Source organism: Rhineura floridana, chromosome 1, assembly GCF_030035675.1.
Source record: "Rhineura floridana isolate rRhiFlo1 chromosome 1, rRhiFlo1.hap2, whole genome shotgun sequence".
NCBI classification, from domain to species: Eukaryota; Metazoa; Chordata; class Lepidosauria; order Squamata; family Rhineuridae; genus Rhineura; species Rhineura floridana.
In genome coordinates this window covers 248,703,679-248,992,036 of record NC_084480.1, presented here as the reverse complement: position 1 = coordinate 248,992,036, position 288,358 = coordinate 248,703,679, and the positions used below count along the sequence as shown (strand labels likewise).

Genomic DNA, 288,358 nt, shown 5'->3' with positions numbered 1-288,358 from the left:
TCGATCTGATCCATTTTATAAAATTATCTCCAAAATCCATTTGCTCTAGAACCTTAAACATAAATTTCCAATTCAAATTATCAAATGCTTTCTCAGCATCCAAGAAAATCAAAGCTGCTTGTATGTCATTTCGTTGTTCTAGATATTCCAACACATTCAAAACATTCCTGACGTTATCACCTAGTTGTCTTTTAGGTAAAAACCCCACTTGATCTTCCTGATCAAATCGTTGCAATATTATTTTCATTCTTTCTGCCAAAATCATTGTAAAAATTTTGTAATCATTATTCAATAAAGATATTGGCCAATAATTTTTTGTTTTAGTTAGGTCCTGCTCCTCTTTCGGTATTAATGTTATATTAGCATTTTTCCAACTATCCGGTATCTTTCCCTCTTGCAAAATTGAATTCATTGTACATTGTAAAGGTAACAAGAGTTCCTCCTCCAAACATTTATAGTACGCTGCCGATAATCCATCCGGTCCTGGTGCCTTTCCTAGTTTAATTTTACTTATTGCATCAGATATTTCTCTTAACGTAATAGGACCCAAGACTCAAGAATGTCTGGGCAGATTGCCAGTGTCTGGCACAATGTTAACATGAAGTAAGAGGAAGCTCCTTATATGGCATGCACTAGTCATGCCTACCATCTCTAGGAGAAGGCAGAAAGGCCACTAGTGCCACCTCTAGTAGGCAGCATAATGGATAAGGCCATGGGAACAAGCTTTCTCTTTGGTAAGAAAGTGTATAAAAGGCCAGGTTTTATAGCACTCAGGACCCCTCAGCTCTGCTGGAGTGGGGAGTCAAAGAAAGCAGGAGAACCATCCATCTATTCCATTCATGATCTGATGGATGGTGTATTATGACATGTATTTCCATTTACTTTGTAATATGACTTAAGAGTTTAACCCAGTCCTTCAGTTATTATGACTTGCTCTAACTAAGATGTGCCTTCAGTCTTTTACTTTGATGTTAAATGGATATCCAGCAACTTCTTTCATGCTATGTATTTTTTTCCTGTTTCTATGTTGGCTAAGGTCACCTAGAATTCATTTTATTAGTTGTAATGTGCAAGATATGAATAAATAGCATATATTATAATGACTGTTCTTCTGTCTGAAGTCTGACTCCACAGAACATTTCTGATACCTCCCAAGACTCAAGAATTCTTAAGTGGTTTCTCATCTATTCTCTTCCTGAACTAACTGCTGTTGATAACCTGTGAGTTTAGGTGAACTAAAGTTCAACATACAAGGCCTCTATATAGATACAGAGGAAGGGAGAAAGCAAGGACCCTCGACCCTGTGAATTCAGTGGCAAGGGGGCTGGCCTTGCCAATATCAATATTTTTTCAGATCACTTTAAGTTATGTCTTTATTTCACCTTTAGCAATTATTATTATTATTTATTGAATTTATATCCCACCCTTAAAATTATTTATTGAATTTACATCTTGCCCTTCCTCCTGAAGCACCCAGTCCTGCTCTACTCATCATAATAACTACAAAATAAACTTCAGAAAAACAAACATTGTTCATTAGAGAGTAGAGTAGAGAACACAACTGAAACTGTAATTGAAAAGCAGAGCAAAGGGAAGTCCAAGTGGTACAGTCTAACTCTAGCCCATAATACAAAGTTCTAATATTTAATTCTTCAAGAGTCATGTTATTATACAGGCTGGTTTTTTTTTTCAGGATTAGGTAAGTAATTATAGTGATTGTGATCATGAAAAATCCACCCTCAGTCAGGGAAACAGTTAAAAATAAGTAATTAAAACATATTTAAAATAATTAAAACAGCTACTAACTAAAAATAATTAAAACAGACCAACATCTATGTGTCTGGATAGGGTTGCCTAAACAAAAAAGTAGGCGCCTTTTAAGTAGGCTTCAAAAGGAAGAGAGCAAAGGCACCTGCCTGCTGTCAGTTGGCAGGGAGTTTCAAACAGTAGGTGTTCCCATAAAAAAATGATTACTTCTTGCAAGTGCGGAACAAGTATTATGTGGCACTTGTAACAGTGCCTGTTCCGCAGATCGAAGTGCTCGAGTAGGCACATATGGGGTAAGCAAATTTTGCAAGTAAACTGGTCACAATCTATTAAGGGGTTTATATAGTAGTAGTATCACCTTGAACTTTGTCCAGTACCAAATTGGCAACTAGTGCAGATCTCTGAGCAGAGAGTTATAAACTGAAAGGGTCTCACTCCTGTAAGCAATCTGGTTGCAGCATTCTGCACTAATTGCAGGTTCCAGGTCAAGTGCAAGGGAAGTCCACATAGAGCACATTGCAGTAGTTCAGTCTTGAAGTCACCTATGCCTGAACTGAAGTTCGCCCATTCCAGGAATGCTCATAGTTGTTTCATAAGTTGCAGCTGATACAAGGCACTTTTAGCCACTGAGACAACCTGGGTTCCAGTGACAGAGCTGGATCCAGAGGCACCACCAGACTGCATACCTGCTCTTTCATGGTAGGCAGTTAACCAATTTCTGAGAATCACTCACCCGCAGCTCCTCCATCTTGCTAGGATTCAAGCACAGGTTATTTTCCTTCATTCATCCCACCACTGCGTCCTCACACCAGTCCAGAGCTTGCATAGCCTCTCCTGATTTGGATGTTACAGAGAAGTAGAGCGGAGTGTCATCAGCATACTCTTTCAAGGCCACAGGGACCACCCCTTCACACAGTGAAGTATTAACCACGCTCAGGACCCAATCAGTCAACCCCCCTCTGCTAGATTTAATAAGCCAGGAGGGATGGGGTCAAGAGGGCACATGGTCAGATATGTAGCTGCCAGCACCTTGTCCACATCAGCTGACTGCATAAACTGAAATTGATCCCACAACACATCACTGACTCCAGCATTGGGTACTTCATCTGCGAGTGCAACCATAGCAGAGTCAAGGTCACTCCAAAGTTGAGCAACTTTATCCTCCAAGTGTGTAGCCAGTTAGTCACAGCGGGTCCTCAAATGCCCCAGAGGTCCCTCCCCTATTGTGGGAGTCAGTAATCTCTGAACCATTTGAAATAATGCCCCTAGCTGGCTATTAGAAAGTATAATGCAAGCTGCAAAGTGAGCCTTCTTTGAAGTCCGCACTGCCACATGCTAGGCACAATTGTGTACACTAACCAATGCTTAGTCAGCTTCAAAGCAAGACTTGCACCACTTGTGCTCTATGCTTCATCCAGCTTGCTCTATATTGTTTGACATAAGCACATGCTATCACCATTGTCTCTGGATATCATGAACTAGTGTGAACATAATGATAAGTTCCCTAGAAGCAGTCCATAAGTTTTTAGAAGAATCACGTAAGCTTCTATCTAGAAGCCCACAAACCCACCCTCAGTAGAATGTACATACATGATTTAAGTACATACACCTTTAAGTGAGCACAAATGATATTATTTACCTGGCATTTTCAACGTTAGTTCCACCACAATAACAATACAATGTTTATATATATGCCTTATATGTGTTGCACTATTTTTGTTTTGTTTTTTAGGATTTTTTTTACTGCATTGCACTAAAATGCAGTTTTGTTAATAACTAAAATAGTTTTGTTAATATTGGATTGGATCATATTGTAGTTTCTTAGTTTCATTGTTTGTTATATATATATGCATTGTATTATTTTATAAACCGCTTAGAGACTGTCTTAGGTATTAAATGATTATCTTGATGGTGGTGGTGGTGGGTGATGTGGAATTCACTTCTATTCCTCTTGGGCCTGAATAGGTCTCTGCAGGGCCAAAGACCTCTGGCAAATACAAAAACTGACAGTAGCACAGTCTGGGGCTGTCTGTTCCTTCCCTTTATCAAAAACAGATCCACTGAGCACTGGGTTTTCAGGTAGCAGCATTGGGTGGAAAATACCATAATCATAAATTTCAAAGGGAACATACATGTCATCTAGTCTACCTGTTCAATGCAGGATCCACAATGCAGCAGGACCCTACAGCATCCCTGACAGATGTTTGTAAAGTCTTTATTTAAATACCTCCTATGAAGGAGAGCCCACCACCTCCCGAGTCTGTTCCACTGTTGGACAGCTGTGACCACTAGGAAGTTTCTGCAAATGCTTAGTCAGAATCTGCTTCCCTACAATTTCTACCCCTTGGTTCTTGTCCTGCTCCCTTGGAGCCACAGGGAACAAGTCTGCCCCATCTTCTACAGTCTGCCCCACCTTCTGCATGACAGCCTTTCAGATATTTGAAGACTGCCATCCTGTCTCCCATTAATCTTCTCCAGGCTAAACATACCAGCTTTTTCTGCCATTCTTCTTAGGACTTGGATAGATTCCAATGGTGGGCAGCTGGCAGATCAGATAACAACCCTCCACAGAAGACATGTGGTGACCTCATCTGTTCTATCTGAGGTTGAGAGACCCATGATTTTAGGTCTGAACTTCATTCTGATTTAAAAAAAACACTGATCTTACAACTGATTTCTTTTGGTTAGTTTCACCTTTGCAAAGGAAATACAATTTTGTTTGAAATTAAAGTGAGCTGTCCAAAATCTGAAGGTGCTGGATTAGAGGAAACTATTTGCAAGGCAGCTCAGCTTCTTTTCATGCTAATTAGTTCACCCCTGAAAGAGGGCTCATTTCCATTTCAAGCTAATTAGCTTGCATTTATACAACAAGATAGGTACTATTTTGGCTAATCTGCTTGGGTTATGAATGTGCTACATTCCAGCTATGTGGAGAAGGGCTTGATTTCCCGGTAGTGGAAGTAATACTTATGATCTGTACACATAGCATTATATTGGTTCAGGATAATCTAAGATAGCACCTCCCATTCAGGGCATGGAAAATTCAATGGTGAGCAGATAATTTTATTCCATCAGTCACTCAGTACTCTGGAAGATCCTAGCCATTGTCCAGTCAAAGGGAAATGTTCTGCTTCAGATTTTGTATTTAATTTGATAAGGATAAGCATGTGTCAGGGGTATGAAAGAAAGCAATTTTCTCTTATTTATTGGATTTGGGTTTTTTTGTGGTAGTCTGTAACAAATAAAAAACCTGCATGAAGTGTTAATCTTTTCTAGAATGCAAACCTGCACTTATTTACCTACTTAACCTCATTGGATTTACAGTGCAATCCTTTACATGTCTACTCAAATGTCCAATTGATTTTGATGTTTCTGTAAGCATATGCTTAACTTTCCCATCTAGACTTAACTTTGGATGGATACTGCTCATGGTAGTTTAATTTGTATGAAAATTCTTGTAAAATGCCCACTGTATTACTGTTTTTAACACAAATTCATTATTACTTTTTTGAAGCACTGAAAACATACATAGCTCTACAAAGCAGGCAAGCACATCAGGCTTTAATGGCTACTATCAAATCAAGAAATGGGATTAGAGGATACTGAATTTATTTTGTTTGGGTTTTTTATATGAAACATGTTGGTTGTGTTGGGGAAGGGGGAAAATAACTTCTGAAGTGTCTACAATAAAAATATAGGAAGAGGGGCGGGGAAAGCCACAGATGTAGAAATGTGAATGATGAAACTAAAGGGGGGGACCACAAAAGTGTATTAAATATAGTGAGGAAGAAAAGGTGACTGGGGCTTATCAGCTCTTAGTATTTTAGCTATACAAGGCACTTTAAATTGCTTCAATGGCTAAAGCAGGCCAGGCAGATTTCACTGGCTCTGGCCCCTGCTAAAGAAGCCTACACTTTCAGTCACTTACTACTAGGAAAGCTGAGCATAGGTTTGTCCCAGCTTTTCCTTATTCCTAACCACATGTTCCTCAGTCACTACTGTGGAGATGTGCTGCTGCTGGTTCTACTGCATTAGTACTGAGGCAAGATCCCAGAGTGTAGAGAGGGCATGCTTCTTCCTTACCCACTGTAGTGAGTTTCAGAGCAGCTGAAGCTGTGAAGGCCACCTTTGTCCTGAATTAACCTCAGCTTAGTAGTAAGAGCATGGGTGGGGAACTTCTGGCTCTGCAGATGTTGGTGAACAACAAGTCCTATACTCCCTGATCATTAGCCATGCTGGCTGGCTGGGGCTGATGAGAGCTGGTCCAAGATGGTGTACCAACTATGATTACTTATTTATTTATTATTTGATTTATATCCCGCCCTTCCTCCCGGCAGGAGCCAGGGCAGCAAACAAAAGCACTAAAAACTTTAAAACATAAAAACAAACTTTAAAACACATTAAAACAAAAAATCTTTTAAAAACTTTCTTTAAAAAAGCTTTCAAAACATTGTCTAAGATTAAAATCATTTTTTTAAAAAAGAAGGTTTAATCCCAACACAGACGCAGGGACAGGTCTCAACTGGAAAGGCTTGTTGAAAGAGGAAGGTCTTCAAAAGGCACCGAAAAGATAACAGAGATGGTGCCTGTCTAATATTTAAGGGGAGGAAATTCCAAAGGGTAGGTGCAGCCACACTAAAGGTCTGTTCCCTATGTTGTGCAGAACAGACCTCCTGATAAGATGGTATCTGCAGGAGGCCCTCACCTGCAGAGGGCAGTGGGTATCACGTGGGTATCACCTGGGTATATAAGTGATAAGACGGTCTTTTCAGGAATCCTGGTCCTGAGCTGTATAGGGCTTTGTACACCAAAACTAGAACCTTGAACTTGGCCCGGTAGCAAATGAGCAGCCAGTGATTCCTATCACGTCTGGATAGGAATAGCCTGCCCATTGTTACTCATGCTCTGGTAACCTCCATCCTGGACTATTATAATGCACTATATAGGCTGCATTTGAAGATGGTTTGGAAATTGCAGCTTGTGCAAAATGCTGTGGCAAGAATGATGATTGAGGCAGCAGGTCACAAGCGCATTACTCCCATCTTAAAACAGCTATACTGGTTGCAATTTGATTTCTGAGGGTTGTTCAAAGTACTTACTTTAAAACCCTACATGTCCTGGGACCCTGCAAGATATCTGCAAGATTGCCTTTTTCCATATTGACCTGCCCATGTTTTAAGATCTGCAGATGAGGCCCTCTTGGTGGTCCCTATACAAGAAGAAGTGCTTGGTATAGCAGCCTGGGGAAGGGCCTTCTCAGTAGTGGCTCCTCTTATATGGAAATTCCTCCATACTAAGGTGTGTGTGGGCTCTATCTCTATCATCTGAGGCAGCTGGTTAAGACATGTGTTCTTTGATAGCATTTGGAGGAGGAAAGACCTGATCAGACAAATGGATTAGCTGCTGCTGCTATTAGTAAATTGCTATTTAGTGAATTATTATGAGTTGTTCTGCATTTTAAGGATTATATTTTATGATTTTATGTATTATTTTTATCTTATTTGACTTTGCTGTTAACCACAATGTAGCTTGTGCAAAGCATAGTATATAAATCAAATGAATGAATCAGGTTCCACACCCTTGGGTTGGAAAAGAGGTTTGCCTAGAAGGCTGGCCAAACAGGCCAAGTCTGCTTCTTCCACCCCCTTTCCAGGTATAAGATGTTCAATAGCTCAGGCAAAACAGGGAAGATCTAATAATGCCATAAAAAGGTGTCAGATATGGTGCTGACAGGCATATTTGAAAAGTTGTGCCAGGCTGAATGGGTCAGGAGAAAGTAATGCCACTGTAAATGGGTCATGGCAGAGCTGAATGAATGTCTGCAGGGCAGGGACAGGTTTTTTTAGATGGTCCCTTGTTCTCTTGCTAAACTGTCTCACATAAGATAACAAGATTCCAAGGAGGAAGAGCATGTTAAAGATTTGTCCTAGAGTTTATGGAACGGAGATAGCCAAGTGAAATGCAAAGGTGGAATGAAAGAGATGGATGTCTGAAGCAGACAATGGATACGTAAAGTGGATGTCCTCCTGCCTTTGTTTAAATTCTAGTCAGTGTTGAAAGGATGAAACAGAGAGCTGCATATAGATCAAAGATCCCTACAGAAGGAAGGTCACACAGAGATCAGGCAGGGGACAAACTGGTAACATGAGTTACAGAAAGGCTGAGAGATCTGAACAGGAAGGCTCAAAGAGTCACTAGCTGGAGAGTTGATCAGGAATCAAGCAAGTACTGCCAGTGTTAACCCTTGCCACTCTTTTTTGTATATCTGACAATCTAAATGAGTGTTGTTCCAAATTTTCATAAACTTTGATTTTAGCTGCAAATGTTGCATTTCAGAGGAACACAAAAATGTTCACAAAAACTCCCTACCTTTGACATGTTTATCCATTTTCTTGGCACCTGTTTGCAGCCATTGACTCCTCAATAGCCTGCTGCTTCAGACAGGGGAAGAGTAAATATGTGCCATCATTGCCAAGAAAACCAACCCAACTTCTTCTGGTTTTTGGGTTGTGGCAAGGCAGAGTCCCTTCCAACACAGACTGAGGGATGCTGGCCTGGTTACAACACAAGGACCTCTGTTACTTCCTACTCACAGTTATTTTCCCTTCCCTAGTGTGATCCATGACAATTCACAAAGATGGAACAGCCTCTTGATCTGACTCACAGTCCCAGAGAGAATGAGTGGTAGGGCTTCAACAGCCTCAGCCCTGGATCAGGCCTCCAAGAATTTGTGCCTCTTGATGTCCTATGCCCTACCACCTCCCCTTCAATGTGACAAGGCCACTCAGACAGAACCAGTCAAGATAATACCAAAAAACCTCCCCCTTCAAAAGAAATTATAGTGAATTTGCTCTGGAATGTGCTATTGGGGCAGTGGTCAAGAACACCATGAGCTTGCCCATAGCCTCACAGGGTTTTGGGGTACCATGCACCACCATATGGCAATATGCTTGCAAAATTGAGAATGGAGGGAGATTTAAGAAACCCACAGATGATCCAGCCAAGAGGTCATGCACATGCCCTGCTAATAAAAAATGCTTAATATGTTTGCGCACCCTTGATGAGTTGAATGAGTTATAAATCCTCAGTTGAAACTTAGTTTCAAAAGGGGGGTCTGAGGAATGATTTATAAACGCATCAGATCGATAAGGCCTATCAGGCCTAGCAAAAGTCTCTGCTTGTGCTTCTACTATAAATCAGAAGCCTGAAATATTGAGATGTAGCATGCTCTGCCTAAAAGTGAAAGTAATCTGGAAATGCCTTGAAAGAAGGGAACAGGGAAGTTGTGGTCAGCAGAAAGATTTCACATCAAGAAAGTCAGTTTAGGTAAACAAGTCGACAGCTGTCTGTGGATAGCAGCTTTTGAACCGGTGCTTTCCTACTGGCACATGGATGGGCAGGGCAAAAATGTGTAAAGTGATCACCCAGAATGTGTAAGATATTGCTATACATGGTTGGAAGGTGTGCTTTTTGACTATGACATATGTATGACGTGTAACCCATATATAAAGCTCTGCTTGGCATGTTTTGGGCAGAGCAGGTCATGCTGACCCCCTCTCCCAATGATCATTGGTCTTTGTATTTCCAATAAACTCTGTCCTTTGGAGCACAAACAATTGACTGGGGAGATTCCTTCCACACCCATCTCCATCCATATGTATATCCCAGTGAAAGTAATGTAGTGCAGAAGCACCACAGCTCAATGCGATTGTGGTTCCTTTGCACAGCACAACTTTGAATGGGATGGGTATTGTCTTGCCCCAGTTCCCTTCTGCAATTGAGAAGCATCCTCTATTCCCTGACACACATCCCTTTGCAATCAGTTTTGCATCCTTGTACTGTACATTGCCAAAAAGGATCATTTAGTATGGGGGGGAGAGATTTGTAAAATGCCCTTCCTCCCCCTTTTGATTCAGCATTAATCTTAACCATTTCAAAAAGACTCATGGAGAAATTTAAGTGAATATGTGGGAGGTTGTTATGTTCACAGTTGAACACTTGGGGTGCTTTCACACTGCACTTTATTCTGTTATTCTGACAATTTATTTCCTGTTAATTTGTGCATAAAATTTGAGCTTTCACACGACATAACGGGTAGCTCCAGAATTCTGGTGGAATGTAGTGCAAGTATAGCACTAAATTCCGCAATAAATGATACCTGAAAAATTCCAATAGCAAGGCTGGGGACACGGAAGATTGCAGGAGTTTTGCACTAGCTGCTGCTGCTCACATGACAGGCATCCCAGCATGCAGTGCGTTCCCACCCTTACAAACAGCCATCCCAGCATGCAGTGCGTTCCCACCCTTACAAACAGCCATCCCAGCATGCAGTGCGTTCCCGCCCTTACCACCGCCTCTCCTGCTCTGCTGCCACTCCTCTCAGCTGATCGCGATCGCGATCCCGCCTCTTTCAACCCCCGAACGCACCGAAAGAACAGGCCTCAAACCAAAGGTAGGTGAAGACCTGCTCATCCGGTGTCGCCTGAGGCTGAATCAAGGGGGTGGAGAAAAACTCTGCTCTCTGTTCACTGTAGTGTGGCTGCTTTCACACATGGGGCTAATAGTGCCTTGGAAAGTTGCGCGGGAAATACACCAGTGTGAAAGACTGTTGCGCAAAATGCCAGTATAATAGGTACTGCAGTGTGAAAGGGATTTTTGAAATCTGGAACGAAGCGCTACCTTTTTAATCCATTAAACTAGCGCTATTAGCCCCATGTGTGAAAGCAGCCTATGTCCTACTGAAGCACCTATCCATTGCATCATGATGACATAGCAGAGCTGAAAAGAAACTTAAAGGAAAGAATTCATATCTCAGTAATACTGAGATCTTTCTCATTTTCCCCAAATTCAATCTATGAAAAATGTCAGGTGAAATATATGTATTACAATAAAATGTCAGAAATGGGAGGTGAATTAGGGCTGTGCCAAATGTTCTCCACCTTCACATTGGGGGCAAAAAAAACACCCCACCAGATTTCAGGGGGTTTGAAATGTTTCCAATAAAACATTTTTATTGTGCGAAATATTCACTTTTTTATATCCTGTGTGATACCATCACTTTCCTAGCTGCTGCTGCTGCTCTTTGCACATCATATTTTCCTGAGTTATTGCTGCTTCTTTCTTCCTAGCAATTGAGGTCCCTATGGGTTGTCACTCTTTAAATCCAGAGTGTTTCCTTGCTTTCCCAGTATAAATTGTTCCAAGATCTAAATCATAAATCAAGTCAAGTAGAAGGCATCCAGTGCTCTGTAACATTTCTAAGTGGATAGATTATAACTTGCAACATGCAATGGTTGGTTGCAATTAAAATGAGCAGATACAAAATAAGGTCAAAATTTTGTGGAAAAAAAATATTAATGCATCAAAAAGAAAAGAAAGGAAATTATTAAATAAATCATGTCCTCATAGCAATTAGGGTTGATGACAGGTTTGTTTAACCTAGCAGTAACAAGAGTAACAAGAAGGTTCTAGATTACAGGTGAGTACATGGGTTCCTGGGAACTTGGTCAAAGGTGTTTACAGTGATTCAATGTGCAGCTGGTTATGGCTTCTTCTGAAATTCTCTTCGTGCAAGTTTCTTCCCGAGTACTATTTATGCTCTGATTGCCACAGGTTTCAGTTCCTCCAACACCTCATCTCATTCCCCTCTGCTCTGCATTAACTATGTGTATGTATTCATTGCTAAATGTATATGTTTTTTGTTGTTGTTAAAAACAAGGAGGCGCTGGTACTCGTATCTTAATAAAGTACCGCGGGTGCCAAGCCAGCACAATATGGTTGATGGGGGCAGCGAAAAAAGGTGACAGTACTCCGTACCAGTGAACACCATCACAAAAACAAGCAGGATCGCAAAGATAACTACTAAAATAAAAAGGCACAACAAAAAAATAGGAAGTTAAATCCAACTGCAGACTCTGTTATCACTTTGTGACTTTGGGTGAAATGGATTCACAAAACTGGAGCTCAGTAGAAACCACAGAAGTTAAAGATTTGACAGCAGCACAGAGGAAAAAATGGGGAAATGTGTTTTCAGCCAAAGGGCCTTATAAATATTTCTGCTCCTCCACAACTATCAGTACAAGAAAATATATTTTTAGTGTTATCCCCTCTAATTGCCTTCATGCACTGGGGGATTTCATCCAGCTTCTTGTGCACTAACAGTGTTATTGCAGTAGCGTTCTCTCTGAAAATATATGAGGCAGCCATGTTCGGTTTAGAGGTTGCTGAAGACGTGCCTGATGGATGGCAAATTCAGTTGTCAAAAAACCTGTGAGTTTAAAATCAGAGTAAAAGCTATCTCATATTGGTTCAAGCTCCACAAACCCAAGAAATGGGAAGCTAAGGCAGATGTCTCAACAGATGCCTTAGGATCAACAGTGATGTTGTGCAACATAACAATGAAAGAAGAGCCTGCTGGATCAGGTCAGTGACCCACCTGGTCCAGCATCCTGTCCTCACAGTGGCCAACCAGTTGCCCTTGGGAAGCCCTGAGTATAGGAATACTCTTCCCTCCTGTGTTTTCCAGCAACTGGTATTTGGAAGCATACTACCTCCAATTAAGTTATGTTTTTACATCTTACCTTCCACGAATCCTCGTTCCTTTCAGGCCCAAAACTAGATGAGAAAGATGAAGTGCTGGGACCAGCAAAGATGCTTCATATTTTCCTGGTATTGTATTGCCTTATGAAGCATCTGGGGCTTATTGGATCACTAGAGGAATCCTCCTGTGAATTAACCTGTGCCTGATTGTTGTTTGCATATGTGGTCTGAGTCCCCCAGCACCTTACAAGTAACCTATGTATTTGGAATTTAGGGATCATCCACATACTCCTACAAAATGTACTATAACAATTTTTTTTCATTTTTGAACAATCTTCTCATAGGCTTCTCACAGTGATTCCTCTAGATGGAATTTTTTGCTGCAGCAGAGATGGCAGGCATGCTGCTCTGCGCCCATTTCTTCTGCTACCCAAAAAAGAGAACTTCCACTTTCATATGTGCTATCAGGTAGCTCTCATTTAGGTCTTACTTTCCCCTAGATTCATGGAGGGACAGAAGAGGCATCATACCAATTCTATTTTGTTTCTTGTAGCCACAAAGGCCAAGGCAATCTTTTTTTTTTATTATTTATTTATTTATTTATTTATTTATTTATTTATTTATTTGGTTAGTTAGCTATTAGATTTATATAGATTTATATTTATATTCCTCCCAGTAGGAGCCCATTCTTGAAGCTGGCCTCAGAGAGCTCGAGGGGGGAGAGATCTCTAATCTACATTTTGGGGGTGTTGCTACTGGCTTGCACTTCTAAGGCTTTCAAGCATTCTACCAGTGTGGTCATGACTGGCACTAGTCTGCATCTGCCATCACTGATGATGCAGCCTGCTACTGCTGCTTTTTTCTTCCTATGCATGCTCCTTTTAAACTCACTTTTAAAAATTAGACTGCTCTTTTTTAATTCCGCGTTCACTTATGGAGCTGTCATCTGTTGAGTCAGCAGCTTACAGACTTCACTATTCAAGACAAAAATATTCTGACCACAGTTTGACAATAACCTGAAAGCTCTCAACTTTCAGTCATTGTAAGATAAGAGCATGAACACACAACAACATGCTGTTTGATTTCAGAAGGCATATGGCTGAATTGAATTTACACTTTAAGCTGGAGAAAGCATGACTTTTATTTTGTCTGGTTGTGCTTTAAACTGTGGATCTGATTGGTTTTTATGATCAATCATTTTGTTTTCCAAACCATTGAATTGCTTACTGTAAACTGTTCAGAGAGTAATTCTATGGATCAGTCTACAGAAGCTGCAGCTGGTTCAAAATGCGTTAGCGAGACTCCTCACTGGGGCAGGGTATCACCAACATGTCACCCCGCTGCTGAAAGAATTGCATTGCCTGCCCATTTGCTACCAGGCCAAGTTCAAGGTTCTAGTTTTGGTGTACAAAGCCCTATACAGCTCGGGACCAGGATACCTGAAAGACCATCTTACCCCTTATATACCCAGTCAATCACTGTGCTCTGCAGGTGAGGGCCTCCTGCAGATACCATCTTATCAGGAGGTTCATTCTGCACAATATAGGAAACGGACCTTTAGTGTGGCCACACCTACCCTTTGGAATTCCCTCCCCTTAAATATTAGGCAGGTGCCATCTCTGTTATCTTTTCGGCGCCTTTTGAAGACTTTCCTCTTTCAACAAGCTTTTTAAGTTGAGACCTATCCCAGTCTGCGTCTGTGTTGGAATTGCTTTTAATATTTTTTTTATTTTAAACAGTATGTTTTTAACCCGTTTTTAAAGATGTTTTTAAAGCTTCTTTTTAAAAAAATGTTCTTAAAGTTGTTTTGTTTTAATGTATTTTAAGGTCTGTTTTTATTATGTTTTGATGTGTTTTTAGCGCTTTTGTTTGCCGCCCTGGGCTCCTGCTGGGAGGAAGGGTGGGATGTAAATCAAATAAATAAATCAATATAAACAAAAAATAAATAAGCAAGCAGTAAACACTCACTTAATTTTAGTACATTGGCCATGCAAGCATTTGAGGCCTAGATAAGGTGACTGAAGGAACTATATACTTTAATTGTATGCTATTGTTATGAATACAGCATTACAAAACCTCTTCATGGATCTTCTCTATCACATAGAGTTTTCCTGGTCCATGTTGATGTTTGCATTAGTGCTGTGCTGCAAAATTTCTCCTGCATTTTTTTCAACCATTCTCCAGTAATTAATGAGGATGCCAGTGGGGTTGAAATGGTATCCAAAAATTATGAAAGGGGAGAGAAATGTTGGTGAAATTCTCATGGGTAGGTTGCAGGATTATTTTACTTTCAGCATGGCTAAGGGTGTTTGCAGACGCCCCAGCAATGTAAGGATCAAAGAAAGAGTTAGACACCAAAGGCTGGATTGAATTAGGGACCACTTTATTAATTAAAGAAAAACCTGCAAAGGGAAATTATTAGTGCAGGAAAAGAACTATGAAGATCTCAGGCAGAACCTGCAGCTAATAGGGTGCCAACCCCTGCCCACGTGAAATAGGGTACAGCTGTATCACCCATCCTTTTCCACAGGCCATATCCAGTGGGATAAAGGAATGCAAAGTAAGAAGGGGACTTAGAAAGAGGATTGGTGGAGAAAAAGACTTAAGGGAAAAGCCGAAAGCACTTAATGAAAAAGGAGGTTTCATAGATGCTTCACAGTGCTTAAGCTCAGGATGATTTGTATGCTATTGCTGGGAGGCCAAAGAAAGTAGGGAAGACTGGCCTAGAGATTACTAAAGGAAGAGGTACAAAGGGAAGCACAGACATGAGAAAAGGGCATTTAGGGGATACATGGAGTTGAGGAAAGGAAGTGCCAAGGACAGGAAGGACTTACCTTCTTAGCAGAAAGCAAACAAACAGATGTGGTAGGTATTGAGGGTTGGGTCCTGTGTGCCAGGGAGTCCATAGGCAACAGCTATGTTAGCTGTAAAGTCTAAATCTTCCTGACAGGGTTTTTGTTCCTTTATGAAAGAATCACCACCAATGGTCAGGGATGACAGGAGTTGTAGTCCAACAACATCCAAATGGCCATAGGTTCCCCACCCTTACTTTAAGAGTTAGAAGGAAAATTCTGCCATTTACAATGTCTACAATTATTACTATATTTTGACCTGCCAAATCTGAATGAGGGTCAATAAATGGAATGGAGAGTTGAATTTCACACATTGTTTCAAACTAAACAGCCAATTTTTTGACTTCTTACAGAAAAGTAATGTTATGTCTTGTAGTCTGAACACAACATTATATAACATGGCTGTTGCCAAGCTATCATTAAACATCTTGCCTGAGGAATTTCCACCTAGGCTTTTCCTTCCCTTCCCTGGCATTCTACAACCCTAAGAATTAAACTGCTTCAGTCACCATCTCCCTTCCCCTAAAATCTTGGCATTGACTTTATTTCATTTAGATATTTGGTGCTATATTTAAGCAACTCTGTATTTATGGTTATCATTAAGTTCTAGCAAAAATTGACAGACTTTTCCATTAAGCACATAAAAAATGAATGGTAAAAAATCTGAAAAATTAACAACCAGGAGGTTGTTGAGCCCAATTCAAAGTACTTGTGTTCACCTTTAAAGCCCTAAAGAGCTTGAAGTACATTTGCTTCCACACAAAACTGCCTGTGCACTATCTTCAGACTCCACCTTCTGAAGTAAACTGTGGTGACCAAGAGAAATCCTTCTCTGTGTTGTTATGTCCTATTTATAGAACTCGCTGCCCAGGAAAGCTTGCCTGCATCCACCTTAAAGACCATTTGTCAGTAAGGGTCCTTTGCCACCCCACTCCTACCTCAGACATTTGCTATTTGATTAGTTTATTACCTGCACTGTTTTACTGCTGCTTTTACATTGCAAAATTATTTTGTCACTGTGGTGTTTTATTGTATTTTATAATTGTCTGTTTTATAGTACACTGTGTTTTATATCGAAGGACAGGATACAAATCTGATGAAATAAGTAAAAATACCACTGGTAAATGTTTTATGTTAATATCTTAACTAGATTCATATTTAGCATTGGGATTTCTGATGAGAAGGGTTCAAAACTAAATTACTTTTCTGTAATGAAGAATCTGGCTAAATGTCTTTTGTGGAGAACATTACAGTTTAATAGGATGAGATTAAGAAACATTTCTTTTCCAAATTAAATACGTGAAAATACTGTCAGGGATTAACGTGGGGCTTTGTTTCAGCTGCATGTAAGTTTCAAATGAACGTGCCATTTCAACAGGAATTTTATGGAGCAATCCTATTAGGGCCTGGGGAGGCATGGAGAGATGAATCTTCAGCCACGTCCTCACTCTACTGACTTCTGCTGGCCAAGGCAGAAAATAGTTTTTGTTTTTTGCTGCACTAGTTCCTGCAGATCCATGGCCAGGCCAGGCCCACCCCCACTCTGCCCCCATAATGCCCCATTTTGGGGCTCTCTGCTGACACTAGTGATGTGATTTCCCATGGCAGCAGAAGATGTCATTTCCCATGACAGCAGAAGTTGTCCCCTGCTGGTGTGGGCTGGTGGAGGCCAGCAGATGGAGTTGTTTGCTGAATCCTAACCCCTTCCAACAGTCCAGATTTAAGGTTAGGATTGAAACGCACTTACTAGGGAGAAAGCCCTATTGACCTCAATAGGAATTACTTCTGAGTAAACATTTATTGATTGATTAATTGATTTGATTTATATCCCGCCCTTCCTCCCAGCAGGATTGTGCTGTTAGAGTTGTTAAGCATTATCAATATGAAGACCTTGGATTGATGACATCAAATATAAGGCAGATGAACATGTACTGCTTCAAAAAGAAGCTAATTTGTCCTAAGGTCAACAGCACCTCACAATGTAAGATGGAACGGTGGGGACTTGAAAAAAGGCATAGCAGCATTTTCATCTATATCCATTGACAGGTACAAGAGAACCAATAGGGTTGTATTCCCACAATCTTTTCCCCAGTGTAAGTTATCTACCAGGGTGACCAGGGCTTCTGGTGTTTCTGATGCTGCATCAAAATTCACAAAGATCAAATTCCTTAAGTATCCTTGCTTTACAGCACTGACAAGGCTCAATTAAAGAGGAGTAGAATTTGTTATACTTTCATTCCAGCATAGGTTTCCCCTTAAGAACAGAAATGTCATATCAGCAATAGAATTAAAGGAAGATGATCCACAACAAGTAGTTGTCATTGCCCTCCTCCTCCTCAAGATGCAACAGGACCACTCATTAACATTCCATGCATATTCACGAGGCAACTACTGACATTCTGCCCACAATGCTGAATAAAGTCAGTACTTTTCCATGCAAGTCAATCAAAATTATATGCTATGTGATGAACTAAAGATATTTTCAAGTGGCTCAAAGCATACAAAGTATTATAGAATAAAATGAGGCCCAGAAAAAGCTATCTAAAACTACTAGAATAAAATATACAGGCACTCTCATAAATTGGGGTATTAGAGAAAGAACAAATCAAGCACTTGTAATTTGTTCTGATTTCCAACTGCAAAGGCCTTTTCTTACCTGCAGAGATGTCTGCCTACAGGTAAATTGATTTAGAGGTGTATGTTAGGTTTGGTATTTTAAATTATATGAATGTAGTTCTGTGTTGTTTTTTAGATTAACTTTTTGGAAATGTTGCGGTGTTATGTAAAAGTAAGTCATGGCAGTTTACATGTTGTAAAATGAGAAAATGAAGTAAACTGAGCTTTTTTAAAACACATACACACACACACACAAAGTACCCCTTGGGATCTGGAAATGAAAAAGGACAGATTGTGGGAGACCCTGCCAGAACCGAAGGGAAATAATGTCAGAGTACATTGCCTTTAACTTTTTTTAAAAATCAAAGTTGCGTGTTTTTTTTTAAAAAATACTGAGATGTTGTAAAGAGGAATTGAATTTGTAAGGCATACTTTTCATTTGACTCTCCGTCTAGCTGACTAGACATCGTATGTGACTGTGTCAGGTGACTGTTGTTTCTACGCTGTTATTCACTATTGTTTTAATTGCTGTTTTGTTCTCTTCATAAACCAGCTTGAGCTTTTGAAAGGTGGTATAAAATGTTTTTAAAGAATATCATAGCATTGTACGGGCCAAATGGCAGATTATTTTTATTTTTTTAATTTATAATATATATCTCCCACTCGTATAAAATATCAAGGCGGTACACAATATATAAAAATGCAATAAAACCTTCAGTGACAGTTAGCAGCAAGGAGAATCTCTGCTGGAAGCTTATTCCACAGCATGGGGGCCGGCAACACTAAATACCTGACTTCTAGTTGAAGCCAGTTAACCAGGGCTTCTGAAGCATGGGAGACAGCTAACAGCACTCTTTTGGATGATCTCAGTGATCAAGCTCGGATATAAGGGTTCAGGCAGTCTTTAAGGTATCCTAGACCCAAGTTGTTCAGGGCTTTGTATATCAACATAAGAGCCTTGAACCTGCCCTGATAGCATAATGGCAACAAGTGCAGATGTTTTGGCAGAGGTGTCACATGCTCCACCTCCTCATATTAGCAGTGTGATTGCTGTAAAAGTGGGTTCCATTTTGCAGGTTGAGGCTAACTGTTGAACTCAGGCCTCCTGATAAGATGGTATCTTAGGAGCACTTTCCACCCTGCTGGGAATACCACCAGCGGTTTGGGCACTGGCCCTGCCCGGACTACCTGCTCTGCTACCACCCACTACACTACTACAACTGCAATGGTGAGAGCAAGCCGCCCCAGCAGGCGCGTCCATGCACCATCTTGGCCCCATTTACACCGTCATCCGTGCCGTGGCCTGTGGCTTCTTCGATCCCATGCTGCCTGCCGATGACAACGAGCCAATGGCAACTGGCTGACCAAGGTCTACATCTACCCAGTCTATTCGCTTCATCCGCAGATGCCGCCGGGGAGTCGTTCGGCCAGCCCAAGAGGAATTTATGGTGGCACCCACCGCCCCGGAAGAGCTGCAAGACTACGAGGCCTGGGAGCTACCATTGTAGCGTCAGAAGGCCCGCGGGCCTGAGACCCTGGAGAGCCATGCCAGTCAGTGTAGGCAGTACTGAGCTAGATAGGCCAAGGGTATGAGTCAGTATGAGGCAGTTTGTTGTTCCTTTGTTCCTATAACATTCCACTATAATTACTCAGAATTCTTCGTACATTTATCTAATACCAAGGCAATGCATTTTAAAAGGATTTGTAATAAACAATAAACCAACTGAGATTAGATTTTATCCAAAATAGCTATCATTATAGTCATAACTCATTTTTTATTAGCCAGATACAGACAAGATTCAAGGTTCAGAACAACTGTAAAGGGAAGAGTTCAAGCACTTGAAAATTGACTTGTGTCCTGAAAAGCATGGATATTGTAAAGTCACCCCCCTTAATTTCCATACCACGTAAACAGCAAACACCTTCTAAAGGGTTCTCATACTGTTCTCACTTAAAATATAGCCGCTGTGTATCCACCCTATCTTTGGCCCTGTACCTTTATTAAAATTTAAGATATGTTTTGGGTGGGCACAAAAAATGGAAGGCAACACAGGAATCCTGCCCCTAAAAGTGAATATTTAAACTGCTATAACTCTACTACTCATCAGAGTCTTCTGCAATTTGGCCAGATCACACCCCTCGCTGGAAAGATCTGTTGTGTTGAAGTTCACACTGAGAGAACAAATCATCTTTATTTCATGATGAGTAGAACTTTCAGGCTTTATAATGAAAGACTGCTAAAGAAGCCACCTGCTTTAACTATGTAGCTGCTCCCATTGTTATATAAGTACAGAATCTGCATGTGGGCATCCTCTCATTTCCTACTAGGGTTGCCAGGCTCAGGGCCTGAGAATGATTCTGTATCTTTAAGAGAGGAGAAAATTCAGCCAAGTGCAGGTGTTCTTGCAACCCTGTAATGGGAAAAACCACAAGGTGGGATTCTCCCTTCCCCCTGCACAACTTTTAAAGATACAGAAGACCTCTTGGAGGCCAGGCCTGGCAACCAAAAGTTCTTCTGTATCTTTAAAAGTTGTGCAGGGGGAAGGGAGAATCCCACCTTGTGGTTTTTCCCATTACAGGGTTGCAAGAAAACCTGCACTTGGCTGAATTTTCTCTTCTCTTAAAGATACAGAATCATTCTCAGGCCCTGAGCCTGGCAACCCTATTTCCTACCTGCCAGGGTTCCTCAGCCAATAGAGAGGGGACAGCAGTGGCAGCTTGTGAAAGAGAATCTCCACCCCACCTCTTCAGGCTGAAGACATTGACTGCACTTGGTTTTCCAAACATTCTGGAAACCTAGAGTTGCACCCTTGTATCATTTGCTCTGGAACAGCTGTATGGAATCCCATGAAAGAGCAATGCAGTATCTCAAGATTAGGTCTGAGTGTACCCATTTCTAGTTCTGGATCAGTGGCTATGGTTGTTTTATGCTGATCCATATTCTGGGCATGTACAACTTCCTAACCCACAAAGGTCCCTGCCCCAGACATCACTATGGTACGGTTTGAGTGGATAATGACATTTTAAACGAGCTTAAGCACTGAGAAGGTGGTAAGCTTATTTGCTACATAACAGCACTATCGGATAATTGCATCACAGCTGAGCCCACTGTTGAGCAGAGGCACTGTACAATAGCATAATTATCCTAATGCTTAATCCAACCTGAACATTTCCCCAAGGTAGATTTAGGAGCAATTTTGTTTCAGAGAAATAAGAAAAAGGGTTGCTTTAGCACTTTCACTAATACTACTGGGCAATTCAGGAATCCTTGTAAGAAGATCAACATCCTGATCTTATGAACTGATTTAAACTCTGACCAGACTTATTGAAAGCTGTTTCATACTAGAGCCTATGTGTGTGAGCCCTTCTATCCTAGTGTGATAGCCAGTACTCTCTAGCCTGTGCCTATTGTGTCCAATCCCCTTTCCTATCATTCCTCATCTTTCTTTATGTAAGTCTGCCAGCACGGCCTGTCTCAAATCTTATTGATTATATAGCACTTTGTTCAGAAATCTCTGTAGAAATGATAAATATAAGTGAGAGCTGCAACAAAACGTTGCATTGTGGAGTATGCTGCTCAATGTGCTGTCAGGATATTTCATTCCCCCTTCCCCCTGTTCTTCTTTTCCCTCCAATCCAACTGTCAGTCAGCATACTGTGCCCACATTCTCAAGCCTCATTGGACCAGAGGGTTGGTGGGGATCCCCACAGGCTTTTTGGCCTGGATCTTTTTTCCCAAATTCTACATTCCCTTGGAATTCCCACCAGTCTGCTGGTACTTCTTGCTTATGTATGGATGGTGCTATTTGGACTCGATAAGGACGAGTCCTTGAAGATTCAGACTCCTATTAGCATCTAAAATTACAGTTATTATTATTATTACTAGTTCTTCATGTTTATGGTTCTTGCACTACAGAATTGTTCCCAAGGACTCACACATTCTGTAATACCAAGGGCACTCACATGTTACATTTAATGAGTGTCAGTGTACATAGGGCAGGTTCAAAGGCGGCCAGGTGGAGCACTGGCCAGAGGGCCCCCTCCGCTCACCTTCCACAATCTGTGGCAGCAGCTGCGGATCACAGGGCAGGAGCTTCCGCCTGCCCGCCATTCCCTTGCCCCACCTACCTGTCTCCTGCCTTTTAGCATTGCCCTTAATGAAGATGGAGGCCAAGGTTTCCCTAAGGTGCTGAAGCCCCTGCCGCCATCTTGGTTGATGGCAGAGATGCGTTTGCATAGCATGCACCCATGCCATCAACCAAGATGGTGGCAGAGGCTTCATCCCCTTAGGGAAACCGTGGCCGCCATCTTGGTTAATGGCAATGCTAAAAGACAGGCGACAGGTAGGTGGGATGGGGTGGGGTGCCGTGTGCACATGCACATATGCGTGCACATGTGCACGCACACACCAGGGCCTGGGGGAAGCTGATGCCCAAGGGCCCCGGCATGCCTGGGGCCAGCCCTGAGCATACACAAATAATTGAGCTGTACACTTAGTCAGTTATTCATGTGTAACATTTAACAAATGTACAGTCTGTATACCCAGTGGCTGAGCTGTACAAATCAACAAGTGCTCAACTTTCTCACAAACACTTGTGTGAGTGTACACTTGTTGGCTTGTGCAAACACTTCTACATGTTTCAAGACAGTTTGTACCTGTGTTCAATGTAATGCATGAACAAGCCTACTATCTAATATCCTTTTGTGTGCACACACTGAAGGGCTATTGACCTTATTTATCTTGCACTGGTGGGCCACTGGGATCACCTTTGAAAAACAGAGGGCATTGCCCTAATTTGTCAGAGTAAGGTCTGTTCATTTCAGTGGGACTTCAGACTAGCAGAGGAATTGGTTTGCTAAGTGACTGAGGTGGTTTTTAAAAAGTTACCCGGAGAGCTCAGTGTTATAGGAGACATTGAGAAAAAAGAAGTCCCTGTTCTAGTTTTTTCTTTCTTTCTGCAAGGCAGACTTTAAATGCACTGGAGCCATTTTAAACCACACAAATTTGCATCTTTAATTACAAACTTGTAATTCTCTCTAGCAGCATAAAAAACTTGAGTTTGTTTAATCCTGGACATCAGTGTCAATGTTATGCTCCTGCCAAAAAAACAGTACTTCTAAGACATAAAAATAGTATCCAGTTGTCTGAGGCTTCTTAGAAAATCTATCACATGAAAAATGAGAAGGGAATGCAAGAGATAACCAAACTGCAAAATATATATGGGGGGGGGAACCTAGCATTGCTTAAGTCTGTTAGAGGTCATGGCTAGGAACATGATTCACAAGAGATGGAGGCACAGAAGATATTGGAAGTATGCAGTGTAGTCTCTTTGCTTCTTAAAGCTGATAGTGTGCAGTAAAGGTTCACTTTAGATCAGTTTCTAAAAGCAAGCAGAACCTAAAGCAAAGACTGAATCCTATACTGATAGTAAACTCATTCTCTTATGTAGCCAAATGGTGCCATCCATGCAAAACAGGATTGTTTCAGCAGGCTTGGGGAATTGCAAGGTTTCCAAAATACAAAAAACTTTAGGAAACCCCTTGTGTGTGGGGTGGGGATGACCCTACAAGGACAAAGCCTGCTCAGTGGCCACAGAACTTTTAGTTTCTCTTAATGGGGAAATGAAAAACCAGAAGGGAGGAAAAATGGAATGGAATATTCCAAAAGGGCAGGGCTGGCTGGCTGGAACCATTGACAGGAGCTCTTAACACTGCAACATTTCACAGGTGCCACTTGTCACCTCTAAGAGCAAAGTCTGTTGTTATGCCATACTCAGAGGAAACTTGCTTTGTTTTTTAAGCTCTTAAAAATTTCCACTGGGTTTCAAATTAGCATATGAAGCTGATTTAAAGAAAGTTTATTTTTAAGATCCAGTTTTTGGTCCCATTGAAATTGGTGTGCATTTTCACCTTGACTTGTGAATGATTAGATCCATTTGGCCTTTGGTCTGTTTCTTTTTACAGGTATTATTCATTTTAATTAGGCCATCAGGGTATATTGCTACATAAAATATGAAGTAAGAAATATAATTACCTTGTTTGGTAAGAGTTTGTGTGCAAGATGGAATGCAGAAATTCCTTCAAGATTTATCAAAAGGTTGTTTCAGTTTACAGTCCTTTGTCCAACAAAGTGTAAGTATGAATACTGCCATCATAAATCAATACCTCTTACTAGAAGAAATTAGATGCTGATTTAGGAAGATGATGTAAATATAAGCTACACTTTTTAGCAGCTTATTCAACAGTCATCTCACAGTGGCTTCAAGGCTCTGAGCGTAGCATGTTACTAGCTATACAATTCTCCAGTCGCTGTTATGTTGTTGTCCATTCAGTTCAGTGAGGTTGTTAAGATCTATATTGGCAAACTGAGGAAGATCTTGAGGAGATAGATGGAATCAAGCAATTTATCCCTATCTGGGACTTATATGATGGTGTGAAATTGCTTCATAATATGCTTTTATATGATGCAAATGTGTGCCATTGTAATAGTTAGAAGCCTTAAAGCCGAATAGGGTTGCCAGGTTCATGGCCTGAGACTGATCCTGTATCTGTAGGAGAAGAGAAAGTCAGCCAAGTGCAGGTGTTTTTGCAACACTGTAATGAGAAAAACCACAAGGTGGAATTCTCCCTTCCCCCTGCACAACTGTTAAAGTACAGAAGACCTCTGGGTTGCCTGGACCGGCCCCCAAGAGGTCTTCTGTATCTTTAAAAGTTGTGCAGTGAAAAGGGAGAATTCCACCTTGTGGTTTTTCCCATTACAGTGTTGCAAGAACACCTGCACTTAACCGACTTTCTCTTCTCCTAAAGATACAGGATCAGTCTCAGGCCCTGAACCTGACAACCCCAAAGCCGAATAATCTAAAAGGTTAATTCTGTGTAAGAATGAATGATATCACATGATGTCATAAGAGGGTGTGGCTAAAGGCAGTTAAATTAGAATAGACTGGGAGGGGCTGGAAGCTCCAGGTCATAAGGCTACAGGAACCAGACTTTCACAGAGTGCCCAGGATGGCAGCCTGCTAAGTCTTTGATCAGTGGGAAAGGAGGTGCTTATCTTGATGGGCTGCATGTCAAGCAATTATTCATGCCACTGGGCAGTGCCAGACACCCAGCAGGAAGATCCACATAAGGGATATGCCCAGGAAGCCCATATATAGACACAGTAGCTTCCTCTGCCAATCATTCAGGACACAGGCATTGGTAGGATCAATGAGGTGTAAGAGGGACATGACTGATGCATCAACTGGCTGCCAGGCTGACTCATGCAGCAGTCAGATGACTAGGCATGTGACTGCACACGAGGCTGGCACAGTTCTTTTCTTGATTGATTGGGCAAACCCCTTTGAAGCAACCAGTAGGGGAGAAGGGTCAGCCCCTGGGGAAGTTGACAGCATATGAGTTTACAGCTAAGGGAAATGACTTAGCTATGTGATATGGCCCATTACTATATAAGGGATAGAAACCCCCTGCTTTAATGAGACTCCACACATATACTTTAAGGTACATGACAGGAGGGAGAGTGTATAATTGATGATCCAAAGAACCATTGCTGCTAACATCCCTGGGCTCCTGATGGGAGGAAGGGCAGGGTATAAATCAAATAATAAATAAACATCTATAAGGGAGTCTCCCAGTAGCTGAATGGTGAAGTATATCTGCTCTGTTAGTGCTACATACCTCTGTAGTGCTGAGTTGCTTGGTTATTCTGTCATGTTGTTGTTGTTGTTATGTGCCTTCAAGTCGATTACGACTTATGGCAACCCTATGAATCAGCGACCTCCAAGAGCATCTGTCATGAACCACGCTGCTCAGATCTTGTAAGTTCAGGTCTGTGGCTTCCTTTATGGAATCATCCATCTCTTATTTGGCCTTCCCCTTTTTCTACTCCCTTCTGTTTTTCCCAGCATTATTGTCTTTTCTAGTGAATCATGTCTCCTCATTATGTGTCCAAAGTATGATAACCTTAGTTTCAACATTTTAGCTTCAAGTGATAGTTCTGGTTTAATTTGATGTAACACCCAATTATTTGTCTTTTTCGCAGTCCATGGTACGCGCAAAGCTCTCCTCCAGCACCACATTTCAAATGAGTTGATTTTTCTCTTATCTGCCTTTTTCACTGTCCAACTTTCACATCCATACATAGAGATCGGGAATACCATGGTCTGAATGATCCTGACTTTGGTGTTCAGTGATACATCTGCATTTGAGGATCTTTTCCAGTTCTCTCACAGCTGCCCTCCCCAGTCCTAGCCTTCTTCTGATTTCTTGACTATTGTCTCCATTTTGGTTAATGACTGTGCCGAGGTATTGATAATCCTTGACAAGTTCAATGTCCTCATTGTCAACTGTAAAGTTACATAAATCTTCTGTTGTCGTTACTTTAGTCTTTTTGACGTTCAGCTGTAGTCCTGCTTTTGTGCTTTCCTCTTTAACTTTCATCAGCATTCGTTTCAAAGCATTACTGGTTTCTGCTAAGAGTATGGTACCGTCTGCATATCTTAAATTATTGATGTTTCTTCCTCCAATTTTCACACCTCCTTTATCTTGGTCCAATCCCGCTTTCCGCATGATATGTTCTGTGTACAGATTAAACAAATAGGGTGATAAAATACAACCCTGTCTCACACCTTTCCGATGGGGAACCAGTCGGTTTCTCCATATTCTGTCCTTACAGTAGCCTCTTGTCCAGAGTATAGGTTGCGCATCAGATGCATCCAAACTCAGAGGAAGGCAATGGTAAACCACCTCTGAATACCTCTTACCACAAAAACCCTATGAACAGAGTATTCTGTCATGGACGTCCCAATTTCTCCATATGTGAATTTTGAGCCCAGCTGTGGATCCAGTTGTAATATTGTTTAATGCTATTTTAATCATTTCAAAAGAAGAAAGAAAGCTTGGCTCCTACTCCTTCCAACCCTCCTCTCTTAAAGCATTGCTTCCTTCATCCACCAATATGAACTAACGGCAAGATTTTGCTCGGCATTAAGTGAGCCAGAATTTCTCAGAAGACAATTTTCTAAGAAAAACTGTTGGAAAATTTCACCACCGTTATGCCACCCACAAATAGTGTGGAACATTTTGGGAGGCAATTTTCACTCATTCCTACTTTCCATTATTCCTAAAAATGCTTCCAAAGGTTTCCAACTGCCCTAGAAAATCCATCCAGTCAATTACAAACTACACAAATGATCCTATGTTAATTGCAAATGGTTGCCGAGTATTGGGAGGGAACAAAGAAAGAAAGAATTTCTTGACAGACCTTGCTCTGTATTTGTCAAAATGCAGTGTCAATTGAGGTTTTATTGTTTTAGTCAAAGATGTCATTGTAATAACAATGACCGAAATGAAGATTTCTCCCAAATGCCAAGATAATTCAGAAAATAGAGGGCACCTCAAAATTCAGTCATTTTAGCTGGCTTTTATCTCTGTCTCCCCATTTGTTTTAAAGCAAAAGTTATTTTTTTCTCCTTATTGGATAACCTATGAAACCCTGAGTATAAATTATTCAAACAATGCAGTATGCCTGCTTGAATGAGGATATGTAATACTTTATTATACAATCATCATCCTTATTTATTTTAGTGGCTTTTCTGTCTTGAAAGATAGGTAAATCTTTTACATCTATATGTTAGACCATTTTGCCTAGCCTTTTTTTTCTTTTACTCTTAGGAGGATAACTCTATGCTTCCATTTAGGGGGAATTCAGACAAGACAAGGCTATAGGGTTTAGTTCATGGCCAATGTATTGATCATGTTTCCTTTCAACAGATGCAGTTGCATCATACTGCCATGCAGGATACTGAGCGCATGTGTGTGTAGGAGGCATGACACTTATCAAACATTGCTACTATGCAGCCTTCCCCAACCTGGTGCCCTCCAGATGTTTTGGACAACAACTTCCATCTGCCCCAACCAGCATTGCTAATCATCAGGGATTATGGGAATTCTAGTCCAAAACTAGACCAGATTGGGGAATTGGCTAAAATGCAATAAAAAAACTCCCATCACTTTAGCTCACCATCCAAATGAATGCAGATAAAGCTATGGATGATATCTTTCTCAAGCAATCTGATGGACACAGCAACAAGAAAAATTATTTAGTCCCCGATACAGTCACTGTACTAGAGGGATTACTGATGATCTAGTTCAGGGGTGGGGATTTTTTTTTTGTTCAGCCTAAGGGCCACTTTTATTTGCAGGCACTCTCTACAGACTGCATAGCATTGGTGAGTGAGGCCAATGTCAAAACTTAGTAAAGCAATGGGTGTGACTCTTACTTTTGTATATGGCAGTCATGCATGAGTTTTCTTCCCAACACAGACACAGACACCCCTCCATCCTCCATCCAGGCAAGCAAGAGGCATTCTCACAGTTCAAGGACACATTCGAGCCAGGCAAAAACACTTAAGGATGTCATGGAGCAGAACCAGTGAAAATGTGGCCAGGAGAGAGGGTGGTGGCTTCAGGCAGGGTCAGCATCAGAGGGTGGCCAGGTTGGGCCCTGGCCAAGGGCCCTTGAAGCCCAGAGGGACACCTGAAGGGCCCCTCCTTATGGTGGGAGGGTCCTACAACCCGACCCTGCCAAGGATCATGGAGAGAAATCTCTCTAACTCCAATACAGTCAGTGTGGGCTTTGCACACACGCCCCACTTTACCTCTCCTGCCAATGTGAATGCTGTGTGTGCTGTGTGCACATGCCTGTCATCAAAGCAAGATGGTGGCAGGGGCTCCCTATGGGACTGATACCCTTGCTGCCATCTTGTGTGATGTCAGGCATGCACGCTGTGTGTGCACACCATTCACACAACACAAAAGGTAGGTAGGACATGTGGGTGGGCTTATTAGCCCTGTGCCGCCTGTATAAGGGGGGTAATGGGCTATGGTGCTGTGGGCCCAGGGCAGGCTGATGCCAAAGAGCCCAGACATGCCTGGTGTCGGCCCTTGCTTCAGGGGAGTCCCAGCAGACATATAAGGCCTTTGACGCCTGAGTCTGAGGTTCCCCACCCCTGATCTAGCTGAACATTAGGGCATGTACTATTGTAAGGGAAAGACTTCTTCCACTTCAGTATCTGAATATGGAGGCAAGTGATGGCCAACATTTCAACCTTAGGAATCAGATTATCCACAGCCACACTTCCTGGGAGGTGGAGCCCACCCCAAGCATGATGTCTAAGGAGCTTGGCTAAGGAAAGTCTACACTTCCATCTGATAATATGGATAATTGAGCAAGCATTGGTGAAAACCTGTGCCCATCCATATATCATTGGGCTACAACTCCCATCATCCCTGACCACTGACTGTGCTGGTTGGGGCTGATGAGACTTGGGATACAACATCTGGAGGACCACAGGTCCCCCATCCTTGCCATAGAGGCCTCTGGAGCAACCACTCACATCCCACTGGAGAGGTGCCTCCCAGTTACGACGCAGCACCTAATGCTTCCAACAGTCACAAAGGTGAAGGAGGCTAGATGACATCATAATGGGGCTGGATGTGGTACATAAGTCACCACATGAACATCCCTTATGTAGGCTGATGCTCAGTAAAATTCATGTTATAATCAACCAGTTAAACTTTGAAGTGCCATATCATTTTTTTTCTCTTGCCTACTACAGAATGGCCATTCATCTGGAATTTCTGTCATCATGTATCTTGCACAAATCAGGTCTGAAGATCAACCATTCTCTAATGCACAGTACTTCAAATTCATCTCCAAAATCCACTCCATTGGCTTTGCAATCTGTATAATTAAATAGAAACACTTTTTTTAAAAAAAAATCAAATTTTAAAGATCCATTCTGCAAATACCATGATGAGTATATCCACTTTCCTCACCTCATTCACCCGCCATCTTCCCTGGCTGTCTAATCTGTTCCTTTTTTCTGCTTTGATCATGGTGTAACATTTATTTAGCTATTTATTAAACTTCTATCCCACCCTTCCTCCCAGAATGAGCCCAGGGCAGCAAACAAAGGGCAAAACAATAAAAGCATCTTAAAACATCTCAAAAACCAAACATCTTAAAAACATTTTAAAAATAAAATATGTTAAAAACATGTTTTAAAAAATATTTAAAATTTGGCCCTTGAACAGTTCCCATACTCAGGAGGATGTTTGTGGTCCCAAAGTCAATGGCAAAGTGGATCTTACAGGGTTGAAAGTCCCAATGTGTCCAATTATTCAGACAATTTCTGAATAATCCGTTGTACCCTTTCTCTCATCTTAAACTTTCTTTGTTCTTTAACCATGGTGTCTGTTTAAATGCCTACTCAGCTGTCACTGAGTTACTGACACTGATTATGGATTGGGGCTCAGCCTATTCCGATTTTCTAACAAAAGAAGACAAGATAAGAAGAGAAGAGCAATAAAACTTTGCTAAGAAGTGGCACAACTAATCTGAAAAACAAAGCAAATGCAGATCTCTTGGAGTTTGTGATGAAATCACTTTATCAGGTAAACAGGTAATGTAACTCAAATTCTCTGCTTGCCATGCTGAATTGTTCCTTCCCTTCCACTCAAAAATCTTAATGAAGCCGCAAGTCTTCAGAATAATGCTGTTTTCATTTGAAGTCTGAAGCTCTGAGGGGTTTCCTATTGTGTGTGCCTGGAGGAAAATCAAGGTTTGTTTTTCATTCTTTGCACAAACAAGAAGACCTGGGATTTTGCAGTACATTTGGGAAGACAAGTTCTATTTTGAAATCATTGTTCTTTTGACCCACTTTCATTCCCAATTTGCCAAGCATAAAGAACACTTGGTGTTAACTTTGTCCACTATCATTAACAATGCTTCATGATGTTAATTAATACCGCAAGAGGTAAGCCACAGGCTTGTTTCCTGCCTGGTGGGGATTTGTGATGCAGGTTTGCTGAGCAACATCTGTCAGGCTTCGAATGGGCTTCGAGGAGAAATTAATTAATTAATTAAATCAATATGAACCTCAAAGCTGAAATGTTGTGGCTACATGATTAAAGTCAACTCAATGTTTTAAGATTTTTTCCCTTAGCTTATTTTATTTAATGATTTTTCACTATGAATATTGCATGTCCTTCAGCAGTTAATAATTTATGCTGATGAAACATGGCACTTGCTGTGCCCTTCTCCAATTCAAATGGACTGTCTAATTGCTGGATTTAGAATAGCTGCAGCTGACACAGTTCTCCATTTCGTCCAGTAAGAGGCCAGTGACCAAGACAGGTTGCAGATCTTTTAAACAATGGGGCTTAATGCCAAATACAAATGTAAAACATTGTGCTGTCAATCCCTACACTATAGATGATATAGATAACAAGCCAAGGAATTTAAGATTTAGAATATTCAAGATGCTAAAAGAATCAAGGTTTGTTTGAATATAACATGTTCTTACAGATTTTTCTATATCCATATCCTTTCTTTAGCAAACATTGACTTCCTGTCATATATGAGATAGCTCACAATCAAGACAGAGTTCTTAGATTCATACACAGACCTAGCTCTTAAAGTTATGAAATATGGTGCTATATCTTTCTGAGGCCTGATTTTCTTGTACGGAATTGGACATTCAAGAAAAATGTACTGGTGTGGCATCCCATGTATTCATGTTTATACCAGATCCTTACTCATTACATGTACATTACAGTCCAGAGATCCCTTGCATGCTAAAATTGCATGCACATACAAGTTGATGTAGTTGAAATGCAGGTCCAAGCAAATGGAAGCCCACAAGGCTTTGGGTTCGGGGTGGTGGTTGTTTTTAACACACCAAGTAATCTTGGCTAAATTAAACACAGCAAGTTCATGGAAGCAATGGTAGGGGTTTTTCCCCCTCTCTTTTTTTGTCTCTTTGTATCACAATTGATGCCTTATATTCAAACTTAACCAGTTTGGTGGTCATCATGAAAAAAGAATGAGATGCACCTGCATTTCTGCATGCAAATATTTGATTAATAATCTCTCTGTCTCTGTCCCTCTCTCTCTCTCTCTGACAGAGATGATTAGTTGGATGGGAAGGAAAAAGTATGGGACTATCTGGATGCAATTGCTCCTCCCAAACATATTGTTCAATGCTCTCTAAGCAGTAGTGTAGTAGCAAGTTCAGAAGTGCAGGGTCTCTTCTTGTTAGTCACAGCCATCCCGCTCCCTTTTGAGCTGCTCAGTTGAGAATGAGATCCTTGTTAATGCCTTCTACTACAACAATTGACATCCCTAGGAGCCAGTAAGCATGAAAGGGAAGAGTGTTAGCTACTGAGAAGAGCCTTCTCAGTGGCTGACTCACCTCCTTTCACTCTTATTGGCTACAATCCACAGGAAAGACTAAGGAAGCATTTTAGAAGACTCTTCTCAGTGACCATCAGACTCCCTTTTCATGCTGATTGGCCTGCAGAATACTGGTGACATAGGGACCCTGCTGGGACCCTGCTCTCAAAAATGTAAAGGGTCTAAGACCCTCTGAGACCCTGAACAACTACACCCCTGTCTCTAAGAGAAAATTATCACTGTAGTAAGGAGGGGAGATCCTTGTTGAGAGAAACATGCCAATCTTGCACACTTACACTGTGTACACACCATACATTTAAAGCACATTCCCAGGATTCTTTGGGGGAAACCATGTGCTTTAAAAGTGCTTTAAATGTATGGTATGTATGTAGCCTTTGGGTATTTCAATCAAGCCTAAGTACTGGTAGCATTCTCCCCTTTCTCATGCAGTGCTGTACTGCATGCACAAAACCCACCCCACAAGACCAGAGAAATCTATTTCTGCAGGAGGATTGCCCTTGGTGGATTGAAATATATATTGTTGCGCGCCTCCCCAATCTCTGAGCTGTGAGATTTCCTGGGGTCTCTGCGCTCACCCTGGGTTTGGTTTTCTTGGGAAGAAGGCCAGCGGAGACTGTGGTGTCTTTATGAAATATGGTTTATTTATTTACACACATTCCAACCTGAGCTTAGGATGGACGGGTTCAAGGCATCAGCAGTCCAATATCCAGCTTTTCCATCAGGGTTACAGGAGGCCTCCTAAAGCCATGGTGCAGAGAGCCAGTCTCTCTGCCTGCCTCTAGCTCCCAGCCTTTCTCCAACACAACCCAACATGCACTAAAAACACAAACCTCTCCTAGCCACCAGGAGGGGGGGGGAAGGCTCTCCTGAAGAGTTTCAATGACAAAAGGATCTTCCTGGTCCATTCACCAGTTGCTTGGGCACCTGATAGACCCATTAACAAACCTGGCCACTCTATTAGCTTAACAAAAGAAACTCATCTGACCAGCAGAGCGAGTCTCTTACCCCAAGGCACAGGATTCCAAATCAGAGGCTGGAAGGGGACTCATAGAAATTATCCATTTCAACCCCCAAACTCACAACAATATGTTATTTCCTGTAATATTAACTCGAGTAGAGCAAAAATTTTAACAGAGAATCTTAAATGTGAGACATGAGAATCGATGATGTTGCATTCAGTATGAAACTGCTTTCAGCTCAGTCTGTCCTGCATTTGCAGGTGATGAAAAGTGTGGGACTTCAATCTCCCTTGAGTTGGGATAATCCTTTCTTTCTCTCCAAAACGCCTTGACTTGTCTCTAAATAACATATTAAACACTTGCACTTCTGTAAGTCTGATTACATCCAGTCTTCCTCATTTCCATAGCTTTCATCATTCAACTCTGATCTTATTTTCTTGGCTGCTTGTCATTATTTGTCTTCCATTTTACTGCTTCTGATCATTGCTTTTATCCACTTTGTTTTTCTTTCATCCTGCTCTAGCTTCCACTGCATCTGTCTCTTATTATTTTGTCATTTTTATTTTTGTCTCCCATGTTCTAACTATACTATTTTGTAACTGAGTTTACCTTCATCATTCTGTCTCTTATGTTTCCATCTTCATAATGTTTTTGGAATACTAAAAGTCTTGCTTTCTTACATATACATACACATAGTCACAAAATACAGACTTTCTGCCTGCTTTGTACTTGAGATTTTGTACACAAGTGCCATCAGTTTGTAAAGCATGTTCTATACAGTTTTAGGCATGTGTCTCTTTAAAATACTCTGAAGGAGCACCCTGTTGCAACAACCAATACTTAACAAGTACCAACAAAATCTGTAGTACTTGGGCTGCTCACACACTAGGCGTCTAAGCATGGAATCAGCATGCCTTCTTTTCTCACATTTTATGGAGGGTCCACACAACTTCATCATCATCCATTTGTAATCATCCTGTATTTTCCCGATGCTTCTGCCATCTTTCTTATTCTTACCCCAGAAAATCCACTTCTTTTTAGTTGCTGCTGATCCTTTTAAACTGAAGATGCTACAGACTAAACCTGGGATCTTCTGTATGCAAATGTCCTTCACTATTTTCCCTGTTGGGAAAGGCATGTTAGGAACAGAGCAAGCTGCCTTATACCAAGTCAGACCAACAGCCCATCTACCTCAGTATTGTCTACACTGACCCAGGGCCGGATTAAGCTGATTGGTGCTTAGGGCCCCATATCCCCACACTTCACCTACCTTTCCGTTGTTTTTTGCAGTGTGCGCAGGTTTGCCATCAATCAAGGTGGCGGCCGAGGTTTCCCTAAGGAGCTGAAGCCTCTGCCACCATCTTTGTTGATGGCAGCAATCAGCCAAGATGGCGGCAGAGGCTTCAGTCCCTTAAGGAAACCTTGGCAGCCATCTTTATTGATGGCAAATCTGCGCACTGCAATAAACAACAGAAAGGTAGGTAAAGCGCAGGGATAGCGGGGGTGGCGATCTGTGGATGCTTCCGCGGATCGCGGAAGGAGAGCGGAGGACCCCCTGTAGCTCCAGGGGCCCTCAGGCCAGTGCCCCATGGGCCCCCAAGAGCTCTGGGCCCCTAGGCTTCAGCTTACTAAGCCTAATGGATAATCTGGCCCTACATGGACCAGCAGTTGCTCTTCAGGGTTTCAGGCAGGAGTGCCTTGCAGTTGTACTTGGAGGTGCCAGAGATTGACCCTGGGATCTTCTGTATGCAAAGCAGATGTTCTACCACTGAGGTATGGATCTATCATACATCTTAAGTGCAGTGTAATTATTGTGCACTGCTTTGGTAGCTTTTGGCTATGAAGCACTTTATAAATCTGCAAATAAAATACATAATCATTTGAACAGATCTTATTTGTTAATTAATTACATATGGACAAAGAGTGTAATCCTAACCCCCGTAATGTTGATGGCTGGGGAGTTAAGATGGCATTTAGGTATCTTTCCACTGGTTTCTGCTCATTCAGGGAGTAGGGGGCTCCACTACAGCAGAGGCCCCAGCTGCAACCAGGTAGATGGAAAGTTATTGTTAGTGGTTATCTCACCAGAGGTAGCAACAGAAAGCTGAATCTGCTAGAGCTGAAACCCTATAGATCATTTTACAGGCCTGATCCTCAGACTCCTCTCCCATGCCAGCCTGGATCTGGCATAATGAAGAATTGGTGCAAACAAAAAAAGCCTTCCACCCTAGCCAGTGCAATCCAGCAAGGCTTGTCACTCCCCCCATTAAAGCTCACTTAGGATTTCTCTGAAATTTAGTTCTAATAAAGATGTTACTTGAACAAAACACTTGTAGGAAAATAACATCATTTAGAATTACATCAAAACTTTACCTTACTAAAGTTTTTTTTCAAGTATTTCATTCACATATTTTATTTTTATTTAACAAAAATGTATACCACTTAATTGAGAATAAAACCTCTAAGCAGTTTACAAAGATTACAAAATACATATTAAGATACAATAAAAATCAACATTAAAAGCAAGTTTATATATTTAAAAAAGCAAAATGAATTAAAACAAGTTAAAAGTATACATTATGAGTGGAAGTTGTATGTCTGGATAGGCTTGCCTAAGCAGAAACATTTTTAGCAGGGGTTGAAAAGAATAAAGCGAACCTATCTATATCAGTGGGCAAGGAGTTCCAGAATGTAGACTGGGTCCTTACAAGTGCAGAATGAACATTATGTGGCATTTGTAAAATATAACATACTTTATGGCAGGAGTGGACAGAAGGTAGATTGGGATCTACTGGTAGGTCTCTGGATGATTTGAAGTTGATAAGCATGATTTCTTACACTTCTTTAACAATGGCAACAACAAAATTACACACACAATACTGCTGAAATAAAGAAATATGGGGGAAGATAACCAAGAGTGGATTTTCAGTGTAAAAGAACTGTGAGTTCCGTTTAGTTCTGACATTCACAACTGAATCCTGGGCTTAGAATTCTTACATTCTATGTGTATGCCCTTTGCATTTGGCTGCAGTTGGTACATCTCAAGATTCTAGCAACACAGTAGATCTCACTGTAAGCCTGAAGTCTGCCTATCCCTGCTTTGTAGGTGATGATTTAAAACCTCTTATCCATTAATTTCAGCTTTGTAGCTTTTAACATATCAGAAGAAATAAAATCATAAAGACTCATTGAAAATTCACTCTGAATTTTTCTGCAGGGCTGGAACAATTATTTAGGAATTAAAAGCCACTTTTAGATGTTATTGAGAGTCAATGGAATGTGTTCCCATATGTACACACCAGTGCAGTCAGGAACCTCACCTGGTTTGTTTCCACATTAGGCATCCAGTGTGAAATTGCCTTGCTTCACTGATTCACATTTTGAGACACCATTATCCATTTGAAAACTGTCTGTGTTCTCCCAGTGCTTGTTTCATTCTAACTGCAGAAAGTCCAGCTGTTTTTAGAAGGATAGAAGTGTAGCAGATTTGGCTGCAGATTTACATCATAAGGAATCAATCAGCCTCTTGTTGTCGGCAGCAAGATCAGTGGTAGCTCAACACTGGAAATATTTCAAGGGGGAGGAATGGTATAAAAGAATATGGCAATTAGCCCTTTTGAAAAAATTAACCTCCAAATTAAAAGTGGTACATGGAGTCAAAAAGAAAGATAATGTTGTTTCTGTCTGGTGGAGATTGATAGAATTTGCTAATAGAATGGATCATGGCCAAACTCCACTGATAGCCCTAGCCCATCTCTAGATGATTTTTCTCCCTTTTGAATCCTTGGCTGTGTATAAGATCTTTATTGGGAATTTAAAATATCACTTTATGGTTTTGAGATTGGATTTATTTTTGCTCCGTACCTCGACTACTGTACTGGATGAAAATGAAATTTCACCAGTGGGGGGAGGAAGGAGGGAGTTTTGAATGTTCAAGATGTAATATTACTTGTGGAAAAAACTTAATAAAATTAAAATCTATATTAAAAAAAGAAATGTAGCATAGGTTCACAGGTGTAGATGACCACAGGTGTAGAGGGCTGGTGCAGAGGTCTGAGTGATATACCAGACAGGTGAACTTACCTCCGTTCAACATGTATTCACTATACCATTTTCAGCTGATGCCATTTTGTCACCCCATTACTTTTTTTAACAATCTTTTACTTTGTGCTAAAACTCTTTTCCACATACATATAGAGAGAAAAATACTGTTTAAATGAAAAGGTGTTTATTTATTTATTTTATTTATTTGTTTCATTTATAGACCGCCCATAGCGAGTGGCTCTCTGGGCGGTGTACAAAAAGGTTAAAATACAAAATATCAACAATAAAATCAGACAACAAACAATAAACACAAGCAGCAACTAAAGAAAAAAAGAAAAAAGAAAAAATTTAAATTATAACATAAACGCTTAAAATGCCTGGGAGCATAGCCAGGTCTTAACCTGGCGCCAAAAAGTTAGAAGCGTAGGCGCCAGGCGTACTTCTTCGGGGAGGCTGTTCCACAGTTATAATGCTATAATGCTAATTTTAAAATTAAAAGGGGAGACTTTTAGCAACGCCTTTTGAACTAATTAAACACTTCCAATCAAAACAAATTCTAAACACTTAGGTTCTTAAATTATTATTATTCTATTTATTTTTTAGAGTTATGTCCCAGGCTTACTCCCAATAGGAGCCCATGGCAGCAAATACATTAAAACAGTACATTTAAAATTATTAGTTACATTACAGTTACAATGATGAACATTGCGACTATCCATAATATTGCACAACCTGACTTTAAATATGAGTTTTTTTAAATAATGCAAAATACTTTTTACAGGAATGTACTTCAGAGGGGATTTCTCAAATCAAGTTATTTTTTTACAAAATATTATGTGAACAGAAAAAAACCTTCAAAATATGAAAATGACATTTCATGGGCAGCCATGCTTAAATGAATGTTTAGCACTAAATAGATTTTAAAAAATCTTAGATTTTTTTTCAAATTGGCATTCAGGTGAATTGGACCTTCCCACCCGCAATAGTTATGTCATGCCAACTAGTATGGATGGAACATAGCAGCATAAATATTCCCAACAGTGTGGGAATTCTGCTTGTAGCTTACAGTGGACAAGCAGTGATTTATTATTACTAGGAATCCCCTTCCAATCTAAAAGCAGCCCTTCCCAATCTGGAAACTCTCCCTTTGCATTCCTAGGCACATCTTTCAGCCAGTGTCCCAATTAGCTGCTGCTGACCCACCCAAGTCTTGTCTTGAGCAATGGATTTTAGCTCCCCTCCTGTCTGTGACTGAGATACTGTTACTATCAACAGCACTGCTTAGCATTTACTCGGCACCAATAGGGTGCTTGGTGCTCAGTAGTGCAGTGGAAAATTCAGAAGTGCAGGATCCCTTTGTGATAGTTGCACTATGCCCCCTCACAGCCACACCCCCTTTTCCACTTTCACTCATCTTTTTTGGTGTCCTCTCCTACAACAGACATCCATAGGAGCCAATCAGCATGACAGGAAGATTGTGTGTTAGCTACTGAGAAATGTCTTCTCAGTGGCTGACTCACCTCCTTTCACTGATTGGCTCCAATCAGCACAAAAGGACAAGGACTCTTCTCAGTGGTTAACACACTCCCCTTTCATGCTATGGCTCATACATAGAGACCTGTCTGAGACCCTAATCCCAAAAAAGTAAGAGTCTATGACACCCTATGACCTCGGATGACTACACCCGTGTTTGCACTGTGCATAAGAACATAAGAAGAGCCTGCTGGATCAGGCCAGTGGCCCATCTAGTCCAGCATCCTGTTCTCACAGTGGCCAACCAGGTGCCTGGGGGAAGCCCTCAAGCAGGACCCGAGTGCAAGAACACTCTCCCCTCCTGAGGCTTCCGGCAATTGGTTTTCAGAAGCATGCTGCCTCTGACTAGGGTGGCAGAGCACAGCCATCACGGCTAGTAGCCATTGATAGCCCTGTCCTCCATGAATTTGTCTAATCTTTTAAAGCCATCCAAGCTGGTGGCCATTACTGCATCTTGTGGGAGCAAATTCCATAGTTTAACTATGCGCTGAGTAAAGAAGTACTCATTTTTGTGAAGTTTCCTCTTTTGAAGTCAAATGTGACCGTGTTGGATTTTCTTGGCAATTGGCCAGTTACATGTATGTTTAATTTAATAGCACTGTGGTCACTGCTCCCAATCGGTTCAACAACACTTACATCTCGCACCAGGTCCCAATCCCCACTGAGGATTAAGTCCAGGGTTGCCGTCCCTCTGGTCGGTTCCATGACCAACTGGCCTACGGAATAGTCATTTAGAATATCTAGAAACTTTGCTTTTTTGTCATGACTGGAACACATATGCAGCCAGTCTATGTCCGGGTAGTTGAAGTCACCCATTACTACCACATTTCCTAGTTTGGATGCTTCCTCAGTTTCATATCTCATCTCAAGGTCTCCCTGAGCATTTTGATCAGGGGGACAATAGATCATTCCCAGTATTAAGTCCCTCCTGGGGCATGGTATCACCACCCACAATGATTCTGTGGAGGAGTCTGCCTCTTTTGGGGTTTCGAGCTTGCTGGATTCAATGCCTTCTTTCACGTATAGAGCGACTCCGCCACCAATACGTCCTTCCCTGTCCTTCTGATATAGTTTATATCCAGGGATAACCGTATCCCACTGGTTTTCTCCATTCCACCAGGTCTCCGTTATGCTCACTATATCAATGCTCTCCTCTAAGACCAAGCACTCCAGTTCTCCCATCTTGGTTCGGAGGCTCCTAGCATTAGCGTACAGGCATTAGCGTGCAGATGTGACATGGTCCCTTATATTAAACAGCAAAGACAGAGTTGAAAGAGAAGGCTACCAATGAAGAGTGTAGATGAGAGTGAATCAGTTTTCAATGGAGGAACAAGTAAAGGGAAGCTGTGATTGGCTGTATTTGGTATGAGGGGTCATCTTCCTTCCTTGACTTTTCACTTCAGCAGCAGCCTAACTCTTACATAGGTTACATGGACGAGGGGGGAGAAAGAAGATTCCCTTTCTTTTCATCTGCTGCTAGCATTTCACAAAGCTCTGCCCCAGGGTTGCAAAATCTTTTGGATGAGTCTGAATGCTTTAGTCCTCAAACCACAAATTCTGTAGTTGCCATGTAAGGGTGGGCTCAAAACATTACATCTTTCAAGCACATGATTGTTTGCATGAATGACTCCCACGGTGAATCTATTTTCCTGCTTAATGCAGACCACAACTTTTCTCTGAAAAACCAAACCAGAACCCATTCAAGTGAAAATACTTGAAGTTTAGAACAAGCCTATGCATGCATACAGGGTGGTAAGCCCTGTAAAACTCAATATGACTTGCATCTGTGTAAATATACATTAAATCGGACTTCACCTCTCGTGGGATAGAATTGGTTTCAAATTTCAGTAATTTATTTATTTATTTTATTTATTTATTTTATTTATTAGTCGCCCATCTGGCTGGTTGTCCAGCCACTCTGGGCGACGTACAAGATAAAACAATACATTAAAACATTAAAATTTAAAACCATAACAGTAAGAAACCTAACCCACCCCAAAAGCCTGCCTGAAGAGCCAGGTCTTCAAGGCCCGGCGGAAGCTTATCATAGAAGGGGCATGGCAGAGATCATTTGGGAGAGAGTTCCACAGGGTGGGGGCCACTATTGAAAAAGCCCTTTCTCTAGTCCTCACCAGTCTAGCTGTTTTAACCGGTGGGATCGAGAGAAGGTCTTCTGAGGCTGATCTTGTTGAGCGGCATCCCTGACGATGCTGGAGGCGCTCCTTCAGGTAGACTGGGCTACAACCGTATAGGGTTTTAAAGGTCAAAACCAACACCTTGAATTGGGCCCGGTAAACAACTGGTAGCCAGTGCAACTCCTTCAGCACTGGAGTGATGTGATCTTGCCGGTGGCTGCCTTTAATCAGACGAGTAGCCGCATTCTGTACCAGTTGCAGCTTCCGGACCGTTTTCAAGGGTAACCCCACGTAGAGCGCATTACAGTAGTCTAGTCTTAGCTTATCTGGCATGTGGATGGCAAACTGTGTAAGGCAGCTGGTTTTTCCATTTAGTAAAATTATGTACCATGTAAGACCTGATTATGCACAGCCAAATCCAAAGGATTTCTGTAGATAGCAATGACATTTTTAAGGCGACCATTTCATTTCATTTCATTTATTCCTTGTCATTTTCACTCAAACATTTCCAAAGAATGACACCCCCCATGTCGCTAATGAATAGATGATGCTATAGTGCTAGGGGTCTCTGGGATTCGAGGTGCTGAACATACTTAAATTCAACTGTTGATAACATGAAGGTAGTCCCACTGGCAGGATTGTGTTAAACTCATCGTCATGTGCTTTACTTAGGTTGTTTAATTGCTTTACTGGACCAGCAGCACTGAGCCCCATATACCACTATCTCAATGATAAGATTTGAAAAATAGTCTCTAAATGTTCATATAACTATCCAAGGTATCTTCTGTGTCAGTTGTATTTTCTTACTTTTGTTTCTAGCTTGCAGTTGTGGTAGTGAGCATGAAAAAGAAACATAAAGCTGCAGGAAGAGAACCACAATGGGTGGAGGGCACACAACTTTTGTCCCAGCAGAGAAGCAACTGTGACAGCAGGGGCCCCTTCTGAACCAAAGTAAGATATTTTTCAGTTTAGTTAAGTGCTGACTATTTGTCAAACAGCAATGCTTAAGTGTCTACAGTATCTTTGCAAGGGAGTTTGGGGAGAAAACCAAAACAACTTGACCACATCTATGTGACCTCTCATTGGCCACTCCCACCAGGTCTAGTAGGCATCAGCTGCCACTGAGAACAAAACACAGATGGAGGAAATGACATGGAAGGAAAGCAAATAGCATGGCAGAGACACCTTTCTAGTGCCAATCAATGCTGCTGACTTGTGGAATCTAAGCAGGTCTAGTCTAATCAGTGCCTGGATGGGGGACCACCTGGAACCCTATGATGGCTTGAGTTTCATGGTGGGAGAAAAGTGGGATATAAATGGACCAAACAAATACTCCTGCTGCATGGAAAAAAAATAAAGGGGGGAATATATGTGCATATTGAGCATGGTGTTGATCTTTCTGCAATTTGTTTCAATGCTTTGAAATTAATGAGAGAAGCCCTTGCAAACTTTTTTTTTAAAAAAACAATTGTGTCTTTGGACAAAACAAGGTTTACAAAGAGAGTGATGTGCTGCAAAAAAGAAACAAGTGGAAGTCTCCTCCCTTTGAAATACAAAGGCATTAATATAGAAAGACAGAAGAATAAAGGTAGCACACGTTCCAGAAAATTCCAGGCCCAGCCTATAACATTTTACTGCCTGAGTCCAGAAGCTGACTAGACTACCAGTTGAATCTTATATCAATACTGGCATTAAGACAGTACCAGGGCCACTGACAGTGTGGTATAAGAGGTGCATATGTACGAGGCTCCAAGCCAGCAGGGGGCCTGGATTCTTAGCTTTCGATTTTTACAAAAAAAGAAAAAAAAGTGGACATCTATCTAAAAAAGTTAGAAAGAAAAACATGGAGACAACATTCTAAGGCTTGTTAGGTGCTGCTGTTGCTAAAGTCACTTAATCAATCACGGTTGCTAACCAATCAGAAGGAGGAATCTTGACCACATACACTGGAACTCAGAAGGGGGGCCTCCCAGAACTGCAGATATAAAAAAGAAGACACTCAATGCTGCTAGCCTGACACTGGATGGAGTAGGGTAGCCTGCCTGTGTGCTATATTTAAGCACTTTCATCTGTGTCCACATTATTTCATTTATACCCCAAGAATGCTCCCTTTGCAGTATAAAACACAAAGAGCTGCAGGCCCTGCAGGAGAAAGAAAGCATCGCCCCAAGGGAAGGAGAGGCTGCTGCTGTGCTGCTGCTGCTACTGCTACTGCTACTGTGGGATCTCCACCTCCACCACCCTTCCCTGAGGGACTTCTGCCTGGCAGGACCAGGCCCCAGGTACCCAGCCAGCCAGGACTGATTCTTACCACCTGTCCCTCTTTGGAGGGATACATAAGCCGGCTGGCTGAGGTGGCCTGGGAGACGCAGGCCCTGCAGGAGAAAGAAAGCATCGCCCCAAGGGAAGGAGAGGCTGCTGCTGCTGTGCTGCTCCTTTCTTTCTTTTTTTTATTTATATTTTTTATTTTTTATTTTTTTTATTTTTTTTATTTTTTTATTTTTTTTATTTTTTTATTTTTTTATTATTTTTTATTTTTTATTATTATTTTTTTTTTACTTTTTTGTTGGTGTGTTGATGCAATTTGAGATGAATGGGTGCCTGATTATATGAATGTATGTCTGAGTGAGTGTGTATGTTTATATGCTGTATATATGGCTGTATATATAGCTGTTTTTATACGTTTAATTGTTGTATATTTTAGTTGTATTATGTGCTTCGGAGAGAGTTTTATCCATCAGGCGGGGAGACTTGAGGGGGCCCCAATTGCCGTAGTGACGGGCAAAGGAAGGTATGGCACTGTGAGAAGGACGTGCCAGGTAAGGGGAACGCGGTCCAGACATGTTGTGGCTGTGCCTTGTTCCGGTCCTTCCCACACCCGCAAGGTCGTTGGTAGTCCTATCAGCCAACTCTCAGATCTCCAGTTGCTGTTATTAAATGCCAGATCGGTATATAATAAAACCTCCCTCGTCCACGATTTGATTGTGGATGAGGCAGCCGATCTGGCATGTATAACCGAGACCTGGGTGGGTGAGCAGGGAGGAGTTGGTCTCTCTCAGCTCTGCCCACCGGGGTACTTGGTTCAGCATCATGGTAGATCTGAGGGTCGGGGAGGTGGGGTTGCTGTCGTCTATAAGAGTTCCATCTCACTCACCAAGCACCATGTTCATTCAGTTACTGGCCTGGAGTGTTTGCACCTTGTGTTGGGCCAGAGGGACAGGCTGGGAATCCTTTTGGTGTACCGCCCACCTTGCTGCCCAATGGCTTCCCTAACTGAGCTGGCGGAAGTGGTCTCGGATATATTGTTGAGGTCCCCCAGACTAATAGTACTGGGGGATTTCAACATTCATGCCGAGACCACTTTGTCTGGCGCGGCTCAGGACTTCATGGCTTCCATGACAGCCATGGGGCTGTCTCAATATGTTAGTGGTCCAACACATGTATCGGGGCACACTCTAGACCTTGTTTTTGCTACTGAGCATGGGGAAAGTGATCTGGATGTGGGGAGTTTTACAACACTCCCTTTGTCATGGACAGACCACTGCTTGCTGAAGTTTAGACTTTCAGTAACCTCTTCCCTCTGCAAGGGTGGGGGACTTATTAAAATGGTCCGCCCCCGGAGACTAATGGATCCTGAAGGTTTTCAAAGGGCTCTGGGGGATTCTCCGGCTGATAGGACTGGCGCTCCTGCTGAAGCCCTGGTCACTCTGTGGAATACGGAGATGACCCGGGCTGTAAACACGATCGCTCCTGCACGCCCTCTCCTGTGTAGAGCTCATACAGCTCCATGGTATACTCCGGAGCTGAGAGCGATGAAGCAAAATAGGAGGAGGCTTGAGCGGAAATGGAGACAAACTCCCGACGGATACAATTATGCGCTGGTTAGTGCTTCGACTAAGCTGTATGTAGGAGCAGTGAAGGCAGCTAAAAAACATCATTTTGCTGCCACTATTAAATCATCTCTTTGCCGCCCAGCGGAGCTCTTTCGAGTTGTCCGGGGGCTTCTCCATTCAAACCCTCCGGACACGGTGGAATCATCGGAGGCCCGCTGTAATCAGTTTGCCGATCACTTCCAGAATAAGATCTCATGTATCCGCCAGGACCTAGACTCTCAAGTTATAGCAGTAGATCCTAGTGAGATGTCCGGAGCACAGTCTTGTCCTGTTTTGTTGGATGAGCTTCAGTTGGTTCAACTCGAGGATGTGGACAAGGTGCTTGGACAGGTACGTGCAACCACTTCGGTACTGGATCCTTGCCCCTCTTGGCTGATAAAAACTAGTAGGAATGGAACAGGTAGCTGGGCCAAGGAAGTGATAAATGCCTCTTTACGAGAGGGAGTGGTCCCGGACTGTCTGAAAGAGGCAGTGGTGAGACCACTCCTGAAAAAGCCTTCCTTGGACCCAGACAATTTTAACAGCTACAGGCCAGTGGCGAATGTTCCATTCCTGGGCAAGGTCTTGGAACGGGTGGTTGCTGGCCAGCTCCAGGCGCTATTGGATGAAACTGATTATCTAGATCCATTTCAATCAGGTTTTAGGCCCGGTTTTGGCACTGAGACAGCCTTGGTCGCCCTGTACGATGACCTATGTCGGGAAAAAGACAGAGGGAGTGTAACTCTGTTGATTCTCCTTGATCTCTCAGCGGCTTTTGATACCATCGACCATGGTATCCTTCTGGAGAGGCTCGCGGAGTTGGGAGTTGGAGGTACTGCTTGGCAGTGGTTCCGCTCCTACTTGGCGGGTCGTCTCCAGAAGGTAGTGCTTGGGGAACATTGCTCGACACCGCGGGCTCTCCAATATGGGGTCCCGCAGGGGTCAGTTTTGTCCCCCCTGCTTTTTAATATCTACATGAAGCCGTTGGGAGAGGTCATCAGGAGTTTTGGAGTGCGTTGTCATCAGTATGCTGATGACACGCAGCTCTACTTCTCCTTTTCATCTTCTTCAGGTGAGGCTGTCGATTTGCTGAACCGTTGCCTGGCCTCGACAATGGACTGGATGAGAGTTAACAAACTGAAGCTCAATCCAGACAAGACTGAGATGCTGTTGGTGGACGGGTTCTCTGATCGGATGGTGGATATATACCCTGTCCTGGACGGGGTTACACTCCCCCTAAAGGACCGGGTTCGTAGTCTGGGAGTCTTTTTAGACTCTTCCCTCTCACTTGAGGCTCAAGTAGCCTCGGTGGTTAGGAATGCGTTTTACCAACTTCGGTTGGTAGCCCAGCTACGTCCCTATTTGAGTAAAGAGGACCTTACATCAGTGGTACATGCTCTGGTAACCTCACGTTTGGATTACTGTAATGCGCTTTACGTAGGGCTACCTTTGAAGACAGTTCGGAAGCTACAACTAGTGCAAAATGCGGCGGCCAGATTGCTGACAAGGACCAAGCGGTCCGAGCATATAACACCTGTTCTGGCCAGCTTGCACTGGTTGCCAATATGTTTCCGGGCTAGATTCAAAGTGTTGGTATTAACCTATAAAGCCTTATACGGTGCGGGACCACGATACCTTGCGGAACGCCTCTTCCGATATGAACCGGCCCGTGCACTACGTTCTGCTACGAAGGCCCTCCTCCGGGTTCCAACTCACAGGGAGACCCGGAGGGTGATGACAAGATCTAGGGCCTTCTCAGTGGTGGCCCCCGAACTATGGAACAGTCTCCCTGAGGAAGTACGCCTGGCGCCGACTCTGCTCTCCTTCCGGCGCCAGGTCAAAACCTTCCTATTCTCTGAAGCATTTTAAGTTACACTGATTTAATTTTAAAAATGTTTATTGTGTTGGATTGTTGCTTGTATTTTAGTATTGTTTTGTTATTTATTGTATTTTTATGCTGTTTTATGTTCACCGCCCAGAGAGCTATTGCTAGTCGGGCGGTATATAAATTTAATAAATAAATAAATAAAATAAAAATAAATTTTACTGCTCCCTTGAAATAAGTGAGGCTTCCTTCCTACGGAGGACATTTTTTCATGTAACCCACACAGCCACTACTGGTCTGGCTGTCATCATTGGGGTAATCAGAGCTTGGAAAAGTTACTTTTTTGAACTACAACTCCCATCAGCCCAATCCAGTGGCCATGCTGGCTGGGGCTGATGGGTGTTGTAGTTCAAAAAAGTAACTTTTCCAAGCTCTGAATCAGCAAAGACAGCCATAAAATCATCAAACACCTAGCCACTGCAGCAGGTTAAAATTCCTATAGACTGTATTTTAACCCAAGGATAACCCAAGTTTCACAACTGCACATACTTAGAGTACTTGTTGCTTGTTGCTGTAGTATATTTGTATCTTGCTTTTCCTCCCAGGAGCTTAAGGCTAAGGACATTGTTTTCCCCACCCCTTTTTATATCTTCACAACAAACCCGTGAGGTAGACTAGGCTGAGAGATAGTAGTTGAGACATCAAAGTTGTGAAACGGCACCTTAGCATTTTTTTATTTTTTTGTTATTTATCAGGGTTGGCATACTTTTTTTGTATTTTGCTGTGTATATCAGGACTAAAACATTGCAGTTAGCTGCTTTTATTTCTTAGTGCATGTTTATTTTTCTTAACATGCTCTATGAATGACATTTTATGTTTGTATCTTGCTTTTCCTCCCAGGATCTCAAGGCTATATACACTGTCTTCCCCTCCCCCTCCCCCCTTTTATCTTTGCAACAACCCTGTGAGGTAGGCTAGATTAACTTAATATACTGTATGTACATAAGGAACTGACTTTGCCAATAGATTGCTGGGGTGGTGATGATGCAGGTGGCCCAGTCCATATACAGTGAACTTGACCTAGAAGATACTGTTGGCAACATGTGTGCTATGGGCTGTCACAGTAAAGACTGTCAACATTCATTGTGTAAGGAAAAGTCTTTAAAACAAAGAACATCATTTTCTTTCAAAATGGCACCTAGGATAAGTTTTCCTTTTGATCAGGGATGGGAAATTTGTGGCCCTCCATATGTTGTTGGACTCCAAATCCCATCAGCCTCAGCCATCATGGCCAATAGCCAGTGATACTGAAAGTTGTAGTCCCACAACATCTGGAGGGGCACAGGTTACCATCCTTGCTTTATGTTTGTCAGGATGGCAGCACAAACAAAATATAATACTCTTTCCAAGCTTCAGAATAATATTTGCCTGTATGTTAGGGATTTATTTTTTAGTGAAATACAGTATATTTTTATTTTACCTAGAGAATAATAACTGATACTTCTTTTTTATGTTCTTAACATTCTCTCTTCCCAAAAGGATGTAAAGATTTTTACAGCTGCTGGAAGAAGAGTGTGTTATTCAACCAATTTTAATGTTTAACTGAATCATCTTACAAAAATTGACTAACTATTATTATTGTTATGACCTCTTCCAGGTGCTGTTCAGCTTTAGGAAATATGTGATTAAATTAGTTTAGGAATGCACATTCACAAGATTATATCTGTTAAATTTATGTTTGCTGTGGTCAAACACACTAGTATAAGTCATTTGAATTTATTTCAGAAATGGATGTTGTAATTGTACCCTGCAGAGTCCTTTGCTACTTACAGCAACAGAGTGCAATCTTCAAAGTCATAATTAAACAAATATGATACATTTTCTACCTCAGAAACATCTTGACTGTGTTTGCAAGATAAAAATGGGAAATATCAGTTCAAATTTATCAACATTTAAGGAATTAGTTTATGAATTTCCAACAGAGAAATGTTGCAAATTTCTGAAAATGTTGAATACATTCAAATGAGAAATGACAGCAAAGTGACAGGAAGTTTCTATGAAAATTGGCTATCAGTTTGCAAGGAGCAGACATAATTTTGATATTCTTTGTAATAATTTGTAACAATTAAGGATGGGAGAGAAATTCAATTCAGTTTGCATTTAAAGGTGAATTTATCAAATTTGCATGTTCCAAAACAATATGAGAACTGGAACCCAATCAGCATCACTTATCTGAATTTTGCAATGCCGTTCTCCAATCAAACAATTTTTACAAAAATGCATAGGGGAAAATGTGCATAAAAAGGAATTATTAGTGAAAATAAAAAATGCACTTTATCAGAAAAAATAGCAGAACTGCATACAAAAATTTATTTATTAGGAGACATTTCACTAAAATGTTTATGAATTTTCATTACAATTCGGGTTTTTTTTTCAAATTTGCTGTAGAAATGTGGAGAACTGAATTTAAGGTTGAAAAAATGAGAAATGGAGAGAGCCAAAACTGACAGACCTTCCATCCCTAGTAATCATTCATTTTTATATAAATAAAGAATATTAAAGACTTAATAAAATAACTGTTGTGTATCTATATTATAATATAGATGTTTATAATTAAAATGATATTTATCAGTGTAGATAAGAGCTATGTAAATATTTAAATAAATGGTTAGAATTAATATCAGACATTGTAGTTGCTTCTTGTTAATTAGTCTAAGAGCATTTGTTAATTATTTAACCACACTGAATAATTGTATTAATATTCAAGTCCCCCAACAAACACAACGAAGCTTGTGGATGATCTCTTCATTTCTCCCTTGCCTGGGAGAAAGTTTTTACCAGTAAAAAAAAAACCTTTTGACTGGTTTTAAAACTGAAAAAGCTTCCTCTGAGCTCGTCTCAGAGGCAGGCACAAGCGAAGCAATCCTTCCCGGAAGTTGGGATCACCTATGAACGAAGGACCAGCCAGCAACGTCAGACAGAGCCAGGGAATTTCAAGCAAGCTCAAACTGATTAAGTGAGACGTTTTTCTTTTCTTCAAAGAAAAACAGATTTTATCAGGCAAGCATTCTTCTGTCTATCCTTATCATTTGGCTTAAATTGCTGCAGTAAAAGAGATTTGTTAAAAGAATCAGCAGTAAAGAATCCCTGGGTGAGTTATAACTTTTCTCTTTTATACACGGAATTAAGGCAGAAGGAAATCGAAATAGCTTATCTTTGTTTTTATTGTAAAAAGCTGGCCTGGAATTGAGCATTATAAAGATACAAACGGATGAGAGATATCTAATCTGAGGAGAAAAATTTTGATTTATATGAACTTTTGAGTATTATATGTCTGGGACTATTTTTTCTGGTCTACTTCATTTTGACGAATCTGCTTGTTCTTTATGCCACTAACTATTTGGATGCTGTGAACTAAATTTGTTTTGCATTCTTGGACACATAAGTGATAAGGCAGTTTGTGCTGTCTACATTATGATGTCATCAGGTTTGGAATATTAACTCCTTTGTTGCTGGAAAAAGAAATAAATTGCTCTTTGCTTGGGAATAGTGCTATATTGGAAATTGAAGGGGTTTTTTTCTTCTTGGTTTTAAAAATGACAATTAAGAAAGTGGCTGAGACCCTGGAAGTAAATATGTTTCAGAAAATAATGGATGAGATTGAGATAACGAAACAAAAACTGAGACATGGCAAACAAGAGATGAAAATTGAATTTGGCAAAATGAAGCAGGAGCTGAAAGAAATAGGGGATTTTATGAGAGAGGAGGTTGATGAGATCAAAGATATAACTAGACAAGCAATAGAAGAAGAAAGAAAAATTAAAGGGAAGATGCAAGTCCTGGAGATTGGAACAGATATATCAAATGTGGAACTGGAAAAAGATTTGGAGTTTATGGACCTTAGAGATAAAGATTACTGTTTGGAATTCAGCGTTGTCCCTGAAGAAATTGATGAAGATATCAGAGATAAAGCTATCAATGTTTCAAAAAAATTTCTGGACTGGAATGATGTGATGGAGCTTGAAATAGAGAAAATCTATAGAATTAATTACAGATATGTGACAATGGAAAAACTCTCAAGAGATGTGCTAGTGCATTTCGTAAAAAAGAGGAACAGTGATATGACTTTACAACAACATTTCAGTAACACATTCAGAATTTATGGCAAGGAAATATTTGTGAGGAAGGAAATTCCCATCAGACTCTTATTATATGACTATGACTATGACAGCAAGATCATTATTGATGCAAGGATGGAAGATGGAAGATGGAATTAACACTGATAATGGAAGAATGGCTATTGAAACTACTGGACCTAGCAGACTTGATGAGATGGATTAATCGACATGTTTATTTGGAGAAAAATCGATGGATATATTTCTCAAGGACTGGAAACCTCTCTTTGACTTTTTGCGGAAAGAATAAAGTGATGTTAATGAGATTTGATGATTAATTAAGATAACTACTGGAGGAAAGTGATTTTGTAATATATTAAGAGACAGGTTTGTTATATACTATAGACCTATAACTGATCTGCGACAAATCGGAAGTCAACATTTTATTTTATTGTATTAGTTATTAATTTGTTTTTGTTTGTTTTTTGTTTGTTTGTTTTTTGAAACTTTGAATAAAAATTAATGATAAAAAAATTGTATTAATATTTATTGTTTAATAAGTATTTACTGCAGTTCACATTTCAGTGGACTCCAATGCATGTCTGCTCATAAGTATGACCTGGGTTTGGTCCTTGTCTGGTCTATAGACTAGAGCCTCCCACTAGTCGGAAGTCCAATAACAGACAGCAGGGACTCAGAGAATTCACTTTACAGGTCTGGTCCCATGTATGGCCAATCTGAACCCAGCCACAATATTTCCATTAACAATATCCCTTTGTCTAATTGCCATTTTCCCTACAAGTTCCCCCCACCCCTGAATATATATATATATATATATTCCCCAGTATACGAGACCAAAGTTCATGTTGCTTTAGATTCAGTTGGTGTCTCCTATAGGCTTCATACTATATACTGTGAGTGTTGACTTCTCTGGAGTAAATGCTTTGTGGGTTGGCTCCATAAAATGAGGTATTTCTGAGCAGTCATGCAGGCAGGTAAAAGACAAAATAGTTGTTTTTGCATTCACCTTTTGTCCTTCAAGACTGTTTTGCCTTCAGCTAAAAGCCCTGAAATCTTTGGAGCCTGCAATCCCTCACATGACCTGGTAAGTGTATTAAAGCAATCTTTCAAATAAAATGCACTCTCTCTTCTAGCCTCCCCAAACAAAATAGATCAGCCATGCCAATAAGAGAAAGTCCTTTTGGTCTATAGTTGTTGTTGTTGTTGTTAATTACATTTATTAATCACTTTTCTTCATAAAAATGAACCCAAAGCGACATACAATGAAAAGATTAAAACCAATATAAAACTAACACAACCAAAAAGTTTAAAAAACACAATACATGGATAAGACAGTGGAACAACCCACCCCTTAAAAGAGGCTGCAAGCCCTCCAAAAATTAAGAGCCGAATGCCTGGGAGAAATGTTTTTGCCTGGCACCTAAAGATAGATAATGATGTCATCAGGCGTGCCTCTCTTGGAAGAGTGTTCCATAAGCAGGGGGCCACCACTGAGAAGGCCTGTTCTCATGTCACCATCCTCTGCACCTCTCTCAGAGGGGACATGCAAAGAAGGGCTCATGTGCTGAATGCAGGGCCTGGGATGGTTCATATGGAAAGAGGCGGACCTTGGGTTTTAAGCCATATAAGATTTTATAGGTCAAAACCAGCACTGTGAATTAAGACCAGAAAGTAATTGGTAGCCAGTGCAGTTGTGCCAAAATTGGTGTTATGTGCTCAGTCCATCTTGCCCTGGTAAGCAATCTTGCTGCTGAATTCTGCACCAGCTGCAGTTTCTGAACTGTCTTCAAAGGCAGCCCCATGTATAACGCATTGCAGTAACCTAGCCTAGAGGTAAGCAGAGCACAGACAACAGAAATCAGGCTATCCCTGTGTAGATAAGGTTGTAACTGGGCCACCAGCTGAAGCTGATGGAAGGCATTCCTTGCCACTGAGGCCACTTGAGCCTCAAGCGATAGTAATTGACCCAGAAGTACCCCCCCAGCTATATAAGTGCTCCTTCATAGGGAGTGTAACCCCAGCAAGAGCAGGTCACATCCCCATCATCTGGTCTAGGGAACCACTCACTAACAGCACCTCAGTGTTGTCTGAATTGAGCTTCAGTTTATTGGCTCTCATCCAGTCTATTATCAAGGCAAGACATCGGTCTAGCACATCCACTCCTGCTTTTAGTTATCTCAGAGAATGGCAGGTGCACTGAGCAATAATAAAACTCCAGATGGTAGTTTCACAGCAAACCTTAAACATTTTGTGACCTTCCATTGTAATTTCTGAAGCAAAAGCTGCACAGATGCGTGACCTGCTCTGTTTTAACACCTTACACCTAGAATGATGAGGTTCTTTCAGATGATGGATGAAAATGTCATTTTGTCCCAAATCTGCTGCAAGTGAAGCCTACAAAATTCATCTGTTGTTCAACATTTGTTTTAAAAGTTTCAAGGAAATAAAAATGCCTGGGTAAGAATGACCTTTGCAAGCCTCGTGGGAAATGAGACAAATTTGATATGAGCTTCCTACCCATTATCTGATACATGTCTGTTTTTATAACACATTTGCCACTCTAGAAAACCTTGTGAGGTTTATGCTGCTAAAAAGAAGTAGTCAGTCTTTGATTAAATAGTTCTATATTCTAAAATTCTCATAAGTAGTAACAACCTTGTAAACTAATGATAGCAAGCAAATGGATTTTAATTGCTCTAATTAATTGAAAGAAAGTCAATTATTATGTATTGTGATACTCTAGGAGTTCCAGCATGATTTTGAATCTTGAAGTTGGCAGGCAAACCTCTTCCAAAAGCCAATACTGTCTGGGCTTATCCACATGGGACCATTACTTCATACTAAAGACCTGTTTTTACCTCCATTTTCTATTTTCGCTGTCTGCAGTGAGTGCTCAGTGCTTGCTGCAAACATGGTCTTTTCAATTCACACCAGCAGTCATTCCTCTGTGAATGATCAATCACACAATTTCCTATGACTACGCCCTCTAATTTTTCATTTCCACTTCCTCTTGTTGTTAGGGAACCAGACATTCTCAGTTCATTTTACCAGCTGCAATAGGTTCCATTTTAAAAAACAATAACCTGGAAGTGCTATTTTCACTACCTATGGTTGCTAGGTAACTGGGTATGCACATATTTCTATATTTCCACAAGGCAGACAATACAGAAGACCAAACATTAGTGTAAACACTCTTGATCAGGAGTTCAGAGGCTTCGTCCCCTACCATACCTCCAAATTACCAATGGTCTTTGTGGGCAAATGAATTAATTTTCTTCCTATTTTAGCAATTGTAATTTGGTGTGCTAGATGATCTATGACTTTTACATTGATTTGTATTGCTGCTATTGTTTCTGTTTCAAATTCTTATATATTGATACTTTTTGAACCACACAAAAGCTGCTGAAGTGCCCTAGCAAGCTGAGGTTCAATGGCTAGTCTCCTAATGCATTGCCAGATAATCATCTGTCTTTAGATATGTTAAATCGGGTACCCAGCATGGCAATTACAAAGAAACCAGCTGGACAAGAGCAGAAAAGTATGTCCCTTATCTACAAGCAGACCACAGATTTCCTTGTAGATCAATTAAAGTGAAAGGTTTGAGGTATTGCAATGAATCCTCTGAAACCTTTTAAATGTGTTTCAGTTGGTTATACAGCTGTACAAACTTACAAATTTACACTGGAGTGCAAAACTTCTAAACCACATGTATGTTTTAGTTGGACAACGGGAATCTGGATATGCAGAATGAATGGGGGTAGAGAAAAAAATATGGCAATGAAGATTACAAAGAAATTCCCTACAGAAGACCTGAAAAAGGTCTGTCCCATATCTACAAGCAGAAAAGAGATTTCCAAGCAGAGAAATAACCATGAAGGTTTTGAGGGTTTGCAATGAATCCTGAAAAACCAATGAAGGTTAATAAGCCTCCAGCAGGACTGCGCTAAAAGCACTTTTAAAAAAATGCTATGGCATGCTGGGCTTGCGCAGGCAGCAGCAGCAAAACTGGAATATGGGGGTGTGAGTCTTGGGCATGGGGAATGGGCCAGTGAAGTGTAATGAGCCTCCAGCAGGACTGCACTAAAAGCACACTTTAAAAAAAATATGCTGTGACATGCTGGGCTTATGCAAGCAGCAGCAGCAGCAAAACCGGCAAAAGCTTCTCTCAGCTTTTCCAAAATTTCCTGCTGTGTTAAACAAGGAAGTTTTGGAATAGACCTCCTACGTGGGTACAAGAGGATCACATATGCAAAAAAAAAAAAAAGGATCCCTATAAACATATATCATTTCTGAGAACCTGTAACCAGGAAGACATGCTGCCCTCTGTTTGCATTGCCCCAAAGGACAATGGATGCAAGATAAGTCCAAGGGGCTGTAACGAGAACACAGGGAGAACAAATATAAATTAGGAGAAACAACAGTTTATTTTAAGTTGATAAAGTTTGTTTTGAGTTGATACAGCTGAAAGTATGAACCTTTGTTTGAGTGGTATTACACTTTTGCACACAAGTTAGGGGGAAAAGAAAAAGAAAAGCACCATTCATCTGTCCAGAAGCGGTGCTGCTCATTGCAGTGTCAGTACTCTGTCCCCTGTGGTTGATTGCAGAATGTTTGCTAGCAGAACTGAGGAAAGCTGCTGGAAGTTGCTTGGCAACCCACAGGAAACAAAATGAGCAAAGGAAATTATATAGTGGGCGTGGAAAGGGGTGTATGAAAAAGTAATGATTGACACACCCACCTACAAACATTGAAGCAAAGCATCTGCAACCATTATTGGAGTGGAGTGGAGATGTATTGTTCTCTACTTTTCATATTATCAGTGGATTGGGTTAGTGTGTATTTAGGGGGGGAAAGCTGTGTGATAGCGTCTGCTTGCCAGTAATAGTACTTGAATGATGCAAATTGAAAGATGTGAGTAGCGCCAAACACACAGTAAACCACCATGTAGATAAGCCCTCTATTGACATCTGCAGAATGGCCAGATCTTCCTGCCTGATTATTTCCTTTCCGAACATGTTGGTAACATATTGTTGTTTCTTCATGTTTTACAGATGACATATCTGGAATACTAAGCCGATAGAAATAAGCCTGCACACAGAAACACATCAGAAACATATTTAAGAAAAATATCTATTTCTCCCCTGTGTTATTATTTATTTGTGAAGAGTTTGTTTCCGGTATTGGACACATCATTCTATTTCTGGTTTGGATCACTATTGCATGCATTCATAATTCCATTTTGTCCTGTATCCGCATCAATCTGATTTTTTTTTAAAATGTAAGTAAATATTTATATTTAAATGTATGTATTACACAATGAATTTCTGAATACATTCATCCTAAAATGTGCATTTTAAGTGCTTTGGGGTGTATTTCTTGAGCTGTGAACTGATTTGCCCAATTTGGTTAAGTGCAAAATCCAAAGGATAGCTATGCTACAATCCACACATTAATCTGGAGATGTGGATCAAGTCAGTTCATACCAGAATTTGCAAAGATCAAATTACTGAAGCATTCCTCGGAATAACTTGTCATGCAAGTTACACCTGATAAAAATTACCTCTTCTTAGCTTATTTTGATACTACCAATTAACAGTACAATCTTATACATGTTGATTTAGAGTTCAAAGGATATAAACAGATATAGATTAGCAGCCTTAATTACTATAGAGTATATCACTGTTGACCACCTGAATGTTCACTCTGTGTTAAAGACAGATTAAGTGATCAAATGTAAAAGAAGACAGGGCTCCTGCATCTTTACTAGAAGAGGGAATTTCTTTGTGCAGCACAACCTGCACCTGCTTTAATTCTCTCTTCTACTCTACTATAAGGTGCAGGAGCTCTGTCTTCTTTTGTACCTGGCCATCCTAATCCCATTCCAGTTCTTTTATTATGAGCAGAGCTTGGAAAAGTTACTTTTTTGAACTACAACTCCCATCAGCCCCAGCCAGCATGGTGCTGGCTGGGGCTGATGGGAGTTGTAGTTCAAAAAAGTAACTTTTCCAAGCTCTGATTATGAGCATAGAAGTGCATGTGGCAGGATGGAGCCACCCTCCTGACACTGGCTGCTTAACTGGAGATGGTTGATGCAGGGCAATGGCAAGGTAAGGGCTATGCAGGTGCACCAGTGGGAGCACCAGAATGCTAGTGGCCAGTACAACTGTCCTCATCACTAGCTCTGCCCAAACAAGCATCAGTTCAATGTGTTTGGAAACCCGCCACATGCACCACTACTAGTTATGAGAGTTTTCTACCAGTACAAATTACGATTGTATCATGCACTCATTCAGCTGGCATCTTCTTAATTTACCTATTAATTCCTTTTTGTAAAAGGTCAATAAGCGATCAGCTGTTTCACAAGCATGTTTGTAAAATGTATTGAGGTACATGTGAGTGCATAGGTACAATTGCACAATTTCAATGTTTACAAAAGAAAAAACACATTTTTAAAAAAATTAAACATTTAATTTAAATTAAATTTGTCTTTAATTTAATCCTTTTTATTATTTCCAGAGAGGATTTAGTCAAGCAGAAGAGGCTCACTTGGTGGGACAGAACCACAATGCTAGTTTCCTAGGAGTGGGATAATTGTTGTTTACTGGGAGGAAGAGTCGAAGCAGCAAAAAGGTCAGCACAGTGCTTTACAAAAAACTATCCAGGCTTTTTGCCTGCAAATTTCATCCACTTCTGTGAAAAGGAAAAAAGGTTATAGACATTTTTAGATTCTGCATTAGAGTCAGTGAGGGGAAAACAGAATTTGGGACTGAACAGATCTTATTCAGGCCTGAATAACATGTTGAATTGGAAAGACGCAGAGTACATCCTTTCAAAGCTACAGCTAAAGGCAACTGTTCTTTCTGATGCACACCCTTAGTAAATATTTCTGTTTATTTTAAAAGATTTTACTGAGATTAATTCAGTAAAGGAACTTTTATATAAAAATAAACCACAATATATTGTAGTACATTGATTTGTTGTTCTTAAGAGCCTACAGCACATTTCAAGATTAGTATTAATCACTTAATTTGAACAAAATCATCAGCTTGAGTTTACTTTTTTGAAGAAGGAAATTGCCTGTGCCTAATTCAAGAACAATTTTCACCCTGTATGAAATTACTGAAATTGAATGGATTATAATTCAGAGAAGCATTTGGTGAATGCAGTATAAAGAAAAGTAATTCAGTTATTTATTTGAGTGGGCAATGAAGTAGATGTGTTGCTATTGATAAAAATTATGAAGCCAGCTTTTATGAATACAAAAGCAACACATTTAAACAATAATATAAATGGTTGCCATATTTTTAAAAAATTATGTCACTATGAGTTATTAGACATGACTCAAGAAAGAAAATTCTGGAGCAGACTTGTTATACATCTTGGTATAGAATTCAGAAACTGTTTCTTCAGTGTAATGTAAGGATGGGATGGGGAATGTTCATACCCTTCCATTTTGTTTCATGGTGGATCCCTGGCTTAAACAACAAACCTCCCATCACAAAAAAGTTTGGAACCTTTCAAGGATGGGTCTTTAGTCATTGGCTGCTACATTGCTGGTATTATGAGGCAGGTTTCATGTTAATGTGTTTTAGGGGAGAGGCTTAAAAAGTTAAGGTATAGACATAGTTCAATATTAGAGAACATGCTTTCTATGCAAAGGACAATAGGTTCAATTCCCAAGCCATTAACAGATAGGGCTGGAAAAGTCCTGGAGAAACACTGTCAATGAACATAAATAATTGTAAGGGACTGGTCTCCACAATTATTGGACTGCCAGGCTCTGGATACTGAGGGAGGTGGAGAAGGCACCAGTGAGGAACAAACAGCTGCTCTCACTCAGGGATGCTGCACTGCCACCCCAGTGAAGCTTATGGAGTAGCAGCTGGCAGTTTCCCAAACAGGAGCTGGCTGTGAAGGGAAGAACCAAGCAAGGGCAAGCCCAGACTGAGCAGTTCAAATGGGTTTGCCGATCCTTTTCACAGGAGGAAACAGCAGCACTGAGAGATGCTAAACAGGAGCTAGTAACCTGTCTTGTCAAAGGCAGCAAAGGAGTGGTGGAGTAGCTGTTCTCTCCCCAATCTAGTTTTTCCTACAATGATGTGTTAATTTCATAAGAACATAAGGAAAGTCTGCTGGATGAAGCCAAAGGGCATCTAGTCCTGCATTCTGTTCCACAGTGGCCAATCAGATTCCTGACATTTGGAGGTAACTCACTGGCAGAGTCTTCTGAAACTAGGATTCAGGAGCTAACAGCACAAAGGCCAGCACTAACTTACATTGCTTTGGTGAAGGAACTGAAGCCAGTTTCTCATTTATTTTGACTTTTTCTAGCTTTAAATACGTTACTTATTTTACTTTTACTTGACCTGTGATTTACTTATGTTCTTATAAAGAATTCCTAGTGAGCATCTCCTTTAGGGTAGCATTAAATGAGAGTAGAGGGGAACTATTTAGAAATGCTAGTGATTAAGCAGTATACAAATGCTTTAAATAAATAAATACATAAAATTATTAACTTGTGGGACCCTTTTGGTTCTTTCAGTGTGGGGGGACCCATTAAAGGCACAGTACACATATAAAGCATTAATGATAATACTGAGCTGGATGGGCCAGTTGGATGACTCAGTAGAAGGGTGCTTTCTTTGCTCCAGTTTTATACCTTTCTGATAATCAGGATGTCAGCTGAAATTCCCTCTTCTGAACAACTATTCAGCCTGGACCTATTTTTCACCTGGACACCCTAAAATTGAATAATTAGCATAATTGAAACAGCTTACTGAATTCAACATTTCCTGGCTCCAAATCTGTGTAATTTTGGTGCAGATTATTATTTTTTAAATATCAGATTATCCATATGACTGGGTATAGAACAAATCTGCTACTACTATACTGAGTATAGAATTAATTAATCAAATAGTCTGGAAGGGGCATCATTTTTCATAAATCCACATTTTTCCATAAATCCTGCAGACTTTTGGGGGCAGCATTAAATACTTCTGTTACAGAAATACAAGCTACCTAGCAGAAGTATCAAGTTTTATTTATTTATTTCCATGTGTGAATCACTTTCCATAAAACACCTCAAAGTAATGTAATAAAAATATAGCAATTCCACATATAAAAATAATTTCAAATCCATTACAGTAACAGACTGGGATAAAAATCTCCATTTAAAAGGCATGTTTAAAAGGGAAGGCTTTCAATAGGAGCCAAAAAGACGATAGAGATGACACATCAAAGAGTGGTGGCAACACCTGCCATCTCCAAAGATGGAGAATTACATTTTTATGTTTGTTGGTGTTCTTACTTTGCTTCTTTTCTGTTTTACTAATTTTCTACAGAGAATCTAACCTAGAAAATTAGAAAACACCCCATATGCTCAGAGGCACACATTACCAAATTCTTCCAAGCTACACAGCAAGTGGACTGGACTGTGAAAGACCAACCCAAAGTGTGTTTGCATTTTGACAAATTTGTAGGGCAGTCCAAATATCTCAGAGAGGAGTTCAGGTCTCCTGCTCCCCTGATGCATTCACTATAGCTGCCCAATTTTTCTGCTTTTAAAGTTTGATAGAAATATCTGTTGGCTATAGGTACATTCTTAAACCACAAGGTTTTTTGCCTATTGATGAATAAAAATGATCCGGAGCATTATGAGAAGATAGTTTCAATGTGGAAGTGGCTCTTCTGTGGCTAGGGATATATGTCAATGTGTCCATTTTCTCCTGTTAGAATTGCCAATTTACTGGGGATTAAAGGCTTTGATATCGTGATATAGATACCATGGTTCCTGTCAAGCACTCAGGCTTAAGTGCAGGTTAGTATTTGGGGCAGATAGACTGGAAATTTAAGACCTACATTAGACAGAAGGTTGGGAGGGCAAGTGGAAGAACTAATAGTGTGGCGGCACTTACCCTGTGGAATTCCCTCCCCTTAAATATTAGGCAGGTACCATCTCTGTTATCTTTTCTGCGACTTTTGAAAACTTTCCTTTCAACAAGCCTTTTAAGTTGAGACCTATCCCAGGCTGCATCTATGTTGGAATTGCTTTCTAATATGTTTTTTTAAAAAAAAAAAACAATATTTGTTTTAACCCTTTTTAAAAGATGTTTTTAAAGCTTTAAAAAATGTTTTTAAAGCTGTTTTGTTTGTTTTTTTACAATAATTTTTATTCAAATTTTCATAAAACATAAAAAACAAAATCATAAAACATTCAAAGACAAAAAACAAAACAAAACAAAAATGATTAAACAAAAATAAAATAAAATGTTGACTTCCCATTTGTCACATATCAAATCAGTTATAGGTCTACAATATATAACAATCCTGTCTCTTAAATCATATTATAAAATCACTTTCCTCCAGTAGTTATCTTAATTAATCATCAAATCTCATAAACATTACTTTATTCTTTCCACAAAAAGTCAAAGAGAGGTTTCAATTCTTTAAGAAATATATCTATCAATTTTTCTCCAAATAAACATGTCAATTAATCCATCTCGTTAATAATTATAATAATCTTCTTGTCATAACCATAGTCCAAATAAACATTTCGATTAATCCATCTCATCAGAATCTGTTAGGTCCAATAATTTCAATAGCCATTATTCCATTATCCCTATTAGTTCCAACTTCCATCTTCAATAGTTCTGTTAAGTCCAGTAATTTCAGTGTCCAATCTTCCATTATCAGTATTCCATAATAATCTTGCTGTTGTAGCCATAGTCATATAATAAGAGTCTGATGGGAATTTCCTCTATCCCAAATATTTTCTTGCCATCCATTCTGAATAAGTTGCTGAAATACTGTTGTAAAGTCATATCTGTGTTCTTCTTTTTTACAAAATGCACTGGCTCATCTCTTAAGAGTTTTTCCATTGTCACATGGCTGCAGTTAATTCCATAGATTTTCTCTATATCAAGCTCCATCACATCATTCCAGTCCAGAAGATTATCCAAGCCATTGATAACTTTATCTCTAATATCTTCATTAATTTCTTCAGAGATAATGTTAAATTCCAAACAGTAGATTTTATTTCTAAAATCCATAAACTCCAGATCTTTTTCCAATTCCACATTTGTTCCAATCTCCAGGGCTTGTATCTTCCCTTTATTTTTTCTTTTCTCATCTCTGATCTCATTCTCCTCTCTCACAGGATCCCCTATTTCTTTAAACTCCTGCGTCATTTTGCTCAGTTCAATTTTCAGCTCCTTACTACCCTGTCGCAGGGTTTGTTTCGTTATCTCAATCTCATCCATTATTTTCTGAAACATAGTTACTTCCAGATTCTCAGCCACTTTCTTGATTGCCATTTTTAAAAGCACGAAAACAAAGCAAAACAAAAATAAAGAAAAACCACTTCTTATTTCAGCAACAATTGGGTTAATATTCCAGGCTTGATGACATCACAGTATAAACAGAGCAACCTGCCTTATCTCTCTATGTTCAAGAATGCAAAACAAATTTAGTTCCCAGCATCAAAACAGTTAGTGGCGTCGTGAAGAAGCAGATTCGTCAAAATAAAATAGACCAAAAAGAGAATAGTCCCAGACAATATAATATTCCTTGGTATAGAAATCAGGAATAGAAATCCCTCTTCTGTGTATATCTTTAGAATGCACTTCCAGGACAGCTTTTTGCAACAGAAACAGAGATAAGCTGTTAATTTCGTGGATAACAGAGAAGAGTTATAGCTCACCCAGAAGCTGTCCAAAGCCGATCAATCTGACAAATCTCCTTTTGCTGCAACAATTTAAACCAAGTAAAAAAAATAATAGAAAGAAGGGTGCTTGCCTGTTAGTCCGTTCTCTCTTTAAAGAAAAGATAAACGTATCGCTTAAGCAGATAGAGCTTGTTCGAAAGTCCGTCCGGCATTGTTGGCTGGACCTTATCTCATAAATTAATGAAATCCAGTCCTCCCAACAAAAACAGGCTTTTGAGGTTGATCTCTACGTTTCTCCCTGCCCGGGAGAAATTTCATCAGTCAAAAAAAAAAAGAATGTTCTGACTGATTTATATCTGAATAAGCTTCTTTTGAGGCGGGAGCCCGTCCCAAAAGCAGGCACAAGCGAAGTCACCCTTCCCGGAAGTGAGAGAAAGCCTAAAGCTGTTTTGTTTTGGTGTATTTTAAGGTCTGTTTTTATGATGTTTTGATGTGTTTTTAGTGCTTTTGTTTGCCGCCCTGGGCTCCTGCTGGGAGAAAGGGTGGGATGTAAATCAAATAATAAATAAATCAGGGATACCAGATTGGTTGTCTCATGTCACCCAGGCTAAGAAGGTTAAGGGCGTTTTTGGTGTGCAAATATCACTTCTAGAACAGTTTTCTCTAACCTGGAAAATAAGGCACTGATGACTGCTGATGTTAAGATATGCTCTCCTCTGTCCTTAGATTATTTTATAATAATAATAATAATAATAAAACTTTATTTCTAAGCCGCCTATCTGGCCGAATTAACGGCCACTCTAGGCAGCGTACATAAAAATTAAAATACAACATATAAGTACAATTATAACATCAGTCTCTAATTAATCCACACCCCCACATCTTTACAAACTAAAATCAGATTACCAAGGAGTCCCGTAGGCCCGCCTAAACAGCCAAGTTTTCAATCCTCGGCGGAAACCTACCAAGGAGGGGGCATGGGATATCAATATAATAATGAACAACAAATAATCACCAGAATTATACTATTAATGCCACATACTGGAATATCCCCCCAAAGATGAGACAAAATATGTAATTTGGGACACACAGTAATGTTGTAGCACTCAAAAACCTTCCCTGCAATCAGTGTGCCATTCTAGGAGTCATTGTGGCATAGTTTCTGTACAGGAGGAAAGCCTAGAGAGGTAGTGAAAATGTGGCAGTGGACTACTCAAGATCAAACAATGAAAAATGTACATCAGGGGCTGCCAATCATTTGGGGCCCATGGGCACATTTGCATACTGGATAAACGGTTGTGGGGACCACACACACACAACCTGTTCTATTGGCTACACAATAATGCTTCTTTCAAGCCTAATTTCAGCAGGAAGAGGGGACCTTAGGAGACCAGGGAAGGCCTCTGTCAGTACATATGCACCCAAACAGCACCACACTGGCAACCATGGTGTACATAATCTATAACACAGCATTTCCCAACAGCAGGAAATGACTTTTGAAAGTGAATTCTATATCAAATGCAGTTTCTCAAATGGGATGGGATGGAATTCTGTCCAAGGTAGTGAGGGGATATTACTTGGGCTTGCCTAGAGTAGCTCTTTGGTTCCTGATAATTATGATGCAAAGTACCCCCCCTTTTTGTGAGTAAAAAGGTTGAAATGTTATGAAAGAAACATTTTGCTTATAAGTACATGATGTTCAGAAATCCTTTCATATCAAAGTCTAGAAACGCATATGAAAACTAAGCTTTGCAGGTTTCTCTAGCATGCTGATTTGAGCAGAGAATGATAAGAAACTCGGATTGTGAATCTACTAACATAGCGCAAATTAGACGCTGAATGCTGAAGTTAAAATGCTGTAAAGAATGAGAAAAATGAAAAAAGAAAACAAACTCCTATATTAAGCCTTTGTTTGAAGTTCAAATCGTGTTTACCAATGTTGTTTTTTAGAGGCAATGTACTAATTAATGAAAAAATGGATTTATAAATGAAAAATAAATTTTAAAAAAGTCCATCAGTGTTTACTTGACTATGAAAGGGATGTTTGTTTATAAGCATAACAACTTGGAAGTTGACTTTTCTAATAGCAACATCTACTAGAGTCACAAGCTTTAGGCCAAGCTAACCATAGCTCCCTGTACTCTGTTCTTTGTTATTTCTAATGCATAAGTAATGCATCTTTAATCATTGTTGTATCAGGACATGTGTGGAATATGCTTATAATTTTCATCCTAGGGTGATGGTGTTTATGTAAAAAAAGGGGAGATGTATAAAGGCATAACACTAGTGTCAATATTTGTTCCAGTAATTGCAAAGCTGTTTCCACCTTGCACGTATTAGTCTTGACACTTCCATTAAATAAAAAGTAAGAAGTCAGTAGAACAGCAGTGTGCAACCCCAAGATACTATAGTACAAGATAAGTTTAATTTCCTTTTTTAAATTAGCTTAATATTTTGTTTGTGTTTTAATTAAGAATTCAGCTGAATATGACAAACCAATAAGCCAAACCAAAATGAGCTAATTGTGACATTCATACACAAATTATGTTATATAAAGCTTTCCATATTTTCCCTCCAATGTTCATATTTTCCCTCCTGCTTTGAAAGCTGAAATGCAGCTGCTAGGGTCTTAGTGGGACACCCATATCTATACATACTACACCAGTGTTGAAAGATGCTATGCAGTTCAGTAATTCCCTCCCCCTTTATAGGAGAATAAACTACATTAGCAGGAAGAGGAAGTTGGCCAATTATGTGCCACACAGACTTTTCACCTCGAGAGACGGGACTTTGTCCGAAGGATATAATATAGAACTGTAGAACTATCCAGTTACTATGCAATGCCATTCAAGTTGACCATGAGTGGAAGGCCCAGGTTCAAATATTCAGCCTTGAAGCTTACTGGGTGACTTCAGCCAATCTCTGGCCTGGTTCACAAGATACGCTAAACCAAACCTTCACTTAGAGAGATTGCATGCAGGCTCCCAGAGTAGATCTCATAGACACTTTGCTCCTTCCCAGTCTATTACACTCCCATATTGAGCTAAGCTATGGCATGGCTTTGCATGTTGTCCAAACTGGGACTCATGATTAAGTTCTCTCCTTACTAATCATGAACTGTTAGCAAGGTTTGTTAGTAAGGAGAGAGCTTCATCATGAGTCCTGGTTTGGACAATATCCTAAGCCAAACTTTGCCTTAGCTTGGCAAGGCAGTAAAAAAGACCAAGGAGCAGCAAGGAATTTATGCTTAGTTTTTTTTTATATAATGGAGCATTCCATCATGTGAATTATCTTGTGAAGTGGCACAGCCCAAACACAACTTTACTATCTGCATGAGAACTACCCCTATGTTTTCAGTGCTAAATATGTGCATGCTACTATTTTTGCTCTAAGACTACAATCAATCTTTATTGATACGGTCATAGACCAAAAGACATTTATAAATAAAACTACATACGTTTATAATAAAAGGTTACAAAGTTGCAGTCATGTTAAAACAGTAAAACAATAAAACAACAAGGAAAACAGTTACAGTTGGGTGCCGGAAGCTTCTGAAAGGATAGATGCCTTCCGAATTGATTGAGCCGCAAAAATAAATTTAGCAACTGACAGGATAGTATCCTTATTAGCTGCTGACAAAAGATGTAAAAGTAAACAGTTAAGCGGTTTGTAGGCGTATTTATTTATGATGGGGGTTATGAATTTGGAGCGAATATCGTCATATAGGGTGCACTCAAAGATGACATGAGAGAGAGTTTCTATGGCGCTGACACCACAAAGGCATAATCGGTTTGCATACGGGATACGTTTAAATCTCCCTTCAAGTAAGGCAGAGATAAGACAGTTAAATCTAGCCTTTGTAAAGGCTAGACGATATTTGGGGATCGTAAGAGTTTCCAGATAAGGGGCACTGAGCATAGGCACAAAGCTCAGACCAAAGTGAATAGGAGAGCAGGTCGAGGTGGCTGCAGTTATGGAGCGTTGGAAGTCCATATCGTTGATACGAGTCCGGATAGAATGTTTAACTGTCTCTGGAGCGAGGGACATCAGATGTTCAATTGAGAGGCCAATACTTGCAAGGTAATTTGTAAACGTACGGGCCCATTTCGAGGTAAAAGAGTCTTCCCAGAGTAAAGGGAGATAGCCAGTAGATTTTTCATAAGACATTTTAAACCAGAAATTTAGGGCGGCCAACCACGCTTGAGACTCAAGTGAGACTAGGCCAGATTCTAACCTAAGGACCGCCGCAGGAACGCACCTGGGAACGCCAAAAATTTGTCTGAGAAACAAGGAGAGAACTGCCTCCGCAGAAGAGTTGAAGGCGCCAATCCATAAAGGTACCCCGTAGAGAAGTTGAGAAATAGTTTTGGATCTAAAAACCTTTAGGGCTGCCGGAATGTATTGTCCTCCTTTAGTGAAGAAGAACCTTCAAATGCCACTGGCTGAGTTGCGAGCAGTAGAAATAGCCCCTCGGATATGGGGATTCCAGGACAGAGAGGAATGAAAAAGTATACCAAGGTATTTGAAATGAGAAACCTGTTCTATTTTATGGGTATTAATTGTCCATGCGTGAGCAGGAGAGTGCTTGGCAAAAGCTAAGATCTTAGTTTTGGAAAAGTTTATAGATAGTTTGTTATCATGACAGAAACTCATAAAAGCTTTAGTTAGGCGTTTGAGTCCTACTTTAGAAACAGAAAGGAGAACAGCGTCATCTGCATACAATAACAAGGGACAATGCAGGTTTGCTAACTTAGGGGGGTGGAAGTCCGGGGATTGACAATAAAGGGACAGATCATTCATGAAAAAATTAAATAAAAGTGGGGCTAGTATGCAGCCTTGTCTAACTCCTTTTGTTGTAGTAATGGGGTTTGTGAGATGACCTTCACGACTACATCTAACACGAAAGGATGTGTGGTGGTGCAGACGGCTAATTAAGAAGAGGAGTCTCTTGTCGATCGTAGATTTTGCGAGTTTCGCCCATGGTATCTCCCTAGGGATGGAATCAAAAGCCGATTTCAAGTCGACAAAGGCAACAAACAGGCCGTTACCCCAGCGGTTCTTGTATTTTTCAGCTAAGTGATTTAAAATCACACAGTGTTCTATCCCAGACCTACCTTTCCGGAAAGCTGCCTGCTCCCTCCCAAGGATATTATCCTCCTCCAACCAAGATGAGAGTCTCTCTTTTAAGTAGCAGGCATATAGTTTGCCAATAATGGAAAGGAGGCTAATTGGGCGGTAATTTGCTGGGTCCTCTTTGTTCCCTTTTTTAAATATAGGGATAACTATGGATTCAAGCCAAGACTCAGGGAAGCATCCGGAATTATTGATCAGAGTAAAGAAATTTGCTAGAAGAGGGGCACACCAAGCTTGGTGCGCCTTCAACATTTCAGAAAGTATGTTATCAGGTCCAGGAGCTTTGCCGGATTTCAAGCTAGCAATCAAATCAATAATTTCTTTTTGGGTTACAGGTGGCCAAGTGGGAAGATTTGTTAAATTATCAATAAAGGAAACAGCATTTACAGTCTCGTTGTTTGCAGAAAAATATTTCTCCCAGAGGTATGGGGAAATGTGGCAAGGGGCCGGATTTAGTGGGCTCATAGAACCAGAAATCAGCTCCCAAAAACACTTCGAATTATTTGATCTGGAGGCTTGAATTAAGGCTTCCCAATCTTCGTGCATCACCTGCCTTTTTTTGATGACTATCATATGCTTGTAGTATTTTTTGATAATAAAATACTCAGGGGGGAGGGTGGTTAAATTTTGGTGTCGATATTGAAGGTATAGCCGTCTCAGCTGTTTCTTAGCATCAAGACAGTCCTTATCAAACCATCTGGGAAAACCAGTGGTAGGAGGAGCCCTGAAGGAAGAAGATGGTGGGATAATAGAGGCTTTAAGTTTGGTAATTAAGGAGTTATACGCTATTGACGCTAAATATGAATCAGAAGCATGCATGATCTCCCTCTGTAAGGACAGGGCAGAGGGGGAAGTGAGAAATAAGGCCACATTAGAGGCTACTGTGGGAGTCCAAAATGTCCTTTTATGGGTAGGGTGGATTAGATTTGCCATTGGTTTATGGGTAAGGAGCAAGTGACCGCGTTCTGGTAGATAAAAGGAAAAGGTAAGGGGAAGGTGATCACTATCCTGTCTGGAGCCGACAGAAAAGTCCAAAATAAACCTGAACAGGGAATGCGAGATCAAGGCGTAATCGATGACACTGCACCTGAGGCCAGAGATGTAGGTAAATTCCGCACATGAATCTATCTGCTTATGACCGTTCAACATTATTAGGCTGTGTCTAGCAAGGAATCGGTATAAACATATTCCACCATAATTTATCTTGGGGTCCTTGGAAGTCCTAGCATAGCCTGGGAGGTATGGGGCGGTGTCCTCGCCCCCCCAGAGGTTTGAAGCAAATAGCGCGTCATTGTGGGGGCCAGACCTGGCGTTGAAATCACCCATAACAATGAGAGGCGCTTTGGGGAATTTAGCCTCGAGTGATGTTAGATAATTGGTAAGAACGTCCCAGTCACAGTCAATTTGTGCCCGAGAGGCATGAGGGGGAATATAAACATTTACTAACAGAAGAGAAAATGTGCTAAAAGATAATAAAACAGCCTGTGCAATGTTTTTACAAGGGGTTAAACTTATAGAGCGAGCTGTTACAGAAGTAGAGATGAGTATGGCTAGGCCTCCTTTGGGTCTGCCTTTGGAACTGGGTTGGGAATAGGTCGCTGGTAAACATGAACAAGAGAAACCATCCACTATTAATTTAAGGGTACACCACGTCTCCTGTAAGAAAATTAAGTCAAATTTGTTCAGAAAAGTAATAAAGTCAGGAATTTTTTGTTTGGCATTCCACCCTGCAATGTTCCAGGAGAGAAGGTGGAATGTAAAATTAGGTGAGAGAACAAAAACCTGGCATGCATTAATAATTGGATTCGTAGGATGAGAAATTTCCTTTGCTGTATAAGATTTGCATAGTGAGTGCTGTGATGTCCTGAAATGAGGGTTTACCATTTTTTCAGGAGATTCACAGGATAGAATCGGGTTTTTAGAATTTAATAAGGGTTGTCAAGTCAGTTCAGGAACCTCATGTACAATCACATCACATATTGTGCTAGGTCTACAAACATTTGAGTAACAATGTGGCAGTACCTTTAAGGGAACTTTCAGAGGAGAAACTTGAATGCTGGATGGTGAGTTCAGTTCATAGTCCTCCAAGTATCTGGAACATGTCCTTTTTGCCCTTAGATTGTTTAACAGATTCTGCATTTTGTTTATGACCTCACTTTGTTCATTCTCAGTGAATGTATGGAAACTATTTAATAGTTCCTCCTCTCCCTCACAAGCAAACTCAAATGCAAGATCTTGATTTTCCTTACTGTTTACCAGAGAAGGAGGTGACTGTAACGGAACGAAAATGGGAGCTGGTGGTGGGGAGGAGCTTACTTCATCCAAAATAATAAGATCAGAGTTTATGGGGTTAAGTGTTTCAAGGTTTAATGTTTCTTGTGCTGGGGGAGTCAAAGGGGATAAATTCTTTTCCAGCATAGTTGGTCCTAATGATAGAGAAGAGCAGTTCATGTTTAATGTGCTTTTAAGAGGAAGCTGTTCCAGGAATGGATCCAAGTTTCCAGAGTTTGATATATTTTTGCTGCTGTTCGAGGAAAACTTCCTCCTCTCATGTGAAGAGATAAGGTTTGTTGTTGGAGTTCTCTTTGTGAACAAGGAAATTGGACTGGCCAGGTTTGTGAAATGTCTCTGAACGGATATTCCATGGTAGCTGAGAAGGGATTTATTTGCAATTATCCGTGCTGTTGTCTCAGCCGATTTAAAGGTAAGTAAAGCAGACGTTTTTGTTGAGGGGTTGTAAAGGAATTCCACATACGAGATATCGTCAGGCCGTAAATCCATTACACCTAACGACTGGAGGGCGTAACACACTCTTTGCTTCCTGATGTTTACTTTTTCTTTGATGTTAAGAAGAGGAAGATTCAGCAGTGCAAGTTTGTTTGAATTATATTTGAGAAGCCAATTCCCATTTGTATTCTCTCGTCGTGAAATCTTGTTATTGGTAGAGCATATTCCGCTATAGGACCTCGGGTTGGGGTGAGTAAGTAGCTCTGGGAGATTTGGACTTTTTTTGCTTTCTGGTAAGGCTTTGCAATAAGATCTAGGGGGTGTTCTCGCTGTAGATGAAGCAGATAAATTCTTTGTTTGCGAAGCTGTTTGCTGTTGAGCTTTAAGTACTTTAAAAAGTTTCTGAAAGTTCATCTTCTTACTCCTTGGCGGTTTGTAATTTTTTATGTTTTTGGATTTTTTCTCCTTAGGTGCAATACGAGGTTTCTTTATGTTTGCACACTTCAGTGTTGTTGTTGTTTTGTGGGGGGGAAGAGTGTAGTTTAGGCTCAAATATAGTTTGGATAGTTCTTCCATAAATGATTTTAGAAGGTTGTTTGTTTCTTCCAAAAAAGCTTTGATGTTTTCAGTCTCTTTTGCCACAATGGCTAATTGTAACTGCAGACATTTTTGGCCAGTTAGAAGTAGTTTTTGGCCAATTTGTGCCAGTTCCGTGGTTTCAGTAACTTCTGTAGAGCAGGCAGAAGAAGGCTGTGATTGAGTAAAAATGGGAGTCTGGCTGTCGATGTCTGTAGCATGCACAGTAGACAGAATGTCTAAGGGGGAATGTAAGTCAGTGTCCTTGTACAGAGAGGAAGATGGCGTCTCCTTGCTTTCAGGTACCTGCGGCAGAGAGTTGATCAGACTAGGTGTATGCGTCTGCCCAAAAAGGGGATCTGTGGATGTTCCATACACCAGGCTTTGTATAATTTCTGGGTCATCCCTTGCCTGGAATTCCTCACTCAAGCAGGTACAGAATTGTTCTGTTTCGATTTGGGAAGGGGTTTTCTCAATAGATCGTGACGCATTTCTCTTTGTCTTATCCGCTTTGGTTGGTAAAAAGAAGTTTGTAATTTTAAGCTGTTGATCCCCATTCCCAGATTCTTCCAAAACCTGGTCTGATTTATGGTCATGTTCATAACATCTTTTCCTTGTTTGAACCATTTTAAAAACTATAAGGTTTGCCTTTTAAACTCTAAGATGAACGGAGGTATAATTATAAATTGTCGACTCCAAGGCTAAGTAGTTTTATCTTAGGAATCCTTAGATTTTGTTATGGTAAATTATATTCCTTGAGTTAGTAATGCGAAGCAGAGTTGTGACTCACCGGCTGATAAAGAGTCTGTTTTCTTGCTGATAAAATGGTTCCATAGCCTTCAAAAAATAGGTGTTGTTGATGCTGTTAGGTTCCAGAATAAAAATTTCCAAAGAATATCTCTAAAGATAGCAAAAAAAGAGGCGAGGTGGGTATGAGCTCCAGAGCTCGCTAGTGGACCAGCCTGCCAGCAGCCATCTTCCCCCTTCTAAGACTACAATCCTATGTCCCCTTCTACGGGAGAAAGGCCCATTGTGTTCAGTACTTTAAAAAAAAATACACACACACACAGAGAGAGAGAGAGAGAGAGAGAGAGAGAGAGAGAGAGAGAGAGAGAGGGGATTGCACTGTATGTGCTTTTCAGGAATGAGCTAAACAGTCCTCATAGCTCTACAGGGTAAGATTATACTAATTTTAGAGAGATGGCCACCAAATATGGGAATGTTTGATTTCCACAGCATGACACAGCTTTTCATTGTTAGCTTATGGTGAAAATTTTCAAACATGCAAAGAGAGGATAGGGCAGAGGGAAAGGATTGGTTTCCTGGTTTTTGATGTCACAAAGAGCCCCTAACTCTACATTGAGAGAGCCTTTTCCTTACTACTTCTTCCGGGGGTTTGGTAGCATTTGGAGTCATACTGCTGACAAGCTCACCAACCACAGTCTATTACTTTCCCATTCCTTTCAACTTTCAAACAGTACCTCTCCTGCCTGTGCAGTTAAACACTTCAGGAGATAGATAGAATCGCAAACACACCTGCAGAGATCTTGATTATAATAAAGAATAAAATAAAGGCTGCAGATATGAAATGGCTAAATAACCTGCAAGTTACCCAACAATGTAAACCACTAGAGATAAGCTGAAAGGTTAAGGATTTCTCAAAAGCCTTGGCCTTTGAATCTCCATTAACCTTTGAGAGATGACATAAACTATGGTTTCCAAAGTATTAGATGGACTCCCCTTCACAGGCATGGCCAATTGAATCATTTTAATACAGCAATTAACTCCATTAAACTTTTGTTCCATTGAAGTTTTAACTTAGTATCTATAGGTGCTGCTGCTGCTGCTGCTTACAACACCTGGAACATAATCTTTACGCTTCAATGGCTTGTTTCCATTTGGCATATCTGAAATTGTCTTACACCCTTATCTACAGAGAATGAATAGGGATTACTTCACCTAGCAGCAATGAATGAAGTGAACCATTGAGGGAAAATGTACATTTAACTGCATCCAGCAGCTGTAGATAACAATTTAGGGTGGCAAGTATGAAATTGGAATAGCTAGAAAGATCTTAAGCAGCTACATAATTACTCTAAATGGAACTGAGCTCCTACCTTGGAGCTTATTATGAACTGGGGCATTGCTCCATATTAGTTCAGCACATAGCAAGAGTTAATACCCTTGAGATATGCAGTATCCAGAGGGAAGGTAACTGAGTCTTTCTCCTTAGACAATGCATACCTATAGTACTACAATGGGTAACTGCTTTTTAACTTTGCTGTGGTAAACTTACTGCAGACGTATGGACTCAGACTTGACATTGAGTGATTTGTAGTATTTTGCTGAGGGAAGAAGGGGCAGATTCAGTTTAGGGCTGCAGAGCTAGGGGAGTTTTTTCTTCCTCCACCATTTCTCCTTGTGCCAGTTTCCCAATCTATTGCCACATGGGGGAATACTTACAGGAATCATGAAAGTTTTCCCTCTCAGGATAAATAGCCGCTTTGGAGGGTGAGGTGGCAATTCAGAAATGGTTTGGAGGGGAAGAATTAAAAAAACACATAACTCCTCCAGTGTAGCAGCCCCAGTCTGAATATGGTTGCCCTGCAGTTGCATTTACTTTTTTTTTAAAAAAAAATGGGAATATGAGATCATGGATCTCTCAACATCCCATCAGTTTGGCTCTTAATCAAGTCACCTTTCATTAGCCTCGATCAACTATTTACATGAAAAGCTCTGCAAAGCAAGCTATGTGAATCAAGCAGGACACAAACACATGTGGTTATGCTGCAGCAATTTGCTAAGATGAGCTCATTATTTATTTAATAATAATACTTAGCATTACTGCAGTACAGTAGAGCCCCGCTTTACAGCGTTCCGCTTTAAGGCATTCTGCTGATGCAGCGGCTTTCATTTTCAATTTTAAAGGTATGTTTTGCTCTTTTGCAACGTTTTGCGCCGTTTTCGCGTGACGTGGCCCATTATAGTGAATGGGGTTCCGCTTTACAGCGATTTCCGCTTTACGGCTGGGGTCCGGAACAGAACCCGCCATATAAGCGGGGCCCGCCTGTACTGTATGAGTTACCAGAAGTCCTACAATGCTCACGAGGACTCATACTAGGGTTGCCAAGTGTCAGGTTTTAGCCCAGAGACTCTGGATTTTGGGGGTTCTCTCCGGGTCTCCAGGTGAGTCAGCTTGATATCTGGACTCTCAGCTTTCATTTTGTAAAATAATTAAGTTTCTAGGTGGTCTGGTTCACGAGATATACACCAAAACATCAGCCACCCCACCCCCACAACTTCTGTGAAATGATCCCTTAGCTGGCTGCTCTAACCCCACCCTTTCAAGTTTGTAGTCAGTAAGTGAAGTCAGGGTTGTGATTGACAAGGGATTTCTGGTCCTCCAGGCAGTACTTAGACCCCATACAAAGGTAGAAAACAGTTGTTTTTTCCTGTTTATCTGAAAATCTCAGAAACTGAGTAAGTAGTACTTTCAGCAGCACCAAAAGTCTTTTTTTCTCTCGTGTGCAGGAGTCAAACAAGTTTAAATTTTCCTGGGCTGTTGAAGAGGGCAATGTTTTGAAAACCTTCCCAATATGAAGTTTTAATCCAATACTTGCTTTTCTGGGAGTAAAGCTACAATGCTAATCCCACATACCCAGAGTAAACCCCATTGAATTCAATAGGATTTACTTTTGAGTAGACATGGTTAGGATTGTGCTGTAAATTAGTGGGACTTTTGAGTAAACATAGCAAAGGATTGTGCTTGTGTTGGAAATCTTTCTCTCCCCCTCCAATCCCATTTTTAAAGCAATTAGGCAGGGCTTACATATGTATCATTGCTTTTATTATGTAGGAAACTAATACTGATTTTATTTTATTTTTTAAAAAATGTTCTGCAATGACCAACTGGTTTTGACAATAAACTATTATATGGGGTCTATATATTTTTATATCTCCTGTGTGTGTGTGTGTGTGTGTGTGTGTGTGTGTGTATGTGTGTGTAGTCTTCCCAACAACCCTGTGAGGTAGGATTGCCAATTGGAAACCAAGGCAACTCACAAGAAATAAATCCCTTTAAACATCCCTTTATACATAAAAAGTATAAACAGTTGCAAAACAGCTTGAAGTGGCATAATTCTGAATTTTGGATTAGGTGAGTGTTCCTTAAATTCTGGGACTTGTTTCTGAGTAAACAGTCATAGGATTGCACTATAAATATCTTTACAGGTTGTGTAAATAATAAATACCTTTGACAGTCATGCTTATATAGCATTGTTCTTCCTTACATTCATTATTCTCCTTAGGGGAGTAAAAATGAGTAATTTTCAGCTGCTCAGAGCACCCCTTTCGAGTAATAAATGCAAGGGAGGGAACAATCCCCAGATTCTTATAATCCCTTCTGGTAAACACCATTTTACAGTCTTACCACCTTAAAAATTGCTTAAAGGAGGAGAAACTACCATTAGCCGTTAGCAACAGGTTAGTCTGATAAGAGAACACTCACAAATATTGAGCAGCCCCAGCTTATGGCCTTGAAATCTTAGCGGTGTTATCAACAAATATCCAAAAGACCAGAAGTCCAGAAAATAAATTATGCTGGTGGCTTACTTGAAAAAGCTCCCGGAGACGTCGGTCGACGCTAGGAAAGGCGATAGCAGTAAAGTGTTATCATAAAGTAAATGTTAGGGAGGCTTTCTTTCAAGGTTGCAGACATCTCAAGTGAAAATATAGTTGTTATAAGAACTCCACATGAAGAAAAAAAGAAAAAAAAGCTTGGAATAGGAATCCTTAATCAGTGAGATGTCAGTAAAATGCAGAGCTCCAAACTTAGCGTCCTTCTAGTTTGCCATCTTGTTCCGCTATGCTATGGAGACAGCTGGAGCAAACCCCCAGTATTCAACTCCAGCGCTCAACTGGTCTTTGGACAATTTGGGGGGTTTACAGACTGACATTTACGACCCAGTTTGCCTAAACTTGGTGCAAGAGCTAGCATGGGCAGAATGTCCTGACCTGCAAGGTTCAAACATTTTATCTAAGAACTACGGATCAGGGGGGGAAACTGAAGCTCGGGACGGAAGCTGCAATCAATCTTTAAAATCCTTGAGTCTTCCTGATTGCGAAAAGCTTCCATTCAGCAACCTTGCTCCTCCTAATGAGCCTCATACGGCTGCAATAACTTTACAGGAAGGAACAACACCTTCAATGGATCTATGGCTACTTATGCTTGCAAGGGAAATAGAAAGTATTAAAACTTTTTAAACTGAATCTAACCAACTTCTGACTACCCTGGTTGAGGCGTACATTAAGTATGGGCGACTAAAAGAGGACGCGAATTCAAGGATTGTCTCTTCAGCTGCCCCTTTGCAACCTGGACAAATTAAAAACCCATCGCTGAAGGCTATTAAAAATCCAAGAGAAAATTTATAACAAACCAGAGTAGCTACTCAAAGTTTCATAAGAAGAGTAAAAATGTTAAACACCTAAAAATACGACATAATACCAACAAATTATTCTTTTGGAAATTATTCAAAATAATGGATACTACTTTAAAACAGAAAAAAAAACTGCCCGTTAAGAACACAGTTAAGCCTATACGAACAAAGCTTAATCTCAGCAAGAATGGATATAATAGTAAGGCCTGTGTCGAATCTGTGGCAGCTCCGCCACCTTTTATTGCTAATACCCAGCCTCTGTTATGGGCTCTGGATCAGCAGGATCCCTGGTCTCTTACACCGTTTCAACTGGAATCATCTCAGAAAATATCCCGGACGATGAGGAAAACTCCAAATTGGTCCCTTATACTTAATAAATGCAAATTGGTCCTCTCAAATTATCCGAAACCCAAAGGACTTTTATCTCAAATAGGACGTAAAATCCACTTTTTACAAATCACGGAAAGTGCTACAATGGGCTCAATCATCATCGAAGACATATTACAAATAGAATATTTATTCTATAATTATGTCAATGCTCGTCTGGTGGTGACCTTTAATGACTCGATTAAAGCTAAATTGCTTCTTGACAGCAAAGGGATGTTACAAGCAAGAGGCATATTAGTGTCTAGAATGTTTTCAAACCTTGCACCACCCCAACCGTTAGTCACCCTCCCTCCAATTGACAAGATCGAAATAACGCCAAACTCTTGCAGCACTTCGGAGGTAAATTTAATTGACCTTGAAGAGGACTGCTGCTTCCCCGTCAAACTGCATAGTGCACGTCTCTTAAAGGCACAATCTGGGTTACCAACTCAAAAGGTGATCCTGCCCCTCATTGACGAAGAGAAAATGCTAATCAACTCCTTCTCTAACCTACCAGTAGCAGACCAAACTGAAATTATAATAAGACTCATTACCCTAAAATTTCTTCTGGAAAGTAGAATGACCGGTAAACGAGGTCAACAACGGGAAATTATCTACTAATAAGGAGATCATTGGAGACCCTTCTGTTGTTCATTTGGACGACCTAGTGGGCGGATCTCCCAGACCATCTGAGGTTGAAAGAAGCGTTCCTCGTACCTTGACTTCTGCTGAAATGAACCTAACAGCCCTAACCACGCTACGGCCCCAATTTAATCAGAAATTGCTTCCTCTCCGTCACGTGCTACCTGCTGTTCCTTCATGGATGGATATGAGAAAGCTTGATTCTAATGAAGTTGGTTCCCCACAGAAAGTAGACAACTTTAAGAACTCTTTACCAATCACCCGGAAGCCAATAATATCTAATGTAATTAGGATGGACCCATCTCTGGAGGAAATCACCCCCACTGAGCCTTCGATGGTCTTACCACCTACTTTAATAATAAAGCGAACTTATCCATCTGCTCAATCTATTTTAATCTGACAACCAGCTAAGCAGCCTATGGCAAATTTGGCATTTTTATCATGGAATATCGCTGGGCAGAAGAACAAATCCTATGACCCAAACTTTCTAGACTACCTCAAAAAACATGATGTCATCCTGTTGCAGGAGACATGGTCAAGTGGGGAAATCCACTTGAATGGATATATGTCCTATACGCTGTCAGCAATCTCAAGTACCAAGGGTGGATGGCCGAAAGGAGGACTGTGTTTGCTCATTTCTACCATCTTACGAGCCACTATTATTAACACGGTCCCACTGGCAGGGCTGGCTGTCTCAATAGTCCTCAATTTTACCTGGGCACAGATATTGATTGTAAATATATACTTACCTCCATGCTGTCAAAAAAAAAATCTGCGAAGACAGCAATGGTAAGGGTAGAGGAATATATTGTTAAGTTGTCCATTTCATTCCCAACCGTCGTGGTCATTTTAGCGGGGGACTTTAAAGCAAGAATCGGCCCATCTGATGAAGCCCTTTACTCCTGCTTTAATGAACCTCTGCCAGTAATAGGGGATACGTTTAACATTCTGACCAGACACTCAAAAGACGGAGGCATTAACTATCCCAGGCTTTGTCTGATGCAGCTGACGAACAATCTGAACCTGACTCTGGTAAACGGACGAGCCAATGGAGATAACAATGGTGAATTCACTTTTGCATCTGGTGCTAGAGTATCTACTATAGACTACTTCATCATCTCCCAAGAGCTCTTAACCACCTGTATTGTGGAAAATCGCCCTGAAAGCGACCACTTACCGCTTTCTCTTTTTCTATCCTGTGGCAACCAACCCATTTATATTGACCAAAGACCAATCCTTAATGAGGAATTTGAAGTGCGAGCACACACATCAGATGGTCAGCCAAATTGGACACTGATTTAAAAGGGCTATTAAACTCTGACCGCTGCCTGTCATTGTGTGATGCGCTTATAGCTACAACTTCTGCTGATTCTGCTCTAGATAAATTCCAACAACTGATATCGATCCTTCAAAAGAACATTTTACCCAAAACGGCATCTAAGCGCTTTAGATCTATCTGCTATTCCAAATCTTGGTTCAATCATGATTGCATAGCTCAGAAGAAACTCCTTATTGGAAAGTATAGAGCCTATAGAGACACCAATTCCCCTCCACTATTTTTACAATGGATGGAGGAGAAAAAATGTTATAAACAGTTAATTAAAGTCAAAAAAGCTCTGGCACAAAAAGAAGACTGGCAATGTCTGTTAAAAGCATCCAGAGTAAAGGATTCATCTACCTTTTGGAAATTAGTCGCAAAGGGTTGGCCTAGTTCCGCGCCTAACTTGGATTATCATATATCAGTGGCTACCTGGGAAGACCACTTCATTAAACTCTATGCAAGAGAACAGATATATTATCAGCCAATCAAGTCCCAGGGTCACAATTTCCCTGAATGGCTGCCTGTCACCTCTAAAGAAATAGTCAATCTAATTGCTAAATTGAAAACACGAAAAGCACCTGGATTGGATAATATTCCACCAGAGCTTTTCAAAGCTAATGTTGACTGGTGGGCGCCGGTTCTAGCTACCCTATTCACACATATTGACTCTGACATTGTCATTCCAGATGACTGGGGCTTGGCAATAATTATTCCAATCTTCAAAAAAGGTTCTAGATCTGATCCGGCCAATTACAGACTGATCAGTCTGTTAAATATTATCAGCAAGATCTATGCCAGCCACTTAAGTGACAAACTTCAAACTTGGATGGAACAAGAAAATATTCTTGAGGAAGAACAGGTGGGATTTAGAGCTGGTCGCTCCACGATGGATCACGGTCTTGTCTTATCCCATCTGATAGAAAAATATTCAACACCCCCTGGAGGAGCTCTTTATACAGCATTTATCGATTTTAAGGCAGCCTTTGATATGATACCTAGATATAAACTTTGGGAAAAGCTAGAGTCTACTAATATAGACAGACGCCTGCTTGCTCTAATACATTGTCTGTATGAATCCACCTATTTACGAATTAGATGCAATAGCGCTGGTCATCTATCCAAGGCCATTCCAACATTCAAAGGCGCTAAACAGGGATGCATTTTGGCTCCCAGGCTGTTTAATCTATATATCAACTCCTTGGTTAAAACTCTGTCATCTATAGGAAATCATTATCCTAGTTTATCCAAGAGGCCTATATCTATTCTCCTATATGCCAATGATCTTGTTCTCCTCTCGTTGACCCCTGTAGGGTTGAGACGATTAATGAATACCCTTGTTAGTAACTGCAAGAATGAGCTCCTGGAAATTAACCATAACAAATCGAAAGTTGTGGTCTTTTCCAGAAGAAGATTAAATCATCGTTGGCATATCACTGATCATCCTATAGAGCAGGTTAAATCCTTTAGATATCTTGGGATGATATTTCATTCCTCAGGATCCTGGTGCCCCCAAGTAAACAAAGCTACTGCCAACGCTCATAGAACCACTAAGGCGCTTCTTTCCTTTTATTATAACAAAGGAGGACAGTATGTTCCTTCCGCCATTCAGATTTTTGTGGCCAAAGTAATCACCCAGCTATTATATGGTGCCCAAATAGGTACTTATAATGACTATGCGTCTTTGGAGGTAGTTCAGACAAAAATTTTGTGATCAATTCTCAGTATTCTCAGATCAATTGTTGTTTGTCCTGGTAGGTTTGGCCCCATTAACGTTAACTGATGCTTTTTGCTCAAAATGGAAAAAGTCCCTATCAAGCAAGTTACTATCTTTAGGGTTCTCTCTACCTATGATTTTGACATTGGGTTTCTCCAAAGCAAAACCCCTCATTTTACAAATAATTTATGACATAGAATCACAAGCCCATTTAACCAGGATGGAAACATACCCAGACCTTAGGTTTAACACAGGGTTATTTGCTCCGGCTCATTATTTGTTTAATTTGACTGTCCCAAGGTTTGGGAGGGCGTTTACCCTTGCAAAATTTAATGTATTACCATTGACGAACGGAAATGCCCATGTGGCAATGATGCAGTGGAGTCGGTTTGTCATGTGTTACTCCACTGCCTTTTTTATCATGATCTCCGAGCCATTCTAATTACACCAGTTTTGCAGAGAATTCCTCCTAGAGACGAAAGCTTCACTGTGGGTTATCTTTTGTCTGATCATGTCTCTTTTGTGACAGCTAAGGTAGCTAGTTTCTGTGCTGCCGCTCTCCGTGTCAGGAAGATTTTGGTGTTTGCTTAACTTGCGTGAGATTCTCAGTAGCTTTCTATTAATTGAATGTAATATTATTATACTCTGCTGATGTTGTCTGTTCTGTAAAATATTTTAGAGAAACTGATGCTCCTCGTGGTGCACCTGTCAATAAATTCCTACTTTACTGAAATGTCAAGCATAATTATAAGTCCTATAGGAAAAGTGGAAAGGAAAATATTTGGTTTTTAAAGTGATGTTTTAGTGTTAAATGTTGGTTTCATAAATATCTTAATGTTCTTGTTTGGTCTATGACTGTAATAAATTTTATCATATCGTATCATGCTTATATAAATATTTATTCATACTGTGTCCCAATAAGTATTTGATTTCACACTACGTTGTACATTATTACTTCTTGTACATTTTAAGTGTGCCCTTCTTCCTTTGGTGGTCATGATTCCCCTCTGTTGTTTTCATCCTGAGGGGCAGATTAGGCTGAGAGATGGTGAGTAACCCATGGTCACCCAGTAAACTTTATAGCTCATTTCCAGTAAAAAAAAATTAATTAAAATGATGTACATGCAGGCAAAGTTTATTAAGTAGATCCACACAATACATTTAAAGCACATCCAACTCGCATTTAAAGTACATGACTTCCCCTAAAGAACCCGGGAAAGTGTAGTTTCCCCCTTACAGTTATTGTTCCCACTACCCTTAACAAACTACAGTTCCCATGATTCTGTGGTGGGATTAATGTGCTTCAAACGTGTGTTGAATGTGCTTTAAATGAATTATGTAGATCTGCCCTAGGTATGTTGTCCATTCATTAGTGAACTGAAAAGAACAATTTTAAAATATACTTTTTTAAACAGGGAAAGGGCTGTAGCTCAGTGGCAGGGAATATGCTTTGGACGCAACAGTCCAAACTTCAATTTCTGGAAAACACTACTGCCTGGAATCCTGGAGAGCCAATGATAGTCCATGTGATCAGGACTGAGCTAGATGGTATGAAATGGTCTGAGTCAGTATAAGGCAGATTCCTTTGTTCCTAAAAGTGGAAAGAGACCCAAGGGCCACAGTGACTCTGAAATTTATTTATGCATTTTATTTATGTTAGGAATAATTTTACTCCTAGGCCCCAAGAGTTGTCAAGAGTTGTCAAGAAACGCTACATTATTACCAGAGCTGGTGCCGCTCTGAATCATGGGACTCAAAGAGGGTGGGAGGACATGACTCTCTAGCTTTCGTGTCTTCCCTCATGAGAAAGGAACACGTCGAGGCGCCTGTCAGGCTAGAGAAGGAGATAAAATGTATTCCATCTGGATTGTTATTATTTCTCTCTGTCTTGCTTCACTATACAAATCCTGCACATTGTAGCTAATTCAGCACAAAGAGTTCTCAAAATACTTTGCTAAAATGTATCCATAGTTTTACGTCACACTGCTGAGTAGATAACTTTCAAAAGCACACTAAGCCCCATGTTTATCTTTCAACAAGTGTCAATCTAACTCTGTTCCTCGGTTTTCCTTAGTTCTTATCTCACATTAAGTTTTCTTAAGATTGACAAGTGTATGAATTCTTTATCAACTCCTCACTTTTTAGAATTATGAGAAATGTAACAAGGATAAGAAAATGTGCTTGCTTTATCTCTGTAATGCTGTATTCCCATCTTATGATTTTAATAATATTGTATCTTGTTTGCTTATGAAAACTATATAAAGGATGCTTCATTTAATAAACGTTGCTCTCTGCCCTGTCAGACGGCTGTCTGCACAGGTTAGAGACCCCTTCTTGATCAAGCAGTATTCTGTGTATGTGTCTGCTTTACTTTTGATATCTGGCTGAGCCACTGAAACAGGTATTTAAAGTGTCAAGCTTGTGCTCCTACCCAGGCTCAGGGCTGTGTTAGCTCGCTCCTGCAGCGGGGAGGGGGAGCGCTTGCATTTGAACCCAACAATATGGCAACCCAGATGGGACCCCACAGAATTCCGCTCCAGGTTTTACAAAATACCCAGGCGCCCGGAGAGCTTTTCTCTCCAGCGGTGTTTTGGAAGACTGGATGACGGAACTGCTGGAGTAAAAAAAGGTTGAAGTAAAAATGTGGTGACTGTTAGATATCATGGGGCAAGGGAATAGTAAAGCATATGTCTGTCCTGTTGATGCTGTAACCCCTTTAAGTTTGATATGTAGGTATTGGGATGAAGGACGTCTTCCTGTTAAGGTAGGTATGCAAAACCATGGTAAAGTTATGCGTGAGAAAATGGCCGGAAATAACTGCAGTTGGGGCACCCAGGTGACCTCGGATTGGGTCCTTTGACGCAGCTTGTTTATATGAGGTAAAGAAGCGGCTAGACAAGGATAATCCAGCACAGCTGGCTTTCTGGCCCCTATGGGAAGTAGGGGCACGAAATTGGGCTGTTGCTAGAATGATGATGGGTAGGAACATATCTGACATAAATGACAACCATCCCCCTCCTGGTTATTTTGCTGATGACCCACGCAGACGGCAGCCTCTTGGCCGCACAGCGATCACTTTTGCCTCGCCACCTCTAAGCCCTCTGGATGGTGGGACCTCATCGAGGTTATTGTCCGACTCAAATTTACAAGTCGGTAGTGCGTCGTCTGGAAGGGAATCCAGGGTAGACACGGTTTCTACCAGCCCTGGTGGGGGCCAAAGCCCAACGCAGGGACCAGGTTGGGACATGGAAGTAGAGGGTCAGTTACAACACACACACACACAAGCACACCACGGATTTACACTTTGGACACACAATTACAACATCCAATATTACACAGGATTCTCACTCAACCAAGACAACAAAACATTACTGAAGGTGTCAGTTCGACGTCCCAATGTGATGGTAGGAGGAACTGTAGCCGGCTAACACGCTTGCAAAAACCCTGTCCACAAAAAGGGGGGACGCCCCCATCCAGCTCCCATGCCCTTTCTTCCTTCTTTCAACAGCAACGCTTCACAGCAACAAGTCACGGCAGAATGGAAAAGAAAAAGGGGGAGGGGAAAATGGGATGCTCGTGCTGTTGTCTTTGGCGGGCGCATTTCTTTCGCGTTAATGATTTTGTTTAAATAGACGTATGTGAATGCTAAGGGGAACTTTCCTCCCTGTACTTTCACTTCTTAAAACAATTTTCCTTGTTGCTTGGATTGGCTGTGCCGACACCAGGTTTTAAGAATTTAATCTGTTCCTTTAGCAAACTTGTGATTTGCTCTGTTTGTTAGGAGCCTTAGTTTTCAGGGTCAGTTAGAGATACACACACACATACGCAACATAACCAGACTTTCATACCCTCCTTGGCAGGAGGGGGAGAGAGGAAAAAGTATTTTAAAACCGAGGCTTGAAGAAAGAGGAAAGGGGGCTGAGGAACATCAGAGCCCACACACACACATGTACTATGCTCTCAAGGAATGCATCAAGGCTGCAGGGACAGAGCCGAGGAGACTCTGGGTCTCGGTGCAAAACCTTGAGACCAAGAGATTCCTTCCTGGTTTTGGATCAGAGCTCTTCCACATGGCTTCAGCTGTATCCACTTCGGGCATAGGATAGGTAATATCTCTCTTACCTTTCACCTCTTATAGTAACAGGGTCCTTTGATTTCTTAAGTTTAAAGTTATGAATGGGTTAGGATATTAATGATTAATGCTGCCATGCACCCAAGTAATTCTGTAATGCTCTCCTACTCTTTCCTACTCAGAATCCAGGGAAACAGGTAGCCAAGTTCTGAATGTAACTGGAATGAGTGTAATTTCCTTTTCTTCCTTGATATGTTTTGCTGTCTCATGTTTTAAATGCTGCGGTTAATCCAGAGGTTAAGGTATAGAGATTCTCTGGCACATTGTCCCCCCCTCCCCTTCTGTGCTTGGCAAAAGCCCTTGATAACACTTGTGTCTCCCTCCCCTTTCGCAAAGTCCTGGGGAACGAAGCTTTTCAAGTATTTTGAGCCTGTGGGACTAGGCACTTAGAAAAGACGGAAACAGGATTTGCACTGGGAATGTTCAGTCTCTGGCTGGCAGAGACTCTTGAAGGTGGCTCATCCCTGAACTTATTTTGAAACTAGGCTTGGTTGTTTTGTGTATGCTTTCCGTGTATGGTTTTGTGTAAGGTTGTTTCTGTTGTATTCTTTGCACATGGCTCTTGGAGTTGGAGATTGTTAGAGGAAGAACGCAAGAAACGTCAGAAGGCAAAGGAGTAAGTTGGCTCAGGCAGAGGAAGCCTTTAAAATAGAGCGCCTCCATCTGACTGAGGCTGAGGAAAAGGGAGTACTGAGATGTCCTGGGCGAATTAGTGGATTGTTTTAGGGAGAAGAAAAGATAATACTTTCTGTTATATAATGTCTGTGTTCCCTTTTCTTTATTTGTGTTGATTTACTGGGTTTAGTTTACTTCAGTTTGCTTTTTGTGTATATGTGTGTTTAAAAACAGCCCCTCCTTTCTTCCCCCACTTGCCTCTCAACAGCCAGGGGAGCGGCGCGGCCGCTGCCCCTTGCAGCCCGGTATACTTTTCTTATCTTTCAGTGATTGTATTTGTTTCTGTGCACATAAATCAGGATTTACTTACAGGAATCAGTTCTCGACTGACCCAAGATGTTTTTGCTGGCACCTGCAAAAGGAAAGCTTTTCTTTATGCATTTTGTACATGGTTAGAAGTCTAATTGCTAACTCTTTTCAATTATAGGAAGAAATAGAAGTCATATAGTCATAATGCCAATTATTTCCTCCAATTCTCTAAAGTGAATCTATTTTATTAAGGGTTTTTCATTTGTCTGTCCTGTTTGATAAATGCTTATACATTAATATGCCTGTTTTGTTTTTGCACAAGTGTAAAAGGGAATCTCCTCCTTTTGGTACTTTGAACAGGAGGCATAGTTCTGAAGTATTTAGTTTTTGCTCATTTGTCCTTGTTTATCCTTTTAATTTTTGTATATAAGCCTTTTGGAACTCTTTTGTCACCCAGTTATAAAGTTAAGGACATTAAGGAGTTTAAGAAATGTTTTTTTAGTAAGCAAATTGACTAAAAGGGAGACAGCATTCTCTTCCACTGTTTGAAAGGAAAATGGCGTACTCAAGATTAAAAGTTAAAGCAGCCCCTCCGCTTTTTATAATAGTGTTTTTAATTGATGTTTATGCTTTAAGTCTAACTTGATCCTTATGGTTTACTTTGGTATACTAAGATTTATTGACTGTGTTTTCCTAATTATGCCGATTGATTACAGCCAGGCCATATCCCAAGGAGAAGAGGAAGGGCCTCATTAACTATTGTGTTGTGTGTTTTGTCTGTCTGTTGCAAAAATGATATTTTGGTTTTTACCCACTTTTAAATCTTTTGGAGCTCCTTTTCATTATTCTGGTATAGTGTTGAGAAATTTAGAACATAAGTATGTTTTGGTATTTATGAATGCAACTTTAAATCGTCTCTCTCTTTGTATTTTTCTGTGCAAGATTTGATTATATTTAATAGTCATCTCCGGTTGGGAGGGAATTTTATCCATGCTGAGAATATTTCTTTTATTTTATTTACCCCACACCTTACCCTTTTGGGTGTATGGTTTTAGGATTCAACATGCTGCTACAAATTACTTGTGTGTATCTTCCCTTCTTTTTAAGTTTCTTAAAGTTGTTTTCTCCAGTCTGTGTACACAGTGGACTGATTTTTATTCTACAGCAGTTTAGAGTTAAAAAATGATTGCTATGTGTTAACGTTTGCTGCTTTATTGTAAAAAATCTCAAAGCAGTTTACATTGTTTACAAAACAAAACAAAATTGGCAAAAACAGTTAAAGACAGTATGTAAAAATATTCAAAATAATAAAGCTAACAACGAGTTAAAAACAGATAAAAAAACCACAATATCTTCTACCTGCCTTGGTAGGCTTGCCTAAACAAAAATGTTTTTAGCAGGTGCTGAAAAGAGTACAATGAAGGTGCCTGCCTAATGTCAATAGGCAGGGAGTTCCAAAGCATAGGTGCTGCCACGCTAAAGGACTGATCTCTGACAAGAGCAGAACAAGTACTATGTGGCACCCATACCATGGAAAGCACAGCTTGAACTTGGCCTGGTAGCAAATCAGCAGCCAATGCAGAGGTATCATGTGCTGCTAGGGTCTCACTCTTGCCAGCAATAGTGCTATAGCATTCTGCACTAATTGCAGCCACTGGGTCAGGTTGTGCTGCATGGAGATTTCTGTGACCTTGGCTGACTGGCTGCCAGGATTTTTTTAGTTTTGGTTTTTGGTTAGGAATCCTGACTGGTTGTGGGATGCTGAGTTTTCTGCATTACTCATGGGAATTTTGTTGTGGTTGGTATGGTATTGCATTTATGAAATCATCACTGTCCTTTGTTTTTCTTTGTCTATTTGCATTTCATTTACCTTAACCTCACTTCCTTACATCCATAGAAGCGACAACAGTGGTTCCATGTGCTCAGCTCAACCACCTTAAACCCACTGATGATGACCTTGTTGGTTGCATGACTGTTGTTTCTTGCTCAATAGTGGTAAAAGAGAATTCACATACTGGGAACTGTGGCTGCAATTGTTGTTGTTCCCAAGCTGCTGTCTGTGAAGGTAGATTGTCTTCGGTTTAAAAATGAAATAGGAACTGTATGTAGTCCTATTTCTTAGTAGAAGTATTTAGTAACAACAGCAGATTTTGAGAATCAACCAGCCCACCTTTCCTTCAGACACAAATAACAACAGACAGTCTTCTTAGGTAAAAAGAGATAAAGAATATTTACTCACAACCTTTCATATGTTCAGGAAACATAGGCTCTAGCTTAGATGGAAAAAGTAGGAGTCTTAGTCTATTTAGGCTTTGGTGATGATGCTCCTGGAAGAAGATCTGCCATGCTACCTCTGCTAGAGGTTAAGCTCAATAATGGTGGATATGTAGGAATCTACTAATCCCTTTTACAAAGGAAAGAGGAAGAGAAGCCAGGTAACCCCACCCTTTAGGAAGTTACATCATGGTAAACAGGTACATAGAGATATTCCCCAAATATTAGTTAGAGGGAACATCTCCCTATCAAAGGGGTGACATGCAAGCTTGCTTAAACCCAACATATCAAACCATGTGTGTTTTCTCTCTGTCAGTTATTATTTACTGGAATTGGGTTAGCTGTCAAAGTGAATTTATAGCAGCCCACAAGGTAGACAGAAAAGAGAATCGTCTTACTCTTTCTCATTTCTCAAACTTCTTTCTGAAGTGAAGGGTCAAATCTGTAAAGAAGTTTGGAGCAGCCATGTTAAAAGGTATAGGCAGGGCATTCCAGCCAGGGGGTTGCCAATCCTGCTTGGATACGGACATCTTTGCAGAGAATCCCTAGTCAAGCTTTACCAACACCACAATCCAAACCATATCTACTCAGAAGTAAGTCCTATTGAGTTCTATGGGGCTTAGTAATTGCTGCCTTCAGGGGCATCCAACTTTACTCTTGAGTACTCCTATCTAACATCTCCACAACACTAGGCCCCTTTCTTCCTACAGTGGCCTTCTGGTGACTGGCCTGGCCTTAGGGCACTTAAACCCTTCTTACCAGAAGCAAGTAGGCTAGAATAAATGATCCCTATCCTGGCTCTATCTTTTAGCTAACATTTTTATCTTAATTTCAACCAGAGAAATGTTTTTGTTTGAACTGTATGCTCCAAGCAACTATGGTTGACGCTTAATGTATCATGCTTAATGATATCACTTGGGCCTGCCCCTGAGATCTCAGGGTTTGGGATGCTTCTGACCTGGCAACCCTAACTCATGCCCAGGTAAGTGTGCATGGGACTGAAATCTAAGACTGCAATCCAACTAAACTGACCACTTTAGCCAAAACTGACACCAAACTGCTCAAAGTGGTGGTAGAGAGTATTAATTTTCATGCTCTTCAACCTTGACTAATTGGTCTATTCAACACCACTATCAGTACTACCTAGTACACTTCCTAGTAATGGTCAGCCAACCACTGCTAAGCCTTGTCCTTCTGTCCTTATCAATTTAATGTATAAATAGACTCACTTCTCTGGAAATTTTATTTACTGTTAAAAACAGTCTGCTCTGTAACCAATAAGTTTTTGTAAGAAATATGCAGGTTTTGTGGGCTGCTAGTTGCATTTGTTGGATACAGTGGAGTTACACTGAAATATTTAATGGAGACAATGGGAATTTACAGTTGAGCTACAGATAATTCTGAAAGTGCTGCTGTTCTAATCACAAGAGAAATACATGCTGAAGATGTACTTCTTTTTGGTTTGATTTATTCAGGTACTATTTATTTATTTATTTATTTATTTCATTCCATTTCTATACCGCCCCTAGCCTATGGCTCTCTGGGCGGTTCACAGCAAGGAATAAAATACAATACAGTAAAAAAGAAATCAGATAAAATCCCTAAAACAGACAGCTTAAGCGTTTAACAACTTGATATAAAATTAACTTAACATTAAGCAATTAAAATGCCTGGGAGAATAAAAAGGTTTTAACCCGGCGCCGAAAAGATAGAAGAGTAGGCGCCAGGCGCACCTCATCAGGGAGACTGTTCCACAATGTGTGTATCATCTGACTATAGCTGAAACTTTGGAAAAAGATAAAATGCTTTAAACTTTGCCTTTGAACAAAAGGAATACTGTAATGTGAGTAGGAACTCAAGTGAATTAGAAGCAGTTGTATGGGGAATCAGTTGGGGGTGGGACCAGTAGGAAAATGAAAGTGGAGCTTTTGGTTATGCTGCAACAGACTGTTCAGTAAAGTTTGTTTCTTCTAAACAGTGTTTGGAGTTCATTTCAACACTTGCAAATATTACATGGTGTCAGAAGACTACCTAACAACATAAGGCAGTGAAAAATGGACCAGCTGAAGCCTCCAGGAACGTTGGTGTTTGAAGGAAATGCAGCAGAGAACTGGAGAAGATGGAAGCAAGGGTTTGAATTGTACTGCATTGCAAGTGGAGCAGATAAGGTGAGAGACTCCAGTCAGCATTATTTCTGCATGTGGCAGGTGAAGAAGCAAGAGAGGTATTTAATACTTTCCAGTTTGGGACTTCCGGGAAGGGTTGCTTCGCCTGTGCTGCCTCTGAGCGAGCTCTCGTCTTAGAAGAAGCTTTTTCAGCTTTAAAATCAGTCACAACGTTCTTTTTGACTGATAAAGATTTTCTCCCGGGCAGGGAGAAACGTAGAGATCAACCCCAAAGCCTGTTTTTGTGGGGAGGACTGGATTTCATTTATTTATGAGAGAAAGTTCAAACTGCAATGCCGGATGGACTTTCATCAAGCTCTAGCTGATTACAGCGATACGTTTATCTTTTCTTTAAAGAAAACGGACTCTAACAGGCAGATAAGCATCCTTCTTTCTATCTTCTTTTTTTACTTGGTTTAAATTGGTGCAGCAAAAAAGAGATTTGTCAATGAATCAGCTGTGAAGAACTCTTAGGTGAGTTTTGGCTTTTCTCTTTCACTAACGAAATTAAGGAGGAAAGAAATCGAAAAAGCTTATCTTTGTTTTTATCGCAAAAAGCTGTCCTGGAGGTGCATTCTAAAGATATCAACGGAAGAGGGATTTCTGTTTCGAGGAGGGGGGGGAATTCTTTTTGGTCTATTTCATTTTGACGAATCTGCTTGTTCACGACGCCACTAATTGTTTTGATGTTGGGAACTAAGTTTGTTTTGTATTCCTGAACACATAGAGATAAGGCAGGCTGTATTGTCTACACTGATACAAGCAAGCCTGAAATATTAACCCAATTGCGGCTGAAATAATTTTTGTCTCTGTGGTTTTAAGAATGACAACCAGGAAAGTGAATGAGACCATGGAAGAAATTATGTTTCAGAAAATAATGGGTGAGATTGAGATAACGAAACAAACCCTGAGACAGGGTAGACAGGAGATGAAAATTGAACTTAACAAAATGACGCAGGAGCTTAAAGAAATAGTGGATTCTGTGAGAGAGGAGTTTGATGGGATAGGGAAGCTACAAGCCCTGGAGATTGGAACAAATGTGAAATTTGAAAAAGATTTGGATTTTATGGATGTTAGAAATAAAGTTGACTGTTTGGAATTCAACGTTGTCTCTGAAGAAAGTAATGAAGATTTTGGTGGTAAAGTTATCAATGTCTTGGATAATTTTCTGGACTGGAATGATGTGATGGAGTTTGACATAGAAAAAATGATGTGATGGGGCTTGACATGGAAAAAAATTATGGAATTAACTACAAATATGTGACAGAGCAGAGATGCACCCAGAACAGAGATGTGACTTTACAACAATATTTCAACAACATATTCAGAATTGATGGCAAAGACGTATTTGTGATGGGGGAAATTCCCATCAGACTCTTGTTATATGACTATGGCTATGACAGCAAGGTCATCATGGGATACTGATAATGGACGAATGGATACTGAAACCACTGGATTTAACAGGACTATTGAAGATGGAAGATGGAATTAATATTGATAATGGAAGAATGGTTATGGAAATTATTGGACTTAACAGATTTGACGAGATGGATTGATTGATATGTTTACTTGGACTATGGCTATGACAACAAGATTATTATGGGATATTGATAACGGAAGAATGGCTACTGAAATTACTGGACTTAATAGGATTATTGAAGATGGAAGATGGAGTTAATATAGATAATGGAAGAATGGCTATTGTAATTATTGGGCCTAACAGATTTGAATTAGATGGATTAAGCGACATGTTTATTTGGAGAAAAATTGAAAGATATATCTTTCAAGAAATTGAAACCTCTCTTTGACTTTTTGTGGAAAGAATAAAATAATGTTTATGAGATTTGATGATTAAGATAATTACTGGAGGAAAGTGATTTTATAATATAATTTTAGAGATAGGATTGTTATATATTCTAGACCTATAACTGATTTGCGACAAATCGGAAGTCGACATTTTATTTTATTGTTTAATTGTTTTTGTTTTGTTTTGTTTTTTGTCTTTGAAAATTTGAATAAAAATTAATGATAAAAAAAATACTTTCCAGTTTGATGATGATGCAGATAAAAATAAAATTCAAGTTTTGATGAATAAATTTGAAGCATATTGTGTGCCGAGAAGAAATGTTACTTATGAAAGGCACAGGTTCTTCACTAGAATACAGAGTGAAGGAGAAAGTATAGACCAATATGTGACTGATTTGAAGCTTTTGGCTCAGACCTGTGAATTTGGGGAGCTGTGTGATTCTCTTATTAAGGATTGCATAGTGTGTGGCATTCAGAAAGACAGTTTGAGAGCCAAGTTACTGAGAGAGAGTGATTTCATCCTACACTGTGCAGGGAAGAACAAGTGGCTGCAAAACAGATGAAAGATTTTGGGGCAACAGAAAAACAAATGGATGCCTTACAGGGCAAAAGTACCTTTGAAAAGCCAAAAGTAAGCCAGCCTCAGAGCAAATGGAGCCCTGGCACTACTACCAGCCTCCAAGAAAAGGAAATGCCACAGAGGCCTGTAGTAGCAGCAAAGGTCTGCTACAAGTGTGGTATCAGTCATCATGACATAAATGTTTGTCCTGCATATGGGAAGGAATGCAGAAGATGTGGCAAACTTAATCATTTTGCTAAAATGTGTAAAACTAGAGATAGAAAACTTCAAGGCAGACAGATGTTGTCAGTAGCAGATACAACTAAAAATGCTCATTTCTTCATTGGCACATTGAATTCTACAGCTCTGGAAGATGAATGGTGTGTGGATCTTCTCATAAATGATCACAAGTATGTGACCTTTAAGACTGACACAGGAGCACAGGCTAATGCAATGTCTTTAAAAACATACAAAGCCTTGCAAGCTGAACCCCTTCAGGATTCAAATGCCAGATTAATAACCTACTCTGGAGAAAGACTACATGTGTCTGGTAAATGTAACCTGGATTGCAAATATAAAGATCAAAGAACTGAGTTGCAATTTCACATAGTAGACTCTGATGCACAAGCTGTACTTGGTCTCCGGGCTGTGACTAATTTAAATTTGGTGCAAAGAGTTAATTTAATAAAAAGAGCTCCAGTAGATCAATGGGATGTTGCAGTTGAATACAAAGATGTATTTGAAGGCTTAGGTTGCTTACCAGAGAAATATGCCATCAAAACCAACCCACAGGTTCCACCTGTAATTCATGCACCTCGGAAGGTTCCAGTGGCACTAAGGGATAAAGTCCAAAAGGAACTGACTCACATGGAGCAATTAAAAGTCATAGTTAACGTAAAAGAACCTACAGAGTGGGTGAATTCAATTGTGGTTGTAGACAAGCCTGGCCGGGACCAGGTAAAGTAGTAGGTAGTTTATTGCAGGCCATAGGCCGTCGCAGCACAAATATAAATACAACAAATACAGCAATAAAAACTTCAAAATTTCAGAATAATTAAAATTGTCTGAATCTAAAATAAAGCTATGACATTTAAAACTATAACAACGCGGAATGCCACGATAAAACCTTTATCTATAAGGTCTATGAATATCTCATGGACCTATCTTTATTAGGCTGTAATTAGCGATTATAATTAGAGTGTAAACAAATTTTATAAGTAGACCTCGTTTATTTCTGTGATCCTGTAGTGATCAGAAATTTTGTCCTCAGCTTTTGGGCAGCGAGGGCGAAATGTGCCACAGAATAGGTAATTTGAAAGTTATTGTCTGATAATAGGAAAAAAACTAAACAATCGTCCTCCTCGTGTCTAGGATAGGATATCAGACTGTCAAGATATTTGGATCTAGGATGTGTGTAAATCGGGCATTCAAATAAGTAGTGGTTTAGATCTTCCACCTTCCCTAGATGACAGGAACATAGTCTTTGTTCATATTTAATCTGATGGTATCTGCCTGTTACGATGGCGCTGGGCATAGATTGAAATCTCAAGGCGGTAAAAGCATGTCTAATCTGTATGGGTAGAGGATAAGACAAATAATTGGCCCTTAGATGATTGGTTTTAATTATACCATACCATCTAGAGAACTTGGAATTTAAGATAGCCAGTCTATCTCGCCAAACACTATTTCTCTCTATCTGGGCCCGAAAGTTGAACTTGTGCAGAGAGGGAAGTGATTGAACTGGAATGTGATAGTGGGATAGAACCAATTTGAATTTTGTGAGCCAGTGTTTCTCTACCACTGCCACATCAAAACATGCCTTTGCTAATACCTTAGATGTTGAATTTGGTAGTGCGGCCCAGTATGTCAGGAGTGTTTCATGTATCCTTGCTGAGACTGGGAGTAGGCCGGTTTCAGCTCTCATAAACGCAGCCGGGGTACCAGATGGTACAGATAGCAAGCGCCTGAGAAAGTTATTTTGAATGGCCTCTAACGTCGGGAACGAGGGGACCGTCCATCCCCAGATAGCCGCCCCATAAGTAATCTGTGAGATGACTTTGCTTTGAAATATTTTCAAAGCTGGAGAGGCTAAGTATCCCCCTGCTGTCCTATAGAATTTGAGGATCGCCCCTGCAGTTCTAGAGGCGGCTAATTTTATAGCTGACAGCTGATTTTTCCAAGCAAGATTGTATTGGAAATGAATTCCCAAATATTTGTATGAGCGACACTGCTCAATTGGGAAATTCCCAATAGACCAGTTATGTTGGCGATATCTGTTACCGAAGACCATGATCTTAGTCTTCTTGTAATTAATTTGTAGGCCCTCTTTGTTACAGTAAAGTTCTAATTTCGCCAAAAGTCTTCTCATACCTATAGAAGTCAGTGAAAGTAGGATCATGTCATCAGCATATAACAGGAGGGATATCTTCCTGCGACCTACAGATGGAGGAAAGAATTTTGGACCCTCTAGCTCGGTGGTAATATCATTCAGATATAAATTGAAGAGGGTGGGGGCTAATAAACAGCCTTGTTTGACACCTTTATTTGTTGATATTAAATCTGTGAGGTTATTACCCACTCTAATTCTGGTGGAGTTAGAGGAGTAAAGTTCTCTAATTAGGTATAAGAGGCGCCTGTCAATGTTTGTTTGTCCCAGTTTGGTCCACAGGCGAGCTCTGTCTATCGAACCGAAAGTGGCCGCTAGGTCTACAAAAGCAGCGTAGAGATGTTTTGTAGGGCCCCTTATCGATTTTCTAGCAAGGTATGACAGGGTGGCACAGTGATCAATAGTACTCTGACCACGACGAAAACCCGCTTGTTCTGGGAAAATTATTGAATTTTCCGATACCCACTCTTCAAGTTTGTCTAAAAGTAGTTTGCTATATAATTTGGCGCCTGTATCTAGCAAGCTGATAGGACGATAGTTGTTCGGATCGTCTTTCAGTCCTTTTTTATATATGGGGATAATTATGCTTTGTTTCCAACCCTCCGGAAAAGTACCCGTATTATTTATCTGTGTAAATAATTTGGCTAGGATGGGAATCCACCAATCGGGGAAGTTATAAAACAATTCCGGGGGGAGCATATCTTCCCCTGGGGCCTTGCCCTTTTTCAGTGTGGAAATGAGCATCTTTACCTGCAATGGCGAAACCGGGGGCCAATTTTCCTCTGTGCATCGCATGGAAGAAACCACGGGTGCCGTCGGGTCATGATAAATCTTAGTAAAATGTTCAGACCAGACTGAAGCTGATATATGGCTAGTTACAAATTGTTTAGAATTTCCTGAACCTCTAGCGACCAAATCCCAGAATAGACATTCATTTCCCTCTGCCAGGGCTAGGTGGAGCCGTTGCCACTGAGTTCTCGCATATTGTGCCTTTTTTTGTTTGGTCAAATTTTTATAAAAAGAACGGAGGGTGATTAGATGAATTTGATCAAAATTACCAGGGTCCCTTGTCCTTTTTCTTAAGTATTTAGATAGTTGTCGCTTTGCCTTTTTACATTCTAAATCGAACCATCCAGAAATCCTCTGGCGGGTAGATTTGTATGACTCTTTCCGAGTTAGCACAGGTTTTAGCAAGGAAGTTATCTGTCGATAAGCCTCCTGAACATCAATTTTTGAGGCAATGATATCCTGTCTGAGAGCAAGAAGGGAGTTATTCTCAAGGTAGCTTAAAACTGAGGAGTGCAGATTTGAAGACCAACGAACTCTATGTTCTATTATTTGGAGATCATCCAAATTAGGGAGGATCAGACATCTCCCAGGCAGAGTCGTACTTAGTACTGTTAATAAAGGAAAATGGTCACTATCATATCTGTCAAGCACCGAGAACTCGAGTACTTCCGGAACTAGGGAACTTGAAACCAGCGTGTAATCAATCACGCTGGCTCCTCTAGAGGATAGGTGGGTGAATGTGCCGTTAGACCGATCCACATATGAGCCGTGTAGACACTCCAAGGAGTGTGCATGAATTATTTCTAAAAACCTCAGACCTTGTTTGTTTAGTATCCGATCATGGGAGACTCTTACATTGTGAGGGGTAGTATATGTCGGCCCTTGGTTTGAAGAGGGGCCCTCAGACCAGCCTAGACCCAGCCTAGCGTTAAAATCCCCGCAGAGAATTAACTTATAGGCGGGGTATTGGGATTCCAGGGAAATCAAAAATTCTGCGAGGAGATCCCAAATGCAGCCTGGATTCAATGTACTGGCCTTGAGGGGGGGGAAATAAACATTTATAATAACAATGTCTCCAAGCAAGGGGCCTGTTAGCCTCAGGGCCTGTACATACTGCTTGCAGGTTGAACTTAACACAAAGATATCAATCGGCAGGTCGTCCGAGATGAATATACACAACCCCCCACTTCCTCTGCCATTAAGATTAATTTTGATCGCAGGTAGGGGGTAGGCACGGAAGCCTGGGAGGAGTATCTCAGATCCCTCCATTACCCAGGTTTCCTGTAGACAGATGATCTTAAACTGATTTATGAAGGAAATGAAATCAGCATCCTTAACTTTGTTGTTCCATCCCATGATGTTCCAAGACAAAAACCCGATCTGTCATTTGGGGTCTGGAGCTAGAGTAGATACAGCCAAGACTGGAAGTTGTTTCTGGACTGCGTCTGTGTTTGTCATATGCTGAGTTGGACTTGATTGGAGTTCAGCAGACAGCAAAATAGACCTTTGAGGAGACTGAGTCATATGATGCGAGGTTATTGGGTGTGATTCCATTTTTCCATCCATCATCTTGCCTCCTTCTCGAGGTGGAGGGGGTGTCACTTCTAGCTGTTCGTGTATGACTGAGAGGCGAAGCGAAAGTTGGACCAACCTATCGAGTATTGCATTCCGTTCTGTTGTGGGGAGAAACGCAAATGAGTGTTGCAAGGATTGTTCCTCGTCTGTCAAGAGGATATCCTGCGTCCCCAATTGTTGTAACTGATCAGCCGGAAACAGATGAATATCTCTCTGAAAAAGGGCAGGGGAGTTATCGGCATCCAAAAGGTCTTCCTCCCCACTCTTCTTCTCAAGTAGGTGTTGCCGTGGCTGAGTCAGTAATGTTTTTCCTAGATCTAGAAGCATATCTTGTCGTTCCCAAAAGTTGATGGTTTCAGTTCTATTTACAATCAGTTCATGTGTATCCAAGGTGATCAGGAGTGCGTCATTTGGAATATTCTTACAAAATAGCTCTTTTTGGGGTAGCTTGTTGACCAGTAATAAATCCGTGGGTGGTCTTTGGTTTTCAAAAAAGCGCACGGTGATGATATCCAGCTTGTCTAAATGTACCTTGTAATGCCAGAGGTGATTTGCTGTTTCCGTGGATGTAAAAGTAACCACTGCACGAGCCTTAACGTTGTTAAAATAGAGATATTCAATTTGTTTAATATCCCTAATGTTGATATTTATATTTGGTGATTTTGGTAAAAAATTCTTTAAAATATTGATAAAATGCCTCTTTCTAGATAGAGGACTAATAATGCCCCACGGTTTTGGGTAGTTTTCAAAAACTAATTTGTTCCTAATTAGCACTAAATTCCAGCTGGGAATAGTGGTAGTCGGCTCTGGTAGCTGTAGTAGCTGCTTCTTTAGAAGAACATCCTGCCATGGATCCTGGTCTGTAATATGGCAGGTTAAGTTTGTTCTGATAGGGGGTTCTATAAAATTCCCATTTTTCTGTAATGAACAAGTTTTGGGTTGCACATCAGGCGAACCTCTGGGCTTATTCTTTCCAGTGAAATTATCCTGAGGCCTTTTTGAGTTCTGGGGCCCCTTTTTAGTAAGTTCGTCCAGTATTTTGAAGAGTCTATTAAAATTCATCTTGTTATTTCGGCGTGGCTTTTGAGCCTTCATATTTTTGCTCTTTTTTAGCTGAATTGTCGGGTGCCTCTTTTCCTTCTTTGCTCGCATAGTATTCCTTCGCAGAGGTTTATTTATAGCTAGCCGGTTTGTTGGAGGGACTTTGCCAGTTGATGTCAATAGGACTTGAGGGATTGATCCTAAGGTGGTTAGCAAGGAATTACATTCCTTCATGTAGTTTTTTAAGTGTTCCAGCTCCGTTGCCAGCATAAAAAGCCATCCTTTTACAGATAGTCCATTTAAATCATCTAGAATACCACTCTGGTTCTCTTTCGGAGCTTGTGTACCCATTAGATTTTCAGGGTTGGTGATAGAAGAATCCCTAGCCTGTAGAAATCGGGCATCTGTCTCCAGGGAGTCAGCACAGAGCTTTGTAACCATTGTTGGAGTTATGACCTTCGCCGTGTGTTGTAAGGCCGAGTCTGTATACACTGAGGTCTGTGTGACGTCACTCAGTTGTTTAACGTCCTGTTTATCAAGCCTGTCAGCTAGCCTGATTTCTTCTGCCAAGTTCATTGCCGGGGACTCCCTCTCCTGACTATCTGGAAGTCCCTTATATGATATAGACCACTCCAAACAGGTTGTAGTGTCTTTCCATTCTTGGTCAGCTTTATTTTGAGAAGGGGGAGTAAAAAAACTTGTGATTTTTTGCTGGCCCTTTAACTCTAAGTAGCTTTCGGCATGGTGTAATGGAGATGAAAAAGCAGGCTGGGACTTTCTGCATTTTTTTCCTTTTGTTTATTTTCTTTGGATAAGCTCTCCGAGGGGGGAGGGAGTCCTAAAACTTTCCTCTCCTTTCTTGTTAGTACCATGAGAAAGCCTTCCTACTTCCAAAGTGAAAGTGCAAGAAGTAGAGTGGTTTTTTAATAGCTGATAGCGAAGAGTGGGAGGAATTCAGGCTTGCTCATTTTAATTGGAAGCAGCCGTTATTCTTTTTCTTTTCCTTTTTTCTTTTTTCTTTTTAGCTCTTTTTAAGCCCCACAAGTTCTCCAAATATATATGTAGAAAGGAAGTCTACAGATTGATAAGTTCATAAGCTAATTAGCCGTTTATAACTGAGCTGACTAAGCCTCCGGGGAAAAAAGCTCACACTTCTATGGCGACCGGAACCGGAACAAATTCCATAGTTTAACTATGCGCTGAGTAAAGAAGTACTTCCGTTTGTCTGTCCTGAATCTTCCAACATTCAGCTTATTTGAATGCCCACGAGTTCTAGTATTATGAGAGAGGGAGAAGAACTTTTCTCTATCCACTTTCTCAATGCCATGCATAATTTTATACACTTCTATCATGTCTCCTCTGACCCGCCTTTTCTCTAAACTAAAAAGCCCCAAATGCTGCAACCTTTCCTCGTAAAGGAGTCGCTCCATCCCCTTGATCATTCTGGTTGCCCTCTTCTGAACCTTTTCCAACTCTATAATATCCTTTTTGAGATGAGGCGACCAGAACTGTACACAGTATTCCAAATGCGGCCGCACCATAGATTTATACAACGGCATTATGATATCGGCTGTTTTATTTTCAATACCTTTCCTAATTATCGCTAGCATGGAATTTGCCTTTTTCACAGCTGCCGCACACTGGGTCGACATTTTCATCGTGCTGTCCACGACAACCCCGAGGTCTCTCTCCTGGTCGGTCACCGCCAGTTCAGACCCCATGAGCGTGTATGTGAAATTAAGATTTTTTGCTCCAATATGCATAATTTTACACTTGTTTATATTGAATTGCATTTGCCATTTTTCTGCCCATTCACTCAGTTTGGAGAGGTCTTTTTGGAGCTCTTCGCAATCCCTTTTTGTATTAACAACCCTGAAGAATTTAGTATCATCAGCAAACTTGGCCACTTCACTGCTCACTCCTAATTCTAGGTCATTAATGATCAAGTTGAAAAGTACAGGTCCCAATACTGATCCTTAAGGGACTCCACTTTCTACAGCCCTCCATTGGGAGAACTGTCCGTTTATTCCTACTCTCTGCTTTCTGCTTCTTAACCAATTCCTTATCCACAAGAGGGCCTCTCCTCTTATTCCGTGACTGCTAAGCTTCCTCAGAAGTCTTTGGTGAGGTACCTTGTCAAAAGCATTTTGAAAGTCTAAGTACACTATGTCCACTGGATCACCTCTATCTATATGCTTGTTGACACTCTCAAAGAATTCTAATAGGTTACTGAGACTTGCAGAAGCCATGCTGGCTCTGCTTCAGCAAGGCTTGTTCTTCTATGTGCTTAGTTAATCTAGCTTTAATCATACTTTCTACCAGTTTTCCAGGGACAGAAGTTAAGCTAACTGGCCTGTAATTTCCAGGATCCCCCCTGGATCCCTTTTTGAAGATTGGCGTTACATTTGCCACTTTCCAGTCCTCAGGCATAGAGGAGGACCCGAGGGACAAGTTACATATTTTAGTTAGCAGATCAGCAATTTCACATTTGAGTTCTTTGAGAACTCTCGGATGGATGCCATCCGGGCCTGGTGATTTGTCAGTTTTTATATTGTCCATTAAGCCTAGAACTTCCTCTCTCGTTACCACTATTTGTCTCAGTTCCTCAGAATCCCTTCCTGCAAATGTTAGTTCAGGTTCAGAGATCTGCCCTATATCTTCCACTGTGAAGACAGATGCAAAAAATTCATTTAGCTTCTCTGAAATCTCCTTATCGTTCTTTAGTAAAAAAAACACTCTTGTAAGCCATTTCTACATCCAAAACCCTGTGAATTTAAGACACTAAGGGCACCATCCAAGTCGCATTTATGCTGGGCTGAAGGGAGTTGGATGCAGCAGATCTCTAGCTGAGTCGGCTGGGGCCCACTCAACTGGGCTATGCTGGCATAAATCCCTCAGACCAGCTCAACAGGGCTCAGCTGGCCCAGCCTGGCTCAGCTAGCTCAGCAGAGATTGATGTAAGTGAGGCTGGCATAAATCCTCAAAAAGGGGCATTCTGGAGGCATGTCAGAGGAGGGGCTGAGGTGAGGGGATTTAGGCCACATCCAGCTTGTGTTCAGAGCACTCCTGCAGGTCCCAATTCGGACAAAATTTATGCCGGGGAAAAGGTCAGTCTAAGAAAATATGGAATCACCAGAGAGAGCTTACTCCCCGGTAGGGGTATTTGGGAGCTCAGGCTTTTATTTTCTGGTCCCTGTGTGCAGCTCCTGGCTGAGCCAGTGTTCAGCCAACACAGAGGCTCCTGAATGGCAATTGGATGGGGCAGAACTTGATGCTGGCTTCTCTTGCACTGGCACCACTTACGCCAGCTTCCCCTGAGCTGGATTGCTGTGTAACCCTAGTAAATGAGCTTAGTTTGCAGTGAGAAATATCTTTGGCATGTATTTTTAAACTGAAATTATAAACAGCATCATACAGAGAAAGGAAAGCTGAAATTGAGCAATCCTGTTTGACCCTTGTAGTTGATTTCTGCAAGATCAGCTTTGGAGAGTTACCTGTATATTGTGCATGAACCTGACATGTAATTTCAGCAGTGGCAGTGCTCACAAATGACAACTACCAACCACCAGGAGTTGGTAGGCATTCACTGGATGCAAAGTGTTATGCTGCTCTTAAGGCTGGTTCAGACATCTTTCTTACACAGAAATAGGTTCTTTGTTGGGAAAACACAATATACATCATAACTTGTTTAATGCAGTATGCAAGTTTTATTTTGAGAATTCTGACTTGAAAAGAAAGTGATCTGTTTAAGAATAATATTATTTGGAAAAGTGTCTCTGATAGTAGGCATTGTAAACATTTAGGTTAATAAGAACAAACCCTGCCCACAGGCTTGTAATCTAAAAAGGAAGGGAAAAGAATGGGCAGTTGTTAGAGACCTGAAGGAATAAATATATTTAAATACTTTCATAGAAGGAAAGGTTTGGGGGGGATTTAAGTTGCACAGAAGGGATCCCAAGAGTGAAAGGATGGAGGAGTGGAATAGAAGATTTAGACAAGAGAAAAGTATACAGTAGGGCCCCGCTTTACGGCATTCCACTTTACGGCGTTCCGCTGATGCGGCGGCTTTCAATCGGGAAATTCCTCATTTTAAAGCCGATTTTGCAGTTTTGCAGCATTTTGCGGCATTTTCGCGCAACTCAACCCATTAAAGTCAATGGGTTCCGCTTTATGGCGATTTCCGCTTTACGGCGGGGGCCTGGTCCCTAACCCGCCGTATAAGCGGGGCCCTACTGTAAATAGTGGGCAAGGTAGGAATGCTGAGAAAGAAGGGAAAGTGTCTCAGAAGGAGCCAGAGAAACCAGCACACTCCTATGCATGCCTTCTCAGAAGTAAGTCTCTTTGTGTTCAAGAGGGTTTCCTTCCAAGCAAGGTTTTATTTATTTATTTTTTAAATGTACCCCTTAATATAATAAAAAATATCTAAGCAGTTTACATAAAAATACAAAAATATGCTATGAACTTTCATAAAAACTAGATTGAGTTTTTTTAAAAACACCACCACCACTGTGTCATAATTAAAACTGAGCTGTATGCAAAATTAAAAATTAAGAATCAGAGCCCAGGAAAGCTTAGGTAAACATACAACCATGAACTATCTCTTACAAACATAATATTGTCTTCTGCTTATAAATTACCAGAGGAAGGACATTATTTATTATTTATTATTATTTATTAGACTTTTATACCGCCCGACTAGCAATAGCTCTCTGGGCGGTGAACACAAGAAATACAATAAAATCACACAATATAATACAACAGAACATATAAAAATAAAACAATCTGAAATCAGTTACAACACATTTAAAATTAAGTTAACTTAAATTAAAATGCCTCGGAAAAGAGGAAGGTTTTAACTTGGCGCTGAAAGGATAACAATGTCGGCGCCAAGCACACCTCCTCAGGGAGACTATTCCACAGTTCGGGGGCCACCACTGAGAAGGCCCTAGATCTTGTCACCACCCTCCGGGCCTCCCTATGAGTCGGAACCCGGAGGAGGGCCTTCGTAGTAGACCGTAGTGTACGGGCCGGTTCGTATCGGGAGAGGCGTTCTGACAGGTATCGTGGTCCCGCGCCATATAAGGCTTTATAGGTTAATACCAACACTTTGAATCTGGCCCGGAAGCATATTGGTAGCCAGTGCAGGCGAGCCAGAACAGATGTTATGTGTTCTGACCGCTTGGTCCTTGTTAACAATCTGGCCGCCGCATTTTGCACTAGCTATAGCTTCCGAACTGTCTTCAAAGGTAGCCCTACGTAGAGCGCATTGCAGTAGTCCAAACGCGAGGTTACCAGAGCATGTACAACTGATGTAAGGTCCTCCTTACTCAAATAGGGACGTAGCTGGGCTACCAACCGAAGTTGGTAGAATGCATTCCGTGCCACCGAGGCTACTTGAGCCTCAAGTGAAAGGGAAGAGTCTAAGAAGACTCCCAGACTATGAACCTGTTCCTTTAGGGGGAGTGTAACCCCATCCAGGACAGGGTATATATCCCCCATCCGATCAGAGAAACCATCCACCAACAGCATCTCAGTCTTGTCAGGATTGAGCCTCAGTTTGTTAGCTCTCATCCAGTCCATTGTCGCGGCCAGGCAACGGTTCAGCACATCGACAGCCTCACCTGAAGAGGATGAAAAGGAGAAGTAGAGCTGCGTGTCATCAGCATACTGATGACAACACACTCCAAAACTCCAAAACATTCCAGAGGTGGTGCTATCCTCAAGAAGGCCTGCTTCCACGATCATTCCTTTGCAGCTTGTCATGTATTGTTTATAAAACAGTACCTGAATCATCTGATAAGGAAGTGAGAGCCTGTGAAGTGAAGCATAACCAAGGATAAATGCAGGCAATCTTCAGTTACAGAACAAACCAAATGTACAGGAGAATTAATCACAGAACATGAAATGGAGGGCTATGCTGAATGTGATACTGGGAGATTCATAAATGGTTGAAAGCTGCAAGAGAGGAGTGGGTTTCAAATTGAATTAGGGCCGTGGTGCTTGAAGAGAGGAGGGTTAAGTGTGGTTTCCTGTGCTATTTTAATATATTCAGTAGGAGAATAAATCGGGGAAATTGTGCCGTTGCCTTTATCTGGTTCTATCTCCCAGCAGGACAGCTGTTTTTAGGCTCATTTTAAAAATGCTGGAGATCAGATAGCAGATTTCCCAACATATATAGGTTGGCCTTCAAAAAGAGCCAAACCAAAGAGAAGAAAATTACAGTAATAAAACCAAGGAAGGTGTAAAAAAAAAAGAAAGAAACTGTAGCGGCTTTTGCGTAGATGGAGACAACAAAGAATGTATTCTTGCAAAATCTAAAACTGCAAGTTTTTGCAATAGCTTGACTAAAAAGAGTCAGAGAAGACTTCCAAGAGAGAGAGACACTGATTCAGAATCACTTTGGGGAAAAGAATTAATAAAGCTCTTTTCAGGAAACTTGTTTCAATATTTTCATCAGAAACATAAGGCAGGTATTGCTAATGCTAGTCACATGCTAATGCTTGGTTCACAGTCCAACGTTGCACAGAATAACACTTCAAACTAATTTAGGTAAATATAGGTCACTGTTTCTGTTCCTGATGCAGGAAGTTATTGTTATGAGTTGGGGGGGCTGGAATGGATGATCCCTGTGAGTCCCATTTCCAGCCCCTGATTTGAAATCCTATGCCTTGGAATGAGGAACTCACTCTGCTGGTCAGATGAGTCACTCCTTTGTTAAAGAAATAGAGTGGCCAGGTAAGATAATGGGTCTATCACATGCCCAGCAATGGCGAATGGGCCAGGAAGACCTTTTTGTCATTGAAACACTTCAGGAGAGACATTCCCCCCCTCCCCGGATAGGCATGTAGTTTTAGTTGTGTCTTGAGAATGCTTTGAGACTGGAGGCAGGCAGAGAGACTGGCTTTCTGCACCATGGCATTTGGGGTGCCTCCTGTAATCCAGATGGAAAAGCTGGATATTGGACTGCTGATGCCTTGAAACCCCCCCTTCCATCTTAAGCTCAGGTTGGAATGTGTGTAAATAAATAAACCATATTTCATAAAGACACTGCAGTCTCCGCTGACCTTCTTCCCAAAGGAAACCAAACCCTGGAGGAGCGCAGGGACCCTGGAAATCTCACCCCTCGGAGATTGGGGAGGCGCACAATAGTATTTTACGGTGGACGTAGGAATGTAGCACAGGGGTACAATCTGTGGAATAGCCTGGACTAGCTCCAAGGTGGGGCCCTGGTCGTGGGGCCCTGGCCAATGGCCCCTGGGGCTGCAGGGCCCCCTGAGGGGCCGTTCAGCTCCCCTTCTGCAATTTGTGGCACAATCGCTGCTGTGGATTGTGTACCTGTCATGAGCCAAGATGGCGGCAGAGGCTTCAGCCCCTTAGGGAGACCTCGGCCACCATCTTGGTTGCACGTGCAACCGCACAACAGCCAAGAAAGTTGGGTTGAGCAAGGGAATTGTGGCATCTCCAAAGCTCTTGCCGTGCAATCCACGGCAGCAATCCTGGCACAAATCACGGAAGGGGAGTGTCGTGGCCCGGGGCAGACTTGTGCCCAAGCGCCCTGGCATGTCTGGGGCCAGCCCTGGGAATAGCATTCTATTTTGCAGCGCATGTGCATAAAGACTTTTCATGGAACATAGAATTGTGGAAAGTTATATCAAACTGGAAGTAGAATTGGAGTCAATGCAAAACAATGCATTGTTTGTTTTTATTTTTCCAGACCTGCCCCTTACTATGAAATCTGTATGATTTCTCTGAAATTTTGTAGCTTGTACTTTGTTGTTACGTGCCTTCAACTCGACTGCGACTTATGGCGACCCTATGAATCAGCAACTTCCAACAGTATCTGTTGTGAACCACCCTGTTCAGATCTTCTATGTTCAGGTCTGTGGCTTCCTTTATGGAATCAATCCATCTTTTGTTTGGTCTTCCTCTTTTTCTACTCCCTTCTGTTTTTCCCAGCATTATTGTCTTTTCTAGTGAATCATGTCTTCTCATTATGTGTTCAAAGTATGATAACCTCCGTTTCATCATTTTAGCTTCTAGTGATAGTTCTGGTTTAATTTGTTCTAACACCCAATTATTTGTCTTTTTCACAGTCCATGGTATGCGCAAAGCTCTCCTCCAACACCACATTTCAAATGAGTTAATTTTTCTCATATCTGCTTTTTTCACTGTCCAACTTTCACATCCATACATAGAGATTGGGAATACCATGGTCTGAATGATCCTGACTTTAGTGTTCAGTGATACATCTTTGCATTTGAGGACCTTTTCTAGTTCTCTCATACCTGCCCTCCCCAGTCCTAACCTTCTTCTGATTTCTTGACTATTGTCTCCATTTTGGTTAATGACTGTGCCAAGATATTGATAATCCTTGACAAGTTCAATGTCCTCATTGTCAACTTTAAAGTTACATAAATCTTCTGTTGTCATTACTTTAGTCCTTTTGACATTCAGCTGCAGTCCTGCTTTTGTGCTTTCCTCTTTAACTTTCATCAGCATTCATTTCAAATCATTACTGGTTTCTGCTAGTAGTATGGTATCATCTGCATATCTTAAATTATTGATATATCTCCCTCCAATTTTCACACCTCCTTCATCTTGGTCCAATCCTGCTTTCCGTATGATATGTTCTGCATATAGATTAAACATGTCGTGTAGCGCCTTAAAGACTAAGAAATATATTATGGCATAAGATTTGCTGCATTGCGTTCCACTTCATCAGATGCATGGAATGTTATTCTGAGTTGTGGGTATGCGTGTATATATATTGTCTTGGTGGTGGGGAGGCAAATTTTGAAGAGTGAGGTCAGTTGGAAATGGAAGGCACAAAAGTACACACAATAATAATTATGTACTTAACAGAGGTAGTTCACAAAATGGTTCTTGATGGAACAGACATTCTGGCAATGGTTACCGATTAATACAAATTGATTACTTGCTGCAAATCCAGTCTTCCTTTGATGTAAATACAACTATGTTAGTTGTTAAGGTGCCACAAGACTCCTTGTTTTTGCTGCAAAAGATTAACACTGCTTTTCTTCTGGAAACTGTAACAATGTTTGTGTTAATCATTCTTCTCTCCTTTTCTTAAGTAGCTGCTTCTCTGGCTGAAAATGTACTTGCATATTACACAAACAGAGATTCTTGTAATAATCACAGAAAAAATGTATGTAAATAGCTTAGATATTCAAAAGTGATTCATAAAGTTATGTCAAGGGTGCTATTCAGTTAAGGGTGCCATTCATTTTGGAGCTTGAGTGAACATGGAAAGTCTGTAACACAGCATGTTAAACTAAAAGATTACAGTATTTGTTAATGAATGTGAATGTTGAAGAGACTATGCTTCCAACTCTCTCATCAGGCAAACTTGTATGGTTGTTAAAGATGCAGGAGCAGACCCAGTTGGGGTTTTCAGGTCAGCTTAACCTTTAATGATTACAATGGGAATTCACCAAATAAAGCGCACAGTCACATAATTTCTCCTTAAATCACTCTCCTTCAGAAATCCAGTCGCTGTGCATCTCAGAAATATTTCCCCTCCATCCCCTCCATGCCTCTCAAACTATTTTTACTCATCTCCTGCAATTCCTTCTCCCCATCTCCTTTCACACCTGACTTCTAACATCTTGGTCTACCTGAACTGTAAACTCTTCAAGGCTGAGGCCAGATCTGCAAGAATCTTGCCTAGCAACAGCAGCTTCCAGATGCTAGGATTGGCCAGAAACCATTTGCTAGTAACAGCAGAATCCCATTTGGACAGAAAAATGTATTTCTTAATGAAAACTACAAACACCTATTACACATTTCATGGATAAAAATACATACTCAGTGTTCCTCTCAACCTAAAAAAACACTTATTTCTCAAAACATGCAATACAGATAGATATATATTGCCAGAAAACCATCCCAGAAAAATATATGGAAGAAAAACACACAGTACCTATAACATGCCAGAGTATCGTGTCAGACATTTAATTTGTTCAACATAAACCATTTCTTATCCTTTCTCTGCCCCAAATTCAGTATGAACTTAACTCTCTTACACTGATTTGATTGATTTGATTTATTAGACATATATTTTATACTAAAAAAAAGTCTCAAGGTGATTTATTTATTTTATTTATTTATTTATTTATTAAATTTATATACCGCCCGACTAGCGATAGCTCTCTGGGCGGTGAACATAAAATAGTATAAAAATACAATGAATAACAAAATAATATTAAAATACAATCAACAATACAATAAACATTTTTAAAATTAGATCAATGTATCTCATACAATAAAGTGAACATTGCCCAATATCAGTACAGTAACAATTATAAAAACAACTAATGCCCAGATTGAGTAACTAACAATATAATTAAAACCCCATGCTCCCATAAGAAACACGGCCAAGTTTCAAATCAATCCATTGAACCATTTCCTAATTAAAAGCTGTAGAACCTACTCCCTCCCCCACTCCCAAATTACCATTATAATGGTGGGCTGTGATTCAGCTGACTCACCCTTAACTTGGGACCATTTTTTTCAGTACCGGAACTGAATGAACTCACACTCATTTCACACAAAGTCCACTCCTGTCCACCTTTATTAGAGAAGCTTAATTTAGGCAGGGAAAGTTATTCTTGTTGTTTAATCTAGGTAGGGAAACTTTGTTGTTGTTAAACAATTGTGAGTCAGAGACCCTTGCCAATCTACTGAAAATCAGCTAGGGATCTACCAGTAAATCATGATCTAGCTTCTACTCACCTTTCCTTTAAGGGTACATTTTGTGGTTATATTTTGATACCTCATAATAATTATAAGAATGTTGTAAACACATATTTTCAGCTATATTTCTGGTTATTTCTACCCAATAAGTACCTATTATTGTAAACAATTAAACATGCCCTGTGACAGTGTGGGCTGTAGCCTGCACCATGAGAGGAAAGGGAGGCAAGTAAACCAGCCAAGCCATTCTTGTTAACATTACCACTGCCACCAAGTGAATATCTATCAGTTGTGTTCAGTGCTAGGCCTACTCAGAGTAGACCCATTGAGGTCAATAGCTGTCACTAATTTAGGTTCATTAATTTTAATGGGTTTACTTTAAGTAGGATTTTGTTAAATAAAACCCTTCATTTTTCTCTTACTTCACAACAGTCCTTTGGCCTTCTGGACTATAACTGGCCCAACCTACTCCCTATACTGGAGAATGTGATTATGGCACTAAGGCACAGTGTGCAGGACATGGTATCAGACCCTATCAGGTGGATCCACTGTTGGCTCCAGAATCTTACTCAAAGAGTGCTTTTCAATTATTCCTTCTCAAACTGGGTGGAAGTAACGAGTGGGGTACCACAGGGCTCAGTCCTGGGCCCAGTGCTCTTCAACATTTTTATTAATGACTTGGATGAAGAGATACAGAGCAAGCTTATCAAATTTGCAGATGATACAAAATTGGGGGCACAGCTAATACTGTGGAAGACAGAAACAAAATTCAAAGGGACCTTGATAGGCTGGAGCATTGGGCTGAAAACAACAGAATGCAATTCAACAGGGATAAATGCAAAGTTCTACACTTAGGAAAAAGAAACCAAATGCACAGTTATAAGTTGAGGGATACTTGGCTTAGCAATACGACATGTGAGAAGGATCTTGGAATTGTCGTGGATCACAAGCTGAATATGAGCCAACGGTGTGATGCGCCTGCAAAAAAGGCAAATGCTATATTAGGCTGCATTAACAGAAGTATAGTTTCCAAATCGCGTGAAGTATTAGTTCCCCTCTGTTCAGCACTTGTTAGGCCTCATCTTGAATACTGTGTCCAGTTCTGGTCTCCGCACTTCAAGAAGGATGCAGACAAACTGGAACAGGTTCAGAGGAGGGCAACAAAGATGATCAGGGGTCTGGAAACAAAGCCCTATGAGGAGAGACGGAAAGAACTGGGCATGTTTAGCCTTGAGAAAAGAAGACTGAGGGGAGATATGATAGCACTCTTCAAGTACATGAAATGTCACACAGAGGAGGGCCGGGATCTCTTCTCAATTGTCCCAGAGTGCAGGACATGGAATCATGGGCTCAAGTTGCAGGAAGCCAGGATTTGACTGAATATCAGGAAAAACTTCCTAACTGTTAGAGCCATACGACAATGGAACCAACTACCTAGAGAGGTAGTGGGCTCTCCAACACTGGAGGCATTCATGAGGCAGCTGGACAGCCATCTGTTGGGAATGCTTTGATTTGGATTCCTGCATTGTGCAGGGGGTTGGATTTGATGGCCTTATAGGCCTCTTCCAACTCTCTATTCTATGATTCTATGACCCATTTCCCCCCAAAAAACAAATGCTTTTACACAAGGTTTTAGCAAGTCTACAAGTTGGACAGTTTTTGAAAGAATTATTTTAGTGGGGGAGACTACTTTTACAGTTTGGGAGTTATCCATAAAAGCAGATAAAGATGAAACTGAGATAAATGCATCCAGCTATAATTATTTTAGATTGTTTCCCTAACCAAGTCAATGCTTATTGTTTTGCATCCCTGAGTTCAACTTCTGGGCCTCTTGATGGTTCCTACACCTGCAGAGCTCAACTGTGCTCTCTAACACTTTACAGTGTTCTAGTGTTCTTTTAAAGTATTTCATTCCTTTTTCTTTCTTGCAGCTCTTCAGCTCCAGATCTAAAAGTTTCTGACTTCACAATCTTCTAACTACCCTATTTTCTTGCTTGACTTATAGTCAACATATTTATTTTTTCAACCTTTTAGCCAATCAGAGGAAGAATATATTCCTGGCTAAGTTTCTGTTTCACCTTAATTCCCAGATTCTTAGGATAAACTCTTGACCCTCTTGTGAACAATCTCCTGAGTAAAATTTTTGTACTTTAAACCTTCATGTGAACTTTTGACCTTCCTATGCACAAGAGCCTTTAAAGCTGGTCTGGTCCAATAATGAGGAAAGATGAGACAACTGTCTCAGACAACAAGCACGGAGGGGGCAAATAGGCACTCCCCCCACCCAATCACCTCATTTCCCTCCCAGTGAGGGAAAGCCAATTTTTAAAGCGAACACTTTTGTCTACATATATATGCCAGTGATAAAAAAGTCTTTGCTTTAAGAAGTGGTATATACAATTATTATCCTGTGCATGGATGCCAGAAGTGTCAGTTATGGAAGTATTCATGTTAATCATATCACTGTCATTTTACTTTAATGCATGCACACTAACAATAATCTGTTTGTTTGCCACATGTTCTTCCGTCACTGGCAGGAGGTAAATGTAGGAAGTTGTCTTATACCAAGTCAGACCATTGGTTCATCTTACCCAGGGTTAGGTCTACAGTGACTAATTGGCAGAGGTTCAGGTCTTGAGATGGGTCTTTCCCAGGCATAGTATAGTACAGTTTATTGATATACCACTTTTTGGCCAAAAGGCCCCCAAAGTGGTGAACAAAATATTATAAAACATATTACAAAAAAGGATTACATAAGAAATAACCAGTAAAAATATACAGTAAAAATACAATGCAACAAAAACAATGCAAATACAATGCAACAAGAACAATGCAACAAAATCAAAGGGAAAAAATTGCAACAAAAACGTTTTCAAATGATGCACACAATTACCACAGCAGATGTGATCTTAGGAGAGGCATTCCTTCTTTTCTTGGAGGCACATAATGGCATTGGACAAGTTGTCCCTCTCTACCTCCACTCGGCCCTTGTTGGTAAGCTGGTCCACCTGCCCAGGCTGCGGGGAGGATGTCCAGCTCCCCAGGTGGCACGCTGCTGCCTCACGCCTGGAATGGACCCATAAAGGACGGTGTGGAGCTCCTGGGCGGTGAAGTGGTAGCTGGGCGGGCGCTGCTCACAGTCCTGAGCTCCGTTGGGGCGTCTCTTCTTGGGCAAGGCTCCCTCGGATAGCACCAGCTCAGCGAGTCTTGCTTCCCAGGGGAGGGTGCAGGACTGGCAAGGGCTGGGGCAGAGGTGAGAGCCCGGGCAGAGAAAGACTGGGCGGAGGGGGCATGAAGACATTGGGCAGGCCTGAGTTGGAACTGCTCCCTCCAGACCTCCTCACAGACCTTTCCCTGGGGCTGGCAGGCCTCCCTGAGGCAGCGGCAGGTGCAAGCAAGGTGGCCCACATCAGTGACGCTCAGCAAGCCACAGCACATGATGAACTCCAGCAGCTCCTCGAGCAGCTCCGTCAGGGGACCATATATACTTCTGTTAATGCAGCCCTTGCAGAAGCCATGCTGGTTCTGCTTCAGCGAGGCTTGTTCTACATTTTGTGATGTTATGTCTGGGAAAGTTGTAACCAAAGTTCCTAGGCCAGCTGTCCCCAACCTGTTGTGCTGGTGAGACTGATGGGAGTTGTAGTCCAAAATATCTGGAGAGCAGAAAGCTAGCTCAATTTATGAGATTTTCAGACAAGCTGGAAAAGGCAACAGTTTTCTGAACTTGCAGTGTTCACCAGGTCACCAGGCATACCTGAAGATGAATTGGGAGAGGCTGTGCAAGCCCTGGACCAGTGCCTGGACTTAGTGGTGGGCTGGATGAGGAGCAGTAAACTGAGTCTGAATCCTAGCAAGACCGAGTTGCTGTGGGTTGGTGGTTCCAGAGTTTGGATAATTGGTCAGTTGCCTGCTTTGGATCCTCTGAAAGAGCGAGCTTGTAATCTGGGGCTGCTCCTGGATCCATCTTTGTCACTAGAGGCCCAGGTGACTCAGTGGCTAGAAGTGCCTTTTACCAGTTTCAGCCATTTCTGGATTGGGATAGCCTAACCACTGTTGTCCATTCACTGGTAACCTCCAGGCTGGATTACTGTAATGCGCTGTATGTTGGGCTGCACCTGAGGTTGGTCTGGAAACTGCAACATGCAGCAGTGTAACTGTTCACTGAGGCAGGGTAGTGCCAATATGCTACCCTGCTGCTGAAAGAATTGCACTGGCTGCCCATTAGCTACTGAACCATGTTCAAGGTGCTGGCTTTGGTGTACAAAAGCCCTATGCAGCTTGGGACCAGAATATCTAAAAGATCGCCTTACCCCTTATATATCCACTTGATCACTGCTCTTACTGCAGGTAAGAATTTCCTGCAGATACCATCTTATCATGATGTCCATTCTGCACAACATAGGAAGCGGACCTTTAGTGTTGTAGCACCAACACCTTGGAATTCCTTCCCCTTGCATATTAGACAGGCACTATCTCTTTTATCTTTTCTGCACCTACTGAAGAACTTCTTCTTTTAACAGTTCTTATCCCATTCTGAATCTGTGTTGGAATTGCTTTTAATGATGTTTTTAAATATGTTTTTAGTTTTGCTTTAATAAGTTTTTAAAGATGTTTTGTTTTAATAAATTTTAAAGTCTTTTATTTTTAAGATGTTTTAGAGTGCTTTTAGTATTTTTGTTTGCCGCCCTGAGCTCCTTCTGGGAGGAAGGGCGGGATATAAATTTAATAAATAACAAATAAATAAATGCCAGTAATTGAACTTGAGACTACTGATGTAATACTGCAGTCTTTTGCCACAGTTTATTTTTCTGATTCCCAATAGTAATTGACCATGTAGAAACTGATTGTTGTGTCGAAATATGTAGCCACTTTGAGACTTTCTCCGGAGTCTTACTGGGGATTGCACACTGTATTTTTGTAAATGGCTTTACACCACCTAAACTATCTTATGTGCATTTTCCTGTTTAGCAGTAGTCTCAGAATAGAAGGTACAATTTAAAACAGCACTGGAGGTATTCAGACCTTTATTTCAAAGAATAGGCAGTTAAAGTTTTCAGCATGTTTAGCATCTTGAGGTTACCTTGTTTGGCATGTCCTCATGCAAGCTGTGTGATCTTTGCCAACCTTGCCTGAACTATTCTAATGGTTTCAAATTTTCATGTGCAATCATTTTGGCATACTATTTACTCATTTTCTTTAAAAATGCTGTTGGCTTTAAAAAGTTTTGAGATGTCTACATAAAATTTCCTATCTAGTTTCTTTATAATTTATGTCACAGACTATATAAATCTGGTAGCAATTTTTTTCTCCTTGAAATCTGTTTATACTACATATGCTTTAAGTAGTCAAATATTTGCTTGACCATGTACCAGTCCTCCCATAGATAGCCACTAGTTGTCTAGAGCTAGAGTAATGAAAGCCAGTGTGGTGTAGTGGTTACAGTGTTGGACTAGGACCTGAGAGACCTGGGTTCAAATGCCCTCTCAGCCATGAAACTCACTAGGTGGCCAGTCACTGCCTCTCAGCCTAACCTACCTCACAGGGTTGTTGTGGGGATTGAATGAGGAGAGGGAGAACCATGTATGCCACCTTGAGCACCTTGGGAAAAAGGTGGGATATAAATGCAATAAATAATAACAACAATAATAATAGGAGCAGTGGAATCCATCTCTCCATATAATTGGGGATTAAACAGCCTCAATTTAATTTTTATTTTCTTGTACATGCAGATGAAGGTACTTCCAAAACCATCAGCCATTTTAATGGAAAGCAAATCTGTCTTGTTCCATCTGACCTTCTGGGTTTCAAGAATTAGGAAAAACTGAAAAGCTGATACTCAGTTTGTACTAGAGATGGGTAGATTTCCCTTCTTGTACTTTGTCCGTTTCCTGTGGATTGGTTTTGCCTATTGTTCTGCTTTGCCTGTCTTCTTGTTCATAGAGAATTTGTCTACTGAATTTTAGAACTGGCACATTTGCAGTTTGCTTTTGTTGCACATATTTTGTCATGTTTTCCCATCTTCAACTGCTAAGCCATGCACTTGAGCAATCATGCACATTCAAATATTGCACAATTTTGTTGTTTTGAGATGTGATTGTACAAATGATCGCAACAACTTTACCTTAGTAGCTTCTGCTGACTGACTTACACGTGCTTTTCTAGTTTCCTGTTCCAAACTTGCTCTGGTTTACTAGAACTCATCATGCAGTCCCATATTCTCTGTTTAAAAAGCAATTATTTAAACACCTATAGGTGTTTTCTGAAGTGGAAAGAAAAACCATTCCTCTCTCAAGGCACTAACAAGTTGAAGAGGGCACATTGAAAATCCAGTGAAATGGAAGCTGCTAAGGAATGTTGATGCAGCTGTATGCACAATCACATATTCAAAACCAAATAAAATTGTGAGATGTTTTAATGCCTGCTAGTGCAATGGTGATGGGGACCTACAATGAGAGCTGGCAGGTGGGATGAGGCCTAGAATTGGGAAAGAGATGAGCAGGAGGCGGCAAATTGAAATACAGTAGGGCCCCGCTCATACGGCAGGTTAGGGACCAGGCCCCCGCCGTAAAGCAGAAATTGCCGTAAAGCAGAACCCATTGACTATAATGGGTCGCATCACGCGAAAATGATGCGAAAATGCCACAAAATTGGCTTTAAAATGGGGAATTTCCCCTAATTGAAAGCCGCCGCATCAGCTGAACGCCAGAAAACAGAATGCTGTAAAGCGGGGCTCTACTGTATCATGTAAAATGGAAGCTGCCAGGGTATTTTGATTGTCCAGGGCATATCTTGAACAGGGTGAAGGAATAAGTTCTGAAGAAGCTGAGGTTACTGTTAACCTCATGGTATCTTATTTACCAATCTCCGAATCAAAACTGAAAGAATTTTAGGTGGCTACTGAAAATGATAGCATTTTGCAAATCCTGAAAAATGCCATTTTGCAGGGGTGGCCAGATAGAAGAGTAGACGTTCCAGAGTGTATACGTGTTTATTGGAATTACAGAGAGGAATTAAGTGTTCATGATGGACTTATTTTTAAAAGTGACAGAATCGTAGTACCACAAGATTTGAGGAAAGAGATATTGAATATTATACATGAGAGTCATCTGGGTGTTGAATTATATAAAAAGCGGGCACGAGAAGCTGTATATTGGCCAGGTATGTGTGCCCAAATTGAAGAATTGGTACTGTCGTTTACCACATGTCACACCTTCAGAAATAAAAACCAAAAAGAACCAATGTTACCTCATGAAATTCGAGGAAGACCTTGGCAGAAGCTAGGAATGGACTTGTTTGAATTTGAAAGAAAGGACTATCTACTTTTGATTGATTATTATTCAAAATATGTGGAAATATGTTTGCTTGAGGACACTACAAGTAGGTCAGTAATTATACACTGCAAATCTATATTTGCAAGACATGGTATACCTGAAGAGGTTGTCAGGGATAATGACCCTCAGTTTTGCTCTAGAGACTTTAAAATGTTTGCCAAAGATTGGGACTTTGTTCACACAACATCCAGTCCACTATTTCCTCAATCAAATGGAATGGCAGAAAGAGCGATCCAAACAGTAAAGAAGATTCTTAAGAAATCTAGTCTGAATAACACAGATCCTTATCTTAGTTTATTGGATTACAGAAATACGCCTACAGTAGATACAGCCTTACCTGCACAACTTTTAATGGGGAGACGTTTAAGACCAGGTTGCCTACCTCAGCACCGTTGTTACTACCTCAGCAGGTAAAAGGTGACATACAGACACATCTGAAGAGAAGACAAGAAAAACAGAACCTTTACTTTGACAAAGGTTCAAAGCCTTTACCACCTTTTCAGGTTGGTGATTCTGTTAATGTTCGGCAAGATGGAGTGTGGAAACCAGCAAGAGTGACTGGACAAAACATGACTCCAAGATCGTATTTGGTTCAGACTGATGATTTAGCTGTCTACCGAAGGAACAGAAGAGATCTTCAAAGCACTCCAAGTTGTGAACCAAAAATGGATGAGACTACTGAGACTGCAACTGCACCTCCATCAGAAGTAGACTTATCAGAGTCTCAAGACAACAAAAGTGGAACAGCTGTAGCACAAAGTTCCAGTGATATACCAGAGAAGATTTTGGACTCTGAGTTACCTGTTACTACATCAAGAGGCAGAGTGATCAGAAAACCAATTCGATACAGACAGTAGTTTCTATCTTTTTCTTTAAAAAAAAAGGGAGATGTAATGTGAGTAGCAACTCAAGTGAATTAGAAGCAGTTGTATGAGGAATCAGTTGGGGGTGGGACCAGTAGGAAAACGAAAGTGGAGCTTTTGGTTATGCTGCAACAGACTGTTCAGTAAAGTTTGTTTCTTCTAAACAGTGTTTGGAGTTCATTTCAAACACTTGCAAATATTACAAATACTTGCCCCACATTACAAAAACAGGACAAGTTTAATTATGTATCAGACTGTACATTGCTCTGATAAGTCTTGCTATTCTATCGATACAGTGCAAGCATATAGCTGGTATACTGGGAAAGAATGTAGGCCTGAAGTTACGCATTCTGTGCAGCTAGGAAAGCAAGACACAGCATTTCCTAATCCAGTCATTAGCCACCTGCATCATGATGTGTGGCACAAGAAAAATATCTTACGAAAGACTTGCCTTGAGGCTGAACTGCTTTTTTTATTGAGTCAGCTGAAATGTGTGATAGTGCCAGTTTCAGTTTTTCAAGAAGAATCATGTTCTTACCAGTCCTTTTGTAATACTGGTTTCCTTAATATGGAAGCCTTAATACAGGGAAAAAAATACAATGGGAGATCTGAGCAGAAAAAAAGGTGGTGGCTATGTAGGTATGTTCTGATATATTAACTCAATAGGTCAACGATAAAGAGTGCTGGGATTTGGTTATGGAAATGTGTCTTAGGCTTTTTTTTTGTTCTAGAACCAATTTGTAGGCGGTGCAGTTCATATTGCTGAAGGCCTAAATGAGCCTTTTTCAAGCCAAGAATCGGATTGGAACTTGGAACTTTCAGGAAGCTCATCAAACCACTGGATAACTAAGGCTGCAATCCTAACTTGATTTACCTGGGAATAGGGATGGGAAAATCTGTCAGTTGCAACTTCTCTCATTTTTCCAGCCTTAAATTCAGTTTTCCACATTTCCACATCAGTTTGTGATTTTTTTAAAGTCCTAATGAAAATTCACCAGAAGTTTACTGCAAATTTGTCCTAATATCTTTGTATGCAATCTTCCCTAATACACACTTTTTTCAAAGCAATTTCCCCTAATATAACACATTTTTGTATGCTATTTTTGCTTGCTTTGAGTGAAGGAATACTTCGACAAATAATCTACCATGTACAGTAGGGGCCCACTCATATGACGGGTTACATTCCAGACCCCCACCTAAAAGCGAAACCCGCCAAAAAGCGGAACTCATTCAATAGAATGGCGCCTGACGCCCGAAAAATGCCATAAAAGCGGAACAAGCGCCGCATGAGTGGGGCCTTACTCTAATTGAAAGCCGCCGTATTAGCAGAACACCAAAAAGCGGGCCACCGAAAAGCGGGGCCCTACTGTAGTAGAAATCATATTTTGAGTCCAATATTATTGAAATTCACCATGTATTATACAGATTTTAAACAGCTCCCTTTCTCCATCTATATTTCACACATCTCCAAGTGTTTCAGAACTAAAATCTGTACACAGTAACAATTAATATTTACCTACCATAGATATATCAGGCTTACATCATCAACATCGTTATCATTACAGGAGGAAAACTTCTCATCTCCAAAGTATATTAAGTCATATGTCAATTCTATTATCAATTGAAAATCCAGCTATAGAGATATCTGGAGGAACAAAGCGATAGGTAGATCAAAGTCTGATGGAAAGAAGGGGCTGCACAATTAAATATGTGTTCCCTGAATTAGTGTGCAAGTGCAACCTAGATTTTATAAACACTGGAAATAAACACAGAGAAGAAATATGGCAGCAAGACAGTGAAGGCAACTGCCCTATAGCCAGGCATTAAATTAAATTCAAAGGTAAGAGATTGTAGGTAATAAAGTTTATATTGTTTTCTTTGCTCATATTCTTTCTGATGAACTTTCACATCACTTACTTGGAATGGATGAACAAATTTTGAACCCTCTCAAACATTTTGAGTTGAAAGGGCGAGGACTATATTAGATACTTATTGCATCCACTTTCCTCTTCTGACACTGTGAACACAAAAGCACTTGGAAGTGGGCCTCTCCAAAGGAAAGTTCTAGGAAAATGAAATATTGCACACATAAGACTAAATGACTGAAATACAGCATATAATGGCTGAATTTGGAAATCCTCACTTTCAATTATAGACCTGATTGGGTATTATATTGGGGTGGGGGTGGGAGAGAAATAAGAAAATACAAAAGAGACTTTAGGCTTAAACTGAGCCTTCAGGTCAACACAGATTCATAAATAATAAATCATATCACACCAATCTAGCTGCAAGGACTAATTTATATAACCTCCAGCTAGGTGCTTGTATTGCACACATTATCTGAGCATACCGTCTAGAACACAAATTGCAGTAGAGTATAATGATAGGCAAACTCCACTTGGCTGAATCTGAAATCATTTCAGTGTTTCTTGGTGAGCATTTGGAAAAAGTTCTGTTTTCTTAAGAGTTTTATCTCAGCTTGTAATGTTGAAACATACATGTTGACAGGGTTGTGCATGCACACATTATCATATTGCCCCCTGGGAATTGCAGTTTGTTTCTCCCTGCTCTGTACCGACTTCATAGTGACACCATTGTAGAAAGTTACATGGAAAGTCAACCTTCCTGCTCTGCTCCAAGCAAAACACACTCAGGAAAAAGTGAGTTTTAGATCTGGATGGAGGATAACTACCACATGCAACATCTGCAGAAAACAAGAGAAATAATTGACCCAAATAGAGAAGATATTCACCAACCAAAGACTGCTTAACTAGGTAGTCTGGTCATGTGGTTCACAGCAATCAACAACAGTTTCATCAACATTAAATGGTTAACAAACTTCTGTGCATGCATGTTTAAAGAAGATTGCTTTGGGCACCTGGTCTATTGAATACTGATCAAGAATGCTCCAAAACTCATTTAATATTCCAAATCAAACAACTTCTAGCAGAAAACGGCACTTAGTTTGTAATACAACAAAGGATTTATGATAAGGGTTGTCACTTCTTTATCACCAAAAAAAGAGAGATGCACTACTGAAAAAAGAGGATCTAAGAAAACACAAATGCCACATATTAGCTTTAGACTTGCACATTTATCTTCTTCAGGCTAGATTTTAAAGAACAATGTAAAATAATTTTCTCTCTCTTTTTAGGGAAACAAGTTTCTGAGCAGAAGTATGTTGCCAAATTCAGCATACCAGTCTCAAAACTGGAAAAACCCTTGTAGATATAGCAAGATTAAAACTAGGATCTAGTCTTAACTTAGTAAGTGCTCTCTCCATTCTAGATGTTAGACCATGTGCTAGGTTTTCAATTATTCAAAGGTCTTATGGAGCAGAGCAGTAATGGAAAAAGCTTTCTCTGAAAACATAAAATAAGTCATAAACCAATCTCTCCCAGTGTCCCTAGTGCTATTTGGAATTCATAATTCCCTTGGGAGACAGAAATAAAGAAAACTAACTGACCTTTATATTAGAGAGTGTGCATGCTAAGGACAAAGGCAATAAGAACTAAATAATCATTATCTACATTTTAACCCTGCCCTTCCTCCAAGCAGTTTGCTTCCCTCAATGACCCCATATGGTAGGTTTGGTTGAGAGATATTAGCCTGGCTCACACAACACATGCTAAGCCAAACCTTGGCTTTGCAAGATTGTGTGATTATTATTAAAAAAAAAAAAAGCTAGCATGATAAGGAGAAAATTATCTCCATTTCTATGTACAGGGAATTATCCATATGGAGGATGATATAATAACATAAACTCTCCACCTGCAGTTTGAAATGGTACAGTGTTACAATGAGAAACTGACCTTAATGTATAATATTTTATTTAAGGTGGGTTATAGTAATTCCTCAAAGGCTTGAGAGAATTCAGTTACCTCCAACTCATGTTGGCTGACACACTCTCTGGGATCTGCATTTGAGCAGAGCTTGGAAGCAATTCATTACAAATATAATGAATTACTTGTAATTTATTACTTTTTTCAGTAATGAGTGGATAACTTCGTTACATTTTGCCAGGAAGAGAACAAGTAGTAATTTCATTACTTTTGAGCTGTAACTTTAACGTTTCCAGCATTACACCTTTGGGTGTTACTTGGGGGGGAGCAGGGAAGTCTTCTACTCTGATTGGTGGATGAATGCCATGTGAGGTGTCGCTCTTTCCTCATGCTCTGTGGGTATTAGGAGGTGAGGAGGGAGGAGGTGGAGAGCGAGACGGTCATGGAGTGAAGAGAGAAAAAATTGCTTCAAAAATGGACAGTTGTAGAGAAGAAAGGAGTGGAGGGAGAAAGCCAGAGGACAAGGACGTGGATGAAGGAGGCAGCAGCAGAATGGAGATGAAGAACTGTGGAGGTGAGTGACAATGGTGTGTGTGTGCGTGCGTGTGAATACTTTTTTAAAACTTTTTTGCATGCAGGGTGCTTGGGTGCATGTGAGTCACAATGCTAGCTGGCTGGAAGAGAGTGTGTGCTTACACTGAGTGAGGCTGTGAGGGAAGCTGCTCCTGCCGCCCTTTTTTGCATCGTAGGGGGAAATGTTGGCCTGGGTGCATGCGAGCCACAATGCTTGATGACTGGAAGAAAGAGTGAGAGGGGGTTGCATTTGGTTTGCCGTGTGAAGCTATGAGTGGTGGCCTGTGTCTCCTTCCCCTTCTCCCTCGGGCAGGCAAGCCCCACAAGTGCCTTAGGTTCTGGCAGGGGAAGTTTGTTCCATATAGTTCCTTCCTTCCAAAGTTCCAAAGCAAACCCATTTCAAACCATCCATTTATTCCCCCCACTATAGTCAATTTTGTAATAGTGCATAGAGACTTGTGCAGAATTAATTAATATCATTATTACTAATAATATTTGTAAAATAATGTGTATTAAGGAAAAGAAAATTACAAAGTAGTACTAAAATAATAATAAAAAAGAAAAGGGAAAGAGAAAAAATGCTTTACATACATCATTCAGCTTTATTACTAATTATAGATAGATAGATGTAAAGGATTAATGGCATTTTGTCAAAAGTAGCTTTGCCTACATTTTACACATCCTCCTTGGTGTTCCAAGTTTGGCATGGAATGCTTCTCATACAATTAATTTGAAATGCTGCATATTATCATCATAATCATCATCTTCAAATCCTACCTTAATTCATTGTACATGGCTCTCCCCCTCTTCATTTTATTCTCACAACAACCCTATGAGGTAGTAGGTTGGGCTGAGCGACTGGCTCAGGCAGGATTTTTTGGTGAGCAAAAGTTATGCAATGAGGATCTCTTTTAATTGTGATATTGGCCTGCTTACTGCCACTCTGACTGGGGGGGATCTTCCAGGATGGGAAAGAGATGGGGGCACACTTCACATGGCATCACAGCTGAAGTTCACCGATATGGGAGCATTATCTAAATCTCTCTTATGTATTACAGACAAGCCTGTTGTTGTTGCAGCTGAGAGCAACCGGCAGTTGGTGCAGCCAGTCACAGCTCGTTGATCCTGAGGAGGTGAAACTCGAAAGTGAAGTTCACAAAGGAGGCCCTGTGGATGAGGAAGAGGACAACATGAAGCAGCACCAGTTGCCCACAGCCACATCTGCAGAACAGCAAGTACCATGGTTTGGCTTTGAGAAAGCTTGTACATTTGTGAGCCAGAGTGGGAGAAATGTTGTTGTAAGATGCAATTACTGTCTTCCAAGGATCAAAACTTTAAAATTAGCTATTTCCCCCTCATCCAATGTGAAGAAACATTTAGAGGTGAGCCTTTGTCATGCTGATCCTCAAAGAGTGTCCATTGTCTATATATGTTTAAATTGTGAAGTGCCTCTTCCATTTTTCTTGGATTCATGCTTTGTTCATCTTCCTCAGAGGGTACACCCTGAGAAGCTGACAGCAATTGAAGACTCAATAAAGGCAAGGAGACGTGGCCTTCCTGAACCAATGCATGACACCCCTCCTCCCAAAATGCTGAGGCTGCAGCAGACAACCCTTGAGAGGTGGGGATCTGGCAGGGAGGCTGTCACCCAGAACAATCTCGACAGGAAAATCATTGATTTCATTGTAGAGGAGACATTACCACTTCAGACTGTGGATAAACTATCATTCGTTAGTCTAGTTCACATTGGACTCCCAAAAGATCTCACCATCATATGTGCCACGACTCTGAGACACAGAATTGAGAAGACAGCATGCCACATGAGAGAAACTCTTGCAAACTGAATGGGTGCTGTGGCATATATAGCAACCACTGCAGATTGTTGGACTAATGACAAGAAGAGTTACTTTGGGGTAACAGCCCACTGGATCAACCCAACTACCCTGAAACGTGAGGTTGGGGCCTTGGCTTGCAAGCATCTGAAGGGGCACCATACATATGATGTCCTTGCAAAAGCACTGCATGATGTGTATGTGCAGTACAGGATTCACAACAACATTATGTGCACTACTACAGACAATGGCTCCAACTTTGTGAAAGCATTCAAAGTTTTCATGGCCAAAGAACCAGCAGAAGCTGCAGACACCAGTGCAAATGATGATGGTGATAACCAGGAGGAGGAGACTGAAGTGGAGTTTGTGCCTATCTGTGAGATCCTGGACACAGGACCTGAGGAAGAAGCTGCAAACTCAGGAGAAGATTTTGTTTTACCAGCACACCAGAGATGTGCTAGCCATACTCTCAACCAGAGCTTGGAAGTAACTCGTTAAAAATAACGAGTTACTTGTAATTCGTTCCTTTTTTAAGTAACGAGGGCGTAACGTCACTACATTTTGCTAGTAATAGAACGACTAGCAATTTCCTTACTTTTTAGCAGTAACTGTAACGTTTCTGACATTATATTTGGACGTTACTGGGGCGAGAGGAAGAGGAAGTCTTCTGCTCATGTGACTGGTGGACAGAAGACATGTGCCTCACACGGGAGGTCTCTGCAGCGTCACTCTTCCCTCGTGCTCTGTGTTAGGAGGCACGAGGGAGGAGGTCGTGGAGTGCCGGAGAGAAAAAAAATGGACCGAGAAGGCAGCAGCAGAATGGAGGCGAAGAGAGCTGTGGAGGTGAGTGAGGATGGTGTGTGTGTGTGTGCGCGCATGCCCCGTGCGTCCTGCTGCCCCCCCCACTGCTCATCCCCCACCCCTGCAGCTCCTGCCATCCCCACCATGTGTCCTGCTCCCGCCCTTGCCACCGTGCGCCCCTCTGCCACCGTCGCACCGCGCTTCCTCTTGGAGCCACCGCCACCTTTTCCCTTCTTTCTCAGGAAGGCTGAGGAGGGCACCCTGGGGCAGTGGCGTACCAAGGGGAGGGCAGGGGGAGGCGGCCCACCCCAGGTGCACTCAGTAAGGGGGTGCATTGTCTGTTCTGCAACAGACCATTGTCCCCTTGCCCCCTTGCAGAGCTTGGACAAGTTACTTTTTAAATTACAACTCCCATTAGCCCCAGCCAGCATGACCACTAGGGTACTTGGCACTCCTGGGTCTCCAAAGAGCGCAGCCTGGCTGACTCTGCCTTAGTGGCTGGGAGGGAGGGAGGGAGTGTTGAATGCGTGCATAGGGACCTGAGGGGCGGGTGGGCAATTGCGGTGGCTGCTGCTGGTAAAGTGTGGGTGGCTCGGTTCGACTCTGCCTGGGGCTGAGGCGAGCCTCCGTTCGGGAGCCTCTGCTGGTTGGTGGCTTTAGTTGCCGAGGTAGCTGCAGGGCACGCAGCCTTGGCTTTCCACCCTCCGGAGGCGGGTTGTCTGCCTAGGCGGTGGGAAGAGGGCGTGTTGGCCCCACGTGCGGGAAGCACCACAGTCCCTCGGCTGGTGGCTCTTTTGAAGAGGACTGTTGTAAGGACAGTAGAAGAAGAAGGGGTGGTGTTGCCCCCACTTCAGCAAGGGTGGTTGGGGAAAACCTCCGTTGGTTTGGGTTGCTTTGGGGCTTTGGGGGATGCTCACAGTCCCCTGTGAGTTCCGGTAAGGGTTGGGTCCCTGCGGAGGTTCAGTTGCGTCCAAAGGTCCCCCTCCCCACTCACACATGCACTCTCTGAAGGCTACCTGGGTCCCTGAGAAAATTTCCTCACAGTCCCTTTGCCAGAAGAGGCACAGGATGTGCAGGAGGAGGGTTGTCTGAAGTGGCAGTTTTTTGTTGCCAAAGGTGGTGGGGTGCCTAAAAAGGTTGCACCCGCTGGAAGAGGATGGGTATTTGGCATGTGTGGTTTTCCTCCATGTGGCCGGTGTTGCTTTAAAGGGGTGGCTCTGGGATAGGCATGGTGTCTGAAAACCTGCCAGGGTCATCTTAGTGTGCATTTGAACAGTCTGGAGGACTGTGGCGCTTCCACGCCTCCTTCAGTGGGAGGAGCTGACCAGACAGATTAGCGACATCAGTGTCTAAAATCTCCAACGTAAAAAAAAAGTTTATATATTGACCCCCTCCTCTGTCTCCAAGTTCATGTGTGTGTGTGTGTGCGAGCACACGTCTGTACCCGAGCAGTGCATTCACCTCCGGGTTTGGCTTCCAGATAGATTCGGTTTGGGGACTTTAAACACCTGTTCTTCATGCCCCCCCCAGTCTTAATTCCCTCTGTGCATTAGAGCACTGTTTCCTTTTCACTTGCTACTTTGATCTGCTGTGCTTGGGGGGTAAAGGGGGGAGGATGTGGCATTTTCTGTGTGTAGACTTAAGGATAAAATAGCTACCCCTGGAGCATAAAGAGGAATTTGGGGGCAGAGGGTACATGAGTGGTTAGGGGATTTGTGAAAACCAAAGATGTAATTTTAGATGACTTGATTTTTAAAAAAAATAGCATTCTGTGTTTGTATATTTTTTGCTTGGAAGTCTTACAACGACTTGTGTATGGAAAGAGAAGGGAGAATATTATGAATGCTAGTTTGGGTCTTCAACTTGAGGAAAAGCACCTTAAAGCAGTAGGTGAAATTCTACCAAAAGGATGTACTGTGAAGATAGACCATGGTTCACTGATGAACCACTGGCCAATTTATGGTGGCTGACCTAATGCCTGCTTGGATTCTTGCAAAGCATGCTGGGCTTGATGGGCCTTGGTCTGAGCAAGCAATGCACTTCTTTAGCAGGACTGCATACTCAGGAGCACCTTACACTGCTTAGGTATGCCTTAATCTCCCTATACTCCACAGTTACTAAGTTTAAGGCTGCAATCCAATACACACTTACTGGGAGTTAGTCCCGTTGAACCGAGTGGCGCTTACGTCTGAGTAGACATGTATTTGATTGCTCCTAAGTGTATGTAACCAAAATATATGTATAATGCTACTGCTGCCTTCATCTCTTTTCTCCCTCCACCGCTTGTTCTGTGGTTTGCTCTGTGTCAGATTTTAGATGACAATCTCCTTGGGGCAGGGACCATTGCAAGATGCCAGGCACATGCTGTGTATAGATAATAATAGATCCTGAGTGTGCACTCCTGCTTTGTACATTTATCGTATTGATAGACCATGATATTCTTGCACAAATAAACTGTGCAAGTCTGAAGTTTAGACTACTCCTGATGCATGAATTTCATAAGGCTGGCTACTATGATTTCGTAGATCTTCTTCATAGGGACTCTTGTCTCCTCTTTCTCCTCCTCCCCCTTCTAAATCCTATCACAAATATCCATACTTTCAGGGGAATAAGTAAATAAATGTGCCAGGCTGGTAATTTAGGACAGAGTTAGCAAGGGCAAGAGACATTTCCTGAGAAGTTATAACAGGCTGCTTCCTATAGTCAGTTCTTGCTTGCTCCTCCACATCATGTGGCTGAAGAAATAATTGCACATGTTTCTCACAGGACAAGTAGAAAAGTCCATTAGCAGTGTAGTTACTAACAGAAGGCTTACTGTAGCACTGAGACCAGGGCTGGGCAATCCCCCCCCCATTGGGGCCTATTTCTTTGGGGGTAATTTCTTCCTATTGGGGCTTATTTCTTTAGAGTTGGGTGTCAAGGTACCTCTTATGTACACTTACCTGTTGTTGTTGTTGTTATGTGCCTTCAAGTCGATTATGACTTAGGGCGACCTTATGAATCAGTGGCCTCCAAGAGCATCTGTCATGAACCACCCTGTTCAGATCTTGTAAGTTCAGGTCTGTGGCTTCCTTCATGGAATCAATCCATGTCTTGTTTGGCCTTCCTCTTTTTCTACTCCCTTCTGTTTTCCCAGCATTATTGTCTTTTCTAGTGAATCAGGTCTTCTCATTATGTGTCCAAAGTATGACAACCTCAGTTTCATCATTTTAGCTTCTAGTGACAGTTCTGTTTTAATTTGTTCTAACACCCAGTTATTTGTCTTTTTCGCAGTCCATGGTATGCGCAAAGCTCTCCTCCACCACATTTCAAATGAGTTGATTTTTCTCCAATCCACTTTTTTCACTGTCCAACTTTCACAGCCATACACAGAGATCGGGAATACCATGGTCTGAATGATCCTAACTTTAGTGTTCAGTGATACATCTTTGCATTTGAGGACCTTTTCTAATTCTCTCATAGCTGCTCTCCCCAGTCCTAGCCTTCTTCTGATTTCTTGACTATTGTCTCCATTTTGGTTAATGACTGTGCCAAGGTATTGATAATTCTTGACAAGTTCAATGTCCTCATTGACAACTTTAAAGTTACATAAATCTTCTGTTGTCATCATTTTAGTTCAGCTGTAGTCCTGCTTTTGTGCTTTCCTCTTTAACTTTCATTACCATCATGGTTTGTGGGTGGGTAGGAGGTGACAAGGGAGGAGGTGGTGACAGGGAGGAGTGGAGAAAACAATTATTTAAAAAAATGGAGTGGAGGGAAAAAGGAGCCGGAGGGCAAGAACATGGATAAAGGAGGAGAAGGAGGCAGCAGCAGAATGGAGATAAACAATTGTGGAGGTGAAAGATGACAACATGTGTGTGTGTGCTTGCACTTGGCACACAAAGTGGCCTCCACCACCCTCTCTGGCTACTGTGCTGCATTTACAGTATTTTAACTTTTTTGCATCTCAGGGGAAAATGTTTGCTTGGGTGAGTGTCCCTTAGCTGGTGGCAGGGCAGGGTCTGGGAGGTAGTTAAGTGAGAGAGATTATGCTTGCTGCCTGAGTGGGGGGTGGTACTTGGTTTGAAGTGCAAAGATCTGAGTAGTGGCCTCTGCCTCCCTCCCCACCTCCCTTACCAGTGGAGAGACCACCATTGCTATCATGGATAAAAATAATGATTCTACTACCTCTGTATGTGTGTGTTTATTTTTAATGTTGTTTCAGGATACTTAAATGTGCAGCAGCCAAGTCCAGCACCTTGTAGGCATTTTTTTAAAAAAAGTAACTGAAATGTAACTGTAGTGATTACTTTCGAGAACAAGTAAAGTAATCAGTTACTTTCAGAGCAATTGTAATTGTAACAGTAATTACTACTTTTTGGGGCCATGTAACTGTAACTGTAATTTATTACTTTTTAAAAGTAATCTTCCAAGCTCTGCTCTCAACCTTGTGGCAACACAAGACACAGAGGCCCTGCTTTCTGACTCCTCCAAAAGTAGTCTTCTTGGTTCTTTCAAGAAACACTTTCGTTCCTTGATGGGAAAGTGCAGCAAGTTGTGATCCAAGCAGAACCAGTCAGCACAGATTGCTGAGTACATTCATGCGCAATGTAGTGTATCTGAAGGTACTGAACAAGACCAGGTGGAATTCCACCTTTAATGGTTGAAGCAACTACATGAGCTCCTGTCAACTGTGCCACTAAAAATGAATGTCACAATGGACCAGTGCTCCTTGTCCAGGATCACAGCTGCTGAGACTGTAGTGGTGCAGAAATATACAGAGATCATGGGGCCACTAACCCAGTCCCTAGACATCCTGCAATGGGAAAATGGCATGTTCATGGGGTATTTGCTACCAACACTCTACAATCTGGACCGTAAATTAGAAAGGCTGGAAAACAAACCTGTGAAGTACACATACTGTTTTCAGTGGCTGAGAAGTGTGTGCAAAGCCCTAAGAAAGAGGTTTGCAGCTATCTGGGAGGACAAGAGGCTTCTTCTGGCAGCCTGCCTACACCCTCGCTTCAAACTAGAGTGGCTGGAATTGTGCCAGGCAATCACCCATAGCAACAAGTATTAGGGAAGCCCTTTGGGTGGATTACTCCAAGGGAAATGTTGGCTCAAGGGAGACATCAGAGGGCTTAAGGTGGTAGGCAGGGGCTGGGCCTTTTCTTCCTGGGGCTCCTCATCACAACCTTAAGTGCTGCAGGTAATCCTTAAGGGCCTGCTGTGCTGCCCCATGAGTGTGGTGACTTGGTCACCTTCCTGCCTTCCATGTCATCATCCACAGGCTTAGGCTGACAGTTGGACCCTGAACCAGGGAACATGACAACCATCAGGAAATGAAGATCAGATGGTGTTTTCCTACCATATATCTCTTTCTAAGATACACAATGGAAGCCTTGTTGAAAACTGAAATAAAGATGGGTGCACTTAATGAGGCCAGTGATCAGTCCTCAGACAAAGACCAGGAAGGAGATGATTTGGAAAATGACTTCTTTAACTATCAGCCCCAGGGCAAGAAGTCAGCAGTGGGCACTGCTGATGAGGAATTGTTGAGGTACCTGAGGTCTCCCAGCAGGGAAGTGTCATCACTCCATGGCTTTCCACGTGTGCTGCAGTGTTTTTTGCAGCACAGCACAGGCATACCTTCAAGCGCCACAGTAGAATGCCTGTTCAGTAGTGGTGGCAATGTAATGACTGTAAAAAGACATTCCTTGTCTAACATGCTCTTTGAGCATCTTGTTCTTTTGAGACATAACAGAAATGTATTGTAAAAGCAGCATTTCAAGTGTAAAATTTGATTTCAAGTGTTGGGGTATCATCATTGCTGGGGGGGGATGTAAGATTATGTTATGCCATTCTGTTAATCTTGGATAAAAAAAAAAATTCTACTACCCTCTGTGTGTCTGTGTTTATTTTTCATGTTGTTTTGAGCTACTTAGATGTGCAGTAGCCAAGGCCAGCACCTTGTAGGCATTTTTTTAAAAAAGTAACTGAAATGTAATTGTAGTGATTACTTTTGAGAAAAAGTAAAGGAATCAGTTACTCACAGAGCATTTGTAACGGTAATTACTACTTTTTGGGCCATGTGATTGTAACTGTAATTTATTACTTTTTAAAAGTAATCTTCCAAGCTCTGCATTTGAGTTTATACTGTCACTATCACAGCATTTCCTGTACTCATGATTTACCATAAATGGCTCTCTGGAACCTTGAAGAGCAATGTTACTTATCCTTTCAGAGTGGTACCCTTCTGCAGACTTTTTTAAAGGTACAGTCCTTGAATCCAAATTATTAAAACAGAACAATCTCCCTCTTTCTGTCTATAAACTTTAATAGCCTAACATTTCAAACACGCAAAAATATTGGGTGGTTTTCCTGATCTATACTTGTTAAATAACAGAATGATTGTGGTCACCTCCAGATTGTCAAATATTTTGCAGGAGGAATTCAGCTGCATTCCAGAAATGTAGGTGTGCACAATTAAAGTGGATGAAAACATTCTGCCACATCAAATCAGCTTTTTTAAAAATGGACTTTTGCAGTTAGGAAACTGATGGGGAAATGCATTGAAAAGGGTGGGATAAATGTAGAGATGTGAAGGCCTGGAAAAATAAGGGGGAAAGGTTTTTTTTCTGTTTTTCCCCAAAGCTATTTTTGGGTTTTTTCTGAAAAATTGAAAAAATGAAGAAAAATGGATTATGGAATGTTTTATTTTAGCATGATGAATAAAATGTTTCATTGAATCTTGATCCCCCTTTCTCTCAGTTCTTTCTATGGGAATGGATGCTTTATGTCTGCTTGACACTGTAGAGGACTAGCGGAGACATAAATAATTTTCTTTGTTATTAATGTTGATGTTTTTTTCTGTGTTTTTTTAATTGTTTTTTGTCTGCTCCTCATAAACTGGCAAAGCAAAAGAGTTCAGGTGTTCCTTACAGTTCAGGATCTTACAGTTCAGGTGTTCCTTACAGTTCAGGATCTTGTAGATCCATTTGTTATAAAAAAAAGTAAAAATTTTAAAAAGTAAATTCAATTTGTAATAATTCTTTGAATAAAATGTACTTTTAATATACCAAATGTGATAATTTTATGCCAAACCAATTTGTACATAATTACATTTTATGTTCCTGAAGTAACAAAGTGACTTTCAATCTGTAAAAAGTGCTAATATTGCATTTTTTGAATTTTTCTGAAAATTTCCATTTTTTTTCTGAAAAGAACAGGGGGAAAAACATTTTTTCCCCAAGGCTTCAAAATTTCCAGAAATTTTACACCTCTAAATGACAGATTAACAGGAAGACATAACCACTGCACAAGCAAATCAGGATGAATGCTCATTGTTGTATAATCTCCCCAGAAACAAATCAGAATGAATGCTCAATATACTCACTGTCTAACCTTCATATAAGCTTTGTACAGGCAAATTAGAATGAATGCTCTATAAACAGTTAGTCTGAAGGAACCCTCCCTATGCAAACTGGCCTGTGTTAGCTGCTGCTTCTTACTATTAAATTGTTGCAATAATTCCTGTAGCAATACCCAAAGCCTTCAAGCATCATCAGGTGCTTTGTAAGAAATGCTTGCCTTCTTCTGGGAACACTTACCCTTCCTTAAGAAATCTGAAAAGAAGGAATACTCATTCCCAGACAGAATCTATAACCAGAGTCCCTGTTGCAGCTGCCTGGTACTGTGCCTGGCAAAGCAAGACAGAACCACCCCACAGCTGATCTGCAATCACAGCACATTTCTCCCCTCCCCACCCTTGTGAGACTCGTATCTTTAGTGGGTTAAGACTGTCAGAGCTTGCCATGCCGTCAGCAACTAAGGGCAGAGACAGAATGCCCAAGTATATTTTCTCAGGGGCCAGTTGCCCTTCCCCCTTTGAAAAATTGACAAGAAAGACCATGCCCTTTTTGGAAAATTGGCACATTGACTGGTGTCTTTTGGCTTCTTTTAGTTCATGTGTTTAAACTCTTCGTGTTTCTGCCTGCCTGATTTGAATTAATAGCCAGATACAGCAGCTTGATATGTACATATATTTATTATGCATGACTGACACATGCCCTTTTGACACAGTTTCCTGTTCTTGAATTCTACTGTCTGTTCTTCTATTCAGGTGGGAGAGCAGAGCCCAACTCACTTTCTCACCTATGTTCTGGGGCAGATAAATCTTGTTAGAAGCACTGGTTCTCACTGTCCCTGGGATTTCAATACAGGAACCCAAAAAGTTGCTTTATACTGAGTCAAGCCATTGGTCCATTTAGCTTAGTATTGTCTACATTGACAGGCAGAGGCTCTCCAGGATTTTGGACAGGATCTCTCCCACCCCAGCCGCACCTTTAGATGCCAGGGATTTTGTAATATTACAAATGTAGACTCTCTCCTCAAACTTGTGACTCAAACTTTAATAATAAATAATAACAATCTATGTTCACTTTGATTCTCTCCATGAACATTCCCTCTTTTGTTTTTTTCCATGAAGCTCTCTCTATAAGTGGTTATTGGAAATGTGAAAAGTTGCAGCTCTCAAGTACAGCACGTTTTGCATACAGAAGATCCCAGCCCTGACATCTCCAGGTAGGGCTGGGAGAGGCCCTTATCTGAAATGCCAAATTACTGCTGCCAATCAGTATAGCTAGAAAGACCAATGGTCTGACTCAGTATAAGGCAACTACCTTTGTTGCTGTTAGGACAGATCACTGCTGCTTCTTACTAAGCACAGGAAGCCGAGATAAGATTACTCTTAGCATCTTGAGCGGTTGCAGACTCATGAAACTCAAGAGGAACAAGGGAACAGTTAAAGTTGAGCTGTTTTTCACAAATAGGAGATGGGAAACATTTTTGAGGGCTGCTTGTTAGGCATGGTGAAATATATGCACAGGTGATATTGCAGATATATTATTTCATGAGGCTGGGCTGCAATCCTGAGTACCACACTTTTTGGGGATTAAGCCCCTTTGAACACAGTGAGATTTACTTCTGTGCAAGCATGCATAGGATTGTGCTATAAGTATTGCAGTCCTAGAAGGAGTAAGTCCATACAAGATCAAACGGGTAAGATGAAACCCTCACCAGCAGTCATTTGATGATCTATCATTTTGCCAGGTAATTGATACGGAAAGAGAAAAATGATCCCTGGCCGAAAGAAACACTTGAAAACAATAGAAAGGTCAGGGGAGAAACTATACAACAAAATACTTTACTAACATATAACGGAACATTTAACAACAAACATAGTAAAGTGTCCTTTTCAAAAAGTATCACATAAGAACATGTAGCCATGTATTTAAAAAGAAACCTACTCAAACTATTTACATTCACCAAATTATTTTGGCAAAATGATGCTTACCCAAATATTTGAAATTGTAACTAGACCTACATGTGTCTAGATTTAGCACATCTGGTGAGTAAAAATACCTACATAAGAATTTGTTTTTCTTAAGATATAAACAATGGTAAGTTACAAACTGCACTTGAATGAAGTGTTACATGGATAAAAACCAAATTTAAATAGTTCTGCACTCCTCAGCATGGACGAAGCTTTGCCAGGAATATTTGGGGCAACTTACTTTGATATCTGTAAATTGTAGAGGTGTCAAAGGGGAAAAGCAAGATTATAAAATTCCTTGCTTTTTCTTGAATTCCTACCCTGTGGAATTCCCTCCCCTTAAATATTAGGCAGATGCCATCTCTGCTATCTTTTCAGCGGTCTTTTGAAGACGTTCCTCTTTCAACAAGCCTTTTAAGTTGAGACCTATTCCAGTCTGTGTTAGAATTGCTTTTAATATGTTTTCTTTAATAATGTTTTTAACCCTTTTTTAAAAAAAAGATTTTTAATGCTTTAAAAAAATCTTTTTAATGTTTTTGTTTTAATGAATTTAAGGTCTGTTTTTATGATGTTTTAAAGTGTTTTTTAGCGTTTCTGTCTGCCGCTCTGGGCTCCTGCTGGGAGGAAGGGCGGGATATAAATAAATAAATAAATAAATAAAATGGCTTGAAAATCTTTTGCCATATTTCTCTCTGCCTAGAGAGAGACTGAGGGATAACAAGACAACAGCTTCTAGATGATGCAGTAACAAGAGGAGGGGGAGATGAGAGAAGGATAAAGACAAACATGTAATTAAAACTGCAGATGTAATTCAGTTTGGGGGCAACAGGAAAAACTTCCTAACTGCAAATTACACAAAGCCTTCCACCACTGTGCAGTAAAACTTCTTAAGCCCCATTGGACTCAATGGTCAACTAGACATGCAAAGCAGGGATGGCTTGCCCCCAGCTTGTGGCCTGATCTGGCTCTCCAAGACCCCACCAATTTTGGCAATGGCAACATATTTTTTTAAAATCCAAGTGGACACAGCACTGTTGTGGGCGCAGAGGTTTAAACCTCTCTGTCCAGCCCAGTGGCCTGATGGGGATGCAAATTGCCCCATCCCTAGACATCATGATCCTGGTCCTCAGCCAGGATGGATGAATGGGGAAGGGCCATAGCTCAGAGGTATAGCATCTGCCTTACATGCAGAAAGTCCCAAATTCAATCCCTGTGATCTCCACGGAAAGACACCTGTCTAAAAATCCTGGAGAGCCACTGCCAGTCAGTGTAGACAGTACTGAACTAGATGGACCAATGGTCTGACTCAGTATAAGGCAGCTTCCTATGTTCCTATGTAACAGCTGAGGAGCTGTGTGCCTTGTACCAGTGGGGAGTTAGCAGGTGACTTTTGGAGATATGCATCACTGGCATGCGGCCCCTGGAGTGTTGGCCAAGGATGAATGTGGCCCTTGGGCTAACCGTCCCCCCAATATTGTGTAGAACTGCAGTTTTACTGTAATTGCATACATGTCTACTCAGAAGGTAGTTCTGAACAGGGTGGTTTGCAACACATGTTATTGGAGGTCGCTGATTCATAGGGTCTCCATAAGTCATAATCGACTTGAAGGCATATAACAACAACAAAGCACCATGCAAACCTTGTGAACTCTAACTTAAACAGAACATGACTTTAAAAAAAAAAGTTTATGAATAATTTTAAATAAGCAATAGCTTTATGTGTTGAATGACTTCCCTTTAAGTTAAAAAGCAAATATGTACACCTGTGGAATTTCTGTCTGCCACATCACTCCTAAAGGCACAGGCCCCCATTGGCAATTGGCTCTTTCTCATAGCTAGTTCTGCTAGCATTGCTCCCACCCCCTTCACGTTTGTTGTTGTTATATGCCTTCAAGTCGATTAAGACTTATGGTGATCCTATGAATCAGTGCTCTCCAATAGCATCTGTCATGAACCACCCTGTTCAGATCTTGTAAGTTCAGGTCTGTGGCTTCCTTTATGGAATCAATCCATCTCTTGTTTGGCCTTCCTCTTTTTCTACTCCCTTCTGTTTTTCCCAGCATTATGGTCTTTTCTAGTGAATCCTGTCTTCTCATGATGTGTCCAAAGTATGATAACCTCAGTTTCTCATTTTAGCTTCTAGTGACAGTTCTGGTTTAATTTGTTCTAACACCCAATTATTATTATTTTTTGCAGTCCATGGTATGTGCAAAACTCTCCTCCTACACCACATTCCAAATGAGTTGATTTTTCTCTTATCCGCTTTTTTCACTGTCCAACTTTCACATCCATACATAGATATCGGGAATACCATGGTATGAATGATCCTGACGTTGGTGTTGAGTGATACATCTTTGCATTTGAGGACCTTTTCTAGTTCTCTCATTAGCTGTCCTAGCCTTCTTCTGATTTCTTGACTATTGCTTTCATCTTGGTTAATGACTGTGCCAAGGTACTGATAATCCTTGCCAGGTTCAATGTCCTCATTGTTAACTTCAAAGTTACATCAGTCTTCTGTTGTCATTACTTTAGTCTTCTTAACGTTCAGCTGTAGTCCTGCTTTTGTGCTTTCCTCTTTAACTTTTATCAGCATTCGTTTCAAATCATTGCTGGCCTTCAAGGTTAGCGAGCGGCAAAGTTCACTGGTTTCGAAGGAGCTTATTCCCAGGTCTGTGTGTCGTACAGGATTGCAACCGTAGTTCAAACTTCGACTGAAAGGGGGTTAAGAGAGCGAGAAAGAGGTGGCGCGTAAAGAAGTCCGCCTCACTCCCTGGCCTTGGGTGTGGCGCGAGAAAGAGAGGCGCTCCGGCTTGGTCTATCTTTTCCTTCTATTCTGCTCTGCGGAAGCTGACCGGAGAGGTTCTCAACGAGAGCGAACAGCGCGTATCTGAGGGAATCTTCACCCACTTTTTTTTCTTTTTCTTTTTTTGCGGCGCGCCTCTCAGAGCAGCAGCAGCAGCCGCGGTCGCCTCGTCCTCGGGTAGGTTAGGAAGTTTGTAGGGCGGCGCCCGAAGGAGGCAAGAGCTGGGGAATCCCGTCGAGTCTTATGCCATTTCACAGCGAGACTCGGGCGCGTCACCAAGGTAAGTTGCCCTCTCAGGGGAGGACAGCCGGTCTCGCCGTCTCTCTCCCCGCGTGGGGTGAACATGCAGTACCTTCTGGGAGTGAGGCGATGGCTGATGCTCGTAAAAGCCCCTCTGTTTGCCTGCCTGCCTGCTGCTGCTGTCCGGTAAACTCGGTAGTTGCAGCTCTCTTTAAGGAGTCTGCTCTAAGTGGCTGGTCGGAGTTCGCAAAGAAGGAACGGGCAAACTCTACCCTCCTCCCCCCCCAAAAAAAAATAGGGAGGGGGAGGAGCGTTTGGAGGACTTGGTTGCCTCTGCTTACTTAACCACGTGGCTTGCCTTTTAATGGAGCCTTTCCTCACATACTCTTTCGCCACTCTCCTGTCCATTCCGACATGGTACAACCCGTTCCGTGGTACATTCGGGTTGGAATGACCCACAAGTTTTATATTTATGAAGGTGGCAACCCCCCCGCCTGTGCTTTTTAATGGACTATGGGCGGAAGTTCAACAGGTGCCATACCTCTCAAGTTTCTGTGTCTATCAAAGGCAAGGGGGAGACCATCGTGTCTTATCTTACGGTCCTAGTCCATGTTGGGCAAGAGTACGAACTGGGCAGTTCTTGCTTCATTGGCTGCAAATATACTGAGTTGCGTTGGGCAACCTAGTATTATCAGCTGAGCTTCACCTGCCCATCTGCAGTTGGCAACAATCATCATGCTAGCATCCTTTACAGAGTTTATATTACTGAGGTCGTGATCTTTTTATAAACCTTACAATAAAAATGTCTCTAGTACTCTGGATGCTTGAAATGTGTTGTGTGAATACTGTATTGTTAATGAAAATGAACACTTAAGAGTCTATGCTCAGTGTTGAGAAGTTGACCTAGATGACCTTCAGGTACTTCTAACCCTTTTAACTCTTATCCTGCAGTTCCATTAGAAGGGCTTCAGAATTTCTGTCATCAGTACAGTCCTATCAAGGTTCTTTCCTAATTAGGAATAATCTTGTTTTTTCTTAAAGTTACGAGAGAAAGCATTAATTGTTCCGCTCCCCAAGACAGGTGCAGGGTCTGTACTTCCATCTCTTAAAGATTTGTCTGTAAAAGTTTGTCCATATTTATTAAGTTGTTTCATAGGTGCATGGGCCTAAACCCCTTTTTTATTGTTTTTGTGATAATTGAAACCTGAAGTTGTGACTTTGTGGACTTAGATCTGACTCCAGAGTCTACAGACATCAGTGGAAACATATCAGGTGTCTTCAGATAATTGCAAATTATGCATTTTCCTCCCATATATTCTGAGTATGTACCTAACATCTGTTATGGTATCACAGGAAAATGGAATGACTAAGCTATTGCAGAAAATCCGCAAAAAGAAAGTTTGCTTTTTAAGGGTGTTGGCATGGAGTAAAAGACATCCTTGAAGTGAAGGACTTTTAAAAGAAGTGAGAATGTCACTTGAACTTTTTTTCTCCCAGATACTGTTGTGCAAAACTTAAATGTTCAGTCTTAAAGAAAAAAAGCAGGCATAAGTGAGAAGGGCAAAGTCTTACTGGGATGCTGTCAAGATTACTTACTTAGGCTGCAATCCAATATGTGTCTACTTAGAAGTAAGCTCCATTGGGTTCAATACACAGGTAAATGTGTATTGGATTGCAGCTTTAGATAGGAACCAAGAACACCACACTTTTTGGGGAAATCACATAATTTTGAGTGTCTCCTTTTGAAATATTTAAAGATTCACCAACTGCATTTTTAAAATAAATTTCTGAGTGGCAATTACTTAAATAGAACTGAACATTAGTTCCACAGAATAGGTTGCCGCAAGCCTTTGTTGTTGTTATAATTGTGCTTGGAAGAAAATAGACGTACAAAAAAATCCTGTTCTATCTAAAAAGTCAAAATGGCTGTCCATATATATATGCTTATGCCAATCTAATTAAAATTTGATGATTTATTTGACTAAGATCTTCTGTTAATCAAGTGGTTTTTACATGCTTATTCAATTGAAAAATTAACCTGCCAGATGTGAACAGTTACAGAACAAATGCATTTGAAGTGTTTTATGGGACAAGAGACAAATATGTAATGATGACCCATAATTGAACTTACAGCCATTTTTGTTATATAATGAGAATCAGGAACGTAGGAAGCTGGCTTGTACCAAGTCAGACCCTTGGTCCATCTAGTTCAGTGTTGTCTACACTGACTAGAAACAGCTGCACAGGGTTTCAGGCAGAAATCCTTCCCAGGCCTACCTGGAGATGCTGGGGAATGAATCTGGGACTGCATGCAAAGCAGATGCTCTACTATTGTACACACAGATATACAATGTAATTCTGCTAGTTAAAGTTTGGTGCAGACTGTTTGTCAAAACAAATGTTTCAAAAGACAAAGAATATGTTGGAAAGACTTGCAGTGACAAGTTTGTCTATAATTCCTCATAAGTAAGTCTTACTGTGTTCAATAGGGCTTACTTTTTAGTGTGCGTGTCTGCAGTTTTTGGCTTTACAGATTACTAGCATTAGCCTGTTTTGTGTCTTTAAGTTTTTTAAAAATGAATTTCAGATCAGTTATGAAACTTGCTCTGGTTTGCTTTCAGGATATAAGTTAAGTACCATCTCAATGTGTTTGCTGCACTTGGTACTGTGAACATCTATGTATCCCTGCTCTTTTTCTGTCCAATGCTCTGCCTTGGAAGTTTTATCCCTACTCTTCAGGCAGAGAGAACAACTGTAGGTGTCTTACATTCTGATGAGCTCTCTTGCTTAATGTAAATGTCATTTTGACACTGTTCTAGCTTTAAGTATATGCCTTTCTATTTACAAAACTGCAGATAGTTGGTATTCATCCAGCAAAAAGTGTTAGTAGGACAGGACTGTTTAACTTTACTAGTATTAATAGTAGGAAACAGAAGCGCTGGTGCTTAATTCTTTCCAGAAGACACATCCTGTAAAATTGGAAGCGCTACTTCCTAATTGCAAATTTTTACAGACTGGCTGTGATTCCACAGTGACTGAAATGTCTGTGCAATGAGCCACCCTCTTGTTTCTAGAGGTTAATAAAACCTCTTCAAAGACTGAGAAGGATCTTCAAGATGCATTCTAGGGCTGGGCTCTGATGAGCCCGCTCAGGTCTGTTGTTGAATAATTAACAGGGAGCTAACCATGACTTCAATAGTACAGTAGGAATCAAGGGAAGATATATTAGACATTCCTCCCACCATTCTTTAAGTAAACATTCTCCAATGAATTTACAGTGTTTTGGATAGGGTAAAAATAAATTTAGTATAATGAAAATAGTTTTTTTTTAAAGTATAACATAATAGTGGAGAAGAAAGGTGGGAGGGTTTTTTGCTCCCACCTTGTGAGATTCTAGTGCCAAGTAACATATTACTATTCAATTAAAGAACAATTACGGAAAAGGCAGACAAGTTACACTGAATTTCTGAGTTTGGTCTCCTATACAAATGACATGTTATTTAACAGACAAGTCTACAAATTGTCCGACCCAATTTTCAGTTATAGGTACAGAACAACTTTATTTCTGTAAAATGATGTAATGGTAAAATAATAAGCTTTGATACAAGTGATGCTAGCAATCCAGAGTGTAACAGGTTTGGGGAGTTCCCAGATCACAGAGATGTACAGCAGTTTAAAGTGACTAAATGCAGGGTCTAGCTTTAGTGACTAGATTAAATTCTGTCAGTAGCATAATTCTAAAGCAGAGGTTGCCAACCTGGTGCCTGCAAGTGCCATGGCACGCACAAAGACCACCTTTGATGCCCCTGTGATGCAACAACTCCCAGATTCTCAGCTTTCATTTATATATAAAAAGTAAGTTTCAAGCATTTTTAGAAGCTGAGATATGAGGCAAAACATACAGACACAATGCTTCTCAATTTTTTGAGAAATGAGCCTTCTCCACCCTTTCATTGGGTGTGGACGTGGGGCATACGTGCACATGTGTGGCCTGTGAGAGGGAGAGATGTGCAGGAGGGAAGCAGGTATAGATGTGGGGGGGGTGGTCTAAGAGAGAGGAAGAGATGCACTTGGGGAGAGAGAGAGAGAGAGAGAGAGAGAGAGAGAGAGAGAGAGAGGTGAAGTTTGTGTGTATGAAAGAGAGATTAATGTGTGTCTGTGGTCTGTGTGTGTGTGCAAGAGAGTGAGCATGGTGTGCCACCTTGTATATTTGTCCTAGTACTGGAGAATGTACCCTGTTGTTATTATAGACAGCAACTGTGTGAGTGAGTGAGAGAGAGAAATCAGTATTGTGTGATCTCCATAATAGGGACCAGCAGGATATAGCTGACTTCCCATAGTAAGCCTGAAGTTGCCCAATGGAGGTTGGGTAATGAATATACTCTTTAATTTTATGTTATGTCATGCCCCCATCACAGCCATTTTTTCACGGGTTCCCACAGCATTTTCTCAAAATTCAAATGTGCCCACTTGCCCAAAAGCCTGTTGCTCCCTATTCTAAAGGCTTCAGTACCAGGACTGTTCCATATTGTTAGTTCAGAGGCAACTCTGGCACAGTAACCTCTCCAGCATATTTTTTAAATGCCCTTATGAAAATGTTATGGAGATGAAGAAGTCCAAAATACTTTTTTGTGTGTGCTGAATAGGTCTAAGGCAGGGGTGGGAACCCATGACCTTCCAGATGTTGCTGAACTACAACTTCCATGATCCCTCACAATTGCCCATATTGGCTGGAGCTTATGGGCATTGGACTGCAACAACATCTAGAGAGCCACAGGTTCCTGAACCCTGACCTAAAGGCTAAACAAAATATTACTTGAGGTCCCCCCCCATTGAAACACAGCTACTGGGGAGTGAGCCCTACTGAATTCAGTAGGACTCACTTCTGAGTAGACAAGGTTAGGATGCAACCTTGGAGTGCAATCCAAACTTCTACCCATTGCCAGAGGGGTTTGCAAAGTAACAGGGCCATCATCACAGCCCTGCTGCTCCTAACAGTGGCAGAAGATGGAGGAAAGGGCCATTGGATCTGATCCAGGCTGGCATAGTGACTGGGCCCCATGCTATTTGCATGATGACAGAGACCAGATCCACATGGGCCAGCTCAGTCCCACGCTCTCCCCAGCCTCAGAATGCTCCATTTATTGGCCTTGTGCTTGCTGTTTCTGGCAGGCAGCACACCAGCGGCACTCCTGCCAGTTCAGCAGGAATCTGGCTCAACTGGGAGAGCTATGGGTAGGGACACCTCCATCTAATCCAAATCCCTTCCTACCCTGGTGCAAGAGGGGGTGGGGTTGTTGTGCCCATTACTGAAGGGCAGTTTCTCATTGTGACTGTGTAATGTATCCTGAATCTTGCTCATAGTTGGTTTATATCAGATTTTCCATAATCTAACATGAATGTAGACAAGGCTATATAGCTGGCAAAGTGATAGAACGTTTGACATTTTATATTTATTTAAATAAAAGGTTAACATTAATGAAGCAGTTAGTGTGAATGGCCACATTCTTTCTGATTTATCATGGTTTATCAGGAATGAGCAGTGTGCTGGTGAATGCTGCCTGATTGCTCTCTTTTTGCTCTTCCTTTGGTGCAAGCTGGATAAACAAACAAAGAAATCTTGTCTTCCCATTACATCTAAACCAGGAGTAGTGGTTTGTTGCTCCCTAGCAGACTACTATCACTAGACAACATGAAGCAATGGTTGTTGGTTGTTTATGGATCGTGCTTGTTAGGAAGCAACAAACCACAATCTGCCCATAGGTAAAGATCTAATATTGAGATGGCTGTCTGTAAAAAAAATAAAAAAATAAAAAGGTTGTTGGGGACACAGAATAAGGCTTTTTCCTTCCCTGCTAAAACAAGATCAGCACAGCACATGTCTTGTTTCTGTTATTTGGGTTGACTGCAGGTGTTGCCACCACTCACCATATGCTCAGAGGCACATGTTACCAAATTCTTCCAAGCTACACAGCAAGTGGATTGGACTGTGAAAGACCAACCCAAATTGTGCTTGCATTTTGAGAAATTTGTAGGGCAGTACAATATCTCAGAGAGGAGGTCAGGTCTCCTGCTCCCCTGGTGCATTCACTATAGCTGCCCAATTTCCCTGCTTTTTAAAGTTTGGTAGAAATATCTGTGGGCTATAGGTACGTTCTTAAACCGCAAGGTTTTTTGCCCATTAGTGAATATTTTTACATGTTTGTAAACTGCCTTGAGGGCAACTTTGCCGAATAAGTGATCAAAAGCCCTTTAAATAAAATAGTTTGAAGATTAGAACTAGATTAAATTCTTAGCTTTGTTACAAACTTTTGGGCTACATTTGGGCAAGCTGCTCTTTGTTTCTCATATCTTACTTGTTTGTTCAACCTGTTGACACATTTTTTCTGTATGCTGGACGGGTTGATTTCAATTAGTAGTGCAAGGATGAGATGAAGTTGCCAGTCTGGTTGCTGGTCAGCACGGAGTAAAAATTTGCAGTGTGGAATATAAATGAATAGGAATAAATATGATGTAGTAACTATTAGGATGCCTCAAATATTTGAAAAACAGGAAATTCCTTTCTTTCAGATTATTGTGCTTTTCATTAAGAGTGTATGTTTGTCTATAGTGTTCCAAAATATAAAACTGTTTGATAAAGAGCAGTCATAATTTTTGGTCATCCCTTTCTCCTTCACAGATACGTACCTCACTGCAGTAGAACTCATCATCTCGTTTATTTACCGAGGAGGGGGCAGATGTTTTCATATATATTGGTTCAGATAAGCACTAAAGATTGACACCAGTTGAGCTAATCAAGCTATATGATTAAGCTGACACAGATTATGATTCTACATAACAGATATGTTACTACATAGTTATTGGGAGAGGCCCCCTCCACTAATATTACTGGGAAGGGGGCCTCCTGTGGGTCAGGTTGAGAACCTTCCCTAGGCACTTCTGCTGTCTGATCAGTGGTTGTCTGCTGTTGCTGTGCCCTACGCAGTGCTCTAAGCTTTCTTCATAGGCAGAGAAATCAGAATCATACAATTGTAGAGTTGGAAAGGGCCTATAACGCCATAGAGTTCAACCTGCTGCTCAATGCAGAAATCCAAATTAAAGCATACCCGACAGATGGCTGTCCTCTTCTTGAAGGCCTCCAGTGTTGGAGAGCCCACCACCTCCCTAGGTAATTGGTTCCATTGTTGTACTGCTCTAACAGTTAGGAAGTTTTTTCTGATGTTCAGTCGAAATCTGGCTTCCTGTAACTTGAGCCCATTCCTCTGTGTCTTGCACTCTGGAATGATCGAGACAAGATCCTGGCCCTTCTCTGTGTGGCAACCTTTCAAGTACTTGAAGAGTGCTATCATATATCCCCTCAGTCTTCTCTTCTCAAGGCTAAACATGCCCAGTTCTTTCAGTCTCTCCTCATAGGGCTTGGTTTCTAGCCCCCTGATCATCCTCGTTGCCCTCCTCTGAACCTGTTCCAGTTTGTCTGCATCCTTCTTAACGTGTCTTGTCCAGAACTGGATGCAGTACTCAAGATGAGGCCTAACCAGTGCCAAATAGAGAGGAACCAATGCTTCACATGATTTGGAAACTATACTTCTGTTAATGCAGCCTAAAATAGCATTTGCCTTCTTTGCAGCCACAGCACACTGTTTGCTCATATTCAGCTTGTGATCGACAACAATCCCAAGATCCTTCTCACATGTAGTAATGCTGAGCCAAGTATCCCTCATCTTATAACTTGAGATTTGTTTCTGTTTTCCAAGGTATCAGCTATCACCTCCCAATTTTGTATCATCTGCAAATTTGATAAGCATTCCCTGCACCTCCTCATTAATAAAAATGTTGAAGAGCATTGGGCCCAGGACCAAGCCCTGCAGTACCCCACCCATTTCCTCACCCCAGTTTGAGAAGGAAGTTTGATAAGCACTCTTTGAGTACGATTCTGTAGCAAGCTGTAGATCCACCTGATAGTTGTTCCATCCAGCCCACATTTAGCTAGCTTGCTAATCAGAATATCATGGGGCACTATGTCAAAGGCTTTGCTGAAGTCGAAATATATTACGTCCACAGCATTCCCACAATCTACCAGGGAGAAAACCCGATCAAAAAATGAGATAAGATTAGTCTGGTGGGATTTGTTTTTGATAAATCCATGTTGGGTTCTAATAATCACTGTATTATTATCAAGGTGCTTATAACCACTTTATAACCTGCTCCAGAATTTTCCCAGGGATTGATGTCAGACTGACTGGTCTGTAGTTCTTCCTTTTTGCCCTTTTTGAAGATAGGGACAACATTAGCCCTCCTCCGGTCATCCGGCACTTCACCCATCCTCCACAATTTCACAAAGATAACCAGGGCTGTGGAGTTGGAGTCATGGAGTTGGAGTCGGAAGCAATTTTGGGTGGAGTTGGAGTCGGTAGAAATGTACTGACTCTGACTTCAAAATAAAATTAAGATATTAATATTAATATTAATGTATTAATATTAATACATTAATATACATTTGCCATTTATGAAAGAGTCAGTCGGAGTTAGACAGTAGAAAAATTAATATACATTTGCCATTTATGAAGGAGTCGGAGTTGGACAGTAGAAAAATAGAGGAGTCGGAGTCGAAAGTTTGACATACCGACTCCACAGCCCTTGAAGATAATAGACAGTGGTTCTGAGAGTTTTTCAGCCAGTTTCTTCAATACTCAAGGATGCAGTGCATTGGGCCCTGGAGATTTGAACTCGTTCAGAGTGATTAGGTATTCCTTGACCATTTATCTATCAATCTCAAGCTGCATTCCTGCCCCTTCAATGTCATGTTTCTCAAGAGGGTCATAGACTACCTTTTGGGAGAAGACTGAGCCAAGTAGGAATTGAGCTCTTCTGCCTTTTCTTTGTCATCTGTTATCATTTTGCCATTCTCATTGAGTTGCTGTACCACCATTTCTTTTCTCTGTCTTTTACTATGGATGTACCTGAAGAAAGCTTTTTTTGTTGCTGTTGGCATCTCTCACTAACCTCAGCTCATTCTCAGCGTTAGCCTTCCTGATGCCATCCCTGCAATTCCGTGTTACCTGTCTGTGCTCTTTCTTTGTGGTCTGGCCTTCCTTCTACTTCCTGTATGTGTCTTTTTGTGTTTTGTTTTCAGGTCATCTCTCAGCTTTCTGTGACACCACATTGGCTTCTTCTGCAGTCTTCCCCCTTTTTTCCTTGACAGAATTGTTTGCCATTATGCCTTTAGAATTCTTCTTTTAGAAACTCCCAATGTAATAAGCCACTTCTAGTACTATACGTGGCCAATATGTGGCACTGCCACATCAAGGGACATACTCACTGGATGTTTATTCTGTTCCTATAGCTGCCTGGGATATCACCCTCTGTAGTCATAGCATCACTGATAAGCCATCTGCTGTCCCTAAGCTCACCCTTTGCTTACTTCAAAGGAGACTCATGCAGAAAGCCTCTTGCCCAGGCAGTGAACTGCACCTGCATTTCACAGTTGATCACCAGATAAGAGCTGCAAGCAAGCACTTTACTCTCCATGGCATATTATTAAGCAGTTTCTCATGACAAAGTAGGCTATAGAGGAGGGGATTAAAGGAGCAATTGTGGGATTCCACATATTTAAAGACTCCTTAGCAATACAAACCTTTAGATAGGCCAGGTGATAGAATAGAGGTCTACAGAATATTTGAGAGAGACTTGAGATTATTCTTTAGCAAGTCGCTAATGGCACAAAGTTAAGAATTCTAACAGAGAATTCCAATAGAAACAGTAACATCCTGCTGTGTCTGACACAGAAGGCAAATATCTATCTTAGCGTCACATAGAGGAATCCAAGTCATGTGAAGCTGGGGGGAGAGGGGCTGGCTGAGGAGGAGCCAGTGGGAAGCTCTGCAGCATCGACTAGGTGTTCGGGAGCCATGGGGCTGGCTAATCATCGGTTCAGTTGGGAACCTTGTGGGGGGGCCGGAAGGTAAAAGCCGGCTCCCACGAATACCCCCTACTGGGGAGTAAGCACTCCCCGTGGGCTGGCATTCAAATAATTTTACTCCGCTCGCCTTTTGCCTGGAGGAAATATTGCCCAGATTGGGACCTGTGGGAACACACCAAAGGAGAGTTGGATGCCACAAAAGTCCCCCCCCAGCTCCTCCACTGCCATGCCTCTGGAATGTCCCATTTTGGGGGGCTTCCAACAGCTCTCCATCTGCTGGGCTGGCCGTCTCCAGTGGTGCCACAGCTGAGCCAGGAGGAGAGGCTCCTGCTGGCAGAGCCCAGCGGCACCGGGAGCTTGCCAGCTCAGCCGGAGATCTGCAACATCCAACTTCCCCCAGCCCAGCACAAATACAAGTTGAATTGTGTCCCTAGTCATGGTTTTAATGAGGTTTATGAGCAGAGGCTGTAGATCACAGATCATTGTATTAACTGCACTAATTAATCAGGCTGGTATTTTTTAAATCTTGTGTAGAATAATAGCTGTGCAAATAGTCTGAGTCTGAAGTACATGAGTCTTAATTAAAACTTTAGGAAAACATGATAGAATTGAAATACCATGTGTTTTTAATTAGTTTTGCTGTGAAAATTCTTAAAGTGGAATTTGGGGCTGAATTCCTAGTTACATCAAAATGGAATAGTTCAAAAATGGAAGCTGTACTTTGTGAAATCTGGCATATTTTAATCAAAACTGTTGCATGTTGATCTGGGAGGTGCTTTAATATTGTCTATGCTATGCCAACTAGTATTCTGTGTTGTTCTCATGATATTTACCCTTTTTTATTCAGAAAAGAAAAGGGTGACTGCATGAAACGCAAGAAAGCTAAAAAGAGGCAAAGCCTCAAGACAGTACTGAAAAATTATATGCAACTAAAATAAAATAGTAAAATGCCCAACACATCTCAGTAAAGCACTTTTTCAGGGTTACTGAAAAAGCAATAATGATATAAATATATTGGGTAATATATACGTAGTCGCTAATTAAAATTCAACAAATAGTGCTAAAAAATTTTTCCAGTACCATTTTGAAATTGCTTCTCTCTCTTTTTGATTTCCTTTTTTTCCAAATCACCTTCTGAAATGTCCTACCCTTAAAGACAGACTGGAAACTACTGTTAGCAAGAATATTGTCTGGGGCAACTCTTGGATCGTGCAGTATTGATATTGAAAGATGTTCATTGGCCACCTGTTTGTTTTCAGGCTGAATTTAAGATGATAACATTGATCTATAAAGCCCTAAATGACTTTGGGGCCCGGCATCTGAAGGAATGCCTCTCTTTATATCATGAGTCCCCAGATTTGCCTGCATGGTTCCCTAGATTTGCAGGGAGCAGGTGAGGTTTCTCATTGTTCTATACCAGGGGAAATTCATTGGGTGCTAACACAAGATAGGGTCTTTTCAGTGATACTCTCCAATTATTGAATGCCCTTCCTATGGAAGTAGAACTGGTATTGATATTGTTGGCATTTTGGCACCAGGTTCAAGCCTGTATATGTGGCCAGCTACTTATAGCATGTTGGCCCACTGCTGGAATTTTTATTTCATATTTAATTTAGATCATGGGTATGGAACCTTTTTCAACCCAAGGACCTCATTCCCTTCTGGGCAACCTTCCAGAGGCCGCATGCAAGTGGTGGGTGAAGCAACAAATATGAATTTTACCTTTGTGCAGTAGGTTAGTTTACTCTCTCTCTCTCTCTCTCTCTGTTTTCCATCTAGGTAAGCAAGAGTCAGTATTGGAGTTCAAGGACACATTTCAGTGACGCAGAAACACTCAAGGATGTTGTGAAGTAAGGGCAGTGTAGGGTGTGGCTGGGGAGAGTCCTGAGGGCTGCACTTGGCCCCAGGCCTGAGGTTCCCCACCCCTGATTATGACATGCTCTTATTTTGTTTGTATTGGTTTAATTGTTGTTTTTAAATGGTTTTGAATAATTGTAACCCTTGTTGGGATCAACTGAAGGGCAGGTTTAAACTGTCCTTATTAGTTAATAAAGATATTTATGCAAACAGCAACACAATGGAGGACGGAACCAACTGACAGCAGCCTTCTTTCAGAAATCTATAGGGCAGATAGGATAACAATTATCAATATAGCTCTCTACTTTCCCAAACCCCTAGATGGAATTCAGTTGTTCATCTATGGATGCTATTATTTTTTTAGTTCTAAGGCAATTAAGTCAACCTTAATAACATAAATGATTTTATGTTGCACCTAACATCACCTCAACCACTGAGGAAAGCAAACACTGCCCCAGCCTAGCTTTCTCACTGACTGTGTTTAAGCTAATCTAGGAGCTCATAAACCTATAGGAAAAAGAAAACTTTAGTCTACCTGATTGAGACAGGTCTCTGTTTTGGGCAGGCTCCTTGCTGAAGCCATTCATTTATTGTTACCAAGATTCAAATGAAACCAATGACAGCTTCTGTGCTGATAGCGCGGGATAGGAAGATTTTTATCAAGATCATGACATACGGGTAAAGTTTTTTTAACCCTCTTTTGCTGCTGTCCAATTCTTATCAGTCCATCGCTGTTTAAAATGTTAACAGAACACCATGCAGTTTTAATGTAACATGTAGTTTCGCTCTGATTCTAGTCTCCAATAAAGGTGCACGCCTTGAAAAAAGCAGCTGTTGTCCAACCAGCAACTACCATATGTGCTACAATGAGCCACTCTACATCTACCCCTCTTCCACTGTGGCAGTAGTGCAGGCATTTTGGTACTCAGCCATTGCCCACAGCAGGGGTGGGGAACCTGTGGCCATCCAGATTTTGTTGGCCTTCCAGCTCCCATTAGTCCCAGCTGGCATGGCCAGTGGTAATTGATGATGAGAGCTGCAATCCACAACATTTGGAGGGCCACAGATTTCCCATACCTGTTCTGTCAGGAAGCAAACCTTTTCAAGCACACTGGCACCTGGATTGCAGACCCTCCAAAAACATATTGGTGGCTGAACTCTGTATGTGCATGACAATTTTTACTGATTTTATTTTTTAGTTAAAAGATAATTTGGCATTCTCTGTGTGTTATATGGGCAGCTGCTACTGGCATTTAAGTTGTTTTGACCCTTACGCAGCATTTAATTGAAATTATCATGTAGTTCTTAATTTTTCTGTATGTTACCAATTCTTAATCACTTTATTAGCAAACCTCTGGGCTAATTTTTTTAATTGCTCCTAATATAGCTATTGTTTACATGATACATTTTGCTTAATAAACTCCAAAAGGCTGCCTCTGAAAAGAATGGAGATATTTGGGGGCAATTACATTTATCTGTTAAACATATGGTGTTCAGTCTGATAAAACATGTTCATAGGCCTGTTCTTGTGCAGAGATTTAGGTCTAGAAATAGAAAATTCACCCCCAGAATGGCAAACAAAGCATCAAATAATTTTTCAAATGATTATTCCCAAGTGTCTTACTTTACCTTATTGCTTATTTTTGCTTTAGTTCACTGGAAACTCCTCTTATTGATTATTCTTTCCAAGGGCATCATTGTACTGAATTTCAGGATAGGTTTGGATTTTTTGCTTTACAATTTAATACTCCTATACTATTCTCAATTGAATTACAATGTGCTAGATTTTAAAAGCAATTTAAGAAGCTTTACTTTCTCTTGCATTCTACAAAAGTTTATGTATTGCATTTTTGTCAACTCTAACATCCTGCTGTTTTTGAGTGGCAAGTGAAGGGCATTTAAATTAATGATTTCCTTCTCCTGAGGCTCTGTGTTACGTTATTCTTCAGAAAGCTTTGGGCTTAAGCCTGCTCCACTTGAAGCCACTGGTGAGAATCTGACTCAATAGGGTTGTTTCTCATGTAGTTTAAATTGATGACTGCAAAATGGTAATTTTAAAAAAAATCCTTGATGTGTATGTTCCTTGGGTTTACTTATGGCCCATAGGAATATTGTTGAAGGTGTGGGGCTTGCATTGGCTTCCCATATTATTGCATTGATATGTCATCCTGCCTCCAAACAGCTCTGTTTATTTTGGCAATGGCCTTGTAAGATAGGTTAGGGGCGAGACGGTCACTTGACCAAGGCCCTCACAGAGAGCATTATAGTCAAGCAGAGACTTGAATGTGTTTGTTGCTTCCAAGGCCAGCGTTGTAGTCAATATAACAAGTTGACAATCAGAAGTCCATCAAGAACTAAGTGTGCAGGCTGTGGGGAGAGTAGAATGTGACCATTTATCTTATGTGTTGTGTAAATTAATTTGCACTCCCCCCCCCCAATATAAGAAATGGGAAATATTGTAGGAGAAAAACTATAAGGAAGTGTTTTTGAACAGCAGCTTGAATCTAAACTTGTCTGTATTAGCTTCCTCATCCTTATCAATGCATGACCAAGATGCAAACAGAACATGAGGTTATAAACCTGTGTCTGGCAACATTAGGCACTGCTGTGTTTGAGTAGAAGTATATAGAATCATTTGACTGATATGTATAAAATCCCTGGTAGCCTGGCCTTCTTTCTGACATGCCAACTTTCTGTGGGATCGAATGTTAGGTGTTTTTTTAATGAGTGAATATGCCCATGTGTGTCAGCTCTGCACTGAGTCAGCAGTGCCGGTGGGGGCTGGAAATTCCTGAGTCGTTGGCAGGGAAGGAAAGTCCTTAGCCAGCAGTCTGGTCGTAAATCTGCCAGGTCTATGAGGAGGGAACCTGATAAGGGCCAGGCCTGTCCGAAGCTTACTTGCCGAGTCCAAAGTCCAGAAGCGAGGTCAGTAGAGGTCCGGGATCAAGTGCCAAGGGGTCAGTCCAAGAGACGTTGCAAGGAAACGAGGAATACACGAAGCCACGCCTGACGTTGTAGTCAGCAACAAGCTGAGGCCACTGTGTGCCTTATAAGGAGCAGGTTTGACAGCAGGTGTGAGCCCTCAGCATTTGGGCCTTAAGGGGACAGGCCTGCCTCTCTTCTGCCTGACCTTCTGCTGTCTCCGTTCTGCAGGTGAGGGGGGAGTATCCTGTTCACTGTCTGCGTCTGGCTGCAGGGCCTCTGCTGTATCTGGGGTGCTCTGCAGCTGAGGGGGAGAAGGAGCTGGATTCTCAGGAGTCTCCTCCGTGTCTCCTTCTGGGTCTGCTGCTCCTGGGTCTGCTGCTGTTACTCCCGAGTCGTCCTCATCGGAGGAGTCCTCTGACGGGGCCATGACAATGTGCGAGTCCCTACTTGCAGTCTGACCAGATACAGTCAAGACACAGTTTTTGTTGGCTGGCTCTGCAAATCATAAGAATTGGAAGGGGCCCTGTAAGTCATATAGCCCACCACATGCTTGATGCAGGAAATCCAGAGCTGGAGTATTCCCAATGATGGCTAACTAGTCTCTGCATGAAGATCTCCAGCAAAGGAGATTCTCCCTGCGCCCAGGTCATTGGTTATATTGTCAAGTTGTCATCAAGTAGCTTCTCCTAACATTCAGTTGAAATCTACTATCCTGTAACTTAAAGTCCATTATATCTAGGCCCAACCTCTGGGGCAGCAAAGACCAAATATTTGCCCTCTTCTATATGACAATTGTTCAGGTATTTGAAAAGTGCTGTGATGTCCCCCTCTGTCATCTCTTATCCCACTAAATATACCCAATCCCATAATCTTTCCCCTCATGCCCTCCTTTGAACCTTACAATTTGTCTAAACCTTTAAGTGCAGTGCTCAGAACCTGAGATGGTCTCCATATGAGGTTTAGCTAGGGCAGAATAAAGTGGTATGATTACTCTTTGTGACTTAGAATCTGTGGTTCTTCTAATGCAGCCTAAAATTGCATTGGCCTTTTTTTCCCCAGCCATATCTCACTTCTGACTCATTTAGCTTGTGACTGACTATAAACCTGAAATCCTTTTCACATGTGCTACTGCCAAGCCAGGTATACTTATCTCTCTGTATACTTGTGCATTTGCTTATTTGCCTAAATATAGAACATTGTATTTATCTCTAAATTTCATTGTGTTCATTTCAGACCAGCTTTCCATTCTGTTAAGGTCATTTTGAATTTTAGCCACGTCTTCTGAAGTATTGGCTATCCCTCCTAATTTTGTGTCATCCACAAATTTGCTAGGGATGAAGGGGACAAGAGAATCCTTAAGTTATTGAACTTGGTCTATGTGAAGCTGATGTAAAATCCATCTTACCTGCAGGGTTTACACTGATGCTATGCAAACTGGCAGTATATTATAGTAGGCACAGCTGATAGTGTTAAATTAAACGCTGGTTGAATTAGAACAAATTTCCCTTCAACAGTTAGTCTTACAAAATGGTATGCAATAAGAAAAGTAGACTGCTACATGAAGAATTACATTAGATAGCTCTTGATTTGATGAAATCAGGCCTCAACTCAAGTCAGAGGTGTTTTCTTCTAAATTTCACCCAAGCACATGTGAACAAGTAAGAAGGTGCCTGGTTAGGAAACTGCTGGAGCATCATTCAGTATACAGTAGGGCCCCGCTTACCGGCGCTTCGCTTTCCGGCGTTCCGCTAATGCAGCGGTGGGAAATTCCCTGTTTTAAAGCCAGTTTTGCGCTTTTGCGGCATTTTCGCGTGATGCACCCCATTATACTCAATGGGTTCCACTTTACGGTGATTTCCGCTTTACGGCGGCAGTCCGGAACAGAACCTGCCGTATAAGCGGGGCCTATCAATGTGATGTTCCTGTATTAATGTATATATGGTAAGTGCTGTTTGTATAGAAGATACATGGTAAGTGGAATGAAAGAGGAGGGGGGAGTAAATGAGCAGTAGAATGCTGGATGATTGGCTGAGTGTTTGGATGGCTGAGAGTATAAATGGAAGGATGACAGTTGAATCTGGGTGGACATGAGTGGGTTGTTTTGGTGGAGTTTGGAGGTGGGTGTGAGTTGGTGTATGTCAGGAGAGTGTGGAGAAAGAGGGAGGTGGAGTTCGGATTAGTAATAAGTCAAATATCACAGTAATAGATGAAACCATAAGCTTGTAGATCATTATCAAAGTTATCTTGTTATTAATGTTATTTAATAAATACTATTTTGGTTTACCGAAGGCCTGATCCTTGGCTGGGGTTTCACAGACCAGAAGGGAGGGTAAGGTAATAACCAAGGCTGAAGGGAAACAGTAACAAATGGTGGCAGCGGTGAAGAGGAGAAGATAACATTCTAAGTATCCAGAGCAACCCCAAGTTATGAGTTATCTGCATTGATACAAGGGGGTTGGGAACAGCATAGGCACGCAGTCATGAATGTAACCGGATAGAGAGACTCAGGCAAGGTCTCTGGGAACATTGGTTGTAGAACGTGACTGGTGGTGCTGCCTAGCAGGGGGATCTATTGAGATCTGTGCTAGAGCGGAGAGAGAAACCATAAAAAAGGACAGTCCGGACTGGTGGAGTCCCTGGTGGTGCCTAGTGAAAGGCAGTAGCCACAAGCAGGTAGGAACCTGACAGGGAGAGCCAGGGAAGGGCATCACAGGTGTTGGCTGTAGCGGTGGGATACGAACAAAAGAGAGTCCAGATATGAACAAAAGAGAGTCCCTAACAGTGGTGTGGCAAACAGAAATAACAAATAAAGATTACTTGTGAGAGTGACTGGCAAAGAGTGTGTGGCAAAGAGTGAGTGAACTCCAACACCATGGCTGAATACATAAAGATGAAAAGAGAGGAGCTGGTGGAGAAGTGCATAACATTCAATTTACCTCATGAGGGTAAAGGGGTAGATGAATTGAGGGTAGCACTAATGGGATTTACAACTGTCCAGCAAAAACAACCTGTCAGGGAAGAGACCCCAGAAGGATACTTAAGCAATCCCGCTTATATAGAGTATTTGAGAGAGAACTTAAGATGGGAGGCTGATGAGAAAGACAAGCAGAGGGAGTTGGAAACTGAGAGATTGAGGAGGGAGGCGGATGAGAAAGAAAAGCAGAGGGAGTTGGAAATTGAGAGAATGAGAATGGAGTTTGAGGAGAGGGAGAAGCAACGAGCATTGGATGCTGAGATACAGGTGGAAAAGTTAAAATTTGAAAGAGAGAAGTTTCATTCTGATGAAACAAGAAAGGACAGAAATGAAACCAAAATAAAGGTTACACCGAAAGATTTTGCAGTGTTTGAGCCGGGACAAAATCCACAAATTTACCTCAGCACTTTTGAAAAAGCGGCTCAAATGTGGGGGCTACCGGAGGATAAATATATGCAATATTTGTCAAACCTGATCAAAGGGGAATTGGCAGAGGTATACCAATATTTCCCCTCAGACAGGCCCGTCACATATGCCGAGTTTAAAGAGGCAGTGTACAAGAGATTCAGACTGGGACCTGACTACTTTAGAAAATTATTCCGAAACTGTCAGATCCAAGCAGGGAGGTCTTTTGTTGAACTGGGAGCAAAGTTGATGGATATATTTGGAAAGTGGATGAGTAGTGCCAAAGCTCAGTCAGTGGAAGAGATGAAAAGCCTCATGATACTGGATCAATTATTCCATCAGTTACCACCAGAAATAAGGCTCCTAGTCAAAGACCGTTCCCCTACATCGGTGCAGGAGGCCGCAGAGATGGCGGATCACTTTGCCTCCAATAGAACTGGCTGGGTGGGGAAAACATCAAAAGAGTTTAAACCCAGACCATATAATGGCGGCAAAAAGGATGTGGTGCCACAACGAGTGAGCCCTCCCGTAAAATCTGAAGGGCACAGGACACCCTAGAGTTGATCTGTGTACCCTAAAATGGAGAAGTTATGCTATAAATGTGGTAGACTGGGGCACCTACGTTTTCAATGTGAGGTTGCCAACCCCATTAGTAATCCTGCTCAGGCAAGGGCAGTAAAGACAGAACCAAAAGATCTAACAGCAAAAAAGGTTCAGTTCTGCCAGATAAACTGGACAGAAGTAAAAGACCTTGATTCGAGTCTGAGAGAGGAAGTGAGTGTACGAGGGGCAAATTATTGGGCATTGCTTGATACTGGTGCCGCTCAGACGTTACTGAGGCCAGATTTAATAAAATCTGAGGAAATATTACCTCAGGAAACGGTGAATATCCAAGGAGTGAGGGGTCAACCAGAAAGCTTACCCATGGCCCTAGTGAAAATGCAGTGGAGAGGCAGAGAGGGAAAATATACAGTGGGTATTAATGCCCAACAACAAGAGCCAGTGATACTGGGAAGAGATGTAATGGGGGCACAAGGAAAAATATGTGTGGTAACCAGACAACAACTTGGCAGAGAAACAGAAGCCATGTTAAAAGGGGCTGAAGGAAACAGGGTGGAACCTGTTTTCGAGCCTACGGTCACCATAGCAACCCCTGGAAAGCCTGCTGAAAGAAACAACTTGTATCAAATGGTCTCTAGTGAAGAGGCAGAGCAGTTCAGGGAAGAACTGAATAGGGATACAAGTTTGAAGCAAATAAAGGAGCAAGCCCTGACACAAAAGATTCCCTTTACTGACAAGCTGAGGAATCAAATTGTGTGTGAGAATGAGATTTTATATAGACTGTGGATGCCTGCTGAGAGAAAGGATGAATGTGAACCAGTGAAGCAATTGATAGTACCTAGCAAATACAGAACCAGATTGCTAGAGGTAGCCCACGATGTCCCATGTGCAGGACATCTGGGAATAAAAAAGACCAAGAGGAGATTGGCTGCACACTATTATTGGCCAAATATCTCCAAAGATGTAAAACAACATTGTCTATCTTGTGGTATATGCCAAAAGGTGGGAAAAAGTGGAGTAAAGACTAAGGCACCCTTAAATCCCCTTCCTATAATTGGACAACCCTTTTATAGAGTGGGAGTCGATTTGGTGGGCCCTTTTTCCAAACCCACAAGGCATGGCAAGAAATATCTACTGGTGGTGGTGGATTTTGCCACCAGGTACCCAGACGCGGAAGCATTAAGATCCGTAGAAGCCCCTGTAGTGGCAGAGGCTTTGTTAAAAATCTTTATGAGGCTGGGTTTCCCTCATGAAGTGCTGACGGATCAAGGCAGTGTATTCATGGGAGAAGTGATGCAATGTATGTGGAAGTGTTGTGGTCTAAAACATCTAAAGACCACCACTTACCATCCAGCCACTAATGGATTGACTGAGAGATTTAATGGGGTACTGAAGGGCATGATAAGAAGTTATGTTCAAGATCACCCACAAGACTGGGATGAACGTTTGGGGTGCTTCTTATTCGCGTACAGAGAAGTCCCTCAGGAGTCAACAGGCTTCTCACCCTTTGAACTGATGTTCACTAGAAAAGTGAGGGGACCTTTGGAACTGTTAAAAAATTCATGGGAAGGAACCCTGGGAGAGTACAAAACATCTGTAGTTGATTTTGTATTAGACTTCCGCAGCAAATTAACATCGATGATGGAAGCTGTACAAAAGAATTTGAGTCAAGCTCAGGAGAAGCAAAGTTACTGGTATGACAGAACAGCCAGGGAACGTGTGTATGATGTGGGAGATATGGTTATGGCATTCATACCCAGGAAACATGATAAATTACAGGCTAACTGGGAGGGACCATATACCATAAGAGAAAAGCTTGACACAGTGACGTATGTAATTACCACAGACCAATTAAACAAAAACAAAGTGGTTCATGTAAATATGTTGAAACCTTACCATACCAGGGATGCAAAGGTGTTGCAAGTTACCTTATTCCCTGAGGAAAGTGGGCTTGAACTTCCAGATTTGGTACAGGAAAGCAAAGACAAAGGAGGGGTAGATCAAGTGGAATGGTCGGAGGAGGTGAAAGAAGAAGTAAAGGAAGAGATTCTGAGAGTTTTGAAAAACTATGGAAATCTCTTTAGTAATAAACCTGGCCGAACCAGTATAGCCAGACATTCCATTGATACTGGAAATCATGCCCCAATCAGATCTGTTCCGTACCGTGTGAATGGGAAAGTTTTGAGTGAAATTAAAAAGGAGGTCGAAGATATGCTGGAACTAGGAGTGATCAGGGAATCCATCAGTCCCTGGGCCTCAAGTATTGTCCTGGTTCCGAAAAAAGATGGAACTACAAGATTTTGCATTGATTATCGGTTAATCAATAAAATTACGGTCCCAGATGCATATCCTATGCCTAGGGTGGATGCAGTGTTAGAGTTATTGGGGGCAGCAACCATTATCTCTACGATAGACCTCTGTAAAGGATTTTGGCAGATGGAACTAGATGAACAATCCAGAGCCAAAACTGCCTTCAGTACACCAGATGGGTTATATGAGTTTGTGACTTTACCCATGGGACTAAAGAACTCACCAAGTTCATTTCAGAGGCTAATTAATACTGTGTTGCGAGGCATGTCAGATTTTGCAGTGGCCTATATCGATGACGTGGCCATTTTTAGCAAGTCGGTGCCTGAGCATGTCCAACACCTGACAACAGTATTAGAGGCATTAAGAAAAGCAGGACTCACAATAAAAGCTAAGAAATGCCAGTTTGGACTAAAGGAAGTAATCTATTTAGGACATAAGGTGGGGATTGGGAAAATCACCCCCTTATGGAGCAAGGTGGAGGCAATACAATCGTGGCCTATCCCCTTAACTAAAAAACAAGTTAGGGCATTTCTAGGTGTGGCTGGTTTTTATAGAAAGTTTGTGAAAGATTTTGGGGAAATAGCAACCCCCTTGCATGAGTTGACAAAGAAAAAGTGTTCTGAGCGTGTGGTATGGATGGATGAATGTCAGAAGGCTTTTGATCTGCTGAAGCAAGCCTTGTGCCAAGGACCTATATTAATAGCACCAGACTATGAGCAACCATTCATCGTGGCTACGGATGCGTCGAACCTCGCGCTGGGAGTCGTCTTGCTACAGGAGAGAGAAGGCACCATACATCCAGTGGCGTATCTGAGTCGCAAGCTGACGTCGAGGGAGAAAAACTATTCATCGATCCAAAAGGAGTGCCTAGCGGTCGTGTGGGGACTGAACAAGTTGCGCCCATACGTGTGGGGACGAAGATTTACGGTGATGACTGACCATCGGGCCTTGTTATGGTTACAGACTATGAAAAACCATAACACTATGCTGCAGAGGTGGTCCTGGGCCCTACAAGACTATCAAGTGGACTTCCAGTTCATAAAAGGCAAGGACAATGTATTGGCCGATGGACTGTCAAGGCAGGTGGCTGGGACTGCAGTGACGTGATGCAGACGTAGGAACAAAAAAGACATTTTCCCCATAAAGACTTGGTTTTATTGTTAACGCGGCGTATGAATCCTAGAGCAGGAATAATACTCTGCCGTTATTTTTAAGGGGGGAGAAATGTGATGTTCCTGTATTAATGTATATATGGTAAGTGCTGTTTGTATAGAAGATACATGGTAAGTGGAATGAAAGAGGAGGGGGGAGTAAATGAGCAGTAGAATGCTGGATGATTGGCTGAGTGTTTGGATGGCTGAGAGTATAAATGGAAGGATGACAGTTGAATCTGGGTGGACGTGAGTGGGTTGTTTTGGTGGAGTTTGGAGGTGGGTGTGAGTTGGTGTATGTCAGGAGAGTGTGGAGAAAGAGGGAGGTGGAGTTCGGATTAGTAATAAGTCAAATATCACAGTAATAGATGAAACCATAAGCTTGTAGATCATTATCAAAGTTATCTTGTTATTAATGTTATTTAATAAATACTATTTTGGTTTACCGAAGGCCTGATCCTTGGCTGGGGTTTCAGAGACCAGAAGGGAGGGTAAGGTAATAACCAAGGCTGAAGGGAAACAGTAACAAATGGTGGCAGCGGTGAAGAGGAGAAGATAACATTCTAAGTATCCAGAGCAACCCCAAGTTATGAGTTATCTGCATTGATACAAGGGGGTTGGGAACAGCATAGGCACGCAGTCACGAATGTAACCAGAAAGAGAGACTCAGGCAAGGTCTCTGGGAACATTGGTTGTAGAACGTGACTGGTGGTGCTGCCTAGCAGGGGGATCTATTGAGATCTGTGCTAGAACGGAGAGAGAAACCATAAAAAAGGACAGTCCGGACTGGTGGAGTCCCTGGTGGTGCCTAGTGAAAGCCAGTAGCCACGAGCAGGTAGGAACCTGACAGGGAGAGCCAGGGAAGGGCGTCACACCCGTCTGTAGTTGTGTTGACCATATGGCTGAGCAGTTACACATTGATCTGCCAAGGGGTGTGGATTGGTTCAGTTTATCTCCGTCTTATGTGTCCTAACCTCAAACATTCTCTTACTACTAGAGTATGAGAACAGCTGCTTACTTGTTCTGTAATCCTGAGATGAGCCTTTCTGCAGGTGTGGATCACAATTACCAGTTTAAATCCAAAGCTGAAACTTGTGAAACAAGGTTTAAATTATTGGGGAGGAAAAAGAAATGCTCATAAGGGAAAAACACATCTTACTGTTCCTTTTCGTTTGGGAAAAGCAAAGCAAAAAAGTTGCAAAAATATATCTACCATTGCATGATGTTCATAAGAAAAATGTACTAGAAAAATAACTTTTTCTTATTGTGTCTTTTCCAGATTGGCTTTTCCAGAAAAACGAGAGAAGAAAAAAACCAAACAAACTGAAAACCTGTGAAAACTATACCAAGCAGTCCTCTGAAGTGGGTAGAAATGTAGCCCTCCAGTAGGGCCATGAACCTAAAACTAATCTATGTATCTGTACTGATGTTTGGAGTAGTGGGTTTATTCCTCTTCATGTACCTGCAAGATTGGATTGAAGAACAACATACAGGTAATATAACTAATGAGCTAGATACAGCCATATGAACTCTTCAGGGATAAACAAGCAATTAGATGAATTTGTGATGTGTGTGCACGTATATATACACACACACATATATATGAAAAGTGGGTTAGGTTATGTCAAAGCCAACTTTAGAAAGCACAGTTTCAAGTTTGCTTGTTTTGTTAAACTAAACATAGTTAATATTAGGTTTGTCAACACAACAAACAGCAGTGAAGCAAAAGCTTCTAAAATAGTTTTCCTTTCCACACAGAAGGAAGGGACGGGCGAGTGAGCAAGCAAGTATTTTTATCCAGTGTTACAAGGTTTAATGCCTTAATAGACTGTGGTGGCTGTATGAATCAAAGGGTAATTTTGACATATAGTGACTGTTCAGGAAACTATCCTTTGATAAGGAGGAGGCTGATTAGCTTATGTGCTCATGTAAGGCCCACTACTATGAATGGAACCTGGAAAAGATTCTGAGCATTACAAATCTTTTTTTCCTCAACCAGCCGAAACTTTGTAGTTACCTTCCCGCTTGAATAGCAATATTTCAGACCTTGCAAAGGAACATAGATGAGGACTTTGAACAGTTTCTCTCTGATCCATTGTATCAACAGTAAAAAGTTTAACTCAGAATGGTTCATGATAGCTTTTACTTATTCTGGAGTCTCCAATAGGGCATATGCAGCCAGTTGGATATTGGGGAGAGTGTGTAAACAAGTAGCAGTAGTGTTCTGTGTTGTGATGATTTCTCCCAATAAGTTACTGAGTTTTTTGTGTTTGCTGTAAGTTACATTTCACTGCTGATTAATAATAATAATAATAAAATTTAATTTATGTGTCGCCTATCTGGCCGATGGCCACTCTAAATTAAAATGATGTGTGCTATGCTAGGAAAACGAACTCTTGCTGGGAATGACACAACTTCAAATTAGTCTCTTCAGAGGGTGTATATGCTCAGCAAAATGTTGAACAGCTGTTGTCACTGTGTTTTTTAAAAATGAAAGAGACACTTGTCAACTCATCACTTTCTTAAGTACTCTGGAGGGCTTCTGTTACAGGACAGCTACCCTCTGAGAAACCTTGAAATATATACAGTTGAAAGTCTTGCATTACGTTCAGATTCAAAACTTGTGCTTTCAAAGAGCAGTGTGATTAGTAAGGGAGATCAAAACATTGTTACCTAGTTTATGGTGATGTAAAGTTTAGAGCCTCAAATGTGCAAGATCTCAAAGCTTTATTAAATAGGGTAGTGAAGAATGCTGTTCTGGGTTTCAGTGTATAATCTTGATTGATTGATTGCACTTGTATACCGCCCCATAGCCGAAGCTCTCTGGGCGGTTTACAGCAATCAAAAACATTAAAACAAATATACAATTTAAAACACATATTTTAAAAACAATTTAAAACACAATTTTAAAATTTAAAACAATATAAAAAAAATTTAAAACACATGCTAAAACGCCTGGGAGAAGAGGAAAGTCTTGACCTGGCGCCGAAAAAATAACAGTGTTGGCGCCAGGCGCACCTCATCACAGAAATCATTCCATAATTTGGGGGCCACCACTGAGAAGGCCCTCTCCCTTGTTGCCACCCTCCCAGCTTCCCTTGGAGTAGGCACACGGAGGAGGGCCTTTGATCTTGAACGTAGTGTACGGGTGGGTTCGTATCGGGAGAGGCGTTCCATCAGGTATTGTGGTCCCAAGCCATGTAAGGCTTTATATGTCAAAACCAGCACCTTGAATCGAGCTCGGAAACATACAGGCAGCCAATGCAAGCGGGCCAGAATCGGGTTTATATGTTCGGACTGTCTGGCCCCTGTTACCAATCTGGCTGCTGCATTTTGCACAAGCTGCAGTTTCCGAACCGTCTTCAAAGGCAGTCCCACATAGAGTGCATTGCAGTAATCTAATTTGGAGGTTACCAGAGCGTGGACAACTGAAGCCAGGTTATTCCTGTCCAGATAGGGACGTAGTTGGGCCACCAACCGAAGTTGGTAGAAGGCACTCCATGCCACCGAGGCTACCTGAGCCTCAAGTGACAGAAATGGTTCTAGGAGAACCCCCAAGCTATGAACCTGCTCCCTCAGGAGGAGTGCAACCTCATCCAGAACAGGTTGGACATCCACCATCTGGTCAGAAGAACCACCCACTAGCAGCATCTCAGTCTTGTCTGGATTGAGCCTCAGTTTATTAGCCCTCATCCAGTCCATTGTCGCAGCCAGGCACCAGTTCAGCACATTGACAGCCTCACCTGAAGAAGATGAAAAGGAGAAATAGAGCTGCGTGTAATCAGCATACTGATGGCAACGCACTCCAAAGCTCCGGATGACCGCACCCAACGGTTTCATGTAGATGTTGAACAGCATGGGGGACAGAACTGATCCCTGCGGAACCCCATACTGGAGAGTCCAGGGTGCCAAGGAATGCTCCCCAAGCACCACCTTCTGGAGGCGACCTGCCAAGTAGGAGTGGAACCACCGCAATGCAGTACCTCCCATTAATGAGAATGTATCCGCACAAAACAATCCATTAATGACTTCTTCCTTATAAAATCTGTTACGATAAGGAATTCAGACTCTACAACTGTACAAGGTGTTCTGTTCTTACTCATACTCTTGATAGTCCCCAATTTACTGGTGGGTAGCTGTGGTGTACTAATATGCCTATGGCTGTACTGAGATGGTAATCTAGTTTTCCTTGAGTGATTTCTAGCACTTTATCCACAAATGAGAACTCTTTCATGAAACTACAGAACAATGATTATATTGCTGTCATCAACAACATGTCGTCACCAAACAGAAAATGCTAAGAGGGTTGCAAAGGCACTGAAGAGCATATGTCTTTTACTTTAAAGTTCATTATTTGATTTCATTGCAGTTTAGCCTGTAGAAAGCACTATTTCAAGCTACTGAGACTGAATCTGTCCAAATTTTAACAAAAAGTTGTCAAGAAATATGGAAAACTAAACAATGGCCCACAGACTGGAAGAGTTCCATATACATCCCAATTCCAAAGAAAGGGGATCCCAAGGAATGCAGTAATTATCGAACTATTGCCTTAATATCCCATGCAAGTATTATGCAAGTAAAGTAATGCTCAAGATTCTACAACAAAGGCTCTTACCATATATGGAGCGAGAAATGCCAGACGTCCAAGCTGGATTTAGAAAGAGAAGAGGCACCAGAGATCATATCGCAAACATACCTTGGAACGGACCAAGGAATTTCAGAAGAAAATCACCCTGTGCTTTATAGATTACAGCAAAGCCTTTGACTGTGTAGATCATGAAATTATGGAATGCTTTAAAAGAAATGGGGGTGCCACAGCATCTGATTGTCCTGATGCGCAACTTATACTCGGGACAAGAGGCAACTGTAAGGACAGAATATGGAGAAACCGGTTGGTTACCAATCGGAAAGGGTGTGAGACAGGGATGCATTTTATCACCCGATTTGTTTAATCTATACACAGAACATATCATATGGAAAGTAGGATTGGACCAAGATAAAGGAGGTGTGAAAACTGGAGGGAGAAATATCAATAATGTAAGATATGCAGATGATACCATACTACTAGCAGAAACCAGTAATGATTTGAAACGAATTCTGATGAAAGTTAAAGAGGAAAGCGCAAAAGCAGGACTGCAGCTGAATGTCAAAAAGACTACGGTAATGACAACAGAAGATTTATGTAACTTTAAAGTTGACAATGAGGACATTGAACTTGTCAAGGATTATCAATACCTTGGCACAGTCATTAACCAAAATGGAGACAACAGTCAAGAAATCAGAAGGAGGCTGGGACTGGGGAGGGCAGCTGTGAGAGAACTAGAAAAGGTTCTCAAATGCAAAGATGTATCACTGAACACTAAAGTCAGGATCATTCAGACCATGGTATTCCCAATCTCTATGTATGGATGTGAAAGTTGGACAGTGAAAAAAGGGGATAAGAGAAAAATCAACTCATTTGAAATGTGGTGTTGGAGGAGAGCTTTGCGCATACCATGGACTGCGAAAAAGACAAATAATTGGGTGCTAGAACAAATTAAACCAGAACTGTCACTAGAAGCTAAAATGATGAGACTGAGGTTATCATACTTTGGACACATAATGAGAAGACATGATTGACTAGAAAAGACAATAATGCTGGGGAAAACAGAAGGGAATAGAAAAAGAGGAAGGCCAAACAAGAGATGGATTGATTCCATAAAGGAAGCCACGGACCTGAACTTACAAGATCTGAACAGGGTGGTTCATGACAGATGCTCTTGGAGGTTGCTGATTCATAGGGTCGCCATAAGTCGTAATCGACTTGAAGGCACATAACAACAACAACAACAGATTTGAAATGCACCTTGCTCCTTGATTTCCAAGGAGCTATTGGGTGTATTAGCCTCAATTATAGTTTGTTCACAAAATAGTTTTAATTCATTTCTGGACTGAGTTCAGGTTGGGAAAGGCCACTGGAATCTCCCCTTTTGCAGCAATGTCTTTTGGCATTTGACAGATTTGTTTCCCTATCTTAAAAGTTACATATTTGATAACTGGTTGCTGCATTCCTGTCTTCCTGTTTTCTTGAGTGGGCTGAGAACATGTAACATGTTAAAGACATAATAGTAATCTAGAGAAAAGTATAATGAGTAATGGAACCTTAATGTTTCTATTTTGGCCTTTATTTACTCCTATGACTTGTATTTCTGTGACTTAGTACATAATTTTATTATGTGTATATGTATATATGAATAACCTGACTTGTGGCAGAGAATGCAGGTCTGTTAAGTCACATACTTGTCTTACCTCCCAACCAGAAAAGCAGACTGAGGATTCGAAGGCCGGGTTTTTATGAGTTTTATTCCAGTGTGGTGTAGTGGCTAAAGTGTTGGACTACAACCTGGGAGACCAGGGTTCCAACCCCCACACCGCCATGAAGCTCAGTGGGTGACCTTGGACCAGTCACTGCCTCTCACCCTCAGAGGAAGGCAATGGTAAACCCCCTCTGAATACCACTTGCCATGAAAACCCTGTTCATAGGGTTGCCATAAGTCGGGATCGACTTGAAGGCAGTCCACTGCCATTGCATTCCAGAAGTCAGTACAGGAATGCAGCATCAGGCATTCTAAGCATGATTCAGGATACATAACAGGAGCAGACTAGACATATTTCAGAAGCAGGCTAGTCATCTCTCTCAAAAACAGTCCAGGTATATTTCAGGAAACAAAGTATGCACATGGAAGCAACAGCAGATTACATATCTCAGGATACAAATTAGGTATGTGGGGGCAATGGCAGACTGTTGTCCCCACCATCTCGTCCACCCTTCCTAAATATCACAGAGGTTGGCACAGGGGCATAGACTTTCTAATTTCCGGAGGTCAGATGGAGCAAACCTAGGAAAAGGTAGGTGCAGACCAGTAGTTATAGTGGTATCTCAGCAGTCTCCCGCTGTGTCCTGTCCTTGAAATTCACTTTATTATTGTTGTTATATTTATTAGTTGCTTGCTAACCAAAGGTCTCCTGGCTTTTCAATAGCAGGAGTCTTGTTTCTCCTTCATTCAGAAGGGTGACTTAGCAATAGACATTGACCAAATTACAGCATCATGTGTCTTTATTTGGTAAAGGTATGGTTGTAGTCTCTGAGCCAGTGCAGAGTGCAAAACAGTTGCTATGAACTCAGCTTCTGAGTAATGTACAGAGTAGTGGCAATCTTTTCACTTCAGACTCTTAATCAATTATCCTGTAAGTGAGTACAAGCCCATTCTGGTGCAATTTCTAACAATTGTGAAGGGCATCATCATAGCCATGCACCCAAAGAAAATCCATAGTCATGCCATAGGGTTTTTGTATACCTTGCTTTTCTAACACGCTACTTGAAACCCCCACTTTAAAAACACAGACATTCAAAACAAACTACTGATAAAGTCTCTTAATTACATTTATGGGGCATGTCTGCAATCCTGTGTATAGTTATCTAAGAGTAAGCACTATTGAACTCAGAGATGGTTATTTCTGCTGTGTAGGTTCAACTTGTAAAATACCTTGGCTTTATCAAAGATGTTTAGACAGCTGAAATACAACCTGAGTGAAAGATGGAGGAGTTCTCAGCATTAAAAGTCCATCAGATCTTGGTTTCCTGTCAGGTTTCCAGGGAGGCATCCCAAAGTCATGGCACAGAGAGCAGGTAAACAGGTCTGTGTCTCCAGTTCCCAGCTTCTACTAGACTCAAAAGACACAAGCCTTTCCCTGGCTCCAGCATGGGGACACCCCCAGCCACTTGAGGTGGGGGAAGGGCCAACCTCATTCCCATGGTGGCAACACATCTGCCCTCGAACATGTTTATAGTCATGCTAATGAGGCATGAGACTGACCCAGCCAGCCAGAACTGTTTACTGGACAAAGGAAACTGGTCTGTCCAGTTTAGCAGGTCTCTCCATTGTAGACTGTATATCCTACAGGCACACAATTATTAGTTGGAAGGGGACTCCCAGACATCATCCAAGCCCATCCCCACAATGCTATATTATACAGCCACAAGAGTGGCTGTATGCTATAGTCAGTGGGGATTTTTCACATTCCGCAATGTTAAATGGAAAATATCCCCCCATGCCATTCTGAGGCTTCCCATAAGCTCATTTCAAAACAAAACCTTACAAAATTTATAGTTCTGAACTCAGAAACGCTTGCTTAACAACCCTGTCAATTTTCATGGCGATACACAAAACAGTCAGAGAGAATAGAGTTCAAAGTCTAAAAAGAGAGAAAAAAACTCAGAGCCCTTTTGGACTTTTTTCTGCGAGTTCTCATAATCTGTTGAAATTCATTAAAAATCAGCCATGTTCACAGAGTACCTGTAATCCTAATACTGACCTTGCCCCGTACTCTGACCTTCATCTACTGCAGTTTAAAAGTTAAAAAAATGCCTGGTTGATTTTTAATTAATTTAAGAAAGTTTGGCTGGAAGCCTATTATAACGCAGGGCATGCTCAATAAGGACCAACTGTCAGTGTTCTAAAAGCCTCGCAGCTGCTGGGCTTGGCTAATAAGAGGGCCACACCCACACCAGACTTGATTTCACTTGAGACAGTCATGGCTTCCCTCAAAGAATCCTGGGAAGTGTAGTTTGTGAAGGGTGCTGAGAGGAGACTCCTATTCCCCTGAGAGAATGGTTAACAGTCAGCCACTCTGATTAAAGGTCTGTGAGAGAAACAGGGCGTCTCCTAGCAACTCTCAGCACCCTTCACTAACTACACTTCCCAGGATTCTTTGAGAGAAGCCATGGTTGGCTTTGAGCCATGGCTTTGAGAGAAGCCATGATAAATTCTTTTAAATTGTTTTTAGAAGATGTGTTTTTAAATTTGTATATTTGTTTTTAATGTTTTTAGTTATTGTAAACCGCCCAGAGAGATTCGGCTATGGGGTGGTATATAAATACACTAAATAAATAGATAAATAAATAATGATTGTCCAAAGTGTAATAGAGGCCTGGTGTGGATGTGGCCAGGGACAGCTTTGTTTTAAATTTGGGTGGGAGGTAGGGTTGCCAGGTTCAGGGCCTGTATCTTTAGGAGAAGAGAAAGTCAGCCAAGTGCAGGTGTTCTTGCAACATTGTAATGGGAAAAACCACAAGGTAGAATTGTCCCTTCCCCCTGCCCAACTGTGAAAGATACAGAAGACGTCTTGGTTGGCAGGCCCAGCCTGGTCAGTTTTACCTGTCCTAATCATGATTGCATAGGAGTATATCCGATTCAACTCAAAAATCATACAAATGATCAGACCTGCCTTTACCCTCCTTCCCCTTTCCTCTCCCTTTCTCCTCCCCTCTTCCTTCTTCCGCCTTCCCTGCCCACTCCAGCCCTCCGTCCCTACCCCCCAGTCAGTTTTACCTATCCTAAGCATGATTGCACGGGAGTAAATCCCACTGAACTTAATAAACATGCAAACGACCACATCTGTCCTTCTTCTCCCCTCCCCCTCCTGCCTGCTCCCATCCCAGTCCTCCCCTCTGCCTTTCCACCCCTCCCTCCTCCCCCTCCTCCCTTCCCCATCCCCTGTGGTCAGTTTCACCTATCCTAAGCATGATTGCCTGGTGTGTGTGTGTGTAAATCCCACTTAACTCAATAAGCATGCAAATGATCAATCCATTCTCAGCAAACTTGCACAGGATCCCATTTCTTACCGCCCGGATTAAAAAGCAGGGAAATTCACTAACAGGCAAAAAACCTTGCGGTTTAAGAATGTACCTATAGCCCACAATTACGTTTGGAGATTTTTAGTATAAATTTTGCAAAGTGTTGCTGTACTTCACATATTCATAGAAACAAAAGCAAAAGAAAATGATTTCCTATAGAAAACTTTACTAAAATTGCAAAGTAAATCAGACATATTTAAAGTGACCATCTGAACTATATCAACTGTCTTAATAAGTTTGCTTCCTCCCGGCTAAAACAAGATCAGCACAGGACATATCTTCTTTCTATTATTTAGGCTAATTACAGGTGTTACCACCACTCCCCATATGCTCAGAGGCACATGTTACCAAATTCTCCCAAGCTACACAGCAAGTGGATTGGACTGTGAAAGACCAATCCAAATTGTGTTTGCATTTTGACAACTTTGTAGGCAGTACAATATCTCAGAGAGGAGTTCAGGTCTCCTGCTCCCGTGGTGCATTCACTATAGCTGCCCAATTTCCCTGCTTTTTAAAGTTTGGTAGAAATATCTGTGGGCTATAGGTACATTCTTAAACCGCAAGGTTTTTTGCCTATTGGTGAATAACACTATATAGTCAATTTCCTTGCCATTCAGTTACAGATCTTAAAAGTCATTAAGCTCAGGAACATAAGAGCTTAACTTCAAAACAATCTCAAGAGGCACATGACTCCAGTTAGACTAAAAAGAACCCAAAATAGGTTGCAGAGACTAATATAAATATTTAATAACCATGATGTAAAATAAACAGAACTGATAACAAAGCACTCCTATACCCTTAGGAGACGTATGTCTGTTTAAAATGAGTGCTCCTGGAGTAGGTAAACCAGACTTGTGTCCACCTCTTGATCTTCTTGAGTGGCTAACTAAATAAAATTTATGAGCAAAATACATATAATAGTGATTAATATCTCAGATGGTACACAATTCTCTTAAAATCACAATATATGTGGTGGTAATGGCACTCACCCAAAGGCTTTAATACAAAAATCCTTAACTAGAACATTAATCAGGCTTGTTCAAATACATCAATCCTGCACAAAAAATACAGAACAGTCTTACATCAATCTTAATTTTGGAAGTTCCAGAGAGATCTGAGGGACTGTCAAGAAAACAAGTTTACAGCTGGAGGAAGCATAAGTAGGAGCATATGCCTAGAAAATCTGTCTTCTTCAGTGATTAAGAGAAAGAAGGGGAAGTCCAGGCAAGAAACAAGCTAGTGCTTTGTCTGTTTTGTTGATGGGGTTTTTTTTAGTTAATCACTGAAGAAGACCAAAAGGCAGAAATGTGTCTGGCCTACCTACAACAGGAGTACTCATTTTAAACAGGCATGCATCTCATAAAGGAATAGGAGTGCTTTGTTATTAGTTGTAATGCTTATTTTACTTTATGGTTATTAAATATTTTAGTGTCTGCAACCCATTTTGGATTATTTTTTCTTAACTCTGTTCTTTCTCATATAGTTTTTTTATTAAGGAAAATCAAACCTTTTTGCAAGAATAACAAAAATTGTTTATTGAAAATCTGTTATTTAAAACTCCATACAAATTTATACACACATAAATAAATAAATAAATGGAAATAGGCTCTGGCCTACAAAAGCTCATGCCATAATAAAAACAGTTGCTTAAGTCCACAGACTCCTTATTACTGTTTTTCATGGTGACTGAGAGACACTCCCCAACTGTGGAAAAAATGGTTATTGTCTCTGTAAAATATGTTGAAGATTTTATTTATATTTAACATTATGGAGGCTCTTGACATACCTAGTTCAGTCTGCTTTGCAGCCTCTTGGGCCCAACTGACTGAGGCCTTGCAGTCAGTGCTCCAGAGAAAATGGGTGGAGCCAGGGTTAAGGACTGAGCCACCTTGTGGAGGGCATAGGTCTTTTAAGGCAGGATATAAATTCCTAATAAATAAACCCACCAACAAACAAAGCACCAAAGAATCATGGAAATTGTAATATGACACAACAGAGAGATGGAACAGCCCTGTGCTGCAGCTGCTGTTGTAACAGAGTCCATCATGTGAGCCTGTCAATACTGTCTGGCACTGTCTGTTAGGCGAGCTTAACCCCCCCTGGGGAAATCTGGGGGGCTTGAGCCCTGCACCCTCTGCCCAAGTTTACACCTATGTGTGGGAAGGCATATACTTGTCCAACCATTGTCTAGTATTTTCTCGCTTTTGCTGCATGGTGAGGGCTTTTCCTAGAAACAGAGTGCATTTTCTGAAGCTGTCTCTTTTCTAATCTCCTTGGCCTTGGCGAAAATATAAACTCAGGCTTGGACAGACTGCTTTCACTTCTCTCTCTGGAAGATTCCACGCTGTTCGTTAAGTGTTACCTGTTTGACAGCTAGGTCTGGGCTGGGTGCCAGTGAGGAAGCCTCATCAGACACGGGGGCAGTGGGGTTTCCATAACTTTACTGGCTTCTGGAAACATTTATCCTGTGTTTTCCCGAGCCCCCTGTGTGACATCTGTAACCTACTCTTCATCCCAATCTTGCTGAAGGTTCTCCTTGAGGCTCATAATAACGCTTCTGCAAGAGTAAGATGGTCAGAATTAACAGAGGCCTCAACGATTGTGGTTTGTTTCTTTTAATGAAGTTAGAATTGAGATGGGCTGATACATATGAATGTGTTGTTTGAAAAATCAATAGATGGAGTCAAGTTATAGGAAATCTACTTCATGCAGTGAGACAAAGTGCTATAAACTGCATTGGCAACAAACGTGCACAAATTGCAAAGGGGACTAAGATTGAAAAGTATTTTTCTACCTTTCTAATTAAAAGCTAATTTAAATTATTGCCAGCAGTGGTGGCTGGTGGACTGTGGACTTGGTAGGTCATATGTGCAGGGGGAGGGCAAGAAGGTGTGTGAGTCTTAATAATCACACCCTTACTATTAAAAGATGCAGGAAAGTGCAACAGTACAGATGTATTAATTTATTTCTGGTGTGATAATTTTGTTCCTGGAGAAAGCATGGGGGGGACTATTTGTGATTACAATATTTTGTTACCTCCTATTACTTCAGATAAGTATCTGGGAAGCTCTCAAATTAGTATTTATCTTTATAAATAGAGCTGGAAAGAAATCCCAGGTGCCTAAAAACTGAGTGCTTGATACTTTTCCCATCTCTGCATAAGATTTTGAGTCTGAAACATGAGAACAGATCTTCAGAATCTTTAAGGTGGTATGATAGAGCCATTGTTGCTTATGGCACTCAGTCAGTCAGTCTCTCTCCCCCCTCCCCCACTGTGGTTTCAGTGCAAATTGGTTTTATAGGTTTTTGAAGCACTACATAAACCTGAAAACTCATAGCAAGAAGGGCGGGGGGACATCTATGTATGCACCACAGAGAATGATGGCTCTTAAAAATCTATAAACAGGTAACATAGCGCCACAGTGTGAGAATGAGGAAATTAGTAAGGCTTTTCAGAAAGGGAAACTGAAGGCTGGGAACAGCCAAGTAGGTTTCCTTGGTAGGACTTGTCTCCTACAAATCCACAGAAGCAGAGAATTAACTGAATCCAAGTCCTGGACTGGAGAATGGGGAACAAATGAATCCATTGTTTGGATACATAGTGTTTTGCAAGGAGATCCTAAAGTATGCTACATGTGAAAGGGCCCTTCCTGAGAAAAGAACTGTGACTGCAGCATCACTGATCAGTACCCCATCAGTAGATAATGGAATGAAAAGCATTCTTGTTCTGTTGTCCTTTCCTTCTTATTAAGGCCACGCAAGGAAACTGTGGTGCAACTGTGCAGAAACTTAGTGTTTAATTACAATTTTAGTAGAACAGAATCTAATGCATTAATTAATAATTAATTAGTAATATTGAATGCCTTCTGATAAAAAATGCAAAGATTGCTTATGCATAAATAAAAACAATCAAAGTTAAAGCAGGATTCAGAACAATAAATTTTAATAGCAAAAACAGTCAAAAACAACAAGCATTGTCTCAGAGGAATTATATTAGGGGAAGGAGGAGCCATTTCCACTTATCCATATATGGAAGATAAAGGCTAAGTTTTTATGACATGTTTCAATAGAGAAAGAAAAAGAAATATTGAGTCTTAGGACTGCAGATCTCTGGTATATGATCTACCAAGAATGTACTTAAGCCACCAACACTGGGTAGATTAGTATTTTAACCCACTTTATAGACATGAGCAGAGGGTGGGAGACGCCAAGACCACCAAGTGAATTAGCAGGGATGAGATTCAAATTGAAAGAGCAACTGCATCCAGGAGGAAGCACAGTGGCAACAAAGACCAAAGCAAGCCCAGACTCTCTCCCCTCCGCAGTCCTGCAGCCCAAGATCCTAAGGAGCAAACAACTGCCAGAGTCCAGTAGGTCAAAACCAACACATGATCCTGCAACCAGGAGTTATGAAGAATAAACTAGCAGGACCCCCCCCTTCTCTCTTGTTCCAAGGCAAGCAAAACAAACTGTTGCAGCAAAACACACACATACAGAGGCAGGCTAACATGTCTCTCAATTGTCTCCCTCATCCATTCCCAAAAATACATGGAAATAAAATAACATAAAAATAGACTCATGTTTATTATAGAAAGACAAGACTGAGACTCGCACTACATCCAGCATTTTTCTTTCTTTCTTTGTCTCCAAATATAGTAAGCCATAAAGCTGCTCGTAAAAGTACCAATCACTCCCTTCCACCTGCTGCTTACAAAGAATGTGATTCAAGTGTGAAGAGGCATGGCCTTCAGGAAACCCCTCTGAGCATGTTCAGAGCTAATGTATGATTCTGGTATAGGCTAAGGCTACCAAGTGGGACTGTTTTTGGATCAGTCCAGAAGCCTCCTTGACTCCTCTCTAATTTGCTGCAGTGGCTGTGTTAGGCCTCATAACAAAAGATGGAATAAGAACTTTCTTATAAGAGGGCTGACAAGCAGGCAGACCAAGGGGAGGGACCTCTTTGCCATAGCTACACTTTTGGATTAGGATTGGCTGAGTGGTACAGAGAGCAGATTGGCCAGAGTACAGTAGATTGACAGAAATGTTGGCAGAGCTTCTCTTAGTTCAAATAGAACTATAAAATTGTGTGGAACAAGAAATAATGCTTGGCTTTGAGATTGTTTGGGGATTTTTTATTTGCTTGACATTTTCATTGTGAGGGCTGTGGCCCAGTAGCACGAGTGAACCAGCCTCCACTGATTGCCATTTCTGATAGTCAGATTTGCCTCTTACCTTGAAAATGGCAAAAGGGAAATAAAACATGTGAATAACTTTACAAGACTTTTGTTTTAAGTTTATTACTCATTATAGTTCCATCAGTCAGAACTTAAGAATGGTGATCGCAGGTATAAGTAGCACAATCTTTTCTCAGTACTTTTAGAATGTAAACAAATTTATCTACTCATTACCTTTTTAATGGGATATAAATTCCATTTATTGTACACAAAAAGCTTCTTAATCTGCTCTAATAGTCCGAAAATCCATTGCAATGAATGAGTTATGTCATTATTTGCTTTCTTAATCAAGGGAAAAATGGTACAACATTTCATTTATTTGTCAAATGTACTTTGTTTTTAATTATTTACCATAATACTTGACAGAATGTGAGTCAACATGTAGCCCTGTGATTTGTAAGGATTGTGAAAGAATTATAAGAGGCGCTCCATACACCACCCTGCTATTAAATCCTCAGCCTTCAAGTGATTTCATGATGAATTATGGGATCCTTATGCATCTGTGTTAAATTAAACACTGGATTTAAATGTCTTCAATACACTTATAAGTGCCGGGTAATTCTTCAGTACAAGTTGCCTGTATATGGGACAGTTGAAGACAGAGGCAGCTTGGAGCTCTGGCATCCAGTTCAGTTTGCATGCCACATGAAGCAACAATTATACAATGGTCAGGTTGTTCCATTACTTATGCAATATAAGAAGTATCTGGTGGTCTTCACTAACAGATTCATCTTTCTGTGTGATGCTTCACCATATGCTGAGAACTCTCTGGAGAACTGGAGCTGGAGACCTAAAGTTCAAGTTACTTGTTCAAGGGGTATGTTTGTCTCATAAGAATATAACGAGATATGCTGGATTAGACTAGAGGCCCTTCTAGTCTATCTTCAGGTTCTCAGTGGCCAGCCAGATGCCTATGAGAAGCCTGCAAGCAGGACATGAGGATAACAGTAGTCTTCCCCCTTCCGCCCTGGGAGCTGCTAGCTATAGGGCGGTTTAGAAATGCAACTAACTAAATAAATAAATATAGTAGTACAAATCTATAGACCACTTCACAGTATAAAGCCATTGAAGTGGTATGCAAGATAAAAACAATAAAACATGCACACAAGCCCTAAAACCAATAAAAACATCCACACAAATTCAAAAATCAAGAAAATAATTTCATCAGATAAAAAATTCATCAGTTGTTGCAAAGCAATTGGTTTTCAGAGACATGCCACCTCTGATACTGATGGTAGTACGTAGTCATTGATAACCTCATCCTCTGTGCATTCTTCTAATCCTCTTTTAAAGCCATTGAATCAGCCATAGGGGGACTTGAAGCAAGATGACTCCCAGCTTTATTTGTCTGTAACACCTTAGTCAGGTCTAGCTGTGCAGGTCCTGAATGAGTGCTTTGACACAGTTGTGGGTTGGATGAGGGCCAATAAGCAAAGCTTTTGACAAAGTGCCCCATGATATTCTGATTAGCAAACTAGCTAAATGTGGGCTGGATGGAACAACTATCAGGTGGATTCACAGCTGGCTACAAAATCGTATTCAAAGAGATATCAAAGATATCAATGGTTCCTTCTCAGACTGGGCAGATGTAACGAACAGGGTACCACAGGGTTCAGTCCTCAGCCCAGTGCTCATCAACATTTTTATTAATGGATATAACTTGTTCAAAAAGAACAGAAGGAACAGAAAGGAAGGCGGAGTCGCACTATATGATATGTGTACCTGCACAGAAATATAGGAGGATGAGCTTGGTAGTCCCACCGAGAGTATGTGGGTTAAAATAAATGGGGCAAGGAATAAAAAGAAAATGGTGGTAGGAGTCTACTACCGACCACCCAATTAAGCAGAAGATGAGGATGGAACTTTTGAAAAGCAAATTGCCAATGTTTCAAGGAGGCATGATGTAGTAGTAACGGGGAACTTCAATTATCTCAATATCTGTTGAGAGACAAATTCTGCCAAACATGGCCAATCCAAGAAATTCCTGACTTGCGTTGCTGATACCTTTCTCCTACAGAAAGAGGATGAAGGAACTAGAGGATCAGCTAACTTTGACTTGATTCTAATAAACAGAGATCACCTAGTGCAGCCTTTCCCAACTAGTGGGCCACCAGATGTTGTTGGACCACAACTCCCATCAGCCTCAGCCAGCATTGCCAATGGTCAGGAAAGATGGGAATTGTGGTCCAACAACATCTGGTGGCCCACTAGTTGGGAAAGGCTGACCTAGTGGGTAAAGTGGAAGTTACGGGAACTCTGGGGGAAAGTGACCATGTTATACTTGACTTCTTGACTTCTTGAAGCAAAAGCTGAGAGTAGCCATACACATATCCTGGACTTCAGGAAAGCCAATTTTAATAAACTCAGAACTGTGACAAGGTTTCATGGCAAATTACCCTAATGCACAGTTATAGGTTTGGGGGTATGCTTTAATTTGGATTCCTGCATTGAGCAGGGGGTTGAACTAGGCGGCCTTATAGGCCTGTTCCAACCCTACTATTCTGTGATTCTAAGCCAGCCTTTCCCAACCAGTGTGCCTCCAGATGTAGTTGGACCACAACTCCCATCAGCCTCAGCCAGCAGTGCCAATGGTCAGGAAAGATGGGAATTGTGATCCAACAACACCTGGAGGCACACTGGTTGGGAAAGGCTGTTCTAAGCTGAAGCTGAATCCTGAAAAGATGGAGACTTGTGTATGGGAATTAGGCTGGCTGCCTGTTTTGGACAGGGCTGAATTCTCTCTGAAGGAGTACGTACTCAACCTGGCCATGCCCCTGGATCCATGTCTTGTGCTTGAGACACAAAGTGACTTTTACAAGCTTCAGCTGGTACAGGATAGCCTGACTACAGTGACCCATGCAGAGCTTGGAAAAGTTACTTTTTTGAACTACAACTCCCATCAGCCCCAGCCAGCATGGCCACTGGATTGGGCTGATGGGAGTTGTAGTTCAAAAAAGTAACTTTTCCAAGCTCTGGACCCATGTATTGATAACCTCAAGACTGGATTACTGTAATGGGCTGTATGTGGGACTGCCCTTGAAGCTGGTTCAGAAGCTGCAGGTAATGCAGAATACAGTAGCTAAGCCGCTGAGTGCTGCAACCTATTGTTATTTTGGTTATGATGATTGGAGTTGTACTGTGGTTTAAATATTAAATATGTCACTTTTTATGTTACTCTGTATATTGAAACACTCTGGTATCATTTATATGATGAGAGGTATAAAATATTTGTAATTAATAGAACATTCTTAGCTTCAGTGGCTCGTAATACTGTAGTCTTATGAAGTGCTTCAGGTGTCGCAATTATGATGGCTGCCACTGGGTACCTGGGGTTATCTTCATTAGATGTATGCTTACCTACTATTGTTCTCCACAGCAAGGTAATGTGTTCTAGGGACAACAGGGCCCATCATTTGCATATTTACTAGGAAGAAAGTACAAATTATTTCAATAGGACTTAAGCAGTTTATTTATGGCATTTATATGCATTCTTTCTAACAAGGCATTTCACAGGTGTAAAATACTAAAATAAATAAATGATATAAAATGTAAAGTTGCCCCAGGGAAGGAGAAAGAGAGAGAGATGAAATGAACAGGCACTGATGTTGTCTTTTGCCTACCTGCCTCATCTTCTTATTTCTTCCCACATGACAATTGATATCTATTGCTCCCCCCCCTCTCTCTCTTTGTGGTGGTGGTGGTGGTAGTGGTGGGGAGAGTGGACATTCTGGAGCAGGTCCTGAATGGTGCAGGCCCTGATGTTGTCCTTGCCTGCCTGTTTTGCTTTCCAGGTATTCTCCATGTCTAGAACCTATGTGTCGAAAAGGGGACAGAGGACTGACTGTGCTGCTGGTCCCATCCCAAACCTCCTGCATGGCACTACCCTTGTCCCATTGCTTGTCTGCCAAGGGAAAACATGGGGGGAGTAGCTTTCTTAATCAAGGAGATGTAGAATGGCACGTTTCATTTGCCAAAATGCACTTTGTTTTTAATTATTCGCTGTACTATTTGATAGGATGTGAGTCAATATGTAGCCCTAACATTTGTAAGGGTTGTGAAAGAATTAAAATATGAGGCTCCATACCCCACCCTGCTATGAAATGTTCAGCCTTCAAGTGAATGTTGTTATTAGTTGTTACAGTTCCATGTAGCATATTATAGCCTTAATGTGGGCAATAAATGGAAAAAGACTAGTGTGCATCTTCATGCTTTTCATTGAATCTTGGCCCAAACTCATTGTGGATCATATTTTAAATAATGCAGTTGTACCGTTATCAAACACTTTCCTACCTACCTAATATTTATTTTAAGAGTTGTATATTTCCCCATAATATCACACTATCTGGTACTTTTCATAAAAATCTAATTTCAAAGAGAAGCTGTGCTCTGCAAGCTAAACATTCAATCTTATTTCCCCACACATACCCATACTCTTTTCAGATTTCTTTAGGTTTAGGGGTTGGTTTTAAATGTCATTTATACAAGGTCATTTTCTTGTCACCAACCTGTGTATTCCTCGTGGCATTATTTTACAAAGGGAAACGTTAAGCTTAAATGAACTTTCCTCTGTATCCTAGCAACAGACTATGATTAATCATACCTCTCAGGTAAACGTGGATAGATAAATGTTTGAAAACAAAAGCAAATTCTGAATTGGTTAGTGAAAGATTGATTAATGATCAGGAAAGAAGCATCTGATTTGGCCTTCCAGGGAAATTTGCAGTAAACACTAAGGAATAAGGGGTATTTTTAACTATAGAAATATATCTGATAAAGGAAAATACTTTTTTAACTTCATAAATGTGTGTGTGTACACATGCATGCATTCTCATCTGTAGCAGTACCCAGTTGTGGCGAGGGTGCAACATTAGGAACTAGAAATACATAGTCAAATCATTGGTTATCTAACTCAGTATTGTCCGTACTGACTGGCAGTCGTCTCAAGGATTTCCAGCATTGGTCTTTCTCATCCCTATTTGCACTTGCCAGATACTAAACCTGGGTCCTTTGGCATACAAAGCGTGTGCCCTGCCGCAGAGCTATGGCTCTTCCCCCAAGGGAACAAATAGAACTGAGAAAATGTTGTGGTAAGCTAATAAGATCAACTTGAGTACCCTTGTTGTACTGATTAAAAAACAATCCTGATCTTGAAGCTTTTATAATTTTAGGCCTTGCACTGATCAGTGTTAAAGGGCTTCTTGCATGTCTCCCTGTTGGCCATCCTCTGGTTCCTTCCATTGCCCCTGTGTTCAGTGGTGGTACTTGGTCCCAGTGTCACTACTGTGAGTTCAAATCCTGATAACCTACAACCATTAATTTTACTGCACACACTTTCCTAATTGTCAAAAGATCTCTCACAACTACTGAGTGCTTTATAATGAAAATGAATGCCATATCATTTAATTGATGTTCAATGTTTTCGTAAAACAACCTTAGGTCCTTTTTTGAGTGAACTTTTACATTTTGAATACAAGAGAGTGTTTAGAGCATGAGGATCATGGTTTTTATCCTGTTATATTTTTCATGGGGTTTTCTTCAACAATCAGTTGCACTCATTTAGTGTGTCTTCAACCCTGCAAACAGTCTGCTTTTCAGACCCTGAGCCTAGCAGGTGGGCTACACTGTCAATGCAATCCAATATGTCAATACAGGGTTTTCTTGCATCATATTTGTACCTTTTAAATCTGGCAGCAGGTTTTCACCCAGAAAACCCATTTAGCACAAGACTGAAAATAGAACAAGTATTGTGAAGCAGTTGCCGGTGGCAAAATATGCACAGTTTAGTTATGTATTAAATTATGGGATTTTTTTAGAATGTGTAAAGGCATAGTTGATTGTTTTACTCTCTTTCCATGTTTTATTTAAAGTTTAGCATTTAAGCTTGCCAGAACATTGACATAATTAAAATTGAAATACTGTACTAAGCTGCATTGTTAGCCCTGTAGACCAGAGGTGCTCTGAAATAAGAATATACTACTTACTATGCCTTACTGTATGCCTGTGAAACATGGACCATCTATAAATGCCGCTCCTAACTTCCTGAAAGATTCCACCAATGCTGCCTCCGGAAAATTATGCAAATTACTTGAGAAGACAGACGGACTAATGTTAGCGTTTTGAAAGAAGCAAACACTACCAGTGTTGAAACAATGATCCTTCAACATCACCTTCGCTGGACTGGCCATGTTGTTCGAATGCCTGATCACCGTCTTCCAAAGCAGCTACTTTACTTCTAATTTAAGGATGGAAAACGGAATATCGGTGGACAGCAAAAGAGGTTTAAAGATGTTCTTAGAGTGAATCTAAAAAAATGTAACATGAACATCAAGAACTGGGAAGTCTTGGCCCATGAACATCCCAAATGGAGGTTGGCTATTATCAAAGGTGCTGTGGACTTCGAAGAAGCATGAATACAGGGCGAAAGGGACAAATGAGCCAAGTGGAAAGCATGTCAAACAAATCCTCATCATGACCACCTTCCATCTGGAAACCTATGTCCTCACTGTGGGAGGCTGTGTGGCTCCAGAATTGGCCTCCACAGTCACTTATGGACCCACTGTTAAAGACCTTATCTTGGAAGACAATCTTGCTCGGCCACGAGTGATCGCCAATGAAATGAATACTACTTGTTATATGGAACCAAATTGTGTGTCTCTCTCCCTTCCCCCCCTCATCCCCAGAATAAAGTATACAATTACTTTATAGTAAGGGATATCTCACAACCTGGACAGTGTTTGAGATGTCCTTACCAGAGTTTAGGAGATTTAATAATCAAGTGCAAGGATCATTAACCAGAATTTTTTCTCAAGCAGTTTATTATTTTTAAAGCCTGAATGTTTTATCAACCTTTATAACTAAAGCAGAAATAAGCCCATTCCAGTTCAGAGGCACAATGTGTACACCAAAGATCAAATCCATTTTTATGAACTGTTTAATTATACTGTCCTCTTGACTGTGTGGAACTAGCAAAGAACTGTTTAGTTACTGTTCAATGTCAAAGCAGCACTTTCAATTTATTACTCTTGATTTGCAAAAGTTTTTAAAGAGTGGGGTAGGGTTGTATCATGCAAGGTTAACTGTTGAAAGTATGCCTGGTTTTGGCTCTGCAGATGTTTACTCACTCAAGTTTTGCGACCATGTACTGCTTTTCTGGATTTCTTTCTTACTCCACACCCTTGGGGAAAAACACTAATGCTTTCTGTTTCCTTTTAATGGTTCACATGTATTACATATACTATGCATCTTTTCAATATTTTAAAATTTCATTAAATGAAGAATTTCCAGTTCTAAAAGTTTGATTGGTTGGTTCTGTACATATTTATAGTTCTTGTTTTGTGCTGTGGCTCATTGTATTAGCCTGGATTACCGTTAATCAATTGCAGAGTCTCCTATCACCTGTGGGGGTCAGGGCCTACCTTCTTTTTGAGTTAGAATAACACCCTTGATTTCATTTCACTCAAATTTATGTCAAAGGTCTGGAAAATCTATTTCTGCAAGAATGCAGTACCTTAAGAATGCTTAGTATCCCCATGAGTTGAATCAGATGAGTCTACCTTTATTAGACTGAAACTGGTAAAGGGTAAAGTACAACAGGGCAAGAAAAGAAAAGCTACCTAATTTTGCTCTCGGCCAAAAGTAAACTTTCTAGCCAAATCTCTTGATTATTTAATTAATATATTTGCCAAAATGAAAACAAAAAGTAGGCAAAATATTTTAAGTATTAAATAATTGACTAATTATTGTAATAAAATACTTTTTGTTTGAATTATGCAAGTGGTTTGATCGTTCCTGTCCTTACTTTTAGTAATTTTACATTATTACCCCTTATTATGCTGTGCAGGCGAGGGCCTCCTGCAGATACCATCTTATCAGGAGGTCCATTCCACGCAACATAGGAAGCGAACTTTTAGTGTGGTGGCACCAACACTTTGGAATTCCCTTCCCTTAAATATTACACAGGCACCATCTCTGTTATCTTTTCAGCACCTGCTGAAGACCTTCCTCTTTCAACAAGCCTTTTAAGTAGAGACCTTATCTCAGTCTGCAGCTGTGTTGGAATTGCTTTTAAATACTGTATGTTTTTAAGCTGTTTTTAAAAGATATTTTGTTTTAATATGTTTATAAAGATGTTCTATTTTAATGCTTTTGTTTTTAACATGTTTTAGGGTGCAGTCCAACTCATATTTCTTCCAGGCTGGGGGGAGCTGCTCTGCCAGCAAAAGCTTCCTGCCATGGCTGAGCCCCGGCACCACCAGGACCCTGCTGGTGCTGCTAGGGGTCCCCCAGGGATGGCCAGCCCAGCAGAAGCCCCCAAAACAGGCATGATGGGGGAGGAGCCATGGCAGGGAATTATGTAATATCCAGTCCCAACAAGAATTCTGCCAGCTAATAGGCTGGTGCAGTAAAAAAAACTGTTCATGGGACTCAGCTCTTCCTGTCCAGCTCCTGTGTTCAGCTTCCAACAGAGCTGACATTCAGCCAGGCCAGTGGCTCCCAAATGGGGAATGGATGCTGTGGAGATTTCCACCGGCTCCTCTGCTGCCGCCCCCCCTCCACCAATTCCCCATGTTTTGGATTGCACTGCCTGAGTGCTTTTAGTGGATTTGTTTGCCACTTTGGGCTCCTTCTGCGAGGAAAGGCAGGATATAAATTTAATTAATAACAATAATAATAATATGTTTATAGAAACTTTGATTTCTAATTTACTGATGTTGCCAGATACTCTTTTTGATTCCATTAAAGTAGGCTAACCTATCTAATGAATCAGCTTGAATTTATCATCAATAAATGCTGCATACTAAACTCATGTCATCTGTTATGTCGATATACTCTACACTTAATTATGCTATACTTTCTACTGCTAGTAACTGGGGAGATGTGCTGGAGGAGGGCCCCAAGGCTGTATTTTGCTCCAGGCCTCTGGTTATGTGCAGCCCTGGCACCCAGCAGTAAAAGTTTAAAGGCCAGGGACAGGATTAATATATCTTCATCTGACTATGGAACTTAGATGCTGAAGGCAGCTGACTTCCTTGAGAGGCTGAGAGTCAACAAATGGGGAGCCACAGTGGAGAAGGCCTTGTGGCAAACTACTGTTCCCCAAACAACTCCTGCTAGCTGGATCGTGCAAAGGGCCACCTCAACAGCTAGGCAGACAGATATGATGAAAAATGCCAAGTTGTTAAAGCCATATAAATGAATTTCAGCCCCTTGAACTGGGCCCAGAGCCATATAGGCAGCCAGCACAGATCATGGAGAATTGGTGCAATATGACTCCAAATTGATGTGTTGCTCAGTAACCTAGCAGCAGCATTCTGCACCACCTGCACCTTCCGCATCACCTTCAAGAGTGAGTTGTACCAACAGTTTTACAGTTTTACAGTTATCTAGATAAGAGATGATGAAGACATGAATCACTTTGAGAAGGCCATCTTGGTGTAGGAGTGGCCATAGCTGACAAACCAGGTAGAGCTGCAAATGCTGCCCTGGCTATTTCACCTGGCTTCCAGCTACAATGCTGGAATATCCTCAAGCTGTGCACCTGCTTCTTCAAGAGCAGCACAACCTCATCTAGAGCAGTGTTCCCACCTCCCAGACACTGGAACCACCCAGCAGTTCCTCCATTTTGTTAGTTCATTAGCAGTTTGTGGGCCTTTCTCCAATCCATTGCCACCTCCAGCCACTGCTCCAACACCTATACAACCACATTTGATTTGTAGGAATGAACAGAGAGAACTGAATGCTATTCACATACTGGTAACACTTTGTCACAAAATTGCAAGTGACCTCTCCTAGCTTCTTCATATAGATATTAGCAGTAGAAACAACCCTGTGGCATCCCACAGTACAAGCACCAAGAGGCTGAGCAAAAGTCCCCCAGTTTTACCTACAGGAGACAATGCTCCAGGTACAAATGGAACTACAGTAGGGCCCCACTCATATGGCAGGTTAGGTTCCAGACCCCCGCCAGAAAGCGAAAACTGCTGAAAAGCAGATCAGCTGTAGCACGGGGGTCTGGAACCTAACCCACTGATAGCACCAGAGGAGGAGAAGATCAGATCTTCCCCTCAGGCGCGATCAGCTTGAGCGAGAGTCTGATCATGCCAGAAGAGAAGATCAGCTGTAGCACTCTACAGCTGATCTTCCCCTGCTCCAGCGCGATCAGCTGGAGTGCGGGGAGCTCCAACCCCCCTCCAGCTGATCACCCCGCTGGCGCCGTATTGGTGGAACGCTTAATAGCAGGCTGCCAAGAAGCGGGGCCCTACTGTACCATAATGCCATATCAGTGACTTCCACCTTACAGAATCACTTAAGAGGGATACCATAGTTGATGGTATCGAAGCCACTGAAAGATACAGGAGTCACTTTCACTTGTTTCTATACATCATCGACCAGAGTGATCAAGGCTGTTTCAGTGCAAATTCAGGCCTGAAGCCAGATTCCTGAAGCTGCACGACCACCACTCCCTCCATCGCCTTACTCAAAGAGGGCATATTTGCTAGTGGGCAGCATTCAGCATATACCTTAGGGTCCAGGGAGGGCCTTCCGAAGAGGGGACACACTAGCACATCTTTCAAGACCACTAGCATCCCCCTCTCTTGCAACAAGGCATTTATGACCCTCTGACTCATCCAGTCACTTCTTTGCTCTTCCTCCTACCCCTTAGCAAGCTTGTACAAGCCCAGGTGGTCAGACATCAAGTGCACAGGCAGTAGTTCTTCAATTATTGTACCACATCCTTGGGTCTCAACAAATGAAGCTGATCCCATATAACTGGAAGACAGTGTTATCAATACCTCATCCAGCTCTGAACATCTAGTTCAGAGTGAATACAAGTAATTTTGTCCTTGAAGGGGCTTCCAAAATTATCACAGCAGTCCTTGGAGCATTCATATGTTCTTAAAGGTGGGTTAGGACTAACCAATCTTTTCACACTCTGAAAAGTTCAACTGGACTGCTACACAAGGGTGCAGTAGTGACAGAGAAGTAATCTTTCTTTGCCACCTCATAAGTGTAATTGTGTGCTTGTACCTGATTATACTCATGGAGATTTCTGCACCTTACTTCCAACAATGATCTGGCCTGCTTGGCCCTACCCATCTGATCATTCCACAGTGAGGTCAGAGCTTTTAGAGAAATCCCTGTCATGCTAGCTGGAATATCCTCTCATATCACTTGGGAATTCCTCTGGAGCAGACAATTTTTATAGGCAGCCCCCACTCCTGCAGGAGGAAACTGCCATTCCAAACTGCACCAGGAAGTGTTCTGCCCGTGACATGATCTCTTCTGTCACTGGGCCACTTCCAATCCCCTCTGTAGGAAAGACAAAATCAACTTGCCACATATGTTGGGCCACAATGTTCTGAGACACCCCCATGGTTGTCATAGAGGCCATGAAGTTCTGACCTGGCCCACGCAAGACAGTCTTGCTATGGATTTTGGAAGGCATTCCAACACTGTATTCTTGATAATCTCTGCCAGCTCAGGCAGGGAGGATATTGGATGGTGGGGTGGGTGGTACTCCAGCAAAATCCCTGTTCTGTTGACACAATACCAGGAACAGACCCTCAAATTTGGCTTCCAGATGGATTGGTTTCCTGGACAGGGAAATGAAATACCTATGGACAGTGGCAACCATCCCCTCCCCTGACCACCCAACCTATGCTGGTACTACACCAGCTATCCAGGGAGACAAGTCATGCCTGGCTTACCCAAGTCTTTGTAGTACATGCCAGGTCTACCCCTCATCCATGATCAAATTGTGGATGAGTGCTGTTTTATTATGGGCTGACCTGCATTCTTGAAAAAGGCAGTGCTTCTATCACTCCTAAAAAAGTCCACCCTGGACCCATTGGTTGGTGACCATTTCCACCCACAAAAAGGCCCTTTTCATGGTGGGACATATGGAAGCACTCTTGGATGGAACTTATGTTCTTGACCCATTTCATTCTGAGTTCAAACCTAATTATGGGATGAATTGGCCTTGATCATTCTAAAGAATGGCCTGTATCAAGAGAAGGACAGGGAGTGTGATCTTGTGATTTTAAAGGCCCCTGTGATCACATGTGCAATTGCCAACCCATGCTAAGAGAGGGCTGTTTCCTGTTACAATGTATTCAAAACAGCCCTTGTATGCTTGCTGACCAGAATACAAGGCTATTTTCATACACAGGCTTTCTTACTTACAGCATCTAGAATGTCTGTGTAATCATTCTAGGAAGTGCTGTATGCAGGGGCATTGCTAGGTCCTTTAAAAACCTGGGTTATAAGCTATTTACATATTTACATAAAATTGTATATGCTAATTTGTATCTCACAAATTTAGGTTGACTTTCAGAAGAAAAGCCACCCTGTAAGCAAATGATTATTATTATTTTTTAAAGGAGGAAGGGGTAGGATATCTAGCATGGAGTTTTGCTCATTCTTCCCATGCTTTGGGCTCCCCCCACCCCCTAAATTCAAGAAGATGACATGTTTATCTGGTTAATGTTTCTTCCACATTTTTTTAAAAAATGGGGTTTTAGTTTAACTTGAGACATTGCTGGGTAGGGTAAGAAAGGATGGAGGAATAGAGGCAGCTTTGTGATTGGACCATTCCTATGACAGTTGGGCCTCTGAGCATCTAATGTAGTTTGGAAGATTGTAACTCTGGTAAAACAAAGGAGCAGAATGTGGATCCACAGTGAGTTCACCACTTAAGACGTTGTCATTTTTATGCAGCATTAAAGTGGCAATATTAAGACTTAGCAGGATACGTTAAATATTATTGTATTGTTTGAAAAGATTACCTGAAGGATCCATTCGGATTGACTTAGGAAGAGAGACAAACAAATAGGAAATTAGTTGAAGGTCTGAAATGACAGTGACAAATGATAATGAACAGTCTGGGTTGGGGAAAGATAATCTTGTGCCACAGAGATCAACCTTGGGTCCAAATTTTAAATGAACAATTAACATCTTCATTAGTGTGATAAATGAGGAAGCAAACAGTGTGTTTAGCACCTGTCTACAAAATGGAGAAAAGAAAAACACGATACCAAGAGCCCTGCAAAGTTTAAACATGAAAGGCTAGCTTTAGGATATAAAAAAATACATAAAAGTTTTAGCATTTCCCCCCAAGCTTTTTACATTTGTGTAGAATGGGGGATATATCTACAGTCCCTTGTAAAAGTAATCAGACACCTGACCAATGTTCTCATATTACTGAATTACAAATGGTACATTGTAATTTCATTCGGTGTGATATTTTATTTTGAAACACTGAAACTCAAAATAAATTATTGTTAGGTGACGTTGGTTTTATGTTGGGAAATGTTTGGAAATGTTTGGAAGAAACATCAAAAACTGAATCATGTTGCTTACATAGGTATTCAACCTCCACACATTAATATTTGGTAGAGCCACTTTTCGCTGCAATAACAGCTTTAAGTCTTTTGGGGTAGGAATGTACCAGCTTTGCACACAGTGTCGGAGGGATTTTGGCCCATTCTTCTTGACAGATTCGCTCCAGGTTGTTCATGTTGGTTGAATGTTGCTTATGTTGCTTGTGGACTGCAATTTTCAAAGAGTGCCACAGATTCTCAATGGGATTGAGATCAGGACTTTGACTGGATCACTGTAGGACATTCACCTTTTTGTTCTTGAGCCACTGCAATGTTGCCTTGGCCTCCTGCTTGGGATTGTTGTCCTGCTGAAAAGTGTATTTCCTCCCAAGCCTCAATTTTTTAGTGGACTGAAGCAGGTTCTCTTGCAGTATTTCCCTGTATTTTGCTCCATCCATTCTTCCTTCAGTTTTAACAGGATGCCCAGTCCCTGCCGATGAGAAGCATCCCCACAGCATGATGCTGCCACCACCATACTTCACTGTAGGGATGGTGTGTCTTGAGGCATGGGCAGTATTAGGTTTGAGCCCCACATAGTGGTTTGAGTTTTGGCCAAAAAGCTCTATCTTGGTCTCATCTGACCACAAAACCTTTTCCCAATCACAGCTGGGGTACTTTCTGGCAAACTCCAGACATGCTTCCAGATGGTACTTTTTTGAGTAACAGCTTCTTTCTTGACACCTTTCTATACAGGCCAGTGTTACGCAGAGCTCTTGATATGGTTGAGTGGTGCACCATTACTCCACTCCCAGCCACTGAACTCTGTAGTTCCTTCAAAGGATTGTTGGCCTCTCTGTGGCTTCCCTCACAAGTCTCCTTCTTGTTCGAGCTCTATGAGTTTTGAGGGACGGCCTTTTCTTGGAAGTGCCTGGGTGGTTTGATGCAGCTTCCACTTCCTGATTATTGATTCATCTGTGCTCACTGGGATATCTAAACACTTGGATATTTTGTACCTTTTTCCTAATCTATGTATTTGTATTACATTATCTCTCACTTCTGTAGAATGCTCTTTGGTCTTCATTTTCCTTCAGATCCACAGCCTGACTAATGAGCCTTCAACAGTGGGGGTTTTATCCTGACAGTGTGACAGCAACTTTAATGGTTCACAGGTGGAGGCCAATGGTAAGATAACTGTGTCTTTGATAGGGCAATTTCCCTCATCTGTGTAAACTGGGAGCTTCCATAGCACAGGGGTTGAATACTTATGTAAGCAACATGTTTCCGGTTTTAGTGTTTCTTACAAACATTTCCCAACATAAAACCAATGTCACCTTACAATAATTGATTTTGAGTTTCAGTGTTTCAGAATAAAATATACAGAACAAAATTACAATGTACCATTTGTAATTCAGTAATATGAGAGCATTGGTCAGGTGTCTGATTACTTTTGCAAGGCACTGTATATATCAAGATCTAATAAACTTAGATATGATTAATAAAATGGATGAACACCATCATCTTTGGTTTCCATGCATATAAACAAGATGTTTCTAGGGCTGTTTAGGATAATTATCATCCATGTAAAAACTAATATCTTTGTAAGAGATAAAATATATCACCCATATACTGGTCCTGGTGCAATACAGGATGGCTTTAAGTGGAATGTAATGCTTGTGATGACTTGCTAGAGAGTCCACAATATAATACATAACTTACTTTGTTTATCATGCTTAACCTCAGAAGTCAGATATTTTCACCCATAGTTCTTTTTCACACAGGAAAGTAATACTAATTTTATGGCTGCATTCGAACATCATGATAAACTATTGTCTCCGCCCAGGCTTATGCCCTCTCCTATCTTCCTGGGCATGACCACAAAGAGAACTTGGAAATTTTTGCTTCCATTTTCAGTTAACCACAACTTGCCAAGTTGTCCCACTCTTGTGCCTCCCCATACCTCTCCACTAGGTGGTCCGGTTCCCGAGATATACATAAAAACGTCAGCCATGTCCCAGTGGTGTCACTAGAGGGTGCGGGGGGTGCGGACCACACCAGGTGACACCATCAGAGGGGGGTGATTCTCAGCTTTAATTTTAAAAAAATTAAGTTTCTAGGTGGTCTGGTTCTCGAGATATACATAAAAACATCAGCTGCCCCGTTAAATCTTTTTTTAAACTACTGTATAGCACTTGTAGCTTTAACCCCGCCCGTTCAGGATTGCAGCCAATCAGTGAAGTGTTTGGTTGACCTGTGGCAGTGTCTAGTAAACCTCATTGCAAGGCCAGAAAATGGTGGTTCCCCCCCCCTGTTTATCTGAAAATCTCATAAATTGGGTAAGTATATACATTTCAGTTTTTTCCCCTCTTGTGTGTAGGAGTCAGATCCTGGGCAGTGTTTTCAAAACCTTCCCAATACTTGCTTTTGTGGGGGTAAAAGCATTGCTAATCCCATATCTCCAGAGTAAATCCCATTGAATTCAATAGGATTTACTTTTGAGTAGACATGGTTATGAATGTGCTGAAAATCAATGGGACTTTGGAGTGAATGTAAAAAAGAATTGTGTTTGTGTTCTCTTTCTGCCCTCCCCCTCCAGTCCTATTTTAAAGCAAGTAGGCAGGGCTTACTTAGGTATTACAGTTTTTATTCTGTAGGAAATGAATACTGATTTTTTAAAAACTAATACTGATTTTTCTGCAATGACCAACTGGTTTGACAATAAACTATTATATGGGCTGTATGTATTTATACATCTGCAGTGTCTGTGTGTAGTCTTTCCAACAGCCCTGTGAGGTAGGGTTGGAAACCAAGGCACCTCACAACAAGAAATAAAGCCATTTAAAATCCAATAAACATAAAGCAAGAATAAACAGTTGGAAAACAGCCTAAAGAGGCATGATTCTGAATTTTGGGTTGTGTGAATGAAGTTTATTTATTTATTATTTGATTTATATCCCACCCTTCCTCCCAGTAGGAGCCCAGGGCGGCAAACAAAAGCACTAAAAGCACTTTAAAACATCATAAAAACAGACTTTAAAATATATTAAAACATCTTTGAAAATAATTTTTAAAAGCTTTAAAAAAAATTTAAAAAAAAAATAAGAAAAGGCTTAAAAACATATTAAAAAGCAATTCCAATAGACTCAGACTTGAATAAGGTCTCAACTTAAAAGAACAAGTTGAAAGAACAAGTTCCTTATCACTTGAGGCTGTAGTTCTCTGCACACTTCCCAGTTTGAGTAAGCCTCATTGAATACATTGGGACTTGCTTCTGAGTAAACAAACATTGGATTGCACTATAAATATATTTAAAGATTGTGTAATTCATAAACATATTTGAGAGTCATGTTTATATAAATATTTCTTTATACTGTGTCCCAATAAGTATTTGATTTCACACTATGGTTGTAGATGATTTTTTCCTCTACATTTTAAGTGTGCCCTTCTTTCTGGGGGTGGTCATGGTTCTCCGTTGTTTTCATCCTGAGGGGAGGATAGGCTGAGAGATGGTAAGTAGCACATTTAAAGTCTCTTCACCTCCACCCCCCCTTTTTTTATTTGTATTTATTTTATATTTGTCCAATATCTTCCCCTGGCTGTTTTTATGTATTTTAAACATTTTTAGATTAAATAAATAGGAGATCATAATTGTGAACCTCCCTAAAAGCAATTTACCTATCCTTATGTTTTGGCAAAGTGATGGTGTGAAGGCATGCTGGTAGAACAAGAGACCATGTTTGAGGCATGTTATAAGGTGTTTGAGGACTTTGTCACACATTACTTTTTGAGACCTGTAGATTCATGTTGGAAAGAACACGTGCACGTATTGAATGGTGGCTTGGGTGCTGTTTTTTCGGTCTACACTGCATGCGTAGGGAAGGTGATACATCATCTGGCAGCTAGCTTCATAACGTGAGAATGAAAAACATTTGGATCACCATTCACTTGTTTACTTTTCTCACTATTGAGACCACTTCATCTATTACTTTTTCATACACAGAAATTTAATCTTTGTATAGGAAAAAGTATTTTGTAAAATGTGAAGGACAGTGGCTGCCCAGTCAGTATAACCACTGTACAAGATCTACTCAGCCACTGTAATTACCTTTTTGTTTTGAGTGCCCTTTTGTCTGGGTCTTGGTTCAGGTGTGTATCCAACTTTGATGTGCTTATGGAAGGGGTGTGCAAGTAGTGCCCCCCCAAGTGTGGAGGCTTGGACAAACATTGTGTTATGGAAAACCAAAGTCTGTGTGAAAGTACATATTTGGGAATGCCATCAGTGTAATCCTAAACACACTTAATAAATAAAATATCGAACTTGCACGTCACAAAATATATTACGGTCATGTCCATAAGCACCAGGAGGGTAGTCGCCCAGGGGATCTTAGTCCCTCAGCTTTTTTGGGAGCAGAGTCCCTATGTCTCCAAGCATCCTACAGTCAGCATGAAAAGGGAGTGTGTTAGTCACTGAGAAGAGTCTTCTAATATGCTTCCTTGCCTTTTATGCAGATTGGAGCCAGAGTGAAAGGAGGTGAGTCAGCCACTGAGAAGACTCTTCTCAGTTGCTAACGCTCTCCACTTTCATGCTGATTGGCTCCTAGAGATGTTTGTTGTTGTGAGAGAATGCATTAACAAAGATCTCATTCTTAATCCAGGAGCAAAAAAGGGTGTACGTGGCTGTAACTATCATGAAGGGACCCTGCAGCTCTGAATTTTCTACTAAACAACTGATAAATACGTATGTAATTTTGTGTCTGGAGACTTATTAAGAATCACTTTCCATAATTGTAAGAAGGTGTGTCCACATGCATGCATCCCAGGCACCTAAATGAGGGGAGAGAGCAGCATAGGGACATAAGCAGGTGTCTTATTCCAGGGGTTCCCAAACCTTTCTTCTACATAGACCACTTGAAAATTGCTGAGGGTCTGATAGTATCTGAAAATTTACTATGGGCATATGCAAGATAATTAACTCCCATTAGTAATAAGAGCAAGAATTTGAGCTGTGCGTATGATATTGTAATTTAAAGGTGTCATTTTAATTTTGCTAGTTGTTTATGTCACTACTATTGCCATTACATTCAGTGATATATGGGAATTACGATTTATGAGTAACATTAGTACAAAAAAATTACTAAGGATTCTGTATGGTCTGATACGGGAGGAGGTCCATGGGGGGGTGACACCATGAGTTACCGCACCAGGTGACACCAACCCTAGTGACGCCACTGGCAATATCCAATTTCCACAAGTACACCTATATGTATAGCACAGCTGTTCTGTTTCCCCAACCCTTGCTATATCTACTAGGCTTCCAGGCAAGCCTCACTCCTCTGTGCCACCTTTTGAACTTTCCCTAAGGCCACAGCTCTGGGTTAGCTTCCTTCCCTGGTTACTGTCACTCAAAGATACTTTTTACTGCCACAGTTTGATACCTTATACCTCACATTTGTTTATGTTCTGCCACCTTATGGGCCCCTTAGTAGCTGGCCAAGAACCAGGAGTGTTTTTGAAAAACAAACAAGTTTATTTATTGAATAGATTTTCCTTCAGCAAGAATATTTTTGTTTAAAGTACTTAAGCATGTGATTTCAGATATATGGTCCTTACTTATAGAGTTCAAACAATCCTTTATTCATTTACCAATAACAATATTAACCTACCTACCTAATCTCCCGACAGTCCCTCACACCCACACTAGCCCTCTCTCTCAAACATCCAACCCTGTCTAACTGTAAACTGTCAAACCAGTCATCCCATATTTACCCAGCCAATCACATGCAGCATATACCAACATTCCATACACTCATTCCCTCCTCCCAACACTCACCACTTACCATAGTAACCTATTAAACTACACTTACCATAAATATTGAAATAAAACAGCATCAGTTATTTATATAGCAGCATGGAACATCACACCCACCCCCTACAAAGTGTGGTTAACAAGGCACACCATGGTTTATCAAAGTGGCTTCTTTAAAAAAAAAACTATAGATAAGAGTAGTCAGAATCTGGTTGAGGTGTAATGCAAAACTGGTGAATTGGCTGTGAAAGCTTCCAAACTCCTCGCAGCTATGCCAGAAGAGGAGAGGCAGAGTGAGGAACCCATGAACCCAAGGTGAGGCATGGCTCATTCCTGACATGAGAAACCATGGTTTAACATGATATCTGAATGCTGTGTTTGAAAGAGGGACATGATTCAGGTTTAATATCTCTCTCTACTGTATTTACATTCCCCTCAGGATTAATTTTATTTTAGTTCAAATTCCATAAAAGTGTTCAAGTTAGCTTTAAGTAATAAAACACATAATAACACATAGAAAGTACTTTACACAGTTATAATTGAGAATTAAATTAACAAATATTTTAAGCAATTACATTCTAAGAACATAAACAGGGACCATATTTTTCTAAATTTGTTGCTTTCAATTCCTAATGGTCTTCCTCTTAAATAGTATGTTAATTTAACCATGAATGCAGTTTCTTGGATCTTATAAAGCCACTCTTTACCATACAGACAAAAGCTTTCCACTTTTGTGCAAACAACATTCTTGCTGCTGCGATCATGTAGAAGAAAAGTTCAGTATGTACTTTTTTATTTACTATACTTTATAGATTAATAATAACAGTAAATGATGCAATGGTTTTTCATATTGCAGTATTCTTGAAATTAACTTAATAATTTTCCAATATTTTTGAGCGTACAGCGAAGACTACCACATATGAAAATATGTTCTGGACTCTCTCTTACATCTCCAGCAAAATTAAAAGTACTTCTTGTTTATTTCACCTAGATGGTACCTGACTAGATGTAACTTTAAAGCAGTTTTCTCTTATATTCACATTTAATGAAAATTTATGGGCTTTTATCCAAATATTTCCCCAAATTTCCATGGGAATGCTAGATCCAATGTTTCATGTCTACTTTATCATGTATTCTTTAATGTGCTCTGGTTCACAATCATACTTCAACATCAAATGATGTATTTTGGATAATCTGTATTTACCTTTTTTCAAGATTATTTCTTTGAATTTAGTAAGATCCCTTAATGTCTGATTTTTCCCTTATAAATGTTTTAACAACTTCACTTATTTGAAAATATTCAAACCATAATAATCTGTTATTACTCATGGAATTCTTCACTGTGTTTTGAATAATATTTTATTGTAATTTTAATAATACAAGATAAGCAATAAACAATACAATGTAGAGAGTACAACAAGTAAAATAAAGAAAACATGATAAGGAAGGGAGGTAAAGGAAAATTTCAGTCAATTAAATCAGGATGGAGCTCTTATCTGTAAAACTAGCAAACAGAAGAATCTGTTCAGTTCTTCACTGTTTGATAGTCTGACATATTTCCATTTCTTGTTAGGTCTCTATACCATATTTGCACTAGATTGTCATCACACTGTTTTCCAAGGTTCTAAAGGCATAGACAGAGTGGAAACTGAAAGATAGCATTGTTGCGACATACTGGGCTTTATGCAGCACACTACAGAGCCGCCACTGCCTCTCTTCCCTCAAGCCATTCTTGTGCTGCCTCCTATATAACTTCCCAGCCTCCAACAGCACTCAGAGGAACCAGAGCAGATAGACAGGAGAAGTCAACCACCTATCCCCTTGTTACTGTTGCTGTGGCAGCTCAAGCAACTTCCTCTGCCCAACTTCTGCCTGTCCTAGGCTGGCAGATGTGATTGCCTATATTATAAACATATGCATGTAAGTGAGTGAGGAATGGTGTGTGAAAGGAGGTCTAAGAATAAAGTACCTGTCTCTTTAAAAATGCAGTGTCATTTCTCTGTTTCCTAGCAATCTACCTATCACATTTCAAGCATTCTCCATGTATGCCAACAGAAATTCCCTGCTTTTATCTTTTTCTTAGATTGTTGAAATAAAATGTGCCAGTTACCCAGATGCTCCCCAACATACAGGCTGGACTTTCCATGTCTGTATAGTGTCAAAATTGAGCATCTCACATGCTCGTGCCTGATTGGATGATCCACTTGGTTACTCTGAGCTTTTAGTAGAAACAGGAAAGCAAATCGTCTGTAGAACAATTGTTTGGAACCTGTCAAAGCAATGACTCCAGTTGCATGTATGCAAAAAAAAAAAAAAAAAGGAAATTGAACAATATACCCATCAGTTAATGCATCAGCTCAAGAATAAAACAGACCTAATTGATACAACATTGCAGCCTTTAATTTAATATGTCAGTTTTAGTGTGTCTGAAAGACAGCCACCATACACCCTTCTGGAATGGGCAGACCCTCATACCAAGTGTACTATTTAATATTTAAGTTATACTACTGTCAACCCTTCTGTTTCTGCTTACGTAGATTGTATTTTATGTGTACCTTGATTGAAGATCATCATTGTGGCTTTTCTTCTTTTTTGTATTCTTGTTTTCTTTTGGAATTAAATATATATATATCCCCCCTTTTGCCATATATTTACTTCAGTGGTTTCCATGAAGAAACTAGTATAAGACAAACTGAAGGAAACCCATGAAATATTTCTTAGGGCTAATACCCATGGCAAAAATTAGCTTGAGGCACACAATGTATCAAATGTGCAATACAGCTGGCCAGTTGAGTTCCCATCACATGATGAAAACAGGTCTAGCCACAAGAAAACCATCAAATTGATCACAGCTAGCTTTCACATAAACTGAATTTGTCTAGTCCTCAATACATTTGGCCTCTTGTATTTCCAACAATCCAAGATATATTTTCCTTTGGTGAGAAAAATGTGTTTGCATGAATTGGCCCTTAGAACAGAAAAGCAAAACTTGGTCCACCACCATATTAACTCAGATTGTTCACTTGATCCATGCATTTCTTAATGGAATTCAGTGTGGGATATTCAGTACATCAATTTTCTTCCAACTGAATTTCTTCCCACTAAAATGTAAGCTATATTTCCATTTTACTTTGTGTGTTTTTTAAGCTGTTATCAGGTTTTTGCTTAAATGTGTGGTAATTCCCCATTATTTTGTGCAGGTAATTGAGTTAGATTGTCCTTAGACTGAATACTTTGTGCAAAGGCATGGAACTCAAAAGTGGCAGCGTTGCCATTTTTGAATGGGAGGTATGTATATCAGGTCATTCCTTGACAGAAGGTCATTTAGCCTGTCTTGGATATTCTGCTTTGTTTTGGAGAGGGGATTAATGAAGCCATAATGCTTCATGATAAAGTACAACATTAAATGTGTTTCTGAACAATAGAGTCTGGAATTTTTCTCTTTTGCAACAAAGACCTTTTGACAGAAATATTGGGCCTTGAGTGAATAATTTTGGATACCTGGAACTCTACTGCCTAACTGCCAATCAGGCTGCCACCTGTACTTCCTTTCAGGCTTTGCAGTGAAGGAGACAGGAGAGGTTCTGACCATTGATTGCTGCCAGATTTCAGCATTGTGCCACAAGCTCACCTTTCTCAGCCTCCCTTGCTTTTAAACTGCTTGACAAGCGATGTAGCTGGGTCCCTTGGATCTGAAGATCCTACCCATCTCCCTTTCCTCTTATCTGTGTTTCTCACAGTATATATACTGTCATGGGAGTGAGACTGAGTCTTAGGAAGGAGCTACCATGGCTCAAAATTGCTGTTGTTGAAGTAGGGCAAGGCAGCATGAACGATAACACAATCTCGGGTCAAATGCTTCTTGCGAAAGGGAATTGGAGATAGCATATGGTATGGATGATCAATCTCCTGTTCATATCCCTTCTGTTTCTTCACATTTAAAAATTTTTCTGTGATTTCAAAAGTGCAGTCTGCATTATTTTAAAATACACAATGAGGCACACAAAGTATTTGCAGCAGTTTTTTGAAGAAGTTGGACCACTGATTTACTTCATCTAGATCAACAATTGGCCCTTCAGATGTTGCTGACCTACAACTCCCATCAGCTCTAGCAAGCATGGCCAATGACCAAGGATGCTGGGAGTTGTAGTTGAGCATGGAGTTGAAATGGATCACAAGTTAAAGTCCCAAGCAGGACTGGCACCAGAGGGTGGCCAGGTTAGTCCCTGGGCAAGGGCACCTGCAGCCTGGCCAAGGGCCCCTCCTTAGGGTGGTGAGTGGCGCTCCTGTTCTGTGATCTGCGGCAGTATTGGGTCCTGCAACATAACCCTGCTGCAGATTGCAGAGAGGGAGCTCTCAAGGCATCCCCCCAATACAGACAGCGCAGGCTTCAATAAGCCCGCACGCATGCCCCACATACCTCTCTTGTCAGTATGAATACTGTGTGTGCATGCCTGCCATCATGCAAGATGGTAGTGGGGGCTTCCCTTAGGGGCTTACACCTAAGCTGCTATCTTGGTTGATAGCAGGCATGCACACTAATGTGTGCACATCATTCACATGACATGATAGGTAGGTGGGATGCATTGGCAGGCTTATTACTCCTGTGCCGCCTGTATGGGGGATGTTGGGCTACGGTGCCACGGACCCTGCTTGGAAGTCAGTTTTTCACTAAGCCTTAGATCTCCATCTAAACAACAGAATAGTAATTATCATTCTGATTTTTAGAAGGATTGCTGTGTGGAATTAATAACAGAAAGCATTTCAAAACGCTATAGTCAATTAAGAAGAAAAACTAGGGGCTGCATTTTCTGTTTTCAGGATCTTCATTTGTTAGTAACTGCCATAATTTTTACAAAAGGAAGGGGGAAATTGTAATTATAATGCTCAGTTCCTTATAGCACCTCATTTATAGAGTTATTCATTTAGTAAACTAAAGTGTGCCTTCTGAGGTTATGGCCATCGTTGTTTGAGGTGGTGGTGGGGGATTACAAGCTGGTTTTTTCCCTTCCTTTTAACACACTGCTATTTTCAATGTGTTGCTCTAATGATGCATGTCTGCTTCCTTTGTGTTTTCCCTTCCCATTCAGGAACAATCATTAAAGGATCAGGGTTTGGGGGGGTACATCAAAATGTCTGTGCTATCCATTGTTTGTAAATCCCAGAACCAATATATTTATTACTTCCACATAATTTCCCTCAACTGAACACAGAGAGAGCTTCCCAAAGTGTAACTGCTCCCCTTGCTGGTATTTTCTAGTCATGACAATATTGGTTATACTTTAAAATAATTTCATTTTATAATGCATAAAAAGATTGAATTGCATCTAAATAGGAAGTAGGGAAACTGGACAAGGTTTGTAATAAAGCATCAGGATAGTAATTATTAATAATGATATTAATATTTTATTTTGTTTCAGAGCAAAGGTTGACTTCTGAAGTCTGAAGATCTTTGATCGCTGATTCTGTTTCATAGAAATAATCATAATGCAGAAGCAAGTAATAATAAACTATGTTGGATTAAATATATATATTTGTATATAAAAATAAAAACTCACACAATTCTACAGTCTGAACATGCTTTAAATTCTGATTTGGAGAAAAGCTATATTGTTTTTCAGACCATAGTTTGCCAAGCAAAGGTTTGGTGCAGCTACATTTTTGTAAATCACCTTATGAGGGCAATGTGTCCTGAAAGGCAGGCTATTTTATTTATTAATGATATTTTTTAGACTGCCAAGATATTTTTGTATACCAAGGTGGTATACAATCAGCATGACTAAAATTCATCACACCAAAACATAACAAAATAATTCAACAAAACTTTTCATAAAACAATTCATAGGTAGGTAAAGCAATAGAGTAGACTAACTAACATAAACAACTTTAAAATGTCTGGGCAAATTAAAAAGTTTTGAACTGGTGCTGAAACGATTGTGAAGTCCACACAACTTATACCTCTATGGGGAGTTATTTGGGGTGCCACCACAGAGAAGGCTCTCTTCCCTTCTTGTCACATGGCATCCCCTAATAATTGCACACAAAGAAGAGCCTTACTGAATATCTTAAGATACGGGCAGAATTATTTATTCTGTTATACAGAATAAATAAAATAATTCACCAGTTTTTTGAAATTCAACAAAAAAGGAGAACAGGCATCTTAAGTGAAGATTATTCCTTAGCCTTGCAACATTATAGCTTAAAATGTCTGACTCTGAGTCACACCATAGATTTCTTAAGAGAAGAGGTCATCTCTCAATAGCTCAACTAGGTGGGAACAACTTATTCCTTCTGGAATATTAAAACCATGCCATGTAGGTCTTTGGATGAGAATATGGAGAAAATTATAGTCAGCTACACCTAGTTACACCAGGGCCTCAATCATGGTTGAACAGCTGAAAACCTGCAGAATTGTCACAATCCAGACAGCTCTCCTAAGTATGCCCAAGAAGAGGTTGTATGGGCCCAGCAGGACCCTTCTCAGCTGCATACACACACAACACAACATTTCAAACTGCTTTTAAAAAGAAGCTACAATAGAATCTTGTCATGTGTAACTGGGGCTGTTTTAGAAAAAGTTTCAAATCCAACCCATCTTCAGACATGCAGCCAGTTGCACAACTCTTTGGATTATGGCGATAGTATGAAATTTTTTTTTATGGAAAAGAAGAGGAAAGACCTGGAGAATGTAGTCTGAAACAGTCTTGGAGACTTCAGTAGTGGCTTAATAGCAATTAGGAGAAAGATGCAAATTTCTGTTCTGAAATCTGAAATACAGCAAGAGTGGTAGGATATATAATGACTTATTATTATAGGTTATTGTATTAAAAAGTCTAAATTTCATCACTCTCATACAATCTGTCGGACGTCTTCAAGCATGCATCCCATTGAAATGACTACGCTCTTGAGTATTTAATAAACAAACCAGAGTTAAGGTGATGTGCAGAGTTCAAATATAACACTAAGTCCTAGCTTAATAAACAATTTAGCATTATGTGCATATTATACTATTGTCTCAGCCATGTAATAGCAATGTGCCACCTGAAGTAAGCTGCATTGCCTTATCTCATATTGGAGCCAACCCTGGGCTTATGCCATGTTTTTTGGACCATGTTCTGGTTTGTTTATTGCCACATTGAAATGACTACACTCTTGAGTATTTAATTTTATTTATGTAAATTTGTTTTAAAAATTCTGATTTTATTTATATTTTATTTATATATTGATAAATTTTAAGTCACCTTGTTTTTGACATCTGATTGGTAACTTCTACTTCTATCTTCCAAATGTAATTATATTTTCCTTATATAAAGCTCTGTGCCTTAACTGTATTGAGGGGAACTTGGATCCTACAGGGACCTCAAGACAGAATTTGCAATTGGTCTGCAATTGTGCTGTTCCACGTAGGCTAAGATATCTTAAACACCCTAGACTGAGTAACCTTCAGAAGCATTGTTAGGTGTTGGCCCAGGGAGTCTAAGCCCTGGCTCTTCTGCCCTGGGCGCAAGATTTTAACTTTGCTTATGTGATGGCTAGGTGCCCTGCAAAGCACAGTGCTAGTGAGACACCCACTGCCACCTGCCAACTTAATTTGTCTACGGGCATCTATACATATAAATTAGCATGTGCAGATTTTAGACAAATATGTGCCATGGGTCTGTGCCTTGGGTTATTTAAGTACCTAGCAACTTTTAAATGGTTTTGCTTGGGTTTCTTCTCTCTTTCCCCGTCTCCCTGCCCCCAGTGATGCTTACACCTTGTTGAGTTTTGCTTTACTTGATGAATTTTAATTGCTGCTGGTAGAAAGTGTGTGTGTGTGTGTGAGAGAGAGAGAGAGAGAGAGAGAGAGAGAAAGAATGATCCTTCTATCCAATAACTATGGGCTTTCTGTGAACGGATATGTAAGGACAAATTCCCTCATCTCCTTGTGCTATTACACTTGCCACAGTTCATAGTACAATAATAGAATAGTAGAGTTGGAAGGGGCCTATAAGGCCATCAAGTCCAACCCCCTGCTCAGTGCAGGAATCCAGATCAAAACATTCCCAACAGATGGCTGTCCAGCTGCCTCTTGAATGCCTCCAGTGTTGGAGAACACACTACCTCTCTAGGTAATTGGTTCCATTGTCATATGGCTCTAACAGTTAGGAAGTTCTCCCTGATGTTGTCTCTTTGCCTTTTTCCATCAAGAAGAGCTTCCCTGCCGATGCATTGTTATCTGGGTGCTTTTGTGTCACTTTACAAAGATGCTGGCAATCAGGGTTCCACAAAGGCAGTCATTTAGTTACCATCAACAACCAGGAATTGCTTCCTGGTGACTGTGGAGGAGCTAAATGTGAGCAACTCCCTCTTGAGTATTCCCCCACAAATCACTGGGAGGGGGATAGGTGTCTCAATGAATGTAAGAAGCAGGGACAGACCCCAACCCTTCCATAGCCCTGTGGCACATGCAGAGAACCTGTGTAGGGACTAGTTTTTCAATTCAAACTATGCTGAGAGAGACAAGCAAGCGAGAGGAGTTATTACTGCTTTAACACATTTTCCATCCCAACATAAAATGAACCCTCCCCTTAAGACCCATGTACATGCCAAAGGATTTGGGGAGAAGGATTTGGGTAACTATGTATCATTTATTTACTTATTATTTATTATTTATTTGATTCCTATCCCGCCCATCCTCCCAGCAGGAGCCCAGGGCGGCAAACAAAAATACTAAAAACACTTTAAAACATCATAAAAACAGACCTTAAAATACATTAAAACAAAACAACTTTAAAAACATTTTTTTAAAAAAGCATTAAAGACATCTTTAAAAAGAACATTGTAAAAAAAGGTTTAAAAAAAATTAAAAAGCAATTCCAACACAGACGCAGACTGGGATAGGTCTCAACTCAAAAGGCTTGTTGAAAGAGGAAAGTTTTCAAAAGGCGCCAAAAAGATAACAGAGATGGCGCCTGCCTAGTATTTAAGGGGAGATGCTGCCACACTAAAGGTCCATTTCCTATGTTATGCAGAATGGACCTCCTGATAAGATGGTATCTGCAGGAGGCCCTCACCTGCAGAGCACAGTGATTGACTGGGTATATAAGGGGTAAGACAGTCTTTCAGGTATCCTGGTCCCAAGCTGTATAGGGCTTTATACACCAAAACTAGAACCTTGAACTTCGCCCGGTAGCAAATGGGCAGTCAGTGCAATTCTTTCAGCAGCAGGGTGACATGTTGGTGATAACCTGCCCCAGTGAGCAGTCTTGCCACTGCATTTTGCATCAGCTGCAACTTCCGGACCAACCTCAAGGGCAGCCCCACATAGAATACATTACAGTAATCCAGTCTGGAGATAACCAGTGTGTGGAAACAGTGGACAGGCTATCCTGATCCAGAAACGGCTGCAGCTGTCTTACCACCAAAAGCTGGTAAAAGACACTCATAGCTGCAGAGGTTACCTGGGCCTCTAGCAACAAAGATGGATCCAGGAGCACCCCCAGACTATGAACCTGCTCTTTCAGAGGGAGTATGACCCCATCCAAAGCAAGCAACTGAACAATTATCCAAATTCGGGAACCACCAACCCACAGTGCCTCCGTCTTGCTAGGATTCACACTCAGTTTATTGGCCCTCATCCAGCCCACCACTGAGTCCAGGCAGTGGCCAAGGGCTTGTACAGCCTCTCCTGATTCAGATGTTACAGAGAAATAGAGCTGGATATCGTCAGCATACTGCTGATACCTCGCCCCAAATCTCCTGATGACCATTTCCAAAGGCTTAGATGTTAAACAGCATGGGGGACAAGATGGCTTGTTGGCTATGGAGGCCACAATTTGACACCATTGCTTTAATGAGCATTTAAGTTCCTAGCAGCTACAACATACTGAAATTATTTTTATTTACCATTATGTTTTATTTATATAGAGATTTGTATCCTGCCCTTCGTGCCTGTGCATACCTCAGGGTGGCTTTAAAACAATTGAAAATCTATTCAGATTAGTGGACATAATTAACATAATTCCATTGATTTCTATGTGTCTACTCTGAGTAGGACTGGCATTGGATACAACCCACAGTGTTATAAAATACAATAAATGTATTTATAATGCAATAAATGTATAATGAACTAATGTAAAGTCTTTCAGACTGTTTTTTAAAAAATGGAAAACCATTTTGGAAGTTATTTTTGCAGAACATTTTTCTGGTTTCTATTTTGTCACTAGAGGGCACTTCACCACGCAGAATCACCTTTATTAGATTGTTCCTTGGAAATGGAGCACTTATTTCACTGAATATAAGTTTCCCCTCTATGTAAACTCTGTTAACTGCATTCTCAATGGTAGCTGATGCACCTAAAAAGGAAACAATGCTTTCAAGAGTTGCTTTCTTCCTGGACACAATACAGTGAAAAACTGGTTAGCAGGGTTAATCAACATAATCTGTTACAGTTAATATAACTTCATTTGAGGTGCACAGCATAGTAAATCCAGTTTATTTCAGTGGAGAGTATGTTCTGTAAGATGTCCAATGTGATGATGCTATATGTAAGAACATAAGAAGAGCCTGTTGGATCAGGCCAGTGGCCCATCTAGTCCAGCATCCTGTTCTCACAGTAGCCAACCAGGTACCTGGGGGAAGCCCGCAAGCAGGACCCGAGTGCAAGAACACTCTCCCCTCCTCAGGCTTCCGGCAACTGGTTTTCAGAAGCATGCTGCCTCTGACTAGGGTGGCAGAGCACAGCCATCATGGCTAGTAGCCAATGATAGCCCTGTCCTCCATGAATTTGTCTAATCTTCTTTTAAATCCATCCAAGCTGGTGGCCATTACTGCATCTTGTGGGAGCAAATTCCATAGTTTAACTATGCGCTGAGTAGGTAGGTAGTTTATTGCAGGCCATAGGCCGTCGCAGCACAAATATAAATACAACAAATACAGCAATAAAAACTTCAAAATTTCAGAATAATTAAAATTGTCTGAATCTAAAATAAAGCTATGACATTTAAAACTATAACAACGCGGAATGCCACGATAAAACCTTTATCTATAAGGTCTATGAATATCTCATGGACCTATCTTTATTAGGCTGTAATTAGCGATTATAATTAGAGTGTAAACAAATTTTATAAGTAGACCTCGTTTATTTCTGTGATCCTGTAGTGATCAGAAATTTTGTCCTCAGCTTTTGGGCAGCGAGGGCGAAATGCGCCACAGAATAGGTAATTTGAAAGTTATTGTCTGATAATAGGAAAAAAACTAAACAATCGTCCTCCTCGTGTCTAGGATAGGATATCAGACTGTCAAGATATTTGGATCTAGGATGTGTGTAAATCGGGCATTCAAATAAGTAGTGGTTTAGATCTTCCACCTTCCCTAGATGACAGGAACATAGTCTTTGTTCATATTTAATCTGATGGTATCTGCCTGTTACGATGGCGCTGGGCATAGATTGAAATCTCAAGGCGGTAAAAGCATGTCTAATCTGTATGGGTAGAGGATAAGACAAATAATTGGCCCTTAGATGATTGGTTTTAATTATACCATACCATCTAGAGAACTTGGAATTTAAGATAGCCAGTCTATCTCGCCAAACACTATTTCTCTCTATCTGGGCCCGAAAGTTGAACTTGTGCAGAGAGGGAAGTGATTGAACTGGAATGTGATAGTGGGATAGAACCAATTTGAATTTTGTGAGCCAGTGTTTCTCTACCACTGCCACATCAAAACATGCCTTTGCTAATACCTTAGATGTTGAATTTGGTAGTGCGGCCCAGTATGTCAGGAGTGTTTCATGTATCCTTGCTGAGACTGGGAGTAGGCCGGTTTCAGCTCTCATAAACGCAGCCGGGGTACCAGATGGTACAGATAGCAAGCGCCTGAGAAAGTTATTTTGAATGGCCTCTAACGTCGGGAACGAGGGGACCGTCCATCCCCAGATAGCCGCCCCATAAGTAATCTGTGAGATGACTTTGCTTTGAAATATTTTCAAAGCTGGAGAGGCTAAGTATCCCCCTGCTGTCCTATAGAATTTGAGGATCGCCCCTGCAGTTCTAGAGGCGGCTAATTTTATAGCTGACAGCTGATTTTTCCAAGCAAGATTGTATTGGAAATGAATTCCCAAATATTTGTATGAGTGACACTGCTCAATTGGGAAATTCCCAATAGACCAGTTATGTTGGCGATATCTGTTACCGAAGACCATGATCTTAGTCTTCTTGTAATTAATTTGTAGGCCCTCTTTGTTACAGTAAAGTTCTAATTTCGCCAAAAGTCTTCTCATACCTATAGAAGTCAGTGAAAGTAGGATCATGTCATCAGCATATAACAGGAGGGATATCTTCCTGCGACCTACAGATGGAGGAAAGAATTTTGGACCCTCTAGCTCGGTGGTAATATCATTCAGATATAAATTGAAGAGGGTGGGGGCTAATAAACAGCCTTGTTTGACACCTTTATTTGTTGATATTAAATCTGTGAGGTTATTACCCACTCTAATTCTGGTGGAGTTAGAGGAGTAAAGTTCTCTAATTAGGTATAAGAGGCGCCTGTCAATGTTTGTTTGTCCCAGTTTGGTCCACAGGCGAGCTCTGTCTATCGAACCGAAAGTGGCCACTAGGTCTACAAAAGCAGCGTAGAGATGTTTTGTAGGGCCCCTTATCGATTTTCTAGCAAGGTATGACAGGGTGGCACAGTGATCAATAGTACTCTGACCACGACGAAAACCCGCTTGTTCTGGGAAAATTATTGAATTTTCCGATACCCACTCTTCAAGTTTGTCTAAAAGTAGTTTGCTATATAATTTGGCGCCTGTATCTAGCAAGCTGATAGGACGATAGTTGTTCGGATCGTCTTTCAGTCCTTTTTTATATATGGGGATAATTATGCTTTGTTTCCAACCCTCCGGAAAAGTACCCGTATTATTTATCTGTGTAAATAATTTGGCTAGGATGGGAATCCACCAATCGGGGAAGTTATAAAACAATTCCGGGGGGAGCATATCTTCCCCTGGGGCCTTGCCCTTTTTCAGTGTGGAAATGAGCATCTTTACCTGCAATGGCGAAACCGGGGGCCAATTTTCCTCTGTGCATCGGATGGAAGAAACCACGGGTGCCGTCGGGTCATGATAAATCTTAGTAAAATGTTCAGACCAGACTGAAGCTGATATATGGCTAGTTACAAATTGTTTAGAATTTCCTGAACCTCTAGCGACCAAATCCCAGAATAGACATTCATTTCCCTCTGCCAGGGCTAGGTGGAGCCGTTGCCACTGAGTTCTCGCATATTGTGCCTTTTTTTGTTTGGTCAAATTTTTATAAAAAGAACGGAGGGTGATTAGATGAATTTGATCAAAATTACCAGGGTCCCTTGTCCTTTTTCTTAAGTATTTAGATAGTTGTCGCTTTGCCTTTTTACATTCTAAATCGAACCATCCAGAAATCCTCTGGCGGGTAGATTTGTATGACTCTTTCCGAGTTAGCACAGGTTTTAGCAAGGAAGTTATCTGTCGATAAGCCTCCTGAACATCAATTTTTGAGGCAATGATATCCTGTCTGAGAGCAAGAAGGGAGTTATTCTCAAGGTAGCTTAAAACTGAGGAGTGCAGATTTGAAGACCAACGAACTCTATGTTCTATTATTTGGAGATCATCCAAATTAGGGAGGATCAGACATCTCCCAGGCAGAGTCGTACTTAGTACTGTTAATAAAGGAAAATGGTCACTATCATATCTGTCAAGCACCGAGAACTCGAGTACTTCCGGAACTAGGGAACTTGAAACCAGCGTGTAATCAATCACGCTGGCTCCTCTAGAGGATAGGTGGGTGAATGTGCCGTTAGACCGATCCACATATGAGCCGTGTAGACACTCCAAGGAGTGTGCATGAATTATTTCTAAAAACCTCAGACCTTGTTTGTTTAGTATCCGATCATGGGAGACTCTTACATTGTGAGGGGTAGTATATGTCGGCCCTTGGTTTGAAGAGGGGCCCTCAGACCAGCCTAGACCCAGCCTAGCGTTAAAATCCCCGCAGAGAATTAACTTATAGGCGGGGTATTGGGATTCCAGGGAAATCAAAAATTCTGCGAGGAGATCCCACATGCAGCCTGGATTCAATGTACTGGCCTTGAGGGGGGGGAAATAAACATTTATAATAACAATGTCTCCAAGCAAGGGGCCTGTTAGCCTCAGGGCCTGTACATACTGCTTGCAGGTTGAACTTAACACAAAGATATCAATCGGCAGGTCGTCCGAGATGAATATACACAACCCCCCACTTCCTCTGCCATTAAGATTAATTTTGATCGCAGGTAGGGGGTAGGCACGGAAGCCTGGGAGGAGTATCTCGGATCCCTCCATTACCCAGGTTTCCTGTAGACAGATGATCTTAAACTGATTTATGAAGGAAATGAAATCAGCATCCTTAACTTTGTTGTTCCATCCCATGATGTTCCAAGACAAAAACCCGATCTGTCATTTGGGGTCTGGAGCTAGAGTAGATACAGCCAAGACTGGAAGTTGTTTCTGGACTGCGTCTGTGTTTGTCATATGCTGAGTTGGACTTGATTGGAGTTCAGCAGACAGCAAAATAGACCTTTGAGGAGACTGAGTCATATGATGCGAGGTTATTGGGTGTGATTCCATTTTTCCATCCATCATCTTGCCTCCTTCTCGAGGTGGAGGGGGTGTCACTTCTAGCTGTTTGTGTATGACTGAAAGGCGAAGCGAAAGTTGGACCAACCTATCGAGTATTGCATTCCGTTCTGTTGTGGGGAGAAACGCAAATGAGTGTTGCAAGGATTGTTCCTCGTCTGTCAAGAGGATATCCTGCATCCCCAATTGTTGTAACTGATCAGCCGGAAACAGATGAATATCTCTCTGAAAAAGGGCAGGGGAGTTATCGGCATCCAAAAGGTCTTCCTCCCCACTCTTCTTCTCAAGTAGGTGTTGCCGTGGCTGAGTCAGTAATGTTTTTCCTAGATCTAGAAGCATATCTTGTCGTTCCCAAAAGTTGATGGTTTCAGTTCTATTTACAATCAGTTCATGTGTATCCAAGGTGATCAGGAGTGCGTCATTTGGAATATTCTTACAAAATAGCTCTTTTTGGGGTAGCTTGTTGACCAGTAATAAATCCGTGGGTGGTCTTTGGTTTTCAAAAAAGCGCACGGTGATGATATCCAGCTTGTCTAAATGTACCTTGTAATGCCAGAGGTGATTTGCTGTTTCCGTGGATGTAAAAGTAACCACTGCACGAGCCTTAACGTTGTTAAAATAGAGATATTCAATTTGTTTAATATCCCTAATGTTGATATTTATATTTGGTGATTTTGGTAAAAAATTCTTTAAAATATTGATAAAATGCCTCTTTCTAGATAGACTAATAATGTCCCACGGTTTTGGGTAGTTTTCAAAAACTAATTTGTTCCTAATTAGCACTAAATTCCAGCTGGGAATAGTGGTAGTCGGCTCTGGTAGCTGTAGTAGCTGCTTCTTTAGAAGAACATCCTGCCATGGATCCTGGTCTGTAATATGGCAGGTTAAGTTTGTTCTGATAGGGGGTTCTATAAAATTCCCATTTTTCTGTAATGAACAAGTTTTGGGTTGCACATCAGGCGAACCTCTGGGCTTATTCTTTCCAGTGAAATTATCCTGAGGCCTTTTTGAGTTCTGGGGCCCCTTTTTAGTAAGTTCGTCCAGTATTTTGAAGAGTCTATTAAAATTCATCTTGTTATTTCGGCGTGGCTTTTGAGCCTTCATATTTTTGCTCTTTTTTAGCTGAATTGTCGGGTGCCTCTTTTCCTTCTTTGCTCGCGTAGTATTCCTTCGCAGAGGTTTATTTATAGCTAGCCGGTTTGTTGGAGGGACTTTGCCAGTTGATGTCAATAGGACTTGAGGGATTGATCCTAAGGTGGTTAGCAAGGAATTACATTCCTTCATGTAGTTTTTTAAGTGTTCCAGCTCCGTTGCCAGCATAAAAAGCCATCCTTTTACAGATAGTCCATTTAAATCATCTAGAATACCACTCTGGTTCTCTTTCGGAGCTTGTGTACCCATTAGATTTTCAGGGTTGGTGATAGAAGAATCCCTAGCCTGTAGAAATCGGGCATCTGTCTCCAGGGAGTCAGCACAGAGCTTTGTAACCATTGTTGGAGTTATGACCTTCGCCGTGTGTTGTAAGGCCGAGTCTGTATACACTGAGGTCTGTGTGACGTCACTCAGTTGTTTAACGTCCTGTTTATCAAGCCTGTCAGCTAGCCTGATTTCTTCTGCCAAGTTCATTGCCGGGGACTCCCTCTCCTGACTATCTGGAAGTCCCTTATATGATATAGACCACTCCAAACAGGTTGTAGTGTCTTTCCATTCTTGGTCAGCTTTATTTTGAGAAGGGGGAGTAAAAAAACTTGTGATTTTTTGCTGGCCCTTTAACTCTAAGTAGCTTTCGGCATGGTGTAATGGAGATGAAAAAGCAGGCTGGGACTTTCTGCATTTTTTTCCTTTTGTTTATTTTCTTTGGATAAGCTCTCCGAGGGGGGAGGGAGTCCTAAAACTTTCCTCTCCTTTCTTGTTAGTACCATGAGAAAGCCTTCCTACTTCCAAAGTGAAAGTGCAAGAAGTAGAGTGGTTTTTTAATAGCTGATAGCGAAGAGTGGGAGGAATTCAGGCTTGCTCATTTTAATTGGAAGCAGCCGTTATTCTTTTTCTTTTCCTTTTTTCTTTTTTCTTTTTAGCTCTTTTTAAGCCCCACAAGTTCTCCAAATATATATGTAGAAAGGAAGTCTACAGATTGATAAGTTCATAAGCTAATTAGCCGTTTATAACTGAGCTGACTAAGCCTCCGGGGAAAAAAGCTCACACTTCTATGGCGACCGGAACCGGAACAAATTCCATAGTTTAACTATGCGCTGAGTAAAGAAGTACTTCCGTTTGTCTGTCCTGAATCTTCCAACATTCAGCTTATTTGAATGCCCACGAGTTCTAGTATTATGAGAGAGGGAGAAGAACTTTTCTCTATCCACTTTCTCAATGCCATGCATAATTTTATACACTTCTATCATGTCTCCTCTGACCCGCCTTTTCTCTAAACTAAAAAGCCCCAAATGCTGCAACCTTTCCTCGTAAAGGAGTCGCTCCATCCCCTTGATCATTCTGGTTGCCCTCTTCTGAACCTTTTCCAACTCTATAATATCCTTTTTGAGATGAGGCGACCAGAACTGTACACAGTATTCCAAATGCGGCCGCACCATAGATTTATACAACGGCATTATGATATCGGCTGTTTTATTTTCAATACCTTTCCTAATTATCGCTAGCATGGAATTTGCCTTTTTCACAGCTGCCGCACACTGGGTCGACATTTTCATCGTGCTGTCCACGACAACCCCGAGGTCTCTCTCCTGGTCGGTCACCGCCAGTTCAGACCCCATGAGCGTGTATGTGAAATTAAGATTTTTTGCTCCAATATGCATAATTTTACACTTGTTTATATTGAATTGCATTTGCCATTTTTCTGCCCATTCACTCAGTTTGGAGAGGTCTTTTTGGAGCTCTTCGCAATCCCTTTTTGTATTAACAACCCTGAAGAATTTAGTATCATCAGCAAACTTGGCCACTTCACTGCTCACTCCTAATTCTAGGTCATTAATGATCAAGTTGAAAAGTACAGGTCCCAATACTGATCCTTAAGGGACTCCACTTTCTACAGCCCTCCATTGGGAGAACTGTCCGTTTATTCCTACTCTCTGCTTTCTGCTTCTTAACCAATTCCTTATCCACAAGAGGGCCTCTCCTCTTATTCCGTGACTGCTAAGCTTCCTCAGAAGTCTTTGGTGAGGTACCTTGTCAAAAGCATTTTGAAAGTCTAAGTACACTATGTCCACTGGATCACCTCTATCTATATGCTTGTTGACACTCTCAAAGAATTCTAATAGGTTACTGAGACTTGCAGAAGCCATGCTGGCTCTGCTTCAGCAAGGCTTGTTCTTCTATGTGCTTAGTTAATCTAGCTTTAATCATACTTTCTACCAGTTTTCCAGGGACAGAAGTTAAGCTAACTGGCCTGTAATTTCCAGGATCCCCCCTGGATCCCTTTTTGAAGATTGGCGTTACATTTGCCACTTTCCAGTCCTCAGGCATAGAGGAGGACCCGAGGGACAAGTTACATATTTTAGTTAGCAGATCAGCAATTTCACATTTGAGTTCTTTGAGAACTCTCGGATGGATGCCATCCGGGCCTGGTGATTTGTCAGTTTTTATATTGTCCATTAAGCCTAGAACTTCCTCTCTCGTTACCACTATTTGTCTCAGTTCCTCAGAATCCCTTCCTGCAAATGTTAGTTCAGGTTCAGAGATCTGCCCTATATCTTCCACTGTGAAGACAGATGCAAAAAATTCATTTAGCTTCTCTGAAATCTCCTTATCGTTCTTTAGTAAAAAAAACACTCTTGTAAGCCATTTCTACATCCAAAACCCTGTGAATTTAAGACACTAAGGGCACCATCCAAGTCGCATTTATGCTGGGCTGAAGGGAGTTGGATGCAGCAGATCTCTAGCTGAGTCGGCTGGGGCCCACTCAACTGGGCTATGCTGGCATAAATCCCTCAGACCAGCTCAACAGGGCTCAGCTGGCCCAGCCTGGCTCAGCTAGCTCAGCAGAGATTGATGTAAGTGAGGCTGGCATAAATCCTCAAAAAGGGGCATTCTGGAGGCATGTCAGAGGAGGGGCTGAGGTGAGGGGATTTAGGCCACATCCAGCTTGTGTTCAGAGCACTCCTGCAGGTCCCAATTCGGACAAAATTTATGCCGGGGAAAAGGTCAGTCTAAGAAAATATGGAATCACCAGAGAGAGCTTACTCCCCGGTAGGGGTATTTGGGAGCTCAGGCTTTTATTTTCTGGTCCCTGTGTGCAGCTCCTGGCTGAGCCAGTGTTCAGCCAACACAGAGGCTCCTGAATGGCAATTGGATGGGGCAGAACTTGATGCTGGCTTCTCTTGCACTGGCACCACTTACGCCAGCTTCCCCTGAGCTGGATTGCTGTGTAACCCTAGTAAATGAGCTTAGTTTGCAGTGAGAAATATCTTTGGCATGTATTTTTAAACTGAAATTATAAACAGCATCATACAGAGAAAGGAAAGCTGAAATTGAGCAATCCTGTTTGACCCTTGTAGTTGATTTCTGCAAGATCAGCTTTGGAGAGTTACCTGTATATTGTGCATGAACCTGACATGTAATTTCAGCAGTGGCAGTGCTCACAAATGACAACTACCAACCACCAGGAGTTGGTAGGCATTCACTGGATGCAAAGTGTTATGCTGCTCTTAAGGCTGGTTCAGACATCTTTCTTACACAGAAATAGGTTCTTTGTTGGGAAAACACAATATACATCATAACTTGTTTAATGCAGTATGCAAGTTTTATTTTGAGAATTCTGACTTGAAAAGAAAGTGATCTGTTTAAGAATAATATTATTTGGAAAAGTGTCTCTGATAGTAGGCATTGTAAACATTTAGGTTAATAAGAACAAACCCTGCCCACAGGCTTGTAATCTAAAAAGGAAGGGAAAAGAATGGGCAGTTGTTAGAGACCTGAAGGAATAAATATATTTAAATACTTTCATAGAAGGAAAGGTTTGGGGGGGATTTAAGTTGCACAGAAGGGATCCCAAGAGTGAAAGGATGGAGGAGTGGAATAGAAGATTTAGACAAGAGAAAAGTATACAGTAGGGCCCCGCTTTACGGCATTCCACTTTACGGCGTTCCGCTGATGCGGCGGCTTTCAATCGGGAAATTCCTCATTTTAAAGCCGATTTTGCAGTTTTGCAGCATTTTGCGGCATTTTCGCGCAACTCAACCCATTAAAGTCAATGGGTTCCGCTTTATGGCGATTTCCGCTTTACGGCGGGGGCCTGGTCCCTAACCCGCCGTATAAGCGGGGCCCTACTGTAAATAGTGGGCAAGGTAGGAATGCTGAGAAAGAAGGGAAAGTGTCTCAGAAGGAGCCAGAGAAACCAGCACACTCCTATGCATGCCTTCTCAGAAGTAAGTCTCTTTGTGTTCAAGAGGGTTTCCTTCCAAGCAAGGTTTTATTTATTTATTTTTTAAATGTACCCCTTAATATAATAAAAAATATCTAAGCAGTTTACATAAAAATACAAAAATATGCTATGAACTTTCATAAAAACTAGATTGAGTTTTTTTAAAAACACCACCACCACTGTGTCATAATTAAAACTGAGCTGTATGCAAAATTAAAAATTAAGAATCAGAGCCCAGGAAAGCTTAGGTAAACATACAACCATGAACTATCTCTTACAAACATAATATTGTCTCCTGCTTATAAATTACCAGAGGAAGGACATTATTTATTATTTATTATTATTTATTAGACTTTTATACCGCCCGACTAGCAATAGCTCTCTGGGCGGTGAACACAAGAAATACAATAAAATCACACAATATAATACAACAGAACATATAAAAATAAAACAATCTGAAATCAGTTACAACACATTTAAAATTAAGTTAACTTAAATTAAAATGCCTCGGAAAAGAGGAAGGTTTTAACTTGGCGCTGAAAGGATAACAATGTCGGCGCCAAGCACACCTCCTCAGGGAGACTATTCCACAGTTCGGGGGCCACCACTGAGAAGGCCCTAGATCTTGTCACCACCCTCCGGGCCTCCCTATGAGTCGGAACCCGGAGGAGGGCCTTCGTAGTAGACCGTAGTGTACGGGCCGGTTCGTATCGGGAGAGGCGTTCTGACAGGTATCGTGGTCCCGCGCCATATAAGGCTTTATAGGTTAATACCAACACTTTGAATCTGGCCCGGAAGCATATTGGTAGCCAGTGCAGGCGAGCCAGAACAGATGTTATGTGTTCTGACCGCTTGGTCCTTGTTAACAATCTGGCCGCCGCATTTTGCACTAGCTATAGCTTCCGAACTGTCTTCAAAGGTAGCCCTACGTAGAGCGCATTGCAGTAGTCCAAACGCGAGGTTACCAGAGCATGTACAACTGATGTAAGGTCCTCCTTACTCAAATAGGGACGTAGCTGGGCTACCAACCGAAGTTGGTAGAATGCATTCCGTGCCACCGAGGCTACTTGAGCCTCAAGTGAAAGGGAAGAGTCTAAGAAGACTCCCAGACTATGAACCTGTTCCTTTAGGGGGAGTGTAACCCCATCCAGGACAGGGTATATATCCCCCATCCGATCAGAGAAACCATCCACCAACAGCATCTCAGTCTTGTCAGGATTGAGCCTCAGTTTGTTAGCTCTCATCCAGTCCATTGTCGCGGCCAGGCAACGGTTCAGCACATCGACAGCCTCACCTGAAGAGGATGAAAAGGAGAAGTAGAGCTGCGTGTCATCAGCATACTGATGACAACACACTCCAAAACTCCAAAACATTCCAGAGGTGGTGCTATCCTCAAGAAGGCCTGCTTCCACGATCATTCCTTTGCAGCTTGTCATGTATTGTTTATAAAACAGTACCTGAATCATCTGATAAGGAAGTGAGAGCCTGTGAAGTGAAGCATAACCAAGGATAAATGCAGGCAATCTTCAGTTACAGAACAAACCAAATGTACAGGAGAATTAATCACAGAACATGAAATGGAGGGCTATGCTGAATGTGATACTGGGAGATTCATAAATGGTTGAAAGCTGCAAGAGAGGAGTGGGTTTCAAATTGAATTAGGGCCGTGGTGCTTGAAGAGAGGAGGGTTAAGTGTGGTTTCCTGTGCTATTTTAATATATTCAGTAGGAGAATAAATCGGGGAAATTGTGCCGTTGCCTTTATCTGGTTCTATCTCCCAGCAGGACAGCTGTTTTTAGGCTCATTTTAAAAATGCTGGAGATCAGATAGCAGATTTCCCAACATATATAGGTTGGCCTTCAAAAAGAGCCAAACCAAAGAGAAGAAAATTACAGTAATAAAACCAAGGAAGGTGTAAAAAAAGAAAGAAAGAAACTGTAGCGGCTTTTGCGTAGATGGAGACAACAAAGAATGTATTCTTGCAAAATCTAAAACTGCAAGTTTTTGCAATAGCTTGACTAAAAAGAGTCAGAGAAGACTTCCAAGAGAGAGAGACACTGATTCAGAATCACTTTGGGGAAAAGAATTAATAAAGCTCTTTTCAGGAAACTTGTTTCAATATTTTCATCAGAAACATAAGGCAGGTATTGCTAATGCTAGTCACATGCTAATGCTTGGTTCACAGTCCAACGTTGTACAGAATAACACTTCAAACTAATTTAGGTAAATATAGGTCACTGTTTCTGTTCCTGATGCAGGAAGTTATTGTTATGAGTTGGGGGGGCTGGAATGGATGATCCCTGTGAGTCCCATTTCCAGCCCCTGATTTGAAATCCTATGCCTTGGAATGAGGAACTCACTCTGCTGGTCAGATGAGTCACTCCTTTGTTAAAGAAATAGAGTGGCCAGGTAAGATAATGGGTCTATCACATGCCCAGCAATGGCGAATGGGCCAGGAAGACCTTTTTGTCATTGAAACACTTCAGGAGAGACATTCCCCCCCTCCCCGGATAGGCATGTAGTTTTAGTTGTGTCTTGAGAATGCTTTGAGACTGGAGGCAGGCAGAGAGACTGGCTTTCTGCACCATGGCATTTGGGGTGCCTCCTGTAATCCAGATGGAAAAGCTGGATATTGGACTGCTGATGCCTTGAAACCCCCCCTTCCATCTTAAGCTCAGGTTGGAATGTGTGTAAATAAATAAACCATATTTCATAAAGACACTGCAGTCTCCGCTGACCTTCTTCCCAAAGGAAACCAAACCCTGGAGGAGCGCAGGGACCCTGGAAATCTCACCCCTCGGAGATTGGGGAGGCGCACAATAGTATTTTACGGTGGACGTAGGAATGTAGCACAGGGGTACAATCTGTGGAATAGCCTGGACTAGCTCCAAGGTGGGGCCCTGGTCGTGGGGCCCTGGCCAATGGCCCCTGGGGCTGCAGGGCCCCCTGAGGGGCCGTTCAGCTCCCCTTCTGCAATTTGTGGCACAATCGCTGCTGTGGATTGTGTACCTGTCATGAGCCAAGATGGCGGCAGAGGCTTCAGCCCCTTAGGGAGACCTCGGCCACCATCTTGGTTGCACGTGCAACCGCACAACAGCCAAGAAAGTTGGGTTGAGCAAGGGAATTGTGGCATCTCCAAAGCTCTTGCCGTGCAATCCACGGCAGCAATCCTGGCACAAATCACGGAAGGGGAGTGTCGTGGCCCGGGGCAGACTTGTGCCCAAGCGCCCTGGCATGTCTGGGGCCAGCCCTGGGAATAGCATTCTATTTTGCAGCGCATGTGCATAAAGACTTTTCATGGAACATAGAATTGTGGAAAGTTATATCAAACTGGAAGTAGAATTGGAGTCAGTGCAAAACAATGCATTGTTTGTTTTTATTTTTCCAGACCTGCCCCTTACTATGAAATCTGTATGATTTCTCTGAAATTTTGTAGCTTGTACTTTGTTGTTACGTGCCTTCAACTCGACTGCGACTTATGGCGACCCTATGAATCAGCAACTTCCAACAGTATCTGTTGTGAACCACCCTGTTCAGATCTTCTATGTTCAGGTCTGTGGCTTCCTTTATGGAATCAATCCATCTTTTGTTTGGTCTTCCTCTTTTTCTACTCCCTTCTGTTTTTCCCAGCATTATTGTCTTTTCTAGTGAATCATGTCTTCTCATTATGTGTTCAAAGTATGATAACCTCCGTTTCATCATTTTAGCTTCTAGTGATAGTTCTGGTTTAATTTGTTCTAACACCCAATTATTTGTCTTTTTCACAGTCCATGGTATGCGCAAAGCTCTCCTCCAACACCACATTTCAAATGAGTTAATTTTTCTCATATCTGCTTTTTTCACTGTCCAACTTTCACATCCATACATAGAGATTGGGAATACCATGGTCTGAATGATCCTGACTTTAGTGTTCAGTGATACATCTTTGCATTTGAGGACCTTTTCTAGTTCTCTCATACCTGCCCTCCCCAGTCCTAACCTTCTTCTGATTTCTTGACTATTGTCTCCATTTTGGTTAATGACTGTGCCAAGGTATTGATAATCCTTGACAAGTTCAATGTCCTCATTGTCAACTTTAAAGTTACATAAATCTTCTGTTGTCATTACTTTAGTCCTTTTGACATTCAGCTGCAGTCCTGCTTTTGTGCTTTCCTCTTTAACTTTCATCAGCATTCATTTCAAATCATTACTGGTTTCTGCTAGTAGTATGGTATCATCTGCATATCTTAAATTATTGATATATCTCCCTCCAATTTTCACACCTCCTTCATCTTGGTCCAATCCTGCTTTCCGTATGATATGTTCTGCATATAGATTAAACATGTCGTGTAGCGCCTTAAAGACTAAGAAATATATTATGGCATAAGATTTGCTGCATTGCGTTCCACTTCATCAGATGCATGGAATGTTATTCTGAGTTGTGGGTATGCGTGTATATATATTGTCTTGGTGGTGGGGAGGCAAATTTTGAAGAGTGAGGTCAGTTGGAAATGAAAGGCACAAAAGTACACACAATAATAATTATGTACTTAACAGAGGTAGTTCACAAAATGGTTCTTGATGGAACAGACATTCTGGCAATGGTTACCGATTAATACAAATTGATTACTTGCTGCAAATCCAGTCTTCCTTTGATGTAAATACAACTATGTTAGTTGTTAAGGTGCCACAAGACTCCTTGTTTTTGCTGCAAAAGATTAACACTGCTTTTCTTCTGGAAACTGTAACAATGTTTGTGTTAATCATTCTTCTCTCCTTTTCTTAAGTAGCTGCTTCTCTGGCTGAAAATGTACTTGCATATTACACAAACAGAGATTCTTGTAATAATCACAGAAAAAATGTATGTAAATAGCTTAGATATTCAAAAGTGATTCATAAAGTTATGTCAAGGGTGCTATTCAGTTAAGGGTGCCATTCATTTTGGAGCTTGAGTGAACATGGAAAGTCTGTAACACAGCATGTTAAACTAAAAGATTACAGTATTTGTTAATGAATGTGAATGTTGAAGAGACTATGCTTCCAACTCTCTCATCAGGCAAACTTGTATGGTTGTTAAAGATGCAGGAGCAGACCCAGTTGGGGTTTTCAGGTCAGCTTAACCTTTAATGATTACAATGGGAATTCACCAAATAAAGCGCACAGTCACATAATTTCTCCTTAAATCACTCTCCTTCAGAAATCCAGTCGCTGTGCATCTCAGAAATATTTCCCCTCCATCCCCTCCATGCCTCTCAAACTATTTTTACTCATCTCCTGCAATTCCTTCTCCCCATCTCCTTTCACACCTGACTTCTAACATCTTGGTCTACCTGAACTGTAAACTCTTCAAGGCTGAGGCCAGATCTGCAAGAATCTTGCCTAGCAACAGCAGCTTCCAGATGCTAGGATTGGCCAGAAACCATTTGCTAGTAACAGCAGAATCCCATTTGGACAGAAAAATGTATTTCTTAATGAAAACTACAAACACCTATTACACATTTCATGGATAAAAATACATACTCAGTGTTCCTCTCAACCTAAAAAAACACTTATTTCTCAAAACATGCAATACAGATAGATATATATTGCCAGAAAACCATCCCAGAAAAATATATGGAAGAAAAACACACAGTACCTATAACATGCCAGAGTATCGTGTCAGACATTTAATTTGTTCAACATAAACCATTTCTTATCCTTTCTCTGCCCCAAATTCAGTATGAACTTAACTCTCTTACACTGATTTGATTGATTTGATTTATTAGACATATATTTTATACTAAAAAAAAGTCTCAAGGTGATTTATTTATTTTATTTATTTATTTATTTATTAAATTTATATACCGCCCGACTAGCGATAGCTCTCTGGGCGGTGAACATAAAATAGTATAAAAATACAATGAATAACAAAATAATATTAAAATACAATCAACAATACAATAAACATTTTTAAAATTAGATCAATGTATCTCATACAATAAAGTGAACATTGCCCAATATCAGTACAGTAACAATTATAAAAACAACTAATGCCCAGATTGAGTAACTAACAATATAATTAAAACCCCATGCTCCCATAAGAAACACGGCCAAGTTTCAAATCAATCCATTGAACCATTTCCTAATTAAAAGCTGTAGAACCTACTCCCTCCCCCACTCCCAAATTACCATTATAATGGTGGGCTGTGATTCAGCTGACTCACCCTTAACTTGGGACCATTTTTTTCAGTACCGGAACTGAATGAACTCACACTCATTTCACACAAAGTCCACTCCTGTCCACCTTTATTAGAGAAGCTTAATTTAGGCAGGGAAAGTTATTCTTGTTGTTTAATCTAGGTAGGGAAACTTTGTTGTTGTTAAACAATTGTGAGTCAGAGACCCTTGCCAATCTACTGAAAATCAGCTAGGGATCTACCAGTAAATCATGATCTAGCTTCTACTCACCTTTCCTTTAAGGGTACGTTTTGTGGTTATATTTTGATACCTCATAATAATTATAAGAATGTTGTAAACACATATTTTCAGCTATATTTCTGGTTATTTCTACCCAATAAGTACCTATCATTGTAAACAATTAAACATGCCCTGTGACAGTGTGGGCTGTAGCCTGCACCATGAGAGGAAAGGGAGGCAAGTAAACCAGCCAAGCCATTCTTGTTAACATTACCACTGCCACCAAGTGAATATCTATCAGTTGTGTTCAGTGCTAGGCCTACTCAGAGTAGACCCATTGAGGTCAATAGCTGTCACTAATTTAGGTTCATTAATTTTAATGGGTTTACTTTAAGTAGGATTTTGTTAAATAAAACCCTTCATTTTTCTCTTACTTCACAACAGTCCTTTGGCCTTCTGGACTATAACTGGCCCAACCTACTCCCTATACTGGAGAATGTGATTATGGCACTAAGGCACAGTGTGCAGGACATGGTATCAGACCCTATCAGGTGGATCCACTGTTGGCTCCAGAATCTTACTCAAAGAGTGCTTTTCAATTATTCCTTCTCAAACTGGGTGGAAGTAACGAGTGGGGTACCACAGGGCTCAGTCCTGGGCCCAGTGCTCTTCAACATTTTTATTAATGACTTGGATGAAGAGATACAGAGCAAGCTTATCAAATTTGCAGATGATACAAAATTGGGGGCACAGCTAATACTGTGGAAGACAGAAACAAAATTCAAAGGGACCTTGATAGGCTGGAGCATTGGGCTGAAAACAACAGAATGCAATTCAACAGGGATAAATGCAAAGTTCTACACTTAGGAAAAAGAAACCAAATGCACAGTTATAAGTTGAGGGATACTTGGCTTAGCAATACGACATGTGAGAAGGATCTTGGAATTGTCGTGGATCACAAGCTGAATATGAGCCAACGGTGTGATGCGCCTGCAAAAAAGGCAAATGCTATATTAGGCTGCATTAACAGAAGTATAGTTTCCAAATCGCGTGAAGTATTAGTTCCCCTCTGTTCAGCACTTGTTAGGCCTCATCTTGAATACTGTGTCCAGTTCTGGTCTCCGCACTTCAAGAAGGATGCAGACAAACTGGAACAGGTTCAGAGGAGGGCAACAAAGATGATCAGGGGTCTGGAAACAAAGCCCTATGAGGAGAGACGGAAAGAACTGGGCATGTTTAGCCTTGAGAAAAGAAGACTGAGGGGAGATATGATAGCACTCTTCAAGTACATGAAATGTCACACAGAGGAGGGCCGGGATCTCTTCTCAATTGTCCCAGAGTGCAGGACATGGAATCATGGGCTCAAGTTGCAGGAAGCCAGGATTTGACTGAATATCAGGAAAAACTTCCTAACTGTTAGAGCCATACGACAATGGAACCAACTACCTAGAGAGGTAGTGGGCTCTCCAACACTGGAGGCATTCATGAGGCAGCTGGACAGCCATCTGTTGGGAATGCTTTGATTTGGATTCCTGCATTGTGCAGGGGGTTGGATTTGATGGCCTTATAGGCCTCTTCCAACTCTCTATTCTATGATTCTATGACCCATTTCCCCCCAAAAAACAAATGCTTTTACACAAGGTTTTAGCAAGTCTACAAGTTGGACAGTTTTTGAAAGAATTATTTTAGTGGGGGAGACTACTTTTACAGTTTGGGAGTTATCCATAAAAGCAGATAAAGATGAAACTGAGATAAATGCATCCAGCTATAATTATTTTAGATTGTTTCCCTAACCAAGTCAATGCTTATTGTTTTGCATCCCTGAGTTCAACTTCTGGGCCTCTTGATGGTTCCTACACCTGCAGAGCTCAACTGTGCTCTCTAACACTTTACAGTGTTCTAGTGTTCTTTTAAAGTATTTCATTCTTTTTTCTTTCTTGCAGCTCTTCAGCTCCAGATCTAAAAGTTTCTGACTTCACAATCTTCTAACTACCCTATTTTCTTGCTTGACTTATAGTCAACATATTTATTTTTTCAACCTTTTAGCCAATCAGAGGAAGAATATATTCCTGGCTAAGTTTCTGTTTCACCTTAATTCCCAGATTCTTAGGATAAACTCTTGACCCTCTTGTGAACAATCTCCTGAGTAAAATTTTTGTACTTTAAACCTTCATGTGAACTTTTGACCTTCCTATGCACAAGAGCCTTTAAAGCTGGTCTGGTCCAATAATGAGGAAAGATGAGACAACTGTCTCAGACAACAAGCACGGAGGGGGCAAATAGGCACTCCCCCCACCCAATCACCTCATTTCCCTCCCAGTGAGGGAAAGCCAATTTTTAAAGCGAACACTTTTGTCTACATATATATGCCAGTGATAAAAAAGTCTTTGCTTTAAGAAGTGGTATATACAATTATTATCCTGTGCATGGATGCCAGAAGTGTCAGTTATGGAAGTATTCATGTTAATCATATCACTGTCATTTTACTTTAATGCATGCACACTAACAATAATCTGTTTGTTTGCCACATGTTCTTCCGTCACTGGCAGGAGGTAAATGTAGGAAGTTGTCTTATACCAAGTCAGACCATTGGTTCATCTTACCCAGGGTTAGGTCTACAGTGACTAATTGGCAGAGGTTCAGGTCTTGAGATGGGTCTTTCCCAGGCATAGTATAGTACAGTTTATTGATATACCACTTTTTGGCCAAAAGGCCCCCAAAGTGGTGAACAAAATATTATAAAACATATTACAAAAAAGGATTACATAAGAAATAACCAGTAAAAATATACAGTAAAAATACAATGCAACAAAAACAATGCAAATACAATGCAACAAGAACAATGCAACAAAATCAAAGGGAAAAAATTGCAACAAAAACGTTTTCAAATGATGCACACAATTACCACAGCAGATGTGATCTTAGGAGAGGCATTCCTTCTTTTCTTGGAGGCACATAATGGCATTGGACAAGTTGTCCCTCTCTACCTCCACTCGGCCCTTGTTGGTAAGCTGGTCCACCTGCCCAGGCTGCGGGGAGGATGTCCAGCTCCCCAGGTGGCACGCTGCTGCCTCACGCCTGGAATGGACCCATAAAGGACGGTGTGGAGCTCCTGGGCGGTGAAGTGGTAGCTGGGCGGGCGCTGCTCACAGTCCTGAGCTCCGTTGGGGCGTCTCTTCTTGGGCAAGGCTCCCTCGGATAGCACCAGCTCAGCGAGTCTTGCTTCCCAGGGGAGGGTGCAGGACTGGCAAGGGCTGGGGCAGAGGTGAGAGCCCGGGCAGAGAAAGACTGGGCGGAGGGGGCATGAAGACATTGGGCAGGCCTGAGTTGGAACTGCTCCCTCCAGACCTCCTCACAGACCTTTCCCTGGGGCTGGCAGGCCTCCCTGAGGCAGCGGCAGGTGCAAGCAAGGTGGCCCACATCAGTGACGCTCAGCAAGCCACAGCACATGATGAACTCCAGCAGCTGCTCGAGCAGCTCCGTCAGGGGACCATATATACTTCTGTTAATGCAGCCCTTGCAGAAGCCATGCTGGTTCTGCTTCAGCGAGGCTTGTTCTACATTTTGTGATGTTATGTCTGGGAAAGTTGTAACCAAAGTTCCTAGGCCAGCTGTCCCCAACCTGTTGTGCTGGTGAGACTGATGGGAGTTGTAGTCCAAAATATCTGGAGAGCAGAAAGCTAGCTCAATTTATGAGATTTTCAGACAAGCTGGAAAAGGCAACAGTTTTCTGAACTTGCAGTGTTCACCAGGTCACCAGGCATACCTGAAGATGAATTGGGAGAGGCTGTGCAAGCCCTGGACCAGTGCCTGGACTTAGTGGTGGGCTGGATGAGGAGCAGTAAACTGAGTCTGAATCCTAGCAAGACCGAGTTGCTGTGGGTTGGTGGTTCCAGAGTTTGGATAATTGGTCAGTTGCCTGCTTTGGATCCTCTGAAAGAGCGAGCTTGTAATCTGGGGCTGCTCCTGGTTCCATCTTTGTCACTAGAGGCCCAGGTGACTCAGTGGCTAGAAGTGCCTTTTACCAGTTTCAGCCGTTTCTGGATTGGGATAGCCTAACCACTGTTGTCCATTCACTGGTAACCTCCAGGCTGGATTACTGTAATGCGCTGTATGTTGGGCTGCACCTGAGGTTGGTCTGGAAACTGCAACATGCAGCAGTGTAACTGTTCACTGAGGCAGGGTAGTGCCAATATGCTACCCTGCTGCTGAAAGAATTGCACTGGCTGCCCATTAGCTACTGAACCATGTTCAAGGTGCTGGCTTTGGTGTACAAAAGCCCTATGCAGCTTGGGACCAGAATATCTAAAAGATCGCCTTACCCCTTATATATCCACTTGATCACTGCTCTTACTGCAGGTAAGAATTTCCTGCAGATACCATCTTATCATGATGTCCATTCTGCACAACATAGGAAGCGGACCTTTAGTGTTGTAGCACCAACACCTTGGAATTCCTTCCCCTTGCATATTAGACAGGCACTATCTCTTTTATCTTTTCTGCACCTACTGAAGAACTTCTTCTTTTAACAGTTCTTATCCCATTCTGAATCTGTGTTGGAATTGCTTTTAATGATGTTTTTAAATATGTTTTTAGTTTTGCTTTAATAAGTTTTTAAAGATGTTTTGTTTTAATAAATTTTAAAGTCTTTTATTTTTAAGATGTTTTAGAGTGCTTTTAGTATTTTTGTTTGCCGCCCTGAGCTCCTTCTGGGAGGAAGGGCGGGATATAAATTTAATAAATAACAAATAAATAAATGCCAGTAATTGAACTTGAGACTACTGATGTAATACTGCAGTCTTTTGCCACAGTTTATTTTTCTGATTCCCAATAGTAATTGACCATGTAGAAACTGATTGTTGTGTCGAAATATGTAGCCACTTTGAGACTTTCTCCGGAGTCTTACTGGGGATTGCACACTGTATTTTTGTAAATGGCTTTACACCACCTAAACTATCTTATGTGCATTTTCCTGTTTAGCAGTAGTCTCAGAATAGAAGGTACAATTTAAAACAGCACTGGAGGTATTCAGACCTTTATTTCAAAGAATAGGCAGTTAAAGTTTTCAGCATGTTTAGCATCTTGAGGTTACCTTGTTTGGCATGTCCTCATGCAAGCTGTGTGATCTTTGCCAACCTTGCCTGAACTATTCTAATGGTTTCAAATTTTCATGTGCAATCATTTTGGCATACTATTTACTCATTTTCTTTAAAAATGCTGTTGGCTTTAAAAAGTTTTGAGATGTCTACATAAAATTTCCTATCTAGTTTCTTTATAATTTATGTCACAGACTATATAAATCTGGTAGCAATTTTTTTCTCCTTGAAATCTGTTTATACTATATATGCTTTAAGTAGTCAAATATTTGCTTGACCATGTACCAGTCCTCCCATAGATAGCCACTAGTTGTCTAGAGCTAGAGTAATGAAAGCCAGTGTGGTGTAGTGGTTACAGTGTTGGACTAGGACCTGAGAGACCTGGGTTCAAATGCCCTCTCAGCCATGAAACTCACTAGGTGGCCAGTCACTGCCTCTCAGCCTAACCTACCTCACAGGGTTGTTGTGGGGATTGAATGAGGAGAGGGAGAACCATGTATGCCACCTTGAGCACCTTGGGAAAAAGGTGGGATATAAATGCAATAAATAATAACAACAATAATAATAGGAGCAGTGGAATCCATCTCTCCATATAATTGGGGATTAAACAGCCTCAATTTAATTTTTATTTTCTTGTACATGCAGATGAAGGTACTTCCAAAACCATCAGCCATTTTAATGGAAAGCAAATCTGTCTTGTTCCATCTGACCTTCTGGGTTTCAAGAATTAGGAAAAACTGAAAAGCTGATACTCAGTTTGTACTAGAGATGGGTAGATTTCCCTTCTTGTACTTTGTCCGTTTCCTGTGGATTGGTTTTGCCTATTGTTCTGCTTTGCCTGTCTTCTTGTTCATAGAGAATTTGTCTACTGAATTTTGGAACTGGCACATTTGCAGTTTGCTTTTGTTGCACATATTTTGTCATGTTTTCCCATCTTCAACTGCTAAGCCATGCACTTGAGCAATCATGCACATTCAAATATTGCACAATTTTGTTGTTTTGAGATGTGATTGTACAAATGATCGCAACAACTTTACCTTAGTAGCTTCTGCTGACTGACTTACACGTGCTTTTCTAGTTTCCTGTTCCAAACTTGCTCTGGTTTACTAGAACTCATCATGCAGTCCCATATTCTCTGTTTAAAAAGCAATTATTTAAACACCTATAGGTGTTTTCTGAAGTGGAAAGAAAAACCATTCCTCTCTCAAGGCACTAACAAGTTGAAGAGGGCACATTGAAAATCCAGTGAAATGGAAGCTGCTAAGGAATGTTGATGCAGCTGTATGCACAATCACATATTCAAAACCAAATAAAATTGTGAGATGTTTTAATGCCTGCTAGTGCAATGGTGATGGGGACCTACAATGAGAGCTGGCAGGTGGGATGAGGCCTAGAATTGGGAAAGAGATGAGCAGGAGGCGGCAAATTGAAATACAGTAGGGCCCCGCTCATACGGCAGGTTAGGGACCAGGCCCCCGCCGTAAAGCAGAAATCGCCGTAAAGCAGAACCCATTGACTATAATGGGTCGCATCACGCGAAAATGATGCGAAAATGCCACAAAATTGGCTTTAAAATGGGGAATTTCCCCTAATTGAAAGCCGCCGCATCAGCTGAACGCCGGAAAACGGAATGCTATAAAGCGGGGCTCTAATGTATCATGTAAAATGGAAGCTGCCAGGGTATTTTGATTGTGCACATAATCACATGCTTGCTCAAGTTCATTGGGGGGGGAACACGGACATATAGAAAGGGGAAGCAGTAGCAAAAGGAAACTGCAAATGTGTATTTGTAAGGTGACAAAGCGTGAGAGGGCTTTTTGTGTGTGGTATCTCCTCTGCGTCTAGAGCTCCCTTCCTCCTGAGTGACCCATATGGCTCCTTCAGTGACTCTGTTTAGAAGGCAGTTCAAATTTTTCTTTTTAAAATCAAGACTGTGGAGACCTTCTAGATACTTTAGCTGCTGTTCTGTTGTTGTTTGTCCATACGTTATTGTTTTATTATTATGCTTCTCTAATCTCTTTAGGGAAGAAGAATAGGGTATAGAATTTAAAAAATAAATAATTATAAAACCCTGGGAAGCCAGACAACAAACTTTCTGGCATTTCATCAGGAAAGAGAAATCAGGACCACTAATTCTAGGGGAAATTTTAAGAGGGACCACCAAAAGCATCTGTAACCTCTGCGTCATATTTCGGTTGCCTTTTGTATTGACTTGCTTCATTTATCTTTGTCTTGTCTTTTTTAGGTTTACCCATCTTTCTAGCCAATATTACTTGTGTTGTACAATAATGGCATCATGCCACAATTAGTGAAGATGTTTGTCTTTTTTCTGTGGTCTTGGCAGTTACTTATCTTTGAAATCCAAAAAGAAAAAATGTTTGAAACCAGCAGCAATAGAAAACATCCTACTAACACAGTATTTTAACAAAAAGAAGCCTTTTGCATAATTGAAATCATCATATTCCAGATGACTAATCTAAATGTTACTTTTTTCTTATTAACTGCCACATTTAACAATGAGGGTGACATATCAAAGAAATGAATAATCTCCAGTTCTTCCCATATGGAGAGGGTCATTGGATGAAAGGTGGGGTAAACATAGGGCACCTCCAGACTGTTTGTATTTTGGTGTCAGATCTTTAGATTTTCATGTGTAAAGTTCTCTGTCGCCCTAGCACAACAAATCCACTTTAAAAAAAAACTTTTGTGGTTTGAAAAGTGATGGAGAAATGCCTTGAAAAGTGTGAAATGAACAAATGCCTAACAGGAAGACATGTAAACACCCCACAAGCAAGGCAGAATAAATGCTCATTGTAGCATAACTGCCTGGCAAATCAGAACGAATGCTCAATAAAGACTGGATATAATTTAACCTTCATGTAAGCTTTTGTGCAAGCAAATCACAATGAATGCTTCTCTGGAGGGGCCCATATGAATTGATGCACAAGGGAGTGTGTACTGCCATATGCATAGCCATTTCTCAGCTCAACAGAATATTGGAGAACTTACTACTGTGTCTTTATCATGCAAAATGAATAGCTCAGCTGTTCTGCTAAACAGATCATTATTGCCTACTTGTGTAAAAAAATCCAGTGGAATTTCATAGCAGATTTCAGGCTTGCAGGATCCACTTTGTTACTAGAACCCTGAGATCCACCAACCAGAGCCTGGTGCAAGCATCATAACCTAATAAAGAATTCTGAGTCCAGGAATTCATTTTGAGTGTCAAAACTGAACTGAACTCATAGTCCTTCTACACAAAAAATCACTCCTGGTTGCAGAAAATTTTATTCATTCCAACAATATAATTTGGGGGGAAGACATAATTTATTTTCCATTGTTGAACAATTGGGAGTCAGAAATCTTTGCTAAGTCACATAGAAAACTTCTGGTAGATCACAATCTGCCTTTGTCCACTCGTGCTGTAGAACATCTTTCAAGAAAATTGCTATTGTTGTGTTTGGTCAAAAAAGCTGGGGAGCTAGGGATTCACGCTAAAGCCTAGATAATGTGTGCAGATAAGCTAAACTCTGGTTTATACTCTGGCAGGTTTGTCTCTAGTCCTAGGGCCAAGAATAAGCAAGCCAAACACTTATCCAAAAGGTATTCATAAGAAGCAGCCTTTATAGTGAGCCATCAAATCAGGTATCTATTCTTAGTGGTGGCCCTTCAAGGCATAGGGAAGAAATATTTCCTAGTCCTGCTACATGGGATCATAGAATCATAGAATAGTAGGGTTGGAAAGGGCCTACAAGTCCATCAAGTGCAACACTCTGCTCGATGCAGGAATCCAAATCAAAGCATTCCTGACAGATGGCTGTCCAGCTGACTCTTGAATGCCTCCAGTGTCGGAGAGCCCACTACTTCTTTAGGTAATTGGTTCCATTCTTGTATGGCTCTAACAGTTAGAAAGTTTTTTCTGATGTCCAGTCGAAATCTGGCTTCCTGCAACTTGAGCCCATTATTCCGTGTCCTGCAATCTGGGGCGATCGAGAAGAGATCCCAGCCCTCTTCTATGTGACAACCTTTCATGTACTTGAAGAGTGCTATTGTTGCAAAAATGCTGTTCGTTTCCCTGGTAGGCTGTCTCTGAATTACCACCAAGAACGAGAAGTTAGCCAGTTGAGGGTTCAACTAAGTTTTATTCTCAAGAATAGAGACACTCTTACTATGCTCATGCATCAAAGTAAGTTGTCTGGCCATTAGTGTGGCCAGCTTCCTTTTATATTCTATTTCACTATGTATTTTGCATACTACGCTTTTTGGAAGATTTCAGCATTAGCAACAAAATGAAACTTATCATGGGCTACTGCCTTTTGGCTGTATGTCATTCTCATCTATGTCAATACCATTTTCGTCAATAACATCAACCATCCATGGCAATAACATCTAACATCTGGGTCAATAAGATAAGTTGAACAAGATACATATATTCAAGCTAACATTGTTCTCCTAACAAGATACATGTATCCAAGCTAACCTTCTGTTTTCCTTTGCCAGTTTGTCAGCATATTTCGTTCCATGTTTTCTATAAGGCCTTGAGACCTCTAACATAGCAGTACTTTGGTTCAGCATTACATATCAATACATATTCTAAGCATAATTATAACCTGGATTTTCTCAACACTATCATATCTCCCCTCAGTCTTCTCTTCTCCAGGCTAAACATGCCCAGTTCTTTCAGTCTCTCCTCATAGGGCTTTGTTTTCAGTCCCCTGATCATCCTTGTTGCCCTCCTTTGAACCCGTTCCAGTTTGTCTGCATCCTTCTTGAAGTGCGGAGACCAGAACTGGACGCAGTATTCAAGATGAGGACTAACCAGTGCTGAATAGAGGGGAACTAATACTTCACACGATTTGAAAACTATACTTCTGTTTCCTTTTCATGGTTATTCTAGGAATGGAATCTGCAATTTTCTAAACACAAAGTGCATGCTCTATCACTCACCTATGGCAGCTGAATCATGATCTAAAGGCAGGCAGGCAGTTTACTGGAGAGAAGTTTCCTTAAGTTGGACAAGTTCAATCTTTAATTGATGGGCTGCTGGAAAACAACAGAAGTGAAATACTGTAGTCACAGAGGGAGTGCTAAATGGTTGAAACCTGAGAATGTAAGAGTGGGGTTAACTGGTAGCTATGGAGAAGGGGTTGAACATCTACAAAACATAGGATGGTATTCAATGAAAAACTTGCACTGGGATTTCCCTACATGTGCCCCATGCCACCCCCAGATTTGCAGCAGAGGGTTAGGAGAAAACCCAGAACACATTTAGGGGACGCACAGGCAAGGAGAGGGGGAGAATGTTCCATTGTAGAAGGAGAAATCCTTGTGCTGATGGTTCACCTTAGCACTGTAAGGAATACAACCTATACCAGCCTTTCCCAACCAGTGTGCCTCCAGATGTTGCTGGACTACAATTCCCATCCTTCCTGACCATTGGCAATGCTGGCTGAGACTGATGGGAGTTGTGGTCCAACAACATCTGAAGGCACACTGGTTGGAAAAGGCTGACCTATACCATTCTCTTGAAGTGCCTGTGGCCCTCCAGATGTTGCTGAACCACAGTCTCCATCAGTTCTGATGGTTGGCCATGCTTGCTTGGGCTGATGGGAGTTAAGAGTCTGACAACGTGGAAGGGAACAGATTTCCCAGCCCTGCTATATACTGTAGTATCTGAAAGCATACAAATTGTAATTTTCCCAAGTTTTTAAAACACTACCACAAATCTAATGTGATAATGATCTCCTTTTATATTCCTTTTGAACTTTAGGATGTAAAGCAATACCAACTTAATATTTTGCATATATATAACCAGTATTCCCATTTATGAATGACCTTTAACGAATTATTTCCAGTGAATGCAGCTGGATCTCAGTACAAGACTTGAAAGGTCATAATTCAACTATGCAAAATGTAGGTAAAATGAACTCCCTGCAGCTTTTGATTACTTCAAGGTTATTGTGTGATATTGGTATAATTATCATGTAAATTCATGCATTAGGAATGAATTCAAAGGTGATGGCTGGGTCTGGTTTATTCCCACTTTCTAGCTATAGCCACACATCGCTACAAATAAGATACTTTGGAGGATACTTCTTTATTTTACTCCAATAATACAATTCAGTGGAACAGTAGAGAGAAAGCATTTTACTGTCTATTTCATGGAGCTCCCTCCCTTAACATTTCAGTCTTCATTTACACAGTCAGTACAGTAGGGCCCCGCTTTTCGGCGGCCCACTAATACGGCGGCTTTCAATTAGAGTAAGGCCCCACTCATGCGGCGCTTGTTCCATTTTTACGGCATTTTTCAGGTGTCAGGCACCGTTCTGTTGAATGAGTTCCTCTTTTTGGCAGGTTTCGCTTTTAGGCGGGGGTCTGGAACGTAACCCGCCATATGAGTGGGGCCCTACTGTAATGGAGCAAATTATTTATGTTGAACCACACCTTTCGTAGCAGCCATATCTACCACTCAGGTGAATTAACTAAAGACTTCAGCAGAAGAGCAGTTTGGACCTTTATTTGTTCACTCTGAGAAGATTCATTATTTTTATTAGTTTTACTTACTGTGACTGAATTGCTCACCAGCCTGAACTAGTGTAGCAAAATTCAGTAATAATATACCACAAACATATATTAGGTTTTGCAAGGTTGTCTGAAAAAGGGAGATACTGCAGATAATAGGACACAGTGGGCATGAAATGGAAGCTTGGGAGAAAGAGGATAATATTTCCCATTGTTGTGGTTTTCAGTTGCAGGATGTATACTTCAGCAATGGAGAGGGAGAGTGTGTGGTCTCCAAAAGTCTAGAGTAGAGGAGGAAGCCTTTGGTCCTCCAGATGTTGTTGGAATGCAGTTCACATCAGCATTGGCCATGCTGAATGGAGCTGATGAGATTTGCCGTTCAACAACATCTGAAGGAGCAAAGAATCCCCATCCTGGTCTAGGGGGAGCTACAGTGTGTTCTTAAAATAGCAGGGCATTGCTGGGGGTGGCAAGTAAAGTCTGTAGTTTGGGACATTTCTTTTTCATGAATACAGGAACTTTAATTTTACATTAGTATGTAGGAACAAACGCTGCCCACAGGGAAATCAATAAATGATTCTAAAGGTGATTACAACATGGCATGAGCTTTGGAGGGGCAACTTTGTGTTGCTTTGCCACTTCTGATTTCACAGGTACCATTTAGTGGCTGTTTGTCATTTGCATAACCATAGTCCAGACAGTGCATACCATTATAATTCTTAGGTGGGAATGGGGGTGGGATGGGGATGGGATCACATTCTTCCACTAGTCAGCATGCAGAAAAAAATGCAGCTGAGAGAGGGTTCTGGATTCCTGGTAAAAAACTATCAGGAAATCATTTCATGTTTGGCACTCAGGTTGACTGTCTGGATATGCCCTAACTAAATGGATTATGCAAGTATATGGTTAATTACTTATATAAATATCCCTATTACTGCTCTTCACCATAGACTCCAAAGTGGCTTATAACATCAAATTGAAAGGGTCTGCACCGAACTCTCTCACACACAAACACACAGACACACACAGAGATCTTATTATAATAAAACAAGTCACATGACAAATCATAATTCTGTTTGGACACAACATGACTAAATGCCTGGGTAAAGAGAGCAGATTTTACCTGTTGCTTAAATACAAGAAAAATAGGTGCATGGCAAATAGCCTCGGGGGAAGCTTCACAGATAGAAAGCCTTCTGGCTGGTAGCCACCGCTCTTATCTCTGGAGTTTATTGCTGCTGCTGCTACTAATACAGCCCCTAGCAGAGGAAATTTCCGTAAACTAGAGTTGAGCATCAATAGTAAATTGAAAGAGCAGTTTTCTTCCATTCTGTTGCTAATTTTACCACCTTGTTTTATTGGCAGTCTGACAGCTTTTATTTTTGAAATGAATTAGCTGTAAATTAGGCATCCCAAGGAGACTACACTTTGGGGGCATGTTTTTATAAACTGCTGCCAACAAGCTGGATTCCCCCATCTACGTTGCGCTAGTTGGCTGTATGTCATAGATAGTATTGCCTCAGAGGTGGAGTCCATAAGAGGTCCTGTTGTTGTTTGTAGAAATGATCCCAAGTTAGGGCTTCTCTGGGTTGCAACTAGTGGGATCCCTCTTTGAATGAGCATTTGGATTACACGCCTGTATTTCCAGTGTGAAGCTGAAATGTGTGTGTTTCAGTAGCATCATTTCCCACTCATGAAATATGCCCCTTTCTAGTAGTGTTCACATGGTCCCTGACTGGCTCAGCTCATGCAATGTAGATTTTTTTGTGTGTTAAGAAAAGAAAGGCAAGAAACGGCATCCAAGCAGCAGGAGACAATCGCTGTGAATAAGTACAGCAACATGTATGTGACACAGTTGTCACAACACACAACTCAGCAACTTTTACAAAGAAAGCCAATGTTAGGGAAAACAATGGACACAGCATTCTACTGCCTATTTTAGGCCAAACAAATGTTTAACATTAGTGTCAAGTTTTTATATATATATATTTATTGAAAATTGAAAATATACTAACAAAACAAAAAGAACAACAACATTCAAACAAAAACAACAATCCCAACCCCGGGTCACTGAGGATGAATATATATACAAATAAAGACTATACAATATTTTCTCAATACATTGGAAGAAAGATATAGTGTCGAGTTTTAATTCAGCTCTTCTATATCAGTATGGGGAAACTGTGGTTTACCTGTCCTAAGAAATGCACAACTGCGTTCATAATCTCCATGTTGGAAACATGACCAAATCCATGACCTGCTGCTTTTTGATACAATCAAATTCTTCCATCAGGCCACAGTCACATGGTTCTTATTTAGGGAATTAGGTATGGTATTCCTTTGATTTCTGAATACTTGTGGTTCCTGAAGCACACCATTGAAAAGTATTCAGCTTTCCAGTGCAAAATAAAGCCAAATATTAAAATAATGAAATGTTTGAGCATAGCAGCAATAGTAGTAGTAATAATGAATAATTATCCTTAGCATTTGTATAATGTTTTCAAGTGTTTAGCACACTTCACCTGCATTATCGAGTTGTAATGTAATGTAAGTCAGTATTAGACTGACGCTAAGAAACAGTGGCTTACCTAAAGTCACCTGTTGAATTCATGGCAGAGACAAAAATTCAAACTGAGGGCTTCCTGATACATAGCCCAGTCTCTTTGTCATTATGGTGTGCCAACTCTTAAGGTTGATTTATAAATACTTTTTGATATTACTGTATTTAAACAGAAAAAGAGCTAATGCAAACTTTGTCTCAGAATTGAAGTCTTATTTCAGTTTTCCCTTTTTATTCACAAAAACATTAATGAACGTGTACTCCAAAATTCGCCGCAGCTGGTATAGCACAGTGGGGAGGACAGCCTGGCTGGGAGTCCAGAGTCTGTGAGTTCAAATCCCTGCTCATTTCTCCTAGGTGTCAAGGGCCAACTAAAGATCACCCCACAGGTTACTTGTCCTGCCACCTGTGCAGCCGTGGGCAAGCTGTTGGTGTTTGCGGATGTTTGCGTGATCAGCGCAGCTTACACTTAAGATTGAGATGGTCAAGAAACTCCAGAGGCAAGAGATAGGTTAAGAGTCCTTTACTCGGACATTAAGGCATGCACGCTTACAAAGCAGTTTCACTTTCTTCCTAGCAAGAAACACTCAATAACAGAACTCCACAGAAATCAAACCCCCACAGAAAAACTGGCAAAAGCTTCTCCAGCCTTTATCTCACCGGTTGCCTTGGTAGCAGCAGGTGTTGGCCTTGAGGCCGTGCCCGGCCTCTGCCAAGGCTCTCCAAGGACCTTCAAGAAACTTAACTCATGCTAATGCTTATCCTTGCTACAGGCTTTCAGGCTTGATGGAAAATAACCAGAGGTAGTATTGCCTATGGGTCAACACAAGCTGCATAGTCCCAGGGAGCCCAGTTGCCCCCCAGCTGGCAGTTGCGGACTAGGAAGGGGCTGGCTTGTGCAGCTGTGGCAAGCTGAGCAGGCCCTAGCCAGCAGAGGAGGACTAGCCTCAGAGGGAGGCAATGGTAAACCCCCTCTGAATACTGCTTACCATGAACACCCGATTCATAGAGTAGCCATAATTCGGGATTGACTTGAAGGCAGTCCATTTCCATTTTCACTCCAAAATTCTGTTCACATGACAGCTCCTTTGTCAAACTGAGGAGAACATCTTATTTTGCTGGTATTGTTGGTAATGACTTCATTAGGCAGAAGCCAAATATGCGCATGTGGGTCAGCACAAGATATTTGGCTGCATTAACTTCTGCAAATGTTTATGTTCCCAGGGTCCTTTGAACCTCCTAGGAACAGCTCTGCATTCTTATTAGGGACTGACAATTAAAGGACTGTTTTCATATCAAAGTAATCACCAAAAATTAGCCAAGGAAAGACTGTAGAATGCTGTGAGAATTCAAATGCTCTGTAATAGCCAATTTCCCTTCTTTCGATTCAATCAGTATCAGCTTGGGGTTCCTTTTTATGTTTAATGCTGCCAGGGTAACTGGTGAGTTGGCACCATGACAGCTTGCTAAAATTATGCAATACTAAGGAAAAGGTAAATTACTCCATTGTGGAACCTTTTCATCATACCCTGTTGAGTAATTAGCATAGAATTTTGTAAATAAATATGGTGAGGCTATAATGCACTCTAAAAATTGTGGAGGGGAAGCGTATTTAAACAGATTTTTTTAACATATTGAAAGTCAAATCTGGTCAAATTTTCATGGTTCATTGTTTGGGATGTGCTTATTTAGATTACTTTGTCTACTAGCTTGCATGCTACTTAAGCAAAAAGGCAATTCTCCAATTTTTTAAAAAAATGGTAGAGAGGAACAAAAACTATATGAAGTGCAGCCTTCCACCACAAGGCAGTCCTACCGCACAAGTCTCTCCATGCTATTCAGACTACTATGTGCCATGTGCAGGTGTTGTCAAACTAGAGCAGGTTCAAAAAGCAATAAATAGAACATTGGTTGGTTGGAGATAGATACCATAAATGTGATAATCCAACTTGCATTTGTAGGCATCCCTGTAAATACAGTGAAGTGGGAGGCCACACACACAAAATTCAATTTCCCCTCTGGCTGTCTTTAGAAGCTCCTTGATGTCACTTCCTTCCTCAGTCAGCAAGTGAGTTTTTCTTTAATTCTCAGCCCCAACTGTCTATGCTGTCAACACAAAGTTATTAAAATTCCTTTAAAGTGAAATCAAAATAGCCTAAAAACAAATGTACTGGGAAACAGGAAAGCATCAGTATTCAAAGTCCATAAAGCTTTGAGCAAAATAGAGTTGATCCAACCAGATATTGGAAACATTGGTCTTTCCTAGCATCTTGTACATCATTAAAGTATGTTTAAAACACAAACTCCTTAATCTTTGATTACCAAAAAAAGAGAGCCTTATTTGGTTACAAAAATTAGCCTCAAGATGTGATTTCAATTGTCACAATGATGTTATCAATGAACACAGTAGTGCCTACTGAAAGTCTGCCTAAATAATGTTTAAATTTCCTTCTTGAAACAAAAAAGTAACACTTTTATCTACAAAACAAAATAGCATACCATTATGCAGGAAGTAATTACAACAAAGAGGCAATCCTCTGCCATAGCCTAAAGCAATACGTAATCTTGATCTTTTTTTTCTTTTTAGGAAGATTGTTATTTTAAGAGATTGTTAGGCAAGATGCTTCTTTAAAGCTTACCTTTTAAAGTAAGAAAATACTTGCAATGTAGTCTTGAACATCTTACTTGGAAATAAGAGGTTTGGAGACCTAAAATCCAAATTCCAAACGCTGGGTAATTCACAGCACAGGTAATGACCAAAAACTGAGTATCATGGCCCAGTTAGGTTTCCTCATTATTATCACCACAGAATTGCCTACACTTATTTTATGTATTTATTAGATTTATATCCCACCCTTTCTGCCAGAAGGAGCCCAGCGCGGCAAACAAAAGCACTGAAAACACTGAAACATCATAAAAACAGACTTTAAAATATATTACAACAACCATTAAAACATATTAAAACAAAACATATTTAAAAACATTTTCTAAAAAGCTTTAAAAACACCTATTTTTTAAAAAAGCTTTAAAACATATTAAAAAGCAATTCCAACACAGATGCAGAATGGGGTAAGGTCTCTACTTAGAAGGCTTGTTGAAAGAGGAAGGTCTTCAGTAGGCGCTGAAAAGATAACAGATGGTGCCTAATATTTAAGGGGAGGGAATTCCAAAGGGTAGGTGCCACCACACCAAAGGTCTATTTCCTATGTTGTGCAGAATGGACCTCCTGATAAGATGGTCTCTGCAGGAGGCCCTCACCTGCAGAGCACAGTGATCGGCTGGGTATATAAGGGATAAGACGGACTTTTAGGTATCCTGGTCCCAAGCTGTATAGGGCTTTGTACACCAAAACCAGAACCTTGAACTTAGCCTGGTAGCTAATAGGTAGCCAGTGCAATTCTTTCAGCACATGACATGTTGGCGATACCCTGCCCCAGTGAGCAGTCTCGCCACCGCATTTTGCACCAGCTGCAGCTTCCAGACCAACCTCCCACATAGAGGACATTACAGTAATGAATCCTGGAGGTTACCAGTGCATGGACAACTGTGGTCAGGCTACCACTTGCAGAGTTTTATCTTCCTTAGCTGACAATAGGAAATGTGTGTGTAAGAGAGAGAGAGAGAGACTCTATAAGTCAGATGTAACCTTTGTCAGGAGATAAGACAGAAAAATTCTCTCAGCAGTCCCTCCGAGAACAGCTTGCTTGCACAGAGACAACTCATTTTTTAAAACCCTTCCCCTTAATATTAAAGTATTCCTTTCTGAACTATGGGATTTATTTATTTATCTATCTATCATCTGATCTTTCTTCCAGGGACCTTAAGGCAACATACATGCCTCTTCCCCATACACACATTTTTACCCTCACAACAACCCTGTAAAGTAGGTTAGGCTGAGAGGTAGTGACTGGTCCCTGGTCCAGTGTCACTGAGGGCTGAGTGGGGAAATGAATCTGTGTATCTCTTTACCAGCAGCAGCTCTCCAAAGAAACACATATATTCCAAGAAATGATCATATGACATTGCTTTATTGCAGGAGTGGGGAACCTGTGACCCTCCAGACGTTGCACAACTACAGCTCCCATCATCTCTCACCTTTGGCCATGATCACTGACACTGATAAGAGCTGGAGTCCAACAAGATCTGGGCGACCACATGTTCTCCACTCTTGCTTTATTGAATCACGCTGTTAATCTATCCAGTTCTGTGTCATCTACCCTCACTGGCAAGAGCTCTCCCAAGTTGTCAACGAGAGGTCATTTTTTGCTAGAGATGCCTGGGATTGAACCTGAGACTTCCATGCAAAACAAGTCATCTACCACTGAGTTATGGTACAAGATGAGCTAAAAGGCTGTCAATGAGACTGATGTAAAATGCTTTTCTATCCAAATGGAAGACCTCTGGAAGTCCTGATAACGCATGCAGATTTTGAGCATGGAGACTTTGGGATTTGCTCCAGTCTGCATAGAAAGTACAAAGGGCTGTCGCTGGCCTACATACATGAAGGAATATACACTAAGAAATATGTCAAAATGAATAGGGCATCTCTTATTGGCAAGGGAGCTTGTGACATGTATACATAACTGGATAGAGGTGATAGTATACCCTGTTAAAATAAAGGAACTTACAAAAGGAATGTAAATCCCACAGATCCTGGTTAGAGTGTGCCTAATCTAATTTGGTCATTTAATTTAGATTTGGCAGCTTTTCAATTCAGCCTGTCCGTTTTAAAAATATTAATCACAGGTATATTTGGATTGAATATGCTCAGGTAGCCATGGAAGTAATGATCTTACTGGACATGTTGCCCTGTAGAAAAATTAGCACCTTTAAATCAGAGGGAAAAGACTATTTTTAAAAAGAGAGGTTCAATCTATTTGCTTTCATGCAGAGAAATGCTGTGGTTTTATAAACAGGAAGGCAAATCTTCACCCTTCTATATTTGAACAAGAACAAAAGAGAGAGCATTTGTCAATGCCTTTAAATCTGCCAGTTTGATAGTTTGCCTCATGTGGCTCCACAGCAATCCCTCTAGCTACACAAATTGTGACACTGACAAGTTGTAAAGGAGTGCCATCCACATATCCTTGGCCCAGAAATCTGTGATTGATGGAGTGCGACTAAAATTCCCACCAACGATGTAAAAGCTTTTCAGTGGTAAGAGTAATCTAGTGCACATGAAAAGTAAAACTTATTCTTTTGTTGCCTTGATTTTCAATGTAGGATACATTACATTACTTGAGAGGGGAAGAGGATTTTAGTCTATTTCTACCTTCACTGTTCTAAATGGCCCTGCTGGCTTTCCCATGTAATTTCTAATAAAAAAAAAAGAATTGCTTGTGCCTGTCACACCACTTTTCCATCTTACCTGCCCCAACTGAGGTGCAGACATTTTCTGTTGCAAAATGAGTACTGCATATTACGGCTGTAGGTCCTGTGCCACTTGTGCATGGGTAAGTCCCATCTCTTTCTGTAGTATATTTGATGCTTTCAGTATTGAAGTCCTGGATAAGTTTGTGTTGTAACAGGATATGTTACTAAATCTCATTTCCTAGGCAAGCTTCTAATACAGCAACTCCAGTATTATGGCACAGGAAACGTTCCAGGTATCCATTGTAGAACCTGCATGGCTGCAAGTAACTGGCCAAGAAACCTGCATTTAATGCATCTTCAAAAAGCAGAAGCAAAGTTCTCTGGATTTGAGCATGCTGTTCTAAAGAGTTAAGACATATATCTGGCATGCAGTGATTGGGGGATGAAAACTCATATTATAAAATGTTAAGTACCATGCTGTTGGCAGTCATTTAGTATATTTCTGTCCAACTCATTGTCCTTTCATATTTGAGAAAGTAATATAATTTAGTTCCCAGGCAAGAATTTTTAAAGGTTTCTAAACAGGATGAGGGTCAAAAAATCAAACAAGAAGTGGTAATCAAGTGCTCACCCATAGGGGTTAAACCAATCTTAGCTCAATGGATATTTTAAGGGCCATGGAGCATTACTTATAGTTAGGCCAGTCTTGAGCATTATTCCAGGCTGACAACGACCCGGTTTGCACATCACACAAAGCCAAAGTTAAATCATAAGTTGTTAAACCATGCTTAAACCACAGATTGCTCCACAGCCAATGTAACAATCCTTAGCATCTTTTGTGAGAGTTTGGCTTGTTTTCACCCTGCTTACTATCCTCCTACTTTGTACTCCCCATTTAATATCCCAAAAGCCTTTGCAGCACACTGCTACTGGTGTTGCCTCATTGTGTCATCATGAGCCTTCCCATTGGCCGACTGCAAGAGCTAGGGTGTTATCATCAAGAGCTTGTTCTCACCAACAGCCAATTCCCACTCATAATTCTTAGCAGAGACAGTGTAGACTTTCTTAACCCTTCCCTTCCACCACCCTATTCTGCTTTATTCCTCTACCCACCAAGCACCCTTAATGTTATTCTGTAACATTATTCCACTGCTCCCTCCTGTAGATGGTACCCACATTACACCCTTCTCCATGAAGGTGTGCAGTGTGAATGTATCTTAACAGGAAGACATAAGTTAACATTGTTGCAAAAACTTGGCACACATTAAAAAAGGTTGGAGAGAAGGCAATATTTCTTTCACAGGCAATGTTTTATGCCCCAGAACCTGACTCTTGTCTCCTAAGGGAAGATCATAAAGGGTGGTGATTGTGTGTTTGTGTGTGTGTGTGTGTGTGAGAGAGAGAGAGAGAGAGAGAGGTTTGGGGGAAAGTTCTAAGGAGAGTCATTCTGCTGCTGTTGCTGCTGCTGCTGCTAACATCAACTCACTTTGCCTATCTTATCCAGTCTCCTGTCCATCTTCAACATGCTGGTGCTTCCAGAGTGGCCTGAAGTGTTCCCCACTTTGTTCGCTCCGGCAGGTTTTGTTGGTGGGCTCGTGTTGGGTCCATAACAGGTGTTTAGAAGGAGTCTTAGTACGGAGGAACATGGGTGATGCTACTCCAATTTCAGTGTTCACAGATAGAGGGAAATATAGCCATGGAGATGTGCTGAATTACCATAGAAGATGAGGGCAAGGCTATCTGCGCCTTGTTCCTTGCTGCCACTCCTCTCATGGATGGGTTCCTCATTGCTCATCTGCTGTGCCCACTGGCCTGTGTGTGTTCTTGTTTAACACCAGATCGGTACACAATAAGACCACTCTCATCCATGATTTGATTGTGGATGAAGGTGCCGATTTGGAGGTCATTACCAAGACCTGGGTGGGTGAGCTTGGAGGAGTTGATCTGACCCAGCTTTGCCCACCTGGATACTCGGTGCAATACTAGCACAGGCTGCAGACATGAGGGGGAGGAGTTGCTGTGGTCTACAGAACTTCCATCTCTGTCACCTGGAAACCACTCTGTCTTGGAGCTGGCTGTGAGGGCCTGCACCTGGTGTTGAGCCGAGGAGACAGTAAACTAGGGTTGCTGCTGGTGTACCATCCACCCTGCTGCCTGGCAGCTTCTCTGACTGAGCTGGCAGCGGGCATCTCAGCTGTGGCGTTGGAGGAGCCCAGAATGATAGTGCTGGGTGATGTCAATGTCCATGCAGAGGCTGCCTCCAGTGTTCCGGCTCAGGACTTTATGGCCTCCATGATGACTATGGGACTGTCTCAAGTTGTTACTGGCCCAACACATAGGGCAGGGCACACCCTCGACTTGGTTTTTGCTCCAGATGGAGGAAGGGGTGGTCTGGAGATGGGGGGATATCACCCCATTGTCACGGTCAGATCACTTCCTGGTGAAATTTAGACTTATGGCTCTGATCCTTCCCTGCAGGGATGGTGGACAGATTAAGATGGTCCACCCCCAGAGCCTAATGGAATCAACAGGATTCTTGAATGCCCTGGGGGAGTTCCCAGTAGATAGAGCAGGTGACCCTGTTGAAGCCCTTGTCATGCTGTGGAACAGTGAGGCGCATCGGGCTGTTGACATGGTTGCCCCCGAGTGCCCTCTCCGGCATTGTGGAGCCTGGTTTGTACCTTGGTACACCAGAGCTAAGGACAATTAAACAGGCGGGATGACGGCTAGACCGCAAGTGGCAAAAGAAGTGCTGAGTAAAACATCATAACCGTGCCTGCTGTGTGACGGCGAGGGTGGCGAAGAAGGCCCACTTCTCTGCCTCCATCACATCCTCAAGTAGCTGTCCAGTGGAGCTTCTCCGTATTGTCAGGGGTCTGTTGACATCAACTCCAGGAAATGGAGTTTTAGACCCTTCGGAGGCCCACTATGAATTGTGTACAAAGCACTTTGAGGGTAAAGTTGCTCGCCTTCGTAGCAGTCTTGATGCCCCATCCACATCTACTGTAGTCCCCAATGAGGCGTCCAGTGCAACATCTGCTGCAACTTCTTGGGAACCATTGATGACATAGACAAGGTGCTTGTGATGATGTGGCCAGCAATGTGTCCTCTCGACTTTTGCCCTTCTTGGCTTATTAAAGCTTGCTGCGGGGGTTTGACCGAGTGGATCCAGGGTGTGGTCAATGCACCATTGGGAGGGAGTGGTTCCAGCTGCCTTGAAAGAGGTAGTGATCTAACGACTCCTGAAAAAGCCCACCCTGGATCCATTGGTTTGTGACAACTACCGACCAGTTGCAAATACCCCCTTTTTAGGGAAGGTGATTGAGAGGGTTGTGGCACAGCAATTGCAAGTACTCTTGGATGAAACAGATTATCTTGACCCATCCCAGTCTGGGTTCTGGCCTGGTTATGGGACTGAATCAGCCTTGGTTGCCCTGTTGGATGACCTTTATCAGGAGAAGGACAGGGGGAGTGTGACCCTGTTATTCTTACTTGATCTCTCAGCGGCTTTTGATACTGTTGACCATGGTATTCTTCTGGGCCAACTTGGTGAGACGGGTATTGGAGGCACTGTTTTACAGTGGTTCCGATCCTATCTCCAAGGTCACTCTCAGAGAATAGCATTGGGTGACTGTCTTTTGGCCCCCTGGCACTTGTGCTGTGGGGTGCTGCAAGGTACCATCTTGTCCCCAATGCTGTTAAACATCTATATGAAGCCCTTGGGAATGGTCATCAGGAGATTTAGGGCAAGGTGTCAGCAGTATGCTGACGATACCCAGCTCTATTTCTCTGTAACTTCTTAATCAGGAGAGGCCGTGCAAGCCCTTGGCCGCTGCCTGGATTCGGTGGTGGCCTAGATGAGGGCCAATAAACTGAGTCTGAATCTTAGCAAGATGGAGGCACTGTGGGTTGGTGGTTCCCGATTTCGGATAATTGGTCAGTTGCCTGCTTTGGATGGGGTCGTACTCCCTCTGAAAGAGCAGGTTCGTAGTCAGGGGGTGCTCCTGGATCCATTTTTGTTGCTAGAGGCCCAGGTCAGCTCCGTGGATAGGAGTACCTTAGAATCATAGTAGAGTTGGAAGGGCCCTACAAGGCCATCAAGTCCAACCTCCTGCTCAATTCAGGAATCCAAATCAAAGCATTCCTGACAGATGGCTGTCCAGCTGCCTTTTGAATGACTCCAGTGTCAGAGAGCCCACTACCTCTTTAGGTAATTTGTTCCATTGTCGTATGGCTCTAATAGTTAGGAAGTGTTTCCTGATGTTCACTCGAAATCTGGCTTCCTGCAACTTGACCCCATTATTCCGTGTCCTGCACTCTGGCACGATCGAGAAGAGATCCCAGCCCTCCTCTGTGTGACAACCTTTCATGTACTTGAAGAGTGTTATCATGTCTCTCCTCAGTCTTCTCTTCTCCAGGCTGAACATGCCCAGTTCTTTCAGTCTTTCCTCATAGGGCTTTGTTTCCAGTCCCCTGATCATCCTTGTTGTCCTCCTCTGAACCCGTTCCAGTTTGTCTGCATCCTTCTTGAAGTGCGGAAAGCTTCGGCTGGTAAGACAGCTGCGGCTGTTTCTGGACCGGTATAGCCTGACCACTGTTGTCCACGCACTGGTAACCTCCAGGCTGGATTACTGTAATGCGCTCTATGTGGGGCTGCCCTTGAGGTTGGTCTGGCTGTTGCAGCTGGTACAAAATGCGGCTGTGAGACTGCTCACTGGGGCAATGTATCACCAACATGTCATGTGCTGAAAGAATTGCACTGCCTGCCCATTTGCTACCCGGCCAAGTTCGAGGTTCTAGTTTTGGTGTACAAAGCCCTATATAGCTTGGTACCAGGATAGCTGAAAGACTGTCTTACCCTTTATATACACAGTTGATCAGTGCACTCTGCAGGTGAGGGCCTCAGCAGATACCATCTTATCAGGAGGTCCATTCTGCACAACATAGCAAATGGACCTTTAGTGTGGTGGCACCTACCCTGTGGAATTTCCTCCCCTTAAATATTAGGCAGGCACCATCTCTGTTATCTTTTCAGCTCCTGTTGAAGACTTTCCTCTTTCAACAAGCCTTTTAAATAGAGACCTATCCCAGTCTGCATCTGTGTTGGAATTGCTTTTTAATGTTTTTTTTAAAAGATTTTTTAAAAAACAATACTTTTTAAAACCTTTTTAAAAGATTTCTTTAAAGTTTTTTAAAAATGTTTTTAAAGCTGTTGTTTTTTAAATATATTTTAAGGTCTGTTTTTATGATGTTTTAAAGTGTTTTTAGTGCTTTTGTTTGCCAGCCTAGGCTTCTGCTGGTAGGAAGGGTGGGATATAAATCAAATAATAAATAAATAGCTTGATGGGCAATATGGGTGGAACAACAGACCACACTTAAACTATAGTTAAGGAACTGTCTGGGTTCACATGTAACTTTAACTGGCATTAAGGTTAGTAAGCCAGCAACAAGCCATGACTTGTTTTCATGAATAAGCCATAATTAAGATGCTGCGCTGGGTTTGTACGTAACACTGCACCATGGTTTATTAACTAAGGTTTACTTAAACCATGGTTTAATGTTATAGGCAAACTAAGTCAATTTTCTTTGACTAATGTGTGAAAATTCTGCATATTCTAAAATACTCATTAGGAAGGCTTTGGATGTTTCTGCATACTATTACACTTTGTTTTATGACTTTTTTCCTAGACTTTGTTTTATTATGTGTGTGGCCACTTTATTGTAATATACTAATGCACATTTATTTTCAATTTTGTCTTTTAGTGTCTGAAGAAAAACAACAGCATACAATTAACCAGGTATTTTAATGATTTGTATATATCTTTTAGTTGCATAGCTCATGAGATGTACACATTTTGCATTAAATATTTTGCATTAGATATTTGGGATTAAACCCATTCAAGAATTTATAAGCAGATATTTGTTGCTTTGGCCACACAACATTCCCTATGAACAAAAGCAAATATGAAACAACCTCTTCTAAAAATGGGATTTAAACATAAATAAATAAATTCATCACAATATGCATAAAATAAACTGTTTAAAAGTAATTATGTCTAATCTAGTGAATGGGCAAGAAGGAATTGAACTTGTAAAAGCAGTAGACTGGAGGTGGGACTCACTTGTATAAGGGCCAAACCACATGTGACATGAGAGGTGTCACTAAAACAGGATTTTGTCTAGATTTATACAATTATTTTAACATGTAATAAAAGCAGTACAACATTTTCAGCTGAGAACTGATGAACAAATTGATCTGCTCTTTTCAAAATAATATAATATACGAGGTTGTTTTTATTATTTCAGAGTACAAGTTAGTCCGTTTCCATTTCTGAATATAGATTAAAAGAATAATGTATAGACTTGGAAAACCAAAATCTCTCACTGAAACCAGTGGGTTGGATAGGTTCTTCACTTTTCTCTGTACTTAGTGTGAAACTAGAGAGCCAGTGTGGTGTAGTGGTTAAGGTGTTGGACTACGACCTGGGAGACCAGGGTTCGAATCCCCACATGGCCATGAAGCTTACTGGGTGACCTTGAGCCAGTCACTGCCTCTCACCTCAGAGGAAGGCAATGGTAAACCCCCTCTGAATACTGCTTACCATGAAAACCCTATTCATAGGGTCACCATAAGTCCAGTCGACTTGAAGGCAGTCCATTTCCATTTTCAGTGTGAAACCTGCTAAGAGTGCAGTGGTTCCTATCCAGAGTAAGTTGGTTGTTCTTAAGATCCAATTGGAGCTTCAGTTAGTTGCAAGTAATTCATCTCCTTTATTTCAATCATACTTAAGCACAATTAACTTTCTCAGGGTTGGGACCAAAACCTTCACACATATAAATATTTGCCAGCTGATGAGAGTATAGTGGATTCAGTTATAGACCTTAGCCCTAATGTGGAAATACAACTAGGCTGGCAAAGATTCAGGATTCCTCAGCCATCATGAAGTTCAGCTTGTTAAGAAAAAATACATAATATTTTGACAGTAAGAGGAAAGACAAAGGGAAAATTAATCAGCATTTTAATGAGAATTGGCAAATAAAATTAGAGATTTATTCCAGTTATTCAAGTTACTGCCTACACAAATCAACATATTGACTAGATAGTGCAAACTGTTTCATTTAATTAATGCATGTGATTTTATACAATCTTATATGAAGAAATCAGAAGCTAAAAGAATTTGGTATGTTTTCAGACTTAGCTAACACCTTATGTCTTGATAATTTCTCTCTCCCCACACCCCTTAGATTGCATAGCTTTTCTCCCTGTGAAGCTAACAGCAGCTTTTTTTCCTGCAGGGGGTGGGATTACAATCAGGGAAATTACCCATGAGGAAAGGGTTAAACCTCTTCCTCAGCGCCAGTGACCCAATTCAGATCTACACTCCTCCTTTTGTGGCTTCTTTTTGTAGTTTTTAACTCTTCATCATCAAGGCAATGGTCTTCACTTGCCCAGAAATTCCTGGGTGTTCCTAGCCACATCCCAAAGTTTATAATTATTGAGTCACGTCTGGGCTACTTATGGAACATGAAAGATAATCTCATTTACAAATTTGCTTCAGATCACACATTTGTAGAAGGTACATGAAAACACTTTAGTAGGCAGTTGCTCCATGCAGGTGGCTGTAATCTGAATGACTTAACTCTTGGCAATCTAGCATTGCATGGAGACTTTTCACTGTGGAAACCAGGAGCATCTAGTGGTGGCATCTTCTCAGTGTCTAAGACTGTGATACACAAGAAGGATTTTCCAGAAAACATAGCTGTCCCATTGACCCATTTATTCATTAGCTTAATATTTTATTTGGGGGGAGGGATGTTCTTTCTGATCAGTCTTTGTGCTTGCCTCACCATAAGCAAGAGATACAGGAGGAGGAGGTACTGCCTTCAAGTCGATTCCGACTTATGGCGACCCTATGAAGAGGGTTTTCATGAGGCTGAGAGGCAGTGACTGGCCCAAGGTCACCCAGTGAGCTTCATGGCTATGTGGGGATTTGAACCTTGGTCTCCCAGGTCATAGTCCAGCACCTTAACCACTACACCACACTGGCTCTCTAGAGATACAGAGTACTTATTCATTGTGTAAGCTAAGTGTTAAGCAGAATCCAGTATATTTTGATTGTCTGTTTTCTACTTTAATTGCATAATTCTCTGTGTTTTATTGTATTATCAGAATTCAAATTGTAATTCAATAAAATAAAGGTCCCTCAGCCTGGACCTTATAAGGAGGAGCTGCAGACTGGGAGATACTGCTGCAGGGGTGAGACTGTGCAGGGACCATCAGGGGCAAGTTTTTCCACCTGCTTTGCCCTCTCACCCCTGCTCCTAGTGACATTTTTCTGGGGATTTACCAGGAAGATGAATGCTTTTGGTTAGCTGTTCTTGCTTTTTAGAAATGCTAGGATTTTGTTAGCTTGATTTTTTTGTAAATTGTATTGTTTTTATTTGTATATTGTATCTGTGTTTTTCTATTTGTGTGTAAGCCGCCTTGGGAGCCTTTTTGGCCAAAAGGCAGCCTCGAAATAAACCATAACATAACAATAAAATACAAAATAAGAAACAAAAGAGGCAATAAAAATACAATGAAAAATCAATTTGAATATTGAATGTGGACACCCCATGGACCACCTGAATGAAGCTTGTGGACCACACTCTGGGAACCCCTGTCCTATAAGGGTTTGTGAGTCCAGTGAGGACCGAGCATGCTTATTAACTACAAAATGCTGACTGTTGAAAGGAAAGGAAAAGACAGTTGAAAGGAAAAAATGGGAAATTAGGGGGAGTGGTTATTGGTGGTGGTGGTAGTGGTGGTAGCAGTAGTAGTGGTAGTAATTAGATTTGTTATTCACTTGTTACCCAACAGTCTCCAAGCAACTTACAACACTGTTAGAAACACAAATAAGTATAGTATATCATAAAACAAAACAAAAAGCAACCCTCATAATAGCCACAGGGAGCTTTGATAGCACACTATGTTTGTTACTGGAAAAGAGCAGCTGGAATCCTAAAAAGCAGCACTCTACACTGCAACATTTTTTACAGGTCTCACGTTAACCTATAGAGAAACATTCTAAATGTTCTCTATTTTTTTTATTTTAAACAGAACTTCAGATTCTATTCTTCAGAGGAACCTGAAAGAACACCAAAAAACTGGGTCACTGCTGAGAAGCTTGACAAGCCGAGTAAAACTCTTGCCAGGAGTGGGTTTTCTCAAGGAGATGCTGACCCTTTTCTAGCAATGGCAGGCTCCATGACTACTAGATTATCTGAAGAGCCACAGAAGATCAAATCACTTCTTAAACAGTTCAAGCAAGTGAATTTTCCACCAGCTGTGCACCCTTTAAACAAAACTTTCATCAAAGACAATCACTGGAAAATCACAGATGAGATGCAAGAGAAACGACGATCTTTCCTCTATGATTTCTGCAAAAGATATGTTAGCAAAACCAGACCCCGTACTCTCTTTATGCGCATGGTGTCCAGAATATACGTGGAAGATAAACACAAACTCTTGTATTGCGAGGTGCCTAAGGCAGGTTGTTCTAATTGGAAACGGGTTTTGATGATACTCAGTGGTGTTGCCAAGTCTGCTGCTAATATTACTCATGATGCTGTGCACTATGGAAAGCATCTCAGGAAACTAGACAGCTACAATTTAAAAGGGATACACATGCGTTTAAAGACATACACCAAAGTTATATTTGTGCGGGATCCCATGGAAAGATTAGTGTCTGCATTTAGAGATAAATTTGAACACCCCAACAGCTACTACCATCCTGTATTTGGGAAGGCTATTATTAAGAAATATAGGCTTAATGCAGATAGACAGGCACTGACAACAGGCTCAGGAGTGAAGTTTAAAGAGTTCATCCAGTATTTGCTAGATTCCCGTCGGCCAATAGGTATGGACACTCACTGGGAGCAAATCAGCAAACTTTGTTATCCTTGTGCTATCAACTATGATTACATTGGTAAATTTGAAACTTTGGAAGAAGATGCCAATTATTTTTTGAGACTAATAGGTGCTCCAAAGGGGCTGACTTTTCCTAATTTCAAAGACAGGCATTCCAGTGACAAAAGAACAAATTCAGAAGTTGTGAGACGATACTTACAAGAGATTCATACCACAGAAAGACAGCAGATCTATGACTTTTATTATCTGGATTATTTAATGTTCAATTATACTGTATCATATGCATAATCCTGATTTGGTTGGCTGAATGCTAAGCAATTTTACCATTTAGCTTGGGAATAAAAGAAATGTAACTCCTTAAATTATTGTTAGCATATTCATAAGCTAAAGTGACACCAACTGGCACAAGCTATAAGAATGACAGAGAAGAAAAATTAATTGCACCGAAATGTCTGAATGGAAAAACACTTTTACATTGGACAGCTTTGCAGTCTGCAATGCAATATATCTAATGTGAATTGCATTAAACCAAGCATTCTTGCAATGATTTCAAAACCTCTGAAACTGCATGATCTTATTGTATCTATACCCTGTCATTTGTTGTGAATGTATTTTTGTACTTTTTGGGAAACATTGATTAAAAACAAGCTTTTTAAACAAATTTGTATACTGTATATTAAACATTCATAGAATATCAAGATTTATTTATTTATTTATTATTTCAATTTATATACCGCCCTTAGCGAAATAGCTCTCAGGGCGGTGAACAAACAAAATAAAATACAATATATCATAATAAAAATACAAAACATATACAAACAAACAACGAAAAGCACAGCAAAAACAAAATAAATACTACAAAAATTAAAATACAGATTAAAAGATTTAAAAAGTTAAGAAGATTAAAATGCCTGGGAGCATAAAAAGGTCTTTACCTGGCGCCGAAAAGATGGAAGTGTAGGCGCCAGGCGTACCTCTTCGGGGAGGCTGTTCCACAACTCAGGGGCCACCACAGAAAAGGCCCTAGATCTCGTAACCACCCTGCGGGCTTCCCGATGGGTTGGTACCCAGAGGAGGGCCTTAGATTCTGAACGAAGTGAACGGGTAGGTTCATAGCGAGAGAGGCGTTCCACAAGGTATTGAGGTCCCACGCCGTGTAAGGCTTTATAGGTCAAAACCAGCACCTTGAATCTCGCCCGGAAGCAAATAGGAAGCCAGTGCAGACGCGCCAGGACAGGTGTTATATGCGAAGACCGACTGGTCCTCGTCACTAATCTGGCAGCTGCGTTCTGCACCAGCTGAAGCTTCCGAACTGTCTTCAAGGGCAGCCCTACGTAGAGCGTAGATGTGAGTGTTATATCAGTTCCAAGAATGCATAGATAATGGTGCAAGTTCAACTGTGTGCAAAATAGCATCCTGTAAGAAATGCAGCAGTTGTACCAATCAGCTGTTTGGGTAGCAGGGGAAACTCAATCCACTACCATCACCACCCCTTCACCATCCCTAGCTGATTAATCCTATTACCAGTTTTCTAACTGGACTTGTATATGCACAGCAACTGGATCACTGATCTCCAACATCTCATCTAGTTAGGTCAATAATACTGTTATAGTTAATTACTGCTCAAATACTTTACCACCAGGGGAATCCTATAAAACCTTTATACAAAACTAAAGTAATTGCACAGTTTAGAATATCTGTTTTAGCTTTGTTCCTCTGAGTGATCACCTTGTGAAATGTGAGATGGTAGGCTGAGAAGATGACTCTATAGAAAGTGAGCACAAGTAAATTACTTCAGGTTTCAATCACATTTTCTTTAGTTGAGGGACAAAAGTTGGATTTCTGCATTGAGCAGAGGGTGGGACGTGATGGCCTTATAGGTTTCTTCCTACTCTAGTGTTCTATGATTTTATGAAAATCACAGCTGCCCAGATTCCTATCACTTGCTGAATTGCATTGCCCTAGTCCTATTCTGGCAAAGAAAATTTCATGTTTCTTTCAGCCAGGTAGTTCTTACCAAAAAATTGCAAAAAGAAAAAAAAATCAGTCTTGAATGCCATAGAGTAAAAGAGAGAATATCTGCCCAACCCTTTTCCAAGCCATTTTCTGAAAAAATGCAAAGCGGATTACTTACTTATCCATACAGGAACAGGACAGATAGCGGAGAGCCAGACGCACCCTAACTTTGGTTTATTTGGTTTATCAGGCTCCCAAAGGACCCTGAAGGTTGACAGTAAATGTTCCATATAGCCATGCATAAGTAACTGTAAGCATAGATGAAGGAAAAATATAACTGGTGTTTGTCATTCAAACTCATTTTGGAAAGACAAGCTCAGATCCCTGAAGCTGCCCATGTTGTAGAAAAAAAATGTGCTTCTCTAATCCCTACATTGAATAATTCTGCTGAGAGATTCTGCATATTATTATTAATATTAATAATATATATTATTTACTCATCCTTCAACAAAATAAAAAAACCCAATGCAATTAAAACAGCAAATAAACAACAATCCCATTCATAACCCCAAATAATAATACCATACAACACTTTACAGGAAGAACGCAGAAATCAATTTATTTTTCAAAGGCCAGGGTAAAAAGATGTCTGTTTAGCAACTAACAGAAGCTGTAAAGCAGGAATGAGAACTGGATCCAGCCAGCAGATCAGATTCTTATCTCCCCCACTGGTCATATTTGAGAGATAGATGGGGCCACTCACATGTCAATCACCTGACATCACAATGATGTCACATTACCTGTTTTTGCACTGTTTTGGAGCCCCCACAATCAGCTTCAAAGTATTGCACAGAGTTCCCTGCAAGAACAAGTGTGGCCTATGGAAGAGGTATGCCCTGGATAGAATCCTGAGGGCCAGGCAGAAAGGCCCCAGGCCTGAAGTTCCCCATCCATGTGCTAAATGAAGGTGCCAAGATCCAACATCTGGTAGGAAAAGAGGGTAAGCCTCTTAGGTGCTAAAAATATTTATCTGCACCATCATCCTAAAATTAATTGATCCAAATGTGGCCATAGAGCACAGGTGAACAACCTTTTTGCCTGCCAAGGACAACATGCAGCAACGTGTGGCAACCTGAGGGCCAGAAGCTGGTGGCATCAGTGTGGCCTGAGTGCATGTGCATGCACACACACATCTTCAAAGTCTCTCTCTGCCAGGGCAAAAAAATACAGGATCCTCTTCATCACATCAAGGAGAGAGAATCCCTTTTAAAGTGGGAATTGTAGTGGCAACTGCCAGCATGATCCTCACTTTCAAAGTCTCTACCTGCTAGGGCAGAGAAGAGGAGACCCCTCCCCGCCCCAGCAGTGAGAGGGGGTGGTCCCTTCAGTCCCACAGTTTCCTCCCCATTGCAATCACGCTCCCTCCAACCCAACAAATAACTGTTTCATAGGCTAGGAGGAATGCAATTTACATGGTGCTCCTCCACCGCTGGTGCAGAAGCATTTGGTTGAATGCTTTGAGGCAGGGGTGGTTTGGGCACCCATTTTTTGTGATTACCTTCTCCCGGCCTTGGTTGCAATTCAGATGTATAAGGAACAGTGTGCCATTGCAATGGAGTCTGGGAGAGAACCCTTCCCATACTTAAATCTCATGCAGTATCCTGTGGGTTCTTTTTGGCCTTAAGGGACATGGATGAGCACAGATACATGGCAGCCACCTGCTCTCGAAGCTTAAGGTCACAGCAGATGAACAGTATTCCCCTCCCTTGGCCATGTCTATAAAGAAATCTATCATGGTGGTGACAGTCTTCTTGAGGAGCAAGTAAGATAGGAAGTGACAATGCCAATCCTGGGCTGGTGTTTCCCCGTCCTCCTCCTCCTCTCCTCTATCCAACCAAGCCCGGGAGGGTCTGCAGTTTCTTATAGCACAAAAGGGGAAGTGATGGTAAAAACCCTTTGACAAAACAGAGCATTAATAAACAGTGCAATATTCTTCAGCATCTTGAGATTGGTTCTCTTCCCCCCCCCCATGTTTCTCATTTTTGTGAGAACATAAAACAGTGGTAATAATGGAAGGCCCATGTAATGTCAGAACTATGTTCAGTCTGAAACACTCTGGAGTTCAAAAGCCTGATGTGCACACAAAACAAAGTTGGACTAATAGAACTATTGATTTGTGACATGTAAATATTCAGTATATTTTTGTGTTCTTCTAACCATTTTTAGAAATGAGCTGAATTCCTACTTAATCTATCTTCAGTTTTGCAGCTCCTGAAACATTCCTGTAGCTGGAGTAGCAAGGGTTGGTCTTGATATAACTGCACTTGCATGGGAGACAAAAGCTTGATTACAGAGACTTGAGTGTTGAGATAATTGCATTGTGAAATAATTGGATGCTTATGTATTGAGAGTTCCTACCTGAAAATAGCAACAGCCTAGAATCACCCTCAGTCTTGCTGACAGGTATGGAGTCCATCTATGGACACTTACTGATGGTAATCTTTGTCTGAAGAAAATCCTACACTCTTGATCTGGTATACAAGTGGCTTTGGTGCTCACCAAAGCACAGATTTTAAGCGATTCCAGCAGGATTGCACTTTTTCCTGTCTTCCTTGTGTGCAGAAGTAAGTTATATCGGGGGATTTCAGGAGAATAAACATTAGCACTGACTTCACAATAAAAAAAGGCAATTTATAATACATTGTGTTTGGTGAAGGAACATTTTTTCCTGTTCCCCTTTGTCTTCTAATTTCCTCTGCTTCCAGCTCTCCTTTTTGTTCCCCACATAGCTGCCTTCCCCAGCAAGCTCAAATACCTTGCAAATTCCCAGCTCAACTAGATGTAGATCCACATGTTTTGTGAAGGTGATGGAAAACACAGTGATCAGGAATCCCGTCTTGACTGCAGAACCCTCAAGTGTTTTTTACACCTAGAATTTGGAAACTGTCTTAAAGCTGAAAACTGTGGCACACTTAGTATACATACAGTACTGACTTCTTGTTAAAATATAAGCAAACAGAAATGGGAACAATAAACTGCATTATAAAATAGCAGCTTGTTAATAATTCTACATTCAAAAATCTCTAAAAGCAAATAATAAAGCAGACCCGCCGCCGCGATCATATCACCCCAGTGTTGATTGAATTACACTGGTTGCCAGTTGTATACCGGGCCCAATTCAAGGTGTTGGTTTTAACCTTTAAAACTCTATACAGTTCCGGCCCAGTTTATCTGAAGGAGCACCTCCAGTATCACCAAATATGCCGCCAAACAAGATCAGCCTCACAGGACCTTCTCTCGGTCCCACTGACTAAGACAGCTAGGTTGGTGCGGACCAGGGAGAGGGCTTTTTCGATCGTGGCCCCCACCTTCTGGAACTTACTTCCCTTTGACCTTCGGCATGCCCCCTCCCTGTTGACTTTTCACCGAGCCTTGAAGACCTGGCTCTTCAGGCAGGCCTATGGGATCTCTGGGGTGGGTTAGGTTTTACACTGTATTAATGTAAGATGGTCTTCAGATGAGATGTTATGATATTAATAATGTGATGATTATGTATATGAGCAGATTGTATTTTATATTGTATTTTATATTGTACGTCGCCCAGAGTGTCCGTTCAGTCGGACAGATGGGCGTCTGCTAAATAAAATATTATTATTATTATTATTATTATTATTATATGCTTTTTAAAAAGTTTATAGACAGACTATAATACAGTCTAAGTAGCTCCAACCTATCTCTTCAGTCAAAACGTGGCAGCTCAAGCCTAAAGGTTTCAAAAAAGAATTGCTTCCAAAATTGGAAGGGTACAAAATTCAGGCAGTTGATTATGTCACATCCAAATCCTGGTAAGAAAATTCTGTTTGCGCCCCACCCATCTCTTATTTCTAATGGTTCACTTTGTCTTTAGTTGTATTCTATAATGTGGAGAAAACTCTTTATGTAACTGAGAATTCTCTCTTTCAAACCAAACAGTGTTTTTCTTCAACCTGCTTTTAACCTTAATGCACCAATCTGTCTGTATTGTTATGATGTTGAGAATCGTTATGGGAAGCAGTTTCATTTATGCAAGCAAAAGAGCCCATGCAAGAAAACAATTGTTGGTACAAATTTAAGACTACAAAATCAATGATGTAGTGTAATCTTAAGCAAAACATTCATATAACTGCCTGTGCAATGAAACTATAGTGCAGCATAACTTGCAGTAAAATGTAACATCCAGAAAAAATATCCAGAGTCATAAGTTCAAAAGATAACTTTGAATAAATAATCCTGCCAAAATTTGAATTATGTACTGTAAATAATTCAAGTAATTTTGCAAGTAAATATTGAATTAGACATTTGGCATTCAGAATTGAAAGCTCTGCTGATTTTTTTTAAAAGCATGTTGCATATTTGTGAGCATGGTACACCTGTGATCAGAGCAGACTACTTTTCTAAAAGCCAGATGGCTGCTGCAAGTCCACTTAGTTGTAAAGGCAGCCTGATTTTGTAGCTGTAGGATCCAAAAGTGGCTTCTGCCCATATCACTTTCTTCATGCCATAGACCACAGAATGAGTCCCATATAGCCATGTTAGACTTCTAAAAGAATGCATTTGAGCAGAAACAAATAGTCACATGGGTCCTGCCAAGCCATTCTATGATTCATAGTACAAGTGGGTCAGACTTGAAAGCAAAAGCGTCTCTAAACACTTTGCATGCAAATGCTTTAAGACATGGGACTAACGTGCAGAAGCATAATATGAATTCCTCTCTGTTCACTTTCAGTGCTCCTCTTTTCTTCCCCAAGCATCCCTTCTGCCAGAAGAAACGACCTCTTCCAGGGAAAGTGTACGAGAGGCTTGCCACTTTCTGCCAAAGCTGTGCTGCTTGCTGGGCAGCGTGAATATGCTGAATGAGAGAAGCAGGGTACTTGTCATGTAAAACCAACAATACTTGGACTTTCTATTCTGTTCACATTTGTTATGCCTAGATTTGCGTGCCTTGGCACAGCAACAAAACTTTAGGATCAAAGCATTGTGGGACTTTCCAGAAAGTTCTTTTGCAGCAGTTAAAGGTAGTGAAATATGCAAGCCTGAAATAGGTCAGTCTTTCAGGCCCAGCATTCACCATTTACTGGAAGGCAATGAAGCCCCCACCTCTTTTTAACCATATAACAGTACCCTTTTCACTTCAGTGTTAAAAGGCCTCTGAAGGAATGTAAAGTACTAAGTACCCTCAGGAAGGAAAGATGCCATCTCTTCATTTTCTTAGTTGTTGGTTCAATTCTTCACCTTCCACACAAATTGAACTTCTTCAAAAGCCACGTGTTTCCCTAGCATGCAGACTCTACTGCCCGGGTGATGAAGGCTCTTTGGGTGCTCCCTAACATATAATCCCTTTTCTACTGACCTGAATTTGTGTAGAGTGTATTCAGAAACTCTTTAGAAATGAAAAAAAAGAAAGAAATGGACTGCCTTCAAGTTGATTCCGACTTATGGCAGCCCTATGAATAGGGTTTTCATGGTAAGCGGTATTCAGAGGGGGTTTGCCATTGCCTTCCTCTGAGGCCGAGAGGCAGTGACTGGCCCAAGGTCACCCAGTGAGCTTCATGGCTATGTGGGGATTCAAACCCTGGTCTCCCAGGTCATAGTCCAACATTCTAACCACTACGCCACACTGGTGAAAATTGTTTTGAGGCCCATCCATTCCAAATCGGCCCCATCTTGTGTGTTTGTTACATGATTATTGGCTACAGATAGCCCAACGTTGCCCCATCCCCTAAAGAAAAGAAAGTCACAGCATTCTGAAGATCTTTGGTCCCACCACACCTGTCTTTTAACTGAAGACACCCTTCCTGTCACTGTGCTTTCTATTCGCTTGGCCGTGTTGTGCTAGCTAAATCTCAGATCTCTTGAGCAGAAATCTTTTTTAAAAACTACATATGTCTGTGACCATTCAAAAGCCAGTAAGTTTGTGAAAATATAATGTGCTGACTCCAAGACTGGAAGAATGCTTTGCAACAGGGCTTTCTCCCCATTCAGTAATCCACTCAGGACCCCCAAGCAGCCTGTCCTGGACTTTGGGAGGCCGTTCAGGAAAATCCTGGTATGTGAGGTGGGGGAGGCTGCAGTGTAGCCAGGAGGATCACTGAGAATTGGGTGAAAGCAGCTTGCATAAGAGATCTGCTTGGGCTCCAGCTGCCTCTGCCCATTTCCCCTTCTGCTTCCCCCTCCCACTACAACTACCTAAACTCTACCAGGAGAGACTTCTTGAGGGGTAGAGAGCTGCAGTCAGAGCAGCCTTCCACTTTTGTAACTTTAGGATATGACTCTATCCAAGAGGACATATTTAGTATTTGTTATATAATTTCTAAAAGAGACAAATGGCCCACCTTTGCTAATTAGGGTGGCTTGGCATGGACTGGCTTTCATGTTGCCCTGTGGTTATACGTTCGGGTCATCGGTGGTGATGTTTTAGGAATGGCATGACCAGTTCTGAGTTGGCAAAGATAATATTTTTTAGTTAACCACGAAAGAGCTAGCAAAGCACCTCCAGGTCATCAAAGTTTGGGTACTGCCAGGAGCATCTGTGATAAGAGACATTCTTGATCTCCCAGTGATTCCTCAGACAAACAGGCTTGTTTCATAATCACATCTTGGATTATTTCTGCCACCTGTCTTCCTTTGTGGTCACCAACAGGATGTTTTACAGGGCTGTTGTTATTAAATTACTTTTCCTCTGACTTTTCCTACTTTCAGTTTTAAAGGCTGTACAACTGGAGGCTTATAGATAATTGTTTCAATGATGCGTGTAGTTGAAAAGAATCTAACTTTGGCTCTGCAGTGCTAACAGTAGTAAAAACTCAGTGTTGGCAGTCAAGTAAGATAGACAGTTTAAATGTGTGCATGTGAAGAGGGACCAAGGAGTAGGAAAGCCAACCGTTTTTGTTTGGTCTGCTTTTCCCTCAGTCTGGTTAAAGGCCACTTTCCAACATCCCTAAAGACTAAAGCAGCTGCATAAGCAGCTCCATTACTAGGGGCAGAAATTGTTTTGTGATTGACTGAAAGAACTTCCCTACTGGGGGAAAAAAATAGGAGTTGCTACTTAAATCTTTGTGCACAGAAGCATTTGATCCAGCTCAGTGTTGTCCTTAATGTAATGCTCTTGCAAAAACCAGCCCACAACAGTGTGATTTGAAACCCTTGTTGCTGTTTGTGTGCACCCATGTGCACACATCTTACTTCTTTGCTGATCTGTCTAGCTGTGTACAGCCTCCAAAGAATTTTTTAAAAGAACATCAGATTAAAGGTTCCTAGAATGGTGGATGGTGGTACCATCAGGACAGGGCTTTGGGATAGATATCCAGGGCTCCACTCAGCAGAATGAGTTAGTGGATCCCCAAATGCAGCAGGGTCATCTCTTAGAAACCTATTTTGGCAATAAGTGGTTAAATAAATAAATAAATAATTTTCAAAGGTTTGCTTTTGTTTAATGCAAAATCTATTCTGCATTGCAACAGATTAAACTGAATTGTTGTGAATAAAAATGGACTGATGTTCTGAAGAAGTTAGAGACAGCAGTCTTGAATGTCACTTTAGGGTGCATCCACAGAGCAGCTTCTTGTACACTTGATTTCAAGAAGAGGAATCCCAGTGTGAACACCACAATCTGAGATGTGAAAACTACAGAGCCTGCATTGGTACTTCAATTGTTTTAGTCATCCTTGTGGGGAAAATGGCCCAGAGTAGTGTGAATCCACATCCAGACACTTTACATGGATTACTGGTACTTTGAAGGAGCATCTTTCCCTGGATATTCCAGCCTGTGTTTTGAGCTGTGCTGGAAAGGCCCTGCTGATTGTTCCATCTTTAACCATGGCTTGTGCCAGGATGACTCTTAGCAGTGCCTTCTCAGACATGGCACCCCAATTGTGGAATTCCCTCCCAGTGGAGATACTTAAATCCCTCTTGCTGACACCATTTTGCTGCCAAATGAGGACTTGGGAAGCCTGGAGACTCATAATATGATCCATTGTTGCTATGTGACTGTGTGTTGTTCTGTTGCTGGTTATTTTACTATTGTAGTTCTATAGTTTTATTTGTTGATATTTTATTTTTCAGTTTAATATAAATTGCCCAGTGCCCTGGAAACTTCAGTTGAAAGGTGGTCTAAAAATATGGCTGTTAGGTAAAATTACTGGACTGAAATGTGCAGAATGAGAGAATCTACATACCCTGAATTAGCCGCATGTTGAATGTGCTCTTATATTAAACAGCTATGTAATAAAACACTCTGGCCCTGCCACAGCAACTATAGTGATGCATTTTGGGAACTACACTGCATGTAACTACATTATTTAGTTATTTATCTTGGAGGTTTTATCCTTCCCCAAAGTGAAAAAACACTACCCAACGTCCTACTTTCCACAGTGTTCATTTTTTTTTGTTTTCAGTTTTGTTCTTCCATTGTAATTTAGTCCTTTTAAAAAAAAAACAGCCTTTGGAAGCAAACCATTCCTCCATATTCCTGGTCTCTCTCAAAAGCTGCAACACAATCTAGAGGGAACTGTTCAAATGAATTGTTGTGTTGTCTTTTCTACTCCTCTACCATGGGATTATGTGTGCAACTTCTGTGGGGAGATGATCTGCATATGTTGGAGAAAGGTGGTAAGCCTAAACCCCCTGGATTGTGGCCAGCAGCAATGTCAAAATCCCTTGACTGATTTCCCATGGAGTTCTTGATCTAAATGTCAGGGGACGAAGCATCTAGTAAGGCTTAAGAAACTGACCCAGCTAAGATTACAGTGTTGAAAATTTGAAGTTATATACACATTATGGATTTGAGAACATTCAATTTAAACAAAAGCTGGAGTAGTGCTTAATATATTTTTAGATGTGAGACAGAATACTGTGCATCTTTGTCATGAGGTTTATTTTGCTTTTTTAAAATAATGAAACATAAGGATCTGCTTTGGACTATTGGCCAATTTAATCCAGTACTGTTGATTCTGATCAGCAGTGGCCCGCCAAGAATCTGAAACCTTCATGCAAGGCAAGTGTTCTACCAGTCCACTATGGCCAGATGCCAAATACGCACACAGCTGTGCCTCCCTATAGCCAATGAGAATGCTGTTGTACCACCTGTTTTAAAAGCTTTAGGCCTCTGTTGTGGAAAGGACACTGTTAGATCCCACCCCCGTGGATAATTTGAGGCCTTTATCTAATTTGCCATTTTGAGCAAGGTGCTTGAATGAACAATAGCACCTCAACTCCATGCTTTCTCAGATGATCCTTTATCATCTTAAGTTCAGGCCCAGTTTCAGGACTGAAGCAGCTTTAGTCACATTGGTGGTCAGTCTTCACTAGGAGATGGATGGGAGGAGGGTGTCCCTGCTGGCTCTGCTAGACCCCAGCAGCCTTTGACACCATTTACCATGATTTACCGTGGGTGGTTCACAACAGATGCTATTGGAGGTTGCTGATTCATAGGGTCGCCATAAGTCATAATTGACTTGAAGACACATAACAACAACAACCATGATATCCTCCTGGGAAAGCTCCCAGAGATAGGACATGGGGACACCAGTTTTCAGTCTTACCTGGTGATTAGGTCCTCCAAAGTTGTACTGAGGAGCTGTGTCCTTTGGCTTATGGGATTCTGCAGAGTTCTGTCTTGACCCACAGAACCTTATGTGCCTGCTTTTAGATCAGAATAATAATACTGGGAAATCTGATAGCTGTTATTTTACATCTTCTCTGGTTTGTCTCTTAAATTACAGTAGAGAAGACAATCGCTGGGAATGGAAGGGGAGGCAAGGGTGGGAAGGGATGCATGTGAGCACAAACAGTTACATGTATTTAACATCTGTTAATGGAATTTTACATTTGGTATCAGCCATTATACTGGGGGAGTATTTTGGTGACACAATTGTCTCAATATCATGGAACAGACGTGTTGTTTTTTTAAGAAAAAAAAACATGCCTTCCCCCCATGTAATGTGTGTTTTTCTCATCATTGTCCAATGCAATTGTTTTTAAACATATGGTTTTCCTCCATAATACTGATGCAGCGGGATACTAGCGGGAGTGCGGGGGGGGTGCGGACCTCCAGTGCGCGCCCTCCCAGATGCATGGACAGGGGTGGCTGTTTTTGCACATGCGCACACGCGTACACACTCATCATGTGCTCCAGGCTGGCGGTGGAAGGCCCGTCCCGGCTTCACCACCAGTGAGTGGGCGCCTGCTTTCAGTCTCACCCGCCCAACTCCGAGGAGGAGTTGGCTGTGCCGACCCGGAGCGCTTTTCGGCTCCTTTGCCGGGCAACAGCGCGGGGTGGGGTGGCTCTGGGTGTCACCCCCCTCAGGGTGTCACCCAGGTGTGGTCCGCACCCTCCGCACCCCAGTAGTGACGCCCCTGTACTGATGGTTGAGTATTGTTTATCATCATGTAATCATGTTTGTATTTCTAATATTCACAGTGTTTTTAATTAGTACTATTGTTTCTATAGATCCATCCATGTCTATGTATCATTGACATGTGTCATTATCCCAAAAGGAACAGATGTCTGCTCCTTGGAGCTTGGGGATGGGCCATAATTCGGTGGCAGAGCCCAGGCTTTGCATGCAAACAATCCCAGGTTCAGTCCTTGGTTTCCAGCTAAGGCTAGGAATGACTTTTGCCTGAAACCTTGGACACCTGCTGCCGGTCAGTATTAGCAGTACTGAGCCCAATGGGACAACGATTTGATAGTAGAAGGTGGGTTTCTGTGCTCCAACCAAAGCAGATGTGCCACAGAGAAACCACTATCAGTTCTCCTGGCTTTTTAAAAAAAGCATCTGCAAAAAAAACCCTTGGTTGTGATTGGGGAAGCAGCACTTAGGGAAAAGGAGACTTTGCCCCATGCTATTTTCCTAGTGAATATTAAAGGAAATGGACTGCCTTCAAGTCATCCTGACTTATGGCGACCCTATGAATAGGGTGTTCATGGTAAACGGTATTGGGGGGGGGGTTACCATTGCCTCCCTGTGAGGCTAGTCCTCCCTAGCTGGCTAGGGCCTGCTCAGCTTGCCACCGCTGCACAAGCCAGCCCCTTCCTTGTTCACAACTGCCAGCTGGGGGGCAACTGGGCTCCTTGGGACTATGCAGCTTGCCCAAGGCTGCACAGGTGGCAGGGCAGGTAACCCCTGAGCCACTCACTGTGGGGGTGATCTTTAGCTGGCCCTTGACACCCAGGAGATACAGCAGGGATTTGAACTCACAGACTCTGGGCTCCCAGCCAGGCTCTCCTCCCCACTGTGCTATACCAGCTGTTGAAAAGCGATATATAAATGCCTTAAATAAATAAATAACAAATTGCTTTTGCCAGCCGCCTTGAGAGGGCATTTTACCGGAAAAGACGGTATAGAAAATAGCTATAAACAAACAAGCAAGACTTGTGTAAACGAGGCTTTTGATTTGCATTTGCTTTAGTCAATTAAGATTTGTCACCGTTGGTTTCGTGAACTACATGCGCGCCTGCGTTTTTGGTTCTGCTCTGTTTTGCGACTTCTGTGCTTTGGGGGGCGGTTCCAGAGTGCCTCGAGGCTGATCAGGTAAGGAAAAGTTATTTGGAGTTCAAATATAACTTAGCGAGGACTTGCCATCTGGTCGGCAGACTCCCTCCACTCCTCCCAAAACCCCACCACACCAGGCGCAGAGTAATCCGACTCCCCAGAGGGCTCCGCGCTGGTCCACTTCTTCCCTCCCCGTCTCCCAGCTCCGGCGCGTCTCGCCCAGGCGCACAAACCGGGAAGGAATGAGCGACAGAAGCGCGTCGGGAGGCTGCCGGGGGTGAGTCGAGGCGCCGGGGGGGGGGGGTTGAACGAGAGTCGGCGGTTGTTTTAGGACGCCGAAATGTCTGCTTAACGTCCGATTGCGGGAAAGAAAAGGCAACTGATAGGGGCGAGTCAGCCGAGGCGAGGCGGGCGAGAAAAAGGCTTGCGCTGGCCTGGTTCTGTTGTGAAAGGCAACGGGCGGATGCCTTGAGCCGAAGGAAGGGTGCACTGCAGCAATATATTTCGTTTTTGCAAGCGCTTTTTGAGAATGCCATGCAAAAACTTGGCTGCCCTCCAACACACCGTCGGGTCCCCTTTTCCTAACTCTGCGTGTGATCGCGGTGCTATGAAGGGTTGGACGGGGACTGGCGTTGGGATGCATGTAGAGAGGCAGCAGTTCCAAAGAAAAGAAAGATGGGGGGGGAGAAATAAACAAGCCCCGCTTTGTTCCGGCGACCCAAAAAAAAAGCAAAACGAGCTCTTGGGGACTGTCCCGTTTACAAAGCCGAGCGTGTGACTTTCACTATTTTATGTTGGGCGGGGGGCAGGCGGATCGCGCAAAGGAAAGCAAAGACCTTTGCGAGGACGCGAGGCGATCAAGGCAAGCATCAGGAAGAGAGTCTGCCCAGGGCTTCGAGGGCTTCTCTTCCAGGGGGCGGCAGACAGAGTGAAGCGCCTTGCCGCCCCCTCGGTGCGCTGCGCGGCCAGCCCCTAAGAGCTGGGGCGGAGCCAGGGAGCCGCTGCTCGGCCGTCGCGGGGGTCCCGGCCGCTTCCGCGCCAGCCCTCCCGCAGCCTCGGCAAAGCGCTCGCCCCGACTCTGCCACCCTCCCTCCCGTGCAATCCCACAGCGCAGGACGGGCCGCCTGCTGGCCTCTTCCCGCGACCGGATCGGGACTCCGCTCTCACCCCCGATTGTAAGTTGCTGGCCTCGGAATGTGGCTTATCGATTGCTTCCTCGTCTTGCCAACCGATCCTTCTTTGCAGGCTGCCTAACTCTCCTGCTAGCTTGAGCTCTGTCTGGACTGACCAATATCCGCAACTGGGTGTTGCTTGTTGGCAGCATAGATTTCCTCCTCAACAAACAAACAAACAAGTTTCCTGAGAAACTCGCACCTGTGCATCTCCCGCGTTTGCAAAGGAGACAAGGGTGCACGTGTGAGCGCCCCCCCCCGCATGCGGGTGTCTGTGCGCGCCTGTGGACCAATAACTTGTCTCCTTCTGAAACGTTAGACCGAGACGATTTGTGTGCGCTAAAGGTCAAGGGCAGTCCCCGTCTTTTTCACCTATTTGGAAAGGAACCTAAAAATGTACCTTTGCCAGCAGTTTGCGCGTGGTCGTGTTACTCTGCCTGGTAAAAATAGACGAGGTCGCTGGGTCAGGGTCTAGCGAGGGAACCCTATTGCACTTTTCAATGCTTTTGCTCCAGTTTGCTTTCTGGGGCATTCTAGGCGCAATACCCGAAAGTAAAAAGTTAAAGTCTTCAAAATTTCTCTCCCATCTGAAGCTCAGACCCTTCTAGACACCAGCACTGCCTTCCTCGGCATTTGCTGACGTTTCCTAACCCTGCATGTTTTGCACAAGGGGGAAAAAAGGAATCAATTCTCGTGCGGTGCAAAGGCAATATTTGGCTTGTTCTCTTTTGCGCCTTCCTCCCACTGAGTTACTAAGTGGCGCTCCCTGAAAGACATGCGCGCGCGCACACGCACACAGTCCGTAAAGCTGTTCTCTCCGAACTTGCAGTAGCTCTCTCCGCTAATAGTTAGGATTCTCCTCTTCTGGGAAGGGTGAATCTGCAGAGACTGCCATGTCTGTAAAAGTGCACTGGGCAACTTTGAATGGATGAGAATGGAAATGGCTTGGAACAGAGTGCCATTAAGATAGGGCAAATAGAAGCCCTTTATTAGCCCCCTACCTTTCTTCCTTCCCTCCCAGAGCCATACTGTTGGGTGTGGGTGTTAGAAACTCAGGTTCAGATCCCTGCTCACTTGTGAAATTCATCGGGTTAGTTTAGTTTTTAAAAAAACAAACAAACAAAACCTCACAGGGCTGTTAGGCTAAAATGCTGCTGGGCTTGGGAAAAGGATAGCATTGTCATGAATTTTGGGTAGAGTTAAGCCCAAAGTTAAGTGATTGCTTCAAGAGATGAAAAACAAGGATTCTCTGAATGCTGGTACTCTACATCTCATCAAATAACGATGCCAACCTCATTAACAAGCCACCCAATATTTTTCTTGCAGCTTGATAATTAATTTATAGCCACCCAAAGTTGCCCTTCCACTTGTGTTCAAAATCTCACCATTTCTGAAGCCTCATAAACAACTTGTGAATTCAAGTTGTGCCATCCAATAATACTTGCTGTTGGTTAATGCATTACCCCCACGGTGAATTCAGAAGCTGCTTTTGGTCACTGACTTATCGTAAACTTTGTCAGGTGAACTGTATCAGCTTGTTCAAAATATGACATTGTTGCTATTTTGTGGTAACATTGTATAATGACTGCAACAGTATGGATAATGGTGACATAATGGAAATATTTTGTCTGCCCAAAATTTGAATAAAAAGGGACTTCAGCACTGATACCGTTGTTGACAAATAGGCACAAAACAAACCTTTCCCAGCACAGTTTTTCAGACTTTAGCCTGCAGAAGCTGTGGTTTATTTTTGTATTTATACAAGGATTTATATACTGCTCTCACACAAAACATCAGGGTGATGTACAGCAACATAAACTTTAAAAGCAATACAAAACAATCAGTAAAATGGCTAGCTACTCAAGAAAACTTTATTTATTTATTATTTTATGTATATCCCACCCTTCCTCCCAGCAGGAGCCAAGGGCGGCAACTGCATAGGCCCGGTAGCATAAAAAGTCTTCAAGAGACACCTGAAAAACTCAAGTATGTCATGAGGATATGACTTCCTTGCATTGGCAAGGTTGAGTCCAGTTGGTCAGGTAGGAGAGGATGAAGGCAGGTGATGTGGGAAGCATATAGAAGCCAGAAGGATCAGAGGCAGGGAAGTGTAAGTTCAGAAAGCAGAGGAGCCTGTACAGCAGAAATCCTAGTTGTTGCACCATCCTATTTTAACCATAAGTGGAAGTCCATAGGGCAAAACAGACATCCAAGGGTGGCTTAACTAGCTAAGTAGCATCAAGCTGGAGTTTCAGGACCTTGGATAGCTTCAAGCAGACAAATTGCTCTCTCAAGGTCTGGTGCTCAAATAAGACCTACTCCACCTTGGGACAGCTTATCTTTTCCAAGCTCAGCCCCCTTCTTGAAAAGCCTTAAAGTGGTAGGTCTCTGGCCTAGAACTCTGTTGCCTATCAGTCATTTTGTGCCTTCTGCATTGCCTGGTCTGTGTCATGGGCCCCATGACCTTTGGCAAGGTTGAGAGAATGGAAAGTGAATTACAGATGTTGTGGAGGGGGTTGGGGAAAACACGGGAGAAATGCTTCTAGAAACCTGGCAGCTTTGTGTCTAGTCAGACTATCAATGGCAGTAAAGCCCCCCCGCCCCCGCCTATGACAGAGAGAAAGGAATCCTCACTGGCACCCAGCCCAGTCATTGAGTAGATAGACTGGACTCTTCCAGAGAGATAAGAATGAGAGTAGTTTGTCAGAGCTGGAGATAACTATTTCTCCAAGGTCATGCAGACTGGAGAAAAGGAGGCTTCAGATAAAGGAAGCAGCATCTCTTCCCAGAAGGAGCCCCTGCCTTACCACAAAGGCTAGAAAGTGCTAGAGTTGGCTTGGGCAAGTATAGTGCCAACCCACCTCTCTTTTATTTACAGTGTCTGGGTGTAATAAGGTTGTTGCAACAATTCTCTGTTACTGCTTCCATGCCTAGTTTGCACCTGTTCTGTATCCTGATATGCCGTGTATGTTTGGATGCTGTGTTCCTGTACTGACTGCTGTAATAAAGCTTTATGCCAAATCCAGTCTTTGAGTCCTGGTCCTGAGTCTGTGTAAAAGATAACCAGTTCTGCTGGGGAATCTGTCTCAGAAGGTGTTGTGGCTCAAAGGCTGCTGGCTGACAGTCTTTGGTTCAGATTTGGCACCGGGGCCTTGGTTCAACATCTGCATTACTTATACTGCTGGTCTTCTTGACCCAACTGGTGTCACTTATTTTGTGCTAGAGCTCTGCTCAGGGTCAGGGTCAGGGTCAGGGTCATAGCATGCAGAGGCAAAGGCCTGGAACTTACACTATCAGTTGCCATCCCCTTAGCTAGGGATTTTGATCATGGGTCCTAATGAGTGATATTACTTCTAGATATAGTAAAAAACAGTACAAACAAGTTTAGCCCTTTGGTCACTCAAGACCTAGGTTGGCTCCTTGGGACTAAACACAGGCAACTGAGCCAGAGGTCTGATTCTTTAACTTCAAAATTTGCTCACTCAGCAAACCAGTATCTCTGATGTATGATGCATTAGAGGAAGTATTGGGCAGTGTTGCATGCAGGTTTAAATTACTGGTTAGGGTGGCTTTGGATACTACATGGAAGGAAGTGGGGAAGAGAAGATGAAAATGACTCATGTTTCCAATGTATCCATCCAAACATGGAACTTGGACATTTTCTCCCACAGCAATGTGAGGGTACAGGTCATATAAATGATTGGTTGTCATTCATTCCTATTGGGGCAAGTAAAGTGGTACATCACAATATTGGTTGCAGCCAATCTGAAGAGGTGGTGATCTGACCACCCCAGACCCACTGGTTTGTGACAACTATCGCCAGGTCACAAATATCCCCTTTTTAGGGAAGGTGATCAAGAGGGTTGTGGTGCAGCAATTGCAAATACTTGTGGATGAAACCGATTATCTTGACCCATTCCAATCTGGGTTCAGGCCTCGTTATGGAACTGAATCAGCCTTGGTCGCCCTGATGGATGGCCTTTATCAGGAGAAGGGCAGGGGGAGTGCAACCCTGTTACTCTTACTTGATCTCTCAGCTGCTTTTGATACCGTTTACCGTGGTATCCTTCTGAGCATACTCAGTGAGATGGGTGTCAGAGGCACTGTTTTCCAGTAGTTCCAATCCTATCTCCCGGGTCAGTTTCAAATAATAACATTGGGTGATTGTCTTTAGCCCCTCTGGCAGTTGTGCTATGGGGTGTTGCAGGATACTATCCTGCCCCAATGTTGTTTAACATCTATACGAAGCCGTAAGGAGAGGTCATTAGGAGATTTGGGGTGAGGTGTCAGCAGCACACTGACAATACACAGCTCTATTTCTCAGTAACATCTGACTTGAGAGAGGCCGTGCAAGCTCTGGACCAGTGCCTGGACTCAGTGGTGGGCTAGATGAGGGCGAATAAATTGACTGTTTAAGCAAAATGGAGGTGCTGTGGGTAGGCGGTTCCCGAGTCCAGATAATTGGTCAATTGCATGCTTTGGATGTGGTTGTACTCCTTCTGAAAGAGTCTGGGAGTGCTCCTGGATCCATCTTTGTCACCAGGTGGCCTCAGTGGCTAAGAGTGCCTTTTTGTCAGCTTCAGCTGGTAAGACAGCTGCAGCAGTTTCTGGACTGGGATAGCCTGACCACTGTTGCCCATGCACTGGTAACTTCCAGGCTGGATTACTGTAATGCACTGTATATGGGAATGCCTTTGAGGTTGGTCCAGAAGCTGCAGCTGGTTCAAAATGCACCAGTACAACTGCTCACTGGGGCAGAACATCTTGAACATGTTACCCCACTGCTGAAAGAATTGCACTGCCTGCACATTAGCTACTGGGCTAAGTTCAAGGTGTTGGTTTTTGTGGGTAAAGCCCTATACAGCTTGGGACCAGGATACCTGAAAGATCATATGCCCTTATATACCCAGACAGTCACTGCACTCTGCAGATACCATCTCATAAGGAAGTCCATTCCATACAACGTATGAAGCCGACCTTTAGTGTAGTGGCACCTACCCTTTGGAATTCCCTCCCCTTAAATATTAAACAGACACCATCTCTGTTGTCTTTTTGGAGCCTACTGAAGACAAGCCTTTTAATTTCTCACCCCTATTGTCACTGCTTCCAGTTGGTTTGACATCACTTATATTTTACACCATCTTGCCTGTCACTATCACCGTTCTTCTGTGGATGATACTATGAGTATTAAGACTCCTGGTTCAGCTCCTGATGTTGCTTTGTTTTCTTTTTCAGTAAGTGTGGACGTCTGTGTAAGTGTGAGGCCATCATGGTGGCATTTAAAGGCATCTGGACTCAGTCTTTCTGGAAAGCTGTTTCAGCAGAATTTTTGGCAATGCTAATTTTTGTCCTCCTCAGCCTTGGCTCTACAATCAACTGGGGTGCAGCTGAAAAACCTCTGCCTGTTGACATGGTCCTTATTGCTCTCTGTTTTGGACTCAGCATTGCAACAATGGTGCAATGCATTGGACACATCAGTGGGGGCCATATTAACCCTGCTGTGACTATTGCAATGATCTGCACTCGGAAGATCAGCCTTGCCAAGTCAGTCTTCTATATTGCAGCCCAATGCCTGGGTGCCATCGCAGGGGCAGGAATTCTCTACCTTGTCACCCCCCAGAGTGTAGTAGGGGGCATGGGAGTTACCCAGGTAGGATGGGGGGGTTGGAGTTATTTATTATTATGAAACATGATAAATCAGAACCTGAACCTTAGAGGAAGTCTCCAGTTTAAATCCAGAAAGATGCATACTGTTGATTTATCTATATATTGTAGTGGGTGGATAATTTGCATTGGCTGTGGTCATGCACTAGAAAGTGTGGAAGAGTTATAAAAGGGTGGACATCTTTAGAGAGCTTTGAAATAATGGAATGTAGAATCTAATATATCAGTTATGGTGACTGAGGGAACATGATGTACTGACTTAGAATGAAAGACTACACATTTTTATTTTTTGGCTGTTGAAGCTTGAAGCAGTTCTTGCTTCAGTCAGTTTGTGATGCAAATGATCATTCCTGCCAACATAGTTTTACATCTGAATTGCATTTACACTGGCACAAGTGCTCATTCTTACTACAAATACAGTATTTTACTTCTGCTTTATCTTGAGTCCACCTTAACAACAGTCAGCTGTTCATAAAAAGAATACCAAGCTCTTTATATAAGCCTTATGTCTGAAAACACTCACGTTTGTGTATAGATTTGTGAGAAGACTCCTAAGGACCTTTACTGAAAGACTAATATCATTTAAATGTATGTTAATGTCCGAATTTGTATTAACGAAGGACAATTATGTGGTCAGGGTTAAATAATCTACAAGCAACTATTTTGAGAGTGTGCCTCCGCATATGGAACAGTGGCTTCTCATATGATTCACATGACTGTCTTTTTAATGAAAATATGGTCTTTGGATAGTCACCTTGAAATGAAGACCAAATGGAACCCATTCCTATGAATGGGTTTAGCATATGTTCAATAAACTGTTTTTTCTAAAAAAAATCTTGATAGGTAGGCTGCCAAGTGCATCATGAAACCATTCATAAGAACAGGCTCCACACAGAAGTCCATAATTGACTGCTAAAATTTTATTTCATGGGAGCACGGAGTAGTGGTGGAGGAAGGCAGTTTGTACCAGCTAATCGTAAATAGAAGGTGGCATTTATTCTTTAACTCAAAATAAGAGAGTGTTTTTATGTGATTTATCTTACTGACAGACTTCATGCTCAGCAATTATGCTCTGATATATATATTATTTTCTAAACTTTTAAAATGATTTGACACAAAGGTGCAAAATGAAATTTTAAGATGAAACTAAGGGTGTGTTAAAATCTATGTTGTTATGATGATGACTGAAAACTCCATACATTTAAGATGGCAGAGTTCTTTAAAATAGGCTGTGCCTTTGATTCTGGCTTCATTCTCCACTCATAAGAAATCCCATCAGTTAGCCTCACTGTAGGACATTAAAATGCACTTGAGCTGCATGCTGCCTATTTTTAATCGAAATTGAAATTAATTGAGTTAGAGCTAATTAATGGTTTTATAATAGAACATTGAATCACAGTCCTCCTAAGGAAAATAAAAAGCCAAGTATTTCTTGAGGATATCACGTGAAAATCTCATTACAAACCAGAGTTCTTCTCTTATTTATTTATTTATTTATTTATTATACTTGTATACCGCCCCACAGCCAAAGCTCTCTGGGCGGTTTACAGTAACTAAAAAAAAATACAATTTAAAATACATCTTTTAAAAAACAATTTAAAACACAATTTAAAAGTTTAAAACAATATAAAACACATGCTAAAATGCCTGGGAGAAGAGGAAAGTCTTGACTTGGCGCCGAAAAGATAACAGTGTTGGCGCCAGGCGCACCTCGTCACAAAAGTACTTATACTATATATGTATATATGAGACAGCAGCTTGTGGTAGGCCAAATCTGGCAAGTCTCTGCCAGATATGATGGTAACTAAAAGCCCAGTTCTAAGGCTTGCTGCACCAGTGCAGAATTGCATACAACACAACATGCAAACTGCTTTGTCAATTCTACATTTAAAAATGGACATCACATTAGTATCCCAACTACATGATGTTGCTCTCAGGGCCACAGGAAGCTGAAACAGTATCACAAATAACAGAGGAGCATGTCTGCAACAAATACATATTGTAGACATTAGTGTTATCATATTACAAAAAAATGAAAGGACTTGGGGGGCAGTTAATGATGTCAAGATGTTAAACAGCACCAGGGACCAAACATAACATTTTGGGACTCAGTAAGCCACTGGTGGTCAATGAGTCTTAACAGGAGTCCCCTGGCACTACCACCTGGACCACCCTTTAAAGAAGGATTGGAACCAGCAAAAGCAGTGCCTCCCAGCCTTATCCCAGCCAGTGGCTCAGGGCTGTTATTTAGAAGTCTTTAAATTAATCCATCATCATTTTTATTTATTGAATTTCTTACACATCCTTCACCATAAAGTTCAAGGGCAGGTTACAACAATATAAAAATGCAACATTAAAATCATTTAAAACAATCTTCTTCCTATTTCCCTTTTCTTAAGTTCACTTCTGACACATTTGGTTTGAAACAGCATTAATCAGTGGGGAGGAAATTATATTTTTCTGACAAAAGACAAGAAGCTCACACTTTTTCTATGCTTCCTGGATCTCCAGTGTGTTTCCTTTCTCTAGGTACATGAAGACCTGTCTGCTGGCCATGGACTACTGGTGGAGCTGATAATTACATTCCAGCTGGTCTTTACTATTTTTGCCAGCTGTGATTCTAAACGAAGTGATGTTACTGGTTCAGTGGCATTAGCAATTGGATTGTCGGTTGCTATCGGACACTTGTTTGCTGTAAGTTGCTGACTTACACGCTTTGCTGGGTAGCTAACTATAAAGTACATGTTGTTAAAATGCTTTATGAATCTTACTGCATAGCCCGTGCACAGCCATAGTAGATTTGAGGCAAAGCTTGTATGTGTCAGAATATCTTTGGACTCACTTGGTCCAAATCACTGCCTTCTTGCTTTGAAACGATATTCTTTCACTTGTGAAATAGGAATAATCCTGGTCTGTTTCACAGGAGACACTAAAAGTGTGATGGAAATGTTCTTGGAGCAAACATGTTAAGTGTGGGGTAATATAGCCATGTACACATACATGTCTTTAAATATCTGCATCTGAAGCCTCACCAGTGAGTTGTTATGTCCAGAGTAAAATAGCTCTATCTTTGAGCACCACAAGGTATTACCACAACTTGACCACTCTAAACAGTAAAGGGAGATAGGGCTACTGATCATTGACCCCATTATCTCATTGTCTTATATGATGAAGTATAAATGGTCTAGAGGGGTGCTTGTGGTCCTGGTAAGGCTGTACTAGCAGTCCCATACCTTAGCTCTGTTACTGTCTCTGGTTCATCTGCACCTCTTCTGGACTGGCAGGAGTCTTCAGGATAGACTTCAGCAATTGGAAGCCCATGGGCCAAATCTGGCCCACTGAGAAATGTTTTCAGACCCCATTAGCTGCCAACCTGGGTGCAAAAGAAGTGTAGGTAAAATGGCATTGGTGACTTGGACAAGAGATTACTTTAAGGGATTTGGAGCAGTGCTAGCAACAGACTGACCCCACTACAAGAACATAAAAAACATGTGGATGTTCAGTCGTTGTTTAATAATGATTAACAGTCTTCCTTTTAAATATATTGCAGATCAACTACACAGGTGCCAGCATGAACCCTGCTAGGTCATTTGGACCTGCGGTTATTATGGGAAAATGGGAACACCACTGGGTAAGTGATTATATCTGGGTATTTCCCATTCACTTCCACAGGATATAGCAATGGCCATCAACCTGGCTTGCAATCCAGTACAAACTTGTTGTTATGTGCCTTCAAGTCGATTACAACTTATGGTGACCCCAGTGCCGGATTTAGGCATAAACGAAACAAGCTACAGCTTAGGGCCTCACAATCCGCAGGGGCGTCAAAAATTTCAGAATTTTTGGGGGGGGCTTTTAAAATTTTATGTGTACTGAATATATATATATATTCACTGGCAAAAAAACCTTGCGGTTTAAGAATGTACCTATAGCTAACAGATATTTCTACCAAACTTTAAAAAGCAGAGAAATTGGGCAGCTATAGTGAATGCACCAGGGGAGCAGGAAACCTGAACTCCTCTCTGAGATATTGGACTGCCCTACAAAGTTGTCAAAATGCAAACACCATTTGGGTTGGTCTTTCACAGTCCAATCCACTTGCTGTGTAGCTTGGAAGAATTTGGTAACATGTGCCTCTGAGCATATGGGGAGTGGTGCCAACACCAGCCATCTCCAAAGATGGAGAATTATATTTTTGTATCTTTGTTGGTGTTCTTCTTACTTTGCTTCTTTCCTGTGTTACTACTGTTTCTACAGAGAATCTAAACTAGAAACTTTTATTTCCCTCATTATTCATCCTAGAAATCTGTGTCAAATTTATTTTTATTAATTTCAAGGCCTTTTTATTGGTCAATGTCATATGATGGTGAAGATAGCCTTTTTTGTTTCAAACTGGAGGTTATGGTCTATTTCTATTTTGGGTGCATTAACAGTTAGACCTGAAACTGCAGTTTAATGTAAAATCAGACTGATTACAATATGCTGCTACTTTAGCAATGACTCTAGTTGTTGGAAAAAAGAGGATGCATGTTTTCAGCCTGCTATGTTTAAACCACTTTATTTAAGGCAAGGTGTTCACGATCAATTAAAAACATAGACCACACCTAGAATTTTGCTAGAATATATTTCACCTCCCACTGTTATGTTGTGCAAATTGAGACACTTCTGAGGTCCACTGGAGACTATTTTGCAGAAGTCAGTGCCATTATTCCACAATTACGTTTGGAGATTTTTAGTATAAATTTTGCAAAGTATTGCTGTACTTCACATATTCATAGAAACAAAAGCAAAAGAAAATGATTTCCTATAGAAAACTTCACTAAAATTGCAAAGTAAATCAGACATATTTAAAGTGACCATCTGTCAGGATGCAGGATTGGGGCCCTGAGGATTCAGAAGATGAAGAAAGGGAGGGGGTCGTTTATCCTGAGTTGTGCGAAGAAGCAGGAGAAGGGGGGGAGGAAATCCCAGAGATAGAACTGTCTAGCAGTAAAGACCTTGGAAGACTCACAGACTCCCTTGAAGTTCCCACGCCTTCTCCCCCCTTGAGTTCAGAGCAGTTAGAGGGAGAGGGAGGGCCTCCTGAGCCAGGGACAAGCAAAGAGAAACCGCCAGACAGTTTAAACATTGCCCCCCCCGCTTTCACCCATACCAGAGTCAGAGCCTTCAGAAGGGGAGGGGGACGTGCTTCCTCCTTCACCGCGCACCAGGAGGCAGCTAAAGCGAAGAGAACAGAGGGGGGAGAGAAGGGTGGTGGATGAGAGCACTTTGAGGCGGAGTGAGAGAATTTGCACCCGTTTTCCCCCTTCTTAAGGGACGGGAGAGATAGTGACCCCTTGTTCTGTCAACTCTCTTGTATGTCGCAGGATATGTTTTTGTAGTGCAACTTCATGAGAAGACGTAGTTTGTGTCTGGATATTACTTTAATAAAGACTGAATTGCTTTCATCAACTGGTCTGGTTCCTGAGTCCTATCCTGGATACGACACCATCTGAACTATATCAACTGTCTTAATAATGTTGCTTCCTCCCGGCTAAATCAAGATCAGCACAGGATATATCTTCTTTCTATTATTTGGGCTGATTACAGATGTTGCCACCACTCACCATATGCTCAGAGGCACATGTTACCAAATTCTTCCAAGCTACACAGCAAGTGGATTGGACTGTGAAAGACCAACCCAAATGGTGTTTGCATTTTGACAACTTTGTAGGGCAGTCCAACATCTCAGAGAGGAGTTCAGGTCTCCTGCTCCCCTGGTGCATTCACTATAGCTGCCCAATTTCCCTGCTTTTTAAAGTTTGGTAGAAATATCTGTGGGCTATAGGTACATTCTTAAACCGCAAGGTTTTTTTGCCTATTAGTGAATTTCCCTGCTTTTTAATCCAGGAGGTAAGAAATGGGATCCTCTGCAAGTTTGCTGAGAATGGATTGATCATTTGCATGCTTATTGAGTTAAGTGGGATTTACACACACACACCAGGCAATCATGCTTAGGATAGGTGAAACTGACCACAGGGGATGGGGAAAGGAGGAGGGGGAGGAGGGAGGGGTGGAAAGGCGGAGGGGAGGACTGGGATGGGAGCAGGCAGGAGGGGGAGGGGAGAAGAAGGACAGATGTGGTCGTTTGCATGTTTATTGAGTTCAGTGGGATTTACTCCCGTGCAATCATGCTTAGGATAGGTAAAACTGACTGGGGGGAGGGATGGAGGGCTGGAGTGGGCAGGGAAGGCAGAAGAAGGAAGAGGGGAGGAGAAAGGGAGAGGAAAGGGGAAGGAGGGAAAAGGCAGGTCTGATCATTTGTATGATTATTGAGTTGAATCGGATATACTCCTATGCAATCATGATTAGGACAGGTAAAACTGACCAGGCTGGGCCTGCCAACCAAGACGTCTTCTGTATCTTTCACAGTTGGGCAGGGGGAAGGGACAATTCTACCTTGTGGTTTTTCCCATTACAATGTTGCAAGAACACCTGCACTTGGCTGACTTTCTCTTCTCCTAAAGATACAGGATCAGTCTCAGGCCCTGAACCTGGCAACCCTACCTCCCACCCAAATTTAAAACAAAGCTGTCCCTGGCCACATTCACACCAGGCCTCTATTACACTTTGGACAATCATTATTTATTTATCTATTTATTTAGTGTATTTATATACCACCCCATAGCCGAAGCTCTCTGGGTGGTTTACAATAACTAAAAACATTAAAAACAAATATACAAATTTAAAAACACATCTTTTAAAAACAATTTAAAAGAATTTATCATGGCTTCTCTCAAAGCCATAGCTCAAAGCCAATCATGGCTTCTCTCAAAGAATTCTGGGAAGTGTAGTTAGTGAAGGGTGCTGAGAGTTGCTAGGAGACACCCAGTTCCCCTCACAGACCTTTAATCAGAGTGGCTGACTGTTAACCATTCTCTCAGGGGAATAGGAGTCTCTCAGCACCCTTCACAAACTACACTTCCCAGGATTCTTTGAGGGAAGCCATGACTGTCTCAAGTGAAATCAAGTCTGGTGTGGGTGTGGCCTTCTGATTAGCCAAGCCCAGCAGCTGTGAGGCTTTTAGAACACTGACAGTTGGTCCTTACTGAGCATGCCCCGCATTATAATAGGCTTCCAGCCAAACTTTCTTAAATTAATTAAAAATCAACCAGGCATTTTTTTAACTTTTAAACTGCAGTAGATGATGGTCAGAGTATGGGGCAAGGTCAGTATTAGGATTACAGGTACTCTGTGAACATGGCTGATATTTAATGAATTTCAACAGATTATGAGAACTCGCAGAAAAAAGTCCAAAAGGGCTCTGAGTTTTTTTTCTCTCTTTTTAGACTTTGAACTCTCTATTCTCTCTGACTGTTTTGTGTATCACCATGAAAATTGACAGGGTTGTTAAGCAAGCGTTTCTGAGTTCAGAACTATAGGTTTTGTTTTGAAATGAGCTTATGGGAAGCCTCAGAATGGCATGGGTGGATATTTTCCATTTAATATTGCGGAATGTGAAAAATCCCCACTGACTATAGCATACAGCCACTCTCGTGGCTGTATAATATCTGGTATAATTTTTTAACAAAGGGCCTCCAAGCTTTATATAGTTTAGGGCCTCACCAAGTCTAAATTCGGCACTGGGTGACCCTATGAATCAGTGACCTCCAATAGCATCTGTCATGGACCACCCTGTTCAGTCCTTGTAAGTTCAGGTCTGTGGCATCCTTTATGGAATCAATCCATCTCTTGTTTGGCTTTCCTCTTTTTCTACTCCCTTCTGTTTTTCCTAGCATTATGGTCTTTTCTAGTGAATCCTGTCTTCTCATTATGTGTCCAAAGTATGAAAACCTCAGTTTCATCATTTTAGCTTCTAGTGACAGTTCTGGTTTAATTTGTTCTAACACCCAATTATTTGTCTTTTTCATAGTCCATGGTATGTGCAAAGCTCTCCTCCAACACCACATTTCAAATGAGTTGATTTTTTTTCTTATCCGCTTTTTTCACTATCCAACTTCCATACACAGAGATCGGGAATACTATGGTCTTGCCAGGCATGAGTCCGTGGGGAGGTGGAAGAAGAAAAAACAGTCTCAATCAGGAGTTCCAAGTAAATCTTCTTCTACCAAACACACATAGCCTCTGAATACCAAAGGCTGGGAATCAAAAGTGGGAGAGTACTGTTACATTCAAGTCAGCTTCCCATGGTTGGCCACGGAGTGCTAGGCTACATGTGCCATTGGTCTGACCTAGCAAGGGTCTTCTGTTCTTTTACCAGAGCACTTAACTATGTTACTTTCATTTGCTTTAAAAAAAAAAATTGGAAATGATGGAATTGGACTGTCTCAAGTTTTTCTTCATGTATCTCACCCTACCTAGGCACAAGTTTGGTACAGTATCTGGGGAGGTGAGAGAAGCTTATGCTGTAATAAATTTGTTAGCCATTAAGGTGGCAAAAGACTCTGTTGTTTTTGCATACAAGCATATATTTGTAGTGTCACAGAAGAATCAAAGACATCAGCGGTATTGGCTTGGATTCTGTATTGAAACAGAATTAATTATACAGCCACGAGAGGGCTTGGTTTAACTTTGGGTAGGAGACTACACGTGACTGTTGTAGAATAAAAAGGTGGGGGAAACCCTGAAAAACAATGATACTGTTCACAATATTTTCCTGTTGGAAAGGAAAGGGGCTTCCCATCTGCCCAGTGCCCGCCCACCCAATCTCCTCTCCTCCCCTTCCCCTTACTCCCCTTCCCCCTTCTCCTCCAAGTCAGTTTCTATCCTAAGCATGATTGTACAGGAGTAAATCCCATTGAACTCAAAAAGCATGCAAATGATCAAACCTGCCCGCCCCTACTCCTCCCTTCAATCCCCTCTCTCCTGCCCCTTCCCTCTCCCTTCCTTTGCCCCATCCACTCCCCTTCCAATCCCTTCCTTCCCCCTCCTTCTCCTTACCCTCCCCTCTCCCCTTCCTTCTTCCTTCCCTCTCCCCTCCCCTCCCCTCCCCTCCCCATCCTCCTCCTCCATGGTCAGTTTTACCTATCCTAACCATGACTGCACAGAAGTAAATCCCATTATAACCCAATAAACATGCAAATGATCAGACCTCCCTTTCTTCTCCTTCTCCTCTCCTCTCCCATCCTCCTCCCTTCTTCCTTCTTCCTCCTCCCCTGCCCGCTCCAGCACTCCCTCTCTCCCCCTTCTCCTCCTCCCCTCCATGGTCAGTTTTACATATACTGATTGCATGGGAGTAAATCCCATTGAACTCAGTAAGCATGCAAATGATCAAACCTGCCCTCCTCTTCCCTTCCCTCCTGCGCTTCCTCCTCCTCCCCTCCCCATTCCCTCTGGTCAGTTACAGGGAGCAAATCCCATTGAACTCAATAAGCATGCAAATGATCAATCCATTCTCAGCAAACTTGAAAACAATCCTATTTCTTACCTCCCAGATTAAAAAGCAGAGAAGGCAAATAATAGGCAAAAACCCTTGCAGTTTAAGAACATACCTATAGCCGACAGATGTTTCTATCAAACTTTAAAAAGCAGGGAAATTGGGCAGCTATAGTGAATGCACCAGGGGAGCAGAATACCTGACCTCCTCTCTGAGATATTGTACTGTCTTACAAATTTGTAGAAATGCAAACACAATTTGGGTTGGTCTTTCACAGTCCAATCCACCTCCTGTGGAATAATTTGCTTGGAAGTCTTTGGTAACATGTGCCTCTAAGCATATGGTGAGTGGTGGCAACACCTGCAATCAGCCCAAATAACAGAAACAAGACATGTGCTGTGCTGATCTTGTTTTAGCAGGGAGGAAGCAACAATATTAAGACACAGTTGATATAGTTCAGATAGTCACTTTAAATACGTTTGATATACTTTCCAATTTAGTGAAGATTCCTATAGGAAATCATTTTCTTTTGCTTCTGTTTCTGTAAATATGTGAAGTACAGCAACACTGCAACACTAAAAAAAGCACCAAAAACAAATGTGGAATAATGGCACTGATTATTCTGCAGAATAGTTTCCAATGGACATGAGGAGTGTCTCAGTTTACACAAGATGAAACAATGGGAGGTGAAATATATTCTAGCAAAATTCTAGGTGTGTTCAGCGTGTCCACCTTTCCTTAAGTGGAGTGGTTTAAGTATAGCAGGCTGAAAGCATCCATCTTGGGCAGGCCAAGGTTGTTTTTTCCAACAGCTAGAGTAGTAACATATTGTATTCAGTCTGATTTTACATCAAACTGCAGTTTCAGATTCAACTGTTAATTCCCCCAAAATAGAAAATAGAACATAACCTCCAGTTTGAAAGGCTGTCTTCATCATCATATGACATTGATCAATAAAAAAGCTTTGAAATTAATAAAATTAAATTTGACATAGATTTCTAGAATGAATAGTGAGAGAAATATAATTTTCTAGGTTAGATTCTCTGTAGAAACAGTAGTAACACAGGAAAGAAGCAAAGTAAGAAGAACACCAACAAACATACAAAAATGTAATTCTCCATCTTTGGAGATGGCAGGTGTTGGCACCACTCCCCATATGCTCAGAGACACATGCTACCAAATTCTTCCAAGCTACACAGCAAGTGGATTGGACTGTGAAAGACCAACCCAAATTGTGTTTGCATTTTTACAAATGGTAGGGCAGTCCAACATCTCAGAGAGGAGGTCAGGTCTCCTGCTCCCCTGGTGCATTCACTATAGCTGCCCAATTTCCCTGCTTTTTAAAGTTTGATAGAAATATCTGTTAGCTATAGGTACTTTCTTAAACCACAAGGGTTTTTTTGCCTGTTAGTGAATATAGTCCATAAGAACAGTCTGTGAGACTATCCTGCAGTTAAACAGGATGCCCCTGCAAAGGTCAGTTATCTCATGTGGCAACTGACTTATCTAATCAGTTAGATTTCAAGGGGCTCTGCAATAATTACTCTCAGAACTTGGAAGTACAACTAGCCTGTTTCTATGTGACTGTATGTGTATGAGCTTGCTTTGAATTGCTCACCAATTTTCCATTTTTGGTGTAGGGAAGGGTTAGGAAACACATTAGGAAACTGCTGAGACCAGTAGCATTTATGGTGCCATCCTGTTTAACTTCAAGTGTTCATATGCTGTGTTGGTTCCATTTCATCAAAAGCTATTTCATGCTGATTGATTCATGAATAAAGGCATTGCCAATAAAATAACAGGCCATCATTCAATCAGAATTTAAGAGAATACTAGCTGTTCTGCAGTCACCATATTTAAGGTTCTTTGGTATAAGATATGATTTTATCATTGCGTGTATGTATGTGTTTCTGCACCAATAACGACACAGCACTCCAGGTACTTATAAATCTTCTGTTAATGTGGCTTGATTGTTCACTTGTGTTCATCTTATGTCCCAGTGATACCTTATGTGCCTACCTTCTTGGACAGCGCATTGCTGATATATCATGTACACATGCCAGCCGGCTTATCAAGTTAGGATGCTGAGAGTCACACTTCCCTGCAGCAACAAATGGGGGGAGGTGCCAACCATGTTAATCTAGGTAATGTGCACAATGAACCTTGTACTTGTAACATTTCGTTGAAATTTATTCCTAATCCATGCTCTATTGTATTTTTCTCTCCCCCCCCCTTTTTGTACAGATATATTGGGTGGGGCCAATTATAGGAGCAGTTCTTGCAGGTGCCCTTTATGAATATGTCTACTGTCCTGATGCTGAACTCAAACACCGTTTCAAAGAAGCCTTTACTAAAACAAGCCAACAATCCAAAAGAAAATACATAGAAGTAGAAGACACCAGGAGCCAGGTGGAGACTGATGATTTGCTCCTGAAGCCTGGAATGGTCCATGTCATTGACCTTGAGAGGGGTGATGATAAGAAGGGAAGAGACCCAAGCAATGAGGTGCTATCATCTGTATGACTAGCAAGGACCACTGAAAGCGGAGAGAAGTCTACTAGCATGCCCACAGATAGCCTTCCACCTATAAAAGAGACAGATCTGTTATAAACTAGCTACCTGCGATATCATAAAATGGTAGGAAGATGGCAGCAATGAATTAGCCATTTATCAGACCACACTTCCATTCTGTTGAAATAGTAGCAGTTAACTATGTTGAGGGATCCTCCTAGATTATGCCACATTCATAAATATTCTTTAGGTGATAGTTGTAAGGGGAATTCTTTTATTCTCTCTTCATCCCCCGGTGAATTTTGAAAGAGGCTTTGGTTTTAATGCAAGCAGTTATGAGCAAGAAATAGCAATCTTTGTCAATCAGATCGACAGATGAAACTTATGCCTATAGACATGAAACAAAGTGTCTGTCAGATTGTTCTTCTGACACTTAATTTGCTGTTGTCAATCCTGATTAGAATTTTAATGACAGTGACAGCAAAATCAACATGCAAAATACAGCAAATGCTTCCGAAGCATTTGCCTTATTTCTCCCTTCCAAGCTAGTCCTATCATTTTCCCCCTTCCATGCTACATTTGGGGAAAGAATTTTATTTTTAAAAACAAGAATTGGCATATTCACTCTTTGTACACCCCTCCCCAAAGAAAGCCTTCTCCTTTTGACAAATAAGCTTGAAAGTGGAGGGTGCTCTACCCCCACTTTGTTGTGCTTCCATGAAAAAGTTCTCATAAGATTAGCTGTATCGCATACTATTGTTAGAACTGTTGAAGGCCTCTTGTTCATTATATGTATGATACTCCATCCTGCAGTGCATGCATTCCTGCCAAAGTTAAGCACTATGAATTCCAGATACTTTTAATAAGAGACATTTATGCACATGCTTAACTTTCTCAATGAAATCAACGGGACCTAATGGTTAATTTTTGGTGGGTCATGTCCCATAAAAATATGCAGATATCAAAAAGAAGACAAAGGCTGATCTGTTTTCAGTGCACTCATTCAAACAAATACAATGTTATTGTGCCAGTTTTATATACCTGAAATGTTAAAATTACATAACTATTTCGCTCACAGTGTGATTTTTTAAAAAAAAGTATAACAAGCAGGCTTTTATTAATTCTTTAAAATACTGCTGGAAAATGCTTGGTAACTGATGGTTTGCTTTTGAATACTTTGTTGTTAAAAAGATTTATTTTATACCTGCTTCAAATGCAATGTATTTCCTATATAAAAAGCTCTTATGTGCAAGAAAAATCCAGGCAAACTGCATGTAGATTGCCACATGTAGCAGTTGCAGACATGTCTGTTCCACTGTGCTCACACCCAGTGTAGATATTCTGGAAAGCAATAGTCAGCAGAGGTGTGGGCAGGTGCCACATGATCTCCACACAGTAATAATATCAACAAACCAGTTAAATGGCATCTGTGAACTTTCAATGCATCAAGCACATGGAATAGCTTGCAACTTTGTGTGACACTGTGTTGCTGAATGGCGAGTTTGCCATTTATACGCTTCAAGTGCTTTTGGTCAAAAAGGAGTAACGTTTACACTTTCTGTGAATGTAGTCAGAACTGAGTTTTGCTATGACTGAGGCTCTCTGTATGGGACTCATCTGTCCCCATTCAGGGTTTGTTAGTGAAACATGACAAATATACAGAATCACCCCAAGAACACCTGGTCCTGTAAGAAATGGTGATGATTAGGGATGCTGTACCAGTGGATAATTTTCCTCCATGGAAGCACCATTCAACTAACGAAATTGTCAAGCATGAAACAGCACAAAAATGCTCCGCACAAAAAGGAAAGAACTGAGAGTACAGCAAAGTCAAAATGAAGAAATCCAATTAAGACTGCAGTCCTAAACTTACTAAGTTACACTAACTAAGAACTAAGCCCCATTGGGATGTTGTGGGACTTAACTTCTGAGTAAAAATGCATAGGACTGTGTAGCAAAAATTCCCAGGTGTGCCAAAGGAAGACCCTAAGAAAGATACTAATGGCCTGACTAGTGCTGTTGTTCTTGGGTCCTTTTTACAGGGCTTCACATAGGCATCTAGCTGGCTCCTGTGATAACAGGATGCTAGACTAGATGGGTCATTGGCATGATCCAGCTGGTGTTTCTTACATTCTTAGTAAATGAACTATGTATTTTTTTTACCATTCTAAGCCATCTGATGGTCAAAAGGCAGTATACAAAAAAGTTTCTACAGGTGTGGCAATTAATTATCATCCCAGTTCAGAAGTCTATATGTGTCCTGATGCACATACAGAGCTACACATGTAAGCTGTTCCATTCATCAACGGTGGAGTGACTCTGCAAACATGTTAAAGGGAGCTCTGTGGATGACACTGGAACTCCTTCATCAAGAGCAATTTATTGATTCAAGATCATGTGTCTTGCAATCTTGATGTAGGAAGTTCTTCTTTACTTTGTTCCAAAAAAAGATCAAAATGATATCTTTTTATTTGGCACCATTCACAGATCTCTGTAATATAAAAGTTTACAAAAACTGTCTAGCAAAATATCTCTTAAAAAAATTATGACAATTCTCAGTGTCTTTCAGAAAGATTCATCAGCCAATGTTTTATATATATAATCCTGGAAGTAGGTACAGAGTTTTCATTTCACTAGTAACGTGAATAGCATAGGTATCCTTGGTTGTGTTTCTAAAATCTTTTGCACTGGTATAACAATTACTATTTGGTTATACACTGAAGCTTCACTTCATAAATCTCTGACTGTATTTTTTACCTAAGCCTTTTCTCTTTAAATTTGTATTTTGGTAATGCTTTATCGTGCATGTTTATACTTTACATTTTGTTAACTCATCAACTGTGATGCACTTACAAGTTATTTCAGTGGCTTATTAAGCTACCTTTCACACTGATGTAATATGTGAATCTTATATTTGAGATAATGTTACTGCCAAGTTGTTCAGAGAAAGCACACGATGCACAGTAAATCATTTAGTGACCAATACAGCTTCACATATCCCATCACCAGATAGGCTCAATAGTTTATCCCACATTGTATACCTAACCAGACCAGCATGGAATCCTAGGAATGGTTTTGAAAGAAGTGCATTATTGTCACTGTTGGCTTAGTCCTAACTTTTCTTCCTTTTCCAAAAGTTACACCAAATAATTTGAAAATGTGGGTATTGAAAGTACCATAAGCAGAACTTTGATCAGTGGTGCACGGGTGTATGAAAGAGAGAGTGAGTTTGCATGTGTATAGTGTACACACAGTTCCCAATGCCGTACTGGCAGAAATGGCAACAAGAATGTTAATTATGTAATGTGTGTTTCTTGCGTTTGCCTTTTATATATATAGCAATTCTCAACAAAGATAATTAGCTTTAATCAGTTGCATCAATATAATTTGAAATGCTTGGTACAAAAGGCAGCAATTTTCCTTGGAATGTTATCCGTTAGGATACATGCAATTTTTTCCACCATACTGAAAGATACACATAAAAAATAAGAGTATCAGATCTTGTTTCACTATGGTTGGAAGCATGTGGATAGGGGGGCACATGGTGTTCTGCTTCTCACTTGTGCCCCTCTGCAGGTGAAGAGCCAAAAGAAACCTCAAAGTCAACATGCAAAGCTGAAGTAAAAAAAAAAGAAGAGATGTCACAAAACACCCCATTCTGGAATCTCAGAAATGTATCCAGAATCAAGTTTTATAAAAGTCTATTTAAAGATGCATGAAGGATAAAATATCTACCATTTGTAGGACCAATGATATGGGATAAACTAGTAATAGTACTATACATATGGCCATTTTAAAAAAAAGTTATTACAACTTCATTCAATATGATCCAAACTAATGTGATAATAGACTTCTGAATCACAATGTGTAACATTTGGAATAATCTACTTAAGATGTTTTACTGTCAATAATAGATTCTTATCTTGTTTCCCTTCTATTGTGCTATATGCTCCACACTTAGATGTTGTAAATAAACTATTATCTGTTTTGATTCATCCCTGCATTTTCTTTTTGAAGTACACTTAAATCATTGTAAAACAGTTAGCTAAAAACCTTGTTAGACCATTAGATGTCATAACAAATAAATGTCATTTTGATTGGGAATGAATTGTGAGTTGGAAGAACATTCCAAAGGCATTTCACGAGGAAAACTTGAGATCCTTTAAGGCCCTGCAGCCTTCTCTAGCCAGCCCTCAGAACTCACCCCAGGTCACATCTTTCTCTGCTTCACATCCCAAGTGGTTTTGTCTGGCTGGAATGTGCCCTTCAACTCTGATAATGTCCCCTGCTTGTCAAGACAGAGGATACAGAAGGGTGTGTGTGTGTGTTTAGAAACTAGCCTACTCTACAAAGGTAACATTTACATTTGTTGCTCCACCATCCACTTTTTCCTCTGGTCCCGCCTTTGGAAGGTGTTCCAAATGCTAAGATTTTTGTCTCTGTATTCCCAACATAAGTTCAGTGATAATTGTTCATGTTCTGCTTCCTCATAGTAATAGGGTGGACTGCACAAAAGGGAACATGTTACCAGGGCCAATGAGAGGCAGGTACAGGGGGAACCAATGTTTGGGGAAGGGCTAGAGCTCAGTAATAGAGCATCTGCCTTGCATGCAGAAGGTCCCAGGTTCAATCCCCTTGAAACTGCCTGAAAGACCTCGTTCATGTATACAGGTAGGGCTAGGAGAGCATCCTGTCTGAAATCCTGGAGAGCTGCTGACTTACATACGTTGGTCCTTGAAGGGCCTCCACTGATATTTTCCCCCATCCACAGTGCATTTCCTGCCCCTTCCCAGTTCCTGGCTCTCCACTGTCTTCACAGTGAAAGATATAGAGCAGATCCCTGTGTCTTAATTAACTTTTGCAGGAAGGGAGATTAAGGAACTGAGGCAGATAGCGATGACACAAGATGAAGCTGTAGACCTTACTGATAAAATAAAAACTAACAAATCACCAGGTCTGCATGACATCTACCCGAGAGTTCTCAAAGAACTCAAATGTGAAATAGCTTATCTTCTAACACAAATATGTAACTTGTCTTTAAGATCCACCACAATAACAGAGGACAGGAAAGTGGCCAATGTAACACCGCTTTTTAAAAAATGAGATGGGGGGTGGTTGCTGGAAATTACAGTCCAGTTAGCTTAACATCTGTTCTAGGAAAACTGGTGGAAAGCATTGCTAGAGATAAAATAGCCAAACATGTAGAAGAACAAGCATGGCTTCTGCAAGAGTAAGTCCTGCCTCGCTAACCTACTAGAGCTCTTCGAGAGTGTCAACAAGCATATAGATAGAGGTGATCCAGTTGATATAGTGCACTTGGACTTTCAAAAAGCTTTCGAACTCACCAGAGTTTTCTGAGTAAGCTTAGCAGTCATTTTAAAAAAAATGTATATTATTATTATCATCATCATCATCATCATTATTATTATTATTGTTGTTGTTGTTGTTGTTGTTATTATTATTTCAGTTTCTTACACACCCTTCACCATAAGGTGCAGGGCAGATTACAGCAAATTAAAAATATAATTATTAACTACAGTTTAAAACAAATGACAGTCACAAGAATAGGGTGGGTCCCACATCCAGCCCATAATTGCCTCAGGCAACAGTTTAACACCTCTAACGCCTCTCCTGATTCAGATGGAACAGAAAGATAAATCTGGGTGTCCAATATGTGGATGATATTGGTGACACCTCACTCCAAATCTCCAGATGACAACTTCCAGAGGTTTCAAATAGATGTTAAGTAGCATAGGGAACAAAATCAAACCCTGTGGGACACCATAGGACAGCTCTAAAGGTGCAGAACATCACATACACACACATAATTACTTTCCAGAAACAGCCATGGAGGTAGGAGCAGAACCATTGAGGTACAGTGCCCACAACCCCCAGAGCCACTCCAGGAGTATACTGTGGTCTATGGTATCAAAAGCCACTGAGAGGTCAAGAACAAGCAGAGTTGCACTCTCCACATCTCTCTCCTGACAAATGTCACCAGCCAGGATAACCAAAGTGATTTCAGTGCCATGACTGGGCATGAAAGCAGACTGAAATGGATTCAGATATTTAGACTCCTCCAAGTCTGCCTGAAATAAATCACCATCTTGAGCATCTTGCCCCAAAAGGGGATATTCACCACGGGGCAATATTTATTTCTGGGTCCAGGGAAGTCCTCTTAATAAGGGGATATACCACCATCTTCTTACAGTAATTGGTACCTCTCCCTCCTCCAGTGAAGCATTAATTATTCCTTGGCCCCACCCAGTCAATCCCTTATAGCTGACTCTAAGAAAACAAAGTGGACAGTGATCAAGGGGTCATCTGCACTTCCCCTGAGTCTGAAATTATGTGAAAAATCTATGTATGGAAAGACTCTGGAAATAATAATTTCCAAGATTTATCTTGGAGATAAAGTCATATCTCTTTAGACATTAGTCTGCCAATGTCTAAAATAATGTATCTGTATAAAACAAATCTTAAAGACTGCCAAATTTATTATGGTGTAAGCTTTTGTGGACTAAAGTTGCATGAAGTGTTATCCTGAGTTGCAGATACATATGTGCATGTTGTGGGGGAGGGCAACTGTAAACAGTGTGAAATCAGAAGGAAACACAGAAAGGTACAGACAGTGCCATAATAAGTTTGTTGTCATGTCCCCTTGAGAGGACTTGGAGGAAGAGGAAGAGGCAGAGTTGGCAGACCCAGGAGAAGGAACTAGTGGAACCCCTGAGGACACAACTCTGGCTCTTCCCCAGCTGGAGAATGTCCAGGACCTGGCTGAAGCCCCTCAATTGGATTCTGGGCATGAACAGGAGGCTCCCCTCCTCCCTGCAGAAAGGAGACACCAGTGAGTAGCACAGCAACGAAAGAAGAGGTCGGGTCGTTTAAGAACAAGCAGCTCTGAGCAGCTGGGAGACTAATCACGGGCACCTGGCTTAGGGAGTCTTATAAAAGGCAGTTTATGGCTGCAGCAGACTGTTGACTACAACGTCGGTTGTGACCCCTCATGTGTAATGCTGTTGCTAGCCTCTAGACCTTCGGACTGGACCCCTGGCTTTTTGAACTCTGCTTCCCTACCTGGACAATGCTCTTGGACACTGCTACTGGTTAGTTTGTCAAGTCTTTCTTCTGCCAGCCGGCCTCCGTCACCTGCCTGGCCTTGACTGATTTATTGCCCAGCTAACTGCCGGCTGCTTCATTACTGCCCAGCCCCCAGCCCTGAAGCTGACATTTGTTAGTCTAAGTTGCCACAAGATTGCTGGTTTGCCTGCAAGAGACTAATATGGTTTCCCCTCTGAAAATAATAATGGTTTATGAGGGTTGAGAACACTTTACTAAAAACCAACTTCAGTGATTGTAGTGGCACATTTTGAATATAAAATCTCATCATGACTACCCTCATAGCCATGCCCATAACAAGAATCCAAAGATGCAGGTGCCTGTGTAAAGAAACATTAGCACAAAAATGAAGAATGAATAACTAGACTTTTTGGAAGGAGGCTTGTGGCACCATAAATAACTGCAGTCCTATATATAATTATCTGGAAATAAGCTCCATTGAACTCAGTGGTGCTTTCTTCCGGCTAACAAAATATCTGGAATTTCAGCAGAAGATCTCCAGCCAGCTGAAATGTAACCTTAAGTTTTCAATTAGAAATGCAAACAGTCTTGCAAAGAAGGTATAGTGTATTGGCCCTCCAGGCTTGCCATACCAGGAATTGCTGAGTCAGCCACAGGTTGTGGTAGTTTCAGTTCCAGGGCTGCCTTACAAGCAGCACTATGCTTGTGGGCCTTGTTCCCTTTATACGATTAGTTATAGTGAAGTTCTTCTTGTTGTTTAGATCATCTGTGTGGCCTTTTCCTTCATGATACTTTTCACTGGCGACGAGGATGGGATCTACTGAGGCACACAGAGTGTTTTCTTCATGCATTAGAGGCTGAAAGGGAGAGAACATTTCTGCTTAGACTGGATTAGGACATCAGCTTGGGCCTTGTGGAAACCACTGCAAAGCACTCCAGGTCAGTGTGTATATTGTGGATTATGGCCACCCAAGGGCATCTTGAAGAATTTAACACTGCATGTCCCAGCAAGTGCGAAAGTTATGCAGCCAGGCTGGAATTTTACTTGGCAGCAAATGACATTACAGAGTCAGAGAAGAAGTGTGCTGTGTTACTCAGTGTCTGTGGGGCAGACACTTTTGACTTAGCCCAGG

The 288,358-nt window shown here is 41.3% G+C and overlaps 2 protein-coding genes across 7 annotated transcripts; both read left to right on the top strand.

The window, feature by feature from the left end:
* The first annotated feature begins 123,537 nt into the window (after positions 1-123,537).
* CHST9 (carbohydrate sulfotransferase 9) lies at positions 123,538-248,597 on the top strand. 6 transcript variants are annotated; one of them, XM_061597628.1, is made up of 4 exons: positions 123,538-123,699; positions 159,395-159,608; positions 243,786-243,820; positions 247,123-248,597. In XM_061597628.1, the coding sequence occupies exons 2-4, from the start codon at positions 159,509-159,511 to the stop codon at positions 248,218-248,220; spliced, it is 1,233 nt and encodes a 410-aa protein (XP_061453612.1). In that variant the 5' UTR covers positions 123,538-123,699; positions 159,395-159,508; the 3' UTR covers positions 248,221-248,597. The 6 variants fall into 6 exon arrangements, with proteins under 6 accessions (XP_061453612.1, XP_061453593.1, XP_061453631.1 ...); XM_061597609.1 differs by lacking the exon at positions 123,538-123,699 and adding an exon at positions 135,597-135,950; XM_061597647.1 differs by lacking the exon at positions 123,538-123,699 and adding an exon at positions 135,597-136,053 and having other exon boundaries at positions 159,395-159,477.
* A 12,898-nt stretch (positions 248,598-261,495) lies between these two features.
* AQP4 (aquaporin 4) lies at positions 261,496-284,099 on the top strand. The gene is made up of 5 exons (XM_061597589.1): positions 261,496-261,696; positions 267,827-268,241; positions 270,785-270,949; positions 271,806-271,886; positions 279,876-284,099. Exons 1-5 carry the CDS (start codon positions 261,662-261,664, stop codon positions 280,152-280,154), a joined length of 975 nt encoding a protein of 324 aa, XP_061453573.1. The 5' UTR covers positions 261,496-261,661; the 3' UTR covers positions 280,155-284,099.
* Positions 284,100-288,358: the final 4,259 nt, after the last annotated feature.

Coding starts and splice junctions, on each gene's coding strand:
- CHST9 (XM_061597628.1), top strand. CDS start 159,509: ATGAACCTAAAACTAATCTATGTATCTGTACTGATGTTTGGAGTAGTG. Junction 159,609..243,785: donor GATTGAAGAACAACATACAG/GTAATATAACTA, acceptor TTTGTCTTTTAG/TGTCTGAAGAAAAACAACAG. Junction 243,821..247,122: donor AACAGCATACAATTAACCAG/GTATTTTAATGA, acceptor TATTTTAAACAG/AACTTCAGATTCTATTCTTC.
- AQP4 (XM_061597589.1), top strand. CDS start 261,662: ATGAGCGACAGAAGCGCGTCGGGAGGCTGCCGGGG. Junction 261,697..267,826: donor GCGTCGGGAGGCTGCCGGGG/GTGAGTCGAGGC, acceptor TTTCTTTTTCAG/TAAGTGTGGACGTCTGTGTA. Junction 270,950..271,805: donor CTATCGGACACTTGTTTGCT/GTAAGTTGCTGA, acceptor AATATATTGCAG/ATCAACTACACAGGTGCCAG.